Source organism: Pogoniulus pusillus, chromosome 35 (genome assembly GCF_015220805.1).
Source record: "Pogoniulus pusillus isolate bPogPus1 chromosome 35, bPogPus1.pri, whole genome shotgun sequence".
Lineage (NCBI taxonomy): Eukaryota > Metazoa > Chordata > Aves > Piciformes > Lybiidae > Pogoniulus > Pogoniulus pusillus.
The window spans coordinates 880,243-1,160,014 of NC_087298.1; the positions used below are offsets into that span (position 1 = coordinate 880,243).

Below are 279,772 nucleotides of genomic sequence, written 5' to 3' on the forward strand. Positions count from 1 at the left end.
CAGCTCAGACATTGGGTGCACTGCATGAACAGAGCAGCTCAGACACTGGGTGCACTGCAGAACAGAGCAGCTCAGACACTGGGTGTGCTGCAGAACAGAGCAGCTCAGACATTGGGCGCACTGCAGAACAGAGCAGCTCAGACACTGGGTGCACTGCAGAACAGAGCAGCTCAGACATTGGGTGCGCTGCAGAACAGAGCAGCTCAGACATTGGGTGCACTGCAGAACAGAGCAGCTCAGACACTGGGTGCACTGCAAGAACAGAGCAGCTCAGACACTGGGTGCACTGCAGGAACAGAGCAGCTCAGACACTGGGCGTACTGCAGGAACAGAGCAGCTCAGACATTGGGTGCACTGCAGAACAGAGCAGCTCAGACATTGGGTGCACTGCAGGAACAGAGCAGCTCAGACGCTGGGTGCACTGCAGAATAGAGCAGCTCAGACATTTGGCACACTGCAGGAACAGAGCAGCTCAGACATTAGGTGCACTGCAGGAACAGAGCAGCTCAGACATTGGGTGCGCTGCAGGATCAGAGCAGCTCAGACGCCAGGCACGCTGCAGGAATAGAGCAGCTCAGACATTGGGTGCACTGCAGGAACAGAGCAGCTCAGACACTGGGTGCACTGCAGAACAGAGCAGCTCAGACACTGGGCGCGCTGCAGAACAGAGCAGCTCAGACATTGGGTGCGCTGCAGAACAGAGCAGCTCAGACACTGGGTGCACTGCAGGAACAGAGCAGCTCAGATTTTGGGTGCGCTGCAGAACAGAGCAGCTCAGACACTGGGTGCAGTGCAGAACAGAGCAGCTCAGGCACTGGGTGCACTGCAGAACAGAGCAGCTCAGACACTGGGTGCAGTGCAGAACAGAGCAGCTCAGACAGACACTCGGTGCTTTGGTTTGTTTTTTCCTAAAGGTTGTTTTATTGTAAAACCATAAATACAACACTGACATGAAAATCCTCCAGCAACAGCTGCTTCCTTACAGTTACAGGTTTGTCTTCTGCCTCGGCATCAGCTTGGCAAAGAATGCTGCAGAAACAAAGAGGTCTCCAAGTGCCTGAGCTCGGGGCTGCTCGGCTGCTTTGGAGGCTTAAAGTGGAACTATTCCTCCTCTCCCCTGGAATATTCCCATTCGGACAGCAACAGACTTGTGTCGAAACAGCAACACTGAACCACCTGGAGTGAAGTGTTTGTATTTCGTGATTCATTTTCTCTTTTCTGAGTCAGCCTTTGCACGTGAGGGCAGCCCTCAGACAGCCCTGATTGAGCTGCCATGGGAACACCAAAGTGACAACAAAAACCCAACCAAAGCAACCAACCCCCCCAGAAAGAAGAGCAATTTTAAATGAAAAAGAAATGAAAATCATTAAAACAAATTAAAACCCAAAGAAATGACAGCAAATGTGAGGGGGAAAAAAAAAAACACGAAAAGAAAAAAAGGAAAAAAGGAAAAAAATTAAAGGAATTACAAAAATGAAAAAGAAAAATTAAAAGAAAAAAAGAAAAAGAAAAGAAAAACTGAAAGAAAATAATTAAAAGAAAAAACCAAGCAAAAGAAGAAAAATAAAAGAAAAATTAAAGAATAAATTAAAAATTAAAAGAAAAATTAAAAGAAAAAAAAATAAAAGAAAACCCAAAAGAAAATAATTAAAAGAAAAAATAAAACAGAAGAAGAAAAATAAAAGAAAAATTAAAGAATAAATTAAAAATTAAAAGAAAAATTAAAAATTAAAAAAAAGAAAAAACCCTAAAAACAAACAAAAAACTGAAAGAAAAAAAAAATTAAAAGAAAAATCGAAACAAAAAATAAAATAAAAAAATTGAAAAGAAAACTAAAAGAAAAAAATAAAACAAAAAAGAAAAGAAAAAATAAACGAAAGCTGAGATAAAAGTCAAAACAAAAAATAAAATAAAAAAAGAAAAGAAAATTCAAAGAAAAAATTAAAACAAAAAAAGGAAAAAAATAAAGAAAAAAAAAGAAAAAATTAAAGCAAAAAGTTGAAATGAAAAATAAAATTAAAAGAAAATTTAAAACAAAAAAAGGAAAAAAATAAAGCAGAAAAAGAAAAAAATAAAGCAAAAAGTCAAAACGAAAAATAAAATTAAATGAAAAATTAAAACAAAAAATAAAAAAATAAAGCAAAAAAATAGAAAAAGAAAAAATTAAGGCAAAAAGTTGAAACGAAAATAAAATTAACAGAATAATTAAAACGAAAAGGAAAAAATAAAGCAAAAAAAAAAGAAAGCAAAAAGTTGAAATGAAAAATAAAATGAAAAGAAAAATGAAAACAAAAAATTAAAAGATGTAAAAAGAAAAAAATTAAAACAAAAAAAAAAGTAAGAAAAGAAAAAAATTAAAAAGAAAAAAATTGAAAGAAAAAAAAATTGAAAGAAAAAAATTAAAACAAGGAATAAAGCAAAACCAGAAGAAATATTCAGAGAGGAAAATACAAAATGAACATTAAAAATTCAACCAAACCAAACCAGAAAAACCCCAAAAATAAAAGAAAAAAGAAAAAAAAAAGGTAACAAAAACCTAAGAATGAAAACCAACAGCAACAGAAGCCCCAAACCAACCAAACCCAACCCTGACACAAGCCCCAACCAGACCTCCTCCGCCTCAAACTCCAGGCTCGGCAGCCCTCTCGCCAGCCTTGAGCCTCTCCTCGCTCACCACCAGCAAAGCAAACCCAGCCCCAGCGCTCAGCCTCTCCGCCCCGCGGCAGCAGCGCTCCGCTCCATTGCCTCACTCCGCTCCGCCCCAACACCTCCAGCAGGTCCGGGGCAGGCTTTTGGTTTCTTGCTTTTTTTTTTTCCCCGCCTTTGTCTTTTTTTAACGGCTCTTTTTGTTTTGGTGGTCTTTTTTTCCACGCGCACAGCAACTCCTGACATTAGCTTCACCTTTGGGTTGTTTTTCCTTTTTTTTTTTTGTTTTGTGTTTTTTTTTTTTTTCCTCTTTTCTTCCTCTTAAATACAGTACACGGCGCAGCACGGGGCCAGCTGCCTGCACGGCTCCCCCGCTACCGACACGACGACGACGACGGCGACGACGACGACGAAGAGAACCCAAAAACCAAAACCAAAGCCAGCGGTGGCAGTTTATAAAAATATTGTGTTGCTACAAAAGTATAAATTAATGCTACCGGTATTAAGAAATATGAAACACATAAAACTCAGAGGGATTAAGAAAAATATTCATTAATACCTGTAGAAAAACTCTGCCCTAAAAAAGATATTTTTATTCTGTTCTTTTTTTTTTTTTCTCTTTTATATTTTTTTAGGTTTTGCTTTTTTTTTTTTTTTTTTAGTATGTTTTTTCCTGTTTGTTTTGTGGGGATTTTTTTTGTGATTTTTTTTTTTTTGGTTTTGTTTTGGGTTTTTTTTTTTGTGTTTGGATTTTTTTTTGTGTTTTAATTTTTTTGTGGTTTTTTTTTTTCGTTTTTATTTTTTGTGTTTTCTTTTTTTTTTGCGTTTTTATTTTTTGTGGTTTTATTTTTTTCGTTTTTATTTTTTTGTGTTTTTAATTTTTTTTTGCGTTTTTATTTTTTTGCAATTTTTTTCGGTTTTATTTTTTGCGTTTTTGGTTTTTTTTCATTTTTATTTTTTCGTGGTTTTAATTTTTTTGGGTTTTTTTGCGATTTTATTTTTTGTGTTTTGATTTTTTGTTTTGATTTTTTTGTTTTGAATTTTTGTTTTGAGTTTATGTTGATTTTTTTAAAGGGTTTTTTTCATTTTGATTTTTTTGTGGGTTTTTTGTGTTTTTTTTTTGTTTTCTTGGGGTTTTATTGATGCTTTTTTGGTGGTTTTTTGGTGGTATTTTTTGTTTTTATGGTTTTTGTGGGTTTTTTTGTGTGGGTTTTTTTGTGGGATTTTTTGTTTTGGTTTTTTTGTGTTTGATGTTTTTTGTTTTGGTGTTTCTTGTGTTTTTGTTTTGGGCTTTTTGTGCTGTTTTCTGTGGTTTTGTGTTTTTTTGTGTCTTGTTTTTGTGGGGTTTTTTTTGTGTGTTTCATTTTTTGTGTGGGTTTTTGTGTGGTTTATTTTTTGTTTTCGTTTTTTTGTGTTTTGTTTTCTGTGGTTTTGCATTTTGTTTTTGTGTTTTTTTTTCTTCTTTTGGAGTTTTTTGTTTTGCTTTGTTGATTTTTGGTTTGGTTTGTGGCTTTTTTTTTTCCTTTGTGTGTGTTTTGTCTCCTTTTTCGTGTGGGTGTGGGAAGGGCTTTTTGTGTTGTTTTTTTTTCTCCCTCTGAATGTTTTGGGAGTTTTTTTTGTGTGTGTTTTATTCTTTTTCCCCTGTGTCTGTGGAGGTTTTCATATGGGGCTTGGGTGGGATTTTGTTGTGTTCTTTTTTGGTGTGGGTTTGGGGCTTTTTTTCCTATGATTTCCTTTTGTGTGGTTTCTTTTTTAGTGGTTTTTTTTTAAGACATATTTTTTTTGTGATTTTTTGGGTGTGTTTTTCCCCCCCTATGATTTTCTTGGGTGGTTTTGTGATTTTTTCCCTACGATTTCCTTGTGTGTGGGTTTTTGTGGGGGATTTTCTCCTATGATTTTGTTTTGTTTGGGTTTTTTTTGGTTGCTTTTTTTAATGTGGGCTTTTTGTGATTTTTTTTCCCCATGATTTTCTTTTTTGTTTTTGTTTTGATGTGAGTTTGTGGTGGTTTTTTTTCCCTATTTCTATTGTGTTTTTTTTTTCATGTGAGATATTTTAATGTGGGGTTTTTGGTGATTTTTTTTTCTCTATGATTTTCTTTTTTGTGGGTGTTTTTTTCCTATGATTTTCTTTTGTGTGGTTTTTCTTTTTGGTGGGTTCTTCTCTGATTTTGTGTGATTTTTTTTTTCCTCTGATTTTATTTTGTGTGGGTTGTTTGTGAGAGTTTTTTATGTGAGTGTTTTGTTGGGTTTTTGGTGATTTCTATTATTTTATTTTAATGGTTTTTTTTGGTGTGGGTTTTTTTTGGGTAGGTTTTTCTCCTCTGATTTTCTTGTGTGGATTTTTTTTTGTGCCTTTTTTTAATGTGTTTTTTTTTGGTGGGTTTTGTGATTTTTCTTCCCATGATTTTCTTTTGTGTGTTTTTTTTTAATATGGGTTTTTGTTGTTTTTTTCCTATGATTTTCTTTTGTGTGGGCTTTTTTGTGGCTTTTTTGGATATGATTTTATTTTCTTTTTTATGATTTTGTTTGGGCTTTTTTGTGGCTTTTTTTTGTATGATATTCTTTTGATTTTTTAAAATGATTGTTTTTTTTTTTTAGCGATTTTTTTTTGTGTGATCTTTTTCCTATGGTTTTCTTTTGTGTCTTTTTCTTCTTGTGGGCTTTATTTTTGTATGTTTTTCTTTTGTGTGGGGTTTGTGATTTTTTTTTTTCCTATGGTTTTGTGTGGGGTTTTTTTGGGTGGGGTTTTTTTGTGTGTGTTTTTTCCCTGTGTGTTTTTTTTTCCCTGTGTGTTTTTTTTCCTTTGTGGGGGATTTTTTTGTGTGGTGGTTGTTTTTTATAGGGTTTTTTTTGTGGGTATTTTTGTATGATTTTTCATAGAATCACAGAATCAGGCAGGCTGGAAGAGAGCTCCAAGCTCCTCCAGTCCAACCTAGCACCCAGCTCTGGCCAACCAACCAGACCATGGCACTAAGTGCCCCAGCCAGGCTTGGCTTCAACACCTCCAGGGATGATGACTCCACCACTTCCCTGGGCAGCCCATTCCCAGTGGTATTCCAATTTCTGTGTGGGTTTTGTGTGTGTTATTTTCCTTTGTGTGGTTTTTTTGTGTGTGTTATTCTCCTTTGTGTGGCATTTTTTGTGTTTGGGGTTTTTTTTGGTAGGTTTTTGTCTGTGTTTTTTTTGTGTGTGTGTTTTTGTCTTTTTTTTCCTTTATGTTTTTTGTTTTTTCTTGGTAAGGATGATGAGATTCTTGCACTCACAGGTAGGTAGGAGACACACCTGGGGTGTGTCTGTGGTATTGCCTACAACTGTCCGCAGCTACGGGACGGGAGGTGCTGAGGTGGGGTGAGAGGAGGGGGGAGGAGAAGGTTCCTTGGTTTGCTTGATGGAACAAGGAGGATTTGGCTCCCCCGAGGGTGGGGAATGGCTGCAAACAAGCATCTCCTGATGAGTTGCTTGCTTGGCACCAGACTGCCCAGCCATGGTGTGGACCAGGGTCAGACACTGCCCAGCCATGGTGTGGACCAGGGCCAGACACTGCCCAGCCATGGTGTGGACCAGGGTCAGACACTGCCCAGCCATGGCATAAACCAGGGTCAGACACTGCCCAGCCATGGTGTGGACCAGGGTCAGACACTGCCCAGCCATGACATAAACCAGGGTCAGACACTGCCCAGCCATGGTGTGGACCAGGGTCAGATGCTGCCCAGCCATGGTGTGGACCAGGGCCAGACACTGCCCAGCCATGGTGTGGACCAGGGCCAGACACTGCCCAGCCATGGTGTGGACCAGGGTCAGACACTGCCCAGCTGCAGTGTTGAGCAGAGTCAGACAGTGCCCAGCCATGGTGCGGATCAAGGTCAGGCACTGCTCAGACATGGTGTGGACAAGAGTCAGATACTGCCCAGCCATGGCACAAAACAGAGTCAGACAGTGCCCAGCCATGGTGTGGGCTGCAGTGCTGGTGGGTCCCTCCTGGCCTGGCAGCCCTGGCTGGGTGCCTGCCACCAGTGGTTGGCCTCAGCTGCTATCACTTTTCCTTTCTAAAGAATGAAACCCCAAAGCATTCAGGTGCCTGTAGCTGAATGGGACCATGGAAAACAGCTCCTAAGGCTGCTGCTCCTTCCAGCACACAAGGCTCCTTCCTCAGGCAGAAAGGGCCTTCTCCAGACACAGCAAGAGAAAAATGAACCCCTTCTCCCACCCCCCCAGCCCTGCAGAAAGGCCCCACCCTGTCCCACCTCACCCCATCCCATCCCGCTCCATCCCATCCATACATGCCACAGAGACCGCCACAAGAACCCCCAGGGAGACCCAAAAGAAGCCCTCAAGGCTGATGATGAGGCTGGAAGTGTCTTTGTAAGGAACTTTGGTTCTAAGAAGCAAGGCTCTGACCTGCCTCTGCTCATCATTCCTGTCGGTAAGGCTGCACTGCTCACCCAGCGCCAGGACACGCTGGCGGTGACCCAGAGCGATGGCAGGGAGGAAGCTCCTTCAGCAGTGCTTGGTGCTGGGCACCAATGAGCCACCCACCTGCAGCACCTCTGAACAATCCTGACTCAGCTGCCTGCAGACCATGCAACCCCAAAGGGTCCTCCTGGATACACCACGGCCAAGGCCAGCAAAGCTCCTCCATCCAGTCCCAAAGCGAAGGAGTGCGACAGGAGGAGGACAAACCCCAAGCCAGCAGTGGAACAGCCCCCCCCAGACATTCACTGCCCGACCCCCGCCCAGGGCACCACTCTCATTGGTTCACCATTTCTGGCCTAGCAAAAGCGAGCGACGGCACAGCGCGAGGTGGCCAGCAGCTGGCAGCTGCGCCTGGGCTCACCTCTGTCATCTCTGGTTTGGTTCAGTGACACTTCCGAAGCCCCGCGAAGAAGATGGCACAGGGACAGGGACAGGTCCCACATGCTATGGGAGGGAGTTCTTATTGCTATGGAGCTACATCCTCAGAGTATCTGAGATGGGACCTGGCGCCTCAGCTGATGTCCCTGGGCATTCCCAACGGCTCCCATGGATTCAGGACCATGGTGTAGCACAAAACATGCACAGAAGCAGCAGTAACACATTTAATGTCCTCTCCTCACCCCAGTTCTTTCACCTCCTGGCAGTGTAAGGGTTGATATTTGCTTCTCAGCTGGTGTCTGCTCCTCTGTCCCAACAGCCACCTCCCTCCCTTGCCACACCTGGTTAGAGCCCACACTGGAATGCTGAGGATTTGGTGCTGGTGGGGAGCAAGACAATGTGGAGGAGTGAACCCTCCCAGACCTACTGGGCAGGACTGGCACTTGCCACCTCTCCATCCAGCCCCTTTTCTCTGGCAAAGCCCAAAGCAGCCCTGTGCTAAGCTTACTGAGTGTGCTCCAGGGAGCTTCTGCACACCACAGGGCTCAAAATCCCACTCCTCTAACAGACTCCTCCCAGAAGCTGCCTTTAGTGTCTTTTTGTTCATGTTCAGTCCGTTTCTCCCAGCTGTTCCCTAGGGAACTTGTCCTTTCCTCTGTGTGCTCTCCCTGAGTGCTGACACAGCTCCTCTCCACCTCGTCTGGCCAGAGTGATGCCAGCAGAGACCGGAGTCCCTCCGCAGCACCATGCAGCACCTCCAACCCTTCCCTGCCTCAGTCACCCTGCTCCTGTGCTGCCCTTTGTCCTGCCTTGTCTCCTGCAGAAGCCAGGAGGTGGAAATGTTCCCACAGACAGGGCAAGGCTGAGCAGGCTCCTCCACCAGTACCAATTCATGTAGTGATGTCTTCTCCGGCTGAACCCTCCATGGTGATGCCAGCAGCTGAAGAAACACAAAGCAGCCCACCCAAGGCACCTCCCTGCATGCTGCATGAGCTCAGACACCACCACTCAGTGCTCAGACCCTTCTCAGAAGTGTCTCCCCTCTCTTTTCAGCCACCCCCAAGCTTGGAGAGGATCTGCCACAGCTGCAAAATTCCCAGGAGGGTCAGGAGTCCCTGAGCTGCTGCTGGACATATTCTCTGGTCACAGAACACCCAGCAAGCACGGTTAGAGCAGTGCAGGTGGTTTGTGTGGACACTCAAACCAGTTCATCCCAAAGTTAAACCATTTTAAGCAGCAATGACCAGGCAATGGAACTGGACAAACCTGAGACCAGAGGCAGCTTTCCCAGCCTCACCAGTTCCAAAGCACCCAAACCAGTGTTCCAAGGACAGACACAGAGCTTTGGCAGAAAGGAGTTTCCTTCTGCCTGGAACCCACCCAGAGGTAAGACACTGAGCCCATCTTGCCAGCCAGAACACAACTACTGCTGGAGACAGAAGAGGAGACAGATCTGGGCTCCACATTCTTCACTGGCCCTACTCACACAGAAACAGCAAAGAGCTCCACCTCTGGACCCCACTTCCTCAGTTTTCTAGTGTCAAGGATGTTCAGGTAGGACTGGAAGGTCCTTCCTTCTTTACAGTTCATCTCCTGTTGGTGCCTGCTCCCCAGCTGAAAACCACCACTGCTGCCACAGCCAGCTGAGAAGTCACAAAGAGAGGTCTGTAAGGTCAGGCACACAGGAAGCAGCAGAGAGAAAGGGCTGCCTGCAAGGGACACAACACACTCTCGGCTGTGAGTAAAGAAACAAACAAGCAGAAGGCAAACTCCCAACAGGACCTGCCAGAGGATGATCCCAATCCTGAGGACTTCTCCTCCCGGCACAAAGAGAAAAGAATCTGATGACAGCTGAGGCCAAACTAAGAGACCCCTTCCTCTTGGCTCTCCCAGATGTGCAGTGCTCCCTGCAGCCACTGCTGCTCCACACCACTGAGCCAGCTGTGGAATAGAAGAGTTTGGGTTGGAGGAACCTGGCAAATGAAGAGCTTCCCAAATTCACACCTTGGTAAAGTAACTTTGCTCCCTAGAACCCCAACCCAGGTCTTGAAGAGGGAAGGAGAATCAGGAGCAAAGCTGTGGCACTGAGGTGCTCCAGATGTGCTTCTCTCGGGCACAGCACAAACAGCTCCTCTGAGCTCACCACTCTGTAACCATGGCCAAGACCCACGAAAAGCTGTGGCTTCTTCCTCCAAGTCACTGGAGAAGGGGGTGGCCACCCAGCTCCACTGCTCACAGACTTGATTGCTTCAGGTCTTCCCTTGCTTTCTGCAGTGAGCAAACTGCTGCCCTGACCCCCCTGCAGGGAAGCGTCAGTCAGTGCCTGCTGCGCTCAAGCCACCTGCACGCAGAGCCTGGGAGGTTGGGTTTGCCACTTCTCACATCCTGGGCCTTGCAACTTCCAACAGAGAGGGGCAGGTGGGACCTTGGTTTAACATCTGCTCAACAGAGCACTGCCAAGAGGGTTCCCAGACTCAGCCCTGCACTGTCAGCAACAAGTGACAGCCCTGTGCTGCCCAAGGGCTTCAGCTGCCTGCTTGCAGCTGAGTGAGTCCATCCACCTGAGCCCCTGCTCTGCTGCCACTGTGACCACAGCCCCAGGGCACACTCCTGGAAGCAGGAGGGACAACTTCCAAAGTGAGAATCTGCTTCAGTTTGCCTCTGGGACCTAAGTCCCAGTGATGAGAAATGAAGAGTTTGGTAGCAGAAGCTGGGGGTTGTCCAAGAGGCAGCAAACCCTCCAGCAGCCAGCTCTGTGCCCAGAGGCACCAGAAGCAGCAGAGCACCAGCTGTGGTGGCCAGCAGAGTGACTGAGGTGGGTTTGGGTTATGAGGATCTCTAACTGCATTTGGGGCCAGCCACCAAGTGTGAAGCCTTTATGGCCTGTGGCCTTCCTAGCCAGCAGATCCAGCAACACAAGGAGTAGTGTAATGCACTGCAGGTATCAGAGACATTCATGCCACCAGAGGAAACCACTCCAAAGCAAATGGGAAGAGGTTCTCTGCACTCAGTCAGGAGCAAGCACTTACATTCAGAAGGATCTTTGAGCCCATGCACTTCTCTCTAAGCTTCCTTCAAACCCCAGTTTGCCACAAACTGATGATCTTTGTTCCCCTGAAAAATCATACACCTTGGGGTGTCCTTGGCCTTGGCTTGGTTTTGAGGGTACTGAGAAACTCCTGAAACTCAATTTGGGCTGCAAGGGTTCTCAAGTGGCAGCTGGCAGAGCCCAACGAGCTCAGTGGTGGCCCGTGGCCATCTCAGCTGTCCCCACTTGCTTGCTTTTCCTCCTTTCTAGCTGCTGTGGTTCCTGTAAGGTTGGTGTTTAATCACAGACAGGCTGCTCTAGGAGCTGGAGGAGCTCTGATGTACCAGATTCACAGAGGAGAGAATCTGCACCAGGAAGTCAGGAGAGAAGCTGTGCTGTAAGAAAAATAATAGACCCAAGGACTGTAACAAGTATCAGACATTTCCTGCCACGAACCACTGCTCCTGGCTTTAAACCTGACTTCTCCTCGACGGGAAACTCCAACCCGGGAGCGGACACAGAGGCAGAACTTTTGGGGTTATTTTGGGTGTAGGGAAAAAGTTCAAACTGAAATAAAAACACAGCCTCAAAGTCTCCCTTCCTAACTCCCCCCAGAGAAACCACAGCTGCCCCGAGGGTGCGGCAAGAAGGCTGCAGACAAACACCCTCAAGGTGCAGAGTTATTCAAAGGAGCAAAGCCTGGCGCAGAACCGGGGCTGGTGCCTGGCGTCTGATTATCCACGGCAAGACGGCCCAGGGTGGGGGGTTGCGGGGGGTGGAGGGGGAGAGAAGACGAAAGGTGAGGGTGGAGGAGAAACAAACTAAAGGAAAAAGAAACTTCAAGTCACTTTAGATCTCAGCTGCCTGAAGATTTTAGAACATCAGCCTCCCATTGGTCTGCCCACTCGAAAACATCAGCGAGTCTGTCCAGTCCGCACAGTGGCCAGGGAAAGCAGCACGGGCGGCAGAGCTGCGCCTCTCTCTCTCTCGTGCTCAGCTTTCCCTCTCCAATTTAACTCTTTAGATATATTTCTCTTTTTATATATATATATAAAAAAGCACTTGGTTTCCAGGGGCATTCATTATGAGGTCCACAGTGTTTAGAACTTAAAATTCTCTTTTTTTTTTTTCCTTTGTTTTTTTTTGGAACAGTTCAGAACAGTGTTTGAAAAAGGAGTCCTCTCTGTGTGTGTGTGTGTGTTTAAAGTCAAGAGTCTTAAAGCATGTTGGACTTGAGAAACATGAGCTTGTTCATGTCTTCTGGGCTGAGCAGCCTCCTCCTTTTGATCAAGAGAGCCTGTTCGCACATATTTACACACTCGCTCCTGGCCCCCACGGCAGGCACCGCGAGGAGCCAAAAGGCCAACTTGGCGAGTTTCGTGTGCTTCTGGGTCACACACGACCAGTACTGGAACAGGTCAGGGGTGGCCTGGAAGAGAGGTTCCTGCAAGTAATCGTAGACTTCATTCTTCCCGAACCAATCTTCTTCCTGAGCTGCTGTGGCTTCCCCTGTCCCCCGAGGCTTCTTGGTTGAAGGTTCGAACTCTGCTTCTTCCACCCAGGACTCTTTGATCTCGTTGATCAGCTCGCAGACCTTGCCGATGATCTCCTCGTGCTGGTAGGGCGGGACGGGCCGCAGCTTCTGCTGGGGGTCTAAGATCATGGCTACCTTGTGCGCCGAATGCACCTTGAAGTTCTCCTTCAGCGCCTCCAGGAAGAGGTGGCAGAGCTTGCTGACCACGCCGGCGTCGTTGGCTTTGGACGTGAAGAGCTTCTCCAGCTTGACGTAGGTGGGCAGGACCAGCTGCAGCGTGGGGCGGCTCTCGTTGCTCAGCTCGATCACCGCCTGCTTCACCGGGGCCAGGATGGCCGCCAGGTTGCTGAGCAGGTGCTTGTTCAGGTTCTGGATGAGGTTCATCTTCTTGGCCCTGCTGTAGAACTCGCAGATCTGCTCGTAGCGCTCGTGCACCAGCAGCAGCGAGTCGGTCACCGAGTTCCAGCAGGGCGGCAGAGAGGTCTCCTCCAGGGAGCCGAAGGTCTCCTTGGAGAGGCCAGTGGAGCCCGCCAGGTCCTCGCAGACGTTCAGCAGCTCGATCACCTCGTGCATGTTGCGAGCCTGCAGCGTCCTCTTGTTGAGCACGCTCTGCACCACCGAGTTCAAGGCACAGGCCGAGCAGCGCAGGCACATGCCCGCCTTGGAGAAGGCCGAGGCGTTGACCCTGCAGTCCGTGACGTAGACCGTCCTGATCTCCGACATGACGAACTCGGACAGCACGTTCTGCACCCAGTGGTGGATGAAGTCGCCGTTGTCCCGCAGGTCCACGCCCTTGATGCCCAGCACGTAGCTCTTGATGTGGTTGCCCTCCACCTGGTAGGCCGTCAGGATGTAGCAGGAGTCGGGGCCGACGCTCTGCGAGTGGCAGGTGACGCCGATGCCCAGGCAGGCGTTGCTGCCCAGGGCGCAGGTGACCTTCACCTTCACCTGGTTGTACATCCTGGGCAGGTGCTTCAGCGCCAGCGTGTTGAAGTTGCCCAGGATCTCGGTGACGGAGAAGGCCCCGTAGCGAGCTCCACTGTCCACCAGGGTCTGTGCCAGCTTGATGAACTCCTTGCCGCTCACCACGCTCAGGGCCCCCAGGTCAGTGCACATGACCCTGAGCAGCCTCTCGGCGATGTTCTGCCGCTCCTTCTCCGGGATCGTGCTGTTCCCCACCGAGCCGCTGGCCGAGGCTGCAGCGGGACACAAGGGGGCACAGAGGGCACCGTGTGAGCGCTGCTGCTCTGCAGCACGAGAGGAGGGAGGCACAAAACCATTCTCAGAGAGGACCCAGAGAGGTGGAACACGCTCAGATGGTGCAAGAGACATCCCCAGGCCCTCCCTCAGGGGCTTCTGGCAGAGGAACCTCCAGGTCTTGCTCTTGCTTAGGGCAGCAAGGAGCTTACCTGTGTGCCCTCCTTGGCGTGGGCACAGAGACAGAGCAATGCCATCTCTTCCCTGTGTGCCTTCACAACTGCCAGAGGTGCCCTTAACCAGTGGCATCTCCATGGTGTTCACTGAGGAACAACCTAAGGAAGTTAGATTCGTGCATGTCACTTAACCACACCCAGGGCCTGGTGGTGCCAGCCTGGCCCAGCTGGCAGGCTGCACAGCTTTCCATTTCTGCGACTTCAGCCTCTGTAATTTTAAGAGGAGCTGCCTCAGCGAAGCACACATCCTGCACCACCTCACACGGTGCTGAGACCAAGCCCCATGGATTCACAGAAGGGTTTGGGTTGGAAGGGACCTTCAAGATCATCCAGCTCCAGCCCCCACCATGGAGAGAAGTTATTGAGCGTGAAGGTGGGGAGAGACTGGCACAGGTTGCCCAGGGATGCTGTGGCTGCCCCCTGCCTGGATGTGTTGAAGTTCAGGCTGGATGAGGTCTTGTGCAAGCTGTGCTGGTGGGAGGTGTCCCTGCCCATGGCAGGGGCTGGCACTGGATGATCCTGAAGCTCCCTTCCAACCCCAACAACCAGTCTGTGAATCTTCCAGAGCTTTCCGACCACCTCCTCAGGGCTCCCAGCACATTCTGCACCTGAGTGCAGCCACAGAGGGAGTGCTGCTCAGCTCTGCAGGGCAGGACAGGAGCTCTGGGTGAAACCAAGTGCAACTGGGTGAGGCCAAGGGCCCTGGGGCAATGCCCACCCCTGCTACAGCCTCTCTGCCAGCCCGAGGCTCAGCAGGCCCAGGCAGGGAGCGAGCTGTGCTACGTACTGTTGTTGGTGTTGTTTCTCTGGAGCTGAGGTTTCCACTTCTCTTCAACAACAGCTAGAGGTGACCTGGGCTGGCTAGAGGCAATATTGTTCTCGTTGTCAGCTGTGGGGTAAGAGACAGGGAGGCGTAAGAAGCACAAAATAAGAGCACACAGGGCACAAAGAAGGGCAACAGAACCCTTCTGCTTAGCCTTTCCTTATGGCTCCCCTAGCTAAGGTGTCAACAGCCTAAATTCTCTGTAGCTTTTGAGCAGTTGGCAGTGAGACAGCAGAGGACCCTCAGAAACCTCAAGACTGGCTTTGGACTTGCAAACCATCACCTCCCAAACTCTGGCTGAGATGCCACCAGTGACACTGCTGCCATCAGCACACCCTGAGAAACGCCTCTCGGGCAGCTGAAGGTCCTGCTGCAGCCTGGCTTGGGCACTCTGCCTTCACTTCAGACTGAAGGGCATGTAACCAGCCCTGACCCTTCTTTAGCCTTCCTGCCTCCTCCTGCACTGCTGGTGGCCTTCCTGCTCTTCACGGTTCAACACTTTGTCTCTCAAGCTCTGCTCAGCTCCTCTGTAGCTACAGATCTTACTGCAGCCTTCATAGCAGCTTCCAGGGAGAGGAGCAACCTCCTGTGGGTTGCTTCACTGCTGCCTCAGACTGCAAACGACTAAACAAAAACTCAGGGCTCTGGGGTGTGACCAAAGATTGCTCCTCCATATGGCTGCAAAGACACCAAAAGGTACCTGCTGCCCAGGGAGCTTGGGCCTGCTGGGACAGGTCCAGAGGAGAGACATGAAGATGGCCCCAGGGCTGGAGCCTGATGACAAGCTGAGAGAGGTGGGGCTCTTCAGACAGGCTCCAGAGAGACCTCAGAGCTGCACTTCAGTATCTGGAGGGGACCTACAGGCAGGCTGGGGAGGGACTGTTCAGAAGGGCCTGTGGGGACAGGCTGAGGGCAAAGGCTTGGAAGTGGAGCAGGGCAGAGTTAGGTTGGACGTCAGGAGGGAGTTGTGCACAGGCTGCACAGAGAGGTGGTTGAGGCCCCATCCCTGGATACATTCAAGGTCAAACCTGATGTGTCCCTGGGCAGCCTGCTCTGGTTGGAGGGGTCCCTGCTGCCTGCAGGGGGGTTGCACAAGATGAGCTTTTAGAGCCCCTTCCCGCCCGATGCAACTTGTGACTCTGATCACGCTCCCACTACTGAGCAGGTAACTGGGCTCAACTCTGACAGCCTGCTGGGACTGGGCAAGGAAATGCAGGCAGCAGCAGTGAATTCTGCATTGTATCCACGTTCTCTCCTCTGCTCCAGGAATCTCCCCTTCCACCAGAGGGCATTTTCTAGTTCCTGGTGTGCTCCACTATGAAACTCTGCTCTGCAGCAGGCTGCGAGGCAATGAGGAAATGCACAATGAACAGAGGGGGAAGGAGAAGGTGAAGGATGGAGAGGCTGATGACCAGGCTGAGCAGAGAGATGGAATTAAAGCCTAAGAAGGCTAAACAGGCCCTTTACTGGACTCATCTCACCTCAATTTGAACATCTCTGTTAGACACACTTCTAGAAGTGGGCCCTTAGAGCTCCTTTTACCCTCAGTGGCTCAAGGGAGGAATTCATTCTCCCAGGCTGAACTAGATGCCTCTAGCAGCACAGCTCACCTGGTGTCAACAACTTCACATGCACTGACTGGGAAGGCAGTCCAGGTTGATCATCTCAGGTGGGAACATCCATGGCCTGGGCAGACTTTATGCAGTGAAATGCATCCAACAGAAGTTACAAGAATGCCTCACTAAGGCACACACAGAGCTCTGCTCTGCTGCCCAGGCAGATCTGCTGCTGGCCAGCAGGAGGCTGCCCATCAAAACAAACAGGAGAGGACTGAGCTGCTCTCCTTCACCTGCAGCAGTGACCTGGGAGAGAAGGGAGACCAGCAAGGATCTGGAGAGAAGAAATGCTGTGATGGAACTCCAGTGCTCTCCTGTTTAGAGCAAGCCCACTCAAATCAGAACAGCTCTGCACAGCAACTGCAGGGGCACTCACAAACCTTACTGCAGTTTTAGGCCTGGGCACTGCACTGGCCACAGACTGCATCAGTACCCAAGAGCAATCCAGCATATGAAAGAACCAGGCAGAGCCAGGGATTGCCTGGAGGTGTGCCCAGGGAATTCTCTGGTGCTGGGTGGCACCTGGGAAGCACTGCCAGCTTCAGGACTGCCACACAGGGCAGGGCTCTGCAGGTGTGGAAGAGAGGTGAGAAGCAGGAGGTGCTCCAGTGAACGCCCCTGATCAGGCACAGCTTTCCCCCAGCATTTGCCACCAGCGTCCTCACCAACAAACACCTGTGGTGGGCAAAGGGAAACGCTGGATGTCCCCTGCTGGGAACTGCTGGCTGTTGCCTACTAACTTAGTGCAGAGTTCAGGCCCTTCCTTGTCTTGCTGAGGTGCAGGAGGAAGCCCTCTGTACTTCCTCTCCCCAGCTCTTTATCCACACTGGGGGGGTTACTGTGTACAAATATCTGCTGGCACTCAGTGTGGCATTGGTGAGATTTCAACCTCCTCTTCTGCTTCAGGCAGCCTCTGAGCAGCACAGGTCATGGCTCTTTCACTTCCCTTCATGCCTCCAATCCCTTAATCCAGGCTGAACTTAGCCACCCTCTCGTTTTCCAGATCAGATTGTGGGAAGGGCTTTATGTGGCATCACTCAGCCTGAACAAAGTACTCCAGAGGGAGCCAAGGCTGTACACTGTACAGTGTAATTACAGAACAAATTCCTCTGCCTGGTGTTCTGCTGTTCTCTTTATGCCTTCCAGCAACCCATTTGCATGCTAATTGCTTCTTCTCATTGTGGAGCTGCTTTATGGAGCTATAATCTCTCTTTATTACCTCCTAGCCTCTAGGCTCAGCCTACTGAATGACTCAAGAGCCAAGATGTCCCTGCTTTTGCTCCTGGAGGCCAGCAGCAGGTTCCTAGCATCAGTCACTTATGAGGGGGGCTCAGTGGATGCATCACATTCAGGTGGAAGAGATGAGCCCTTAGCATCAGTCATGATAAACCAAACTGGACCCCTGGACACATTAACTGTGGGAGGATTTGACTGAAATGGACTCATTAATCTCTGCATCCCCATAATGAAATATTCCTTGAGCCAGGCATATGAATCAGACTTGTTTCAGTTGGAAAAGCTCTCTAAGAGCATCCAGTCCAAGCACCAACCCAGCATCACCATGAACATTAAACATGTCCCCAGCTACCATGGCCACAGGTTTCTTCAACACCTCCAGGCATGGGGACTCCACCACCTCCCTGGGCAGCCTGTGCCAGGCCCTGACCACTCTGGCAGCAAAGAAATGTTTCCTCATCTCCAACCTAACCCTCCCCAGCACAATTTGAGGCCATTTCCTCTCCTTCCATCACCTGAGACTAGGAAGCAGAGCCCAACCCCTACCTGGCTCCAACCTCCACTCAGGGAGCTGTAGAGAACAATGAGGTGTCCCCTCAGCCTCCTCTCCACACTGCACACCCCCAGCTTCCTCAGCAGCCCCTCCCCAGCCCTGTTCTCCAGACCCCTCCCCAGCCTTGTTGCCCTTCTTTGGACCTGCTCCAGCCCCTCAGTGTCTCAAACTTTTCCAGTGTTCCCAGTATGTGGATCCCATGACATCAGTTCTGCCTACTGCAAGGCCTCTGCACCCCCAGACTTCAGAGATGCTGTGGTGATGCTGGCTCTTGGACATGCTCTGGCAGGCTAAAAGGCAGCAATCTGTGACCAGAGGAGCTGCAGGACCTGTGTCACCACCACTGCTGCTCTCCAGAAGCAGACACCCACCAAAGTTCTCTGTAGCTTTTCCACCTGTTTTGCCCTCAGCACACAGCAGCAAACATCAGAATGGTCACTTCCAGCTGCACAGCCCTGGAGAAGCTGCTGCTGTTGATCCTCAGCACACACAGACAGGCAAGCACCAGGCACACAGCAAGGGATGGCCTCGGTGATGCCTGGAGAAAGTACTTAAAGAAGACCTGCACAAGACTGCTGTCAGAGAGACAGCTTGGAGGAAGCTGCCAAGCAGGAGACACCGAGTTACAAACAGAGCAGGGAGGGACGAGGAAACACAGAGCTTAACAGGAGTAGTCCTGGGCTGAGGAGAGGCAATTTACCTGTGAATGGATCTCTGCTGACATGACATGAGTCAGAGCACTGCTCCCTACAGCCCTGCTCTGTGCCCAAGGCAAAACAGGTGAACAAGGCCAGGGGCCAAGGATCATTTGTAAGGAGAAGAGCTGCAGACAGCTCACACCTTGCCCACTGTGAGCTGTCACTCCCCACCTGGGCACCTCGACCTTGGCTCCTCCTTTGCAGCTCCTCTACTCAGTGCCACCCAGAAACTCAAAATGCAGCATTTCAGCACCAGAGATCAGAAGAAGGGACAGGAGGGTCAGGCTGCAGCTGAAGGCAAGCAGAGGCTGCCACCCCCAGAGAGCAGGGAGAGACCCCCAGGCCCCAGAGTGATGGCAGCCACCGCCCCGAGCACAGCCTCACTGCTCCTCACTGCCTCACCCTGCCCACTCACTCCACCCCGACCAGGCAATGCTCCAGCTGAAGGGACCACCCCCAAACTTCAGTCACCTCAAACCAAAGCACTTAAAATGTCTCCTCACATCGCAGAGATGATCAATGAAGTGGTTGCTGAACAACAAAGAAAGACTCCCCCGCAAGACCTGGGCCAAGGAACTGGCTGCAGCTGCAGAGCTCAAAGGACACTCATTAACCTCAGGGCTACAGCTGAAGCTCCAGCACAAGATAGGAACTTAGATGGGAACTGAGCTGCAGGCAGAGCAGGGAGAGCAGCAGGAGGAGGGAGGTGACTCTGCTGCTCTGCTCTGTTCTGCTCAGACCTCACCTGCAGCACTGCCTCCAGCTCTGGGAACACAGCACAAGAAGGACCTGGAGCTGCTGGAGAGGGGCCAGAGGAGGCCACCAAGATGCTCAGAGGGCTGGAGAAGCTCTGCTGTGGGGACAGGCTGGGAGAGTAGGGGCTGTGCAGCCTGCAGAGGAGAAGGCTCCAGACAGACCTCAGAGCAGCCTTGCAGTGCCTGAAGGGGCTGCAGGAGAGCTGGGGAGAGACTGGACAAGGTCTGGCAGTGGCAGGACAAGGGACAATGGCTTTGAGCTGGGAGAGGGGAGAGTGAGAGTGAAGATGAGGATGAAATTGTTGAGAGTGAAAGTGGGGAGAGACTGGCACAGGCTGCCCAGGGGGTCTATGGATGCTCCCTGGCTGGAGGTGCTGAAGGCCAGGCAGGATGAGGCCATGAGCAAGCTGTGCTGGTGGGAGGTGTCCCTGCCCATGGCAGGAGGTTGGAGCTGGATTACTCTGAAGGTCCTCACCAAGCTGTGAGAGGCCTTTCCTCAAGCCATGAGTCCCTTTGTGCCACTCAGGCCTGCCAGTGAAGCGAGGGCAAACACAAGCCCTGAACATGTGTCTCCAGGGCGCAGCTGTCTGCCAGAGCACACAGGGCTGGCACAGGTGAGCTGGTTTGCAAACCTGGATTAAATCACTTCAGTTTTCATTGAAGAGGAGGGAAGGAAAAAAAAAAGAAAAAGATTCTGCCTATATAATCCTGGAGCTGCATTCTGGGGCCCCCTGAGTGCTGCCTCTGAACAGCAAAGGTAAAACTGCCTCTTCTGTGCTGAGCTGGAAAACAAAGGAGGTGGCTTGGACACTGCAGTGCAGCAACTCCTCACACTGCTCTCCTGAAGAGAGCTGAGAGGGAAAGGAACACAGCTGCTGAGACTGCAAACCCTGCTCCTGAGAAGCCTTTTCAGTGTCCTTGGACAACTCCAAGAGCCACAAGCAGAGCAAGAGCCTGCTGTGGGCAAAGGCTCTGCTGCCCTGCAAGCGCTTTCGCTTCACTCGCCTCAGTGCAAGCTGCCCCTCTGCTGCAGCAGTGCCCCACGCATGGCTATGCCAGGAGCAGGCCCTGCACACCTCTGGGCAAAGGCTGTCTGGTGTGAGTGAGCACTGTGGTATGCTTGGTGCCAGCAGGGCACGTTTCCTCTCTCCCTGGATGGAAATGCTGCTTATGGGATCCTGCGAGCCTTGTGCTGCTGCAGCCGCTGCTGCGTGCCCCAGGCCTTGCAGCCCACATCAGAGGGGCTTGGAGAGGGGGAGCACAGCAAGCTGGACTGACTGCCAGCCAGCCAGCAGGGGCAGCAGCAGGCAGCAGCACGGAGCCTGGCTGCCTGCTGGCAGCGAGTGAGGTGCCCAGCTTACCTGCGTGGGACTGCATGTGCTCCAGGAGATTGTTATAAAACTGGAACTGGATTCCACAAGCTCCACAGGTGTAAGGCTCTGTGTGGGAGAAATCAGTTCAGAATTACACAGAGTAGGCAGGGAAGCAGCACAAGTGCATGCTTCAGTCTCTCACAGCACGGGGCAGTGCCTGGCCCTGGCCCTCCTGTGCCTGGCAGCAGCTCCTCAGCACCAAGCCCGCGGGCAAGCCTTAGGGCACGTCAGGGCTCCCTGGGCTGGGGCTGGCATTGTCACTTTAAGGCCCTGGGAGGGCAGAGGGGCAGCTGCTGCACCCACCAGGTGTATGAGGGGCTGCAGCTGACCTAGCTGATGCCTGCTGCAGGCTGCTCTAAGCTCAGCTTGTCCTGACCAAGCCTGACAGCAAAGCAGGGTGAGCTCATTTCCTATCCACTTCTGTCCAGTTCCAGTCTCTGCTGCCTCTCTGAGTAAGATGAGGAGCACTGGGTCGTGCAGAACCCTGCTGCTCAGCAGGGCATGGAGAAGTGCCACAGGGAGCTCAGCTGGGGGTGTTGTGGCAGTCAGCTGGTGCAGTGAGACTGGAGCCTGGTGAGTGCTGCTGGGCTTGGTGGCAGAAAGCCACTGGGGTAAGCAGGGCTGGAGGGGGAGAAGCTCAGAAATCAGAGCTGAGCCAGAAGGCTGAGAGCAGAGCAGGAGAGCCACATTGCCAGAGTAATATGGATGAGTTGGAGTCAGGAAAGAGCTGGGTGCAGAGCTCCCTTGTGAGCTGCAAGATGGAAGAGAACTTTTAGCTCTGTCCTAGCAAGAAAGGTGGAAGTCCATTTTCCACTGGATTAACCTAGCAGCAGATGTTGGCAGTTGCCTATTTCAACAGCAGCAGCTGAATGCCTCAGCTGATAGATGCAGCACTGAGCTAGAGGGGCTGAAACACATCAACGTTGCAGCTGGCTCCTGCCCCTCTGGGCAGATCACTGCCACCACCTCCTCTGTGGCATTTTGTCTCCTTACAGCAGAATGGACAAATGCAAGCACATGGCACAGAAACAACTTTGCACACAGTGCCTGGCACACACGGGGCAAGGTCTGCTGCTACCACAGCCCAGGAACCTGCAGCTACCCTCTGGGGTACTGAAGAAGCACAAGCAGCAGCAGCAGCCAGGATGGAGGAACCCAGCCACAGGGAAGCACAAGCTGGGAGGAGTCCATCTCAGGTAGCAAGCCCCAGAACTCACCACATGGCTACAAGAAGCTTGCAAGGGAAAACAGAAAGAGACCAGGAGTGGTTCATATAAGCTTCAGAGAATCATGGAGTTGGGTTGGAAGAGCCCTCCAGGATCATCCAGCCCAGCCAGCAACCCAACACCACCATGGCCACTAAACCCTCCACAGCTTCACAGAGTGCAGTGGGTTGGAAGGGATCCCCAAAGCTCATCTTGGCATGCAGCAGGGACACCCCCAATCAGAGCAGGCTGCCCAGGGACACATCCAGTCTGATTCTGAATGACTGCAGGGACAGGGCCTCAACCACCTCCCTGGGCAGCCTGTGCCAGTGTCTCACCACTCTCATTGTGAAGAACTTCCTCCTGATGCCCAACCTAAATCCCTGTCCCCAGGTGCCACTGCCACACACTTCTGGAACACCTCCAGGGATGGGGACTCCAGCACCTCTCTGAGCAGCCTGTGCCAATCCCTGACCACTCTGGCAGCAAAGAAATTTCTCATCTCCAACCTAACCCTCCCCAGGCACAGTTTGAGGCCATTTCCTCTCACCCTTCACCGTGAGGCTGTGAGGTGAACCACTCTGCACCTCCACTCTGCAGTGATGGAGCCAGCTCCATCTGGAGGAGCAGAACCCAATGCTTTATTTAACTTGCTGTATTGGCTGTTTTTCCTGCAGTGAGGAAGTTTGGGGATACCCTACTTAAGTAGCTGTGCTTGCAGGAAAGAAAGGGAAGAGCTGGGCAGCTGAGTGCCACAGGAGGGACTTCAGGACCAGAGGAACTGACGTGGACAGGCTGCTTCTGCTGAGGTCAGTGGGGAAATGGTTGTGGCAAAAGGAACAAGAGATGAGGAAAGTGTTTAGATTTCTGTTGTAATGATCAGAGAGGAGAAGACCTCAGCTGGGTTCAGACCCCTTCCCCAGCCTGTCCAAGTCTCTCTGCACGATGCCCATCCCATTCTTCACTCTCACCAACCACACCATGCAGCCTGGTGTCACCTGCAGAGCTGCTCAGAGTGCCTCAGCCTCACTGTCTGCACCACTGATGAAGACACTGAACAGCACTGGTCCCACTTGGGACCCCTAAGGAACACCACTTGCCACAGGCTCTCCTGGAGCCATGCCAGCTGTGGCTGTCCTCCCCACTCCTGCCACTGTCTGCCATGCAGAGGAGCAGACCCCAAGTGGTCCTCTCTCAATCCACAGTGCTCCCTCCAGCAGCTCCAGGATCACACTGTGCTGAGCCAGGACTCTGATGCTGATCACCTCTTTGGAGACAAAGGATTGGGAAGTTTGGAAGGAGGAGAAGAAAATCACTGACCATGTTCTGCCTGCCAGCAGAGAAGGGCTGCACCACAGCCAGCTGAGCTCGGTGCACTCTGACTCCTTCCCCAAGTTCTCCTGCACCAGAGGGATTGCTGAGTGGAGAGCACAAGAAAACCCATTGCAGGCATGACCACTGGAGACAACATCCACCCCAGGGCACTGCCAACAGCCTCCTGCAAGCTGCCTGAGCCCCAGGCACTGCAGCAGCCCTCAGCAGTGGCATTTTACTTTCCTGGCAGCACCAAAGAGCTTTTGACCCTGTAGAGCCCATGGTGCACTGGGTGCCAGAAGTACTCCTCCCCCAAAACACCTTCCCCCAACCCCTTTGTGGGCCAGAGCCCTCTCTGCTCTGAGCAGGCACCATCTCACCCTTACTGCCTGCCCAGGTCCTCTTTGCAAACACCTTTACAGCCAGGGACCTACAAGAAAGCTGGGGTGGGACTTCATACATGGCCTTGGAGTGATAGGATGAGAGGGAATGGATTGAAGCTGGAAGGGAGGAGATTGAGAGTGGAAATGAGGAAGAAACTGTTGAGAGTGAGGGTGGGGAGAGACAGGCACAGGTTGCCCAGGGAGACTGTGGAGCACAGAAGCACCCAAGGTGATCTTTGATCTTTGATCACCTTGGGTGCTTCTGTGCTCCACAGCCTCCCTGGATGTGTTGAAGTCCAGGCTGGATGAGGCCTTGAGCAAGCTGTGCTGGTGGAAGGGTCCCTGCCCACGGCAGGGGTTGGCACTGGATGATTTTGAAGGTCCTTTCCAACCCAACCCATTCTGTGAATCTCTGAAACCTAAAGCACCAGCAGCTGCTGAAGCCTGTCCCACCCCCTGAGCCACACAGAGCTAAGACTCAGAGCTGTTCCACCATTTAAAACCTGTCTCCCCAGGACTATTATTAGACCTTTTAATTAGTGCTTTAAACACAGGCAGGGAACAAGGCTGCAGAGCAAGGCAGCAGCCTGCAGAAGCCAAGGCAGAGCAAAGCCCAGCCCTGGTGCTTAGGTTAAATAAATCACTCCAATTCCCATGTTAACTCTCACTGCCACACCTAAGCCAGAGAAAACAGCAGCCTGGTGTGAGGCCAGGAGTGAACATGAGCTGAGAGCTTTCTACAGCAAGCTTCAACTGACCCCCCCCAAGCTGCTGCTGCTGCAGTGTAAGCCAGCAGGCAGCTCAGCTATGCAGGAGCAGGCCCCCAGGCAGCTCTCTGCTCACCACCAGAGCCACATTTCAACACTTCTGCCACATCCTGATGAAAAACAAATGCACAAGAGCTGCAAGGGAAACGTCTGAGCATCCTCACCCAACCCTTCCAGTGGTGTTAGCTGAGTAACAGAGCACCTGCAGAGCACCTGCACCTTCCTGCACCCACCACGGCCAGCAGACAGTGCTGGCAGCAGCAGCGAGCACAGCATCACAGAATGGGTTGGGTTGGAAGGGACCTCAAAGCTCATCCAGTTCCACCTCCCACCAGCCCAGGTGGCTCAAGGCCTCATCCAACCTGGCCTTCAACACCTCCAGGGAGAAGGCAGCCACAGCCTCCCTGGACAGCCAAGGACAGAGTCTCCCCATTCTCACACTGAACAACTGCTTCCTCAGCTCCACTCTAACCCTGCTCTGCCTCAGCTCCAAACCATTCCCCCTTGGCCTGGCTCAGACACCCTCAGCTAAAGTCTCTCTGCAGCCTTCCTGCAGGATCTCTTCAGGCACTGGCAGCAGCTCTGAGGTGCCCCTGGAGCCTTCTCCTCTCCAGGCTGCACCCCCCCAGCTCCCTCAGCCTGTGCTCACAGCAGAGCTGCTCCAGCCCTGCCAGCATCTTTGTGGCCTCCTCTGGCCTCATTCCACAGCTCTGTGTCCTGCTGCTGCTGGGGACAGCAGAGCTGGAGGCAGGACTGGAGGTGAGGTCTGAGCAGAGCAGAGCCAAGCAAAGCCTTTGGCACTGCCTGCCACAAGCAGCTGCTGGCACAGCTGGCAGCTCCTGGCTGGGACAGAGTCACTCTGGTATGGGTCAAGAACTGACTGGAAGGCAGGGCCCAGAGAGTGGTGGTGAATGGTGCCACATGCAGCTGGCAGCTGGCACTGGTGGTGTGCCCCAGGGATCAGTGCTGGGCACAGTCCTGTTCAATATCTTTATTGCTGATCTGGACAAGGGGATTGAGTCCAGCAACAGTAAGTTTGCAGATGACACCAAGCTAGGAGCAGCTGTGGAGCTGTTGGGAGGGTAGCAGAGCCCTGCAGAGGGACCTGGCCAGGCTGCATGGGTGGGCAGAGGCCAATAGGATGAGACTGAACAAGGCCAAGGGCAGGGTTCTGCAATTTGGCCACAACAACCCCAAGCAGCTACAGGCTGGGGCCAGAGTGGCTGAGAGCAGCCAGGCAGAGAGGGAGCTGGGGGTGCTGGGAGAGAGGAGCTGCAGAGGAGGCAGCAGTGTGCCCAGGTGGGCAGCAGAGCCAATGGCATCCTGGGCTGGCTCAGGAGCAGTGTGGGCAGCAGGACAAGGGAGGTTCTTCTGCCCCTGTGCTCAGCACTGCTCAGGCCACACCTGGAGTGCTGTGTCCAGTTCTGGGCTCCTCCATTGCAGAGAGATGTTGAGGTGCTGGAAGGTGTTTGGAGAAGGGCAGCAAGGCTGGGGAGGGGCCTGGAGCAGAGCCCTGTGAGGAGAGGCTGAGGGAGCTGGGGGGGTGCAGCCTGCAGCAGAGCAGGCTCAGGGCAGAGCTCATTGCTGCCTGCAGCTGCCTGCAGGAAGGCTGTAGCCAGGTGGGGTTGGGCTCTGCTGCCAGGCAGCCAGGGACAGAAGGGGACACAGCCTCAAGCTGTGGCAGGGCAGGTCTAGGCTGGATGTTGTTAGGAAGTTGTTGTCAGAGAGAGTGATTGGCATTGGAATGGGCTGCCCAGGGAGGTGGTGGAGTCTGTGTGGCTGGAGGTGTTGAAGCCAATCCTGGCTGGGGCACTTAGTGCCATGGTCTGGTTGGTTGGGCAGGGCTGGGTGCTAGGTTGGGCTGGAGGAGCTTGGAGCTTATCGTGATTGATTCTATGATTCTAAGGGGCACAATCCCCTCTCCTGCCCTCTGCCCACACTGCTCTGGCTGCAGCCAGCACTCAGCTGCCTGCTGGGCTGCAGGAGGCACTGCTGGCAGCTGCTCAGCACCCAGCACCCCCAAGGCCTTCTCTTCAGGGCTCCTCTCAACTAAAGTATCTTTTTTTCTCTTCTGCCTTTTTACCTTCTCACCATGTCCCTCATCCCTCCTGGCCTAGAGGCGTAACAGCAAACTCTGCATTTCACTAGGGAGCCATCCAGAGCATCCAAACCACCAGATCCAGGCTAGATCCAGGCTGGATCCTACTGCAGCACTGGGTTAGAGATGGGTGCTGTGCCTGAGGCTTCCTGAAGCCAAAGATCCCAGCATGGTGGATGCTGGAAGGGACCTCTGGAGCTCATGCAGTCCAACCCCCCGGGTTCCAGCAGGACACCCACAGCAGTTTGTCCAGCAGCACAATGACCAGGGGGGGTTGGAAGCTCTGCAGAGCAGGAGACTCCACAACCTCTCTGGGCAGCCTGCTCCAGGCCTCCAGCACCCTCAAACCAAACAAGTTTTACCTCTTCTTCAGAGGCCACCTCCTGAGTTCCAGATTGTGCCAACTGCCCCTTGTGTCCTGTCCTTGGGCAACACTGAGAAGAGTCTGGCCCCATCCCCTTGAGTCTGCTCCTTGGCCATTGATCAGCACTGGGAGATCTCCAGATCACCAAGTAACCAAGAATTATTGTGTCCTGAGCACTGGAGCTGCACTCAGCCACCAGAAATCCTACCCCAAAGGTCAGATCTTCCCCAAAGCAATGTGAGCAGATGTGCTGCATGGGCACTGGACTACAAAGAGCCAACCACAGAGCAGAAGGAAGATGCCAGTGTTTGCTCCACACCCAGCTGGCTCCATGCCCACCAGCAGGGTGCAAAGCAGCTTTTGCTGCCCTTTAGCTCTTGCTCAGCACTGAGGAGCTGTGCAGTACCAGGTGCCAGGCTGTACCACAGCACTGCAGGGCCAGGCCTGCAGGCTCCAGCTGTGCCTGGTGGAAGAGGAAGGCAGCAAGGCCACCACTGAACACAACACCTGGATTTGCCCCTTTCTGGGACTCTCTCCTTCCCCTGCCCAGGCTGCTGACCACCAGCTCTTGCAAGGAGAGTTCAGAAGCTGCCCTTCAAATCCTGCCTGGCTGCTTGGCACAGGAGACCCCTGCCTGAGTCAGAATGAGTGGAATGAGCACCATGAGATGGTTAACAGCACTGCAATGAGCCAGTGCCACCCTGCAGGACCAGGGCAGGCCTTTGCTCCCTGGACCTTGCTTAGTTCATCAGTGGATAACCACAAGCTTCAGCAGGCCTGAGACCTGTGTGTCAGCTGTGGTCCAGAGGGAGCAGAAGGAAGCCACCTGCACATGTTAGCAATTATTGATGTTGTTTTTAAAGCACTACAAAACTTCCAAGAGCAGGTTTAAGAGACTCTGGAGACTCCTTCCCAGGGCACTCTTGCAGTCATCAGGTGGATCACAGCTCACAGATGTCAGGGCTTGGAAGAGACACAAAGAGATCATCCAGGCCAACCTCCCTGCCAGAGCAGGACCACACAATCCAGCTCAGGGCACACAGGAACACATCCAGACAGGCCTGGAAAGGCTCCACACAAGGAGACTCCACAGCCTCTCTGGGCAGCCTGTGCCAGGCTCTGGGACCCTTCCAGGCAAGAAGTTCCCCCTTGTGTTGAGGCAGAACTTCTTTTGCTGCAGCTTCCATCCATTGCTGCTTGTCCTGTCCCAGGGAGCAGTGAGCAGAGCCTGTCCCCCGCTCCTGACCCCCAGCCCTCAGATAGTTACAGACATTGATTCAATCCCCTCTCAGTCTTCTCTTCTCCAGCCTAAGCAGCCCCAGGGCCCTCAGCCTCTCCTCACCAGGCACTGCTCCAGGCCCCTCATCATCCTTGTAGCTCTCCACTGGACCCTCTCCAGCAGATGACAGCTAAAGAGTCCTCCTCCATACACTCTGGCTCCACCATGCCCTGCTGGCAGATGGACTTTCTGCCAGTAGATGAGCTTCCAACACAAGCACAAGGTAGGGCTCACCTGCAGGAGCTGCTGGCTATGGGCAGGGAACAGAGAGTCTGCTCAGCAAGTCTGCTGATGACACCAAGCTGGGAGGCTTGGCTGATACCCCTGAGGGCTGTGCTGCCATCCAGAGAGACCTGCACAGGCAAAGCTGGGCACAGAGGAACCAAATGAGGTCCAACAAGGCCAAGTGAAGAGTCCTGCACCTGGGGAGGGAGAATAAACTGCAGCAGGACAGGCTGGGAGGTGACTGCTGGAGAGCAGCTCTGTGGAGAGGGACCTGGGGGTGATGGGGGAGAACATCCCTGGGGCAGCAATGTGCCCTGGGGGCCAAGAGGCCAGTGGGGTCCTGGGGGGCATTCAGCAGAGTGTGTCCAGCAGATCAAGGGAGGTTCTTCTCCCCCTCTGCTCTGTCCTGGTGAGACCTTTTCTTGAGCACTGCCTTCAGTTCTGGGCTACCCAGTTGAAGAGGGACAGGAACTGCTGGAGAGAGTCCAAGGGAGGACTATGAGGATGATGATGGGACTGGAGCACTGCCTGGTGAGGAGAGGCTGAGGGCCCTGGGGCTGCTTAGTCTGGAGAAGAGAAGACTGAGAGGGGATTGAATCAATGTCTATAACTATCTGAGGGCTGGGGGTCAGGAGGGGGGGACAGGCTCTGCTCACTGCTCCCTGGGACAGGACAAGCAGCAGTGGATGGAAGCTGCAGCACAGGAGGCTCCAGCTCAGCACAAGGGGAACTTCTTGCCTGGAAGGGTCCCAGAGCCTGGCACAGGCTGCCCAGAGAGGCTGTGGAGTCTCCTTCTGTGGAGCCTTTCCAGCCCTGCCTGGATGTGTTCCTGTGTGCCCTGAGCTGGATTGTGTGGTCCTGCTCTGGCAGAGGGGTTGGACTGGATGAGCTCTTTGGGTCTCTTCCAAGCCCTGACATCCTGTGACCCTGTGAGCTTAGCCAGTAAGGACACCAGGTACTTGCTAAAACAAGGCCAGGGGCTGTGCCCAGGCAAGAGGCATCTGAAATCCAACCCTGCATTCTAGTCCAGTCCCCACTCAGACTCCTGCAGTACTGCATTCAAGTCCATTTCAGGTGGCTTTAGCTGCTGACCTTCCTCCCCCTCCCTCCCAACTGCAGTTCAGGATGGGGACAGAGGAAAAGGAGCACAATGTACCCAGCTGGGTGGCCTGGACTCCTGCTGCTCTGCTATCACTGCCACCCAGCCTGTGCCACAGAGCTCAGATCCACGCAGAGCAGGTGGCACAGGGCATCAAGCTGTTAACAAGGCCAAGCCTCAGCTCTCACACTGCTCAGCTGGGACCTACATTTGCCTCCCAAACCTGGGGATGATTCTTTACAGCAGCAGGAGCGTGGTGACAAGCAGCAGATGGGAGAGGGGAGGAGGGATGTGCCCATCCTTCTGTCGCTCTCAGGCACATTAGCACCAGCTGCTTCCCTGCCTGTGCACAAGCTGCTGGCTGCAGCACAGGAGAGGAGAAGCCAACAGGGCCAGAATTACTCCCAAGAGTTTGCACCCCACTTGTGAACACTTAGCTGCACACCTAATGAAACACAGCCCTGGGAAGAAGGAAAACAGAGAGGTGAGGACATGCCAGCTCCTCAGAAAGGAGCTACTGAGAGCTCTGCTTGGACAGCTGCACACACAGGAGCCCCCATGGACTCTCATCTGCAGTGCCAGTCACACTCTGACCTGGTGACACTGGCTCAGGCTGCTGGCAGTGAGGACACTGAGCCTGACTCCTGAGAGCAAAAGGAAACAGCCTGGTGCAAGAGCTGGAGGAGGGCACTGAATGGGGCATGGGAGGCAGCATGAAGGTGGAGTCAAGGAGGGTAACAGGGCCGGGGGGGAAAGGAGGGTGCAGGATAGGGAAAGGGAAGACTTTTACACATCCTCCTGCACCAGTCTGGCTTTCAGGAGTGTGTCAGCTGCTGCCAGCCAGAGCCCAACTCCCCTGAGCCCACTCCAGATAAGCTCACACTTGAGTTCCTCAGGCTTTCTGGCTCAAAGTTTAGGTGAGCACCTTGCAACCCCCCTGCAGCCTGCCAGGCTCTGGACTAAGCCACTAACCCAAGCTGTGCACACAGAAACACTTCCTGCAGTGAAGATGAGCAAAACCACAGCAACCTCACTACTCCAGTTGTAAGAATGGCTGCCTTGGTCTGGGTTTTCCTGTGAAGCTTTACTCAGGAGCTTCAAATGCTGCAGTTCAGACAGAAGGGGACTCAGAAGAATGCATGTGACCAGAGCTGGCAGAAGGAGGTGACAGGGGGAGCCTGTGAGGTGTGGCACAGCACCACAGGGCAGTGCTTCACAGCAGTGCAGGCAGAGCTGAACTCGGGCTGTTCAGTGCAGCCATTCCTCGTGGCAGGTTCCTGGAGCCCTTCCCACCCCACAGGTTCACTTCCACCCCTGCAGAACTCAACAAGAGCTTTGCAGCCAGAAGGTCTGACAATGCAGCTCCCTTGGCTGTGTGATCCGAAGGAGGAGAACTCTGTCCCTCCTCTGCAGGCTACACAGGGCTTGACAGGAAGGGAAAAGGAGCAGTCTGAGGCTGCTGCTTTCAAAAGCTCCACGAGTCAGGAACCCCAATGGTATCTTGGCATTTGAAGATGTGCATTTGAAGGCTGTGAAACCCTTCTGACAAACCACTCACATCACACAGAGAGGACAAGGCAGGAGGAGAAGAGCTGCTGAGAGGCAAATGTCCAGCCTCAGAGCAGCCAGGCAGGCCAGCAGCTCTCAGCTGCTCTGTGTGATGCCTACCAGCCTGCCTGGGCTCCCTGAGACAGGCTTGGCCAGCTCCTAAGCCCTCCTTGCCTGCTGCTACCCAAGTGGAACAGAACTGAAGAGCAGAAGGGCCTGAAACACAGACAGAAGCTCACCTGATGGGTTCTGCTTACACCTCTTTTCTTTAGGTTTCTCTGTCCCCGAGTGAGCAGCTGTAATTGTGGGGAAGGCCTGGGTTAGTACAGGACTGCTCCCGAAGCACACTGCAGCTCTTCAGTAACAAACCACATTTTGCCCATCCACTGTCACCCACAGCTGGGTTTTCCCACACCACTTCATTCATTTTCAACGTGGTTCCTTCCAGAAAGCCCCCTCCTTGCAGACACAACCCCCACCACAGGCACTGTGCAACCTGCTGCAGGGAGAGATCCCTTCCCTGTCCATCTCCACCACATGCTTTGGAACTCCTGAATGACTGTGGGATGGAGTCTGCCTGGCCTCTGCTGCTGCTGTGTTCCTCAGCTCTGCAGCAAGCTGCCCAATCCCATTTCATCAGGGTCTAGCTGTTATGCTCCAGGCAGGGAACATAAAGAGAATGGGCAGGTCCCACTGGCAGGCAGGAGGACACATTGGCAGGGTGAAAAGCAACTCAGGAAAACTCTGTAGGTGATGTACCTGAACAAAACTGCCCAGGCCAGTGGCAGTGTAGTCACTGCTGAACAAAACTGCCCAGGCCAGGGGCAGTGCAGTCACTGCTGAACAAAATTGCCCAGGCCAGTGGCAGTGCAGTCACTGCTGAACAAAACTGCCCAGGCCAGTGGCAGTGCAGTCACTGCTGAACAAAACTGCCCAGGCCAGGGGCAGTGCAGTCACTGCTGAACAAAACTGCCCAGGCCAGGGGCAGTGCAGTCACTGCTGAACAAAACTGCCCAGGCCAGTGGCAGTGCAGTCACTGCTGAACAAAACTGCCCAGGCCAGGGGCAGTGCAGTCACTGCTGAACAAAACTGCCCAGGCCAGGGGCAGTGCAGTCACTGCTGAACAAAACTGCCCAGGCCAGTGGCAGTGCAGTCACTGCTGAACAAAACTGCCCAGGCCAGGGGCAGTGCAGTCACTGCTGAACAAAACTGCCCAGGCCAGGGGCAGTGCAGTCACTGCTGAACAAAACTGCCCAGGCCAGGGGCAGTGCAGTCACTGCTGAACAAAACTGCCCAGGCCAGTGGCAGTGCAGTCACTGCTGAACAAAACTGCCCAGGCCAGGGGCAGTGCAGTCACTGCTGAACAGAGCTGCCCAGGTCAGTGGCAGTGCAGTCACTGCTGAACAAAACTGCCCAGGCCAGTGGCAGTGCAGTCACTGCTGAACAAAATTGCCCAGGCCAGTGGCAGTGTAGTCACTGCTGAACAAAACTGCCCAGGCCAGGGGCAGTGCAGTCACTGCTGAACAAAACTGCCCAGGCCAGGGGCAGTGCAGTCACTGCTGAACAAAACTGCCCAGGCCAGGGGCAGTGCAGTCACTGCTGAACAAAACTGCCTAGGCCAGTGGCAGTGCAGTCACTGCTGAACAGAGCTGCCCAGGCCAGGGGCAGTGCAGTCACTGCTGAACAAAACTGCCCAGGCCAGGGGCAGTGCAGTCACTGCTGAACAAAACTGCCCAGGCCAGGGGCAGTGCAGTCACTGCTGAACAAAACTGCCCAGGCCAGGGGCAGTGCAGTCACTGCTGAACAAAACTGCCCAGGCCAGTGGCAGTGCAGTCACTGCTGAACAAAACTGCCCAGGCCAGGGGCAGTGCAGTCACTGCTGAACAGAGCTGCCCAGGTCAGTGGCAGTGCAGTCACTGCTGAACAAAACTGCCCAGGCCAGGGGCAGTGCAGTCACTGCTGAACAAAATTGCCCAGGCCAGTGGCAGTGCAGTCACTGCTGAACAAAACTGCCCAGGCCAGGGGCAGTGCAGTCACTGCTGAACAAAACTGCCCAGGCCAGGGGCAGTGCAGTCACTGCTGAACAAAACTGCCCAGGCCAGGGGCAGTGCAGTCACTGCTGAACAAAACTGCCTAGGCCAGTGGCAGTGCAGTCACTGCTGAACAAAACTGCCCAGGCCAGGGGCAGTGCAGTCACTGCTGAACAAAATTGCCCAGGCCAGTGGCAGTGTAGTCACTGCTGAACAAAACTGCCCAGGCCAGGGGCAGTGCAGTCACTGCTGAACAAAACTGCCCAGGCCAGTGGCAGTGCAGTCACTGCTGAACAAAACTGCCCAGGCCAGGGGCAGTGCAGTCACTGCTGAACAAAACTGCCTAGGCCAGTGGCAGTGCAGTCACTGCTGAACAGAGCTGCCTAGGCCAGGGGCAGTGCAGTCACTGCTGAACAAAACTGCCTAGGTCAGTGGCTGTGCAGTCACTGCTGAACAGAACTGCCTAGGCCAGGGGCAGTGCAGTTACTACCACTTGGACTTAAGGTGAACTCCAGAAGTGGAGGAAATCCTCATTCTTTCCAGCACATGCATCTTGGTCCCATATCTAAGCACCTGGCAGGCTGTGAACTCAGCAGCAGCTGGACTCTGGTTACAGAGGTGTAAAGAAACTGCCAGGCTGAGCATCACTGTGATATGCAACCTGCTCTTTTGTTCCCAGTCCTTAGACCTCTCTTGCTTGTTGCAAGCAGCTCTGCTTCATGAGGACTTCACTGATACACAGGCTGCTGGATCTCCACCCATGGTCCCCTCCCTCTGCATCTTTGCTCCCCCTGGAAAACCCTGGACCCTGGGAGCAGGATGCCCCCTGTCACCTCTTGTACAGGTTTGGAGTGCCAGGGAACCTGAGGAGGAGTGAGAAAAGGGCACTGCCCCTGGAAGGGCAGCTGCAAGCCTTAAGGAGGTACCCCAAATATCCAGAGAGTGCCTGCTGGCAGCTGAATGCTGCTGTGGAGAGGAGGTGGTGAGCAGCAGCAGGGAGGGTCACACTTACCACTGGAGTTCTGAGAATTGCTGTTGGCCTCTTCAAAGTTGTTTTGCACTTTGCCTTCCACTCTCCTGCTGAAAGCACTTTCTGCTGGGTGGAGAGAAGAGCAGGGATGGTGACTGGTCAGTGCTGGACACAGAGGCATGCAGACAGGAGGCAGGACAACATGCTCCTGTGCCAGGTAACTGCAGGCCCTGAGTAAAGCAGGCAAATCCCTGCTCTGGAGGCAGGTGAGACAGACTCACTGAAGGGGCAATTGGGACAGATTTTTCTTGAGTGACTTCTGGCTGAGATGGCCTGGATTGGCTCTTAGGGAGCCCATGAACACCAGTCCTGACTGAACCAGAAGGGCTATGGCTTCCTGCACTGCTAAAAACCCAACCCTTCCCTTACTGATCCACAAGGCAATAAGCAGCCTTTAAAGGCTCTGGCAGAGGTGACCAGGTCTGGCCTTAGCACAGCACCTGCTGCACACCCACAGAAGCCCTGGGCCAGCTGCCCAGTAGCCTGTGTTCCCTTCCTACCCACCCTCCCTGGCATGTGCTAGCAGAAGACTACAGGTCTGGCTCAGAGCCTGCCCAGGCTGTCTGCAGAAGCCCTGGCAGATCCTCTGTGCCTGCCAGCAGCTTCCTATTGCAGCCTTCCCCCAGCGAGCTGCCAGCCTGTGCCCCTGGCACTTGACTTGCTGCCCTCACTTCAGGAGAGCTTCCCAGCAGCTGTAATGGGAGGACTCCTCCAGCCTTGCAGACCTGGCTCCTGATCCTGGCAGCAGCTGCAGTGCCCTGAAGGAACACAGCACAGCTGAGGGAGGTCCCTGCCTTCTCTAGCTGGTGTCCCTCAGCACAGGATCAAAACTTCAAATGGGGAGAGGTCTCAGCCCACTTCAGGTAGCTCTGCAGGGCAAAAGGATTTGCTGTGGTGGCTCAAAGGGTGGCCTAGAAGTAAGTACAAGGAAGGGTGAGCTGCCCAGCCCAGAGGCTATGGTCGGTGCCTCGTGGCACAGACCCTTTCTGTACAAGGACTCACTCATGGAGTCCACAGCCACCCACTGGGCTCAGCTGGACTTGGCTTTGCAAGGCTCTGCTGGGCTCAGCCCACGCAGAGTGTACAGGGGTGGAGCTGGAGGGCAGAATTCTTTCATCCCAGGAGTGCCAGGCACTGCTGAACACTGCTGCCAGGCTGTTACTGCACTACTTCTGCAGAGCACTGCAGGGCCCAGCACTGCTGCCATGGGGCACTGCTGCCATGGGGCACTGCAGCCATGGGGAACTGCTGCCATGGAGCACTGCTGCCATGGGGCACTGATGCCATGAGGCACTGCTGCCATGGGGCACTGATGCCATGAGGCACTGCAGCCATGGGGCACTGCTGCCATGAGCCACTGCTGCCATGAGCACTGCAGCCAGGGAGCACTGCAGCCATGGAGCACTGCTGCCATGGGGCACTGCTGCCGTGGATCACTGCTGCCATGGGGCACTGATGCCATGGAGCACTGCAGCCCCGGAGCACTGCAGCCATGGAGCACTGCAGCCATGGAGCACTGCAGCCATGGAGCACTGCAGCCCCGGAGCACTGCAGCCATGGAGCACTGCAGCCATGGAGCACTGCAGCCCCGGAGCACTGCAGCCATGGAGCACTGCAGCCATGGAGCACTGCAGCCATGGAACACTGCAGCCATGGAGCACTGCAGCCATGGAACACTGCAGCCATGGAGCACTGCAGCCATGGAACACTGCAGCCATGGAGCACTGATGCCATGGAGCACTGCAGCCCCGGAGCACTGCAGCCATGGAGCACTGCAGCCTCGGAGCACTGCAGCCATGGAGCACTGCAGCCATGGAGCACTGCAGCCATGGAACACTGCAGCCATGGAGCACTGCAGCCATGGAGCACTGCAGCCATGGAGCACTGCAGCCCCGGAGCACTGCAGCCATGGAGCACTGCAGCCCCGGAGCACTGCAGCCATGGAGCACTGCAGCCATGGAACACTGCAGCCATGGAGCACTGCAGCCATGGAGCACTGCAGCCCCGTCTCCTCCCTGTGCTGGTGTGGCTCAGACACTGCTTTTGTGTCCTGTGGCTAGAAGAGACCTGAACTGCAGGAAGCTCCCAGATCATCAGCTTTGGTCCCAGCAGTCCTTAGTGGACATTTCCAAGTCCTAAGGAGGCTTCTCAAACTCCCAAGCTCCTACATCCCTGATGTGAAAATGCAGCAGGACAGGAGAGCTTTGTTAACCAGAGCAAGCCAAGAATCACAGGAGGCAGGGCTGAAAGGGAGCTGGAGACACCACCCAGGCCACTGCCCTTGACAGAGGAATGAGAGGCCTGAAGTAACCAGAACATCACAGAGTGCCTGAGGGTGGACCTCAGAGCTCATCCTCCAACCCCCTGCCACGGCCAGGGACACCTCTCAACTAGACTTGGCTGCTCAAGGCCTCATCCAGCCTGGCCTTCAACACCTCCAGCCCTCCTGGGCAGCCTGTGCCAGAGTCTCACCACCCTCCTACTGAAGAACTTCAGCTCCACTCTAACCCTGCTCTGCCTCAGCTCCAAACCATTCCCCCCTTGGCCTGGCTCAGACACCCTCATGAAAAATCTCTTTCTAGCCTTCCTGCAGGATCCCTCCAGGTACTGGAAGGCAAGGAAAAAGGGAGCACAACAGAATGGGCCAGGCCAACCTATGCTGCAAGAGAGCCAAGCTCAACTTGTAGCTTGTGTCACGAGTGGCAGTGAGCTGGAGGGCTCCAAAATGTTCGGAACAAATCTGCCTGCCTCTTTTTTGTTTGGTTTTAACCAGGTCTGGCAAGGAGGAACAAACAATTTAATTCATCTGCTTGGTCCTGCTGTGGCCTTCCCACACAGGAGAGGGCAGTGCCACAAGCTCTCTCCCTTCCTTCCTTCCTTCCTTCCTTCCTTCCTTCCTTCCTTCCTTCCTTCCTTCCTTCCTTCCTTCCTTCCTTCCTTCCTTCCTTCCTTCCTTCCTTCCTTCCTTCCTTCCTTCCTTCCTTCCTTCCTTCCTTCCTTCCTTCCTTCCTTCCTTCCTTCCTTCCTTCCTTCCTTCCCTTCCTTCCTTCCTTCCTTCCTTCCTTCCTTCCTTCCTTCCTTCCTTCCTTCCTTCCTTCCTTCCTTCCTTCCTTCCTTCCTTCCTTCCTTCCTTCCTTCCTTCCTTCCTTACTTCCTTCCTTCCTTCCTTCCTTCTTCTTTCTTCTTTCTTTCTTTCTTTCTTTCTTTCTTTCTTTCTTTCTTTCTTTCTTTCTTTCTTTCTTTCTTCTTTCTTTCTTTCTTTCTTTCTTCTTTCTTTCTTTCTTTCTTTCTTTCTTTCTTTCTTTCTCTCTTTCTCTCTTTCTCTCTTTCTCTCTTTCTTTCTCTCTCTCTTTCTCTCTCTTTCTTTCTTTCTTTCTTTCTTTCTTTCTTTCTTTCTTTCTTTCTTTCTTTCTTCTTTCTTTCTCTCTCTTTCTTTCTCTCTCTCTCTCTCTTTCTCTCTCTCTTTCTCTCTCTCTCTCTTTCTCTCTCTCTTTCTCTCTCTTTCTCTTTCTCTCTCTCTTTCTCTCTCTCTTTCTCTCTCTCTTTCTTTCTTTCTTTCTTTCTTTCTTTCTTTCTCTTTCTTTCTTTCTTTCTTTCTTTCTTTCTTTCTTTCTTTCTTTCTTTCTTTCTTTCTTTCTTTCTTTCTTTCTCTTTCTTTCTTTCTTTCTTTCTTTCTTTCTTTCTTTCTTTCTTTCTTTCTTTCTTTCTTTCTTTCTTTCTTTCTTTCTTTCTTTCTTTCCTCTCCTCTCCTCTCCTCTCCTCTCCTCTCCTCTCCTCTCCTCTCCTCTCCTCTCCTCTCCTCTCCTCTCCTCTCCTCTCCTCTCCTCTCCTCTCCTCTCCTCTCCTCTCCTCTCCTCTCCTCTCCTCTCCTCTCCTCTCCTCTCCTCTCCTCTCCTCTCCTCTCCTCTCCTCTCCTCTCCTCTCCTCTCCTCTCCTCTCCTCTCCTCTCCCCTCTCCCCTCTTCTCCTCTCCTCTCCTCTCCTCTCCTCTCCTCTCCTCTCCTCTCCTCTCCTCTCCTCTCCTCTCCTCTCCTCTCCTCTCCTCTCCTCTCCTCTCCTCTCCTCTCCTCTCCTCTCCTCTCCCCTCTCCCCTCTCCCCTCTCCCCTCTCCCCTCTCCCCTCTCCCCTCTCCCCTCTCCCCTCTCCCCTCTCCCCTCTCCCCTCTCCCCTCTCCCCTCTCCCCTCTCCCCTCCTTTTTCTCCTTGCCCCTGAACCTCTTGCAAGGCAGAAGGCTCTGCACAGACTGAGGAGGTGCCACTCTACCAAGTGGCTGTGCAAACACTGCCAGTGCAGAAAGGCTCCACTGCCCCTGGGATCATGCAGGTCCCCATGGGAGGTGTTCCTTCTGGAGACTCTCTACCTGGCAGCTGCTGTGGTCAGTGCCTTTGCAGCACAACCTTAAGGAGCTGCCCAGATTGCTGTGTACAAGACACTGCTCTGAAAGACACCGTGGAAATGATGGCAGCAGACAGAGGGGAGAGTCTCCAGGCTGGGAGATCAATCTACCAGGCTCAAGCACGATGTGATTCCTTCCCCCATACAGCAAGAGAACAGCTGCAAGTTTTGACCCAATGTTGCTGACACTTTTTGGTTCCCAGGTTGGGGGAAAAAGTGCCTTGAGCAAAGCTACCTCCCACTTACTGCCCAGCTGGCTCTGGCCTCTGACCAGAGGCTCCCAGTTTGCCCACTTCTGGGAGAGACATGAACCTGGGACAAGTTGTTGACAGTTTAAGGTTGCTCAGCATCAATTCCCAGCTTGGCTGAACATTAGTAATAAAACCTCAAACTGTTCAAGGGGTGCAGTAGAAATCTGGGATCCCAGGGCTCAGCAGCTGGAAGGAGCCAGGCTCCTCCCTGCAGCACTGCAGCTGTGGCTTTGTGACACCTGGCAAAAAGCCTCCTCCCCCTGCAGCCTCTGCCTTCCCCTCCTACCACAGTCACTGCTGCTGCTTGGCATCTCTCCCTGCCAGGCACTTGAGGGTGTCCAAACACCAGCTGATGGACCTTCTTGTGTCCTGAGGTGGAGCAAGGATCTCTCAGTCCCAGGGATCTCTGCACACATGAACTCTACAGCTCCCATCCTAGTTAAGAAGAGTTAATTTTCCACTGCTCTTTGGTTGGTTGTGGTTTTTACTCCTTTATGTTTAATGTTTGAAGGACTGTGGGAGGACCAATCTCAGCTTGAGTCTTCTAACACCTCTGTCATGCTTCTGTGGCATGAATTAATTCTGCTGTAGCATTCACCTTGGTTGCTGCTGTGGGGAGTGGGGCACTGTGGAAGCAGCAGCACTCCAACTGACTGCCTCAGGCACAGCCCTGCAAATAGCACCTGGAGGGAAACAACCCCTAAGTGTCCAAGGAAGCTGAAAACCAACCCAAACCCCCAGACTACAGCAGTCCTTGTCAGGAAGCTCTCCCCAGTTGGTGACACCAGGATCTGAAAGAGGGTCTGCTGTACCTCGTGGTTAGCATGATGCTAAAGAACAACCAACTTGTCACTGAGAAACCTGCTGCTGAAGGACAGCTTTATACAGTCACAGAATGGAGGGGTTGGAAGGGACCTCCCAGTCCAACCCCACTGCCAGAGCAGGGCACACAGGAACACATCCAGGTGGGTCTTAAAAGTGTTCAGAGCAGGAGACTCCACAACCTCTCTGGGCAGCCTGCTCCAGGGCTCCAGCACCCTCACACCAAAGAAGTTTCTCATGTTGAGGTGGCACCTGCTGGGCTCCAGCTCATCCCTCCTGCTCCTTGTCCTATCACTGGGCACCACCAAAAGGAGCCTGGCACCTTCATCCTGACACCCACCCCTCAGATCCTTACAGACACTGGTAAGGACCCCTCTCCTCCTCCTCCTCTCCAGACTGAGCAGCCCCAGGGCTCTCAGCCTCTTCTCTGCGGTGCACCCCAGGATCTAAGCCCTGCGGCGGCTGCTGGGAGCAGCCTTTCTGCCCGCAGGGAGGGAGCAGGCTGCGGGCAGGGAGGGGCAGCGCCAGCCAGGGCAGGAGCGGGCGGTAAGCAGCTCAGCAGGCGGGCGGCAGCAGGGCAGCTGGTACCTGTGACGGCCTTGCTTCCCGGGGAGGCGGAGCTGGCAGCGCGGAAGATGTGCGGCTGGGACGCGGGGGAGCCGGCGGCGGGGCCGCGGTGCAGCAGCGCCGAGCAGCGGTTGACGGAGGCCGGAGGCTTTTTGCTGGACTGGCTCCCCTGGGTCTTCACTGCCACGAAGAGTGGAGATCGAGAGAACTCTGGATGTGAACACTCAGAACTAGTGCCCGGACAGTCAGTCAGCCCCAGGCCGTCTGCCCGCTGGCAGCTTGCTCGCCCGGGACCTGCGGCGGCTGCGCTCGCACCGAGCCCACGGCCCCGAGCTGCTCTCCCGGCTCAGCCCTGGGGCCAGGCTCTAGGAGCTGCTGACCTCCCTCCCGAGCTGCTCTCCCGGCTCAGCCCTGGGGCCAGGCTCTAGGAGCTGCTGACCTCCCTCCTGAGCTGCTCTCCTGGCTCAGCCCTGGGGCCAGGCTCTAGGAGCTGCTGACCTCCCTCCCGAGCTGCTCTCCCGGCTCAGCCCTGGGGCCAGGCTCTAGGGGCTGCTGACCTCCCTCCTGAGCTGCTCTCCTGGCTCAGCCCTGGGGCCAGGCTCTAGGAGCTGCTGACCTCCCTCCTGAGCTGCTCTCCTGGCTCAGCCCTGGGGCCAGGCTCTAGGAGCTGCTGACCTCCCTCCTGAGCTGCTCTCCTGGCTCAGCCCTGGGGCCAGGCTCTAGGAGCTGCTGACCTCCCTCCTGAGCTGCTCTCCTGGCTCAGCCCTGGGGCCAGGCTCTAGGAGCTGCTGACCTCCCTTTGAGCTGCTCTCCTGGCTCAGCCCTGGGGCCAGGCTCTAGGAGCTGCTGACCTCCCTCCTGAGCTGCTCTCCCGGCTCAGCCCTGGGGCCAGGCTCTAGGAGCTGCTGACCTCCCTCCCGAGCTGCTCTCCCGGCTCAGCCCTGGGGCCAGGCTCTAGGAGCTGCTGACCTCCCTCCTGAGCTGCTCTCCTGGCTCAGCCCTGGGGCCAGGCTCTAGGAGCTGCTGACTTCTCTCTGAGCTGCTCTCCTGGCTCAGCCCTGGGGCCAGGCTCTAGGAGCTGCTGACCTCCCTCCTGAGCTGCTCTCCCGGCTCAGCCCTGGGGCCAGGCTCTAGGAGCTGCTGACCTCCCTCCCGAGCTGCTCTCCTGGCTCAGCCCTGGGGCCAGGCTCTAGGAGCTGCTGCCTTCCCTTCCACACCTCTCATTGCCACTGCCCGACCACCCCCCAGCCAGGAGCGCCGCTTGGCTGCCATGGCCTGGCTGGGGGCACCTGCACCTCTGTCCCTGCAGACCTGCGAGTGGGCTCCTAATGTTACTCGCAGCTCTGAGGGGGGGAGAAGTTTACACCTGTGCCACTTGAGCCCACAGACCTCCAGCTACATCCCCTGCCTTGTTAGCTGTGGGGATGGAGGACAATAAGGAGGCAGTTTTGGCCCCTACCTCCTGCCAAGTTCTGTGACACTGGGGGAGACTGGGGGTGACTGGGGTGTGCTCCTTGCATGTCTCCACACGTTGGTACTTGCAACACACAGTGAGGGTCAGCAGGAATTTTCAATGCCAAGTCACCTGAAGACCATTCAGAGGAGTTTCTGCTCTAGGCCCCGTGGATAAAACAAGCAGCTACCAAAAGGCAGTGAGAAGCCATCAACTGCCTTCACTGCCCACTGGCTCCTTCCATGGCAACGTGGACATGGCTCCCACTCCAACCCCCTGCCAGGGACTCTGTTGCCTTCTCTGCAGTTACCAGAGGAAGGTGAGCCTGGACTTTGCCAGCTAAAGCCCATCCTTGGTGGCTTTTGTAGCCCATCCATGTTCCAACCCCCCTCAGCTTTCTCTGGGCTCTAAACAGATCATCTAAGAGCAACTCCAACAGCTCTGCAAGTGTGGGTCAACCACTTCCACCTGACAGAGCAGACAGAGCCAGGAGGAGGACAGGAAGCAGCTCTGAACCCTCCCTCTCTGCCCCTCCATTCAGAGACATTTCCAAACTAAGACACCAGAAGTGCTGCAGCTCAGGGTGCTTGGGAAGCCTCTGCCACTGCCTGCAGGGAGGCAACAGGCCCAGAGAAACAGCACAGCAGATTCACAGAGTCACACAATGGGTTGGGTTGGAAGGGACCTCAAAGCTCATCCAGTGCCAGCCCATGCCATGCCCAGGGACACCTCCCACCAGCACAGCTTGCTCAAGGCCTCAGCCAGCCTGGCCCTCAACACCTCCACGCAGGGGCAGCCACAGCCTCCCTGGGCAGCCTGTGCCAGGCTCTCTCCACCCTCACTCTCAGCAATCTCTTCCTCCTCTCCACTCTCACTCTCCCCTCTCCCAGCTCAAAGCCATTGTCCCTCAGCCTGCCACTCCCAGCCCTTCTCCAGAGTCCCTCCCCAGCTCTCCTGCAGCCCCTTCAGGCACTGGAAGCTGCTCTGAGCTCTCCCTGCAGCCTTCTCTTCCCCAGCCTCAACTCTCCCAGCCTGTCCCCACAGGGGAGCTTCTCCAGCTCTCTGAGCATCTTGGTGGCCTCCTCTGGCTCCTCTGCAGCAGCTCCAGGTCCTTCTTGTGCTGGGGGCCCCAGAGCTGGAGGCAGTGCTGCAGGTGAGGACTAAACAGAGAAAAGCAGAGTCTTTTAAAAGAGGAATAGCCCAGCTGTGAGGATGTGGAAAAGCTCCTGCTCATCACTACCAACAGGGAACTTCTGCAGGAGACATTTGGCATTAACAATTCCTGGGGAGCCCCCAGCAGAGCTCTTTCCCAGACAGTAGGCATCCAGCAGCACCCACCAAAAAATTTCCTGCCAGGTCCTTGTTTTTAGGTTCTTTGCAATGGATTTTTCTCCAGGATCAGAGAAAACCAGGAAGCAGGCTCCAGCAGGGAAGCTTGCACTCAGCCAGAGGGACCCAGGAAGCTGACTTGCTAATGCTGAAGTGTTTTCCTTCCCCACTCCCACCATGCCTCTGTCTGCAGCATTTGCCTGATTAGCACAAGAGCAAATCCAGGGCAAAGACACAGCCTCAGCTTTGCTTTACTTCCTCTGCCTGCCAGGGCCTGAGGAAAGCCACTTGTGCTTGTCACAGGTCCTGTGCTTACAGCTGCTGACAGGACCCTTGGGTTTACAGAAGAGCAAATTCTGAGCAGCTGGCAGCTGGGAGGATGCCAACCTGCCCTGAGGGGGCTAACCCTGCCCGTTCCTGGATCACCAGGGTTAGAGATTTGGCAGTGGAAATCATGACTCCTACTGGTCAGGGCAGCTGGGAGAGGGGAAAAGAGGTTAAAAAAAAAAGAGAAAGAAAAGTTTATGGAGAGAGGATTAAACCTCATGGAATGAATTACCCTGGCCTGAGCTTAGCTGGGCTTCCAGGTGAAGACACCTGCTGGCAGCTGCACACCTCAGGAGTGCTGCCCTGCTCTGCAGCTGGGCACTGCAGGAACCACACTGCAAGCGTGGCCTTGGCCCCAGCAAGGCAAAGAATGTGAACCTGCCTCCAAAAGTGCCAAGCAGTGGCACCAGGAGCCTGCAGCTGCATCTGCACAGGGGGATGGGCAGTGCCTGTGGAGCACTGATGCCTGCAGGCCCCACTGAGGGCAGGCACTTCTAAGAGAAGAACAGTTGTGTTTTGCTCCTGTGCTGGAGAGCCTGAACTGGGCCCAGCAGCTGCAGCCTGTTGCTACAGATGGTTGGGAGGATGAAGAGAGAGCTGGAGCCATAAATCCCCTCGAAATGGGAAGTGCAGGAAGACAACCACCTGCTAATGCCCAGTCCTTCCAGCACACTGCTCCTCAGCTCTGTAGAGGGCTGCCAGCCAGGGAGCCTGTCTAGACTAGAGCTGACCTACTGCTCACCACTGCCACTGGCTTCCTGAGGATCCCAGAACCCTGAACTAAAAGGTGGGGTTTGGGGGTGCAGGGATGTTTAGCAATAGCTGTTGAGAGACAGTAAGACTAACTGTGATGGCAGTTGAAGACCTCTAAGCCCTATACCTTCTGCCAGCATCTTGATCCATCTCTATATGCTTCAGAGAAGCTGCACAGGAGCTGTTAAGAATCACCAAGCCTTGACTCACCTTACAGTGGATGAGGATGAGGTTCCCAATTTACTTCTGTGTATGCCTACACCCAAAGCTGCTTTGCTAATGCCTAGGAAGAGCCGAGGGAAGCTGGATCCGGTGAGCAAGGAGTGTGCACTCCCTCTGCTGGCTGCAGAGCAGCCGCCTTGCTCCCGGCCTCATCCTCATCATCAGCCCAAACCCTGGCGGCAGGACAGACACGGGCCTGACATCCCCAGGGAGGCACAGGGCAACGGCAGGAAGGAAGTTCAGCTGTAAGGAACTCCTCTGCATCCTTTCAAAGCACCACAAACCAGCGTCTAGAGTCACAGAATGGTCTGAGTCGGAAGGGACCTCCAAAGCTCAGCCAGTCCAACCCCCTGCACTCAGCAGGAACATTCTACACTAGATCAGGTGCCCAGAGCCTTGTCCAGCCTGGGCAACCTGCTGCAGTGTCCCAGCACCCTCCTGGTGCAGACCTTGCTCCTCACATCCAATCTCAGTCTGCTCTGCTCTAGTTTGAAGCCACTGCCCTCATCCTGTCCCTGCAGTCTTTTGCAAAGAGTCTCTCTCCATCCTTCTTGTAGCCTCTTCAGGTCCTGGAAAGTCACTATTAGGTCTCCCCAGAACCTTCTCTTCTCCAGGATGAACAACCTCAGCTCCCTCAGCCTGTCCTCATAGCAGAGGTGTAGGAAGTCTCTCAACTCTTACTAACATTTGGCAGTGAATTGCTCATTAAAAGCTCCCTTTAGTCTGGGGAGTGTAGATCAGTGTCCCTCCAGAGTGCAGGTGGCAGCATCCTGCAGTGTGCTGAGAGCTGCCCTTTGCTGAGCTCCCTGGAGTAAGGACTTCACTGCCTGTGATTCAGCAGCAAGCTGCCAAGGGAGCACCCAGGAGCCTGAACACCACTTTTAACTCAGGGGAGGAAATATTTTCTCAGAAGCTCAGAAGAAAAATGCTTCTTCCCTAGCATGGATCCCTCCTTACTATTGAGCAGAGTCTAAACACCTTCAGTTCAAATAAAGTATGAAAGCCCCAAGGACCAGAGGTGGAAGGTGCACAGCCTCTGGTAGGGCTTTAGTGACCTGACAAACCTCCAGTCTCACTGGCCCTCTGAGAGGAGATTCCAGCTCAGCTTTACACTGGCCAGCACACCACCCACACCCTGCCAGCTGCCATCCCACAGGTCCAGTGGAAGGATCCACAAGGACCAGACCCTCTCCTGCAGCCCTCCTGCTTCCCACCAGCCACTGCAATCCAGGCTGTAAGGATGTGGCTCTCCAGCAGGATACTCACTGATAGGTGCATGCAGCGCCACATGCTCTTGGTAGGGAGTGTAGTACTTGTACTGCTTGCCACAGAACTCACAGGTGTAGTTGCCAGTCTCTGTGAAGATGAGACAAAGACAAAGATCAGCAAGCAGTGCAGCTCCCCCCCCCACAGTCACCTCCCTGGCTCCACAGAAACTGGCCAGGTGACAGAACTAGAGCAGACCCCTCGTGCACCCTCTAACTCACACATCCTCCTCCTCCCCTGCAAAGCAAACCCTCAAAGCCAGAGTCCAGGGTGATGGAGTGTGCAGAAAAGGTGCAGGAGATTATCCCAAAATCACATCAAGTGTGAAAAACAAAGGAGAGAATCCACTGCTGAAATCTGTGTTACAGCTGCCACAGTTCTGCCTTCCAGTTACAGCCAGCCTGAGGCGTGGGCAGCAGAAGGGCCAAGCTAGGGAAGAAGTTGTTAGGTTGAAGTCTCACCTGCAGACCCTTTCTGCTGGGGTTGCAGGGCTTGCCTGCAGGAGAGGCTCTTCTGCAGTAACTGTGCCCATGCCTGCTTTGAGGTGCAGCAGTGTAAGCACAAACCAGCGCTGGGAGTGCAGAGCTGGCAGCAGGCTGCAAGGCACAGTAGAACCCAGGGCTGATGGGAATGGAGGATTCACAGACAGGCTTGGCAAAGTCTGGTCTTGGCTTGACTGTCATCTGTTTGATGAACCACCCCAAGGCACCTTCCATCTCGGTCAGTGCACCTAAAGGCCCTCTCTAGTGGCTGCCAGCTTGCTTGTCTCCTGAACCTCCTCTCTTCACAGAGCTCTTGGGCTGAGAACATCACAGAGCTGCAGCTCCAGGGCCAGGGCTGCTGGTGGTTGATGTTCACCTGAGCCCACCCCTATCTTTCAGCACCTCTAAGGTCCCAACAGCTCTGTGTATGGCAGGGCTTGCTGGACTTCCTCGAGGTGCTCCAGCTGCTGCCAGCTCTGAACCCCTCTGCTTTCTCTCTCCCATGGGAAGCTGTCAAACGATTCATACTTGGACCAATCTTCTGGAAAGGCTCCGGCTCCTCCTCCTTCAACTCTTCTGCTGCTATGACAGCCTGGTCATAGGGGTCTGCAAGAGAACAGAAGCAGCAAGAGAGCTGACAACACCCTCAGGCTTTCCTTCTGCAGCTGCACAGGCACTCGGTGCTTCTGCACCTGCCCTGGCATTCCACTCTGCAACAAGGTTTCAGGACAGGAATCCAAACGCAGTTTCTGTGTGCAAAGACCTATCAAAGCAACCCAACGACTCCTCTGTCTGACTTCCCTCCTCTCCTCCTCCTCAGCTGCCCCAGCACTGCCCTGCTCCCAGCTCACTCACACATTCTGGAGCTGTTTCATGTTTAAAACTGCAGAGAAAGACTGACCCAAGACACTGCAAAGGCTGATCCCTCTTTTCTGGTGGTCTTCCCAGAGCACCTCTCTGGTTGCCTGCCAGTGGGCACAGGGATGCTGTCTGCAAGCAAGCCAGCGGTGCCCAGAGCTCTTCTGGCACCTCCTGGCACAGCTGGCAACACACCAGCCCCAGCCCACTGCATAAACTCATTTCCTTTAGGCCTTGAGCAGTCCCTAAGCCACCAAAGCCACGAGGCACCTGCTTGTTGCCTGCCAGGAGCCTGACACAACAGAAGCCTGGGACCTACTAGGGCTGGGCATCGACCTTCTGGCTGCAGACACTGGAGGAGGGGGAGGGGACAGCCCCTCTGCAGCTGCCCAAGTGCAGCAGCAGAGCTGCTGTGCCCGAGCTACTGACTGCTGCAAAGGCTGGTGAAAGAAAGCACAGGAAGGAGCTCTGCTCACCTGCCTGGGTTTCTGGGGCCCCTTCCACACTAAAAACTAACACAGAATAGAAGAAGGAGGGGAAGAGACAAAACAGAAATTAAACCCTCTCAAATGGCCTCGTTGCCCTCCTGCATTCCACACCCCACAGGAGGCACCAGGATCTGTGCCCCAGTCCCTCCTCTTCCCAGCAGCATCCAGGCAGAACTACTCGGACATGCCCAGCCCTAACACAGGCAGACTCCCAAGGCCTTTGTTCTGATACTGACACAGCCTCAGCACAAGCTCACAGGCACAGCTGCCTCACCCCTGTGTCTGCTGAAACACAGCCAGCCCCTGGCAGCAGCTGGGACCAGCAGTGTCTAGGCAAGGGACAAGTGGAAGCTGTTCCCAAAGCCACCTCAGAAGCCCAGGCAGAGCTCCCTGCCATGCAGACACCTCTCTGACAGAAGCAGACACCTCCTGATGGGGCCAGTCCCAGGAAGTGAGTTTCACCTCTCCAGGGGCAGCTGGGAGCTTGCAGTGGTGCACAGCAGAACACTGCCTGTCCTTAGAGCATGCTTACAGGATCACAGCGTGGCAGGGCTTGGAAGGGACCTCCAGAGATCATCAGCTCCAACCCCTGGCCAGAGCAGAAGCACCCAGGAAAACATCCAGATGGGTCCTGAAAGACTCCAGAGCAGAAGACTCCACAACCTCTCTGGGCAGCCTGCTCCAGGCCTCCTCATGTTGAGGTGGAAGCTCCTGGGTCCAGATGTGTCCAAGCTCCAGTTAAACCCAGGAGTTTTTCAGACACTCCCATTGTCAGAATCACTCTTCTGAGACAGCTCAGCCACTCCAAACCTCCTGCTTCACAAGCAGCCTCTCTCTCAGGCTCTGCCAGGGCTCCCTCCTGGGCCAAGCTGCACTCACAGGCTTGTGGCACACACAGTGAAGGTTTGCAGCATTCGTGGGCTCTGAGCTGAGGAGATTTAGAGGCCCAGGGAGCAGAGGAGGGGCAAGCCCATGCCATGATGTTATTGCTTCCATTTCTCCCCCAGAAGAAGCCCTGCTTCTGGAGGAAGGTGTCTGCTTCTGACCCAGTGCCATGATGCCTTCAAGAGGAAGAATTGGCCTCTAAGGTCCACTGACAGCTGCATCAACTCACTGCCTCAGGGAGCAACACAAGGGAAACATTGCCCAACTCTGTGATGCTGCTTCCAAGAGAGGAGCAGGTTAGAGAACCAAGCTGGGAAGTCAGAAAGCAAAAGGCCCAGAGCAGGGCCAGATGGCCAAACGACCTTGGGGCTCTCAGCCCCAGCCATGAACCTACACACAGGCAGCACTGCCAGGACCACAGGTTCCAGCAGAGGGAGGTTCTTCTGATGCACACAGAGAGTATCAAGCACAGGAAGCTTCTTCTTGCAGCACCTATGGACCCTGCCCCCACTGACACAGGGCAGCCAGCTGTGCTCTGCAGTGTCCTGCACACCAAGTGCTTGGGGGAGGCAGAAGGAGGGGCTGCAGCACCACAGGGGCCACATTTTGCCTAGTTTGAGTGCCAGAGCAGTACTCACCATCCACAGCATGCAGGTCTCTGTGCTCTTGGAAACAGCTGTAATATTTGTACTTTTTCCCACAGATGTCACAGGTGTACCTAAAATTGTCTGCAGGAGAAGAACAGAGGCCAGGTTAGAAACCCCGAGGCACAGCCTGCTGAGTCAGACACCCCCATGCATCTGCACTCCCCCTCCCTGCTCTGGCAAGTCTCTGAAGCACAGAGAAGCCCTCCCACATGCCCCTCTCTGCACAGCTTGGGGCATTTCTGATCTCTCCTTTCCTATCCAGGCAGCTCTGCTCTCCAGCACAGCCTCCAGCAGACCTGACAGCAACGAGCAGCAAGGCCCTGCTGGAACCCCCTGTGGAAGTTCAGGGCCACAGCAGGCAAGGACTGGTCAGGATGGGGACACAGAGTCAACATTTTAGACGTCAAAGCCCTGAAGTGCCACCTCCAAGAGGGCCTGGGTGTCCCTGCCTGCTCACCCCTCACCTGGCTCTCACTGCTGCTGCCCACCTGCACCCCAGACTCCCAGTGGCCACCTTACAACAAGTCCAAAGAGCACCAACAATGCAAAGCAGGCAGGACACAAAGTGCTCACTGAGCTGGAGACTGATGGAGCCTGGTTCCATGTACCCCAGACCCCTCTCCTCATCCCACTGACAACAGATCCCCTTCCCTAGAGCCATGGGGGGAGGGCAGAGCTCAAGATGCTCTTGAACTTGTCTTGGTCCAGCTGGGGACAATGAATGCCTTTGGTTCACAACAAAGGAAGAGGAAAATGTCCCTTGCCAGCTTGGTGATGTTTGCCATCTTCTGCTGTCTTGACAGACACCTTGGGGTGCAGATGGGCATCTGTAAGCAGTCAGCCCACTGCAGCCCAGACCTGCAGCACTGCACCTGGCAGCTGAGCACAGAACAGCACTAAAGGAAGGATCACTCTGCACCCTTTGCCCTGCTTGGCAGAATAAAGGCAGAAGATGGGTGATCTACAAGAGAAAACCAGACCTGGTACAGAGAGAAAAAGAGAACTTAGAGAGGCCTTCCAGTACCTGAAGGGGCTGCAGGAGAGCTGGGGAGAGACTTTGGAGAAGGGCTGGGAGTGGCAGGCTGAGGGACAATGGCTTTGAGCTGTGAGAGGGGAGAGTGAGAGTGGAGAGGAGGGAGAGATTGTTGAGAGTGAGGGTGGGGAGAGACTGGCAGAGGCTGCCCAGGGAGGCTGTGGCTGCCCCTGCCTGGAGGTGTTGAGGACCAGGCTGGATGAGGCCTTGAGAAGCTGTGCTGGTGGGAGGTGTCCCTGCCCACGGCCAGGGCATGGCACTGGATGAGCTTTAAGGTCCCTTCCAACCCAATCTGTGAATCTGAGAACATGTCCCCAGCAGTGGCAGGCAGAAGCAGCTTCCTGCCTTAGGGCCCAGTGGACTTTGCTCTAGAAACCCAAGCAGGGGCTGACAGCACTGAGGAATGTGTTGGAAGGTCAGGAATTCTCTCCCACCAGCTAGAACCCCAAATCACTTCTCCCACCTTTCTAACTGCAGCATCCTGACCCACAAACCCTGGGCACAAAGGAGCTTGCAGCAGGCTGCACAGCTGTGTGCAGCAGGCAGCACTTCCCAGAGAGGGGGCAGCATGCTGGGGGCTCCACACAGCAGCCTCTGGGGGCATCTTAAGGACTTCTCCAAGGTGAATTTACTACTTGCACTGTGACCCAGAATTCATACTGACCTTTCAAATGGAAGAAGCCACAAAAGCCACTCAGCAGAGAAGCTCTCACAGCAGTTGGGCACTCTGCAGACACCCCTGAATCTCAAGGGATCCTTTTAGAGCCTGTCAGGGACAAGCCTCCAGACGTGGCAAAGTAAAAGTGCTGAATGCAGACAGACTGCCACAGCCTGCTGAATCATCCCTGAAATCCAGCAGTGCCCCAGGGCCCCACCAAGAACACTTAAAGCAGAGAGGGCACCACTACCTATCCTGCTGCGTGGGCAGGGTGGCACAGGCACATCACAAGGTTTGAAACTGGCAAAGGAAGCACTGGACTCCAGGAATTCCACATTCCTGGCTCACCTTGGGCTACCAGGATTCCCAAGGAGTTCTTGAAGCCCAGCAGCACCTCTGGAAGGGCAGGGGTTGGATTTCTTACAGTAAAGCCCACTGCCACACAGGTGTCAGCCACCACTCTGAGCCTGTGCCCTTTCTGTCCCCAAACAGGCTGAGTGAGGCTGATCTGACAACCAAGTGCCAGCATCACCCTCCAGCCACAGCCAGTGGCTCTCAGGACAGTCCATGAGAGGCTCTGCTGCTCAGATTCACATTCCTTAACTGCTTCCCGAACCCCTGCTGGCAGATGCTGGAGTCCTTGAGTCCTGCTGCCTGTGACAAGCACAGGGGGCTGGAGCTGGTGAGTGGCTGTGGAGCAGCACAGGACAGCACCATCCCCCCCGGGCTGTCTGCCTCACTGAAGGGAGCCACCAGCAAGTCAGCACTTCACTACGAGCCAAAGCCATAAGGACTAAAGCAGCTGGTGCCAAGGGGAGGAAAGGCTGGCAGGTTCTGAGGCACGTGCTGCTGGCACTGGCAAAGACCTCAGCGAGCTGTGTCCAGAGCACAGAGCCCCAAGGCAGCCTCCCCAGGAGATTCAGAGTGTGGCTCCTGCTTCCTTACAACACAGCAGGGAGTAAAAGCATCTGGGACCCTCACTTGCTTCTGTGGTTTCCACCCAGGGCAGCACAAAGACAGCTCTGGAGAGAGGCTTCTTCTCCCTTCCCGCAGCCAGAGGGGCACCTAGATGGAAAGGAAGATGTTTATGGCTTCCTAAGCGGGCAGAGCTGGCAGGACAGCCCCGCGCAGGGCACTGCCCTCGGCCAGACCCTCTGGCCCCTGCGGCAGCCTCCCTCTAGCCGCTGCACTGGCACCTGGGAGAGGCAGAGGGCAAGGTCACAGGCAGGCTGCCTGGGAGCCCTGCTCCCAACTGCCCCTGGCAGCCAGGTGGAGCTGCCACTACAACCAGCTGCGACTCCACCACAGCTCAGCTCCAAGGTGTCAAAGGGCAAAAGCCCTCGAAAAGGGAGCAGGCTGAGCCCAGAGTCAGCAGCAAGCCCTGGAGAGGATTAAAGCATCCAGAGTCACATCAGCAAGGAGTAAAGAACAACAACATCCAGACAGCTGGAAAGGACAGAGCCCTCCCACACGCAGGCACAGGCCAGCTCCCAGGGGGGGCTCAGGGAAACACCTTCCCTGTGGGCAAACCCTTCCAGGTGCCCTCACTCCACCAGCATTCCCTTCCTTCCCACGAGCACTGGGCCTCTGTCACCCAGGCACCCACTGGGTGAGCCCAGGAGACTGCTTCCCATGCTCTGCAAGGGCCAAGAGTGAGGTCATCCCAAACCCTAACACACAGGGGACAACTCCCCCTCAAACTGCCACAACACGATGCAGGACCTCAGCTCACCTTCAGGGAGTCCAGAAAGGGCTTGGGTTGGAAGGGACCTTAAAAGTCATCCAGCTCCAACCCCTTGCCATGGGCAGGGACACCTCCCACCAGCATAGATTGCTCAAGGCCTCATCCAACCTGGTTCTGAACATCTCCAGGGTGGTTGTGGAGCACAGAAGCACCCAAGGTGATCAAAGATCACCTTGGGTGCTTCTGTGCTCCACAACCCCCCTGGGAAACCTGTGCCAGTGTCTCACCACCCTCAACCCGTGCCAGTCTCTCCTCACCCTCACTGCCAACAATCTCTTCCTCCTCTCCACTCTCACTCTCCCCTCTCCCAGCTCAAAGCCATTGTCCCTCAGCCTGCCACTCCCAGCCCTTCTCCAAAGTCCCTCCCCAGCTCTCCTGCAGCCCCTTCAGGCACTGGAAGGCTGCTCTAAAGTGAAGCCTTCTCTTCCCCAGGCTGCACAGCCTCAACTCTCCCAGTCTGTACCCACAGCAGAGCCTCTCCAGCCCTCTGAGCATCCTGGTGGCCTCCTCTGGACTCTCTCCAGCAGCTCCAGGTCCTTCTTGTGCTGGGTTCCCAGAGCTGGAGGCAGTGCTGCAGGTGAGGGCTGAGCAGATTGGAGGGGCAGAATCCCCTCCCTTGTGCTTCAGGTGCCAAGGTGCTGTGAGAGGTGAGTGGACAGAGAGCCACAGGCTGGTGTTGCATTTCTCACAGAAGCATTTCAGAGCTCAGCTCCTAGCAGGGCTGCTGCAGGTGCACTCAGCAGCTCCAGAACTGGCTTTAGCCTGCAGTCTTCATTGAGCTGCTCTCAAGAGGTAGCCAGAGAAGGCTCTGAACTCTGTAAGCCCTCACCCAAACCACGCCAGGTGAACACAGCAGCATGCTGGGGACTGAAAAGCAGCCCTGGATGTAATCCTTCCAGTTTGGAAACCTGATGCTAGAGCAGCAGGGAATTCCATGCAGAAGGGACCACCCTGAATAGAGCTTTCCAAGGCTCTCTTTGAGAGTCTGCTGGCCACCCCTGGCCAGTGCTGGTAACACTGGGGAAAGGTGTTCTGGGTGCTCCTGGCTGGTGAGTGAAGAGAGTCCCCAGGTGTGTGCAGGACCTTACACACCAGACAGCTTCCTGTCCAAGTTGAATCCAAATAGGCAACACATATCAGCAATTGGAAGGGAAAACATCCTGGAGTTCCATGGTTATCCCCAAACTGAGAATCACCCCAGATCCACAGACTGCACTGGGTTGGAAGGGACCCTCCAAGGGTCCAACCCCCTGCAGGCAGCAGGGACACCTCCAGCTGGAGCAGGCTGCACAGGGACACAGCAAGGCTGACCCTGAATGTCTCCAGGGCTGGGGCCTCAGCCACCTCCCTGTGCAGCCTGTGCCAGTCTCTCCCCACCCTCACTGTGCACAACTTCCTCCTCATGTCCAACCTAACCCTGCCCTGCTGCACTTCCAAACCACTGCCCTCAGCCTGTCCCCACAGGCCCTTCTGAACAGTCCCTCCCCGGCCTGCCTGCAGCTCCTTCAGGCACTGGAAGCTGCTCTGAGCTCTCCCTGCAGCCTTCTCCTCTGCAGGCTGCACAGCCTCAACTCTCCCAGCCTGTGCCCACAGCAGAGCTTCTCCAGCCTCTGTCTATCATGAACCAGGCCAGGCAGACTCCACAATACAGCTCAGCCACAGCAGACAAGACAGCAAATACCAGCAGGGCACTTCCACACTTCCCCACTCTGTCATCTCAGGGCAGTGCTGGATTCCTCTTCAGTCAAACTGTAACATAGAGAATGTGGAAGCAGCAGGCTGAGGTGCTGCTACCTGCAACTGCACCCTGGGCAGCCTCAGCCTGGCATGATTAACCTCTTGTGCTGGGGCCTGCCATGATTAACCTCCTGAGCTGGAGCAGAACTGATCCTGCTCAGCGCTGCCACTTCCCAGCTCAGGCTCTGCTCACTGCGGCACTTGCTGCAGCTCAGGGCAGGTTGGCACAGCCAGGGGCTGCTCCAGAGCTCCTGCCAAGGGCTGGGCACACCAAGGGCACTGCCACAGGTTGTGCCCCACTTTGGTGTGCAGGAAATCAGAGGTGGCACCTGCAGGAAGGAGAGGACAGGACAGGTGACCCCCAACTGCCCAGCAAGGGACTGCAGCCCACGGAGGGCCTCTTCAGGCAAGCTGAAGGATCACCAGGGTCAGGCCTCTTCTCCACTTCCCAGTGTTCCAGGAGGGCTCTGCTCTGCCTTTCATCCTGAATTCAGTTCCTGCATGCTCCTGAGTCCAGTCTGGAACTTGCCCAGTGCCTGCCCTCAGTGGTGCCAATGGTGCCAGCACTGCCATCAGGGGTTGGGTCCCACACTGCTTTGTCTCTATTTCCTTGGATTGTTCTTGTTTCCATCCCAGCTGGGCCAGTTTCTTTCCACCCCATCAGTCCCTCCCCCTCACTCCCTTCTGGAAGCAGAGGAGTTCACAGAGAGCCTCTGGCACCCATCTGGTGGCCAGCCCAGCCCTGCCCCTTGTCCATGCTGAACTTGCTGATACCAGCAGGAAGCCTTCTCTCCTCTCTCCAGCAGGATGCTGAATGTCTGAAGTGCAAAGCTCAGCCCAGCCCAACCCACGCTGTGGGGTCGTGCACAGCACCCAGCACAGGCTGCCCTCTTGGACCCCCCTTTGGCAGCCCAAATGGCTGGGCTGGGAACATGCTGCTGGGCTGGGAACAAGCTGCTGGGCTGGGCACAGCTGCTGAGAGCAGATGAGGGAGCACTGAGAGTTTCAGAAAGGAAAAGCCATCCCCAGCTTGACTTTTCCCTACTCATCTCTCCACCAGTGGAAACTTTGCTCCTGCTGTGATTTCCAGATAGGAATTCAGATGGAATATCACTGCCTAGTTTCCCAAGTGGGAAGGAAAAGGGATAGCTGAATGGCTGTGCAGAAGAAATCCTGGCACAAAGGACAAACCTGAATTCAGGTAAGGCAGGAAGGATGCAGGAACCTCTTTGAAAACCCAGAAGGCCAAGTGCTGGGTCCTGCACCTGGGCCACAGCTCCCTGCAATGCTCCAAGCTGGCAGGAGAGTGGCTGGAAACTGCCCACTAGAGAAAGACCTGGGAGTGTTGGTTGAGAGTGGCTGAGGATGAGCCAGGAGGTGCCAGGTGGCCAAGAAAGACACCAGCAGCCTGGCCTGGATCAGCAGTGGTGTGACCAGCAGGATCATGGCAGTGATTGTTCCCCTGGACTCAGCACTGCTGAGGCCACAGCTCTAATCCTGGGATCAGTTTTGGGTCTCTCACTCCAAAAAGGACATTGAGGAGCTGGAGCAGGTCCAGAGAAGGGCAACAAAGCTGGGGAAGGGTCTGGAGAAGAGGGCTGGGGAGGAGCAGCTGAGGGAGCTGGGGGGGTGCAGTGTGGAGAAGAGGAGGCTCAGAAAAGACTTTCTGGCTCTCTACACCTCCCTGAAAGGAGGCTGGAGCCAGGTGGGGGTTGGGCTCTTCTCCCTAGCACCAGGTGTAGAACGAGAGGAAGTGGCCTCAAGTTTCACCAGGGAAGGTTTGGGTTGGACATGAGAAGAAACTTCTTTACTAAAAGAGTTCTCAGAGCCTGGCACAGGCTGCCCAGGGAGGTGGCTGAATGCCCATCCCTGGAGGTGCTAAAAGCTGCAGAGCTGCTGAGGGCCATGGGTTAGCAGCAGCCTGGTTTGAGTTAGAGAATGGTTGGAGTGGAAGATCTCAAAGGGCTTTTTTCAACCCAAACACTTCTAGGATTCTATGAAAATCTCTCCCCACTGTAGACTCCAGAACTAAGTTCCTTTGTTGCTCTCTTCATGCCCTCCTTTACCACCTTGCTCTCAGGCCACTGGTTGTTTAAACTGGGAGAGGAACACATTCATTTCCCTGGTGGGCAAAGGGGAACCCACAGAGGCTTCAGCTACTTACAGTGGAAACACATGAGGAAAATAAGATCCATCTGCAGAGCTCTCCCCAAGGAGCAGAACACTGCAACATTAATCACCAAGTTGCACATGGCTCTGGGTGTGCCTGGACACAGCCTTACACTGGGCTCTGAGCCCTGCAAGGGGGTCCTGAGCTCTGCCCAGCACAGCAGAGAACCTTCCTTTGTGGGGCTGTGCAGCTTGGCTCTAGGGAGAGCTCAGAGCAGCTTCCAGTGCCTGAAGGGGCTGCAGCAGAGCTGGGGAGGGACTCTGGACAAGGGCTGGGAGTAGCAGGCTGAGGGACAATGGCTTTGAGCTGGGAGAGGGGAGAGTGAGAGTGGAGAGGAGGAAGAGATTGTTGAGAGTGAGGATGAGGAGAGACTGGCACAGGGAGACTGTGGAACCTTTGAGTCTGGAAGTGTTGGAGGCCAGGCTGGATGAGGCCTTGAGCAAGCTGTGCTGGTGGGAGGTGCCCACTGCAGGCTTGGAACTGGATGAGCATTAAGGTCCCCTCCAACCCAGGCCACTCTATCCATCTATGATCCAGTGCTCTGTTAGCTCCCAGAGGAGTAAAGGGAAATAAACCCCTAAAATTTCCTTCCAGGAAACAGGAGCTTTGCAAATCACAGAACCACTAAGGGTGGCAAAGACCTTTACCATTACTGAGTCCAGCTGTACCCCAGCTGCCATGACCACTAACCTGTATCCTCCAGCATCAAATCCACATTTCTTCAACACCTCCAGAGATGGAGGCTCCACCACCTCCCTGGGCACCACTCCTGCAGCAAAGAAGTTGTAGCCAGGTGGGGTTGGGCTCTGCTGCCAGGCAGCCAGCAAGAAAAGAAGGGGACAGAGGCTCAAGCTGTGCCAGAGCAGGCTCAGGCTGGATGTGAGGAGGAAGTTGTTGGCAGAGAGTGACTGGCATTGGAATGGGCTGCCCAGGGAGGTGATGGAGTGGCTGTGGCTGGAGGTGTTGAAGCCAAGCCTGGCTGGGGCACTTAGTTGATTGGCCAGGGCTGGGTGCTAGGCTGAGCTTGGAGCTCTCTTCCAATCAGCTTGATTCTGGATTCTCATCTGCAACCTAACCCTCCTCTGGCACAATTTCAGGCCATTTCCTCTTGTCTTATCACCAGTGAGTTACATGGGAGCAGAGCCCAACCCCCACCCCACTGCCACCTCCCTCCAGCAAGCTGTGGAGAGCAATAAGGTCTCCACTCAGCCTCCTCTTTTCCAGACTGAACTCCCCCAGCTCCCTTGGCTGTTCTTGTACATCCTCCAGACCCCTCAGCAGCCTCATTTGCTCCACTCTGGACACTCTCCTGGACCTCAAGGTCCTTTTTACACTGTGTAGCACCCAGAACTGAACCCAGCACTCAGAGGTGTGGCCTCAGACCTGAATGATGAGAAGTGATCTAAAACCAGAGATGCTAAAGGTTCTTCATTAACCTTAAATTAACAGCAGCAAACCAATTGTGGATCTCTTACACCCTCAGTCAGAGCATCAAGCCCCTCAGATCCTGGCTCTGTAAGGTCTGGGCAAGCAAACCTTGCTGTGGAGTGTCTGAATGTCAGAGTGGGAATTCAGAGCTCTCAGAGTGCTGCTGCCCACACAAGGCATTAGCACCATGCCCCCGTGCTTGAAGCTGCAAGGCCCAGCCCAGCTCACAGCCTCACTCCTCTCCTCTCCCTGCTCTTCTGAATCAATCCTCTCTTCGGCTGAACTTTCCCATGCTAAGGCAGAGCCCGAAGGGAAATGTGTCAGACAAGACCAGGCCAAGGAGTTCTGACTCCTGGGGCTGTGAAGCAGTCACCCTGGAGCCCGGCTGGGACCAAACTCCAGCCCTGCAGTTCCTCTTCCTTCCTGCCCTCATAGCTAAACATCGTTGCAGAGTGGAGGCACTGCTCACGGCTGCTGTCCCAGCTGCAGGGGCTGGGGCCCGAATGCATCTGCCTAGAAACTGCAAAGGAAAACCAGCACCCAGCTTGCAGCCCACAGCAGCCCCAGACTCAGCTGGAAGTCAGTGTCCCCTGCACCAAAGGGCAGGGTGGGCTGAGGAGAACCTCAGGAGGTTCAGCAAGGCAAAGCACAGGGTCCTGTGCCCAGCTGGGGCAGCCCTCGGTACTAACCCAGGCTGGGGGGCATAAGATTGAGAGCAGAGAAGGACTTGGGGTGATGGGAGGTGAGAAGCTGGACAGGAGCCAGCAGTGGGCACTGGCAGCACAGAAGGCCAAGGGCAGTCTGGGCTGCATCCAAAGCAGTGTGGCCAGAAGTGGAGAGGGGATCCTGCCCTTCTGCTCTGCTCTGGGGAAGCTGGAGTAGCTGGAGCCACCTGTGGGACCCCAACACAAAAGGGACATGGACCTGATGAAGAGGGTCCAGAGGAAGCCACAAAGCTAATCAGAGGCTGGAGAAGCTCCCCTGTGGGGACAGGCAAAGACAGCTGGAGCTGTTCAGCCTGGAGAAGACCTTAGAGCTGCATCTGAGTATCTGCAGGGGAGCTGCAGGCAGGCTGGGGAGGGACTGTTCAGAAGAGGCTGTGGGGACAGGCTGAGGGCAGTGGTTTGGAAGTGAGCAGGGCAGAGCTGGGCTGGGCATCAGGAGGGAGTTGTGCACAGTGAGGGTGGGGAGAGACTGGCACAGGCTGCACAGGGAGGTGGCTGAGGCCCCAGCCCTGGAGATGCTCAAAATCAGACTTGAGGCCCTGGGCAGCCTGCTCAGTGTCCCTGCTGCCTGCCCCTTGAGGCTCCTCTCCCACCCAGTGCAATCTGTGAATGTCTCAGCAGAGTGTCTGGGTTCAATCCTGCACAGCACTGTGGACCACCAGGGGCAGTGAAGGAGGAGATGAAGCTCAGCTCTGTTTCATTCTCTGCCTCTCCTGACTCCCTGCAGGTCTGATGAGATTCCAGCTTCCAGAAGCTGGGATACAGGCACAAACCCAAGCACACCATGCACTGGGACCCAAGTGCTCTGCCACACCTAGGTACCCATTAAGAGGCTCTAAGATCTGGCAGAGAGATGCTGCAGACATCATCAGGCACCCACTAAACCCCAGGCCACAACATGGAAGCTTCAGCAGGAGAGCACTGCACAGGCTGTGGATGGCCCCAGCAGGCAGCTCTGTGCCACCAGAGCCACCTGCTGCCCCCTGTGCTAGCCCCAAGGCCCAGCTCAGGCTCTGAACTGCTGCTGGAGAGGGAACACAAAAGCTGGGAGAGCCTGGGCTGTGCTGCCTGCTTCAGCACACAGAGAGCTGGAAGCAGAGCACCTCCTGTGCAGCTCATGCTGGTCCCACTGCTCCTGTCAGCTGTGTGACACTGCAGCAGGCACTGCAGCCCTGCCTGCCGTGGGATTGGCTCCTGTGTGCCACAGCAGGAGGAACATGTGCCACCTGCCTGTCCCTTCCCTAGATGACACCGGCAGAACTGGCAGCCTTGGAGCCGAAATGGCTCTCAGTGTTTTGTGACTGCATTTTGCAGGGGGACTTTGGCCCCAGGCTGCCACTGCAGAGGAGAGTCCATTCCTCAGCTTTGTCCTGGGGCCACTTCTCAGCTGCATGGGCATCTGTGCCTGCCCTGGCACACAGCACCATGGGTGCTTCCCCGGCACACACAGCACCATGGGTGCCTTCCCTGGCACACAGCACCATGGGTGCCTTCTCTGGTACACAGCACCATGGGTGCTTCCCTGGCACACAGCACCATGGGTGCCTTCTCTGGTACACAGCACCATGGGTGCTTCCCTGGCACACAGCACCATGGGTGCCTTCCCTGGTACACAGCACCATGAGTGCCTTCCCTGGCACACACAGCACCATGGGTGCTTCCCTGGCACACACAGCACCATGGGTGCTTCCCTGGCAGGCACAGCACCATGGGTGCTTCCCTGGCAGACACAGCACCATGGGTGCCTTCCCTGGCACACATAGCACCATTGGTGCTTCCCTGGCACACAGCACCATGGGTGCTTCCCTGGCACACACAGCACCATGGGTGCCTTCCCTGGCAGACACAGCACCATGGGTGCTTCCCTGGCACACACAGCACCATGGGTGCTTCCCTGGCAGACACAGCACCATGGGTGCTTCCCTGGCACACATAGCACCATGGGTGCTTCCCTGGCAGACACAGCACCATGGGTGCCTTCCCTGGCAGGCACAGCACCATGGGTGCTTCCCTGGCACACAGCACCATGGGTGCTTCCCTGGCAGACACAGCACCATGGATGCTTCCCTGGCACACATAGCACCATGGGTGCTTCCCTGGCACACACAGCACCATGGGTGCTTCCCTGGCACACACAGCACCATGGGTGCTTCCCTGGCACACAGCACCATGGGTGCTTCCCTGGCAGACACAGCACCATGGGTGCTTCCCTGGCACACATAGCACCATGGATGCTTCCCTGGCAGGCACAGCACCATGGGTGCTTCCCTGGTAGGCACAGCACCATGGGTGCTTCCCTAGCACACAGCACCATGGGTGCTTCCCTGGCACACAGCACCATGGGTGCCTTCTCTGGTACACAGCACCATGGGTGCTTCCCTGGCAGACACAGCACCATGGGTGCCTTCCCTGGCAGGCACAGCACCATGGGTGCTTCCCTAGCACACAGCACCATGGGTGCTTCCCTGGCACATAGCACCATGGGTGCTTCCCTGGCAGGCACAGCACCATGGGTGCTTCCCTGGCACACACAGCACCATGGGTGCCTGCCCTGGCTGACAGCATCATGGAACGGGTTGGGCTGGAAGGGATCGTCCAGCTCCAACCTCCCACCATGGGCAGGGACATCTCCCACCAGCACAGCTTGCTCAAGGCCTCAGCCAGCCTGGACTTCAACACTTCCAGACTCAGAGCTTCCACAGCCTCCCTGGGCAGCCTGTGCCAGTCTCTCCCCACCCTCACTCTCAACAATCTCTTCCTCCTCTCCGCTCTCACTCTCCCCTCTCCCAGCCCAAAGCCATTGTCCCTCAGCCTGCCACTCCCAGCCCTGCTCCAAAGTCCCTCCCCAGCTCTCCTGCAGCCCCTTCAGGCACTGGAAGCTGCTCTGAGGTCTGCCTGCAGCCTTCTCTTCTGCAGGCTGCACAGCCCCAACCCTCCCAGCCTGTCCCCACAGCAGAGCTTCTCCAGCCCTCTGAGCATCTTGGTGGCCTCCTCTGGATGCTTTCCAACAGCTCCATGTTCTAGGAAAGTCATTCCTGATTCCACTGGGATTTAAAGCATGAGTGCAGGAAGCTGTTGGGTGCTGTCTGGGTTCACAGGCACCTCCCAGATGGTGAAGGCCACTGCAGAGCTGTGTGGGAGTAGCCTGCTGGCAGCATGGTGCACATGGGCTTTTGAGAACCAGCAGAAAACACAGCTTTGCCTCTTCAGCAGAGCTGCAGACAGGCCCAAGCAGGAGATGGAGGCAGAGGAAACAGGAGCAGCCAGAGCACAGCCACTGGTGGTCCTCCAGCCTCCAGCAAACGCCACCGAACTGCCAAAGTAACAAAGTGCCACAGTGCCAGGGAGGGAAGCCAGCAGAGCACTTCAACTGGGCTGCCCTGTGCTGCTGTGCTCCTGCACACCACAGCCCTGGCTGGGCACTGGCAGACCTCACCTGTGTGCCTGCTGCTGCCTGGCAGCACCACCTGCTTTCCAAGCACAGCCTGCTGCTCGTGGTCTTCAGAAGAGCTGTTTGCAGGGTGAGGGGACAGAGCAGAGCACAGAGCAGAGCACAGCAGCAGCAAGCACTGAGCTCAGCCAGCTTGGAAAGGAGTTCAAGACTCCTCAAACGACCTCTCCCTGACCCTCCCCACTTCTAACAGGGTTTAATCACAAGACCCCAGGAGCAGCAAGACCCTTCCCAACGCTGTGCATCAGCACTGCTCCAGCAGCACTCACCAGGGCTCCAAGAGCCAAGCAGAGGTGTGAAGTGAGCACACCTGCTGCATTTTAAGACACCTTCAGCTTTTAGCAGTCCTCCCTCTCCCATTTCTGTGTTTCCTGCTCTTGCCCTGATCCAGCAGTGCCAGGCTGAGCCCAGCAGGCAGAGACTGTGCTGCAAGCCTTCAGCTCTGCCTGCACAACACCAAAGCCTCTAGCAAGTGATCTGAGGCTCTCCAGGCAAAGCCTTAGGAGTGCTGTGGTCTACTGCTGCAGCTGTGACCATTTGGCACTTAGAAAACAAGCACTAAAAGGTCACTGGAAAGCAGGAATGAGTTAAGTGCCACATGAGAGAACCACGAAATGGGTTGGGTTGGAAGGGACCCTCAAGATCATCCAGTTGCAAGCCTCCTGCCACAGGCAGGGATGCCTTCCACTGGCCCAGGTTGCTCAAGGCCTCTTCCAACCTTACCTTCCATCCCAAAGTGGTCTAAGGAGCCAGACACTCCATGAGAAGCTGCATGTAGGCAAAGGCTTTGGTGTTTCTGCACTCCAGAATAACTCAGGTTTCACAGGCAACCATAAAAGTGGCAGCTGAACACTGAGCTCTGCAGGCCCCATATGGCTGTTATCTAGGAGATGTTCCTGTACCCAAGCTCCTCTTTTCTGCAGAAAGGAACAATTCCAAACCATAATCACAGAATCACTTTGGCAGAAAAAGTCCTTTAAGCTCATCCAGACCAACCATTCTCTCGCTCTAGCAAGGCTGCTGCTAACCCATGGCCCTCAGCAGCTCTGCAGCTTTTAGCACCTCCAGGGATGGGCATTCAGCCACCTCCCTGGGCAGCCTGTGCCAGGCTCTGAGAACTCTTTTAGTAAGTTTCTTCTCATGTCCAACCCAAACCTTCCCTGGTGAAACTTGAGGCCACTTCCTCTCGTTCTACACCTGATGCTAGGGAGAAGAGCCCAACCCCCACCTGGCTCCAGCCTCCTTTCAGGGAGGTGTAGAGAGCCAGAAAGTCTTTTCTGAGCCTCCTCTTCTCCACACTGCACCCCCCCAGCTCCCTCAGCTGCTCCTCCCCAGCCCTCTTCTCCAGACCCTTCCCCAGCTTTGTTGCCCTTCTCTGGCCCTGCTCCAGCTCCTCAATGTCCTTTTTGGAGTGAGAGGCCCAAACCTGAACCCAGGATTAGAGCTGTGGCCCAAAACTAAACAGTGCTGAAGGAGTGGCCTCAGCAGTGCTGCATCCAGGGGGACAGTCACTCTCCTGTAGGGACCACATGTAGCAGTTACAGATCTGGACACAGTGAAGGCTGCCCCACTCTGGAGACCATGGCTGTGCTGGTGGAAGCTCACACTCCCCTTCACCTCCTGGGGAAGGGCCCAGAAACAAGCTGTCAGCAGGGAGATCACTCTGGGCACTCTTCCTGAATAGCAGCAGGCAGTGCCAGGGGCAGGACTGCTGACCCAACGCTGGTACCAGCCCAGCTCTCACAGCTGCTGTCCCCAAACTGTGACATGTGCACTGGCCACAGCCTGCTTCCTGACCCAGCACCTGCCAGGGCAGAGGTGATGCTCCCCAGCACTGTGTCTCTGGCACACTGAACCTGCCAGGGCAGGGTGTGAGCACTCCAGCTCCTAGGTGGCTCGATTTAACCTCCCCTGGAATGTGAGCAGTAGCAGGAAGATGTTTTTAGGAAGTCTGTAACTCCCCTCAACAGGCCTGGAATCTCCATGGAGAATGATGGTGCAGATGTAGCTCAAATATCTTCTTCCCAAGGACGACCAAAAGCCTGGAGCAAAGCCCAGGGGTGCCCAAGTGCCCCGCAGCAGGCAGTCAGACTCTTGCCCCGGGGCAGCCTGTGAGCCCAGTGCCCAGGAAACCACCAGCGAGCAGCAAGTCTTTTCCAAGCCTGCCCCCTCCCCTTCTGCTCCTGCCAGCCAGAGCTGGAGCAGCTGGCCAAGCCTTTTTAGTAGCGCATTAGCACTGTGGGCTGCTTTGTTTGCTCCTCCCTGCCTGTGGGAATTCTGGGCTTGGACTCTGAGCCAAGGCTGCAAAAGCAGCTCCCAAAGCCATGCAGCCCAAGAGCGGGTCCCAGACAAAAGGGAGTCCCAGAGACATCCTCTATAGACTGAAAATACCAAAGCCTTCCTCAAGGGAGTCTCCGGAGTGCCTCCCTGGCAGGCGAGCCTGAGCACTGCTGCCTCTGCTCTGGGCAGGCAGCAACCAACCAAGTGGCCACAGCCTGTCCCCTGGCTCCTCTCTGCCCAGGGAACCCAGGCCAGGCAGCAGCAGCAGCCCCTTCAGCCCAGAAGGCAGGGCCACATTACAGCAAGCTTCACCCTCCAGCCAGTAACCTCCCCTGCTGCCAGCCAGGCACGACCTGCTCCCAGACCTGCTGTGGAAGGAGCAGACTTTGCCTCCCAGGAACAGACACCTCGGTGCAGCTCTGGGGAGCAGGGCACAGCCAACTGCCCCCAAAGCTGAGCTGGGGCCAAGCCAAGGCACTGTGCTGTGCTCTGCAGAGGCAGCAGCTGAGCTGCCTCCTCCCTCACAAGGCTGCCCTCATGAACACTCTCCAGGTGCCTGCTGTGGCTGTAACAGCTGCCTCCAGAAAGTCACTCCAGGAAAACCTGAACAGCTCTTGCAAACCTGCAGCTCTGGATACCTGAACCACTGCCAGGGACACAGTGCAGCTCCAGGAAGCTCTCATCCACACCACTTTGGGATCCATAGATCCACAGAAGGGGTTGGGTTGGAAGAGATCTACAAGATCATCCAGCTCCAACCCCCTGCCATGGGCAGGGACACCTCCCACCAGCACAGCTTGCTCAAGGTCTCATCCAGCCTGGCCCTCAACACCTCCAGGCAGGGGCAGCCACAACCTCCCTGGGCAGCCTGTGCCAGTCTCTCTCCACCCTCACTCTCAACGATTTCTTCCTCAGCTCCACTCTCACTCTCCCCTCTCACAGCCATCCTGGCACTCCCAGCCCTTGGCCAAAGTCCCTCCCCAGCTCTCCTGCAGCCTCTTCAGGTACTTCTCTGAGATCTGCCTGGAGTCTTCTCTTCTCCAGGCTGCACAGCCCCAACTCTCCCAGCCTGTGCCCACAGCAGAGCTTCTCCAGCCCTCTGAGCATCTTGGTGGCCTCCTCTGGACCCTCTGCAGTAGCTCCAGGTCCTTCTTGTGCTGGGGCCCCAGAGCTGGAGGCAGTGCTGCAGGTGAGGTCTGTGCAGGGTAGAGCAGAGGGGCAGAATCCCCTCCCTGTGTTGCTGCTCTCCCTGCTGTAACCAATGCCAGAGAGCAGGACGTGACAGAAAACAAGGCCTTGCTGTATCCTTTAAACACTGAGAACCTCTGGAAGGGGCAGCAAACCATTCCTGCAGAGCCCATGAACCTAGAGGTTCTCAACGAGACAGAAATAGCAGAGGAAGAGTGGAACAATGCAGACATCTGTAAGTGAGAGGCTGTGAGCAGCCAAATCAGGCTGCAGAGGAATAGCAGTGGAGCAGCAAGGGAACCAGAAATAGCAGGAAAGGAAAGATAAACAAAAAGTTCCTAAAATATATGAGGAGCAAACAGACTGACAGGGAAACAAGAGGGCCACTGAGTGGAAAAAGCAGAAGAGCCGTGCAGAGGCAAGCAGGGCAGGCCAGGAGTGCCTCCAGCTGCAGGGGCTAGGCACAGGGAGGAGAGAAGGCAGCTGAAGTGTGCAGCAGCAAGGAGGGGCAAAGGAAGGTGACTGTCAGGGAATGACAACCTGCTGCACCTGGCAACAGCAGCAGGGGCTGCTCCAAGTTCACTCTGCAGAACAGGTGACAGGCAGATTGAAGAACACTCTGCCTGTCACCTGTCCTGCAGAGTGAACCTGGAGCAGCCCCTGCTGCTGTTGCTGGATCTTCCTCCCCCATCCTCATGACCCTCTGCTCTGGTGCCTTGGTCTTGCCTCCTGCTCTTTCAGTCGGGTGAGGCTACTCTGGGAGAGCAATGAGGGTGGCAGGCACAAAGGGGCTCAGCAATTCCTGCACTGGGCAGAGGGGCAGAGCTGAACAGTCCTGTGCGAAGGTGGCAGCAGTCCCTGCCTCTCCTACTGCTCCCTGCTCCATCTCCACTGCTACCAGGGCAGGCTGTGCAGACAGCAGCTCCTCACTGCTCTTCTCTCTCAGAGACAACTTCTGCCTGTGCCTTTCCACTCTCCCACACTCCCAAGATCCAGGAAACACAGAAGAGGCAGCTATGGACACAGAAACCCTTCCACAGCTCCAAGGACATGGGGTTTGCCCACCAAGCCTTAGGTTTTTCCCTCTTAATCTCCACACCTCACTCTGCCCTGTTTATCTCAGCCAACAAAAATTCCTTTGATGGGCAACAGTGGAAAATTTGACTGAGAATCTTTGCACAAAGTGATTCCCAAGCTCTGGCAAGAAAGATGCCATGTTCCACACTCACAGAACCAGCCCAGGACACCATGGAGCTCACTGAAAACTCAGAGTGAGGGTGCAGAAGTTGAGTTTGGAAAGATTAAAACACTGACAGGGGGCAGAATACCCACAGAAAAAGAGACAAAAAGGAGGTGACAGGAGCCTGGGAAGGACTCTCCATTCCCTGCATGGAGGTGAGCACCATGTCAGTGGGTCAGAGAAAGGGTCCACCTGCAGTGGGCTCCAGTAGTGCATTTACATTTGCTGCTGACATGCTTCAGCTCAGGCTGAGGACCTTCAGTGGAGCCAGTCCTGCTTCACCCTGCACACAGGCAGCCCAGACGCCCCCAGGCTAACCCAAGCATTGCACCTATCACAGACTGGGCCTGAAAAAGCAGCAGTTCAGAGAAGGTGGCATTGTTGCACTGTTTAGTTACTACTTTTCGTTGCTATTCAACGTTTTTATAACCACTCAGGGTAACTTTGGTGCTTCCAAGCTGCCCTGTGTCACCACCGAGGCTGATGACTTACCTTCCAGTGCAAACTGCAGCTCTCACCTAACATCATCACAGCAAAATCCAGGCTGGCAGAGACCTCAGGAGCTCCCCATCTGACCTCCTGCTCGAGGCAGGGTCTGCTCTGAGCAGCTTATTCACAGCTTGGTCCAGGCTGGTCTCACAAACCCCCAAGGCTGCAGAGGGCACAACCTCCCTGCACAACCTGCCCCATGGCACGGGGAAGTTTCTCCTCCAACACAGCCTCAGACTCTCTGCTTTCCACTTCATACCCATTACCGGTCCTTGTCCTTGCCCTGCCGCTGTGCACTGCCTGATGTTCCCAGTCACCCCTCACAGGGGTGGGCAGTTTGCCCCCAGGTGTTCCTCTTATCTCAGGTGCACAGGACCCTAGGCTGGGGAGGGGGGCAGGGGCTGCGGCAGAGGCCTGGGCCGGACCCTGGAGCTCAGCCGAGGCAGGGACAGCCCCCACAGGCTGAAGGGTGCCTTGAGCACACAGCAGGGGCTGGCAGCACCCAGCGCACCCCCTGCGGCAGCTGCGCCCGCAGGCCCTCTGCTCACGGCCGCCCTCTGCCTCCTCTGGCTGCACAGCATCCCCGGCTCCGCTCCGCCGCGGCTCCCCCCTCCGCCGCCCTCCCCGCAGCCCTGGCTGCGGCCCCTGCCCCGCCGCTATCCCCGCCGCTATCCCCGCATCTCCGGAGGCAGCGAGCGGCCGCCAAGCCTGGGCCGTAAAGCTCCGAGAGGCAGCGCCCGCCGAAGCGCCCAGCGCAGCCCGGCGCAGCCCGGCACAGCCCAGCGCAGCCCAGCAGTGCCCAGTGCAGCCCAGCGCTGCCCAACGCAGCCCGGCGCAGCCCAGCGCTGCCCAGCATTGCCCGGCGCAGCCCAGCGCAGCCTAGCGCAGCCCGGCGCAGCCCAGCGCTGCCCAGCATTGCCCGGCGCAGCCCAGCGCAGCCTAGCGCAGCCCGGCGCAGCCCAGCGCTGCCCAGCATTGCCCGGCGCAGCCCAGAGCAGCCTAGCGCAGCCCAGCGCAGCCCAGCGCTGCCCAGCATTGCCCGGCACAGCCCGGCGCAGCCCAGCGCTGCCCAGCATTGCCCGGTGCAGCCCAGCATTGCCCGGCGCAGCCCAGCGCTGCCCAGCATTGCCCAGCTCAGCCCGGTGCAGCCCAGCGCTGCCCAGCATTGCCCGGCACAGCCCGGCGCAGCCCAGCGCTGCCCAGCATTGCCCGGTGCAGCCCAGCATTGCCCGGCGCAGCCCAGCGCTGCCCAGCATTGCCCAGCACAGCCCAGCTCAGCCCGGCGCAGCCCAGCGCAGCCCGGCACAGCCCAGCAGTGCCCAGCACAGCCCAGCTCAGCCCGGCGCAGCTCGGCGCAGCCCAGCTCAGCCCGGCGCAGCCCAGCGCAGCCCGGCACAGCCCAGCATTGCCCAGCACAGCCCAGCTCAGCCCGGCGCAGCCCAGCTCAGCCCGGCGCAGCCCAGCGCAGCCCGGCACAGCCCAGCAGTGCCCAGCACAGCCCAGCTCAGCCCGGCGCAGCTCGGCGCAGCCCAGCGCAGCCCGGCACAGCCCAGCAGTGCCCAGCACAGCCCAGCGCAGCCCGGCGCAGCCCGGCGCAGCTCAGCTCAGCCCGGCGCAGCCCGGCGCAGCCCAGCTCAGCCCGGCGCAGCCCAGCGCTGCCCAGCGCAGCCGCGGTGCCGCCGCACGCCGGTCCCCGCTCACGCCGCCCCGGCGCCATCGGTACTTACTGCCTTGTGAGGCTCCTTCCCCTGAGGCAGCTTCAGTGTCTGCAAAGAGAAAGAGCCACACTTAGACCCGACCCCGACCGCCCGGGCTGCGCCCCGGCCCCGCTCGCTGCCCCTGCCCCGGCCGCGCATCGCCCCCGCCGTGCCGAGCCGGGACGCCCGCGGGCAGCCTCGGCGCACAGGGCCCGCCCGTACCGGGGCTGTGTGGCCGGACCGGGCCGCCGGCAGGGTCACCCCCACCCTGGCCTTGCTCCTGGGCGCTGGGAGGGCGGTGGGTGGCTGCAGGATGCCAGGAGCTGCCTGCCATGGGGGCCGGGGCAGCTGCCTCTCCAGTTGTGCCCAGGGCAGACCCCAACATCCCCATCCATCGTCTGCCCTTAGCCCGGTGTGTGGTGGGTCCCGAAGGGCCCTGACTGAGGTGTGCCAGGCTGGGCTGACAGGTCCTGACAGCCCTCTGCCACTAACGGAGTCTCCTAATGTCTGCTGAAGGTTCATGTGGCTCATCTGCTTCACTGCCGGGCAAGTGCAGTCAGCCCAGGAAAGCCAGCAGCAAGGAGTGCACCCAGCTCAGCCCCCCACGGCTGGCAGCAAGGAGTGCACCCAGCTCAGCCCCCCACGGCTGGCAGCAAGGAGTGCACCCAGCTCAGCCCCCCACGGCTGGCAGCACAGCCTTTGAGAGCCTCCCTTCACAGGCAGCCATCACTGAACCTCCACCCAAGGCTGCTCATGTGAGTTTCTCCCCGGAGCTATTGCTCTGCTCTTACAGAAGAGTCCCCCTCAGGCCTATTCCATCCCACTCCTACTGAAGGTGGGCCACAAGAATCACCCCCAGGCTGCTCTGTCCTGGTCTTACTGAAGGCAGTGAGGAAAGATGGAAGAGCTTCCTCTGCTGCAACACCAGAGAAGGGCAACGAGGCTGGGGAGAGGCCTTGAGCACAGCCCTACGAGGAGAGGCTGAGGGAGCTGGGATTGGTTAGCCTGGAGAAGAGGAGGCTCAGGGCAGACCTCATTGCTGTCTGCAACTACCTGAGGGGAGGTTGTGGCCAGGAGGAGGTTGCTCTCTTCTCTCAGGTGGCCAGCACCAGAAGGAGAGGACACAGCCTCAGGCTGTGCCAGGGGAGATTTAGGCTGGAGGTGAGGAGAAAGTTCTTCCCTGAGAGAGTCATTGGACACTGGAATGGGCTGCCCGGGGAGGTGGTGGAGTCGCCGTCCCTGGAGCTGTTCAAGGCAGGACTGGACGTGGCACTTGGTGCCATGGTCTGGCCTTGAGCTCTGTGCTAAAGGGTTGGACTTGATGATCTGTGAGGTCCCTTCCAACCCTGGTGATACTGTGAGACTGTGATACTGTGACACATGCAAAGCAGGCAGCAAAGATCACAGAGTGCCTCAGCTGGAAAAGCCCTCTAAGATCACCGAGCCCAACCCTCAGCCCAGTGCCACCACGACCCTGATCCCACGCCCCAGAGCACCACGGCCACAAGCCCCAGATGAGTGCAAGCAGCAAAACTGGAAAACAAAAAGTAGGGTTCAGAGTCAAGGATGACAAATGATGAAGACTTCCAAGGCTCTCAGAAGTGTTTCACACTCTGCTGAACTGCCTGTACCAGACACCAGTCTCTGACAGCCTAGCTCCAGCCTACCCTGTCTGCCTGCTGGGGTGCAGCTCCCGGAGCCACGCTGCAGGACGTCACCCACTCCTGATGGGCAGCCCGAAGCAATGAGCACTGTTTACTCCTTCCATTTCCTTATTTCTTAGGAGTTAATAAAAACAAACGATTGTGGCTTGGCAGATTTGAAGGTTTCTGCTTGATTGCCCTGCCTGATTAGAGTGCTGCTGCACACAACCACGCTCACTTGGCACAGCTTCACCAGGCGAGGGGCTGCGCGGGGAACACTCAGCAGCACGCACGAAGCCTCCGCACGCCGAGCCCTGTGCCTCTCCACAGCTGCTGCTCCTTGGAGTGGTCACCCAGCACCCAAGGGAAAAGCCTGCCATGGCACACCTGAGCTCAGCAAAATGCTCTCCTGCCCTTCAGAGATTCACAGAATGGGTTGGAAGGGTCCTTAAAGCTCATCCAGTGCCAGCCCCTGGCCATGGGCAGGGACACCTCCCACTAGCCGAGGTTGCTCAAGGCCTCATCCAACCTGGACTTGAACACCTCCAGGCAGGGAGCAGCCACAGCCTTCCTGGGCAACCTGTGCCAGTCTCTCCCCACCCTCACTCTCAACAATTCCTTCCTAATCTACAGTCTCAAAATGCTGGCTGCTAAACCTTCGATCACATTGGGTGCTTCTGTGCTCCACAACCTCCCTGAGCAACCTGTGCCAGTGTCTCACCACCCTCAACCTGTGCCAGTGTCTCCCCACCATCACTCTCAACAATTTCTTCCTCAGCTCCACTCTCACTCTCCCCTCTCCCAGCTCAAAGCCATTGTCCCTCAGCCTGCCCCTCTCAATTCTTGTCCAAAGTCCCTTTGGGCACTGCAAGGCTGCTCTAAGTTCCCTCTGGAGCCTTCTCTTCCCCAGGCTCAACAGCCCCAACTCTCCCAGCCTGTCCCCACAAGGGAGGTTCTTCAGCCCTTCGAGCATCTTGGTGGCCTCCTCTGGACGCTCTCTAGACAGCAGCAGCAATGAACCATCCCACATCTGTGCCATGCATGCACCAGGCCATGTCTGTCACATGAACAGCTCCTACAGTCCCTCAGTGACCTGCAGTGCACAGCAAGCTTTGGGAGCAGCCCCTTCAGAACTGCTAAGAGCTGCTGTTACCCTGAGTCATAAGGCAGGCTGAAGCCTCCACGAGTTAAAAAAACCCTAAAAATCCCCTTCCAACCCACTCTAAATCACCTCTGGGCTGCGACCAAGTAATTACAGCTCTGAAACAAAAGAGCAACTTCTGAGCAAGCAGCGTGAGTGGGGAGGCCAGCAGGAGGGCTGGGACGCAGGAGACTTAACTCCTCTGGCTCAAGTGAATTTCTGCAGCTCCTGGAAAGAGCTGCTGCAGGCTGGGAAACTTCCACAGGAAAACATGCAGGCTTGGGATGCAGAGGGCAAAGGACCCCCTCCCAAGCCATGGAATCCCAGTGTGGTAGGGGCTGGAAGTGACCTCTGGAGATCATCCAGTTCCAGCAGGGCACCCACAGCAGCTTGCCCAGGAGCACAATGGCCGGGGGGGGGGGGGGGGGGGTTGGAAGCCCTGCGGAGGAGGCTCCATAATCTATCTGAGCATCCTGCTCCAGGCCTCCAGCACCCTGACAGCAAAGAAGTTTTTCCTTATGGAAAATCCTTGGCTTTCAAAATGCTGTGCTGTTTCCAGTAGCAGGTAATTATGCAGATGAAACCAACCCTTTTTATTTTCAGCTCAGGAGGCAGCAGCTCTCCTCAGCAGGATTAGTGCAGGATTATTTCACTATTAATTTTCAACTTCTCACCTCAGAACGGTTTCAGTCACTCAACTTCTTCAACTCAGACTCCAAAAATGAGCACCTTTTCCTATAATCATTTTCTTATACAGATGATTTCAACAAACCATCTTCCTCTGCATGGTTTTGCTATTGAGCACAACCCATTCTAGGAAAATATTCATCTGGAACCTTAGAAGCTTTGAGAAGTTTTTTAACAATTGGTTAAACCAGAAACTTCACCTGAAGGGAAAAAAATTCACCAGCAGCCAGCACTGGTCCCTGGCAGCCCAGAGCCAGCTGTGTGCTAGCTGCAGCCAGAGCAGGCAGAGCAGCAGCACAGGGAGGGGATTCTGCCCCTCCAATCTGCTCTGCTCAGCCCTCACCTGCAGCACTGCCTCCAGCTCTGGGAACCCGGCAGGAGAAGGACCTGGAGCTGCTGGAGAGAAGCCAGAAGAGGCTACCAAAATGCTCAGATGTTTGGAGAAGCTCTGCTGTGAGGACAGGCTCTGCGAGTTGGGGCTCTGCAGCCTGGAGGTCTCTCCTCCAGAGAGATCTCAGAGCAGCTTCCAGTGCCTGAAAGGGCTGCAGGAGAGCTGGGGAGGGACTTTGGAGAAGGGCTGGGAGTGGCAGGCTGAGGGACAATGGCTTTGAGCTGGGAGAGGGGAGAGTGAGAGTGGAGAGGAGGAAGAGATTGTTGAGAGTGAGGGTGGGGAGAGACTGGCACAGGCTGCCCAGGGAGGCTGTGGATGCCCCTCCCTGGAGGGGCCGGGCTGGCTGAGGCCTTGAGCAAGCTGTGCTGGTGGGAGGTGTCCCTGCCCATGGCAGGGGGTTGGAGCTGGATGATCTTGAAGGATCTTCTAACCTAAACCATTCTGTGAATGTATGAGCTCCTGCTCCAGTATGCTCAGCACCTGTTGTGCTGATGGCAGAGCAGCCCCTTGGCAGGCACAGCCATGGGGAGGGTAGCAGAGAGCTGATGTGTTCAGAGGGAGGCATAAGTGACAGGGCAAAGGAACTGGAGCAAAATCTCCATTCAGCCCAGAAAATCTTATCTGGAACCAGAGAGCCTCCTGCAGTGCTGAGGTCAGAGGCGAAGTGTCCTGCGAGGGTTAAACTTCAGCCTTGCTGTGTCTTTCATTTGCTTTCTCCTTTGGGTAAAGCTCTCCCTTTGCTTGGCCTCAGCCAAGACGTTTTTAAATGCACTGTTTGCAAGTCCAATAAAGTCATTGCAGCCTTTTTTTGGACTCACCTAAAAGTGAGATAATTTCCCTGACTCAAACCACGCCGACGCTTCGCTGCTGGCGCTGCCTCAGTCGGACCCAGCCGTCCCCACCCCAGCCTGCCAGCTGACAAACTCCTGCGGGTAACCCAAACCTTCCGTGGCTTGCGGAGCACTACAAGAGCCCTGCAAGCACAGCAGCTCCAAGGGGCCGGGCTGGAGGCGCTGATGCTCCCCGTGCCGCAGCCCTGCTGCTCCAGCTGGGCTCCAGCAGCTCTGCGGGGGCAGGAGCCGCGGACCCGCCGGGCTGCGCAGCGGCTCACAAAGGAGCCTTTCAGCTCCACACCATGGCTTCTTCTTCCCTCGGGGTTCTTTATTGTTTGGGTGTTCTGGGGACGGAACGAGCCCCTTTCAGTTAGTCCCTGGCCAGCCGCAGTGAGTCAGTTGCCTGCCTACCTTGCTGAGTCTTTGCTGAGCTCTCTGCGTGGGGCTTTCTATGCCTGCATCTTGGCATTCAGGGCAGCAGAAAGGGAGCTTGCCCCGGGAGGCAGCACACATTGAACTAGAACTGCCTCAGCCCTCTGCACTTGCAAACTGCCAGGAGATCACAGAGTGTTTTTGGTTGGAAGAGACCTCTAAGCTCATCCAGTCCAGCACTGCAAGGTTACCACTAAACTATGTCCTTCACCATCAGGTCCACACACTCTTTGAACACCCCCCAGGAATGGTGACTCCAGCACTGCCCTGGGCAGACCATTCCAATGTTTGAGAACCATTCCAGTGCAAAAACATCTCCTAATATCCAACCTGAGCTGCCCCTGGTGCAGCCTGGCACCATTTCCTCTGGTCCTGCCACTTGTCACCAGGGAGAAGAGGCTGTCCCCTGCTGGCTCCTCAGAGAGATGAACTGCTCCCTGAAATTCTCCAGCCAGTGCCAACCATCACAGTGGAGCTGAAGAAGCTCAGAAAATGCCTAGTTTCCCAACAGGAATCCAGCCATTCTTGAAGCAGCCAAGAGAAAATCAGCCTGAAGAACACAGGTGACCTCCAAAACAGCTTCTCCACCTTGGAGATGATCTGGAGAGGAGGCAGGTGCAGGCACCAAAGGATCTAGGAAAGTTCTCCCCAGAAGGATCACTCCAGAGCAAACCATGATGTGGGCAGTGCCAGAGTCCTCAGGTGGGACAGAACAGCTCAAAGGATGAGAAGGAATTGCACAGGGCAGAGGAAGTGGCTGGCAAGGACCAGCTGCAAGAACAGAGAGGGCAACAGAGCTGCAACCTGTGTTGGGCACAAGCTGCGAGCCCCAAGCTGCACTGCTACAGCTCCACAATGGGCACCATGGTGCACAAAACCCAGCTCAGAGGTAACCCACTTCAAACCAAGGACAACTTGACAGCTCTGAACTCCTGTCAGCACAGAACCACACAGGGACTCAGGCTGGAAGGGACCTCAGAGATCACCTACTCCACCCTCCTGCCATGGGCAGGGACATCTCTCAGCTGGATTTGGCTGCTCAAGGCCACATCCAGCCTGAGTTGGAAGATATCTACAAGATCATCCAGCTCCAACCCCCTGCCATGGGCAGGGACATCTCCCACCAGCACAGCTTGCTCAAGGCCTCATCCAGCCTGGCCTTCAACACCTCCAGCCAGGAGGCAGCCACAGCCTCCCTGGGCAACCTGTGCCAGAGTCTCACCACCCTCCTATTGAAGAGCTTCTTCCTCAGATCCAGTCTAAAACTACTCTCCCTCAGCTTCAAACCACTCCCCCTTGGCCTGTCTCTAGACATTCTCTCTCTGCAGCCTTCCTGCAGGATCCCTTCAGGCACTGCCAGGCAGCTCTAAGGTCCCCCTGGAGCCTTCTCCTCTCCAGGATGAGCCACTCCAGCTTCCTCAGCTTGTGCTCACAGCAGAGCTGCTCCAGCCCTTAGGTCATCTTTGTGGCCTCCCCTGGCCTCAGTCCAGCAGCTCTGTGTCCTGCTGGGGACAGCAGCACTGCAGGCAGTACTCAGGGTGGGGATCTCACTCTGACAGTTGTGTGACTGAATGGTGGCAGTGGGACAGCCTAGACAGGTGGCTTTTGCTATTGCTCTGCCCCAGAGGTCCAAACCAGGTCAACAACAGGACTGTGCTCTCCCATGGGCTGAAGCTTTGGCATCCCAAACTCTGTCCTTCTTCAGGACCAACCCACAGCTTGGCCAAGGACCATCAGTGACACAGGGACCACACACAAAAGCAACAGGCAGAGGGAATTTCAAAGGGAAGGGCTGTAGCCTTCACCAGAACACGAAGAGCAGCTACTTCTGCTCCACTGACCCCAGAAAAAGGGAAAAAAAGAGAAAAGGGGCTTGAGTTTGTCTAGGTGCTCTGAGATTAGCCAGGATCAGCCAAACTTGCAGGCAGAGGCAGATGTTGCCTTCCTGATAAGCTTGGGGAAATCATGGCTGATGCTCAGGACATGCACCAGGCAAAGAGAAAAAGCCAGGTCCTGCCACTGCAATGTGGCTCCTTCCTTGCCCAGGCAACAAGGAGTGACTGAAGGCATGAGTCTGAGCTGGCAGCTGGTGACTGGGTCTGACAAGCCAATACTCAGTGCCCCAAGCAGAGCTGCTTGCCTTGGGGTTCTACTCCAGACACAGACCGAAGAGGCACAGGGAGAAGTTGCCAAGTGCAGAGTCACATCCTGGGTGCACAGCTAACAACCACAGAATGGCAGGGGCTGGAAGGGACCTCTGGAGATCAGCCAGGCCAACCCCCCTGCCACAGCAGAGTCACCCAGGGCAGATCACACAGGAACACATCCAGGTGGGTCCTGAACATCTCCAGAGATGGAGACTCCACAGCCTCTCTGGGCAGCCTGCTCCAGGGCTCTGCCACCCTCAATGTAAAGAAGTTCCTCTCATGTTCAGATGGAACTCCCTGCATTCAAATTTGTGCTCGTTGCCTCTTAGAATCATAGAATCAACCAGGTTGGAAGAGACCTCCAAGATCATCCAGTCCAACCTAGCACCCAGCCCTAACTAATCAACTAGACCATGGCACTAAGTGCCTCATCCAGGCTTTGCTTGAAGACCCCCAGGGACGGTGCCTCCACCACCTCCCTGGGCAGCCCATTCCAATGCCAATCACTCTCTCTGTGAAGAACTTCTTCCTAATATCCAGCCTATCTTGTCCTGTTACTGGGGATCACTGAGCAGGGTCTGGCCCCATCCTCCTGCCACCCACCCCTTAGATAGTTGTAAGCATGGACAGGATCCTCCTCAGCCTCCCCTTCCCCAGGCTAAGCAGCTGCAGCTCTCTCAGCCTCTCCTCACAAGAGCTGTTCCAGTGCCCTCAGCACCTCAGTGCCCTGTGCTGGACTCTCTCCAGTAGTTCTTTGTCCTTGAGCTGGGGAGCCCAGAACTGGACACAGGCCTCCAGGTGAGGCCTCACCAGGGCAGAGTAGAGGGGGAGGAGAACCTCCCTCAACCTGCTGGCCACACTCTTCTTAATGCACCCCAGGATGCCATTGGCAACAAGGACACACTGCCAGCTTATGGGCATCCTGTTGCCTACCAGGACTCCCAGGTCCTTCTCCTGTGAGCTGCTCTAACACAGGTCACCACCCAGCCTGCTCTGATCCCTGTAACCACCAGGTCATCGCACACCTGGGGTGATGCTGCAGTACCACTTCTGTAGCACATCCCAGACCTGCCAGTCAAAGCCTTCAGTCCTGCAGACTGATCCTTTTCCCAGCACTCTTACTGGTTGGTACAGGTCTGAGGACAGTTCTCACTGGATCATACCCCATGGGGCTTTCCTCCATAAAAGCCTTCCTTCTGTCTTCCCACCTCTACAGTCAGTGCATGCAATGCAGTATTCACACATCCACAGGTTGCACAGGCTGGGAAGGGACCCTCAGAAGTCATCCTGTCTAACCCCCCTGCAGACAGCAGGGATGCCTCCAACTACAGCAGGCTGCCCTGGGACACAGCAAGGCTGACCCTGAATGTCTCCAGGGCTGGGGCCTCAGCCACCTCCCTGTGCAGCCTGTGCCAGTCTCTCCCCATCCTCACTGGGCACAACTTCCTCCTCATGTCCAACCTAACCCTGCCCTGCTGCACTTGCAAACCATTGCCCTCAGCCTGTCCCCACAGGCCCTTCTGAACAGTCCCTCCCCAGCCTGCCTGCAGCTCCCCTGCAGATGCTCAAATGCAGCTCTGAGGTCTCCCTGCAGCCTTATCCAAGCTGACCAGCCCCAACTCTTTCAGCCTGTCCCTATAAGGGAAGGTGCTCCCAGCTCCCTCTGATTATCTTTGTAGCCTCCTCTGGACCCTCTTCAGCAGGTCCAGGTCTCTCTGGTGTTGGGGTCCCAGAGCTGGCCCCAGTCCTACAGGTGAGGTCTCCCCAGGGCAGAGCAGAGCAGAGGGGCAGGATCTCCTCTCTCCATCTCTGCCCACACTGCTTTGGATGCAGCCCAGGCTGCTCCTGGCCTTCTGGGCTGTCAGTGCCCACTGTTGGCTCCTGTCCAGCTTCTCACCACCCAGCACCTCCAAGTCCTTCTCCAGCCTCTGCTGGGAACATTTCTATGCATCCCTATCAATCAGACCACACACCAGAGGTCATCTCATACTCATGTAGCTCCTAAAATCCCATCTGAATTAGGAAGCAAGCAGTGCTTGGGGAACAGCAGTAAAATGAAAGCAATCAGTGTCCCAGCTCTAAACCCTGCAATTATTATTGCAAAATCATTGCACTGCTGTGGTGCAACAGTGAAGCATTCTGCAGGTCAGCAGATTACTGCTGCTCACTGTTATGGTAGGGATTGTTTTCTCTCAAGCTGCAGAGTGAAGCCTCTTTGCAGCACATCTGAAGGACTTCTAGGAATTTAAAAAGAAATTATCTACAGAAAGGAGACCTCAGAGCAGCCTTCCAGTACCTGATCCAGGAGAGCTGGAGAGGGACTTTGGCCAAGGGCTGGGAGTGGCAGGACAAGAGACAATGGTATTGAGCTGGGAGAAGGAAGAGTGAGAGTGGAGATGAGAGTGAGGGTGGGGAGAGACTGGCAGAGGTTGCCCAGGGAGGCTGTGGAAGCTCTAAGTCTGGCAGGCCAGGTTGGATGAGGCCCTGAGCAAGCTGTGCATGGCAGGGGTTGGGACTGGATGATCTCTTCCACTCCAACCCATTCTGTGATTTTTGAGTCTATGAATATTGGCACCAAGCCCCAGCTCTGCACCTATCAGAGGATACAGAAGCAGCTCTGATGTTAAACAGCACATGAGAAATATGCAGGCAAGCATTTAGAGGAGGTATCAGAGAATTGTTTGGGTTGGAAGAGCCCTCTAAAGTCATCCACTCCAACCAGCAACCCAACACACCATGGCCACTAAACCATGTTCCCAAGTGCCATGGCCACAGGTTTCTTGAACATCTCCAGGGATGGGAACTCCAGGACCATCCTGGGCAGCCTGTGCCAGTACCTGACCATTCTTGCAGCAAGGATTTTTTAACTCATCTCCAACCTAAGCTCCCCCTGGCACAATTCCAGGCCATTTCCTCTGCCTCTGCTGTCTTCTGCAAATGCACACATTTCAGATTTCTCTCTGCAAGAGCCTTCACTGCTCCTGGGGTTACAAACTCTTCCCTAGCAGTAGCCTTCAGACATTCAGCCAACTGCTCTGAGATGGTACTGCTGAGCTATAGCTGGGAGGAGCTGCAGCAGATGCTCCAAGGAGTCTGACACAGACTCCAGTGCTCAGCTCTGGGTAAGGAAATAGAACCACTGAAAGGCTCAGGAGCCAGGTGTGAGCCACCACAGAGTCACAGAATGGGTTGGGTTGGAAGAGACCTTCGAGATCATCCAGTGCCAACCCCCTGCCATGGGCAGGGACATCTCCCACCAGCACAGCTTGCTCAAGGCCTCAGCCAGCCTGGACTTCAACACCTTCAGCCAGGGGGCAGCCACAGCCTCCCTGGGCAGCCTGTGCCAGGCTCTCCCCACCCTCACTCTCAACAATTTCTTCCTCAGCTCCACTCTCACTCTCCCCTCTCCCAGCTCAAAGCCATTGTCCCTCTGCCTGCCACTCCCAGCTCATGTCCAAAGTCCCTCCCCAACTCTCCTGCAGCCCCTTTCAGGCACTGGAAGGCTGCTCTAAGGTCCCTCTGGAGCCTTTTCTTCCCCAGGCTGCGCAGCCCCAACTCTCCCAGCCTGTCCCCACAGCATCTTGGTGGCCTCCTCTGGACCCTCTCCAGCAGCTCCAGGTCCTTCTGGTGCTGGTGCTCCAGAGCTGGAGGCAGTGCTGCAGGTGAGGGCTGAGCAGAGCAGATTGGAGGGGCAGAATCCCCTCCCTGTGCTGCTGCTCTCCCTGCTCTGCCTGCGACCAGTGCTGGCTGCTGGACACTTTGGCACCGACACCCCCAAGGCCTTCTACTCCAGGCTGCTCCCAGTCACTTCTCACCCAGCCTGGATTTGTGTTTGGGATTTCCCTGCTTCAGGTGCAGGACCTTGCCCTTGGCCTTGCTGAACTTCGTGATGTCGCCTTGGGCCCAGCTCTGCAGTCTGCCCACATCCCTCTCTGCCAAGAAGGCCACAAAGCCAAGACAGCCCTAAAGCTTATCCCCTGAATGGGCCACCCAAAAGGAACATTTCTGAGGACCAGAGAGGCAGTGAGGAATCTTCAAGAGCTTCCTGAGCAGGGTGCCAGCCCCTGGATCTGCCCCAGCGCTGCGCAGGCTGCCAGCCGCAGGGAGGTACCTCTGTGTGCCCGCACGTGGGTCTGGAAGCAGTTGTAGTATTTGTACTTCTTCCCACAGATTCCACACTCGTAAGACCCTGCAAGAGAACACAGAGAAGCAGAGGTCAGCACCTGGAGCCAGGAGGAACATCCTCACCAACACCTGCTCCCCAAAGCGGGGACCACAGAACGCGGCTTGCAGCAGAGTCCTTTCTCGGAAGGCTGCTGGAGGTGAGTGCAGGAATTCACCATCCCAGGCTCAGATCTCTTTTGCCAGCCTTATTTAAGGTTCCTTGGCATGTTCCCCACTTTCAGGAGATCTTTTAAACTCTGCTAACACGAAGCAGCCAACCTCCAAAGCAGCCTGATTTAGAATTCTATCCTCATGACTAACATTTCCTATGGACAGAAATAACCTTCAAATGCCCTTTTTTTTTGTTCAGCAAGTTCTCAGTATATGGGGAAAAAAAAAAGGGGGGAAAAAGGCACTTTTCAACTGAAAAAAAGTTCTCTTGAGGCAGAGAGCCTCCAGAATTTCTCAAGAAATGCACAATGCCCAAATTTCTCAAGAAAGCCACAGAGATTTGGTAAATATCCACCCAGAGGAAGCCGAGCAGATAGAAATAGCACTTGTGCCCTTTTTTCAGGAAGAGCACATGACCACAGCAGTCTCTCTCCTCAGTTTGGCTCTCTAATTCCAGAGAGCACAGGTCTGCAAACAGTCATTTGAAACACAAAAGCAGAGGGAAAAAATAAACAAACCCAGGGCTGGCAGAACCATCTGTGAAATGATGCAAGGAATTTACCTTCTTCTCTTGGCTGGGCAGGCAGAGAGGAATTCGTTTGCTGTTTAAGTTGATTTGACCTTTTTCCCCCACTCCAGCCTAGTGAGCAGGCAATGAATTCACCTTTCAACCCCTGCACTGCACTTGTTAGCTCTCCAGCAGCAGCTAAGATGCTGTGATGCTCCCTGTGCTCTTCAGCAGGGTGAGGGCTGTGCTCACTGAAGAGGAGTGGGGAAGAGAAGGGCTGATGTGGTATGAAGGAAGCAGTTGGATTCCATAGGTGCTCCCTCACACAGCCTTGAAATCATCTTTTGCTGCCTGGGTACAGCAGGAACATGCAGGGAGGAGACACAGACAAGAACAAAACCTTCACAGCCACACAGAACCATCTGGGATGGAAAAACCTTCCAAGATCATCCAGTCCAACAGCAACTCACAACCATGGCCACTAAAGCTTTCACAGCTTCACAGATTGCACTGGGCTGGAAGGGACCCTCGAGGCTCATCTTGTCCAACCCCCCTGCAGGCAGCAGGGACACCTCCAACCAGAGCAGGCTGCCCAGGGCCACATCCAGTCTGATCCTGAATGTCTCCATGGATAGGACCTCAACCACATCCCTGGGCAGCCTGTGCCAGTGTCTCACTACTCTCATTGTAAAGATCTTCCTCCCACCCCAGGAGCTCCAGGGGAGTGACACAGTTCAATACATGAAGGTGATGCCATAGAACCATGGAATTGTTTTGGGTTGGCAAAGCCCTCTAAGATCATCCAGTCCAAGCAGCAGCCCAACACCGCCACGGCCGCTAGCCACGTCCCACAGTGCCATGGCCATGCCCTTCTTGCACACCTCCAGCCACGGGGACTCCACCACCTCTCTGGGCAGCCTCTGCCAATCCCTGACCACTCCTGAAGCAAAGAAATTTTTTCCACATCTCCAACCTTAACCATGCAGATCAGATTCCCAGACAGCACTCTCCAGCCACACTTACCCAGCACTGCTCACAGTGAGCTCTGTCCAGGAACAATGCCAGTAGTGGCCAGCCCATGCCCATGGCCTTTTCCACCCTGCCTGTGCCCTGCTGCTTACAGCTGGGGAATAAACCTCCCTTCTTCCAGTCCACTGTAGTGCTGAGATCCCTGCCCATCACTGTCAGCATCACTTGGGGCTGCCTTTGGAGCTCGGGAGGCTGCTGTGTCAGTGCTGCCGAAAGAGGCAATGGGCTCCAGCCCAACGACCCAGAGTACACAGCTGAAAAGATGCTCCTCAGAGCTGAGATGGTGACCAGCCCCCGTGTCTGATCTGCCCCAGAGCCTCCTCATGATCACAGCCAGATGTGACACACATCTATGGGACAGCCACCACTGTGGTCCCTCCACACAGCCTTCTCTGTGTGCAGCCCTGGGCATCAGCATCTGCCTGCCCTCACTTCCCAGGCTCAAGAACGGAGAAGATTCATCTTCAGCCTCTAAAATTCTCTCCTGGAGACTATTCCAGGCAGAGCCCCAAAGCAGCACAGCCAGAAGACAAGAGCTCCCCATCACTTGAGCCCTACCAACCAAGAATCCTGTGCAGCTTGGCTGCACCAAGAGCAAAATGTCAGCCACACCCCAAACCAGCACTGCGAGCAGGCAGAGCACTGGGCAAACAGGGCACAGGGGCTCCAGGGGGAACTCTTTTCCCATTCTATTTCCCCCTTCCTCTAGAGACAGAGGATGGCACAGGAAGGCTTCTGCAGCAGCTCCTTAAGAAGGGTATAAAGTGTGCAATATCTGGGTAAAGCCTTCCCTCTCCAGTGCACCACAGGTGCTGCAGCCCTCATGGAAGGGTTGTGTCTGGAAAGCAAGGACAGGAGCTGAGAGCAGGAGCTGAGGGCAGGAGCTGGGAGCAGGAGCTGAGAGCAGGAGCTGAGGGCAGGACTGACAGCAGGAGCTGAGGACAGGAGCCAAAGGCAGGAGCTGAGGGTAGCAGGTGGGAGCAGGAGCTGAGGGCAGCAGCTGAGAGGAGGAACTGAAGGCAGAAGAGGGTGCAGCACATCTCATGGTCAGAGCTCTTGCATGGATGTCCTGAGCACTCAGGTCTCAAGTGCAGCCCAGGGAAGGCTGTCTGCTTGAGGCAGAGACCTCTACCCAGCTCCATGTGCCCCAGGGAGACAGCAAGTGTGGAGGCTGCAAGGGAGGGGGCCCTGCAGACAGCCTCCTGTAGGCACCCAGAGGTAACTCAGCAGCCACAGCCCCGTGCTCAGCACACTGTGATCTGGAAGCAGAGGACAGATCCTCACCTGGTCACAGTCACTGTGGTAGAGTGGAGGAACGACAAAGGGAAAAGCCCTAAAGCATCTCTCCCTGGTAGAGGCTGGCACAGCCCATGCCCATGTTGCCTTGGCCACTGCCACTGTGGGCATGGCTGATCTCAGACTATCCTCACCAGGATGTGCCATGCAGGGTAAAGCTGCCTGTGGCAGGAGGGGTGCTGGGCAGAGGTTTGGTTAGTTGGTACAGTGTTGCCAGGCTTTTCCTGAGCCTTGCAGCTGGAATGTGGGAGCTGCACCCGATGCATCCAGAGCTTTCCTTGTCTCCCTGCTCTCTGGGTGAAGCCCACACCCCCTTCAGCACAGCCCTGATCTGTATCTGGATGTTAGGAAGAAGTTCTTCACCATGAGGGTGGTGAGACACTGGCACAGGCTGCCCAGAGAGGTGGTGGATGCCTCATCCCTGGAGGTCTTTAAGGCCAGGATGGATGTGGCTCTGAGCAGCCTGATCTAGTGTGAGGTGTCTCTGCCCACGGCAGGGAGGTTGGAACTGGGTGGTGCCTGAGGTCCTTTCCAGCCCTGACAGTTCTGTGACTCTGTGATCTCAGTGCATGGCAAAGGGTAGCCACTCCCTGCACACCCAACGGGAGAGCACATTCCACTGCTCTGCCACCTGAGCTGTGCAAAGAGGCTTCAGGGAAAAGCCATCCGAGTGGATGCACTGCCAAAGAGAGACCATGGCTGAGGCCTGCCCCCAGTTCCCAAGACCCATAGAATCATGGAATCACAGAATCAACCAGGTTGGAAGAGACCTCCAAGCTCATCCAGTCCAACCTAGCACCCAGCCCTAACCAATCAACCAGACCATGGCACTAAGTGCCTCAGCCAGGCTTTTGTTGAAGACCCCCAGGCACGGTGCCTCCACCACCTCCCTGGGCAGCCCATTCCAATGCCAATCACTCTCTGTGAAGAACTTCTTCCTAACATCCAGCCTAGACCTACCCTGGCACAACTTGAGACTGTGTCCCCTTGTTCTATTGCTGGTTGCCTGGGAGAAGAGGCCACCCCCCACCTGGCTACAATGTCCCTTCAGGTAGTTGTAGACAGTAATAAGATCACCTCTGAGCCTCCTCTTCTCCAGGCTGCACACCCCCAGCTCCCTCAGCCTCTCCTCATAGGATTTGTGCTCCAGGCCCCTCACCAGCTTTGTTGCCCTTCTCTGGACATGTTCCAGCACCTCAACATCCTTCTTGAATTGAGGGGCCCAGAACTGGACACAGCACTCAAGCTGTGGCCTGAGCAGTGCTGAGTACAGGGGCAGAAGAACCTCCCTTGTCCTGCTGGCTACACTGTTCCTGATGCAGGCCAGGATGCCATTGGCTCTCTTGGCCACCTGGGCACACTGCTGCCTCATCTTCAGCTTACTATCTATCAGTACCCCCAGGTCCCTTTCCTCCTGGCTGCTCTCAGCCACTCTGTCCCCAGCCTGCAGTGCTGCTTGGGGTTGTTGTGGCCAAAGTGCAGAACCCTGCACTTGGCCTTGTTAAATCTCATCCCATTGCCATCTGTCCCTGTGGCCTCCCTGTAGCCACACAAAGGCTTCTGCTGCACAGCTTCACTTGGCTGAAGTAGGGCAAATCCAGAGAGCTCCTGAGGTATGCCCACCAAGCAGCTCAGCAGCTGAGCTCCCCATCAGGGCATGGCTCAAGCCTGTGAGTGTCTAACTGGTGGGCCCCAGGCGGGGGGGGGGGGCAGCCCTCACTGGGGCTCACAAACAGCTCTGATTTAAAGCAGTACTGCACAAACCCTCTCCCAGCTGCTCCTCGTACAGCACAGGCCAGGCTGGGAGCTTCAGAAGTCTTCTGTAAAACTTCTCCTGACCCACTGGCAGCTCACTCAGTCCTCCAAAACACAAACCCTGCCCTGATGGTGTTCCCAGTGTCAGGAATGGTCCAGAGCAGACTCTCCCCTTTTTGATTTACAAGGCAAGTAACAATTTTCTTTCTTCTCCTTTCTGGACAGCTTCAGGGTGGACTTCTCTGCCTTTCTGTCCTGACACCCCTGTCCTCAGAAATGTTGATCATGGAATCCTAGAATGAGTTGAACCAGAAGGGCTCATCCAGTTCAGCCTCCCTGCAGTCAGCAGGGACATCCTCTACTAGATAGGTTGCTTAGAGCCCTGTTAAGCCTGAGCCTGAGTATCTCCAGGGATGAGCCTCAAGCACCTCCCTGGGCAACCTGCTGCAGTGTTCCAGCAGCCTCCTGGTGCAGGACTTGCTCCTCACATCCAATCTCAACCTGCTCTGCTCTCATTCCAAACCATTGCCCCTGGGCCTCTGGAAACAGTTGGACCTCTTCAAACAACCCTGGCCCAAGGCCAACATGGGAAGCCAGGAAGCAAAAAGAAGAGAAGAAGAAATGCTGCCCCTCTGAGCTGTGCAGGTTGAGGGACACAGCAACCTGTGCCAGTGTCTCACCACCCTCACTTAGACAATTCTTCACCTCCGGTCTCAACCTTCCCTCTCCCAGCTCAGAGCCACTGTCCCTCGTCCTGCCAGGCTCTCGTCAGGAGTCCCTGCCCAGCTCTGCCGTGGCCCCGTCCCGCAGCAGCTGAGCTCCCCGCACGGCTGCCCCCGGGGCTTACCGAGCGTCTGCTGGCTGCGGACGCCGCCGATCACCACGCAGATCTCGGCGGGCACCTCCCCCGCGCCCTCCTTCACGCTCTTCTTGCAGTCTTTGGCGTCCTCCTGCCAGATCACCTCCTCGATGTAGTCGTCCGGGACCTCCGTCTTCACCTTCACCTCCGTCATGGTCCCTGCCTCGTCACTGGGGGACGACTGCGACGTGAGCGACTCGGAGCCCTCTGCCCGGGGGCTCTGCGGGCTGCGCTTCAGGCACTCCCTGCGGGGAGAGAGACATCAGCCCTGCTGCCCCGCACACCATGGGCACACCCTGGCACCCCTGGGCTCACTCTGGCACCCTGGGCTCACCCTGGCACCCCTGGGGTCACCCTGGCATCCCTGGGGTCACCCTGGCACCCTGGGCTCACCCTGGCACCCCTGGGCTCACCCTGGCACCCTGGGCACACTCTGGCACCCCTGGGCTCACCCTGGCACCCCTGGACTCACCCTGGCACCCTGGGCACACCCTGGCACCCCTGGGCTCACCCTGGCACCATGGGCACACCCTGGCACCCCTGGGCTCACCCTGGCACCCCTGGGCTCACCCTGGCACCACGGGCACACTCTGGTACTCTGGGACCACTCTGGCACCCTGGGCACACCCTGGCACCCCTGGGGTCACCCTGGCACCCTGGGCACACTCTGGCACCCTGGGCACGCCCTGGCACCCTGGGACCATTCTGGCACCCCTGGGCTCACCCTGGCACCATGGGCACACTCTGGCACCCTGGGACCACTCTGGCACCTCTGGGCTCACCCTGGCACCACGGGCACACTCTGGTACTCTGGGACCACTCTGGCACCCTGGGCACACCCTGGCACCCCTGGGGTCACCCTGGCACCCTGGGCACACTCTGGCACCATGGGCATGCCCTGGCACCCTGGGACCATTCTGGCACCCCTGGGCTCACCCTGGCACCATGGGCACACTCTGGCACCCTGGGACCACTCTGGCACCCCGGGCTCATTCTGTCACCCCTAGGCTCACTCTGTCACCTCTAGGACTACTCTCACCTCTGGGCTCACTGTGGCACCCCTAGGCTCACTGTCACCCTTAAGCCCACTCTGACACCCCTGTGCCCACTCTGGCACCCCTGTGCCTACTCTGTCACCCCTGGGCTCACTCTGCCACCCCTATGACCACTCTGTCACCCCTAATGCCCACTCTGGCACCCCTGTGCCCACTCTGGCACCCCTGGGCCCACTCTGGCACCCCTGTGCCCACTCTGTCACCCCGTGCCCACCCTGGCACCCCTGTGCCCCCACTGCCTGCCCTTCTGTTGTGCACAGCCTGTGCCCGGCGAGCACAGGCAGGGCTGTGGCTGCCATGTGTGGGCATCAGAAGAGAAGCAGACAGAAGCACCAAGTGCAGTGCGTGGCAGAGGACACCAGGGCAGAGCAGCAGGCTGTGCCAGCCAGCAGGGACTGCCACCTCAGGGGACAGGGGCACAGCTCCAGCAGCCCTGACACCAAGCATGGTGCCAAGACCTGTCCATACCCGCAGAGGGCACCACACAGAATCACAGAACCATTCCAGCTGGCAGAGCCCCTCGGGACCCCCAACCCTCAACCCTGCTCTGCCCCAAGCACCACATCCAAACGACCTTCAAACACACCCAGGTTGGTGACTCCAGCACCTCCCTGGGCAGCTCACTCCAGCACCCAACCACTCTGGCTGGGAAAAACCCTTCCCAATGTCCACTCTGAACCTCCCCAGCCACAGCTTGAGGCCATTCCCTCTTGTTCTGTCCCTAATCACCTGCAAGCAGAGACCAGCAGCAGCCTCTCCACAGCCTCCTCTCGGGGAGCTGCAGAGGCAATGAGCTCTGCCCTCAGCCTCCTCTTCTCCACACTGCACCCCCCCAGCTCCCTCAGCTGCTTCTCTCCAGCCCTCTGCTCCAGACCCTTCCCAGCTTTGTTGCCCTCCTCTGGACCTGCTCCAGGCCCTCAATGTTCTTCTGGGAGTGAGGGGCCCAAAACTGAACCCAACACTTGAGCTGTGTAATAATTTCCTTGCTCCTGCTGCCCACATCACTGCTGATCCAGGCCAGGCTGCTGGTGCCCTTCTTGGCCACCTGGGCACTGTGCCTCATCTTCAGCTGCTCTCAACCAGCACCCCCAGGGCCTTTTCTGCTGGGCAGTCTCCTGCTACTGTGCCCCAAGCCTGGGGAGTTCCTGGGGGTGCTGTGGGCCAGCAGCAGGACCCAGCTAGCAGAGCCTATCAGACAGAAGCACCAAAGATGGCAGAGGAGGTGTGATGGGGAAAGGCAGTGGGTGGGAGGAGGAGTCCAATGAGTTTTGAAACAGATGAAGGAAATGTTTTCATGAGGGAGCTGGGGGGGTGCAGCTTGCAGCAGAGGAGGCTCAGGGCAGAGCTCATTGCTGCCTGCAGCTGCCTGCAGGGAGGCTGTAGCCAGGTGGGGTTGGGCTCTGCTGCCAGGCAGACAGGGACAGAAGAAGGGGACACAGCCTCAAGCTGTGCCAGGGCAGGTCTAGTCTGGATGTTGTTAGGAAGTTGTTGTCAGAGAGAGTGATTGGCATTGGAATGGGCTGCCCAGGGAGGTGGTGGAGTCTGTGTGGCTGGAGGTGTTGCAGCCAAGCCTGGCTGGGGCACTTAGTGCCATGGCCTGGTTGGTTGGGCAGGGCTGGGTGCTAGGTTGGGCTGGAGGAGCTTGGAGCTCTCTTCCAACCTGCTGGATTCTATGATTCTAATATTGAGAGTCCCTCAATAAAGGAAGGAAACTGAACCACCTACAGCTGTAAAGCATCAAGGAGTGATACAGAGGCAAAAGGCAGAGGAGCTGAACAGCTCAGGAACAGGTAACCATCCCAGCGCCATGGAGTGCACTGGGTTGGAAGGCTCCCTCCAAGGTCACCTTGCACAACCCCCTGCAGGCAGCAGGGACACCTCCAGCTGGAGCAGGCTGCCCAGGGACACAGCAAGCCTGACCTCGAATGTCTGCAGGGGTGGGTCTCAAGCACCTCCTGTGCAGGCTGTCCCAGCTGTGCCTTCTGCTCTTTGCTGGGACCCAACCCTGCCAAGGCTGCTTGAAGGCAACACAGTTCCTCCAGCCCTGCCCCACATGCCACCAGCCTGAGCAGCCACTGGGTGTGCAGAAGGACATGGGGCCCAAAGCTTTTGGCAGGTGTCCTCTGCATGGTTTCATAGGAGAGAAGCCCTGGAGGGAGCCCTGCAACCCACACAGCCCAGAGACCACCTCCAGCAGTGTGTCTGTGTGCACACACACGTGGAAGGAGGGCAGCATGCCCCTGCCACAGCCCTTCTGCCAGGGCAGCCCCAGGACACGTTCTGCTGACAGCCTGAGCTGCCACATCCTGGCTCCTGGCACCCAGCCTGTGGAAGCCAACTGCAGAAACACCAACCCCATATCAGAGAAGCACAGAATGGCTCAGAGATCATCCCTAACCCCCTCTGCCTCCCTCCAGCCCAGGCTGCTCAAGGCCTCATCCAACCTGGCCTTGAACACCTCTAGGGAAGGGACAACCACAACCACTCTGTGCTCCCTTTTTGACCTGCACCAGCCTGGATCTGGTTCCTCACCACCTGAGAGCATTTTCCCCACCGACTCCACTGCTGTGTGCTCAGAAGAGCTGTGCCCTGATGGGACTCTTTGTTAGAACAAACTCCTTCCAGTGAGGGTGGGGAGAGACTGGCACAGATTGAGGGTGCTGAGACACTGGCACAGGTTGCCCAGGGAGGTTGTGGAGCACAGAAGCACCCAACGTGATCAAAGATCACGTTGGGTGCTTCTGTGCTCCACAACCTCCCTGGAGGTGTTGAAGTCCAGGTTGGATGAGGCCTTGAGCAAGCTGTGCTGGTGGGAGGTGTCCCTGCCCATGGCAGGGGTTGGAGCTGGATGAGCTCTACCCACTCTGTGATTCCATGATCCCAGCTTAAACCCTGCCCTGCTCCTTCCACAGGGTGCCAAGAGGAAAGGGCCCTGGGGGTGCTGGTAGAGAGTAGCTGAAGAGGAGGCAGCAGTGCCCAGGTGGGCAGCAGAGCCAATGGCATCCTGGGCTGGCTCAGGAGCAGTGTGGGCAGCAGCACAAGGGAGGTTCTTGTGTCCACCCCTGTGCTCAGCACTGCTCAGGCCACCCCTGGAGTGCTGTGCCCAGTTCTGGGCTCCTCCATTGCAGAGAGCTGTTGAGGTGCTGGAAAGTGTTTGGAGAAGGGCAGCAAGGCTGGGGAGGGGCCTGGAGCAGAGCCCTGTGAGGAGAGGCTGAGGGAGCTGGGGGGTGCAGCCTGCAGCAGAGGAGGCTCAGGGCAGAGCTCATTGCTGTCTGCAGCTGCCTGCAGGGAGGCTGTAGCCAGGTGGGGTTGGGCTCTGCTGCCAGGCACCCAGCACCAGAACAAGGGGACACAGCCTGGAGCTGTGCCAGGGCAGGTTCAGGCTGGATGTTGTTAGGAAGTTGTTGTCAGAGAGAGTGATTGGCATTGGAATGAGCTGCCCAGGGAGGTGGTGGAGTCTGTGTGGCTGGAGGTGTTGCAGCCAAGCCTGGCTGGGGCACTTAGTGCCATGGTCTGGTTGGTTGGGCAGGGCTGGGTGCTAGGTTGGGCTGGAGGAGCTTGGAGCTCTCTTCCAACCTGCTTCATTCTATGATTCTATGATCTAAACTCCTCTCCCAAGCCTTTGAGCTCTCCTGGGGAACCTCAGCTTCCTCCAGTGACTGATTCTTGTCTTTACTCAAGTGTGGAGCTTGGCAACCCAAGAGCCTCTAGGAGGGGAGGCAGAAGCCCTGGGGTGACCTGGGCTCACACTGTCACTTGGTGGCAGGCCTGGAGCTCCTCCAGGTGAGGTCCTGATTCCTGCTCCAGAGCAGGCTGCGTGGACTGGAAAGATGAAAGAGGCAACCAAGCCCTCAGCAGCTGCATCCCTGCTCTGACTGAAGTAGGCCACGCAGCCAATTACTGTAGTAGCAGCTCTGCCATCTCCAGATGCTCATTTCAGCACTGCTGCCTGCTTTGATCAGCAGGCTTTCATCTCCCCTCCCTGGTAGGGCCACTTGCATGTCAAACAGGCATCTGATGGCAGAGGAGATTTAAGGAGGCCCTGATGAAGACTCACTGTGGGGGACTGGAAAGACAGGGGCAAAAATGGGTTCCTGGACCCATTTAGGTGCAGCTTCACAGGATCACAGTCTCACAGCATCATCAGGGTTGGAAGAGACCTCACAGATCATCAAGTCCAACCCTTTAGCACAGAGCTCAAGGCCAGACCATGGCACCAAGTGCCACGTCCAGTCCTGCCTTGAACAGCTCCAGGGACGGCGACTCCACCACCTCCCCGGGCAGCCCATTCCAGTGTCCAATGACTCTCTCAGGGAAGAACTTTCTCCTCACCTCCAGCCTAAATCTCCCCTGGCACAGCCTGAGGCTGTGTCCTCTTGTTCTGGTGCTGGCCACCTGAGAGAAGAGAGCAACCTCCTCCTGGCCACAACCTCCCCTCAGGTAGCTGCAGACAGCAATAAGGTCTGCCCTGAGCCTCCTCTTCTCCAGGCTAACCAATCCCAGCTCCCTCAGCCTCTCCTCCTAGGGCTGTGCTCAAGGCCTCTCCCCAGCCTCGTTGCCCTTCTCTGGACACGCTCAAGCATCTCAATGTCCCTCCTAAACTGGGGGGCCCAGAACTGAACACAGCACTCAAGGTGTGGTCTAACCAGTGCAGAGTACAGGGGCAGAATGACCTCCCTGCTCCTGCTGGCCACACCATTGCTGATGCAGGCCAGGATGCCACTGGCTCTCTTGGCCACCTGGGCACACTGCTGGCTCATGTTCAGGTGGGTATCAATCAGCACCCCCAGATCCCTCTCTGTCTGGCTGCTCTCAGCCACTCTGACCCCAGCCTGTATCTCTGCATGGGGTTGCTGTGGCCAAAGTGCAGCACCCTGCACTTGGAGCTATTGAACTCCATCCCCTTGGACTCTGCCCATCTGTCCAGGCAGTCAAGGTCCTGCTGCAGAGCCCTTCTGCCCTCCAGCCCAGCCACATCTGCCCCCAGCTTGGTGTCACCTGCACACTTGCTGATGACTGACTCCATGCCCTCATCATCCCTTGGTCCTACACCCATGAAGGCCTGAGGCTTCCACATGGATGGATGAGGCAGCAAGATCTTGTGCACAGATGACCCTGCAAGAAGTGCAGCTTGGGCTGTGAGAGCCTGGGTGATGTCTCACTGGCATCAGTGCAAGGAGCAATGGAAGGGCAACACAGGACCTCTTCTGATGGAAGGACAGAAAGGAAACAGCTTCCTGGTCCAGTGGAAGGTGTCACTGCCTGTGGCTGGGGGCTTGGAAGCTTGCTTGAGATGAGACATTAGGAAGCAGTTCTTGCCCAGGAGGGTGGGGAGGCACTGGAACAGAGTGGCCTGGGAAGCTGTGGAGGCTCCAGGCCTGGAGGTGTTCAAAGCCAGGCTGGCTGAGCCCCTGAGCAATCTGGGCTAGTGGGAGGTGTCCCTGCCCCTGGCAGGGGGGCAGGAAAAAGATCATCTTGAGGGTTGGGCAGGAAGAAATGTAATGAAATTAAGCAAGGGCAAGTGGAGAGTCTGGCACTTGGGAAAGAACAACCCCAGGGATCAGCAGAGGTTGGGGACTGAAGGGGAAGAGGACCTGGGGGTCCTAGTGGATGACCATGAGCCAGCAGTGTGCTCTTGCGGCCAGGAGGCCAATGCCATTCTGGGGTGGATTAGAAGGGCTGTGGTTAGGAGGTCGAGAGAGATTCTCCTGCCCCTCTACTCTGTCCTGCTGAGGCTGCATCTGGAATATTGTGTCCTGTTCTGGGCTCCCCAGTTCAAGAGAGACACAGAACTGCTTGAAAGACTCCACTGCAGAGCCACAGAGAGGAGGAGAGTCTGAGGGAGCTGGGGCTGGGAGCCTGGAGAAGAGGAGCCTGAGAGGTGACCTCATGAATGGTTATCAATATGTGCTGAGTGAGTGCCCAGAGGCTGCAGCCAGGCTCTGCTGGGTGATGCCAGTGCCAGCACAGGGGGCACTGCTGGAAGCTGAGGCAGAGGAAGTGCCATGGACACATGAGGAGGAATTTGTTCCCTGTGAGGGTGACAGAGCCTGGCACAAGCTGCCCAGGGGGGCTGTGGAGTCTCCCTCTCTGGAGAGATTCAAGACCTGCCTGGATGTGTTGCTGTGTGACCTGCTCTGGGTGCTGCTGCTCTGGCAGGGGCTGGACTGGCTGAGCTCTGGAGGTCCCTTCCAGCCCCTGGCACTCTGTGATGCTGTGATGCCTTCCACCCCAAACCATTCTGTGACTCTGAGACTGTCCACACTGCTCAGCTCTACAGGGGAACTACCCACAGAGCTGTTGGGCTGCCTTCCAGCTGCTCTTCCCTGCTAGAAGAAGAGGGTTCAAAGTGAAGCCCTGCAATATGCTGCCACTTGCTGCTCTGGACAGCATCTCCTGCTGGCTGTGAGCAGCATCCCTGCACGCAGGGCCCGTGGGCTGCTGCAGCCAGGCACAGCCTCTGCTTGGGCTTTGCTGCTTCTGACCTGGAGCAGCATTCTGAGAAATGATGGAAGTGACTAAAAGCTACTTAACGAACACACACTCCTGGAGGAGGGAGCAAAGAAGAAAACCTAATTGTAACAGGAGAGGAATAGTTTGTCATGTAATCCTCTGCAGACAGCAGCAGCAGCAGCAGCAGCACCAGCACCAGCAACAGCAGCAGCAGCACCAGCAGCAGCAGCACCAGCACCAGCAGCAGCAGCACCAGCAGCACCACCACCAGCAGCACCAGCAGCAGCACCAACACCAGCAGCAGCAGCACCAGCAACACCAGCAGCAGCAGCACCAGCAGCAGCAGCACCAGCAGCAGCAGCAGCACCACCACCACCACCAGCAGCACCACCAGCAGCACCAGCAGCAGCACCAGCAGCAGCAGCACCAGCAGCAGCAGCACCAGCAGCAGCAGCACCAGCAGCACCAGCAGCAGCAGCAGCACCAGCACCACCACCAGCAGCAGCAGCAGCAGCACCAGCAGCAGCACCAGCAGCAGCAGCACCAGCAGCAGCAGCACCACCACCACCACCAGCACCAGCAGCAGCAGCACCACCACCAGCAGCACTAGCAGCAGCAGCACCACCACCACCAGCAGCAGCACCAGCAGCAGCACCAGCAGCAGCACCAGCAGCAGTAGCAGCAGCACCAGCACCACCAGCACCAGCAGCACCAGCAGCAGCACCACCAGCAGCAGCAGCAGTAGCAGCAGCACCAGCACCACCAGCACCACCAGCAGCAGCAGCAGTAGCAGCAGCACCAGCAGCAGCACCAGCAGCAGCAGCAGGTGTGCTTGGGGCTCCCTCCCTGCTGCTCTGTGCTCACCTCCTAAGGAGGCTATTTGTGCAGCACACATCCTGCTGGGCTCGTGGGCAGGGGCACAGTGCACAAGCAGCCCTTCAGTGTCAGCCCCTCTGTGTTTTGCTCTCCAAAGGAGAAGCAAACAAACGTGGAGGAGGACACAGCACCCTGGATCCACACCACCACCACAGCTCTCCTGCCCCAGCAGCCAGCATGGAGCACCTGTGGAGTTTCCATGTTCATCACTGGAGCTGAGCAACCAGAGACATCCCTAAGGCCCTGATGGGACCAATGGCAGTGACACCATCACAGAGTTGTTTGGGTTGGAAAAGCCTTCTGAGGTCATCCAGTCCAAGCATCAACCCAACTCCACCACGGCCTCTAAACATGTCCCCAGGTGCCATGGCCACATGGTCCTTGAACACCTCCAGGCATGGGGACTCCACCACCTCCCTGGGCAGCCTCTGCCAGTCCCTGACTGCTCCTGAAGTAGAGAAATTTTTCCTCATCTCCAACCTAACCCTCCCCTGGCACAGTTTCAGGTCATTTCCTCTCCTACCACCTGAGACAAGGGAGAGGATCCCAACCCCCACCTGCCTGTGGCCTCTCAGGCAGCTGCAGACAGCAATGAGCTCTGCCCTCAGCCTCCTCTTCTCCACACTGCACCCCCCCAGCTCCCTCAGCTGCTCCTTCCCCAGCCCTCTTCTCCAGACCCTTCCCAAGCTTTGTTGCCCTCCTCTGGACTTGCTCCAGCTCCTCAATGTCCTTCTGGGAGGTAGGGGCCCAAAACTGACCCCAACACTTGAGCTGTGGCCTCAGCAGTGCCCAGTACAGAGGCACAATCTCTGCCCTGCTCCTGCTGCCCACACCACTGCTGATCCAGGCCAGGCTGCTGGTGCCCTTCTTGGCCACCTGGGCACTGTGGCTCATCTTCAGCTGCTCTCAACCAGCATCCCCAGGGCCTTTTCTGCTGGGCAGTTTCCAGCCACTCTGCCCCAAGACTCCACCATTCCCGGGGTAGTTGTGAGCCAAGAGCAGGACCCAGCTCTTGGCCTTGCTGAACCTCATCCCACTGGCCTCAGTCCACTGGCCTAGCCTGGCCAGACCTTCTGCAGAGCCTCTCCACCCTCCCTTCCATTTAGTGTCATCTGTACTATCATCCCAAGTTCTCCCTTTTGACCCCACACTGCCCCTGCAGCACCTGCTGGGTGCCTCTTGACACCACTGAGGCACACTTCTTGCATGCTCCTTGGTGTGCTCCTCTGGTCTGCAGGACAAAAGAGGCTCAGAAGAGCACAGCAACACAGACCATGCAGTGGGCAGCTGAAGGAGCATGCTTGGCAGAGCCCAGCAGGACAACAGGTCTGGTGTTACAACCTGTGCTCTTGAAACCAATGTGCAGCTGGTTCCTCTCACACCAAACTCAGAGTCCTCAGCAGCCAGAAGGGACAGGAAGGAAAAATGAGGCATGGCTTCCAGATGTCTGCCATGCTGTCACGAGGACCAGAAGGTTCCTGCCAGGAGTGGAGCTAAGGGCAGTGGAGTGGAGCAGATGTGGAGGAACTCTTGTTTCACATGGAGGAGATGGAGGCAGAGACAGAAGAAGGTAGATGTAGATTTAAACTTTGCTTGTCTGATACATTATTTATTCTGTCCCTCCTATTCCCTGCCCACAGCTCTCAGCTGCTCCCTGGCACAGCCCAGCTGCATGGGCACTGTGGCTTGCACCAGCAGAAGGGAGATGGAGCAGGTCAGGAAGCAGAGGAGCTGCCTGATGTCCTTCATCAGGGACATCTCTCTCCCAGACTTCACAGGGCAAAAAGGGGTTGAGCTCAGAGTTCAAAGAGAGAAAGGACAGGAGTTAGTTTTCCCAGTGTCACAGCTGAGCACTTCTCTGCTCTCCAGGACTCCTGCTTCAGCTTTCAGATGCTCCCTCACAGACTGGAAAGCCAAAGAGGTCAATCTGCTCCTCCAACCAGAGCCGTGGCACAGCTCACAGAACTGCTGCTCACAGCTGTGCAGAGCCTGTCCTGACTGGGGTGGGACCACCACACCTCTGGGGCTTTCCTCTGAGCAGTCACTGTCCATGCTGGAAGCAGGGACCACAGAGCCACCACCTGCTTGGTTTGCTGGAAAAGGGATCCCAGGAACCATCCATGCATGGGGGGGAAGAGTCCCTTCTGCTTTCTCTGGCACAGGCAGAGCAAACACCTCCCAGCTGGGCAGTGTGCACTGAGCTGTGCCCCCTGAGCCAGAGAACAGCATGGGGGAGTCAGCAGGGGACCTCTGTAGGTCATGCAGTCCAACCCCCTGCTAAAGCACCCACAGCAGCTTGCCCAGGAGCACAATGGCCAGGGGGGGTTGGAAGCTCTCCAGAGCAGGAGGCTCCACAACCTCTCTGGGCAGCCTGCTCCAGGCCTCCAGCACCCTCACACCAAACAACTTTCTCCTCCTCTTCAGATGAAATGTCCTAGGTTCCAGTTGGTTCCCACTGCCCCCTGTGCTGTCCCTGGGCACCACTGACAAGAGCCTGGCCCCAGGCTCTTGTCCCCCACCCTTTAGCTGTTGCTGAGCATTGCTCATCTGCTGCCCTTGTGCAGGCTCTCAGCCCCAGGGCTCTCAGCCTTTGCTCCTCACAGACCTGCTCCAGGCCCCTCAGCAGCTGTGAAGCCTCTGCTGGGTGTTCCTGAACTGGAGAGCCCAGAACTGGACCCAGCACAGCAGATGCTGACTCCTCCCAGGTGTGTTTGGAACCTGTGCACACTGTGAAGCTCAGGTACCAGAGCAGGACAAAGTCCACCAGCAGCACTGCCTGTGACACAGAGGGTGGCAGCAGCACAGCTCTTGCTGCCTGTGTGCATGACCCCCAGGTCTCTCTTGGTCCTAGATGTGCAGAAGGGTTTGATGTTGTTGTGTTCCATCAGGAGCCCCTGGCTCTCCTCCCAGTGACCATTCTCTGAGCAGTGTGGGCTTAACCTCTGGGAGAAAAGGATTCAGGAGAAACCTGTTCAGTCACCTCTGAGGCTGCCTGAAGGAGTGGGACCTCCTTCCTCCATCAGAGGTAGAGGAAGGAAGACTTTCTTGAGCAGAAAACCAGAAAAGGCTGTTTGGAGCTGCAGGGCATCTCCTGGGTGTGGCACTGCACAAGGCTCACAGAATGGCAGCCCTTGGGAGGGACCTCCAGAGCTCAGCCAGTCCTGCCAGAGCAGCAGCACCCAGAGCAGGTCACACAGAACACAGCCAGGTGGGACATGAATACCTCCAGAGAGGGAGACTCCACAGCCCCCCTGGGCAGCCTGTGCCAGGCTCTGACACCCTCACAGGGAAAGATTCCTCCTCATGTGTCCATGGCACCTCCTATGCCTCAGCTTCCAGCAATGTCCCTTGTGCTGTCAGTGGGCATCACCCAGCAGAGCCTGGCTGCAGCCTCTGGCACTCACCCTGCACACACTGGTAACCATGAATGGGGGCAGCTTTCAGGCTCCCCATCCCCAAGCCTCAGCTTCCTCAGGCTCTGCTCTCCACTGCCTTCATCCTCTTTGTGGCTCTGTGCTGGACTCTCTCCAGCAGTTCTCTGGTTGGTGGATCCACTCTTTGGCCATGACCTTCCTCCAGGCACTGCCCACTAAGGGCTGAAACTAGCAAGGGTGACCTGCTTTAGCAGGGGGGTTGTAGTCAATGACCTCCAGAGGTCCCTTCCATCCCCCACCACTCTGTGACTCTTTCCACCAGGGCTGTGAGGCCCTTGCAGCAAATGGCACAGTTAGCTGTGGGACATCACTGTGATGGGGAATGAAAAGACAAACTGGGAGGAAGGAGCAGCAGCCCAACCCTCTGTGCTTGTCTAGGACACATCCACATCTGCTTCCTCCCCCCAAACAAAGCAAAAGCAGGCAGCAGAGCAGAGCCTTCTGCAGGCAGAGCTGGAGCACAAACTGCCACTGAGCTTGTCCTGGAAGACCTCTGCTCAGTCAACACCAACACTGTTATGGAGTCCATCAGTACAGAAGGATCTGAAGGCTTTGTGGGAGACACATCACAGAGTGATACAATGGTTTGGGTTGGAAGGGACCTCAAAGACCATCCAGTTCCAACATCCTGCCATGGGCACAGACCCCCAGGTTGCCCAGGGCCTCATCCAGCCTGGACTTCAACACCTCCAGGCAGGGAGCAGCCACAGCCTCCCTGGGCAGCCTGTGCCAGTCTCTCCCCACCCTCACTGGCAACAACCTCTTCCTCCTCTCCACTCTCACTCTCCCCTCTCCCAGCTCAAAGCCATTGTCCCTCAGCCTGCCACTCCCAGCCCTTCTCCAAAGTCCCTCCCCAGCTCTCCTGCAGCCCCTTCAGGCACTGGAAGCTGCTCTGAGCTCTCCCTGCAGCCTTCTGTTCTCTCCAGGCTGCACAGCCCCAACTCTCCCAGCCTGTGCCCACAGCAGAGCTTCTCCAGCCCTCTGAGCACTTCCATGGCCTCCTCTGGACCCTCTGCAGCAGCTCCAGGTCCCTCTTGTGCTGGGTTCCCAGAGCTGGAGGCAGTGCTGCAGGTGAGGGCTGAGCAGAGCAGATTGGAGGGGCAGAATCCCCTCCCTGTGCTGCTGCTCTGCCTGCTCTGCCTGCAGCCAGCACACAGCTGGCTCTGGGCTGCCAGGGACCAGTGCTGGCTGCTGGGCACTTAGGCACCAACTGACACCCCCAAGCCCTTCTCCTGCAGGCTGCTCTGGAGCCACTGTCTCTAGTAGGATCACCACCAGCCTCCACAGGCAGACAGCTCCTACAAAGGCAGACAGCAGCTCTCACAAAGTCCAGAGTCAGGCACAGAGCACTCAGTGGTGTGGTGCCAGTGCTAATTTCTGGGGAACCAACCAACCCAACCAAGGCAGCAGAGATCTTCTTCCCAACTGTCCTGCTCTAGGTCTGCTGGAGCACAGCTGCCCTGACAGCAACCACCACTGCAGGCAGGGTGAGAGGACCTCACAGGGGGTCTGTGGCTGCTCCCTCCCTGGAGGTGTTCATGCCCAGGCTGGATGAGGTCTTGTTCAAGCTGTGCCAGTGGGAGGTGTCCCTGCCCATGGCAGGGGTTGGCACTGGATGAGCCTGAAGGTCCTTTTCAGAGCGTTCTGTGGCTCTAAGAACTCAGTCCTGTGCCCACTCCTCAAAGGGTGCTGAGCAGCTCCAGATCCACCAGCAAAGGGAACCTGCAGGACCCTGGCAGCTGCCTCTCCTCTAGAAAGGCAAACAAGGAGCTCCAAACCCACCACAACAGTCAAGAGCCACAAAGAATTCCTAAGGTATTAGCAAAACAAATTCCCTGCGGTCCTTATTAGGAAGATCTTGAGGATGGTTTGAAGAGGAAAGTTTAACCAAACAGAAGGAAAACAAAACAGCTTTGGCTTCTCCAGCAGCAAAACAAACAGGCTCTGCTTGCCAAAAGCAAAAGGGATTCAATCAGATAAAGCAATGCAACAAATGATGCAGGTTAAAAACTGAATCTCAGCTGCTAATGGAATCGCTGCCAGCCACTTGAAACTTCCAAGCGTGGAAATGTCAACAGAGACAAAGAAATTCAGGGCAAAACAAAGAGGAGAGCTGAAGGATTTAACTGTGCCACCGACAGAGCTCTCTGCTGCTTACCTAAGGAATCCCTGTGGGGCTGACAGTTGGCTGCTAACCACCCTAAGCTCCCCAAAGTGGCCCACGCTGGACCTTGCCACCAAGCTGGCAGTGGCCATGAGATGGAGCACAGGATGTGAGGGTCCCCAAGGATCAACTGCTCTGACCCTTCTAGGGAGCAGCAGAGCTCAGCCACAGAATGGGTTGGGTTGGAAGGGACCTCAAAAACCAACTAGTCCCAACCCTTTGCCATGGGCAGGGACAGCTCCCACCAGCACAGCTTGCTCAAGGTCTCATCCAGCCTGGTGCTGAACACCTTCAGGGAGGTGGTGGAGCACAGAAGCACCCAACGTGATCAAAGATCACGTTGGGTGCTTCTGTGCTCCACCACCTCCCTGGGCAACCTGTGCCAGTGTCTCAGCACCCTCAACCTGTGCCAGTGTCTCACCACCTGCAACCTGTGCCAGTGTCTCAGCACCCTCAATCTCCCCCAGTCTCTCTCCACCCTCACTCTCAACAGTTTCTTCCTCCTCTCCACTCTCACTCTCCCCTCTCCCAGCTCAAAGCCATTGTCCCTCAGCCTGCCACTCCCAGCCCTTCTCCAAAGTCCCTCCCCAGCTCTCCTGCAGCCCCTTCAGGCACTGGAAGCTGCTCTGAGGTCTGCCTGCAGCCTTCTCTTCTGCAGGCTGCACAGCCCCAACTCTCCCAGCTCTGTGCCCATAGGGAAGCTTCTCCAGCCCTCTGAGCATCCTGGTGGCCTCCTCTGGACCCTCTCCAACAGTTCCATGTCCCTCTCAGGCAAAGCTGAAGTGAGCTGGCCCAGCACCCTGTAAGCTGAGTGCTGCTAACCTGTCCACTGTGCCACAGACCTGTCAGGGTTAGAGGGCACCCCAAGGACCACCCAGTTCCAAGCCCCCTGCCATGGCCAAGGACACCTCACACTAGATCAGGCTGCTCAGAGCCACATCCAGCCTGGCCTTAAGAACTTCCAGGGATGAGGCTGCCAGAGGACTCTACTGCTTCCCATGGGAGATGGCTCCAACCTGTGCCTGCTGCCATGGGGAAAGATTTTCTTCTGCACTCTTAAGATAACAACTGACTGGGATGAAATGAGCACTGGGAAAAGAGGCACAGGAAAGGGGACAGGCCCCTGGGACTGGGAGAACTTTCCAGCTGGAGAGCAGTACAAATTCACAGACCCACAGAATGGGTTGGGACCTTAAAGCTCATCCAATGCCAGCCCCTGCCATTGGCAGAGACACCTCCCAGCAGCACAGCTTGCTCAAGGCTTCATCCAGCCTGGCCTGGAACCCCTCCAGGCAGGGAGCAGCTACAGATGTGGTGGTAGATGTCCTACTGGAGACCAAACATGACCAAGCCATGAGGCTTTCTGCTGCTATCTCAACAAGCCCAACCTGGCCAGGAGAGTGGAGAGGTGACACAAGGAAGCCACCACCATGTAACTGCTTTGCTGAAGACACTGTGGAACCTCCTCCTCCACAGACTGCCAAGACCCATCTGGATGCCTTCCTGTGTGACCTGCCCAGGGTGATCCTATTCTGAGTCCCACTGGACTCAACCATGCCCAGAGGTCCCTTCCAACCCTCTGTGATTCTATGACCATAGCTACCATGTCTCAGGACTTGTCAGCCCCTGAAGGGGACATTTCTCCACCTCACACTGTCTGGAGGCCTCTGGGGCTGGGTGTGTGGCAGCCTGCTGCAGACGAGAGGGCAGAGGCAGCTGGCATGTGCCCAGGGAGCTGCTGTCTCCTGCCTGACCCTTGGGCTCTCAAGAAAACCTGCCTGGGATTTCCACAGCTCCTGCTCTGCTCACAGTGCAGAACTCAGCTTGAGCCTGGCCAGAGAGGACTTCTTTTGTGGGGGGCTGTGCTGGTTTGGTTCTTTCTGAGCATGGCAGGGGAGAAGCCTTTGGACAGCAGCACACTTGTGAGAGCCTCACCTGACTGGGAGCAGCTTCACAGACGACAGAAGCAGTCAGGGCTGGAAGGGACCACAAGGATCAGCCACTCCCAACCCCCTGCCATGCCCAGGGACACCTCACACCAGGGCAGGCTGCCCAGAGCCTCATCCAGCCTGGCCTTACACACCTCCAGGGATGAGGCTTCCACCACCTCCCTGAGCAACCTGTGCCAGGCTCTCAGCACCCTCATGCTGAACAACTTCTTCCTAACATCCAGTCTGAACCTGCCCAGCTCTGTTCCATCCCCCCCAGTCCTGGCACTACCTGACAGCCTACAGAGTCCCTCCCCAGCTTTCCTGTAGCCCCTTCAGATGCTGCAAGACCACAATAAGGTCACCTGGGAGCCTTCTCCTCTTCAGGCTGAACAGCCCCAACTGCCTCAGGCTCTCTTCAGAGGAGAGACAGAATCACAGAATGGGTTAGGTTGGAAGGGACCTCAGAGCTCAGCCAGTTCCACCCCCCCAGCATAGGCAGGGACACCTCCCCCCAGCCCAGGCTGCTCAAGGCCTCATCCAGCCTGGCTGTGAATACTTCCAGGCATGGATCCTGCCCAGCTTCTCTGGGCAGTGTGGCCCAGAGCCTCACCACCCCCTGGGGAAGAACTGCTTCCTAATGGCCAGTCCAAACCCAGCTTCCCCCAGTCTGAACCTGCTGCCTCTCATCCTGCCACTACCTGCTCTTGCAGGAAGTCCCTTCCCAGCTCTCCTCAGCCCCCTTCAAACACTGGAAGACCACAAGAAGGTCTCCCCAGAGCCTTCTCTTCTCCAGGCTGAAGAACCCCAACTCTCCCAGCCTGTGTTCTAAGCCAGAGCCTGCGAGGCCCAGGCTGGCCAAGCACTGCAGCTTGGGCACTGCTGGGAGACTTCCATCTGCCAGGCTGAAGCAGGCACTGCCAGCACTGCTGCCTGCAGTGCTCTGCTGCCTCCAGCACTGCACAGCCCTTCTGCTGCATCTCCAACTCCCAGAGACCTCCTACTCCCCTCAGCACCTCCACCAGAGGGGAGGTGCAGTGAAGATGGGACAGCAAAGTGGCCTCATGGACAAGGAGGCCAATGGTGTCCTGAGGGGCATTAAAGAGAGTGTGGCCAGCAGGGCAAGGGAAGTTCTCTTCTCCTTCTACTCTGCCCTGGTGAGAGCACAACTGTAGTACTGTGTCTAGGTCTGGGCTCAGGACAGGAGGGACAGGGAGGTGCTGGAGAGAGTCCAGTGGAGGCTATGAGGATGATGAAGAGCCTGGAAAATCTGTGTGATGAGGAAAGGCTGAGAGCCCTGGGGCTGGTCAGGCTGGAGAAGAGGCTGAGAGAGGAGATCTGACTCATGGCTACAGGTATGTGAGGGGAGGTGTCAAGAAGGGACCAGGCTCTCTTCAGTGGTGAACACAACCTGGAACCCAGAAGGTTCCACCTGAACATCAGGAGAAAACTCTTTGGTGTGAGGGTGCTGGAGGCCAGGAGCAGGCTGCCCACAGAGGCTGTGGGGTCTCCTGCCTGGGTGTGCTCCTGGGTGACCCTGCTCTGGCAGAGGATTGAACTCACCTCGAGGTCCCTCCCACCCTTACCACTGTGTGATGCCAGAGCTCCCTGCTCTGTGCCCTCAGAGCTGCTCCCAGCCTCGGGCTCTGGGCTGTCTCCCACGTGGAGCAGATCCTGCTCCCCTCCACAGCCACATCTGCACCACCAGCAGGGCCCTGGCTGGCAACAGCCCTGCTGCTGGCAACAGCCCTGCTGCTGGGGACAGCTCTGCTGCTGGGGACAGTCCTGCTGCTGGGGACACCCTTGCTGCTGGCAACAGCCCTGCTGCTGGGGACAGTCCTGCTGCTGGGGACAGCCCTGCTGCTGGGGACAGTCCTGCTGCTGGGGACAGCCCTGCTGCTGGGGACAGTCCTGCTGCTGGGGACAGCTCTGCTGCTGGGGACAGCTCTGCTTCTGGGGACACCCTTGCTGCTGGCAACAGCCCTGCTGCTGGGGACAGTCCTGCTGCTGGGGACAGTCCTGCTGCTGGGGACAGCCCTGCTGCTGGGGACACCCTTGCTGCTGGCAACAGCCCTGCTGCTGGGGACAGTCCTGCTGCTGGGGACAGTCCTGCTGCTGGGGACAGCCCTGCTGCTGGGGACAGCCCTGCTGCTGGGGACAGCTCTGCTTCTGGGGACACCCTTGCTGCTGGCAACAGCCCTGCTGCTGGGGACAGTCCTGCTGCTGGGGACAGTCCTGCTGCTGGGGACAGTCCTGCTGCTGGGGACAGCCCTGCTGCTGGGGACAGTCCTGCTGCTGGGGACAGCCCTGCTGCTGGGGACAGTCCTGCTGCTGGGGACAGTCCTGCTGCTGGGGACAGCTCTGCTGCTGGGGACAATCCTGCTGCTGGGGACAGTCCTGCTGCTGGGGACAGTCCTGCTGCTGGGGACAGTCCTGCTGCTGGGGACAGCTCTGCTGCTGGGGACAGCCCTGCTGCTGGGGACACCCTTGCTGCTGGGGACACCCTTGCTGCTGGGGACAGCTCTGCTGCTGGGGACACCCTTGCTGCTGGGGACACCCTTGCTGCTGGGGACAGCTCTGCTGCTGGGGACACCCTTGCTGCTGGGGACACCCTTGCTGCTGGGGACAGTCCTGCTGCTGGGGACAGCCCTGCTGCTGGGGACACCCTTGCTGCTGGGGGCAGCCCTGCTGCTGGGGACACCCTTGCTGCTGGGGGCAGCCCTGCTGCTGGTGGCAGCTCTGCTGCAGACGGGCTGAGCTCCCAGCTGGCTCTGTTCCCTGTGCCACCGCCGCAGCTCCCCCAGCAGGGCTGATTCATGCAGCAGGAGTCTCGCACATGAAGTGTAGTTAAGTCTGGAAACAAATCCAGTGGCTGGAAAGAGCCAAGAGAGGCCTGGGCACTGCAGAGCCTCCTGCTCTGACTCCCACCACACAGCCCTGCCTGGCACATGCCTGGAGCTGCAGAGCAGGGCAAACAGGCACTGCCTGTCAGGCACAAGTGCACATCTGGGTGCTCAGTTTGCTCCTGTGGGGATGCTGAGCCCACAGCTGAAGGCTGGCAGCAACCACTGGCAAGGAGCTCCTGGAGGCTCCCAGCCCCTTAGGCCAAGGGGCACTGGGGGCAGGCTGCAGCACAGGAGGGTCCACAGGAAAAGGAGGAAAACTTTCACTCTGCTGGTGCTGGAGGCCTGGAGCAGGCTGCTCAGAGAGGCTGTGGACTCTCCTGCTCTGGAGGCTTTCAAAGCCTGCCTGGATGTGTTCCTGTGTGCCCTGCTCTGGGTGCCCCTGCTCTGGCAGAGGGGTTGGACTGGGTGACCTTTGGAGGTCACTTCCAACCTCTAACCTTCTGTGATCGATACCAGAGGTGTGCAGCTCGCAGCACTGTTCCCACACTGCCCTCAGGTCCACCCAAGCTCTCCAAAACCATCACACTGACTCCCACCAGGGGCTGACACCAGATCTGGTGTCACCACCTGAAGCTTCACGAGGAACCCCAAGAGCCTTTCCTGCAGCCAGAGCAGGATGCTTGATCCTTCTACTGCCTACACTGCTCTGCTCAGCCCTCCCCTGCAGCACTGCCTCCAGCTCTGGGAACCCAGCACAAGAAGGACTTGGAGCTGCTGGAGAGGGCCCAGGAGGCCACCAGGATGAGCAGACAGCTGGAGAAGCTTCCCTGTAGGGACAGGCTGGGAGAGTTGGGGCTGTGCAGCCTGCAGAGGAGCTTCCAGGGAGACCTCAGAGCAACCTGCCAGTGCCTGAAGGGGCTGCAGGAGAGCTGGGGAGGGACTTTGGACTGGCAGTGCCAGGCTGAGGGACAATGGCTTTGGGCTGGGAGAGAGGAGAGTGAGAGTGGAGCTAAGGAAGAAATTGTTGAGAGGGTGGGGAGAGACTGGCACAGGTTGAGGGTGGGAAGAGACTGGCACAGGTTGAAGATGGTGAGACACTGGCAGAGGTTGCCCAGGGAGGCTGTAGCTGCTCCCTACCTGGAGGTGTTGAAGGCCAGGCTGGATGAGGCCTTGAGCAAGCTGTGCTGGTGGGAGGTGTCCCTACCCATGGCGGGGGCTGGCACTGGATGGTCTTTGAGGTCCCTTCCAACCCAAGCCATTCTGTGAGCCTATGAAGCCCCAGGCCTCACACCCTGGTGCCCACATCACCACCCGATGCCATCTTCCAGCTGCGCTGTGGCTCAGCCCCTCTCGAGCAGCTGCTGGCAGTGAGCTCTGGCAGCAAGGTGCCCATCACACAGCACAGCATCCTGCTGTGATTGGCTTTCCATTTGCTGCCTTTTAATTTTGTTGACTGCCTCCTTTTTTTCCCCCCTGCAGCAGGAAGAAAGCAGCCTCTGATCTACCTTTGCTGGAGTGCTCAACAACATGCACAGCTTTGTCAGGTTGTCTCTGAGTTGTCATCCTCCCCGAGGCAAGCAGCCACCTCTCCTCCAGCTCCCTCCCTCAAAGCAAGGGGGTTTGTCTCCTGAGAATTCCCTTCCCTTACCCATAGAAAGCAAAGAGTGAGGAGCAGGAACCCCCACCCAGGTCAGTAAGGCAGGAAAACACTGAGGACTCTCTGCCACCACCTGCTCTTGGGTGCTAACAGCTGCAGGAGCCAAGCTGTGCTACCTCCAAGGGACATCAGAGCTGGGGGAGGACTAAGATCATGCAAACTCTGTACCTTCAGAGCTTGAGAGAGAACAAACTCAACAATCAATTCAATAATCAGCTCAGTAATCAATTCGATGCAGGGAGACCTCAGAGCAACCTTCCAGAACCTGAAGGAGCTGCAGGAGAGCTGGAGAGGGACTTTGGAGAAGGGCTAGGAGGGGCAGGCTGAGGGACAATGGCTTTGAGCTGGGAGAGGGGAGAGTGAGAGTGGAGAGGAGGAAGAGATTGTTGAGAGTGAGGGTGGGGAGAGACTGGCACAGGTTGAGGGTGCTGAGACACTGGCACAGGTTGCTCAGGGAGGTTGTGGAGCACAGAAGCACCCAACGTGATCTTCGATCACGTTGGGTGCTTCTGTGCTCCACAACCTCCCTGGAGGAATTGAAGTCCAGGCTGGATGAGGCCTTGAGCAAGCTGTGCTGGTGGGAGCTGTCCCATGGCTTGGCTTGGAAGAGGCCTTGAAGATGATCCAGTTCCAACTGACTCCAGCAGGCAGAGAGGGAGCAAGAAGCACCACCTGCAGCACACCCCAGCAGGGTGTGATGCCAGGCAGCAGCAGCAGCAGAGAAGCCACAGCACAGGGCAGACCCAACCTCAGCACCTCCCTCTCCTTTTTGTGTGTCAGGACATGCTGCCAGGGAGCTGCCACATGCCCTGGGAATCCTGCCCCAGGCACTCTGCCACCACCTCCCACACTGCAGGTGGCAGCGAAAGGGACACCTGGAGCAGAGTGGCAGAAGCATGGAGACATAGAACCATAGAATGGGTTGGGTTGGAAGGGACCTTCCAGGTCACCCAGTTCCAAGCCCCCTGCCATGGGCAGGTACAACTCCCACCAAACCAGGTTGCTCAAGGACCCATCCAGTCTGGCCTTGAACAATTCCAGGCTTGGAGCCTCCACAACTGCAGCAGGATCTCACCTCCCTTTCTTCCTAATGTCTTATCTAACCCAGCTTATTCCAGTGTGGGTCCAGCAGCCCTGGTGCTGTCACTCCATGCCATTCCCACTGCCTCAGGAATACATCTGAGTCATTTCCCCATCCCCAGGGTGCTGCAGTTGTTCCTCTGGGCCAAGAGCTAAGCAGCAGCAGGATTTCATCACTGCTCTGAGGCTCTGCTCAAGTTCCTTCCCCTGCCTGAAGCCTGCATCCATCAGAGTGGGTGCTGTGGACACTCATTCCCAGCACCAGAAGGGGCTGGGACACCTCCCTCCTCTCCTCCTGAGGGCATCCACACCCAAGCACTGCAGCACAGCCTGAGGTCTCCATCCAAGAACCTCATTTTGTGATGGTCTTTGCAGCACAGAGTGGGCTCAGGGCTGGGCTGCCTGGGCCACAGCACCCAGTGCCTGTGCTCAGATGCCAAGGCAGGATGGAGCCTCCTCTCTTCTGTCTCCTCAGCAGGCTCCAGGCTGGCTGTGTGGACACTGTGCCCTGGCAGCTCCCAGGCCACCCTCTTGTGCAGTCTCCCTTTGCCACCCATCTCCAGGACGCAGCAGCCCAGCAGAGCCTCCTCTGCCACCACCTCCCCCCTGGCAGGGCAGAGCAGACACCGACCTGCTGGAAGAGCTCCTCTGGCCACTGCTGCTGCTCTCGTCCGCCTGCAGGGAAACCACAACAGGAAAAGGCTCTTTAGGTGAGGAACGATCAGGACTCCATCGACCCCCTGCCAGCAACAGCCCCCGACCCCCTGCCAGCAACGGCCTCCAACGACCCCCTGCCAGCAACAGCCTCCGACCCCCTGCCAGCAACAGCCTCCAACCCCCTGCCAGCAACGGCCTCCAACGACCCCCTGCCAGCAACAGCCCCCAACCCCCTGCCAGCAATGGCCTCCAACCCCCTGCCAGCAATGGCCTCCAACGACCCCCTGCCAGCAACAGCCTCCAACCCCCTGCCAGCAACAGCCTCCAACCCCCTGCCAGCAACAGCCCCCAACCCCCTGCCAGCAACGGCCTCCAACGACCCCCTGCCAGCAACAGCCCCCAACCCCCTGCCAGCAATGGCCTCCAACGACCCCCTGCCAGCAACAGCCTCCAACCCCCTGCCAGCAGAGCCCCTGCCAACAACAGCCTCCAGCGACCCCCTGCCAGCAACAGCCTCCAACCCCCTGCCAGCAACGGCCTCCAACGATCCCCTGCCAGCAACAGCCCCCAACCCCCTGCCAGCAACAGCCTCCAACGACCCCCTGCCAGCAACAGCCTCCAACCCCCTGCAGCAGAGCCCCTGTCAGCAACAGCCTCCAGCCCCCTGCCAGCAACAGCCCCCAACCCCCTGCCAGCAGAGCCCCTGCCAGCAACAGTCTCCAATCCCCTGCCAGCAGAGCTCCTGCCAGCAACGGCCTCCAATGCCCCCTTGCCAGCAATGTACTCCAACAAACCCCTGCCAGCAACAGCCTCCAAGCCCTTGTCAGCAATGCCCCTGCCAGTAATGCCCTCCAATGTCCCTTGCCAGTAATGCCCTCCAGCAATCCCCTTCCAGCAATGGCCTCCAACCCTCTGCCAGCAATGCCCTCCACACCCTGAGCCAGCAATGCCCTCCACACAGCCTCCTGCTGGCACAGTTGGGCACTGAAGCCCAGGTTCAGAGGAGGCCAAGGCAGGGTGCCAGCTCCAGCCCCGAGGTGACTTTCTGAGCCTCCTGTGAGGGTGCTGGAGGCCTGGAGCAGGCTGCCCAGAGAGGCTGTGCAGTCTCCTGCTCTGGAGAGCTTCCAACCCCCTCAGGCCACTGTGCTCCTGGGCAAGCTGCTGTGGGTGCCCTGCTGGAGCAGGGGCTTGGGCTGGATGAGCTCCAGAGGTCCCTTCCAGCCCTCCTCATGTTGGGATGTGCAGGGGGAAAGCAGGCAGACAGAGCCCAGCTCAGTGCTGTGGCCATGCTGAGGTGGGTGAAGGTGCAGTGCCCACCTTCATCAGCCATTCAGCACCTCCTGGAGCCCCTGCAGGTGGTGGGCAGGGGCTGAGCAGGGAGGATGTTCAACAAGAGCAGGTGCAGGGTCCTGCAGCTGGGGCAGAGCAACCCTCACCACGGGTACAGGCTGGGGAGGAGGTCAGAGAGCAGCCCTGGGGAAAGGGACTTGGGGGGCTGGGGGGTGAGAAGCTGGACACGAGCAGATGGCCCAGAAGGCAAATCCCATCCTGGGCTGCATCCAAAGCAGGGTGGGCAGCAGAGCCAGAGAGGGATTCTGCCACTTTGCTCTGCTCTGCTGAGACCTCACTGCAGTGCTGGGGCCAGTTCTGAGCCCTCATTACAGGAAGGACATGGAGCTGATGGAGCAGGTCCAGAGGAGGCCACGACAACGATCAGAGGTTGGGGCAGCTCTGCCATGAGGACAGGCTGGGGGTGTGCAGCCTGGAGAGGAGGCTCCAGGGGCACCTAACAGCATCCTGCCAGCGCCGGAGGGGGGCTCCAGGAGGGACGGAGAGGAGCTGCTGGCAGAGCTGCAGCGGCGGCGAGAGGGCAATGGGGACAGCGCCAGAGGAGCAGCTTCAGCTCGGGCGTTAGGAACAAGCTCTGGGCCGTGAGGGGGCTGAGCACTGCGCCAGGCTGCCCGCGGAGCCGCCTGCGGCCCCTGCCCTGCCGACCCCCACGGCGAGGCTTGGCGGAGCTGGGCCGGGGGGGGGGTCCCTGCTGGCTGCAGCGGGGCTGGGACCGGACGACCTCTGCAGGTCTCTTCTGGCCTGGGACCATTCGACGACTCTACGACCCCCTCCGAGCCCAGGCGTGCGCCGAGCCCAGCTGCGCGCAGGGACCGCGGGGCGGTGCGGTGCGGTGAGGGTGCGGGCGGGTGCGGGTCAGGTCAGTGCGGGTCGGTGCGGGTGGGTGCAGATTGGGTCGGTGCAGTGAGGGTCGGTGCGGGTGCGGGTCGGGTGGGTGCGGATGGGTGCGGGTCGGGTGGGTGTGGGTGGGTGCGTGTCGGTGCAGTGCGGGGACAGGTCGGGTCGGTGCGGGTGGGTGCGGTGCGGGTGGGTGTGGGTGGGTGTGGGTCGGGTCGGGTCGGTGCGGGTGGGTGCGGGTCGGTGCGGGTGGGTGCGGGTCGGGTCGATGTGGGTGGGGTCGGTGCGGGTGGGTGCGGATCGGGTCGGGTCGGTGCGGGTGGGTGCGGGTCGGGTGGGTGCGGGTGGGTGCGGTGCAGGTGGGGGCGGATCGGGTCGGGGCAGTGAGGGTCGGTGCGAGTGGGTGCAGGTCGGGTCGGGTCGGTGTGGGTGGGTGAGAGTGGGTGCGATGCGGGTGTGTGCGGGTCGGGTCGGGTCCGTGCGGGTGGGTGCGGTGCAGGTGGGGGCGGATCGGGTCGGGGCAGTGAGGGTCGGTGCGGGTGGGTGCGGGGCGGGTGGGAGCGGATCGGGTCGGGTCGGTGTGGATGCAGGTCGGGTGGGTGCGGATCGGGTCGGGTCGGTGCGGATGCAGGTCGGGTCGGTGCGGATGGGTGCGGTGCGGGTGGGTGCGGGTCGGGTCGGGGCAGTGAGGGTCGGTGCGAGTGGGTGAGGGTCGGGTCGGGTCGGTGCCCTCGCACGGCGCAGAGGGCTGAGCCGCGGCGCAGCGCCCCGGCAGGAGCAGGAGCAGGAGCAGGAGGAGGAGGAGGAGGAGGAGGCAGCTCCTCCGCAGCAGGCTGGGGCCGGGCAGCGATTTCCAGCAAAATAAACCCTTTTTTAATTTAAATGCTAATGCAGCGAATTAAAATTTAATAACTGAGGAAATTGAAACGCGGGGCAGGAATATTGGAAATAAATCCAAGCAGAAACAGCTGAAATTAAAAATTCTGGAGAGTGGGAGGATGGCAGCAAAGCTGCCTGACAGCAGCACACTTCCTCCCCCCCTTTTTTTTCCCCCCTTTTTCTTTTTTTCCCCCCTTTAATTCCCCCCCCCCAAGAATGAAGAAAGCAAAAAAATTACTCTCTCTATATCTATCTATTAAATAAATAATAGGGGGGGGGGGGGAATAAAAGCAAACCTCCTGCCTTTGGCTGGCTGTAGGGCAGTAAATGGAGAGTGCTGTGATTTATTGCTCAATTTTCCTGAGGGAAAAGAAAAGGCAAAAGAAAAAAAACATAAAAAAAAAAAAAAGGCTTTCTTTCATGCTGAAATATTTCATAAATTTCAAGCCAGCATCAATTCTTAATTTAAAAGTTATGGAGGTCACATTTAGTGCAGTGGTGCAATTCTGGGAGCTGAAAGGAAGAGCAAGCAAAAAAAAACCCACCCAAAATCCTGCTTTCATTGCAGTGGTTGTGGTGGGTTTTTTTTTTTTTTTGGAGGGGGGAGGGTTGTGGGGTTTTTTTTTTTGCTTTTCCCCTCATTCTGAGTGTGAAATTTTGTTTAAAGAGATTCTCCCAAAGCAGAACACACAGCCTGGCTTCTGGAGGTTACAGAAATCCACTGGAAGCAAAGAGGTAAGGATCTAGTTCTGCTCAGCTGAGACATCAAAGCCTGCCTCCAGTTCGGGTCTGCTGAGTGCTGGCTGCAGCCAGAGCAGTGTGGGCAGAGGGCAGGAGAGGGGATCCTGCCCCTTGGCTCTGCCCTGCTCAGACCTCACATCCAATCCTGCCTCCAGTTCTGGTCTCCACAGCTGAGTGCTGGCTGCAGCCAGAGCAGAGTGGGCAGGGGGCAGGAGAGGGGATCCTGCCCCTTGGCTCTGCCCTGCTCAGACCTCACATCCAATCCTGCCTCCAGTTCTGGTCTCCACAGCTGAGTGCTGGCTGCAGCCAGAGCAGAGTGGGCAGGGGGCAGGAGAGGGGATCCTGCCCCTTGGCTCTGCCCTGCTCAGACCTCACATCCAATCCTGCCTCCAGTTCTGGTCTCCACAGCTGAGTGCTGGCTGCAGCCAGAGCAGTGTGGGCAGAGGGCAGGAGAGGGGATTGTGCCCCTGGGCTCTGCTCTGCTCAGACCTCACCTCCAATCCTGCCTCCAGCTCTGCTGTCCCCAGCAGAAGGACACAGAGCTGTGGGGTGAGGCCAGAGGAGGCCACAAAGATGCTGCCAGGGCTGCAGCAGCTCTGCTGTGAGCACAGGCTGAGGGAGCTGGGGGGGTGCAGCCTGGGGAGGAGAAGGCTCCTGGGGCACCTCAGAGCTGCTGCCAGTGCCTGAAGGGATCCTGCAGGAAGGCTGCAGAGAGACTTTGGCTGAGGGTGTCTGAGCCAGGCCAGGGAGGAACCACAGAAACATCCAGATTGGAACAGACCCTCAAGATCAATGGTTTGGAGCTGAGGCAGGGCAGGGTTAGAGTGGAGCTGAGGAAGAAGTTCTTCAGTGTGAAGGTGGTGAGAGCCTGGCCCAGGCTGCCCAGGGAGGCTGTGGCTGCCTCCTGCCTGGGGGTGTTCAAGGCCAGGTGGGATGAGACCTTGAGCAGCTGAGTCTAGCTGGGAGCTGTCCCTGACCACGGCATGGGGCTGCAGGAGATGAGCTCTGAGGTCCCTCCCAGCCTGAGCCATTCTCTGGCCCTGTGACTCTGTGATTCCTCCAGAACAAGGCACTTTCCAGTCTGCACTGTCCCTAGCAGACACTTTCAAGCATTATTTCTTATTTATTATTAATATTCTCAGCCACTTGAGGAACTTCTCTCAAAAAATCCCTGCTGGGCAAAGCCAGGAGGGAGGAGGTGCCACCCTTGGGCTAGGTTGGACTGGATGACCTTGGAGGTCTCTCCCAACCTGGTTGATTCTATGACTCTATGATTCTCATTGCTTCTGTTAGACCTCCCATCTCTTGAGAGCACTGGTATCTTCATTTGTTCCACAGCTGCTCAGCACCAGAAAGGATCCCACAGCACCCAGAGCTGGCAGCAAGCCCTCAGGAATCAAGGATTTGTCCTGCTCACAGAAGGGGGAAAAGAGAGGGGAAAACAAGGAGGAATAATAATACTAAAAGGAAGGCAGCAGCACTGCCAGGCTCGTGGGCTCTGCAGCTGGGAGTCTGTCAGAGCTTCAGGGCATTTCCTACAGGACTGTATCTGAGTGTGCAACAAAAAAGAGAAGAATGAAAAAGGAACCTGGAGGCAGGGCCTGAGCTGCAGCTCTCCTCTGCTGCTCTGCACTGGGGCAGAGGAGGCCACCGAGGTGATCAGAGGCAGGAGAAGCTCCCTGTGGGGACAGGCTGGGAGGGTTGGGGCTGTGCAGGCTGCACAAGAGAAGGCTGCAGGGAGAGCTCAGAGCTGCATTTCAGTATCTGCAGGGGAGCTGCAGGCAGGCTGGGGAGGGACTGTTCAGAAGGGGCTGTGGGTCAGGCTGAGGGCAGTGGTTTGGAAGTGCAGCAGGGCAGGGTTAGGTTGGACATGAGGAGGGAGTTGTGCACAGTGAGGGTGGGGAGAGACTGGCACAGGTTGCCCAGGAGGTGGCTGAGGTCCAGTCCCTGCAGACATTCAAGATCAGCCTGGATGTGTCCCTGGGCAGCCTGCTCTAGCTGGAGGTGTCCCTGTGCCTGCAGCAGGGTTGGACACGATGCCCTTGGAGGCTCTCTGCCAGCCTGTGAAATGCCCTTTGGCACAGGCTGTGCAGGGCTGGTGCTGCCAGCAGGCAGCAGGTGAGTGTCCTGCTGCCCAGGTTCAGTCCTGGGCACACACAGCTGGGAGCCCCTGCTGGGATTTCCTCCCAGCCACCCCAGCTCTTAGGCTCAGGCTCCTGAGCTTTCCTCACCCTTTGCCCCTTTTCCTAGCTCCATGTTTCTTTCCCTCCCCCATTCTGGGTCCCTCTCCTGCCTGATTTCCTCTTTACTTCACGGGTTGGGTGATTGTTCTTTTGCCTTGAGCAGTTTGTGAGCTCATCCCCCCAGCACACTGCACAAGACCTGCCTGAGGAGCAGCAACAGGGAGGTGCTGCAGCATGGCCTCACCAGGGCCAGGGAGCTCCTTTCTTCTGCAAGAAAGCAAAGCAGGGGGAGGGGAACTGTAGGAGGTCAGAGCAGCTCCCAGCCCAGATGGCTTCACACAGCCAAAATGCTTTTGGAGAAGTAAGAAAGAAGTTCTGGAGGAAACTCCACACCCACCGCTGGACACAGCTGGCTGTGAGCTGTCTGCAGGCCAGGGCTGACTCCCTTGGACCTCAGCAGCCAAACTAAGCCTGGATCACACAACTCCTTAGGTTGCAAAAGCCTTTCAAGGTCCTCGAGTCCAATCATCAGTTTCACACTGCCAAGTCCTTGACCAAACCAAAGCCCTCAGCACAACATCCCAGCACTGTGGATTGCTGTGGCTGTAGAGGACCACCAGCATCAGCCAGTCCAACCTTCATCCCAGCAGCCTTCATCACCAGACCACAGCCTCAAGCACCACAGCCACTCTACTTTTGAACACCTCCAGGGATGGCAACTCCAGCACCTCCCTGGGCAGCCTGTGCCAGTGCCTGACCACCTGCTCAGGAGAGAACTTCCTCCCAGCAGCCAACCCAAACCTCCCCTGATGCACCTTGAGGCCATTTCCTCTTGTCCCAGCATTAGTAACTGAGGAGGAGAGGCCAGCTCCAGCCTCACTGCAACCTCCCTTTAGGTAGTTGCAGAGGGCAATAAGGTCCCCTCTCAGCCTCCTCTTCTCCAGACTGAACACCCCCAGCTCCCTCAGCTGCTCCTCACAGCTCATGTTTGCCAGAGCTCTCCCCAGCCTCGCTGCCCTTCTCTGCCCTGCTCCAGCACCTCAATGTGTACCTCCTCCTGTGCTGTGGTGACCCAAACTGGGCACAGCACTCGAGGTGTGGGCTCACCAGTGCTGAGTACAGGGGCATAAGCATCTCCCAGCTCCTGCTGCTCACACCTGGCTGCTGGGAGGTTCCAGGATGCTGACCTGACCTCAGGTGCCATTAGAACACACCTGCACACACTGCTCCCATTGCCAAGCAGGCAATGAACAGCCACAGGCCCTGTGCCAGGCATTTGTCTTGGTTCCAGACTCTCCAGGAACAGCTCTGTCAGGTTCAGCACCTGGGCAGTGCCAAGCACAGCCAGTCCCAGCCTCTCCTAAGGCTGCAAGGTGACTAAACCAGAATTTAGTGGCTTCTGCACCACCCAAGCCCAGGGCATGTCCAGCCACACAGCGTGTGGGAGGGAAAAGGCCTTCTGAAGAGTGCTGTGATGTTCTGCTCACACTTGGCACAGTGAGCACCACCCTGAGCTGAACACAAGGCTCAGCCATGGCTGCCTGAGCTGACCTGTGTGAGCTCCTGAGCTCCCCAGAGGAACAGGCAGGGCCACTGCAGTGTGATGCTCATGGCCCTGTCAGGTGGCTCCACTGCTTAGGTACAGCTTCACAGCTTCACAGGATGCTTTCAGCTGGAAAAGACCTTCAAGATCATCCAGTGCCAAGCCCTGCCATGGGCAGGGACACCTCCTGGCAGCACAGCTTGCTTAAGGCCTCATCCAGCCTGGACTTCAACACCTCCAGGGAGGCTGTGGAGCACAGAAGCACCCAACGTGATCTTTGATCACGTTGGGTGCTTCTGTGCTCCACAGCCTCCCTGGGCAACCTGTGCCAGTGTCTCAGCACCCTCAACCTGTGCCAGGGTCTCACCACCCTCAACCTGTGCCAGTCTCTCCCCACCCTCACTCTCAACAATCTCTTCCTCCTCTCCACTCTCACTCTCCCCTCTCCCAGCTCAAAGCCATTGTCCCCCACCCTACCACTCCCAGCCCTTCTCCAAAGTCCCTCCCCAGCTCTTCCTGCAGCCCCTTCAGGCACTGCAAGGCTGCTCTGAGGTCTCCCCAGGGAGCTCATATCACAAAGCAAATGGCCAAAAGAACCTTGGCACCCAAGTCACACAGGCTGTGGTGGATGTCTTTGGTGCAGGGCTGGGTGCCAGCCCTCACTGTGCTGCCAAAAGAACCCAGGACACCCTGGGCAACTTCCACCTCTAGAGTGGAGCATCTCCTGTGAGGCCAGGCTGAGGGAGCTGGGGCTGGGAGCTGGCAGCAGAGCAGCCTGAGGGCTACCCTCAGTGCTGTGCTAAAGATGTGCAGGGCAGTGTGGGCAGGATACAGCCAGGCTCTGCCCAGGGGTGGCCAAGGGCAGCACAAGGGGCACTGGGGACAAGCTGGAGCAGAGGAGATGCCAGGGGAACAGGAGGGGAAACTTTGTTAGTGTGAGGGTGCTGGAGCCTGGAGCAGGCTGCCCAGAGAGGCTGTGGAGTCTCCTGCTCTGAAGAACCTCCAAGCCCACCTGGATGTGTTCCTGTGTGCCCTGCCCTGGGTGCCCCTGCTCTGGCAGAGGGTTGGACTGGATGATCTTCAGGGTCCCTTCCAACTGGAACCATTCTGTGCTGGTATGAATCTCTGAATCACAGAATGAAAGGGGTTGGAAGGGACCTCTGGAGATCCCCCAGTCCAACCCCCCTGCCAAGGCAAGGGTCACACAGGAAAACATTCAGGCAGGTTCTGAGTGTCCCCAGGGATGGAGACTCCACCACCTCTCTGGACAGCCTGTTCCAGTGCTCCACCACCCTCAAATTGAAGAAGTTCCTCCTCATGTTCAGGTGGAACTTCCTCTGCTCAGGTTTGTGCCCTTTGCCCCTTGTGCTGTCCCTGGGCACCACTGAACAAAGCCTGGCCCCATCCTCCTGACCACCCTCCCTCGAAGTACTGATCAGCCTCGATCAAATCCCTCCCCAGGCTGCTCTTTCCCAGGCCAAATTCTGTCTTTCTGCTTTAGGTGCTGCAGGGCCCTCAGCAGCCCTGCACCCCTGGGCTGGGTTGAGGCTAACTGGACTATTTTAATGAGAGCAATTCGATTCTGGGCTGTGAGGAGGGAGCAGAGGTGATGGTTGCTGCACTCGCAGGCGCCCGAGAACAGCAGCACCAAGGCAGGGAACAGTGTCTGAGTGGCTCTGCCACAGTGGGTGCCTGTGCAACACAACTGATCCTGCTCCTCACCCCCCTCCAAGCTCACCCTGCGCCTAAGGCAGACTCTGGGGTGAGGCAGAGAGGTGGGAAGCAGGTGGAAGGGTGGTGGGGAGCCCCTCCTGGGCACTCTGGCTTCTGGCAGGGAGTTGTGTTTCTGTGCCACCTTTAACTTGTGTACTGCTGCCTAGAGCTGCAAATGCTGCCAAGTGTCAGAGAGTCACAGGATCAGGCAGGGTTGGAAGGGAGCACAAGGAGCAGCCAGTTCCAACCCCCCTGCCATGCCCAGGGACACCCTACCCTAGAGCAGGCTGCACACAGCCTCAGCCAGCCTGGCCTCAAACACCTCCAGCCATGGGGCCTCAACCACCTCCCTGGGCAACCCATTCCAGCCTCTCACCACTCTCCTGCTCAACAACTTCCTCCTCACCTCCAGCTTTGCTCCATAAGCTGCTTGTGCACTGTGCTGAGCTGTGAATATAAAGCTTCAGTCCCTTACTTCCAGCTGAGTCTAGTCTGGATGATTTCATGAGTGGGGGGCAGGTAACTCCCAAACCATCACAACCCCCCAGCAGTGTACCCTACAACTGAACCCAGTGGCCTCACCCCAGAGCAGCAGAGCAGCAGAGTCTGCACCCCCACTGGCAGCAGCTGCTGGCATTTAGTGCCTGAGTCTGTCACCTCCCATCACCTACAGTGCAAAAGATGAGTCCCTAAAGCTGCTTCCCTGCAGACTGGGACCTTTCAGGTAGATTTGTTAAGCTGAGGCTAATAAATACCTCTGCCTTTAAACTGCAGGTGAGCAGAGTGTGGGTCCTGGCTGTGAGCTGCAGCCCTCAGGTGGGAAGCAAGAAGTAACCCAGGAGATAAACAAAAGATGTCTCAGTCAGCATCTTCCAAGTGCCACAAAGGAGGAGCCCCAGCAGATGGAGAACTGACCCAAGGAATCCTCCTTTATGGACTGGGACACCCCCCAGCACCTCAGCAAGGCCCACCCCTGGTAGCTGAGGCTGGGGAAGGTGCTGGGGTGAGCTTCCTGCCTGCCCCCTGACAGCAGCACTAAAAGCAGCTGTTCACATCACCTGGGTTTGCATCCCTGTAAGCCATGCTCAGACCTGCCCCACAGGCACCATGCCCAGCACAGGGGTGCCAGGACCCCCCCACCTTTGCCACTGCCAAAGAGCTTCCCAAGGGGAAAATGGCTTTAAATCTGCAGGGGAGCTGCAGGCAGGCTGGGCAGGGGCTGTTCAGAAGGGCCTGTGGGGGTGGGCTGAGGGCAGTGGTTTGGAAGTGCAGCAGGGCAGGGTTAGGTTGGACATCAGGAGGGAGCTGTGCCCAGGGAGGGTGAGGAGAGATTGGCACAAGGAGGTGGCTGAGACCCATCCCTGGAGACATTCAGTATGAGACCTGCTGAGGCCCTGTGCAGCCTGCCCTGGCTGGAGGTGTCCCTGCTGCCTGCAGGAGGGTTGGACACGATGCCTTGGAGGGTCCCTTCCAGCCTGATGCAGCCTGTGAAGCTGTGGCAAATGTCAGCCCCAAGAACGAAGCTCAGGCAAGGAGAGAAGCAGCTGAGGCAGGTCTCACACAGGAGCTGCTCTGCCTCTGCTGCCTGCTGATGTCAGAGCCACAGAAGATGCAGGGAGGGCTTCACTTCTCTATTGCCTTTCCTCTCAAACAAAGCAAGACAGTGGCAGGTCCATCTTGGATCTGCATTGCACAGCAAAAGCAAAGAAGGGCAGAAGCAGCTCCTGGCAGAGCAAACATCTGCAGGGCACAAGCAGCCAGAGACATGCTCATGGCCTGGGGTTCAGAGCTTTGCTTCCTCCTGCCAGGAGAGCAGGAATCAGAGAATGGCTCAGGTTGGAAGGGACCTCAGAGATCATCTACTGCAACCCCTTGGACAGGGCCAGGGACATCTCTTAGCTGGGCTCAGCTGCCCAAGGCCCCATCCAGCCTGGCCTTCAACACCCCCAGGCAGGAGGCAGCCACAGCCTCCCTGGGCAGCCTGGGCCAGGCTCTCACCACCCTCACACTCAACAACTTCTTCCTCAGCTCCACTCTAACCCTGCTCTGCCTCAGCTCCAAACCATTCCCCCTTGGCCTGGCTCAGACACCCTCAGCTGAAGTCTCTCTGCAGCCTTCCTGCAGGATCCCTCCAGGCACTGGCAGCAGCTCTGAGGTGCCCCTGGAGCCTTCTCCTCCCCAGGCTGCACCCCCCCAGCTCCCTCAGCCTGTGCTCACAGCAGAGCTGCTCCAGCCCTGCCAGCATCTTTGTGGCCTCCTCTGGCCTCACTCCACAGCTCTGTGTCCTGCTGCTGCTGGGGACAGCAGAGCTGGAGGCAGGACTGGAGGTGAGGTCTGAGCAGAGCAGAGCCCAGGGGCACAATCCCCTCTCCTGCCCTCTGCCCACACTGCTCTGGCTGCAGCCAGCACTCAGCTGCCTGCTGGGCTGCAGGAGGCACTGCTGGCTCCTGGGCAGCTGCTCAGCACCCAGGGCAGCTCTGGGTATCAGCCAGTGCATTCCCAACGAAAAGCAGGGAGCAACACTGAGCTGGCAAGACCTATGCCTGGGCCCTTCCCAGGGGCAGGACATCCCCTGAGCAAAACACAATGATCCCCAGTGCTGCTCACTGCTGTGGCTTGTCCCATCCTCATTCTTTGTGCCTGATGAATTTTCCATCAGGGAAGGAGTTCCCTGGGCTGGAGGAATGTGCTGCCTATTTCCTCAGCTGCAGCTTCCCCTCAAGGAACAATCCAAATAATAACAGAGAAAAAATATCTGCCAGGAGAAAATCTGAGCTCTGCCCAAGGCATCTCCTCTGAGCTGAGCCCCACGAGTCCCCTGTCCCCCTGCACCCACCACAGGTCCCCAGGCACCCCCTGGTCTGACTCTGGGGCAAACCCATCAAGCTGTGGGGAAGCTTTAAAAAGCCAATCCTCATAGCAGAGCTTCTCCAGCCTCTGAGCACCTCCATGGCCTCCTCTGGACCCTCTCCAGCAGCTCCAGGTCCTTCTTGTGCTGGGTTCCCAGAGCTGGAGGCAGTGCTGCAGGTGAGGGCTGAGCAGAGCAGATTGGAGGGGCAGAATCCCCTCCCTGTGCTGCTGCTCTGCCTGCTCTGCCTGCAGCCAGCACACAGCTGGCTCTGGGCTGCCAGGGACCAGTGCTGGCTGCTGGGCACTTGGACACCAACTGACACCCCCAAGGCCTTCTCCTGCAGGCTGCTCTCAGCCACTCCTCACCCAGCCTGGATTTGTGCTTGGGATTGCCCTGCCCCAGCTGCAGGACCTTGCACTTGGCCTTGCTGAGCTTCACAATTTGGCCTGGGCCAACCTGCTCAGTCTCACTGCAGTCACTCCTCACCTGCTGCTTATCCTCCTCCAGGTTTATTAAGTCCAAGGAACAACCTGGGAGTGCTGCTGGCATCCTCCCCAGCCCCAGCTGCCTCCTCAACTCCAAACTCCAAATTGCTGTGTAGTCTGGAGCAGAGAAGGCTCCCAGGAGACCTTCTTGTGGCCTTCCAGGATCTGAAGGGGGCTACAAAAAAGCTGGGGAAGGACTTCTCAGGATATCAGGGAGTGGCAGGAGTGGGGGGAATGGAGCAAAGCTGGAGGTGGAGAGAGTGAGGCTGGAGGTGAGGAGGAAGTTGTTGAGCAGGAGAGTGGTGAGAGGCTGGAATGGGTTGCCCAGGGAGGTGGTTGAGGCCCCATGGCTGGAGGTGTTTGAGGCCAGGCTGGCTGAGGCTGTGTGCAGCCTGCTCTAGGGTAGGGTGTCCCTGGGCATGGCAGGGGGGTTGGAACTGCCTGCTCCTTGTGGTCCCTTCCAACCCTGCCTGATTCTGTGATTCTATGATTCTAAATTCTGCTGAAAATGTCAGACTCAGAAGGTTGAATTCCTGCTGGAAAAGGCACTCTCTGGGTTGTGCTGCCCAGGAGAGCAGCCCTGAGCACACCAACAGCAGCAGGGCAGTGAAAACCACTGTGGAGAAGCCACCAGCACCATTCCCTCCTGCTCTGGCAGGGCTGAGGTTGTGTCAGCAGCCCCTGGCTTTGGCTCCCGCTCCATCAGACACTCACAGCCGTGTTTAAGGGCTGTGAGCAGCTGCCATGGAGTCGAGGGAACATTCAGAGGAGGAATGTTATGAACTTGCTGAAAAGTCCTGGCAGAATCCCTGCTTTGAATTTCAATTCTCCTCCCGTGGCAGCCAGGGGAAATTCAAGTCACAGAAGGAGACAGCAGCAGCAAGGCGAAGAAAGGGAACAGACAATAACCAAACCTGCAAAGGCTCCAACAGGGGATGGGAAATCAGAGTCAGAGAAGGGCTTGGGACAGAAGGGACCTCAAAGCTCATCCAGTGCCATGGGCAGGGACAACTCCCACCAGCACAGCCTGCTCAAGGCTTCATCCAGCCTGGACTTCAGCACCTCCAGGGAGGTTGTGGAGCACAGAAGCACCCAACGTGATCTTTGATCACGTTGGGTGCTTCTGTGCTCCACAACCTCCCTGAGCAACCTGTGCCAGTGTCTCCCCACCCTCAACCTGTGCCAGTGTCTCCCCACCCTCACTCTCAACAATCTCTTCCTCCTCTCCACTCTCACTCTCCCCTCTCCCAGCTCAAAGCCATTGTCCCTCAGCCTGCCACTCCCAGCCCTGCTCCAAAGTCCCTCCCCAGCTCTCCTGCAGCCCCTTCAGCCACTGGAAGCTGCTCTGAGCTCTCCCTGCAGCCTTCTGTTCTCTCCAGGCTGCACAGCCCCAACTCTCCCAGCCTGTGCCCACAGCAGAGCTTCTCCAGCCCTGTGAGCATCTTGGTGGCCTCCTCTGGACCCTCTGCAGCAGCTCCAGGTCCTTCTTGTGCTGGGTTCCCAGAGCTGGAGGCAGTGCTGCAGGTGAGGGCTGAGCAGAGCAGATTGGAGGGGCAGAATCCCCTCCCTGTGCTGCTGCTCTGCCTGCTCTGCCTGCAGCCAGCACACAGCTGGCTCTGGGCTGCCAGGGACCAGTGCTGGCTGCTGGGCACTTGGGCACCAACTGACACCCCCAAGGCCTTCTCCAGACCTTTGAACAAGACTCACCAAAACTCAGTCCATGTGACTCCTGCAGGAAGGTTGCTCTGAGGTCTCCCTGCATTGAATTGATTACTGAGCTGATTATTGAATTGATTATTGAGTTTCTTCTCTCTCAAGCTCTGAAGGTACAGAGTTTGCATGATCTTAGTACCCCCCAGCTCTGATGCCCCAAGTAGCACAGCTGTTAGCACCCAGGAGGAGGTGGTGGCAGAGAGTCCCCTTCAGGCACTGGAAGGCTGCTCTGAGGTCTTCCCTGGAGCCTTCTCTTCTCCAGTCTGAACAGCCCCAACTCTCCTAACCTGTCCCCACAGCCCTCTGAGCATCTTTGTGGCCCTCCTCACTACAAGCCCTTGTAAAATGTCCCTCCCCAGCTTCCTGTGGTCCCCTTCAGCTCCTCCAACCCTCACAAACCTTTCCTTCATTTTTTTTCCCCTCTCCCCAAAGAATCATGAACTGGAAATTGCTGAATTAAATCAGTGCTGGCTTTAAAGAGTTACTCCTTGATTCTAAGCAACCAAAAAGTAATCACAATATTTTTTCCATCTCCTGGTGCTCAGCACTCTCCTCACTGCCTCCTTCAGCAGCAAACTAATCAAAGGGAGGCTGAGGAGGAGCAGAGGCTCTGCTGATTGTGCCTCACCTCTGCTGTTGTAAGGCTGAGAAACAAGAGTGGCCTGGCAGAGCAAGAGCAGTGCCTGCATGCAGCAGCTGTGCACAGCTGGGATGAGTTTCCCAGCTAAAGAAACAGCTGGAAATGGTTTTTTTTAAGGAGAATCAATGTATATGGAATGAAACCTTGGAGGGGGGAAGAGGAAGGAGTAGATGATTATTTGGTACTTGTGAGAACGAACATGACAGAGGGAGGAGGAGGCATTTGAACCTCCCCTCCCCCCTTTCTCCAGCTTTTCATTTCACAGGAAATCAGGTTTGGCAGAACAGCAATTCCCTCTGCAGGCTCCTGCCCAAGCTGGCCACAGGACCTGAAGGGCCAAGGGAGGAGCAAATGAAGTGGGATGGTTCAGACAGGGACAGGGAGTCCCCCAGGGCCTTGCTGCAGGGCCCATCCTGCTCAGGTGCTGGGGAGCAGGCACAGGTCCAGGCTCTGCCCAGGCTGCCCTCTTCAAAGTGCTGTGAGAGCTTCCCAAGAGAAGAGGAGGCTGAGGGCAGAGCTCATTGCTGCCTGCAGCTGCCTGCAGGGAGGCTGTAGCCAGGTGGGGTTGGGCTCTGCTGCCAGGCACCCAGCAACAGAAGAAGGGGACACAGCCTCAAGCTGTGCCAGGGCAGGTCTAGGCTGGATGTTGTTAGGAAGTTGTTGTCAGAGAGAGTGATTGGCATTGGAATGGGCTGCCCAGGGAGGTGGTGGAGTCTGTGTGGCTGGAGGTGTTGGAGCCAAGCCTGGCTGGGGCACTTAGTGCCATGGTCTGGTTGGTTGGACAGGGCTGGGTGCTAGGTTGGGCTGGAGGAGCTTGGAGCTCTCCTCCAACCTGGCTGATTCTATGACAAGCTATGCTTACCCCAGCAGGGCACACCAGGAGCCTGCCACCTGCAGAGGTCCAGCCCTGCCCCACTGGAGGTCACAGAAAACAGCAGGGTGAGGTAGGAAGGGACCTCTGGAGATCACAGAATCATAGAATCAGTCAGGGTTAGGAAGGGACCACAAGGATCAGCCAGTGCCAACTCCCTGCCATGGGCTGGGACACCTCCCACCAGCACAGGTCACTCAAGGCTTCATCCAGCCTGGTCCTGAACACCTTCAGGGAGGTTGTGGAGCACAGAAGCACCCAACGTGATCAAAGATCACGTTGGGTGCTTCTGTGCTCCACAACCTCCCTGGGAAACCTGTGCCAGGGTCTCACCACCCTCAACCTGTGCCAGTGTCTCACCAGCCTCACTGCAAACAACTTCTTCCTAACATCCACTTCCAATCTCCCCTCTGCCACTTCAGACCCATTCCTCCTCCTCCTCTCATTCCCAGACCTTGTCAATAGTCCCTCCCCAGCCCTCCTGCAGCCCCCTTCAGATCCTGCAAGGCCACTCCAAGGTCTCCTCAAAGCCTTCTCTTCTCCAGGCTGCAAAGCTCCAACTCTCTCAGCCTGTGCTCAGAGCAGAGCTGCTGCAGCCCTCTCAGCATCTTGGTGGCCTCCTCTGGACTGGCTCCAACACTTCCATGTCCTGCTTGTGCTGGGGGCTGCAGAACTGCACAGAGGACTCCAGGTGGTGTCTGAGGAGAGCAGAGCCAAGGGGCAGAATTCAGCCCAAGCCCCTGCTCCAGCAGGGCACCCACAGCAGCTTGCCCAGCAGCACAATGGCCAGGGGGGGTTTGGAAGCTCTCCAGAGCAGGAGACTCCAAAACCTCTCTGGGCAGCCTGCTCCAGGCCTCCAGCACCCTCACACCAAACAACTTTCTCCTCCTGCTCAGATGCAACCTCCTGGGTTGCAGTTTGTGCATTCCTCTTGTGCAGGGCATTTAGCAAAGAGAAGATATTCTCAGGCAGAAAATCCCTATCTAGAACTACAAAATACACAATCAGCTACAGACAGCAGGAAGAAGGTGTCAGGAACAGGCCATGAGGAGGTTCAGTGCTGGCCAAGAGTCTCCTGCAAGGCTGCTGTCTATGATCCCTGCCTGAGGTTGGTGTGGAGGCTTCCCATGTGCAGAATGCCCAATTTACCCTGATAAATTCAGCTCTTTTTGGCATCTAGAGATGGTTCTGCTGTGCCCAGCAGCAGGACACAGAGCTGCTGCAGTGAGGCTGCAGGAGGCCTCCAGGCTGGGTGCAGAGGGAGCTGAGAGCAGCCCTGAAGAAAAAGCCTTGGGGGTGCTGGGTGCTGAGCAGCTGCCCAGGAGCCAGCAGTGCCTCCTGCAGCCCAGCAGGCAGCTGAGTGCTGGCTGCAGCCAGAGCAGTGTGGGCAGAGGGCAGGAGAGGGGATTGTGCCCCTGGGCTCTGCTCTGCTCAGACCTCACCTCCAAGCCTGCCTCCAGCTCTGCTGTCCCCAGCAGCAGCAGGACACAGAGCTGTGGGGTGAGGCCAGAGGAGGCCACAAAGATGCTGGCAGGGCTGGAGCAGCTCTGCTGTGAGCACAGGCTGAGGGAGCTGGGGGGGTGCAGCCTGGGGAGGAGAAGGCTCCAGGGGCACCTCAGAGCTGCTGCCAGAGCCTGAAGGGATCCTGCAGGAAGGCTGCAGAGGGACAGGACAATGGAGAATGACTTTGAGCTGGAAGAGGGCAGATTGAGAGTGGAGCTGAGGAAGAAGTTGTTGAGTGTGAGGGTGGTGAGAGCCTGGCCCAGGCTGCCCAGGGAGGCTGTGGCTGCCCCTGCCAAGCCAGGCTGGATGTGGCCTCGAGCAGCCTGCTGTGGCTGAGAGCTGTCCCTGCCCGTGGCAGGGAGGTTGCAGGAGATGACCTTCAAGATCCCTCCAAGCTGAGCTGTTCTGGGTTCTGTGAAGTGAAGGTGGCAGAGGCTGGCTGCAGGAGGTGTCTGTGCTGTGCAAACCCCCCGGAGGAGAGAGCTCAGCACAGCCACCCAGGAGCACCAAAGCCACTTGCTGCCGGTGGCATCCTGCTGCTGCCAGTGCCCTGTCTGCCGCGGGCACTGCAGGGTGAGCTCCTCACCCTGCCCTCTGCCCTTGCCTGCTGCTTGGGTTGTCTAAAGGAGAGAAGCTGCTGCAGCCTCCACAGCTTTCACACACCCAGCACAGTGTCTCTCCTCTTCCCTTCATGCCTGGGCTGCCACCAGCCCCCCAGCCCCAGTGGGCAGCACTTTGGTGCCTTCTGGTCTTTTGTCAGTGTAGATTTCTGGGGTTTTTTCCCCTTTTTTTGTGACTTTGGAGCTTTATTTCCTTCTTTATTGATTTATCTCAGCTCTGGGAGTCGATCTGGTGATATTTATAGGCTCTGTGGCTGCCTGCTGGGAATTGTTTTGCAAGCAGAATTTCGGAGGCTCGAAGCCTGTTTTTTCTCCAGCTTCCTTCATCTTTCTCCTGCCTTCTTGTTTCTCTCTTTCGTTTTCTTCCTGATTTTACTACTTTTTTTCCTTGCCTTTTCCTGCCTTTTTGTTTGTTTGTTGGTTGGTTTTGTCTTGGTTTGTGTCTGAAGGAGCCAGGCAGACTAAGCTCTCCCTGCATTTCCCCCTGTAATTACTTCTCTTTTTCAAGCCTGAAGTGACCCAGCTTTGTGCCTTCCCCATTCTTACTCTTGAATTGATGTGGTTTGATGTTTTTTTCCCTCCCTTCCCTTTCCAAAGTGCCATCACCACCATTTCAGAGCACTCAAACAAGGCTCACCCACAGCTGCAGAGGAGGACTCTGCAGTTAACCTCCCAATGGCTGACGTTAGCCACAGAATGCTTTGGCTTAGGAGGGACCTTCAGGATGGTCCAGTTCCTGCCATGGGCAGGGACACCTCCCACCAGCACAGCTTGCTCAAGGCCCCATCCAGCCTGGCCTTCAAAACCTCCAGGCAGGAGGCAGCCACAGCCTCCCTGGGCAGCCTGGGCCAGGCTCTCACCACCCTCACACTCAGCAACTTCTTCCTCAGCTCCACTCTAACCCTGCTCTGCCTCAGCTCCAAACCATTCCCCCTTGGCCTGGCTCAGACACCCTCAGCTAAAGTCTCTCTGCAGCCTTCCTGCAGGATCCCTTCAGGCTCTGGCAGCAGCTCTGAGGTGCCCCTGGAGCCTTCTCCTCCCCAGGCTGCACCCCCCCAGCTCCCTCAGCCTGTGCTCACAGCAGAGCTGCTGCAGCCCTGCCAGCATCTTTGTGGCCTCCTCTGGCCTCACTCCACAGCTCTGTGTCCTGCTGCTGCTGGGGACAGCAGAGCTGGAGGCAGGACTGGAGGTGAGGTCTGAGCAGAGCAGAGCCCAGGGGCACAATTCCCTCTCCTGCCCTCTGCCCACACTGCTCTGGCTGCAGCCAGCACTCAGCTGCCTGCAGGGCTGCAGGAGGGCACTGCTGGCTCCTGGGCAGCTGCTCAGCACCCAACACTCCCAAGGCTGTATCTTCAGGGCTGCTCTCAATGCACCCAACCTGCTGCACCCAGCTTGGCCCAAGCCAGATGCATAAAGCCTCAAAAAATGAGGGCAGAGAACTTCAGAGAAATTATTGCCAGGCCAAGGTGGAGCTCCAGCAAAGCAAACCTGTGTATGAATCAGTGCCACTTCTGGTGAACCACGGAGGCTGTGGAGCATGAAACTCATCTTCAAACCATGGAAATGACTCCTTCTGCCACTGAGCATCTTCTGACTCAGCCACACAACAATTTGCCCTATTCCAGAGCTGTGAGTTCAGCTCAAACACCAACCAAAGCCCTTGGACATCTCAGATTCTAACTCCAACTCCAAACCATGCAACCCAGAAAGATACTTTCTGGTGACCAACAGAAAAATGAAGATCAATTCATGTTCCCTTTGGGTCCCACAACCTCTCACCAGCACAGCTTGCTCAAGGGCTCATCCAACCTGGACTTCAACACCTCCAGGGAGGTTGTGGAGCACAGAAGCACCCAACGTGATCTTTGATCACGTTGGGTGCTTCTGTGCTCCACAACCTCCCTGGGAAACCTGTGCCAGTGTCTCACCACCCCTCAACCTGTGCCAGTGTCTCACCACCCTCAACCTGTGCCACTCTCTCCCCACCCTCACTCTCAACAGTATCTTTCCTCATCTCCACTCTCCATCTGCCCTCCACCAGCTCCAAGCCACTGCCCCTTGTCCCATGTCCCCCACGGATGAGTCACAGAGTGGATGCCATTCAGACACCCATCCAACTCCTTTCCCCTCTATATCTAGCATTTACTTTCAAGGCAGACTGCATCTTTCCAGATCCTCTACTGTATTCCCCTGCCAACCACAACCCCCAAGAGCCTTAGGCAAGGAACAGCACTTCCCTGGACAGCAGGAATGCTGCAGACAGCTTTGCCTTCAAAGCAAAGCACCTCAGTGCAAATGGGTAACTGTTCTTAGCTAAAGGTTATTGGTGCACTGAGAGCTAAGCCACCCTCTCCATTGAGCTAACAGAAGCTCCAGTCTTGGAGCCACAGCTCCAAGAGATGCTCATTGCCTTCTTGGCAGGCAGTGTCTGCAGAGAAGCCAAGGAGCAGTTGTCCAGGGCAGCATCACAGAAGCTCAGGGGAAGGTCCAGAGATCGCTGAGCCCAAAGCCCTGCCAGAGCAGGGGCACCCAGGGCAGCTCACACAGGAACACATCCAGGCAGGTTCTGATTGTCTCCAGTGAAGGAAACTCCACAGCCCCTCTGGGCAGCCTGCTCCAGGCCTCCAGCACCCTGACAGCAAAAGCTTTCCCTGATGCTGAGATGGCATTTCCTGGGATGCAGTTTATGTCCACTGCCCCTCAGCCTGTCCCTGGGCACCACTGGAAAGAGCCTGGCTCCATCCTGCCAGCCTTCCTCCAGGTATGTGTAGCTACTGATAAGGTCCCCTCCCAGCCCTTCCTTCTCCATACCAAACAGCCCCAGGTCTCTCAGCTTTCCTTGAAGAGAGCTGCTCCAGTCCCTTCATCATCCTCACAGCTGCCACTTGGGCTCTCTCTGTCGTCTGGAGCTGCACACAGTGTTCCAGATGGGACCTCGCCAGGGCTGACTGAAGGGGGAGGAGAATGTCTGCTGCTATCACCAACAGCACCTCCCCAGGGACTGCTGAACAGGAGGAAGCATCTTGCAGGGCCAATCAAAGCTCCTGAAGAAGTGCCTAAGCCTCTCCTGTCCAAGCTCCCTGTGCCCAGAGGTGCCCACATGCCACAGCCAACCCCAGCAGGCAATGCAGCCATGGAGGCAACTGTGCTGATGATCCCAGAGGCTCCAGAGTCAGGTCAGCCTGAGAGGAATCACAGAGTCACACAGTGGGAGGGCTTGGAAGGGACCTCTGGAGATCATCCAGGCCAAACCCCTGGTTAGGGTTTCTGTTCCCCTGGATGGTCTCAAAAAGATGGGCAAGCTGCAGCTCCTGCCTCCCTCTGGTAGAGCTCTACACCACAGCTGCCAGCTCTGAGATGCTTGCCCCAGGAGCCACACACCTGGGACAAACTGCTGAGTGGCAGCATCCTGTCCTCACTGGAGTGAGTGTGGAGAGAGGAGAGTGAACACAGCAGGACTGTGCAGAGGGCAGCAGTGCCTACAGCTGCCTGTGCCTGCCCTGCCATGCCACCAGCCAACCTCACAAGTTCAGGCCCCAGCCAACTATTTGGGCTCCCCAGATGCCAAAGCAGCTTCCTGGCTCTGAGCTTGAAAGGTCTTCACAAACCTCTGTGCCTTGCATGCAGATTTCTGTGGATGCTCCACAGAAGTTCTGCCCACGAGCAGGAGGGCAGCACTGCCCCCTGAGCCTGCTCTGCAGGGGCCACCCGCAGCGGTGTGCTGTGTGGGCACAGGTTCACAGACTGCAGTGGGTTGGAAGGGACCCTTGAAGCTCATCTTGCCCAAGCCTCCTGCAGTCACCAGGGACACAGAATCACAGCTCACAGCATCACCCAGGCTGGCACAGCCCCTCAGGAGCACTGACCGCAGCCTAGAGCCCTGCTCACCTTAAACCAAACCACCCTGAAACACAGCCAGGCTGGGGGACTCCAGCACCTCCCTGGGCAGCTCATTCCAGTCCCTGGCCACTCTCTCCAGGAAAAACTTCTTCCTAATGTCCAATCTAAACCTCCCCAGGCTCAGCTTGAGGCCATTCCCCCTTGTTCTGTCTGCAGTTCCCTGTGAGCAGAGCCCAGCAGCAGCCTCTGCACAATGTCCCTGCAGGCAGCTGCAGGCAGCAATGAGCTCTGCCCTCAGCCTCCTCTGTTTCACACTGCCCATCCCCAGCTCCCTCAGCCTCTCCTCATCAGATTTATTCCCCAGGCCCTTCACAGCTTCCCTGCCCTCCTCTGCACCTGCTCCAGCACCTCCACAGCTCTCTTGCATTGCACTGCCCAAAGCTGAGCACAGCACTGGAGCTGTGGCCTCACCAAAGCCTCCAACCAGAGCAGGCTGCCCAGGGAACTCCTGCAGCAGCAACTCCACCTTCTGTCCCCTCACACACACCTGAGGCTTGCAGCATCCACCTGCTGGTCTCTGGTGAGGAACTGCCTGGGCAGCAAGCAGCAGCCAAACCTCCCAGGCGCCAGCTCTGCAGCCACTCTGCTGCAGTATGGAGTGGACATGGTCCTGAGCCTCCTGAAAACCACATCCAGGAGGGGGTTCAGAGAAAGGACCCTCAGCAGGTAACCCCTCCCCGAGCCTGGGGGGCTCCCAAACTGACCTCTGGGCTTCCCTGCAGGCACTAATGGGCTAAGGGGCACAGCCTGGATGCCCACACATCACCCCCCCTGCCAGAAATAGCTCTAGGAGACAGCTTTGCTTCCCACCCATCTGAAGCTGCTTTCCCCTTTTGTTTCTTCTCTAAACCGGTTGCAATGAGCATTAAGGGATATAATTATGTTGTTAGCTTAATTGCCTACTTAAAGCAGAATCTACAGGGGTTTAATGCAAGATCTGAGAAGGTTGGGGGGAGGAGAGGAAATGGGGATGTTGATGGAGCTTCTAAACACCAAAGCTCTTCTGGGGAGACACCAGCTCAGGGCACGGGATGCAGCATGCTGAGGGGAGGAGGTGGAACTGGTCCCCACTGGGCTCTGTGGCAGGGTTTTGTCCAAATGCAAATTGCTGGCCCCTTCCTTCTCCAGCAGGCTAAGTTTGGAGAGTTTGACCTAATTAATCATCAAGCACCACACAGACAGACCAAAAAAAGTCTCTTTCCTCCCGTTGGAAACTTTAATGCTCTTACTGGTGTGACACAGGCTCAGGAGAGAGGCTGCTACCTGAGCTGTGCCCAACGCTGCCAGGACCAGCACAGCTGCCCCCCAAACACCCAACAGGCAACCAACCCTCCCGACAGGCACAGGAGCACAACCAGGACAGGAGGACAGAAAGGGTTAGTGCCTGGTCCTTATCCTGATAGGTACTGCTTAGAACACACAACTGCTGTCTGCAGGAGAAGGCCTTGGGGGTGCCAGGTGGTGCCCAAGTGCCCAGCAGCCAGCACTGGTCCCTGGCAGCCCAGAGCCAGCTGTGTGCTGGCTGCAGGCAGAGCAGGCAGAGCAGCAGCACAGGGAGGGGATTCTGCCCCTCCAATCTGCTCTGCTCAGCCCTCACCTGCAGCACTGCCTCCAGCTCTGGGAACACAGCACAAGAAGGACCTGGAGCTGCTGGAGAGGGTCCAGAGGAGGCCACCAAGAGGAGCAGAGGGCTGGAGAAGCTCTGCTGTGGGTCAGGCTGGGAGAGTTGGGGCTGTGCAGCCTGGAGAGGAGAAGGCTGCAGGGAGAGCTCAGAGCAGCTTCCAGTGCCTGATGGGGACCTACAGGAAGGCTGCAGAGGGACAGCTCCCAAAGGCCTGCAGGGACAGGCCCAGAGGCAATGGTTTGAAATGAGAGCAGAGCAGATTGAGATTGGATGTGAGGAACAAGTTCTGCACCAGGAGGCTGCTGGAGCACTGCAGCAGGTTGCAAAGAGAGGCAGCTGAGGCCCATCCCTGGAGATACCCGAAGAGAGGCTGGACAGGGCTGTGGGCAGCCTGCTGCAGTGGAGGATGTCCCTGCTGAGTGCAGGGGCAGGACTGGCTCAGCTTTCAGGTCACTTCTACTCAAACCTATTCTCTCATCAAGTCCAAGCAGTAACCCAGCACTGCAAACCCTTCTTGTCTTCCCAGCATGAGAAACAAAACAGTGACCAGAAGACAGATCCCTTCTACCCAAACCAAGAGCACTGCCAGGAGCTGCTCCCTCTCCTTGGCTACACTTCCTAACAGTTTATCTGACTACATTTTTACATCTGTAAGAGAACTTTTGGTGCTATTTATTCCACTTGACAGATATTCACTGCTCAGGAGCTTCCCTCAGGTGCCATCTTTGAGACCTTCCACAGAACAGGCTCATGTTCTGAGCAGCTGCTTCCCTACAGCCTTTCACAGACCCTGCAGAGAACACAGGATTCTAGCAGGATCTGGGGTTGAAAGGGACCTCTGGAGCTCATCCAGTCCAAGCCCTGCTCCAGCAGGGCACCCACAGCAGCTTGCCCAGGAGCACAATGACCAGGGGGGGTTGGAAGCTCTGCAGAGCAGGAGACTGCACAACCTCTCTGGGCAGCCTGCTCCAGGCCTCCAGCACCCTCACACCAAACAGCTTTCTCCTCCTCTTTAGATGCAACCTCCTGGGTTCCAGTTTGTGCCCACTGCCCTATTCCTGGCCCTGGGCACCACTGAGAAGAGTCTGGCCCCAGCCTCCTGCCCCCCACCCTTTAGCTCCTGCTGAGCATTGCTCAGCTGCCCTCTGGGGCTGCTCTTCTGCAGGCTCTCAGCCCCAGGCCTCTCAGCCTTTGCTCTCACAGAGCTGCTCCAGGCCCCTCAGCAGCTTTGCAGCCTCTGCTGGGCTCTCTCCAGCAGTTCTCTGTCTCTCCTGAACTGGGGAGCCCAGAGCTGGACCTAATCCTCCAGCTGTGGGCTCCCCAGGGCAGAGCAGAGCAGGAGGAGAGCTTCCCTCATCCTGCTGATCACACCTTCCTAATGCCCCCCGGGTGACCACTGGCACCAGGGCACACTGCTGGAGCACAGGCAGCTTCTCCACCAACATTCCCAGCTCCCTCTCCTTGGAGCTGCTTCCCAGCAGGTCCTCCCTCACCTGTACTGCTGCAGGAGCTTGTTCCAGCCCTGGTGTAGGACTCTACACTTGCCCTTGCAGATCTTCATCAGGTTCCCTCCACCCAATTCTCCACCTGCCCAGGCCTGGCTGAATGTCAGCACAGCCTGGTGGGTGTCAGCCACTGCTGCTGCTGCTGGGGTTTTGGAGGCTGCTGGTGTTTGAGGTGGCCACACAAGGGAACATCACAGCCCTGCAAGAGACCTGCCCAGGAGTGCATCTCAGTGTCTCCTGAGGCTCCCTGCATTGTTCCAGAGCTTGATGTGATGAGCAGGAAAATATGGATGGCAGAAATGAAGGACTTCAGAGGAGCAGCCACCTTGGATCCTTTGATTAATGCACTGAGTACTTCCTACACCGACATAAGTGGATTTCAGACAACTCCAACTCCATGCAATTAGACAGATTAATAAAGCACCAGAATTAAGGTGAGAGGCTGAAAGGAGAAATGTGGAAGAAACTGGAAATTAGCAGACAAAGTAAACAGGGAATTCACCAAGCCCTGGGCTTGTGAACCCTGAGGAGCACACTGCTGAGTCCAGCCAAGCACAACCACCAAGCAGCAACCCAAACATCTCAGAGTAAAAGCCCACAGTGGAACCTGCAGCACTGCCTCCAGCTCTGGGAACCCAGCACAAGGAGGACCTGGAGTTGCTGCAGAGGGTCCAGAGGAGGCCACCAAGATGCTCTCAGGGATGGAGAAGCTCCCTTATGGGGACAGGCTGGGAGAGTTGGGGCTGTGCAGCCTGCAGAAGAGAAGGCTCCAGGCAGACCTCAGAGCAGCTTCCAGTGCCTGAAGGGGCTGCAGGAGAGCTGGGGAGGGACTTTGGAGAAGGGCTGGGAGTGGCAGGCTGAGGGACAATGGCTTTGAGCTGGGAGAGGGGAGAGTGAGAGTGGAGCTGAGGAAGAAATCGTTGAGAGTGAGAGTGGGGAGAGACTGGCACAGGCTGCCCAGGGAGGCTGTGGCTGCCCCTGCCTGGAGGTGCTGAAGTCCAGGCTGGATGAAGCCTTGAGCAAGCTGTGCTGGTGGGAGATGTCCCTGCCCATGTCAGGGGCTGGCACTGGATGATCACAGAATCACAGGATCAAGCAGGTTGGCAGAGAGCTCCAAGCTCAGCCAGCCCAACCTAGCACCCAGCCCTGCCCAACCAACCAGACCATGGCACTAAGTGCCCCAGCCAGGCTTGGCTTCAACACCTCCAGCCACACAGACTCCACCACCTCCCTGGGCAGCCCCAAGGTCTCTTCCAACCCAACCCATTCTATGAGTGCATGAACCTCTGAGCTCTTCCAGCACTCAGTCTGGTGTGCAAAAAAAAGGTACAAGGGCAAAAGAAGAAAGCTTCTTGCAGGCTCTGGGGGAGCAGCAGCAGCAGCAGCAGCAGCAGCAGATCTCTGCAGACATTTGGGCTGCAGTTACAGTCTTGAAAGTGTTTTACAGAATTAATTCAACACTGTTAGGGTTTTGGATTGTTCTTCCCTCACACATCTGTGCCTTCTTCAGACAAGGTGAGGACAGGAGGACACAGGAGGCAGCCCTGCCCTGCCCCACCCTGTGCCACCCAGCTGCCCCTGGGGCTTGGCTGAGGATCTGCAGCTGAAGTGCTTGCCCTGGTTAACAACTCAGCTGGATCAAGGCTGGTTTCCCTCGGTGCCACATCCCTGAAATCCAAGGAGTTCTCCCCATTTGCCACTCACTGCTCTCCATGGAGCTTTGCCCCCGTGCCAGAGCCAAGCACTCAGTGGCTGCACCAGCCCTGAACCAGCTGCTGTGGCCCAGCAGCTCTCTGAGCCATGTTGGGGAGGGAAGGTCTCAGAGCCCAGGGAACATCCCAGAATCACTCAGGCTGGCAAAGCCCTTTCAGCTCCTCCAGTCCAACCATGCTCTAACTAAGGCTGCTGCTAGCCCATGGCCCTCAGCACCACAGCCCTGCAGCTTCCAAACACCTCCAGGGATGGGCATTCAGCCACCTCCCTGGGCAGCCTGTGCCAGGCTTTGAGAGCCCTTCCAGTGAAGAAATCTCTGCTCATGTCCAACCTAAACCTCCCCTGGTGCAACCTGAGGCCATTTCCTTCTGTCCTGTTGCTTCTAACCTGGGAGCCCAACCCCCACCTCTCTGCAGCCTCCTCTCAGGGAGCTGTAGAGAGCAAAGAGGTCTCCCCTCAGCCTCCTCTGCTCCAGGCTGAACACCCCCAGCTCCCTCAGCTGCTCCTCCCCAGACCCTTCCCCAGCATTGGTGCCCTTCTCTGGCCCTGCTCCAGCTCCTCCATGTATCCCTCGGGGTGAGTGATCTGAACTGAGCTGAGCACTCCAGGTGTGGACTCACCAGTGCTGAGCACAGGATCCCCAAAGATCACCAAAAGACAGAAGCCCCCCGAGGAGCAGACCCCCAGGCTTGCCCAGGTCTGGCACAAGGCTCTCTCCCCCACACCCATGGCAACTGCTTGGGCTCACCAGGGGCAAACCTCTCTGCCTCTGAGCCCCTCTCATCAGCCAGGCAGTGCCTGCTGCAGCCTCTCCAAAGACACTCCCCTGGCTTGGCAAAACTGAGCCCCAGCACCTGCCACCTTTCGGCAGAGCCGATGGCAGAGGCTGCACCACACCCAGCAGCAGCACTGCTGCCAGCCCTGCCTGTGGCACTGGCACCCAGGGGAAGCAAAGGGCCAAGGGCAACACAGAGCAGCCCTTCAGGAGAACTGAATCAGCTGAATGATTCCTTGTCGGGGTGAGGAGAGGCAGAGGCTGCAGACCACAGGCTGCATCGTTGTCTTTGCCTGGCACATGGATGCCAGGGAAGGGCTTGGTGGAGGGGAAGGGGAGCTGCTAAGGCAGAGCAGGAGGGCAGTCAGCCATGGCCTGGCCCCCCTGGCCAGGAACAAAGTCCTGCTTTTACTGCACACTGCAACAGTTGGGCACTCCCAGCACCAGCAGCCGGCCCAGCACTTACTCTGCAACGCACAGCAGGCACCCAGTGCCAGGGCAGTGCCCAAGCAGGCACCCAGCACTGGAGCAGTGACCCAGCAGGCACCCAGAACTGAAACAGGTGCCAGTGCAGGAACCCAGCACCCAAGCAGGAACCCAATGCCAGCAGAGCAGGCACCCAGCACCCAAGCAGGATCCCAGAGCCCAAGAAGGTATCCAGTGCCAGGACAGGCACCGAGTGCCAGAGCAATCACCCAGCACCCGAGCAGGCAGCCACTGCCAGGCAAGATGCCTCCACACAGCCAGCCCAGGCCTTCTCCTGCCCTAACTCCAGCTGGGCAAAGGAAGCTGAAGCCAAAAGGGAGCTGTGGACCTGAGAGGTTCATTCAAATGGCCTCAGCCACTTGCAGAGGGGCAACAGGAGGATGTCAGCATGAGACAGCTCGGGCACAGGACAGCATGGAATGGGCAAACTGAGGCCAAGAGGGTGCTGGCAGGGCAGCTGGCAGAGGTATTTGTTCCCTTTTTGATGGAAAAGACCCAACACAACTGCCTCAGGAGCACATCAGGTGCCCACTGCCCTGGCAGGGTCACCACCAGCTCCTGCCCAGTGACTCTGCAAACAGCAGTGTGAAGCAATGACAAAGCATGGCTGGGCCATGGCCTCCTCAGGGCACACAGAGAGACTTGGGGAAGGAGGAAACAGGGGAAAAATGAACCCAACAGCCCCAGGGCCAGCCCCTGCCCAGGGGGTGCCCAGCCTCTGCCCCAGGAGGTGCCCAGCCCAGCGCCACGCAGGTGCTGTGCAAGTCCCACCCCACACAGCACAGCTGGATCTGGGGGAAGCTTTAATACCTGAAGCTCATAAAGTCTTGCACTCAAAAAAGGTATTAACCCAACACTTAAGGTGTTACATGGACTGAGTTTTGGTGGGTCTTGTTCAAGGGTCTGCAGGAGAAGGCCTTGGGGGTGCCAGGTGGTGCCCAAGTGCCCAGCAGCCAGCACTGGTCCCTGGCAGCCCAGAGCCAGCTGTGTGCTGGCTGCAGGCAGAGCAGGCAGAGCAGCAGCACAGGGAGGGGATTCTGCCCCTCCAATCTGCTCTGCTCAGCCCTCACCTGCAGCACTGCCTCCAGCTCTGGGAACACAGCACAAGAAGGACCTGGAGCTGCTGGAGAGGGTCCAGAGGAGGCTACCAAGATGCTCAGAGGGCTGGAGAAGCTCCCTTATGGGGACAGGCTGGGAGAGTTGGGGCTGTGCAGCCTGGAGAGGAGAAGGCTGCAGGGAGAGCTCAGAGCAGCTTCCAGTGCCTGAAGGGGCTGCAGGAGAGCTGGGAAGGGACTTTGGAGCGGGGCTGGGAGTGGCAGGCTGAGGGACAATGGCTTTGAGCTGGGAGAGGGGAGAGTGAGAGTGGAGAGGAGGAAGAAGTTGCTGAGAGTGAGGGTGGGGAGAGCCTGGCACAGGCTGCCCAGGGAGGCTGTGGCTGCCCCTGCCTGGAGGTGCTGAAGGCCAGGCTGGATGAGGCCTTGGGTCTAGCAGGAGGTGTCCCTGCCCATGGCAGGGGCTTGGATCTGGATATTCATCCAAGGTCCCTTCCAAGCCAACCCATCCTGTGTGTCTGTGATCAGGGTGGGCCCAAGTGATGCTGCTCTCAGGAGGGGTGAGGGGCGCTGGAGCCATCCCTGTGCTGAGCAAAGCTTTTGCTTCCAGCAGTCAATGCCTTGGAGCCGTTTTTCTCATCCCTGTTTTTCACAACTCCTCCCAGTGTGGCTCTTCCCCTTTCCCATGCTGGGCACTCCTTAACCAGCACTGAGCCTGCAATCAGCAAGTTGTTGTCAGAGAGAGTGATTGGCATTGGAATGGGCTGCCCAGGGAGGTGGTGGAGTCTGTGTGCCTGGAGGTGTTCTTGCCAAGCCTGGCTGGGGCACTTAGTGCCATGGTCTGGTTGGTTGGGCAGGGCTGGGTGCTAGGTTGGGCTGGAGGAGCTTGCAGCTCTCTTCCAACCTGCTTGATTCTGTGATTCTGTGACCATCACACCCTGCCACAGGCAGCCAGCCTGCAGTGCCCAGCAGTGGCAGCCAGGCCTTGCCCAAACCCTTGCAGAGGTGGGAAATCCACACAGACCAAATGGCCTTTGGGGGCTGCCAGCTGAAGATGGCACTGGGTGCTCTGTGGCTCTGGGTTCAGCCCTGCAGCACGGCTGGGTGCTGGGCACAGGATGGGAGCTGAGCTCTGCTGGGTCCCCACTGCTCGTCCTAACAGGGACACAGGCACCTAAGAGACACTGTCCTGAGTGTCCCTCCAGCAGCTACCAGTGCTGCTCCTCAGTGCCCAAAGGCAGGCTGGGCACGGACTGTTTGTGGTGCCAGGACAAGGGCAGTGGTCTGAATCTGGAGCAGAGGAGACTTAGGTTGGACACCAGGAGGAAACTCTGCAGTGAGGGTGGGGAGAGGCTGGCCCAGGCTGCACAGGGAGGTGGCTGAGACCCAGCCCTGGAGACATTCAAGACCAGACTCGATGTGCCCCTGAGCAGCCTGCTCCAGTTGAGGTGCCCCTTGCTGCCTGTAGGGCAGGGGCACAAGATGCCCTCTGAGGGTCCCTTCCAGCCCAGTGCCATTCCTGAAGCTGTGACCTGTAGCAGTTTAACTAAAAGAAGCTGTGTGGAGGCCTGGCCCTGCCAGCTGCAGTTTCTCTCTGCTGCAGCAGGCTGAAGCCTGTCTTTAATGTGAACACCACAGGTCAAGGCACACATGGGTTAGCCTCCAGCCTGAGGCTGATGCACCCAGGACCCAGGTGGCAGCCGAGGTGCCAGCACCCCAAGGCTCAGCTCTGGAAAGCAGGAACATTGCTCTGATTCCTTTCACACTCAGCCTCTCTGGATCTGAGCAGAGCACCAAGGCCACACCAGCTGGAAGTGGAGCTGGGGAGAACTCCAACGGCCTGGCCCTGCCCAAGCCCTGCTCAGGGTGCTGGGGTGCAGGATGAGCACAGGATGAGCTGAGGCTTGGTTCTGTGCTGACTGCAGGCACTCACCAAGCGCTGAGCACTCAGAGGGCAATCATTAACCAGGGCAGCTGCCAGGTGCCAGGCACCTGCCTGCCAGGGACAGTCCTGTGCAGTACACCAGCACCTCTGGGCACCCCTGAGAGGCTCCAACCAAGTGACAGAGCCTGTTCCCATGGAAAAACCCCAACCAGCACCTTCTAAACACCAACACAGACTCAGGGAATGGTCTGGGTTGGAAGAGAGCTTTAAAGTTCAGCCAGTTCAAGCCCCTGCAAGCAGCTGCAACCAGAGCAGGCTGCCCAGAGCCACCAACAACCTCACCTGGGATGGTTCCAGCCATGGGGCAGCTCTCACCTCTCTGGACAGCCTGGGTCAGGCTCTCCCCACCCTCAGTGTCAAACATTTCTCCCTTCTCTCCACTCTCAATCTCCCTCTTCCAGTTCAAACCCTCACCCCTTGGTCTGTCACCACAGGCCCTGCTCAAAGCTCTGTCCCCAGCTTTCTGGTCAGCCCTCGAAGCTCTGCAAGGCCACCAAAGGTGTCCCTGGAGCCTCCTCCTCTCCAGGCTGAACACCCCCAGCTCTGCCAGCCTGGCCTCACAACAGAGCCCTTCCAGCCCTGCCAGCACTGCTGTGGCCTCCAGCAGGTCCCTGTCTGTGCTGTGGACTCCAGAGCTGGCAGCTTTCAGGAGCCTCAATGTCCTGTTCCCATACAGAAATGTGGTGGTTCCCCAAATTGGTGACTGCAGCCACCCAAATCCCCCTGGGCATGGAGTCAGTGCTGCTCCCTGGCAGAGCTGCAGAAGCAGAGAAGAGGAGGGAGAAGAAAGAAGAGGAAAAGAAGAGAAGGTGTGGGAGGAGAAGCAGGAAGAGGGAAAGGAGGAGGTCCAAACCAGTCCAGCAAGCTGTGCTCTGCCACACCAAGCTATGATGTGCAACCATCTGCTCTGAGCCTCCTCCTGTTCAAGTGGCATCAGGTTAAAGAGAGAATTACAGAGTCACCACCCAGCCAGTCTCAAAGTCTGCCCTAGGTAGGAAACTCCTCCATGGTACCAGCCCTGCCCATGCAATCACCCAATGTTTCTGAGAAAACAATCACAGAGTCACAGAATCAGCAGGTTGGAAGAGAGCTCCAAGCTCAAACAGCCCAACCTAGCACCCAGCCCTGCCCAACCAACCAGACCATGGCACTAAGTGCCCCAGCCAGGCTTGGCTTCAACACCTCCAGCCACACAGACTCCACCACCTCCCTGGGCAGCCCATTCCAATGCCAATCACTCTCTCTGCCAGGAACTTCCTCCTCACAGCCAGCCTAGACCTGCCCTGGCAAAGCTTAAGCCTGGGTCCCCTTCTTCTGTCCCTGGCTGCCTGGCAGCAGAGCCCAACCCCACCTGGCCACAGCCTCCCTGCAGGCAGCTGCAGGCAGCAATCAGCTCTGCCCTGAGCCTCCTCTGCTGCAGGCTGCACACCCCCAGCTCCCTCAGCCTCTCCTCACAGGGCTCTGCTCCAGGCCCCTCCCCAGCCTTGCTGCCCTGCTCCAAACACCTTCCAGCACCTCAGCATCTCTCTGCAATGGAGGAGCCCAGAACTGGACACAGCACTCAAGGTGTGGCCTGAGCAGTGCTGAGCACAGGGGCACAAGAACCTCCCTTGTCCTGCTGCCCACACTGCTCCTGAGCCAGCCCAGGATGCCATTGGCTCTCTTGGCCACCTGGGCACTGCTGCCTCCTCTTCAGCTCCTCTCTACCAGCACCCCCAGGGCCCTCTCTGCCTGGCTGCTCTTGAGGAATTCCCTCCTAGCCACTGGCACCATCCTCATCTACCTCAAAACACATCCCAGCCACCCTGACCTGTGCAGGCAGTGAGCCCAGGACAGCAGGCACAGATGGGGGAGCAGGTTCTGGGTGCCACCTCCCAGGTCCTGCAACAGCAACAGCCCTCCAGAACACTCAGCAGGCTTCTGAAACAGCTCCAAGCAAAGGGTTGCTGCTCCCTTCACTCAGTGTCAACCATCCCTTATCAACCAGCTCCTTGTTCCCACCTGCCACAGGGCAAAGCATTTCAGCAGCTGATTTACAGCACTGTTCTGCCTGTACAGAAGTCATTCTGTATGGAACAGGATGGGGTGGGTTGGAAGGGGCCTCAAAGCCAGCAGAGAGCAACTTCTCACTCTCTTTAGCATCACTTTTCATTGCTGCTTTGGAAGAGGACTGAATGCCAGTGAAGATGGCAGAGTGACAGCAACAGAGAAGGAGTCTACCCACAGCCTGAGTGCAGCATACTGAAGGTGCTGTCAGGTCACTGCTTGGAGAGCCTCAGCTCTGACCTGCAAAGGACCCAGCAACTGAGCCCCAGAAATGCAGAATGGGTTGGGCTGGAAGGGACCTGAAAAGCTCATCCAGTGCCATGGGCAGGGACACCTCCCACCAGCACAGGGTGCTCAAAGCCTCATCCAAACTGGACTTCAACACCTCCAGGGAGGTTGTGGAGCACAGAAGCACCCAAGGTGATCAAAGTTGCTTCTGGGCTCCACAACCTCCCTGAGCAACCTGTGCCAGTCTCTCAGCACCCTCAACCTGTGCCAGTCTCTCCCCACCCTCACTCTCAACAATCTCTTCCTCCCCTCCACTCTCACTCTCCCCTCTCCCAGCTCAAAGCCATTGTCCCTCAGCCTGCCACTCCCAGCCCTTCTCCAAAGTCCCTCCCCAGCTCTCCTGCAGCCCCTTCAGGCACTGGAAGCTGCTCTAAGGTCTCCCCTGGAGCCTTCTCCTCTCCAGGCTGCACAGCCCCAACTCTCCCAGCCTGTCCCCACAGCAGAGCTTCTCCAGCCCTCTGAGCACCTTCGTGGCCTCCTCTGGACCCTCTGCAGCAGCTCCAGGTCCTCCTTGTGCTGGGTTCCCAGAGCTGGAGGCAGTGCTGCAGGTGAGGGCTGAGCAGAGCAGATTGGAGGGGCAGAATCCCCTCCCTGTGCTGCTGCTCTCCCTGCTCTGCCTGCAGCCAGCACACAGCTGGCTCTGGGCTGCCAGGGACCAGTGCTGGCTGCTGGGCACTTGGGCACCACCTGACACCCCCAGGGCCTTCTCCTGCAGACCGCTCTCAAGGTTTGAAACACATCAGGAAAATAACAACCACCACAAAATCACCAATTCTGCTGCTCTGCTTTCAGTGGAAGAAAGCCCCAAATGGAGCCTTTGCACTTTCTGAAGTGCAGAATTCCTCTTCCCAAGGGATTATTATTTTTTTGGTTTTGCTTTGAGGTTTTTTTTCTGCTTTAAAAAAAAAAAACCAAACCTAAATTTCAGCAGAGTTATTTTGTACCAAAAATAACTGAAATGTCCAAACTAAGTCAAAAGCTAAACATGGCCCTGCCACAGCTCTGTGAGGGCCAATCTCTATATTAAGCAAAGACCAACAGAAAGCAAACAGAGCTGCAAAGACCTCCAGGCTGTGATGGGCACCAGCCAGCAGCAACCCTTCTCATGCCACCTGTAAAGCTCTAACTGTAACCACACCAAAACAAGAATCCCCTCCCAATCCAATCAGAGCCTTTCCCACCTTGCAAATCCATCCCATCAGGGTCTTCAAAACGCTTTGCATCTGTTAATGATTTCCTGTCAAAGCCTCAATCACTTCTCTTTGTGTGGGAAAGCCTCCAGCCCTGCCCCAACCTCCCCCCCCTCAAGTCACAGAACCAGGTTGGGCAGGAAGGGACCTCCAAAGGTCATCTAATGAACCTCCCCTGCAGGCAGCAGGGACATATCCTCCACCAGGTCAGAGAATCATTGAATGGGTTAGGTTGGAAGGGACCTCAAGGATCAGCCAGCTCCAACCCCCTGCCATAGGCAGGGACACCCCCAACTAGAGCAGGTTGCTCAAGGCCTCATCCAGCCTGGTCCTGAGCACCTTCAGGGAGGTTGTGGAGCACAGAAGCACCCAACGTGATCTTTGATCACGTTGGGTGCTTCTGTGCTCCACAACCTCCCTGGGAAACCTGTGCCAGTGTCTCAGCACCCTCAACCTGTGCCAGTGTCTCACCACCTGCAACCTGTGCCAGTCTCACCACCCTCACTGCAAATATCCTTCTCTTCTCCAGGTCAGGTTGCCCAGAGCCTTGTTCAGCCTCATCTTGAGTATCTCCAGGGATGGGTCTCAAGCACCTCCCTGGGCAACCTGTTGCAGTGTTCCAGCAGCCTCCTGGTGCAGAACTTGTTCCTCACATCCAATCTCAATCTGCTCTGCTCTCATTTCAAACCATTGCCTCTGGGCCTTTGGGGGACTCCTTCACATTTCAGGCCCAAAAGAGACTCACAAATTGTAAACCCAGGCAAATTTCTGCCCAGAGAGGTCTGTCCTCATCAGCAGGGACATGATTAGGCCAATGTCTCTTTAAGGTTCAGCTGGGGTGAGGTGGAAGATTGAGGTGTTCAGAGATGCCCATCAGGAACCACAGAGCCATAGAATGCCCCAAGGATCATCAGCTCCAACCTTTGTAGGTCACAGCAGAGCTGCAGGGAGCTGCCCCAGCACCCTGGCAAGAGGAGTCCTCAACTGCCCAGGGCAGGGACTCCATTGCTGCCCCTGGGCAATGATTCCAGCCTCTGACTGTGCTCATGGGCAAACATTTCCTTCTGGAGCCCAATGGGAATGGCCCCAGCAGGAGCTTGTCCCCATCTGCCCTCATCTTCTCCATGCTTGTGCAAAGGGAGCCTGCATCCTGCTGGCAGCCACCCTGCCTGGCCTGCTCCGTGGCAATGAGGTCTGCCCTCAGCCTTCTCCTCTGCAGGCTGCCCAAACCCAGCTCCCAGCCCTTCCTCACAGGGCAGCTCATGCAAGAACCTTCCTATGGAAAGCCTCTTTAATTCACAGCCAATTGCTTCTCTTCCCTGAAGAAGATCTGGGTGATGCAGGCAGTTTCTGGGGATCCAGCTCATTCTCCAGCCCCTCCTCCTTGTCCTTCAGCCCACAGAGCTGTCTCTCTGCTAGCACAAACCCAAGCACTCCCTGCTGGCTGGTGCTGGGCCCAAACCCTGGCCTCCAGCAGGCTGCCCAAGCTGGTGGCCTCCAAGAGGGATTTTGTTTCTTGCTTTATTGCTTCCCTGGCTCCCTTTGGTGGTTCCTCATCTCAGCCCTGAAGCACCAAAGTGACCAAACCTCTCCTGCCTCCTCAGACATCTCTGGATCAGAGAGCAGCACTGCTGCTTCCAGCAGCCACCTCTGGTCCCACAGACCTGGAGCCCTGCACAAGGCTGTTTGCTTTGTCAGTGTTCAAGTGCAGCATCCAGCCCCCAGGCAGCAGCTCACCCTCCACAGCCCAGGATTTATGGTGATGCATACTAAGAGCTCTGCCACAGCACTGCAGCAGCAGGGCACAACTCACCAGAAATTCAATTTCCAGAGGGTGATGAATTGTGATACACTCAGAGTTTTATGCTCCCCTGACTGTTAAGAAACCTGTGACACACATCTGAGCAAAGCAGAAAGTGAGGAGGGGGAGCACTGCTGGTGGCTGCTGGCATTGGCAGGGACCTTCACCTGGGCAGCAGGGCAGAGGTCACAGAGCCACAGCATGCCAGGGGCTGGAAGGGACCTTGAAAGATCATCCAGGCCAGCCCCTGCCAGAGCAGGAGACTGGCTTGGGTTGGAAGGGACCCTTCAAAGTCATCTAGCTGCAAGCCCCTGCCATGGGCAGGGGCAGCTCCCACTAGCATCTGGGGAGGTGGTTTGAAGGCTGTGGTGTGGGCTTGATGGTTGGACTGGATCATCTCAGGGGGCCTTTCCAGCTCAACCATCTGATTCTCTGGTACCTCCTTCCGTGGCTTGCCTGCATACCTCCCATGTGCTGTTTAACCTCAGAGCTGTTTCTCTCTCCTTGGGTAGGTGCAGAGCTAGGGTTTGGTGCCAACATTCACACATCCACAAAATCACACAATGGGCTGGGCTGGAAGGGATCATCCAGTGCCAGCTCCTGCCATGAGCAGGGACACCTCCCACCAGCACAGCTTGCTCAAGGCCTCATCCAGCCTGGCCTTCAACACCTCCAGGCAGGGGCAGCCACAGCCTCCCTGGGCAGCCTGGGCCAGGCTCTCCCCACCCTCACTCTAAAGAATCTCTGCCTCCTCTCCACTCTCAACCTCCCCTCTCCCAGCTCAAAGCCACTGTCCCTCAGCCTGGCACTACACATCACAGGCTCACAGGATGTTAGGGGCTGGAAGGAACCTCCAGAGATCATTGAGCCCAATGCCCCTGCCAGAGCAGGACCAGAGAACCTGGTGCAGGTCACACTGGCACAGGCTGCCCAGGGAGGTGGTGGAAGCCTTATTCCTGCAGATCTTAAGGGCCAGGCTGGATGTGGCTCTGGGCAACCTTAAGTAGTGGGAGGTGTCCCTGCCTATGGCAGAGGGTTGGAACTGTATGATCCTCGAGGTCCCTTCCAACCTAAACCATTCTGTGATTCTAAGCCAGCCTTTCCCTGGCCTCTGTCACATTAACTGCTTCTGCCTGACCCTGCCCATAACCCAGCTAATCATTTCCTTCTGACCCTCCCTTGATGGCCTCTTCTAACTCACCCTGCACATAAGAGAGAGATCCTCAGGTAAGGGAGAGGGTGGAAAGAAGGTGAAGGGTGGTTGGGAGTCCCTCCTGGGCACTCAGGCTGCTGGAGGGCTCTTGTGTGTCTGTATTGCTTTTAACTTGGACATAACTGGATCTAGTTGCAAATACCTGTAGCAGACTGGAGCTATCTGCTCGTGCAGGCTGCTGTGCTCACACAGCTTCACTCCTTCACTGCCAGCTGCATGGGTCTGGCCTGGCAGAACTCACAGAACCACAGATTCAGGCAGGGTTGGAAGGGACCACAAGGAGCAGCCAGTTCCAACCCCCCTGCCATGCCCAGGGACACCCTACCCTAGAGCAGGCTGCACACAGCCTCAGCCAGCCTGGCCTCAAACACCTCCAGCCATGGGGCCTCAACCACCTCCCTGGGCAACCCATTGCAGCCTCTCACCACTCTCCTGCTCAACAACTTCCTCCTCACCTCCAGCCTCACTCTCCCCACCTCCAGCTTAGCTCCATTCTCCCCACTCCTGCCACTCCCTCACAGCCTCAAAAGTCTCTCCCCAGCTTTCTTGTAGCCCCCTCCAGATGCTGGAAGGCCACAAGGAGGTCCCCTGGGAGCCTCCTCTGCTCCAGCCTGCACAGCCCCAACTCTTTCACTCTGTGCTCACAGCAGAGCTGCTGCAGCCTCTCAGCATCCTCCTGGCCCTGCTCTGGACACTCTCCAGCATCTCCACAGCCCTCCTGTCCCAGGGGCTCCAGAGCTGGATGCAGTGCTCCAGGTGGGGTCTCAGCAGAGCACAGCAGAGGGGGAGAATCACCTTCCTGGCCCTGCTGGCCACACTGCTGCTGCTGCAGCCCAGGCTCTGCTTGGCTTTCTGGGCTGCAAGTGCACACTGCTGGCTCCTGCTGAGCTTCTCCTCCAGCAGCACCCCCAAGTCCCTCTCCTCAGGGCTGCTCTTCAGCCTGGCACTGCCCAGCCTGCACTGGTGCTTGGCATTGCCTTTGCCCAGATCCAAGACCTTGCACTTGGCCTTGTTGAATCTCCTGAGGTTGCCTTGTGCCCTCCTCTGCAGCCTGCCCAGCTCCCTCTGGAATTCATGTGTGGAACCACTACATGAGAAACAGAACTATGTCAGCACGAGAGACCTGGAGTCCTGTGGAGCTTGTGCTGCACAAGAGGTTGATCCAGAAGGAGAAGCAGTCCTAGAGCAGCAGCCCAGGTGGACTGCAAAGTGGCTACTGGATAGCTTCTGCAAACTGACTGCAGTGAGGGCATCCTGAGCTCCTCCAGATGAAAGAGGGCCCTGAGAGGCTTTGATAGCAGCCAGAAGATCACTGCCAGTCCTGTTTGCAGAGAAGGTCAAAGCAAAACTCACTTGCAGGTAGTTAAGGAGGACAGGACACTAATGCAATGCCAGCTGGATCCATGGCTCCTCCAGACAGGAAGCAGTAGCAAAGGGCAACAGGTGGAACTGGACAGGCAGCAAAACCCTAACCCAACCAAACATCAACACACAAAACCCTGCACAACTCAACGGGGAAACAACCCCAACCCAAGCTGCACATGCAGCAAAGGGACACTGCCTGCAGGAGCAGCTCTGCACTGCTGCAGACAGTGAGGCTGAGGCACCTCAGCAGGCCTGAGCTGACAGCAAGCTGAGTGCTGCTGTGATAAAACCAAAGGATGAGCTGCAGCCATCCAGAGGGACCTGGGCAGGCTGCAGAGCTGGGCTGAGGAGAGCCTCAGCAGGTTCAGCAAGGCAAAGCACAGGGCCCTGTGCTCAGCCTGGGGCAACCCTCAGTACCAGCCCAGGCTGGGAGCAGACCCTGAGGGCTGCCCTCAGTGCTGTGCTTAAGAAGTGCAGGGCAGTGTGGGGAGGACGCAGCCAGGCTCTGCTCAGAGGTGGCCAAGGGCAGCACAAGGGGCACTGGGTGCCAGCACAGGAGGTGCCATGGGAACAGAAGCTGGTGAGGGGCCTGGAGCACAAATCCTATGAGGAGAGGCTGAGGGAGCTGGGCCTGTTTAGCCTGGAGAAGAGGAGGCTCAGAGGTGATCTTATTACTGTCTACAACTACCTGAAGGGACATTGTAGCCAGGTGGGGGGTGGCCTCTTCTCCCAGGCAACCAGCAATAGAACAAGGGGACACAGTCTCAAGTTGTGCCAGGGTAGGTCTAGGCTGGATGTTAGGAAGAAGTTCTTCACAGAGAGAGTGATTGGCATTGGAATGGGCTGCCCAGGGAGGTGGTGGAGGCACCGTGCCTGGGGGTCTTCAAGCAAAGCCTGGCTGAGGCACTTAGTGCCATGGTCTGGTTGGTTGGATAGGGCTGGGGGATAGGTTGGACTGGATGATCTTGGAGCTCTCTTCCAACCTGGTTGATTCTATGATTCTATGACACTATGAGGGTGCTGGAGCCTGGAGCAGGCTGCCGAGAGAGGCTGTGGAGTCTCCTGCTCTGGAGTCTTTCCAACCCCACCTGGATGTGTCCCTGGGTGCCCTGCCCTGGGTGCCCCTGCTCTGGCACAAGCCCCATGGCCATGGCACTGTGTGATTCTCTGCAGATACACTTTGGCAGAAACAAAACCCATGGGGCTGACTCTGGAGTCGCTTCCCTGGGCAGGGAAGGAGGCTGTGGCCAGCCACAAACCTGTCCAGCCACCGAAGCTCCGGGTCCACAGGAGGTGACCAAAGCATCTTCTGGCGCCACAGCAGAGCGCTGCCAGCACCACGGCTTTAACCCTCCCTGGCCTGGATGACTGCAGACCAAGAGCCTCTGTGGTTTTGCTGCATTAGTCAGAAGGGTTCCTGTCCAAAACCAAGCAAACCTGATCACACCTAACAAACATCTGCAGAGCTTGGCCTGGGACTCCTGCCTGACAGTCCCAAAGCCACAGAGAGAAAGCAGGAATGAGGCAGCCACTACTTCCTTGCCCCTGTCTGATAAAGCCTTCTCCTTGGCTGCCCACTCTCCTTCTGCTGAGTGCCCTCACTGGCAGCTGCAGCATGAAACACTTCACCTCTGCCAGGTGCCCCTGGTAATGCCCAGACAGCAGCCTGCTCTTCACTGCCTACCACAGGAGAAGCCAAACTCTGCTGCTTTAGCCAGCAGGGCACCGACAGTCGTCATGGAGACCTCCTCCCAGGGAGATGCTGGACTCATCCACAGGCTGCAGTCAGAGCTCAAAGCCAGCAGAGAGCAACTTCTCACTCTCTTTATCATCACTTTTCATTGCTGCTTTGAAGAGGACTGAATGCCAGTGAAGATGGCAGAGTGACAGCAACAGAGAAGGAGTCTACCCACAGCCTGAGTGCAGCATACTGAAGGTGCTGTCAGGTCACTGCTTGGAGAGCCTCAGCTCTGACCTGCAAAGGACCCAGCAACTGAGCCCTAGAAATGCAGAATGGGTTGGGCTGGAAGGGACCTGAAAAGCTCATCCAGTGCCATGGGCAGGGACACCTCCCACCAGCACAGCTTGCTCAAAGCCTCATCCAAACTGGACTTAACACCTCCAGGGAGGTTGTGGAGCACAGAAGCACCCAATCGATCACATTGGGTGCTTCTGTGCTCCACAACCTCCCTGAGCAACCTATGCCAGTGTCTCCCCACCCTCACTCTCAACAATTTCCTCCTCCCCTCCGTTCTCCATCTCCCCTCTCCCAGCTCAAAGCCATTGTGCCTCAGCCTGCCACTCCCAGCCCTTCTCCAAAGTCCCTCCCCAGCTCTCCTGCAGCCCCTTCAGGCACTGCAAGGCTGCTCTGAGCTCTCCCTGGAGCCTTCTCTTCTCCAGGCTCAACAGCCCCAACTCTCATTCTGCTCTCTGGGCTCTGCTGAGAGCTTTCTCTCAGAAAAAAACTATGGAGTTTTCCTGAAGTGTTCCCCTGGGACAGGTGCCAGAACCAGACACTGCCATCAGAGACACAAACTCAGCCAGCAGAAACACCAAAAAGTCACCACAGTCAACACACCCAAAAAGTGCCAGGACAAGGGGCAAGGGGCACAAACTGCAACCCAGGAGGTTCCATCTGAAGAAGAGCAGAAAGCTGCTTGGTGGGAGGGTGCTGGAGGCCTGGAGCAGGCTGCCCAGAGAGGTTGTGGAGTCTCCTGCTCTGGAGAGCTTCCAACCCCGCCCTGGGCACTGTGCTCCTGAGCAAGCTGCTGTGGGTGCCCTGCTGGAGCAGGGGGGTTGGACTGGGTGAGCTCCAGAGGTCCCTTCCAGCCCCTCCCTGCTGGAATTCCAGGTTTCTGTAATGTTTTGCAGGGAACACAAACTGCTCCTTTTAGACCTTAAAATCCTCATACCTCAAGCAAGAGAGAGCTGAGGACCCTCCTGCACACACCCAGCACCACCAAACATGAAGGAGCAATCGGGAGCAAGCCAGGGGCAGCAGAGCTGCTGTGCTGGAAGCTGGGGATGACCAATCCCCAATTCCTCATGGAGCAGGAGGGGAATCATTTCTTACACAGCTGTTCTGTACCTGGCACTCAGTCTTAGCTACACCTTGAATGCTCTTACAAGACTGTGAAGGTGTTCTGGGGGAGAGTGGCTGAGAGCAGCCAGGCAGAGAGGGAGCTGGGGGTGCTGAGAGGGAGGAGCTGCAGAGGAGGCAGCAGTGCCCAGGTGGGCAGCAGAGCCAATGGCATCCTGGGCTGGCTCAGGAGCAGTGTGGGCAGCAGGACAAGGGAGGTTCTTCTGCCCCTGTGCTCAGCACTGCTCAGGCCACCCCTGGAGTGCTGTTTCCAGTTCTGGGCTCCTGAATTGCAGAGAGCTGTTGAGGTGCTGGAAGGTGTTGAGAGAAGGGCAGCAAGGCTGGGGAGGGACCTGGAGCAGAGCCCTGTGAGGAGAGGCTGAGGAAGCTGGGGGGGTGCAGCCTGCAGCAGAGGAGGCTCAGGGCAGAGCTCATTGCTGTCTGCAGCTGCCTGCAGGGAGGCTGTAGCCAGGTGGGGTTGGGCTCTGCTGCCAGGCAGACAGCAACAGAAGAAGGGGACACAGCCTCAAGCTGGATGTTGTTAGGAAGTTGTTGTCAGAGAGAGTGATTGGCATTGGAATGGGCTGCCCAGGGAGGTGGTGGAGTCTCTGTGGCTGGAGGTGTTGAAGCCAAGCCTGGATGGGGCACTGAGTGCCATGGTCTAGATGACTGGATGGGGCTGGGTGCTAGGCTGGACTGGATGGTCTTGGAGGGTGCTTCCAACCTGCTTGATTCTATGATTCTATGACCCTGTGGTGCTACCACAACCACAGGAGGAGAAGAAATGGAGACCTGCTCCTACCAAACCACAGCAGCATCTCCTGCAGGCCATCAGAGGCTGCTAAGTTAGGGGGAAACTCTTGAATTGCCATCAGAGACAAGCAAAAGGTCAACCCCTCTGGGGGGATTTCAGCCTCCCAGTGCCCTTTGGAGCTCCAATCTCAAAATCAGGAGCAATTCATTCATTCCAGAGGGCTGATTACAGGGGGTGAGGGAAACAGAAACCTGACATTTCTTTCCAGTTCACCAAAAGGTCAAGCTACTGATTTACAAATCTTGTATTAATTTTAACTCTGAGGCTGTCACATTGGGCATCAGGCAGCCCCCTTGGAGAAATTCAGGTCACTTAAGGTCTCCAGATGCATTTAGCACTTTGAATGCAAAACGTTCTGGAAGGCAAAGGCAATGCTGAGGAAGGCAACAGCCAAAGTCAACCAAACTGGGGCTGGCTGCCAATTTTCATACACCAAAATGCACTTCCACTTAGATGAACCCAGGCTTCAAGTCTGCTTTTGCTAGACATCAACTGCCACTGCTCCCTGAAACAGAGACAAGCTGAATTTGGGGCTGAACCACCTCCCAGGGCAGAGCCAACATCCTTGAGTCACACAGCCCCACCAGCTCTGCTTGCCAGCTCCTGGACATCCTCCACTCAGAGCTTAAAAACATGAGAGATGAGGAGATGGAGGAGGCAGCATGGAAGCCACCTCCCTGAGCAGCTGGAGCAGAGGAAGGCATGTTTCAGCACTGCCTCAAAGGCCACCAGGAGAAGGGTGGGAGGGGAGGTGGCTCCCACAACATGGACAACATTGCAAAGCATGATCCAGCCCCAAAAGGCACTGCTGGAGCTCCAGGAGCCATGGTGACAGCCCAAACACCTGCCCTGGCCACCTAGGAATGCAGAATGGGTTGGGGGCTCCAGGAGCCATGGTGACAGCCCAAACACCTGCCCTGGCCACCTAGGAATGCAGAATGGGTTGGGGGCTCCAGGAGCTATGGTGACAGCCCAAACACCTGCCCTGGCCACCTAGGAATGCAGAATGGGTTGGGGGCTCCAGGAGCCATGGTGACAGCCCAAACACCTGCCCTGGCCACCTCCTGTGGCCACATGGGATAAGACAAGCAAAGCTGAAGCAGTCTCTCCAAAAGCACCAAAGCCAGCAGAGTCCTGCTGAGCTTTATGAGCCCTGCTCTTGGGAACTGAGCCCTCTGTGAGGATTTCCAGCACTACAAACCCTCCTGCTGCACCTGCAGGAGCCTGGCCAGCAGCTGGAGGCTCCTCCTGTCCCTCCCACGGATGCTCTGCTTGGACAAACCTTCATCAAAAGGCACAGGAAGGCCTCCTCGTGTTCCTGGAGAGCAGCACCACAGAGGGAGCAATCCCAACCCCTGACTCCTGCCACAGGCACCAGCCCAGCTCCACTCCTGGCCAGGGGATGGGTCCCAGTCTGGGCACACAGACCTGCAGGGACAGGCCCAGGGGCAATGGCTTCAAACTAGAGCAGATTGAGATTGGATGTGAGGAACAAGTCCTGCACCAGGAGGCTGCTGGAACACTGCAGCAGGTTGCTCAGGGAGGTGGTTGAGGCCCATCCAAGGCGAGGCTGGACAGGGCTGTGGGCAACCTGCTCTGGTGGAGGATGTCCCTGCTGAGTGCAGGGGGTTGGACTGGCTGAGCTTTGGAGCTCCCTTCCAACCCAACCCATTCAATTGATTTCTTCAGGTAAAACAAACCAACAAACCAAACCCAACCAAAAATCCACAAACCCAAACTAGGAACCCAAGCCACAATCAGACATTTGCCTTTTTTCCCCTCCTCTTCTCCTCTTTAATGCAGGAACTGCTGAATTCCTGCACTGACCTAGTGGAACAAAGGGCAAAGCCTGCTGAATTCCAGAGCCCAGGAGACATTTGGTTACTTATTCAAGGCCTTCTGAAGAGTGTGTTAAAAACCAAACAGAATAAGGAAAAACTCCAACACATAAAAATGAGACTTGGTGAGGAGCAATGAGGGAAATGAAACTTGGTGAGGAGGAATGAGGGAAATGAGACTTGGTGAGGAGCAATGAGAGATTTGGAAATGATCCCTTGAAATGAACAACCCAAAAAGGGGAAGAAAGGTAAAGCAGGAAGAGGTTAGCTGCTTCCTGAGCTGGGAGGATGGAGAGGGGGTTGGAAGTCCTCAGCTCAATGACATCACCAATTGCTGGGGCCAGATTTGAAGGCAGTAGAAGTAGTGAGAGAAACCAACATCAGGTAACAGCAACAGTGGGAGAATCACAGTGTGGTAGGGTTGAAGTGACCTCTGGAGATCAGTGAGGGATCTCAACATCCCTGCGAGAGGAGGGTCACCCAGGCACACATCCAGGTGGATCCTGAAGTCTTCAGAGGAGACTCCAAAGCCTCTCTGGGCAGCCTGCTCCAGGATCCAGCACCATCACAGAATCAAGCAGGTTGGAAGAGAGCCCCAAACTCAGCCAGCCCAACCCAGCACCTAGCACCTTCCAGCTACCTAACCCCTGGCACTCAGTGCCCCAGCCAGGCTCCTTTTAAACACCTCCAGGGATGGGCACTCTGCCACCTCCCTGGGCAGCCCATTCCAATGCCAATCACTCTCTCTGACAACAACTTCCTAACAACATCCACCCTAGACCTGCCCTGGCACAGCTTGAGACTCTGTCCCCTTCTTCTGTCCCTGGCTGCCTGGCAGCAGAGCTCAACCCCACCTGGCTACAGCCTCCCTGCAGGCAGCTGCAGGCAGCAATGAGCTCTGCCCTGAGCCTCCTCTGCTGCAGGCTGCACACCCCCAGCTCCCTCAGCCTCTCCTCAAAGGGCTGTGCCCCAGGCCCCTCCCCAGCTTTGTTGCCCTTCACAAGAAAGAAGTTTTTCCCCCATGGTGAGGAGGATCCTCCTGGGTTCCTTTCCTGTTCCTTTCCTTGACCTATCCCTGGGCACCACTACACAGAGCCTGGCACCTTCACCCTGACACCCACCCCTCAGATACTTACAGACATTGCTAAGGTGCCCTCTGAGCCTTCTCCTCTCCAGACTAAATAGCCTAAGAGGTGGGGGCCAGAAAAGGCTTTTGATGATGTTCTTTGTGAAGCTCCTTTGGCAGGAGTTTGTTAAAGAACCAAACTGTGGCTGAGGCTGTCCACGGCCTGGGGGGCAGAGGTGACCACAGCAGGCACTGTGGGGTCAGGAGGACAGCAAGGAGAGAGCACAGGCTCAGCAGGCACGGGCAGAAAGCCTCACTCGAAGTGTGGCTGCTCTCCCTTGCTCCCAGCCCTGAGCAATCCCATCCCAAGGAATTCAGAAGCCTTCTGCAAGGTCCCTCACTTAGGAAGGCTGCAGGAGCATGTAACTAATCACAGCATCCCTGCTCTGCAGCCTGCTGCACTCCATCAGCCAAAGGCACTCAGCAGCACTTCCTAAACTCTTCCCAGGCCAATAAAACTTCAGAACAGTTTGGAAGCTCTGTCCAGAGCAATCCAACCTCTCAGCCAGCTTCCTTCACCTGCACAGGGCAGCTCCTGGGGGGCTCAACCTGCTGGGGAGTGCTTCCCTTTCTAAACAGCAGCCACTGCCAGCTGGAGCCCTCCTTTCCCTGCCTGCAACCCCTGCCTATAGCTCCTGCTGGCATTCCCTGCCTATAGCCCCTGCATGCATTCCCTGCCTGTAGCCCCTGCCTATGGTCCCTGCCTGCATCCCCTGCCTGTACTCCCTGCCTGCAGCCCCTGCCCCATGTGCCTCCATTCAGCCCCCACCCAAGCTGTGCCCATGGAATGCCAGCAGACACGTTTTGGATCCATCACCCTTCTGTGCAGGGCGAGAAGAAGGTTCCCTCTGCCAGCTCCCAGTTAAGAGCTGCACTGTCAAGCAGCTGCCCAAAGTGGGGATGGGTGGGAGGTGCCCACTGGGAAAGGTGTCCCAAGCCCCACGGTCACTGCCTGCACCAACACCAGCAGCAGCTGTCCCAGAGGAGGGCTCTGTGTGGCCCCACATGGCAAGCTGGGCTGTGGTCAAGGGGACAGAGCATCACTGCCCCTAGCTGGAGCATGCCAAAGGTCAGAGCAGCCTCTTCCTCCACTGCAGGAGAGCAGAAGAGTGCAGCCTGAGGTGGCCTAGCTCCAAGCAGCACGAGCAGCATCCCTGCCTGGCAAACACAAGACCACAGCACCAGGAGCACGGGCAGCAAGCACTGGCATCCACCCTGCCAGGAGAGCAGGAACGGCCTCACGGGGGCTGGGGGCCAGGCTGCCTCCTTTAATGCTTCATGGGCAGGCACTTTGGCATCCCACCAGCCTGCTGGGCACAGCTGGCAGCTGCTGGCAGCTCTGGGTGTGGTGGGACCACCAAGGTGGAAAGAAGCCCCTTCTGCAGAGGGCATGCAGCAGAGCTCACCTGCTGCCTCCTTCCCCATGCCCAGGCCCAGGGAAGAGGACTCTGGGGAGAAATACTCTGCCACCAGCAGGAGGGCTGCTGCTGCCCAGGCCCTCAGGAGAGCACAGGGCAGACCACAGTACATGAAGGTTCCCCCTGTGTCCCAGAGGCTCCCAATCAGCAGGAGGCAGCCCAGGAGCAATCAGCCTCACTGCTGAGGGGCAGGGCTGCCTGACACAAGCTCTCACCTGCACACCCAAGAGCTCTGCTCTGTGGGAACCAAACTGGCTGCTGTGTGAGGAACCTGCTCAGCACTGCTTCTGCAAGCCAGAGCAACTGCTCAGAGCCAACAGGCAAAGGCTGCAGCAGGCTGCAAGGTTTCTGGAGAGGGCAGAGGGCTGGAAAGGGCACCAGGAGTCAGAGGCTCTCCAAGGACTGCCCTGGGGCAAGACCTGGTATATTGATGACTGCAGGGAGCAAGAGACACTGAGACACAAACGCTGTTACACAGCAGGTGCTAAACCAAACCTCTCCACCTGACTTCACTTTAAGATGCAGCAGCTCTGTGGAGGGTGAGGACCTGCTGGGCACTGCACAGCTCCAGCTGCCTGTCTGCAGTGCAGCAGCAACCCAGACTCTGCAGCTAACCTCCAGCCCAGCAGCAGCTGAAGGGTGACAGTGCTGCCTGGAGGTGCTTTTGTCCCAGGACCCTGCGGCACGACAGAGCCGAATCCCAGCTCTGTGGAGGTGGCAGCACTGTGACCTGGGGGACATGGACCTGCTCCAGGGCTCACAAACCCAGGTCCTGCTCCTGGCCATAGCCCTGGCCAAGCTTTATCCTTCAAGCAGTAGTAACAAGAGCACAAGCTGCATGACTCCAGAAGACCTGACCTCAGACAGCACTGCTGAGGAGCTGATGTGACACAAGCCAAAGGGTCACCACTACCAGGTCATACCAGAAACTGGTGTCAGGGCTCTCTGATGGTGTGACCACAGAGGGACTGAGACTCCTCATGGTGCCTTAAAGCGCATGGCAGGAAGAGAGCTGAGCCTCCTGCTCTGCCCCATGGCCATTGTGGCCAGGATGGGCTGCAGGCAGGGCAGCCATGCCTGAATGACAGCAGGCACTGGCAGCAGCACACATAGACACCGAGGCCAAGGGCAGCAAAGCCTGTCTGAGAAGTGGGTGATTAAGACACCCAATGTTGGCTCTTGCTGGATGCTGCAGCAGTGCCACCCCCACCCAGGTCACAGCCAACCCCACAAGCTACTGCAAGCTGCAACCATGCCCAGGTGAGCTGCTGACCAGGCTGCAGAGAAGGCTGCTGATGGAAACTTCTCCCTTCCCATCCTCACCACTGCTGAACTTCAATCCTTCATTTTACACACCCCTGAAGGGCTCACCCCTGCTGTGAGTGGGTTGCAGCCCCTTAAAGCACACCAGGGCTGAGCCCTTGAGTGACTGAAGTGGTCTAATGGGGTCGGTCACTTGGGGGCGAGCCCTTGAGTAACTGGTCTAGCACTACACAGCATGGTGCCTTCCTCTGCCCACCCATCCTCCTCCTCTCCCTCTGCCTCCAGTTTACTCACACCCTGGCAGGGTGCCCTGCTTTTCTCTCTCCCTTCCACAGCTTTTTCTCTCACATGCTTTTGCTGGGTTAAGGAGATAAATCAACTCACAGAAGGCTCCAGCAAACACCAGCCCTTCAGACAGGCAGCGCAAGAGCCTGGACAGAAGGCACAGGACCAGCACCTCCCTATTTTGGCAACAGCCTGCTCTTGGCTGGGCTCCCTTCCCCAGCTTGCAGGCTCCATGCCACCCACTCCTCCCTTCCATGGGGAGGAGCAGCAGTGTCACTACCATCCAAGGAAGGAGGGCTGAGGGACTTCACAGCTCCAGCTCCTCGGGCCGGGCGCCGCAGGCTGAGGGAGGCTGCAGTGTGCTGGGTGCCTGCAGACTGCGCTGGGGAAACGCTCCTCAGCCAAGAGCTATTTTTAAAGGAAATCCTGGATGCCTCTGAACGTGAAGGCAGCAGGCAGAGCAGGCAGCCACAAAGGCAGGTCGAGCCAAGGAGTCAATGGGCTGGATCTGGTAGTCTGACACCAGGTCCCTGCGCCGCTCCAGCAGCAGCAGCCAAGCAGGGAATCAGGCTGCGGAGCTGGCCAAAGCCACCGACCCAACGAGGGCTGCCAAGAGACACAAGAGCGTAGCCAGGAGCATGGCAGAGCAGCTCCGGGACCCACAGCAGCTGTTAGCCCGAGGCCAGCAGCCACTACGGCAGCACAGAGCAGTGCTGGGGGCTGCCAGGGCACGGCATGCCAGGCAAGGCTGTGGGCAGCCACTCCTGCGCTTGCCCTCCTGGGAGCCAGGGGAAAGCTGACTGCAGGGAGGACTTCACCAGCCTTTAGAGGCTGCCAGCAGTTCTTCCATGGAAGAAAAAGGACTCACCTCTAGAAGGAGAAAGAAGAGAGTGTCTTGGTTTCAGGAGTAACACCTCAGCACAAGTCCAGTGACTGAGGTGGGTCAGAGCCTGCAAGGCCTCCTGCCAAGCGCCTCCGAGGGACCAGAGAGCTGGCAGAGCCCTCAGCCACACACAGAGGGCATCTCAGGCCAAGCCTTGGCCTTGTCCACCAGGACTGCTCCCACAGGCCTACACAACCTCCTCTCCTCTGCCAGCCCCTGAGCTCCAGCTCTTCCAGAACAAGGTCTCCTGAGAGTGGCAGGTCCCAAGAGAGCATCCTGCATCCCCAGGTGATCTTGTGGCAGCCACTCACAGCTGTGCTACTATCCCAAAGGCACATTAAGAGACTCCTTCAGTCATTTCCCTCTCGGATGTTAAGAACAAGTTCTGCACCATGAGTGTGCTGGAACACTGCAACAGGTTGCCCAGGAAGGTAGCTGAGGCTTTGAGCAGCCTGATCTAGTGAAGGATGTCACAGCATCACAGAAGGAAGTAGGCTGGAAAAGACCTCTGAGATCACCAAAATTAACTAACCCATGGCACTGAGTGCCTCATGCAGCCTCCTCTTAAACACCTCCAGGGATGGGGACTCCACCACCTCCCTGGGCAGCCCATTCCAATGCCAAACTCTCTTGCTGGGAAGAACTTCCTCCTAACATCCAGCCTGAACCTGCCCTGGCACAGCTTGTTCTGTCCCTGGCTGCCTGGCAGCAGAGCCCAACCCCACCTGGCTACAACCTCCCTTCAGGGAGCTGTAGAGAGCAATGAGGTCTGCCCTGAGCTTCCTCTTCTGCAGGGGTGCTGGATCAGAAGGCCTTTGGAGGTCCCCTTCCACTCCAAACCATTCCATGGTTCCCCTTTCATCTGCCTCTGGTGCAGTGTGGGCAGGGCAGAGCGGAGCAGAGCTGCCAGCGCTGCTGAGAGGTTTCACTTTCACATTCCTCTCGAATGCCAAGCACATTGGTGAGCTCCACTGACAAGGCTGACCCCAAAACATTAATTCTGTCACCCCATTTTTAGCAACACTGCATATCCATCTCACCCCTGCTGCTCTCCCACCTCCCCCATGGGTGACCTCCCTTCTGTCTATGCTCAGCCTGAGGTCCACCACAGAGCATGGTGCTCAGCTCAGCTGGAGTCCTCCAGCATCCCTGTCCTTCAGCCCCTTGGAAAGCACACAGGCCTGTCCTCTGCTTCTTCCTTTGCTTCACATCACTGCCTTAACTTCCAATGCTGCATCACCACTCAGGCTTTGTAGCCTGACTCAGGGGTGCTGGGGGGTGAGAAGCTGGACAGAGCCAGCAATGGGCACTGGCAGCACAGAAGGCCAGGGGCAGCCTGGGCTGCACCCAAAGCAGTGTGGAGGGAGATGAGAGGGGATCCTGCCCCTCTGCTCTGCTATGGGGAGAACTCACTTGCAGGGCTGGGGCCAGCTCTGGGACCCCAACACCAGAGAGACCTGGACCTGCTGAAGAGGGTCCAGAGGAGGCTATAATCAGAGGGGGCTGGGAGCACCTTCCCTTATAGGGACAGGCTGAAAGAGTTGGGGCTGATCAGCCTGGAGAAGGCTGCAGCTCAGAGCTGCATTTGAGCACCTTCAGGGGACCTGCAGGCAGGCTGGGGAGGGACTGTTCAGAAGGGGCTGTGGGGACAGGCTGAGGGCAATGGTTTGGAAGTGCAGAAGGGCAGAGTCAGGTTGGGCATCAGGAGGAAGTTGTGCCCAGTGAGGGTGGGGAGAGACTGGCACAGGCTGCACAGGCAGGTAGTGGAGACATCATCACCAGAGACATTCAGGATCAGACTTGCTGTGGCCTTGGGCAGCCTGCTCTAGCTGGGGGTGTCCCTGCTGCCTGCAGGGGCTTGGACAAGATGAGTAAGCCGCTGTAGCTTCAGGGATGATCTTAATGAACTTGCCCCAGGGCTGAGTCTTTGCAGCGTTTGAGAGGTGCTTACAGCACACCTGCACCATGGCAGATCTCTCAGTGACCCTGCAAAGGTGCCCTGCCCAGCCTGCCCCTCAGGCCAGCCTGTACCTGACAGAGAACACGACCACAGTGCCCCCAAGAGTCACAGAATCGTTTGGTTTGGAAGAGCCCTGCAAGATCACAGTATCACACAGTATCATCAGGGTTGGAAGAGACCTCACAGATCATCAAGTCCAACCCTTTAGCACAGAGCTCAAGGCCAGACCATGGCACCAAGTGCCACGTCCAGTCCTGCCTTGAACAGCTCCAGGGACGGCGACTCCACCACCTCCCCGGGCAGCCCATTCCAGTGTCCAGTGACTCTCTCAGTGATCATCCAGTCCAAGCAGCAACCCAACCCCACCATGCCCACTGAACCATGGCCCCAAGTGCCATGGCCACAGGGTTCTTGAACCACTCCAGGGATGGGGACTCCACCACCTGGCCAACCTGTTCCAATCCCTGACCACTCTGGCAGCAAAGGCATTTCTCCTCAGCTCCAACCTAGCCCTCCCCTGGCACAATTTCAGGCCCTGGACAGGTTTGGGCTATGCAGCATCTTCACTTCTCACTCAACCACGCAGCCCTCCTTGGACACTTCTCACTGTCCACCTAAGAAGAGCAGCAAAACTTCCCAGGCACCATGTGAAAACAGCAGCTCCTGAGCTCAAAAGGCATCCTGGTGCACTGGATGAGATCCTCCTGCTCCCAGCTGATGGTGGTCAGAAGCTGTCTCCTCCCAGCACACTTCTGCCTTCACAACGCCACAGTAAACACCAAAGATGGCTGCAGCCACAGCAAGAAGCTCTCCCACAGTCCAGACAAGAGGCTTCACCTCCTTTTGAAGCCTTCCACCTCAAGTATCTTCCACAAAGCTGAACAAGGGCAGGTCACAACATCTAAAACTCCTCTCTTGCATGCAAGGAACCAGAAGGGTTGGTATGACAGAGTCCCACAGTGCTGCACAGCCAGGCCCAGCCCTGCCACGTCCCCACAGCTCAACCAAGTCCTTGCTCTGCTTTGCTCTTGCTCCAGCCTGTGTCCTTGTGGCAAGTGAACAATTCACCTCCTGGCTGCTCTGCCCTCAGAGGAAATCAGCTGCTGACTGGTGCCACCAGTCTGAGCTGTGGCAGCCCACCCTGGGGTGCAGACAGCAAGTTGGCCCCAGGGGCACTGCAGCCACACAAGGGAGCTGAGCCCAGGGCTGCCCACACCTCCAGTCCTCCCTGCTCACAGGACAGGTCTTACTCTCCTGCAATGCCACCTATGCAAGGCACTAGGACCTGAGGTTGGGTACTTTGATATGCTCTCACATCTGAACAGTAGCCACAAGGGTCTTCTCCTCCACCCAAGCAAGTTATTGATGCTGACTTGAAGCACCTAAGCACACTCAGAGAAGCTGTCAGAGAGCAGCAGCTCTGCTGCAGGCAGGTTCCCAAGCAATCTGCTCACTTTGCTCTCCAGAGTGGGCTGGGGTGTGAAACAACAGCAGTGCCAGCTCCAGCACCAGAGGCCTGGAGCAGTAACCACATCTCTCCAGCCAGCCCTCCACCAGCACTCCTGCTTTCAGCTCTTCTGCACCTGGCCTGATGGCTGCAGGACTCCAGAGCCCTTCTTTTCTTCCAGTTCAACACAAAACTTCCTTTCCTGATTCACAACAGCTTTGCCCCAGGATGTTTTCTCTCCCCAGGAGCCAGCAATGGTTGCTGGCAGCCCAGAAGCCAACTGTGTGCTGGGATGCATCCAAAGCCCCTCTGCTCTGCTCAGACCTCACCTGCAGCACTGCCTCCAGCTCTGGGAACCCAGCACAGGAAGGACCTGGAGCTGCGGCAGAGGGTCCAGAGGAGGCCACCAAGATGTGCAGACAGCTGGAGAAGCTCTGCTGTGGGGACAGGCTGGGAGAGTTGGGGCTGTGCAGCCTGCAGAAGAGAAGGCTCCAGGCAGACCTCAGAGCAGCTTCCAGTGCCTGAAGGGGCTGCAGGAGAGCTGGGGAGGGACTTTGGAGAAGGGCTGGGAGTGGCAGGCTGAGGGAAAATGGCTTTGAGCTGGGAGAGGGGAGAGTGAGAGTGGAGAGGAGGAAGAAACTGCTGAGAGTGAGGGTGGGGAGAGACTGGCACAGGCTGCCCAGGGAGGCTGTGGCTGCCCCTGCCTGGAGGTGTTCCAGGCCAGTTTGGATGAGGCCTTGAGCAAGCTGTGCTGGTGGGAGGTGTCCCTGCTCATGGCAGGGGCTGGCACTGGATGATCTGGAAGGTCCCTTCCAAGCCAACCCATTCTGTGGCTCTGTGAAGTGCCTTCCTTTGCACAAGTACCTCCCACATGCTGCCTTATGACTTTAGCTTTCTCCCCTTGAACCACATCACTTTCCTCTACTCATCATTTGGCCTAATGAAACACCAAGCTGAAGGCTCTCAGATGTGAGGGAAGGAGGAAGGCAGAGCACAATGCCACACTCCCATCTTGCTTTCCTTCCCACTCAGCCCCAAGGACTCCCTGCTCTCATTAGCACTTCACACAGGTGAAAATAAAGGGGGCTGCTATTAGCCCAGCGTGGGCACAAGGAAAACATCCACTGCAGACCTGCTGCAACTTGCCCAGCATCACTGATAAGCTGTGCCTCTGCACAAGGAGCTCCTTCACTCCCAAGGCTCTAACTCCTTATCTGGGCTATTAAGGTTCAGTAGGAAACTTCCCCAATCCCACTGGAAACTGAAGGATTTGATATTTAAGACCATTAGAAACAGAACCATAAACCACAGCTGCTTGGATGGAACCTCCAAGCTCACCCAGCCCAACTCCTGACCCAGCACTGCAGGATCAACACTAAACCATGGCCCAGGGATGGGGACAGCAGCCCTGCCCTGGACAGACCATTCCAGGGTCTGAGAAACCTTCCAGAGCAGAAATATCTCCTGAGCTCCAGCCTGAGCCTCCCCTGGGGCAGCCTGGAGCCATTTCCTCTGCTCCTGTCCCTTGCCCCAAGGAACAGAGGCTGCTCCCTCCTCACTGCCACCTCCCTGCAGGCAGCTGCAGAGACAAATGAGCTCTGCCCTCAGCCTCCTCTGCTTCAGCCTGCACACCCCCAGCTCCCTCAGCCCCTCCTCACCCCCAGCTGCTCCAGGCCCTTCTCCAGCCTCATTGCCCTGCTCTGGACATTCTCCAGCACCGCAGTGTCCTTGCTACAGGAAGAGGTTAAAACCTCCCTGCTGCCACCACAACATGGGCAGGCTACCTCTCTGCTAGCTACACCCCAGCCCCAGGCTGCTGCCGGTGCCCTCCCACCCCAGCAGCTCATTTATGCCAAGAAGCATCATAGAATGGGTTGGGTTGGGAGGGACCTTCAAGATCATCCAGCTCCAACCCCCTGCCATGGGCAGGGACACCTCCCACCAGCACAGCTTGCTCAAGGCCTCATCCAGCCTGGGCAACCTGTGCCAGCCTCTCCCCACCCTCACTCTCAACAGCTTCTTCCTCATCTCCACTCTCACTCTCCCCTCCTCAAGTTTAAATCCATTCCCTCTCGTCCCATCACTCCAGGCCCTTGTACCTTGGTGCTTCACTGCCTGCAGAGCAAGCAGTGGCTGTGCAAGGGAGCAGGAGCAGCTGGCAGGGGCAGTGCCCTGCAGCACACAGCTGGGCACCTCACCCAAGCATCTGGAGCTGGCAACCCCAAGCTGAGCAGAGGCAGGCAGGGCTGTGGGGCTGAGCTGCTCTGCCTGAGTGCTGCCAAGCTTGCAGGGCCAGGCCCTGATGCAGGAGCAGTGGAGTTGGGCAGTGTGAACTGCACCCTCCAGCCCAGCTGTGGCACTCAGCATCCGGCGCTGCCTCTGCTGACCTGGCACTGCCCGAGCAAGCAGAGCACCCCAGCAGCCCAGTGCAGCTGCCTCACACTGTGCCCATTTCCTCCCAACCTCCTTGGAATTCAGCTGATGGTGGCAGCTGGGTGCAAAGCAGCAGCTCAGAGCCTGGGCACCAGAAGTGCCTCTGAGCAGCTAGTGATGGGGCATGCTGGTGGACACGACCACTGCGGGGCCAATCTCCCTGTGCCCACCTCCCTCAGGCAGCTTCTCTGGAGCAGGAACACATGGAAGCCATCCTCCTAAACGCAGGAACCAGGGCAGAACGAGGTCTGCTGGCACTGCCAATCCTACTGAGGCAGCCTAAGCAGGCCAAGAGGAGCCCAGAGGTGAGAGAACCACAGCATGGACCTCTGGAGATCAAGTCCAACCTCCCAGGGGAAGGATCACCCAGGGCAGGTCACACAGGAACACATCCCCGTGGGTCCTGAGAAGGAGACTCCACAGCCTCTCTGGGCAGCCTGCTCCAGGGCTCCAGCAGCCTCACACCAAGTTTTCCTCATCTTGGGGTGGAACTTTCTGGGCCCCATCTTGCCCCTGACGATTCTTGTCCTGTCACAGGACACCGGTGACCAGCTCCTGGCCCCCTCCTCTTGGCACCCACCCCTCAGGTATTTGTAACCACCAACAGACCCCATCTCAGGCTGCTCTTCTCCAGACCCACCAGCCCCAGGGCTCTCAGCTTTCCCCATCACACAGATCATAGAATCATAGAATCAAGCAGGTTGGAAGAGACCTCCAAGATCATCCAGCCCAACCTAGCACCCAGCCCTAGCCAGTCACCCAGACCATGGCACTAAGTGCCTCAGCCAGGCTTTTCTTGAACACCTCCAGGCACAGTGACTCCACCACCTCCCTGGGCAGCCCATTCCAATGCCAATCACTCTCTCTGACAACAACTTCCTCCTAACAGCCAGCTTAGACCTGCCCTGGCACAACTTGAGACTGTGTCCCCTTGTTCTATTGTTGGTTGCCTGGGAGAAGAGGCCAACTCCCCACCTGGCTACAATGTCCCATCAGTCCATCGTCCTCACAGCCTCCCTTGGGCTCTCTCCAGTAGTTCCCTGTCCCCCTCGAACCAGGGAGCCCAGAACTAGGCTCAACATTCCTCATGTGGTCTCGCTGGAGCAGAGCAGAGGAGCAGGAGAACCTCCCTTGCCCTGCTCTCCACACTCTTAACACACCCCAGGAGCCCATTGGCCTCCCTGGCCCCAAGGGCACTTTGCTGTCCCCCAGCACTGCCAGGTGCTTCTCCAGGGAGCTGCTTCCCAGCAGGCCACCCCCAGCTGTGCTCTGCGTGGGGTGGCTGCTGCCCAGGAGCAGGACTCTACACTCACTCTTGAGGAGCCTCACTCAGTTCCCCTCTGCCCAGCTCTGCAGCCTGGCCACATCTCACCGGGTGGGCACACAGCCTGATGCTGCAGCAGCCACTCCTCCCAGCTCCGTGCCTCCAGTCTGCCTGCCCTTGCATCCCTCACCAGGGTCTCCCCATCAGCTCCAGCCTCCTAATGCCCACCTGGACTCGCAGGTGAAACCTCAACCACTGCGTGACGTGGAGACAGGAGGCTGTGAGTGCACTCCAGCCCCACTGCAGGGGCAGCTTGCTGAGGAAAGCAGCTCTGAGCAAAGCCTTCAGGCCCCTTCCACAGGCTACAAAACAAAGCCCAGAGAGCTCTGGGAGTAGCTGCAGTCATGCCCCCAGCTTTGCAGCCACAGGACTCACCAACCTACAGCAACAGCACCTTGCCCTGGTGGCATTACCACAGAACACAGAACGGGTTGGAAGTGGCCTTAAAGTTCATCCAGTGCCAGCCCCTGCCATGGGCAGGGACACCTCCCACCAGCACAGCCTGCTCAAGGCCTCATCCAGCCTGGCCTTCAGCACCTCCAGCCAGGACACAGCCACAGCCTCCTTTCCCTGGGCAACCTGTGCCAGTCTCTCCCCAGCCTCACTGCAAATAATTTCTTCCTCCCCTCCACTCTCACTCTTCCCTCTCCCAGCTCAAAGCCATTGTCCCTCAGCCTGCCACTCCCAGCCCTTCTCCAAAGTCCCTCCCCAGCTCTCCTGCAGCCCCTTCAGGCACTGCAAGGCTGCTCTGAGGTCTCCCTGCAGCCTTCTCTTCTCCAGGCTGCACAGCCCCAACTCTCCCAGCCTGTGCCCACAGCAGAGCTTCTCCAGCCCTCTGAGCATCTTTGGTGGCCTCCTCTGGACCCTCTCCAGCATCTCCAGGTCCTTCTTGTGCTGGGTTCCCAGAGCTGGAGGCAGTGCTGCAGGTGAGGGCTGAGCAGAGCAGATTGGAGGGGCAGAATCCCCTCCCTGTGCTGCTGCTCTGCCTGCTCTGGCTGCAGCCAGCACACAGCTGGCTCTGGGCTGCCAGGGACTTTGGTACCAGCTGCCTGGCACTGTCCCTTTCTCATTTCTGTGCCTGTAGAACTTAGGGAGGAATCTGGAGGGGAAGCATTCAATGAACACCCAGAGCCCACTTCCAGAAGAGAGCTCTGTGCTTGTGTGCAAAGTGCCTCCCTCTGTGCACTCCCCTGGCACACAGACACAGGCAGGGGCACACACACGTGTGTCTATCTGTACTAAGCCATGAAGACTACACAAGCCCTAAGAGCAAGCCAAGCCTGCAGCCTGTGTGCAGCATGAGGACACCTCCACACCGAGCAGGTGAGCACACCAACAGGGCATTTCAAGCTCCTCGGCAGGCTGAGTGCACCTCTCACTTTAAAAGCAGTACCCACACAAAACAGACATTGTCTGAGTGTTCTCCAACTGCCTCTGCTCATCACGGAGCTCCCAGCAGGTGACACAGACTGGGTCATCACAGAATGGCTCAGGTTGGAAGGGACCCCAGAAATCATCTACTCCAACCTCCTGGCCATGGGCACAGACACCTTCCACTAGCCCACATTGCTCAGGGCCTCATCCAGCCTGGTCTTCAACACCCCCAGGCAGGAGGCAGCCACAGCCTCCCCGAGCAACCTGGGCCAGGCTCTCACCACCCTCACACTCAGCAACTTCTTCCTCAGCTCCACTCTAACCCTGCTCTGCCTCAGCTCCTTGGCCTGGCTCAGACACCCTCAGCCAAAGTCTCTCTGCAGCCTTCCTGCAGGATCCCTTCAGGCACTGGCAGCAGCTCTGAGGTGCCCCTGGAGCCTTCTCCTCCCCAGGCTGCACCCCCCCAGCTCCCTCAGCCTGTGCTCACAGCAGAGCTGCTCCAGCCCTGCCAGCATCTTTGTGGCCTCCTCTGGCCTCACTCCACAGCTCTGTGTCCTGCTGCTGCTGGGGACAGCAGAGCTGGAGGCAGGACTGGAGGTGAGGTCTGAGCAGAGCAGAGCCAAGGGGCACAATCCCCTCTCCTGCCCTCTGCCCACACTGCTCTGGCTGCAGCCAGCACTCAGCTGCCTGCTGGGCTGCAGGAGGCACTGCTGGCTCCTGGGCAGCTGCTCAGCACCCAGCACCCCCAAGGCTTTTTCTTCAGGGCTGCTTTCAGACTCCTCCTCACCCAGCCTGGATTTGTGCCTGGGATTAGCCTGATTCAGCTGCAGGACCTTGCACTGTGACTTGTTGACCCTCATCCAGTTGGCACTGAACCACTTCTCCAGCCTGTCAAGGACCTGCTGGCTGGATCCCTTCCACCAAGTGAGTCCAGCACCACACAGCCTGGTGCCATCAGCCAGCTCTGGGTCCTGGACCCCGGTGTGCCCAGCACCTGCTGGAGGCAGAGCTGATGAACAATCCTGCCCCCCGCGGCTGTCCTCCTCTTCAGGGGACACACTTCCTCTGCTAGCTTCTGCCTGCTCTGAATGTTCCTAAAGAAGCCTTTGAAGTCCCAATATCCTTAGCAATTAGATCTTCTCTATTTCTTTTTGCCTTCCTAATTACCCTTTTAACTGCCTTCTGCTTATTTTAATAGCTCTTGCAATCCTCCCCCTTCCCAGACTGTTTATACTCTCTAAAAGCCTGCTGCTTGCTGCTCCTAACACTGTTTACATCTCCCTCAGCCTCCTCGCCTTGCTCCCTGCCTCTCGCCTGATTCCACAGCCAAGCAGGGGAAACTTCCCCTCCTCTCTACAGCACTTTGTAACTACCTCCTGGCTTTTCTGCACTACATCCTCCTTGTGTCTGGGAGAGGGACTGAAACCTCCTCCAGACCACAAAGCACTGGGAGAGAAGCTCACACTCATACCCCTTGCCCTAAGCACCCTCCTGTGCCCTGCTCTGCCTCTCACTGTGGCATTAAGGGGAGATGATTAATTCACAGATTGATGGAGTGGGTTGGGTTGGAAGTGACCTTGGTGGTGAATGGTGCCACATCCAGTTGGCAGCTGGCACCAGTGGTGTTCCCCAGGGATCAGTGCTGGGCCCAGTCCTGTTCAATATCTTTATTGATGACCTGGACGAGGGCATTGAGTCCAGCATCAGGAAGTTTGCAGATGACACCAAGCTGGGAGCAGGTGTTGATCTGCTGGAGGGTAGGAGAGCCCTGCAGAGGGACCTGGACAGGCTGGATGGGTGGGCAGAGGCCAATGAGATGAGATTGAACAAGGCCAAGTGCAGGGTTCTGCACTTTGGCCACAACAACCCCAAGCAGCACTACAGGCTGGGGCCAGAGTGGCTGAGAGCAGCCAGGAGGAAAGGGACCTGGGGGTACTGATAGATAGTAGGCTGAAGATGAGCCAGCAGTGTGCCCAGGTGGCCAGGAGAGCCAATGGCATCCTGGCCTGCATCAGGAGCAGTGTGGCCAGCAGGACAAGGGAGGTTATTCTGCCCCTGTACTCAGCACTGCTCAGGCCACACCTTGAGTGCTGTGCCCAGTTCTGGGCCCCTCAATTCAAGAAAGATGTTGAGGTGCTGGAACATGTCCAGAGAAGGGCAACAAAGCTGGTGAGGGGCCTGGAGCACAAATCTTATGAGGAGAGGCTGAGGGAGCTGGGCCTGTTTAGCCTGGAGAAGAGGAGGCTCAGGAGTGATCTTATTACTGTCTACAACTACCTGAAGGGGCATTGTAGCCAGGTGGGGGGTGGCCTCTTCTGCCAGGCAACCAGCAATAGAACAAGGGGACACAGTCTCAAGTTGTGCCAGGGTAGGTCTAGGCTGGATGTTAGGAAGAAGTTCTTCACAGAGAGAGTGATTGGCATTGGAATGGGCTGCCCAGGGAGGTGGTGGAGGCACCGTGCCTGGGGGTCTTCAAGAAAAGCCTGGCTGAGGCACTTAGTGCCATGGTCTGGTTGATTGGATAGGGCTGGGTGCTAGGTTGGACTGGATGAGCTTGGAGGTCTCTTCCAACCTGGTTGATTCTATGATTCTATGATTCTATGACCATCCAGTGCCAAACCCCTGCCCCCTGTCACCAGGGACACCTCCCACCAGCACAGCCTGCTCAAGGCCTCATCCAGCCTGGCCTTCAGCACCTCCAGGCAGGGGCAGTCACAGCCTCCCTGGGCAACCTGTGCCAGTGTTTCCTCAGCCTCCCTCTCAACTATTTCTTCCTCATCTCCACTCTCAACCTCCCCTTTTCCAGCTCAAAGCCATTGCCCCTTGTCCTAATGACCATGTCCCATGTGTTCCCCAACAACCTTACTCAGGAGCAGCTCCTGCCTGACAGAGTAAACAAACATCCTGATGTCCAACCTAACCCTGCCCTGCTCCAGTTCCAAGCCACTGCCCTCTGCCCACCCCCACAGCTCCTTCTAAACAGTCCCTCCCCAGCCTGCCTGTAGCCCCCTTCACATACTGCAATGCAGCTCTAAGGTCTCCTGAAGCCTTCTCTTCTCCAAGCCAAACAACCTCCATTCTTCCAGCCTGGCCCCACAGGGGAGGTTCTCCAGCCCTCTGAGCACCTTTGTGGCCTCCTCTGGACCCTCTCCAGCAGGTCTACATCTCCCTTGTGTGGGGGACTCCATACCTGGCCCCAGCCCTGCAGGTGAGGTCTCCCCAGGGCAGAGCAGAGCAGAGCAGAGCAGAGCAGAGCAGAGGGGCAGGATCCTCTCTCTCCATCCCTGCCCACACTGCTTTGGATGCAGCCCAGGCTGCCCTTGGTTTCTGGGCTGCCAGTGCCCACTGCAGGCTCCTGTCCTGCTCCTCACCCACCAGCACCCCAAGTCCTTTCCTCCAGGGCTGCTCATTCTCATCCTCCCAGCCTGGATTGGTACATGAAGGAAACGCTCCCAGCTCCCAGCCTCTGCTCCACACCTGCCTGCATAAGGCTGGACCTGGAAGCTCTGCTGCAGAGGAGCTGCAAGTGTCTCATGCCTCTGCCTCCCAAGCAGGGAGCAGCAATATTTATTAAACATGTCTGCTCTGGCTGCTTTATTATGCATTTTACCTCTGCTCAGTCGTGAGCAGTCTACACAAGCCATTATTAGACTTTCTTTTGTTCCCACCACAAACACCTTCTGCCTGTTCCATGTGCTGACAGGCTCAGATTTCCCCCCCTGTGTTTTTAGCTTCCTTTATCAATTTGCTGCTCTTGATAACTCCTGACTGGAGGATAACTGTCAGCTCTGCCTTGTATTATTCCTCTGCTCTTTTCTCCCTCTTTCCCTCTTTAATGCTCACCAGTGCAGTGCTGCCCTGCTCCTGCAGCACTCAGCCTGTGCCAGGGGGAGGGCAGCCAGCAGGAGTGGGGAGCTCAGGGGCACAGCATCACACAAGCCTTTTGGTTGGAGACATCTTAAAGGTGTTCAAGCACTAACCCAGCACTGCCAGGTCACTGCTGAACCATGGCCCTCAGCACCACAGCTGCACAGCCTGAAACCCCCCCGGGGATGGGGACTCCAGCACTGCCCTGGGCAGCCTGAGCCAGGGCTTGACAACCCTCAAGGGGAAGAAATTGTTCCTCATGTCCAACCTAAACTTCCCCTGGTACAGCCTGAGGCCATTTCCTCTCATTCTATCACTTGTTACTAGGGAGCAGAGCCCAACACCAACCTGGCTCCAGCCTCCTCTCAGGCAGCTGCAGACAGCAATGAGCTCTGCCCTCAGCCTCCTCTTCTCCACACTGCACACCCCCAGCTCCCTCAGCTGCTCCTCCCCAGCCCTCTTCTCCAGACCCTTCGCCAGCTTTGCTGCCCTTCTCTGGACACACTCCAGCCCCTGAATGTCCTTCTTGGAGTGGGCCCAAAACTGAACTCAGCACTCGAAGTGTAGCCTCACCAGTGCTGAGCACAGAGGGACAATCCCTGCCCTGGTTCTGCTGCCCACATTGTTGCTGACCCAGGTCAGGATGCTGGTAGCCTTCTTGGACACCTGGGCAGATGTTGGCTCATCTTCAGCCCCTGCTGATCAACACCTCCAGGCTTACTCCCACCAGGCAGTCTCCAGCCATTCTGCCTGCAGCACTGATGGGGACCAAGCACAGCAGCCAGCACTGGGCCTTGTTGTGTCCTGAATCAACACCAGCTGCATCCTCATTCTAAACCCCTTTAAACCCAGACCATCCTTGGCTAAAAGCACCTCCAATCCTGCCTCCAGTGCTGCTGGACAGTGCTGCATGACACAGAGCTGTGAGGGAGGCCAGAGGAGGCCACAAAGACGCTGCAAGAGCTGGAGCAGCTCTGCTGTGAGCACAGGCTGAGGGAGCTGGGGGAGTGCAGCCTGGGAAGGAGAAGGCTCCAGGGGGACCTCAGAGTTGACTCCCAACACCTGAAGGGATCCTGCAGGAAGGCTGCAGAGAGACTTTGGCTGAGGGTATCTGGGGCCAGGCCAAGGGGGAATGGTTTGGAGCTGAGGCAGAGCAGGGTTAGAGTGGAGCTGAGGAAGAAGTTCTTCAGTAGGAGGTAGTGAGAGTCTGGCCCAGGTTGCTCGGGGAGGCTGTGGCTGCCTCCTGCCTGGAGGTGTCCAAGGCCAGGTTGGATGAGGCCTTGAGCAGCTGAGTCTCGTTGAGAGGTGTCCCTGCCCATGGCTGGGGGTTGCAGTAGATGATCTCTGAGCTGCCTCCCAGCCTCTGTGACACAGGACAACGACCCCAGACGCTGCCTGCATGCAATCCCAGCAGGAGCCACCTGCAGGGCCAGGCAGGTTAAGAAGGTTGCAGGGTGACCTGAAGGAGGCCATCAGCCTGCAGCAAGATGCTGCAGGGAAGCCAGAGGCCATCAAACCCCAGATGAACCCAGATGGCAGCATATAAAAACCTATGCCAACTAAAGCCTGAGAACATGAGGCAAGGCAGGAGAACACTCAGCTGAAGGGAAGCACTTTCCACTGCTGAGGTCATAAATGTTCTACAGCCCTGGAGAAAGGGGACACAAACCTGGGGAGGAAACAAAAGGCTCAGGGCATTACAGACCACGTCCAGATTATGGAGGAGTCGTGGAGCTGTGCTGACAGAGAAGGGAAGTGCAGCCCAACTCATTAAACTTTCTCATGCCAGGAGGTAGCAGGGAACATTTATGGCCTGGAAGCCCATCCAAGGAGAGCAGAGTGCAGCTGCAGCAGCAGTGAGTGGAGAAGGATGGTGACAGTGTCTGCAAAATGCCAAGAAATACCAGAGAGGTCTCTGCCAGGGCTGAAAACCCAACAGAGCAACAGGAGAGTTCACTCAGGCAGAGATTCAGAGAACCACAAAACAGGTTGGGTTGGAAGAGACCTTAAAGATCATCCAGTGCCAACCCCATGGGCAGAGACACCTCCCACCAGCACAGCTTGCTCAAGGCCTCCCCCAGGCTGGCCTTCAGCACCTCTAGGGAGGGGACATCCACAACCTCACTGGGCAACCTGTGCCAGTGCCTCCCCACCCTCACTGGGGAGAAGCCCATAAGGACTTGCAAATGCAGAGCCAGGCCTGATGAAGAAATGCTGCTCTAGAGCCCACTGGAGACCTCTGCCCACACCATGCCCTCAGCCAAGGCACAGCAGGGAACGCAGCTGGCCACGACTACTGCCCTGCTGCTCATGGGCTCTGACCCTCTGCACAGGCAGGAGCAGCCAGGCACTGCCTGGGATGCAGGCGAGGGAAGGAGAGCAAATGACCTGAAACTGTGCCAGGGGAGGGTCAGGTTGGAGATGAGGAAAAATCTCTTTGCTGCCAGAGTGGTCAGGGCCTGGCACAGGCTGCCCAGGGAGGTGCTGGAGTCCCCATGCCTGGAGGTGTTCAAGAAACCTGTGGCCATGGCACCTAGGGCCGTGGTTTAGTGGCCATGGTGGGGTTGGGTGGCTGCTTAGACCTGATGATCTTGAGAGGGCAGGTGAGACACTGGCACAGGTTGCCCAGGGAATTGTGGATGCTTCCCCCCAGAGGTGTTCAAGGCCAGGTTGGATGAGGCCTTGAGCAACCTGTTGTAGTGGGAGCTGTCCCTGCCTATGGCAGAGGGTGGGAACTGGATGACTCTTGAGGTCCCTTCCAACCTAACCCATTCTGGGCTTCTGTGACTCTTCGACCTTCCCACCCAAACAGTTCTATGATTCTATTGGCTGTGGAGCAGCTCAACCCTGGAGCAACTCAACTGCTATTGGCTGTGGAGCAGCTCAACCCTGGAGCAACTCAACTGCTATTGGCTGTGGAGCAGCTCAACCCTGGAGCAACTCAACTGCTATTGGCTGTGGAGCAGCTCAACCCTGGAGCAACTCAACTGCTATTGGCTGTGGAGCACCTCAGCCCTGGAGCAACTCAACTGCTATTGGCTGTGGAGCAGCTCAGCCCTGGAGCAACTCAACTGCTATTGGCTGTGGAGCAGCTCAACCCTGGAGCAACTCAACTGCTATTGGCTGTGGAGCAACTCAACCCTGGAGCAACTCAACTGCTATTGGCTGTGGAGCACCTCAGCCCTGGAGCAACTCAACTGCTATTGGCTGTGGAGCAACTCAACCCTGGAGCAACTCAACTGCTATTGGCTGTGGAGCAACTCAACCCTGGAGCAACTCAACTGCTATTGGCTGTGGAGCAACTCAACCCTGGAGCAACTCAACTGCTATTGGCTGTAGAGCAGCTCAACCCTGGAGCAACTCAAACACTATTGGCTGTGGAGCAACTCAACCTGCTGCTCCTGGCCCCTGAGGTCTCCCTGATGTGTCTCAGAAGACAAGCACCAACTCCCCTGCAGAGCTCTCTGTGAAGCCAGAGCCAAGCCTCCAGAACACAAAAGCCACAGAAGATCCCAGAGGTTAACAACTCAGGAGGACTTCCATGAGGAGACCTGTGATGATTGCTAATGGAGCAGCTAAAAGGGCTTGAACCATTACCCAAACCCCTTCCCAGCCAGAGAAGGCTTGCAGGTGAGGTGGAGACCATGGAGAAGATGATCCTCACCAACCCAAGGGGGCTGGCTGAACAAATCAGAGCATCTGAACAGCAGACAGAAAGAGGCCAACAGAAACTAAAAGACACCCTCAGAAAGAAATCTAATTAGGAGAAGGTAAACTCAGGGAAGCTTCCCTTCAAGCCAGAAAAAGCCAACCCAGAAAAAGCCTCTGAGAAACAGGCACTGAAGGAATAAAACCTAATTTAAAAATAAAAACACAAATCAAACACAGAAGCAGCAGAAGTCTGCCAGAGCCTGCTATAAATCAAGCACTGCAGAAAGAGAAAACCACAGGATGAAAATTCAGCTCCTTTGCAGCACTGCTCACTTGAGAGAGGGCTCAGCAGTTCCCTTCCAGGACTCCTTCTTCATCAGCACTCAGCTGAGGATCTGCCTGGAGTTGCAGGCTCTCAGAACGAGATGCAGAGAAAGAGTAAAATCCACAGGGCCAGACAGCAGCCAAGCACAGGTCTGAAAAGTGCTAAGCAAACTACCCAAACACACAGCCTCAGTGCCTGAGAACCAGAAAGGAAACTCAGTGATGGTGTCCCCAGCATGAGGGACCTGGAGCTGCTGGAGAGGGTCCAGAGGAGGCCACCAAGATGCTCAGAGGGCTGGAGAAGCTCTGCTGTGGGCACAGGTTGGGAGAGTTGAGGCTGTGCAGCCTGGAGAAGGCTGCACCTTAGAGCAGCTTCCAGTGCCTGAAGGGGCTGCAGGAGGTCTGGGGAGGGACTTTGGAGAAGGGCTGGGAGGGGCAGGCTGAGGGACAATGGCTTTGAGCTGGGAGAGGGGAGAGTGAGAGTGGAGAGGAGGAAGAAATGCTTGAGAGTGAGGGTGGGGAGAGACTGGCACAGGTTGAGGGGGGTGAGACACTGGCACAGGTTTCCCAGGGAGGTTGTGGAGCACAGAAGCACCCAACGTGATCAAAGATCACATTGGGTGCTTCTGTGCTCCACAACCTCCCTGGAGGTGTTCAGAACTAGGTTGGATAAAGCCTTGAGTGACCTGTGCTAGTGAGAGGTGTCCCTGCCTATGGCAGGAGGTTGACACTGGCTGAGCTTTGAGATCCTTTCCAACCCAAACCATTCTTTATGTTCTAGAGGGATGTGTCTAAACCATTCTATCATTGTATGATTCTATCTCAGGAGGTCCCTTCCAACCCCTGCCACTCTGTGACTCTGTGACCAGCCCTGAGCAGCAGGGCTGGGCAGGATTGCTGCTCCTCTTTGCTCAAAGCACAAAGCTAAGCCCAGAAATAAATGCCAGGAGCCAGGCAAAGCAAATATTTTTCACGCTTCTATTTGCCTAAATAAATTGCAGATGCTGCAATTATCCAAATCATTGCCTCAGCAGGGTAATGGCAGCCTGCTGAAAATCCACAGAGAGAAGGGCAGCTGAGGGGCCTCCAAAGGGTGGGCACAGCACTGGGAAGCAGAGGTGGATGCTAGACCTGCCAGAGAGCAGAATAAAGCTGAATCGTCCAGAGAGACCTGGGCAGACTGAGAGCTGGGCACAGAGACCTGGGCAGACTGAGAGCTGGGCACAGAGGAACCAGATGAAGTTCAACAAGGCCAAGTGCAGAGTCCTGCATCTGGGGAGGAAGAATAAACTGCAGCAGTCCAGGCTGGGAGGTGACTGCTGGAGAGCAGCTCTGTGGAGGGGGGCCTGGGGGTGCTGGTGGCTAACAAGTTCCCCATGGCACAGCAATGTGCCCTGGTGGCCAAGAAGGCAAATAGGATCCTGGGGTGTGTTAGGAGGATGTGTCCAGCAGATCAAGGGAGGTTCTCCTGCCCCTCTACTCTGCCCTGCTGAGACCTCATCTTATTTTGGGCTCCCCAGCTGAAGAGGGACAGGGATCTGCTGGAGAGGGTCCAGCAGAGGGCTGCGAGGATGATGAGGGGAGTGGAGGGCATGGCTGATGAGGAGAGGCTGAGGGACCTGGGGATGCTTAGGCTGGAGAAGAGAAGACTGAGAGGGGATTTAATCAGTGTTCATAACCATCTGAGGGCTGGGGGTCAGGAGGGGGGGACAGGCTCTGCTCACTGCTCCCTGGGACAGGACAAGCAGCAGTGGATGGAAGCTGCAGCACAGGAGGTTCCAGCTCAACACAAGGGAGAGCTTCTTTGCTGTAAGGGCCCCAGAGCCTGGCACAGGCTGCCCAGAGAGGTTGTGGAGTCTCCTTCTGTGGAGACCTTTCCAGACCTGTCTGGATGTGTTCCTGTGTGATCTGTGTTAGATAGGATTGTCCTGCTCTGGCAGGGGGTTGGACTCGATGATCTCCTTGGGTCCTTTCCAACTCCTAACATCCTGTGAGCTGTGATCCTGGGATCTGCCCTGTACCTGGAGGTCTACAGGACCATGGCTGTCAGACTGTTCTGCCCAGGCTGAGCTTGCTGACAAAGCTGCAGCTGACAGGGAAAGCCAGAAGAGTTTGCAATCCTGTTTTCTTCTTCCCATTTAGAGTTGGGTCACCACTCAACACCTGGGGATGGAGAACTGGGAATCAAAGGAGCAGCTCTGGAGCCCTCAACATGGAAAGGACATGGACCCCACGGAGCCAGTCCAGAGGAGGCCACGAAAATGACTGAGGAGTGGAGCACCTCTGCACAAGGAGATGCTGAGGGGGCTGGGGATGTTCTGCCTAGAGAAGGCTCCAGGGACACCTTAAAGCAGCCTTCCAGTACCTGAAGGAGGCTACAAGGAGACTGCAGAGGGACTGTTTGCAAGGGCCTGCAGGGACAGGCTCAGGGGCAATGGTTTGGCATGAGAGCAGAGCAGATTAAGATTGGATGTGAGGAACAAGTTCTGCACCAGGAGGTTGCTGGAACACTGCAGCAGGTTGCCAAGAGAGGTAGCTAAGGCCCCATCCCTGGAGATACTCAAGGTGAGGCTGGACAAGGCTGTGAGCAACCTGCTCCAGCAGAGGATGCCCCTCCTGACTGCAGGGAGTTAACCATAGAAGACCTTTGGAGATCCCTTCCAACCTAAACTATTCTGTGATTCTCTTCATCAACTCACACAAAAAGTCACCCCCAATAACAGAGAGGGCACAAAACCATCTAGGGAGAGTAGCAGAATCCAATGACCTCATCCTGAGACAGAAAAGAGGCAGATTCAGAGCAGATTTTCCTGTCTTGAAACAGAGAGCCAGGGTGAGACACTGCAAGCATGAAAGGAGCAGGGACACTCTGGAGGATGGATGTGTAGAGGCACTCAAGAAGGACACAAAGGTTATGTGTGACCTAACAGCTGACACAGAAGTTCTGAGCAGAGCCAGTAAGCTCACTGGGGGATGCTCTTTGAGTCCTCTTTGAGTCCCCTCTGAAGCCACCAAACCATCTCCAGGCAGAAGAAGCAAGCCCAAAGTCTCTGAGTTTACAGCTTGCTGCAAAGCCTCCTCAAAAAAATGCAGCACAAATAATTGAGGGGGGGGAAAAAGTTCCATAAAAGTTCTGCTGTCAGGAAAAAATGTTTCTGCAGTTTGCTTTTGCAAAATTTCCTGCTGCCTTTTTGGGTTTGTGGGATCATTAAAATAGCTGAGCTGGGAATGTGAGTTACAGCCTGGGGTTTGCTCAGAAAAAGCACCTTCTGAGATGGAACAGTGGAGATGTCTGTGGGGAAAAAAGGCTTCTTGTGAATCAAATGGTTTCAGCTGCTGATATGCAAAAGGGATCAAATCATTACCTGCTCGGGCAGTCCCCAGAACAAATCCAGGCTGGGCAAGGAGTGGCTGAGAGCAGCCTGCAGGAGAAGGGCTTGGGGGTGTCAGTTGGTGCCCAAGTGCCCAGCAGCCAGCACTGGTCCCTGGCAGCCCAGAGCCAGCTGTGTGCTGGCTGCAGCCAGAGCAGGCAGAGCAGCAGCATAGGGAGGGGATTCTGCCCCTCCAATCTGCTCTGCTCAGACCTCACCTGCAGCACTGCCTCCAGCTCTGGGAACACAGCACAAGAAGGACCTGGAGCTGCTGGAGAGGGGCCAGAGGAGGCCACCAAGATGCTCAGAGGGCTGGAGAAGCTCTGCTGTGGGCACAGGCTGGGAGAGTTGGGGTTGTGCAGCCTGGGGAAGAGAAGGTTCCAGGGAGACCTCAGACCAGCTTCTAGTGCCTGAAGGGGCTGCAGGAGAGCTGGGGAGGGACTCTGGAGAAGAGCTGGGAGTGGCAGGCTGAGGGACAATGGCTTTGAGCTGGGAGAGGGGAGAGTGAGAGTGGAGAGGAGGAAGAGGTTGTTGAGAGCGAGGGTGGTGAGACACTGGCACAGGTCACTCAGGGAGGTTGTGGAGCACAGAAGCACCCAAGGTGATCAAAGATCACCTTGGGTGCTTCTGTGCTCCACAGCCTCCCTGGAGGTGTTGAAGTCCAGTTTGGATGAGGCCTTGAGCAAGCTGTGCTGGTGGGAGATGTCCCTGCCCACGGCAGGGCTTGGCACTGGCTGAGCTTTTAAGATCCCTTTCAGTCCAACCCCTTCTATGAATTCTCTCTATAACCAACTCTCAGAACATGATCAAACTTTAAGTACTGGAGATAAAACAAAGCAATGCCTGGGCAAAGGAAACTCAAGTTGCCATTTTGGAGGCACCAGAACCTCTCTAACTGAACTCCTCTATTAACAGAGCCCATCTCATGCATTGTTTTGCAGGGCTCTCCTGCCACAGAGGGTTAAGGTGGGGGCCTGGAGTGTTCTGGAAACAACATTGGCCAAAGCCTTGAAAATTAAATCAATCCAGAGCAGACAGAGGACCTTTTTTTTTTTTTTTCCTTATTTATTTTGCTATTTTTGGGTGGGAGGAAGGAAGCAGCTTAAAAAATGTAAATATTCTAAAGCCATTTTTCCTGCAGAATGCTCTTTTGCTCAGGAGGTTACTCTGTGAAGAAAATGAAACCCTTCTGCCTGCAGAGGCCAAGGCCCAGGCTGAGGCACTGCAGTTTAGGTCCTGCTTTACTGCCTTCACTCCAAGCCACTTGTGGGCTAATTTCAACCACAAGCCTGAATCCCTGCAGCATTGGCCCCTAAGTGAATTCCTGAGCAGAATAAAACCTAAACCATTGATGGTTTAAAAAATAAAACCCCAACCATCCTAAGAGGAAAAAGTGAAGACACAAATGGAAAATTCCTTCCTGGCTCCATGGATGCTAATTACATACCTTGTGCTAGGAGCTGAGCACCATCAGTTGCTACATACACATTTCATTAGGCTGATTTGTAAACTATGGCCATATGTCTGCTTGAAGTGGACAGGACCACTGCAATTCCTGCATTTCCAGCATCCCATCATGAAATACCATCACAAACAGGCTTTGTGCTGCAGCAGAGAGGCCAAGGAGCTCTCTGAAAAGCCAGGAAAGCACAAAGGTTTGTCAGCCAGGGGAAGGAGCACCCCCAGAGTGTCACTGCTGGCACCCACCTTAGCAGGGACGAAAAGCAAACAGAGCACTCTCAGCACAGCTACTTCTTAGCAACTAAACCACAGTGCAAGAAGGAATCACAGCCTCACAGACTGCACTGAGTTGGAAGAGACCCCCCAAGGGCAGCTTGTGCAACCCCCCTGCAGGAGCAGGGACACCTCCAACTAGAGCAGGCTGCCCAGGGACACAGTAAGGCTGCTCTTGAATGTCTCCAGGATTGAGGCCTCAGCCACCTCCCTGTGCAGCCTGTGCCAGTCTCTCCCCACCCTCCCTGGGCACAACACCCTCCTGATGTCCAACCTAACTCTGCCCTGCTGCACTTCCAAACCATTGCCCTCAGCCTGTCCCCACAGGCCCTTCTGAACAGCCCCTCCCCAGCCTGCCTGCAGCTCCCCTGCAGATACTGAAATGCAGCTCTAAAGTCTCCCTGGAGCCTTCTCTTCTCAGCCCCAGCTCCTTCAGCCTGTCTTTGCAGGAGAGCTGCTGCAGCCCAATGTGAGACTTCAGAAATGGGTCAATGACTTCTCCCCATCTTGGCTTGGTTTTCCTCCTTTCCCAATGCCACCTCAGCTTCCTCTGAGGATACTCCCATGGACTCACACCTGCAGTGCTGCAACATCTGTGAGATGTTTCCAGGAGTGGGAATTGCTGCTCTCAGGCCATGTCTGGGACAACTTGGGTCTTGCAAACTTAGTCCAGGTGTATCTTCCCTCCACCTAATGCAATTTGGATCCATCTGCAGGTTTCACCCCAGCTCAGCTTGCATCAGAGTGAGTCCCCCTCCAGGCTGTCTCTGGCAGTGCCATAACAAACGCACTTAAGGAGCCATGCTAACTGCAACTGCTGCTACCACCAACCAGCCAAATTTACAGACCTCTAAAGTCAGGTAGGGTAAAACTGTCCCTCCCTCAGAGTTCCTGTACCTCAGTGGTACTCCCCATCAGCACAGAGCCAGAGCCACACACCCCAAATCACCCTAAACCCGATGAAGCCAAAGCACCCCCAGGGCAGTCTCCCTGGCGTTCAGCCACTAGCACCTTCCCTGCTGAAGCTCCTCTCCAGCCATGCCAGCCCATACCAGTCCCACCAGCTCATGCCCACCACCAAGCACCCACCCAGCAACCCCAGGGCCATCAAGTGCCAGGTCTCACCCGTCCCCTGCTGTTGCTGGCACCGCTGTCGGTCCTCGACGGACTGGAGCATCTCGACAGCCCGACGTGGGCTCCTGTGGCCGGCATCACCTGATTGCAGAGAGAAAGCCTGGTGACTCCCACGGCCTGTCCCATCCCCTCTGCTACCAGCCCAGCCCCGACCTGGCCATGCCTCCCCCTGCAGGCTCCCAGAACCACGCAGAAAATCAGGAAGGTGTTTTGCTTCCAGCAAATAACTCCTCTGTGTCCTCGCAAACCTCCCTTCCCCACCCCCAACATCACCAACCTCACACACGCCAGTAAAAGCTCAGCATTTGCAGTTCACAGGCTGAAGTGTGGGCTTCAGCCTGACCTCAGGTGGCAGATTTACACCCAGAAAGCTGGAGCTGTTCTTGGGTTTCAAGCTAGGGACCTGGCGGGGCCATCTGCAGGCTGCTCACTGGGATGCCCTCGGCTCAGTTTCCAACCTAACCCCAGGAGCCTGCAGACTTCCTCTGGGCAATCTGCTGCGGGAGGGATTCCTTGGCCCTGCCCCGGTGGAGCTCAGCCATTGGAGCAACGACAAAAGCACAGTTCACAGTGTCACAGTGTCACAGTCTCACAGTATCATCAGGGTTGGAAGAGACCTCACAGATCATCAAGTCCAACCCTTTAGCACAGAGCTCAAGGCCAGACCATGGCACCAAGTGCCACGTCCAGTCCTGCCTTGAACAGCTCCAGGGACGGCGACTCCACCACCTCCCCGGGCAGCCCATTCCAGTGTCCAATGACTCTCTCAGGGAAGAACTTTCTCCTCACCTCCAGCCTAAATCTCCCCTGGCACAGCCTGAGGCTGTGTCCTCTCCTTCTGGTGCTGGCCACCTGAGAGAAGAGAGCAACCTCCTCCTGGCCACAACCACCCCTCAGGTAGTTGCAGACAGCAATAAGGTCTGCCCTGAGCCTCCTCTTCTCCAGGCTAACCAATCCCAGCTCCCTCAGCCTCTCCTCGTAGGGCTGTGCTCAAGGCCTCTCCCCAGCCTCGTTGCCCTTCTCTGGACACGCTCAAGCATCTCAATGTCCCTCCTAAACTGGGGGGCCCAGAACTGAACACAGCACTCAAGGTGAGGTCTAACCAGTGCAGAGTACAGGGGCAGAATGACCTCCCTGCTCCTGCTGGCCACACCATTGCTGATGCAGGCCAGGATGCCACTGGCTCTCTTGGCCACCTGGGCACACTGCTGGCTCATGTTCAGGCAGGTATCAATCAGCACCCCCAGATCCCTCTCTGTCTGGCTGCTCTCAGCCACTCCGACCCCAGCCTGTATCTCTGCATGGGGTTGTTGTGGCCAAAGTGCAGCACATGGAGCTATTGAACACCCTCCCAAATTCACCAGACTCCAGCCCCCTCATTTCCAAGCATGCACCCCGAGGGCTCCCCACGGTGCCCCAAGCCCCAGCCATGGGCCATGACCACGTCCTTGCTCCCGGTGGGGTCAGCGCACGTCAGCAGCTTTTACTGCAGGTTCCCTTCCAAGGCTCTCCCACAGGGGCAGAGATGTTGGCTTTGCTTGCAGAGTTTTGAAAAGTGAGGTTTAATGCTTCTAAAAATAGGCCTAAAGCAATTAAATACTTGTACTAAAATTGTTCTCAACAGGCTGGAAGCAGAAGCTAACTGCGAGGCCTTCCATGCACACACACCCAGCTCCTCCTGCAGCTTGCTGCTGCTGCTGCTGCTGCTGCTGCTATTTTTGGGCAGGAAAGGATCCCTACACCCACACACAGCGAAACATCAACTCTCCAAACATGACTTACTGCCTGAGTCTGCCTAGGAAAATGAAATCACAACAACCATTCAAACCTGAAGAGCCTGGGAACGTGGTGATGCCATTGGGATCCCAGCACCAGGACGTGCCCACATCTGGGCTGCAGCAGCTGTTGTGCCTTGCTCAGCTCACAGCTGTCAGCTGCTGAGAAACTGAACCTTGGCTGATAACAGCCTGAGCTTCTGCAGCACGCAGAGGATACTGAGGGCTCACTGTGGGTCACTCTTCCCTGACCCAAATCCTGGTGTGCCTCATGCTGCTGTGGTCTCAGCAGCCCAGCAGCATCCCAGACTCAGAGATGTGTGTAAACAAGCCAAGCTGTGCTGCGTCGAAGGGACATCAGAGCTGGGGGTACTAAGATCATGAAATTCAGAGCTTGAAAGAGAACTCAATAACCAATTCAATACTCAGCTCAATAATCAATTCAATGCAGGGAGATCTTAGAGCAAACTTCCAGTACCTGAAGGGACTCCAAGAGAGCTGGGGAGGGACTTTGGAGAAGGGCTGGGAGTGGCAGGCTGAGGGACAATGGCTTTGAGCTGGGAGAGAGGAGAGTGAGAGTGGAGAGGAGGGAGAAATTGTTGAGAGGGAGGGTGGGGAGAGCCTGGCAGAGGCTGCCCAGGGAGGCTGTGGCTGCCCCCTCCATGGAGGTGTTGCAGGCCAGTTTGGATGAGGCCTCGAGCAAGCTGTGCTGGTGGGAGGTGTCCCTGGTGGCAGAGGGTTGGCACTGGATGATCTCTAAGGTCCCTTCCAATCCAAACCATTCTAACAGTCTGAGGCCCCTGGACACATCCATGTGTACAAACACTCTGCCACATACTGAGCCCTCATGGCTCCTGCAGCCCTCAGCCTCTGCTCCACACCAACGTTGCCCTGGGTCAGCCCAATGCTAGCGCAAGCAAAATCTGCTTTCCCAGCCTCATTCTTCACCTTCCTGCAGCCAAACACAGCTGTGCAACACACAGGAGTGCTGTAAATTAGAAGCAGGGAAGGCCCTGCCTGGCTAATTAAATCTTCCCAGGTACAGTTCTGCAGCTGAACCTTTCCAAGCACACACTGAGAGGGCCTTGGCTATGCAGTTCAGGGCAAAGGAGAGAGAAGAGGAAGACTCCCCAGAAGAGCCAAGAGGAATTGGTATAGTAACACTGGTTCCACCATCAGAAAGCAACATGGGCAGCCAGCCCAGGCCCTTACCATGGGCATTATGGGCAGCTCCCAGAACTGTGCAATTTCAACCCAAATATGCCAGAAGCTTCCAGCCTCTCCAGAGGGCACAACTCCATCAACCACATCTCACCTGGCAGGAGCCAGAAACTCTACCCTTGACTTGGCTGAGTGACCCTCAGGCCCATCCACACCCATGGAGGTGCAAGCATGGGGGTTCAGCTGGTTCAGCCTCCCCAGGAGAGGCAGAAGGTGCTGGGTACCCCCCTCACTGCTTCTGCTCCCCCAGCCACCTAACGCAGCATCCCAGCAGAGGCTTCCACCACCCTGGCACAAGCACTCCCAGGATGGTCTTCAAACCTGAGCTGACTGATGCTCAACTGCCAAAACCTCCTAAACCCACACCATCTCAGAATGGCAGGGGCTGAAAGGGACCTCTGGAGATCATCCACTCCAACCCCCTGCCAGAGCAGGGTCACCCCGGGCAGGTCACACAGGAACACCTCCAGGTAGGTTTTCAGGTCTCCAGAGAAGGAGACTCCAGAACCTCTCTGGGCAGCCTGCTCCAAGGCTCCTGCACGCTCACCAGGAGGTGATTTAAGCAGGGCTCCAGTCTAAGCTGCTATTATCACTTCTACACAGCCAGCATCCTGAATGCTGCATCCTTCCCCAAACACATGTCTACTGCATCCAGTTCTGGGCTCTCCAGTTCAGGAGGGACAGGGATCTACTGGAGAGAGTCCAAGGGAGGACTACAAGGATGCTGCAGGGACTGGAGCACTGCCTGATGAGAAGAAGCTGAGAGTCCTGGGGCTGTTCAGTCTGGAGAGGAGAAGGCTGAAAGGGGATCTGATCAAGTCTATAAATATCTGAGGGCTGGGGGTCAGGAAGGAAGGGACAGGGACAGGCTCTGCTCCCTTGTGCCCTGGGACAGGACCAGAGGCAATGGATGGAAACTGTAGCACAGGAGGTTCCACCTCAACATGAGCAAGAACTTCTTGACTAGAAGGGTCCCAGAGCACTGGAACAGGCTCCCCACTGGGATTGTGGAGTCTCCTTCTCTGTAGCCTTTCCAGGCCTGTCTGGATGTGCTCCTGTGTGACCTGCACTAAACTCTCTGGTCCTGCTCTGGCAGGGGGGTCGCACTCCAGAGGTCCCTTCCAACCCCTAACATCCTGTGACCACCAAACATCTTCACAGTTGCACTACCAAAAAGTAGAGGAAGATTTTCTCTACTGAACCTCTTTTTTTTTTCTGCCATATTTCACACTTTGAGAACAAGCAACATAAAAACCTAAACAACCAAGCAGACAAAGAAAGAAGCCCCAGGTCAGCAGAGCCATCACACAGCCTGCCTGGCACCTCCACTGTCACTTAAACCCTCAGCAGACATCATTTTGGTACTCAGCCCACACGGGCACATTGCAGAGCCCAGCAAGGTGATTTCTGGGTGGGAGGAGCCCAGGCTGCTGACCCCAGCTCAAAAGCAGGACCAACACTCAGGTGCAACATCACCACAGTCCCACCAAGGGCAAGGAGAACGTTGTGGTGTGGACATGACTTAACAGTCACGGTGGCATCAGGCTGATGATCTTGGAGGTCTCTTCCAACCCAAACAAGTCCAGGATTCTGTAAGAAGGCTCAAGAGGAGAGAGCAACAAAGGCCCAGGGCTAGGGGAGGATGGACTCAAAGTCTAAACTTCCAACATCAACCAAGGGGAAGCAACCCTGCCCTTAGAAACAGTCTGTGTGAGGAGCAGGGCAGGGCAGCTCTTATGTCTCCAGCAGGCCCATGCCTTGGGAAGGGACCTGGCCCACAGAATGGGCATCTCCTCCCCCACTTCCCCTCTCCTGAAGCAGACACAAGTGTGCAGCAGTGCAGAATTGCAGAATGGCAGAATGAAGCAGGTTGGAAAAGAGCTCCAAGATCACTGAGCCCAACCTAGCACCCAACACCTTCTATTTAACTAACCCCTGGCACTGAGTGCCTCATGCAACCTCCTCTTAAACACCTCCAGGCACAGAGACTCCACCACCTCCCTGGGCAGCCCATTCCAATGCCAATCACTCTCTTCCCTGGGCAGCCCATTCCAATGCCAATCACTCTCTCTGACAACAACTTCCTCCTCACATCCAGCCTCAACCTGCCCTGCCACAGCTCCAGGCTGTGTCCCCTTGTTCTGTCCCTGGCTGCCTGGCAGCAGAGCCCAACCCCACCTGGCTACAGCCTCCCTGCAGGCAGCAATGAGCTCAGCCTGGAGCCTCCTCTGCTGCAGGCTGCACCCCCCCAGCTCCCTCAGCCTCTCCTCACAGGGCTGTGCTCCAGGCCCCTCCCCAGCCTTGCTGCCCTTCTCTGGGCACCTTCCAGCACCTCAACCTCTCCCTTGAATTGAGGAGCCCAGAACAGGACACAGCACTCTGCACACAGGGGCAGAAGCACTTCCCTCGTCCTCCTGCGCCACTCCACCGCCCAGCAGCTGTGGGTGCACCTCAGCTTCCCTGAGATGAGATGGGGATGGGAGGCACCAAACTCTGCTCTATCCAGAGCCAACCTGGCTGCTGCACCACAGACTTTGTGGGGACCAAACCATCACTGAAGCCACTCATCAGCTTCAGACGCTGCTCATTAGTGATGATGATGAAGTTTTGCATCCTCTTGACTAAGCCCCCGAGTGAAAAGCTCTCCCTGCACGTGTCTGCTGCAGCCCAGGCTCTAATGTGTACTTTTAGAGATGTTATTTATTTCATATATTGAATCATAGAACCATGGAATCCCAGCCTGCTTTAGGCTGGAAGGGACCTTCAAAGTCAAACCCCACTGCAGTCAGCAGGGATGTCTGCAGTCAGAGCAGGCTGCTCAGAGCCCCAGAATGGATCCAGGGGTGGGACATCTCCCACCTCTCTGGGAAACCTGGGACAGGCTCTCATAACCCTCTGTCAAACATTCCTCCCTTCTCTCCACTCTCAATCTCCCTCTTCTAGCTTCAAACCCTTGGCCTGTCACATCAAGCCCTGCTCAAAAGCCTGTCCCCAGGTTTCTGCTGGGCCCATTTTATGTACTGCAAGGCCACCACAAGGTCTCCCTGCAGCTTCCTCCTCTCCAGGCTGAACACCCCCAACTCTCCCAGCCTGGCCTCACAGCAGAGCCCTTCCAGCCCTGCCAGCACTGCTGTGGCCTCCTCTGGCCCTGCTCCAGCAGGTCCCTGCCTGTGCTGTGCTGAGGGCTCCAGAGCTGCCCCAGCACTGCAGCAGGGGGGGGGGGGTCTCAGCCCACAGTGCTGGGGTTCAGCCCAGGACACGGCTGGCTCCGGGCTGGCAGCACTTGGTGCCAGCTCATCTCCAGCTTCTCACCTAGGAAACTTCTTTCCAATGCCTTTCCACTCCAAATTTCCCCCAGTCCTGCTGCCAGCAGGGCCAAGCGAGGCAAGCAGGAGCCACATGCCATGTCTCTGCCAAGCAGCCTTCCCTTCGCCATAGCAGCCAATCCCTTCCCCATACCCCACACCCCACTGCCTCCCCAGGCCCTGCTCCTGGCTCCTCACATGACTGCTGTGACAAGTGGCACCAGAGTCGTGTGCCACCCATGAAAGACAGGCTGCAAATGGTTCTTTTTCCCCTCCTACCCAGGGCAAACAGCAGCATTCATTTCTGCTCCCTGGCTCCAGACAAATCAATGATTGTTAATGCAAAGTCAACAAGTCCAGATGTAGTTTGCATACTCGTTAACCACTAAATTGGCACCACGGAGCCCAGAATAATCAAGAGACATTCAAGAAACCAAACAAAAGCAGAAAGGAGGCAGATGAGTGGCAATTCATCCATGAAAGACCCTCCCAAAGTAGAAACTTCTTCCCCAGAAAGCAGGGCATGGCCCAAGTCAATCTATTCCCACCAAGTTTTAGGCTGTCAGGTAGTGATAGGACTGGGGGGAATGGATCTCAGCTAGAACTGGGTAGGTGCAGACTGGAGGTTAGGAAGAGGTTTCTCACCATGAGGGTGGTCAGAGCCTGGCACAGGGGGGAATGGATCCAAGCTAGAACTGGGTAGGTGCAGATTGGAGGTTAGGAAGAGGTTCTTCACCATGAGGGTGGTCAGAGCCTGGCACAAGGAGGAATGGATCCAAGCTAGAACTGGGTAGGTGCAGACTGGAGGTTAGGAAGAGGTTCCTCACCATGAGGGTGGTCAGAGCCTGGCACAGGTTGCCCAGGGAGGTGGTGGAAGCCTCATCCCTGGAGGTCTTTGAGGCCAGGCTGGATGAGGCTCTGGGCAGCCTTATCTAGTGTGGGTTGTCCCTGCCCATGGCAGGGGGGGGTGGAACTGGCTGATCCTTGTGGTCTCTTCCAGTCCTGACTCACTCCATGATTCTAAATCCTGGCCGTTGGGAAGGTTGGAAGCTCACACCTGGAGGACTTACACTAAGTATCTCCCTGTGCTCTTCACTGCCCCATCCAAAAGCAACCAGAGCCTCCAGCCACGCTGGCAGCCCCTGCCCAGGCACCTCCAGCCCTCCTCTTCTGCTCGCCAGCTAACACAGCATGCACAAACAGAGCCTGAAGCACAGAATCAGCAGGCTGGGACAGAGCTCCAGGCTCAGCCAGCCCAACCTAGCACCCAGCCCTGGCCAAGCAACCAGACCATGGCACTAAGTGCCCCAGCCAGGCTTGGCTTTTGCAGGAACTGTGCCAAGGGGAGCTGTGCCATGGGGAACTATGCAATGGGGAGCTGTGCCATGAGGAGCTGTGCAACTGGGAGCTGTGCCATGGGGAGCTGTGCAACTGGGAGCTGTGCCATGGGGAGCTGTGCCAAGTGAAGTGGTGCCATGGGGAGCTGTGCCATGGGGCGCTGCACCATTGGCAGCTATGCAATGGGGAGCTGTGCCATGAGGAGCTGTGCAAGTGGGAGCTGTGCCATGAGGAGCTGTGCAACTGGGAGCTGTGCCACGGGGAGCTGTGCAACTGGGAGCTGTGCCATGGGGAGCTGTGCAATGGGGTGCTGTGCAACTGGGAGCTGTGCCATGGGGAGCTGTGCCAAGTGAAGTGGTGCCATGGGGAGCTGTGCCATGGGGTGCTGCGCCATTGGCAGCTATGCAATGGGGAGCTGTGCCATGAGGAGCTGTGCTACAGGGAGTTGTGCCATGGGAAGTGGTGCCATGAGGAGTTGTGCCAGGGGGAGCTGTGCCATGGGGTGCTGTGCCATGGGAAGTGGTGCCATGAGGAGTTGTGCCAGGGGGAGCTGTGCCATGGGGTGCTGTGCCATGGGAAGTGGTGCCATGAGGAGCTGTGCCATGGGGAGCAATGCCATGTGAAGTGCTGCCATGGGGAGCTGTGCCACGGGGAGCTGTAGAATCAGCCCAGCAACTGGCATCATGAACTGTGCCACAGTGTGCAGCTCTAAACCTTTCCCCAGGCCTGGCATCCAACAGATCAAGCACAAATACTGACTCCACACCAGCTCAAGCCTCACAACAGGCTCCAACTCCTTTGCTCCCCAAAATCCCCAGTGAGATGCCCCCACTCCTGGGCACACTCATTTCACGGCCACGCTGCTGAGCTGCCTGCACACCGCCAGACCCACAGCTGAGCATGGGCACTGGGGCAGGGAAACATGGGGATGGTCCTGGAGTCAAGGAGCAGCCTCCCAAGCTCCCAGGTGGTGCTTGGCTAAATATCTGCCACTCCCATACCAACAGTGGCCTTCCAGGACCTGAAATGGGCTACAGGAGAGCTGGGAAGTGACTACTGACAAGCTCTGCTTAATGACCAAACTCACAGCAATGGGCAGCAACCCAGGCCTGCAGGACTAATCCTGCCCACGGTCCCCAGCACCACCAGCACACTGACTGTTGTTTAGGAGGAGGAGGAATGGGTTTGAAATGGCAGAGATTAAAACTGGATGTTAGGAAGAAGTTGTTTGCAGTGAGGGTGGTGAGAGACTGGCACAGGTTGAGGGTGCTGAGACACTGGCACAGGTTGCAGGTGGTGAGACACTGGCACAGGTTGCAGGTGGTGAGACACTGGCACAGGTTTCCCAGGGAGGTTGTGGAGCACAGAAGCACCCAACGTGATCTTTGATCACGTTGGGTGCTTCTGTGCTCCACAACCTCCCTGGAGGTGCTCAGGACCAGGCTGGATGAAGCCTTGAGCAAGCTGTGCTGGTGGGAGCTGTCCCTGCCTATGGCAGGGGGCTGCAACTGGCTGAGCTTTGAAGTCCCTTCCAACCTAACCCATTCTGTGATTCTAATGCTCTGGCTGCAGCCAGGGATGCAAAGATGGCTTCTAACCATCCTCACCCTGCAGCAGCTACTTGGAATTTCCCTTTCCCTATGTTTTTTAGCCATTTGATAAAATAGATCTCAGGTGAAATCCATTGGTAGAGGCTCTGCAGGGGCTTCCTTCCTTCCCTCCCCCTCCTCCTGCCAGGCTGCCAAGCAGCAGGATTGGTTTTTCAAAGGATAAATATTGATCAGCTTTCCAGGAAAGGAAAAAGAAGGGAAGAGAAGGGGAAGGGAAAGAGGAAGGGAAAGAGGAAGGGAAAGAGGAAGGGAAAGAGGAAGGGAAAGAGGAAGGGAAAGAGGAAGGGAAAGTGGAGGGGAGAAAGAGGAGAGGAGAAAGAGGAGAGGAGAAAGAGGAGAGGAGAAAGAGGAGAGGAGAAAGAGGAGAGGAGAAAGAGGAGAGGAGAAAGAGGAGAGGAGAAAGAGGAGAGGAGAAAGAGGAGAGGAGAAAGAGGAGAGGAGAAAGAGGAGAGGAGAAAGAGGAGAGGAGAAAGAGGAGAGGAGAAAGAGGAGAGGAGAAAGAGGAGAGGAGAAAGAGAAGAAGAGAAAGAGGAGAGGAGAAAGAGGAGAGGAGAAAGAGGAGAGGAGAAAGAGAAGAAAGAGAAGAGGAGAAAGAGAAGAGGAGAAAGAGAAGAGGAGAAAGAGAAGAGGAGAAAGAGAAGAGGAGAAAGAGAAGAGGAGAAAGAGAAGAAAAAGGAGAAAGAGAAAAGGAGAAAGAGGAGAAAGAGAAAAGGAGAAAGAGGAGAAAGAGCAGAAAGAGAAGAGCGGAAAGAGAAGAGGAGAAAAAGAGGAGAAAGAGAAGAAGAGAAAGAGAAGAGGAGAAAAAGAGGAGAAAGAGAAGAAGAGAAAGAGGAGAGAAAAGAATGGAATAAATAAATAAATAACATCAAATAAATAAGTAAAGAAATAAATGTCAAATAACTAAGGGGGGAAAATGTTTTGAAATTAAATATTTTAAAATATTTTATGTAATAAATTTAATATTTTAATTTAATTTCACTTTAATTTAATGTTTTAATTTACTATTTTTTAAATAATTTTAATTTAATTTAAGAATTTTAATCTTAAATTTAGTATTTTATAAAAATGAAATTTAAAAATGAAATAAAATATTCAATAAAATGAAATAAAATGAAATACAAGGAAATAAAATAAAGTAATAACTATAATTAAAAAAAGGCTAAAGGAAATAAAATGAAATTAAATGCATAAATAAAAATAAATATTTTAAATAAAATTAATCTCTATTCTTTACATTAAAATGTAATGACTCAATTTAGATGAAATTTGTTACATCACATGAAGGTGAAGTAAATGAAAAATAGATTTAAAACAAATAAAATTCAATAATTTTTTAAAATTGAAATTAAATTGAAAAATAAATTTAATTACTTTTATGAAGTAAATAATAAATGAAATAGAACAAAACAATAAAAACATAACATTTGAATAAAATATAATAATAAACATTAAAATTAAATCAGAACATTTTAAGAAATAAAAAGTCAAAAGAAGAAAATTTTAAAATTAAAATAAATTCGGAGAGGAGAGGAGGGAAGGGAAGGGAAGGGAAGGGAAGGGAAGGGAAGGGAAGGGAAGGGAAGGGAAGGGAAGGGAAGGGAAGGGAAGGGAAGGGAAGGGAAGGGAAGGGAAGGGAAGGGAAGGGAAGGGAAGGGAAGGGAAGGGAAGGGAAGGGAAGGGAAGGGAAGGGAAGGGAAGGGAAGGGAAGGGAAGGGAAGGGAAGGGAAGGGAAGGGAAAATAGAAGGGAAGGGAAGGGAAAATAGAAGGGAAGGGAAGGGAAGGGAAGGGAAAAGAAAATAGAAGGGAAGGGAAGGGAAGGGAAGGGAAGGGAAAAGAAAATAGAAGGGAAGGGAAGGGAAGGGAAGGGAAGGGAAGGGAAGGGAAGGGAAGGGAAGGGAAGGGAAGGGAAGGGAAGGGAAGGGAAGGGAAGGGAAGGGAAGGGAAGAGGGAAGAGGGAAGAGGAAAAGGGAAAAGGGAAATTAATCCCTCTGAAATCAGACTGCAATGAAAAGTGATGCCCAAAATTGCAGGCAGGAGGAGGTTCTTCCTGGAAGGACACAGGCACACAGAGAGAAGTGAGCTGCAGCCAACCCATTTCCAAGCTGGGCAGCAGCTTGCCATGCCCGTAGCTGGAAGAATGGCAGCTCCTGTGGCAGGGGAACTGTTCTGGAGAGAGTTAAAGCTGGGCAAGGTTGCGGCGCACACCTCCGGCTGACAGCATCCCCGCAAGGTGCAGCTGAGCGCTGAGCCACTGCACTTGCAGCCCTGCAGAGCAGCCCAGGACCCACAGCAGCTGCACACAGCCAGGCTCTCCCCGGCCTCTCCGCCTCCATTCCAGGAGAGGAGGCTGAACTGCCAAAGATAGAAGTGTAAAATGTTGTCATTGTCACCTCAGAGGTCAGATCTATGTCACGACTGGGCATTAAAATGCAGCACCCAGCAGCTGGGTTCCTCCTGAATCCCAAAGCACAGCCACAGGTTTGCTCCCCAAGGCTTGGGGTGAGGGTGGAAAGAACAGCATCAAGGAAATGTGTCTGGAAAGAAGGTCTGAAAACTTCAAGACCCCCCAAAATTAAATGTATGTCATAAGTGGTCGCTAAAATGCAGCTCACATCAATGTGTCCCACCTCAATCCCAGAGCAGAGCCAGAGTTTTGCTTCCCAAGTTCTGGGGTGAGGGTGTGGAGATGGGAAGGGAAAGACCAGCACCAAAAATATATGTTTAGAAAAAAGCTCTGAAACCTCCCAAGATCTCTAAAACTGAATATAAGTCATAATGGGGCATTAAAATGCAGCCCCCATCAATGCAACCCCCAGAACCCCAGAGCACAGCCACGGGTTTGCTCCCCCAGCTCTTGGGGTGAAGGTGTAGGGACAGGAAGGGAAAGACCAGCATCACAAATATATGTTCAGAATCACCTTCAGAACCCCAAAAACTGAATCTATGTCACAATTGGTCATTAAAATGCAGCCCCCATCAATGCGACCCCCAGAACCCCAGAGCACAGCCATGGGTTTGCTCCCCCAGCTCTTGGGGTGAGGGTGTAGGGATGGCAACAAGCAATGTGTTTAGAAGGAAGGTTCAGAATCACCTTCAGAACCCCAAAAAATGAATCTATGTCACAATTGGTCATTAAAATGCAGCCCCCATCAATGCGACCCCCAGAACCCCAGAGCACAGCCACGGGTTTGCTCCCCCAGCTCTTGGGGTGAGGGTGTAGGGATGGCAACAAGCAATGTGTTTAGAAGGAAGGTTCAGAATCACCTTCAGAACCCCCAAAAATGAATCTATGTCATAATTGGTCATTAAAATGCAGCCCCCATCAATGCAACCCCCAGAACCCCAGAGCACAGCCATGGGTTTGCTCCCCAAGCCTTGGGGTGAGGGTGTGGAGATGGGATGGGGAAGCCCAGCATCAAAAAAAGGTGCTTGGAACAAAGGTCTGAAACTCTCCCAAGCCCCCAAACGCTGGTGGGGCAGCTTCTGTGGCTTTAAACACAGAGCCAGTGAAGGTTAGGGGGTGCAGCTCAAGGATGGGAACTCTTGGGAGTGTCGAGGATATGGAAAAGCCACCGCAGAGAAGCTTCCTGGATGAAACCTTGGCTAAAACCTTGTGTTCAATCCAATGAGCCCACTCTAACTGCACCTCTGATGAGCTCCCCTCCCCCGGCACTTGCCCCTTTGTTTGCTCTGATAGCGTGAGGAAGAGTGTGGGTCCTTTTCAGGGGGGTCAGGGAGGGAAATCAAAAGCGAAAATCAAGACCTGAGTTGATGTTTCAGAAGATTTTTTCCTCCCCCCAAAAGTTATCCTGCCTGGCAATTTTTTTTTCCATCACCCCCTTCCCCCACTCTGTTTCGAGCAACTCAAAATGTGAAAGAACTTAAGGGGAAGGGAGTGAAAAGCAGCCCCTGAGCCTTGAATTCACCAGTCCTGCCTCGTCCTCAGAAAAGCAGCAAGGTCAGAGTTGAATGAAAAGCAAAACAGGAAAAAGAAAAAGAAAAAGAAAAAGAAAAAGAAAAAGAAAAAGAAAAAGAAAAAGAAAAAGAAAAAGAAAAAGAAAAAGAAAAAGAAAAAGAAAAAGAAAAAGAAAAAGAAAAAGAAAAAGGAGAAAGGAAAAAGAAAAAGAAAAAGGAGAAAGGAAAAAGAGAAAGGAAAAAGGGAAAAGGGAAAAAAGGGAAAAGGGAAAAAAGGGAAAAGGGAAAAAAGGGAAAAGGGAAAAAAGGGAAAAGGGAAAAAAGGGAAAAGGGAAAAAAGGGAAAAGGGAAAAAAGGGAAAAGGGAAAAAAGGGAAAAGGGAAAAAAGGGAAAAGGGAAAAAAGGGTAAAGGGAAAAAAGGGAAAAGGGAAAAGGGAAAAGGGAAAAGGGAAAAAAGGGAAAAGGGAAAAAAGGGAAAAGGGAAAAAAAGGGAAAAGGGAAAAAAGGGAAAAGGGAAAAAAGGGAAAAGTGAAAAAAGGGAAAAGGGAAAAAAGGTAAAAGGGAAAAAAGGGAAAAGGGAAAAAAGGGAAAAGGGAAAAAAGGGAAGAGAAAGAAAAAGAAAAAAGGGAAAAAGGAAAAAAAGAGAAAGAAAAATGGAAAGGGGGAAAAAGAGAAAGAAAAAAAAATTTAAAAAAGAAAGAAAAAAGAAAAAATAGGAAAAAAGAAAATAAAAAGAAAAGGAAAAATTTTAAAAAAGAAAATGAAAAAGGAAAAAAAAGAAAAAAGAGGAAAAAAAAAGAAAAAAAGAAAAAAAAAAGAAAAAAGAAAGGAAAAAGAAAAAAGTGAAAAATAAAAGAAAAAAGTAAAAAAAAGAAATAAAAATTAAAAAAAACAAGAGGGAGAAAAAGAAAAAAGGAGAAAAGAGGAAAAAATGAAAGAGAGAAGGAAACAGAAAGGAAAGAAAAAGAAAAAAAGAATAAATAAATAAAAATTAAAAGAAAGGAAAAACAAAAAAAATAAAGAGAAGATGCAAGGAAAAAAAAAGAAAAAGGGAAAATCAAAACAAAATTAAAAAAAAGAAGCAAACCAGTGCCCAAAAAAAATCCCTACCAAAACTTCGCAGGGCTCTGCGATTGAGATTTTCCAATCCATTCCAGATGGAATTCTTCTTTTCCCTTGCCCAGATTTTACGATTCGCTGCTCTGCAAAGCTCCTTTGGGAGTTGCAAATTTCCAAAATGCTTTTTTTTTTTTTTTTTTGCCTTTTTTTTTTTTTTCCCAGAGGAAAGGAGAAAAAAAAAAACAAAACCCAAAACCAAACAAAACCCCAAACCACCACCACCAAGCCAAGCCCTGGAAAGCCAAGCCCAAGCGCAGGCTGCTGCAGCTGTGGAGCCATCTTGGCTATGTTGTCCCCATTTTAGAGAGGAGCTGTGTCAAGGTTGGTAAAACTCAATGTTGACCTAATCTTTCCCTTCCTCTCCCTCCCCCTCGGGTGGGTGGCAGAGCCACAGCATCTCGCCTCCGATTGCTTTTGTTTTGCCTTTGTGGGTTTTTCCTCCCCCCTCCCTCGAAACAATGCAGGTTTCAGTCCTCTTTTGTTATTTGTTTGGGAGGGGAAAAAAAAAAATCAGATCAATGCCAAACCCCCCTCCAGGATTCAAGGGCAACCTCACAATAATAAAGCAGGGTGTGCACAGTCCATGCAACTCAAAGGCTTTCCCCTGCAGCAGCAAAACAGGAGCAGAATATGAGGCGAGGGGAAGGGGGGTGGGGAGGGAAGAAAAAATTCAAAAATCAATTAAAAAAATTAGTTAGGAAAGAAGAAAAAAAAAACAATTAAAAATTTTCGATTTAAACTTCAAGAAAGGGAGAAAAGAGGATTTGGAAATGGTGTAAAATGCCATGGTTGAGCCCTTTGGGAAAAGGGGGGGAAATAAAAGCATTTTAGTTGTGTTGGATGGGGAAAAAAAAAAAAGAAATAAAAAAGAAAAGGATGAAAATAAGCAAAAGAAAATGAGCAAAAGGAAATAAGCAAAAGAAAATAAGAAAAAGGAAATAAGCAAAAGGAAATAAGCAAAAGGAATTAAGCAAAAGGAATTAAGCAAAAGGAAATAAGCAAAAGGAAATAAGCAAAAGGAAATAAGCAAAAGAAAATAAGCAAAAGAAAATAAGCAAAAGAAAATAAGAAAAAGAAAATAAGAAAAAGAAAATAAGAAAAAAGAAATAAGCAAAAGAAAATAAGAAAAAAGAAATAAGCAAAAGAAAATAAGCAAAAGGAAATAAAAAAGAAAATAAAAAAAGAAAATAAAAAAGAAAATAAAAAAGAAAATAAAAAAGAAAATAAAAGGAAATAAGAAAAGAAAATAAAAGGAAATAAGAAAAGGAAATAAAAAAGAAAATAAAAGAAAAAAAAGGAAATAAAAAAGAAAATAGAAAAATAAAATAATAGAAAAAGCAAATTAAAAGCAAATTAAAAAAATATATTAAAAAAAGAAATTAAGGAATATAAAAAAAGAAAATTAAAAAATTAATAGAAAAAGAAAATAAAAAAGGATAGAAAAAGAAAATAAAGGAAAAAAAGTAAAAAAGGATATAGAAAAGAAAGAGTATTAAAAAAAGAATATTTAAAAAGAAAAATTTTAAATTATATAAAAAATATAAAAACAAAATAAAGAAAATAATATTAAAAATAAAAATATAAAAAAGAAAATAAAAAAGAAAATTTAAAAATATAAAAATTAAAACAGAAAAGAAAAAAGAAAAGAAAAAAATTAAAAAGGAAACAAAATTAATATAAAAAAGAAAATTAAAAAGAAAATAAATTAAGAAAAATTTTTTTTAAGTAAATAAAAGAAAAAACAGAAAAGAAATCATCAAAATTACTAAATCTGCAGATAAGGTTTTGGGTTGTTGGTTTTTTCCTTCCAGAATATTGTTAATTATGCAGATTCCTAATGGCCTGGCAGAGCTCCTAATGAACCTGGGGAAGCAGCAGATTTTTGGGCTCCAGAGTGTCGGTTCAGTGTGTTTAAAAAGGAGGAAAAGAAAAGGCAGAGGAAAAAAGAAAAGGCAGAGGAAAAAAGAAAAGGCAGAGGAAAAAAGAAAAGGCAGAGGAAAAAAGAAAAGGCAGAGGAAAAAAGAAAAGGCAGAGGAAAAAATAAAAGGCAGAGGAAAAAGAAAAAGCAGAGAAAAAAGAAAAGGCAGAAGAAAAAAGAAAAAGCAGAGGGAAAAAGAAAAAGCAGAGGGAAAAAGAAAAAGCAGAGAAAAAAGAAAAAGCAGAGAAAAAAGAAAAAGCAGAGGAAAAAAGAAAAAGCAGAGAAGAAAGAAAAAGCAGAGAAAAAAGAAAAAGCAGAGGGAAAAAGAAAAAGCAGAGAAAAAAGAAAAAGCAGAGAAAAAAGAAAAAGCAGAGAAAAAAGAAAAAGCAGAGGGAAAAAGAAAAAGCAGAGGGAAAAAGAAAAAGCAGAGGAAAAAAGAAAAGGCAGAGAAAAAAGAAAAAGCAGAGGGAAAAAGAAAAAGCAGAGAGAAAAAGAAAAGGCAGAGAGAAAAAGAAAAGGCAGAGAGAAAAAGAAAAAGCAGAGGAAAAAAGAAAAAGCAGAGAAAAAAGAAAAAGCAGAGAAAAAAGAAAAAGCAGAGGAAAAAAGAAAAAGCAGAGAAAAAAGAAAAAGCAGAGAAAAAAGAAAAAGCAGAGGGAAAAAGAAAAAGCAGAGGAAAAAAGAAAAGGCAGAGAAAAAAGAAAAAGCAGAGGGAAAAAGAAAAAGCAGAGAGAAAAAGAAAAGGCAGAGAGAAAAAGAAAAGGCAGAGAGAAAAAGAAAAAGCAGAGGAAAAAAGAAAAAGCAGAGGAAAAAAGAAAAAGCAGAGGAAAAAAGAAAAAGCAGAGGGAAAAATAAAAAGCAGAGGGAAAAATAAAAGGCAGAGAAAAAAAAAAAGGCAGAGAAAAAAGAAAAAGCAGAGAAAAAAGAAAAAGCAGAGGAAAAAAGAAAGCCAACCCTGGAAAAAAAACAAACCACCAAACCTAACAACCTTCCTATGGAATTTCTTTTCTCGTTTCTCTTTTACAAACGAAGTAGGAAATGAAAAGCTGGAAACTCTGCTTTAATTATGCCAAGGAGAAAGGCAGCAGCGACGCCAAGAAATTCCAAAATAAAACTGACATTTGACTCCTAATTTTGCCTGTTCTCGTGTTTTCCTGGCCCGGGTTTCAGCAGTTCATTGTTTAAAAGCAGTTTTGCATGAAATAAAAAAAATCAGAAAAGAAAAAAGAAAGAAATTTAAACAAAAACAAAACAAAAAAAAAGAGGGGAAAAGGGAGGGGGGAAAAAAAAAGAGGGGGGAAGAGAAAAATTTGGGTGTGTCCACAGCAAATTTTCTCTGCTCTGATTTTCCTGCAAAAGTCCTCATTTGAAACAAGTTTAAGCACTGCAGTGAAAGAAAGAGGGGGGGGGAAAAAAGAGGAGAAGGAAAAAAAAGAGGAGAGGGAAAAAAAAGAGGAGAGGGAAAAAAAAGAGGAGAGGGGAAAAAAAAGAGGAGGGGGGAAAAAAAGAGGAGGGGGAAAAAAAAGAGGAGGGGGGAAAAAAAGAGGAGGGGGGAAAAAAAGAGGAGGGGGGAAAAAAAGAGGAGGGGGGAAAAAAAGAGGAGGGGGGAAAAAAAGAGGAGGGGGGAAAAAAAGAGGAGGGGGGGGAAAAAAAGAGGAGGGGGGGAAAAAAAGAGGAGGGGGGGAAAAAAGAGGAGGGGGGGGAAAAAAGAGGAGGGGGGGGAAAAAGAGGAGGGGGGGGAAAAAGAGGAGGGGGGGGGAAAAGAGGAGGGGGGGGGGAAAAAGAGGAGGGGGGGTGAAAAAGAGGGGGGGGGGGAAAAAGAGGAGGGGAGGGGAAAAAAGAGGAGGGGAGGGGAAAAAAGAGGAGGGGGGGAAAAAAAAGAGGAGGGGGGGGAAAAAAAGAGGAGGGGGGAAAAAAAAAGAGGAGGGGGGGGAAAAAAGAGGAGGGGGGGGGAAAAAGAGGAGGGGAGGGGAAAAAAGAGGAGGGGAGGGGAAAAAAGAGGAGGGGGGGAAAAAAAAGAGGAGGGGGGGGAAAAAAGAGGAGGGGGGAAAAAAAAAGAGGAGGGGGGGGAAAAAAGAGGAGGGGGGGGAAAAAAGAGGAGGAGGGGAAAAAAGAGGAGGGGGGAAAAAAAAAAGAGGAGGTGGGAAAAAAAAAGAGGAAAAGAGGAGGGGGGGGAAAAAGAGGAGGGGGAAAAAAAAAAGGCACCAAAGTGAAATGGGTCGAGGCAGAGCCTGCTGCACAAGTTCAAAATTACAAAGAAGTACAATTCCTAATTGCTCCGGAACGGCAATTCTGCCACTTTCCCAAACTAATCACTCCACGGCAGCCCCCAGCCAGCGCTGCCCGCAGCCAACTTGGATCACTTTTCCCTCCGCTCCGCTGCTTACAGCCTCCTTGTTCCGCCAGAAAAAAGTGGGGAGAGGGGAAAAGGGAAGGAGAAAAAAAAAAACCCAAACCCAACCCAATCCTTGAATTCATTCAAATTCCTGCTTAATTTTCATGGAGATGAGAGCTGAGCTGAGCTGAGCTTGCAAAGCGATGGAACTGGGATGGATGGGGAGCTGGGGGGGGTGCTGTCCGCATCACCCCCTCCGGCGTTAACTTTCCGGTGAAATTAAGAATCAGCAGAAGATTTCCTCTTTTTTTTTTTTTTTTCCCTCAATTTTAATTTCCTTCTTCTTTTTTTTTTTCCCCTTAATTTCGGGAATAGCCTCCTGTAGGTGGCGTCGTTTTAATGGAAAAATTAAAAAAAAAAACCCGCCCCAAATCTGACCGTTCGGGAGGAAAATTAAAGAGAATTACAAAAAGGTTTTCTCTCTTTTTTTTTTTTTTTCTTTTTTTCTTTAGAAGAAGGAAAGAAAGGGGGAAAAAAAGAAAAAGGTCCTCCAAGCGCAGCGAGGCAGCGGCCAGCGGAGCTTTTGCGGCTCCGGAGCTCTGGGCCGGCCCGGGCCGGGTCGGGCCGGGCCGGGCCGGGCTGAGGGCAGGCAAAGGCAGGGTGCGGACTCAAGGCCGGGCCGTGGCCGCCGGGCTCGTCCCCGCCGATATGGCTGCTGGATGCCGCTTTGTTTTCCGCCTGGCTGCGGGGCCCGGCGGCGGGGCCGGTTGCGGGCCGCGGCGGGTCCAAGGGAGCCGTGCCCCGGCGGCGCCCCCTGCGCACTGCGCCAAAGCGCCGCCGGCGGGGCTCCGCGACGGGGCGGCTGCCGCCCTCCCTCCCTTCCTCCCCGCTCCCTCCGCCTCCCCCCGGGGGACACGCCGCCCGGCCGCCGCGTACCTGCGCTCCCGTCGCCGCCGCCGCCGCAGCGGAGCCGTCCGGCTGGTTCATGAGGCTGGGGCGGGAGGCAGGCGAGCTCCGCGCCGCCGGGGCCTGCGATCTGCTGCGCACAATGCCGGCGCCGCCGCCGCCGCCGCTGCCTCCTTTCCGCCCTCCCAGGAGCGGCGAGTGGGGGCGATGCCCCCGCTGCGCGGGTGGGCGGCTCGCCGGGCTGCTGCAGCCCCCCTTCCCCCCGGGGGCATGGGCCGGGGCGGCCGCCGCGGGCACGGGCGCTGCCGCTAGCGGCGCGGCGCGCAGGGCTGGGCGGGCGCCTCCCGCTGCCGAGCCCGCGCCGCCGCCATCACGAAGCCGCTCTGGGGGCAGCTCCAGCCGCAGCGCGCTCGCAGCCAGCGGCGGCGGGAGAAAGGGGCTGAGTCTGGCCCAGCGCGGGAACCGCGCCGCTCCGTGCCGCCGGCCGGCCCCTTGCTGCCCTCCGCCCCCGCCCGGCACCGGCCCGGCCCAGCCCCGCGCCGGGCACCGCCGCGCCGCGGCCGCCCGGACCGGCAGCCGCCGCCGCCCGGCGGGCGCGGGGCCGCTTCGCGCCGTGGGGCCGTCGCCGCGGCGCCCCCCGCGGGATAGCCCCGTGCGGGCAATGCGGAGGTGGGGAGCGGGGGATGGTGCGGACCGCCGCCCGCGACCCCGAGGAGTCCTGGGCGAAGCGACGCTTCGGGCTCCCGCCTCGTCTCTGCGACCTCGGCCTGCACCTGGGGGCGTCGAAGGGGCCCAGGGCAGCGGGGAAAGCCCGGTGGGCTGCGGCTGGAGCGAGAGCCTAGGGTCCGGCATGGCCCCCCCGGCCTCTCGGCGGGGGTCGGTCGCGCTTTTGAAGGCCCTGGGGCAAAGCGGGACACGAGAGGAACCGAGGTGGAAGGGGACAGATGGGACCAGCAGCAGGGCCTGGGCAGCATCGCCCCTGCCCACTCTCCCCTTGCTCCTCCCCGCTGTACTCCTGTCATCCAAAGCCCGCCTGGCCTTCAGCCCCAAAGCTCCCGCATCTTGGTGTCCTCCATCTTTCCCCCGCTTACTTGTCCCCCGGTGTTTAAGACCCCAGATGTTGGTCCCCGGCATGTTTAAGACTCCCAGATGCTGGTCGCCTGCATGTTCGAGACGCCCAGATGTTCGTTCCCCACCCCGGGGTTAAGACGCCCAGATGTTCATCCCCTCCAGCTTCAAGGCTCGCTCATGTTGGTCCTCCCCGTGTCCGAGACTGGGATGTTAATCCTGCTCTGTGTCAGAGCTGTTTCAGCATTACCCAAACCAGGCAATCCTCTGTCCCCACCCCCACCTGAAAAACTCATCCCAACTCCATCTTCCTTTCCCTGGGATGTGCTCCGTGCCCCCTAACCAACTTTGCTGTCCCTCTGCAGGAAGAAGCCAGCTCTAAAAGGACACCTTTCTTCCCCTGGCAAGCACAGAGCCTCAACTACCCAACCTAATTACACCTCCTGCATACCTGCTGGTTCTCTCCCTTGTGAAGCGCTGCCAAAAAAAAGGTGGTTATTAATAGCCTTAATGAAATAACCTGGACTGATGGTTTCACTGCCCTGGCCCGGGAAACCTTCTCTGCCGAGAGCTCCTCAAAGCTGGAAGCTGGTGGAGAAGCAGAGGGCTGGCTTTGTCCTTGCTGCCCGGACTAAAGGCAGCTTCGGAGGTGCTGCAGAACTCGCCTCGCTTTTCCCTCATCTCTCCTGCAGATTGCAGTCCCAAGCTGTACGCTCAGATAATGTAATTACAGAGCTCCAGAAAAACAAAGGGGCAGGGGAGCTGCTGGAGACGTTGGGCAGGGTGAGATGTTTGCCGAAGGAGCTTAGAAGGGATGTGGGAAGTCGAGAGGCTGAAACCGCTCATGAGGTTCTTTCACCCGCAGTGCTGGTGTGAAAGGGAGCCAGGAGGACTCCCTCGTGGGGCAGCAGCACAGGGAGGGGATTCTGCCCCTTTGCTTTGCTCTGCTGAGACCTCATCTGCAGCACTGCCTGCAGTTCTGGGATCCCCAGCACGAGGAGGACCTGGAGATGCTGGAGAGAGTCCAGAGGAGGCCACCAAGATGCTCAGAGGGCTGGAGAAACTCTGCTGTGGGCACAGGTTGGGAGAGTTGGGGCTGTGAAGCTTGGAGAAGAGAAGGTTCCAGGGAGACCTCAGAGCAGCCTTCCAGTACCTGAAGGGGCTGCAGGAGAGCTGGGGAGGGACTTTGGACAAGAGCTAGGAGTGGCAGGCTGAGGGACAATGGCTTTGAGCTGGGAGAGGGGAGAGTGAGAGTGGAGATGAGGAAGAAATTCTTCAAAGAGAGGGTGGGGAGAGACTGGCACAGGTTGAGGGTGATGAGAGACTGGCACAGGTTTCCCAGGGAGGATGTGGAGCACAGAAGCACCCAATGTGATCAAAGATCACATTGGGTGCTTCTGTGCTCCACAACCTCCCTGGAGGTGCTGAAGTCCAGGCTGGATGAGGCCTTGAGCCACCTGTGCTGGTGGGAGTTGTCCCTGCCCATGGCAGGGGCTGGCACTGGCTGAGCTTTAAGATCCCTCCCAACCCATCCTGGGGTTCAAAGAAAAGGGGTGTTTACTAAATAGTACCGTTTGAGGAATGCTGAGGGGAAAAGTTGTTTTGATGTGGAGTTTGCAGGATGAGAAGACTCACTGAGATACCCTCAACAGCCTTCAGAGGAGCAACTCCTGCCCTCCTTCCCGATGTTGAAGCACAGAGAAGCTGTCTCCATGCCCTCCCTGGGTGCCATCATGTGCAAAGGAGTGTTTCGTGCAGCCACTGCTTGCTTTTAAGCATCTTCAGCGTCACACCTCACAGCCCAACCATTCACCACCTCCACTGCTGAAGGCTGAAGCCATGGGTCCCTTCTAGCCTAACCCTCATTTAGTCCCCCTCAGTGGGTTTGTAAGGGGGAAAAGCCTCCTGCCACCCTGTGTCCATCACTTACTTAGCTAAATCTTCCCTTAGCCTTCTTTTAGGGTCACTCTCTCTCACAGGAGGGAGTTGCCAGCTGTTGTTGAGATCTCAGAGGCTGAAGCCTTCCTCCCGAGGGACCTGGCTGCTGCTTAGCCTTGGCTGTGTGAAACCAGCCCCCCAGAACCTGCCTGCCTCTCTGCTGCTGAGCGTGGATTTCATGCCCTTGACACACCATCACCTGCAGGTCCCTTCTGCCTGAAGGACTTCTGTCAGAGTGGGGCCCACGGGATAATGTTTTCATCATGGCAGGATCATGTCACTCAGGGGGAAGTCCTTCATGATGAGGTGGTCTTTGCTCCTGTCTGCTAGGGACGGAATCACACAGCGGTAGAGGTGGGAAGGGACCTCCAGAGATCATCGAGCCCAAAGCAGGATCACCAGGGCAGTACCCAGGGTAGTCTGCACAGGAATGCATCCAGCTGGGTTTGGAAGGTCTCCAGAGAAGGAGACTCCACAACCTGTCTGGGCAGCCTGCTCCCAGGCTCCAGCACCCTCACACCAACCAAGGTTCTCCTGCTACTGGAAAGTAAATCTCACAAAGAGCAACTGAGGGAGTTTGGAGAGAAGGAGGCCGAGGGCAGAGCTCATTGCTCTCTGCAGCTGCCTGAGAGGAGGCTGTGGAGAGGCTGCTGCTGGTCTCTGCTCACAGGTAATTAGGGATAGAACAAGAGGGAATGGCCTCAAACTGTGACTGAGGAGGTTCAGAGTGGACATTGGGAAGGGTTTTTCCCAGCCAGAGTGGTCGGGTGCTGGAATGAGCTGCCCAGGGAGGTGCTGGAGTCACCAACCTGGGTGTGTTTAAAGGTCATTTGGATGTGGTGCTTGGGGCTGTGGTTTAAGGGTGAACTTTGCAGAGGAGGGGTACTGGTTGGTGTTGTTGATCCTGAGAGGCTTTGCCAACTGGAATGTCTCTGTGATTCTGTGGAACCTTCTCTGTTCCAGTTTGTGTCTGTTGCTCCTTGTCTTACTGCTGCTGACCACCAAAAGGAGATGGGGCCCTCCACTTGACATCCATCCCATGCCCATCTACCACTCCAGTAGCATTCCTTTGGCTCAGCTCCAAACGTTCCCATCCTTCCACACTTTCCTGGAGAAAAGCAGGCTCAGAGGGGACCTGAGCAATACTCAGCAACAGCTAAAGGTTGGGAGGCAAGAGGCTGGGGCCAGACTCTTGTCAGTGGTGCCCAGCAACAGGAGAAAGAGGAATGATCACAAACTGGAACTCAGCAAGTTGCATCTGAGGAGGAGGAGAAACTCGTTTGGTGTGAGGGTGCTGGTGGCCTGGAGCAGGCTGCCCAGAGAGGTTGTGGAGTCTCCTGCTCTGGACAATCTGATCCTGGACAAGCTGCTGCTGGTGCCCTATTTGAGCAGGGTGTTTGGCCTAGATGATCTCCAGAAGTCTCTTCCAACCCCCACCATGATTCTGTGATCAGTTTGTCATCACACACAGCAGTAGGAGGGCTGGTCCCAGCAGCCTGATAATCTTGGGGGCAGCTGGATTTGCATCGATCCTCCTGCAGTGGTTTTAACCACACAACATCCATCATGAGGTCATGGAGCAGAAGGGGCTTTGCATGCTGAGGCACAGACATCCTGAGTGCCATGGACAGAGGCACTGAGTGCAGCCTCAGCAAGTTTGCTGCCCACACCAAGCTGTGTGGTGCAGCAGCCAAGCTGGAGGGCAGGGATCCATCCAGAGGGAGCTGGGCAGGCTGCAGAGGTGGGCACAAGCCACCTCAGGAGGTTCAACAAGACCAACTGCAAGGTATTGCATCTGGGCAAAGGCAATGGCAAGCACCAATGCAGGCTGGGCAGTGAGTGGCTGGAGAGCAGCCCTGAGGAGAGGCACTTGGGGGTGCTGCTGGAGGAGAAGCTCAGCAGGAGCCAGCAGTGTGCACTTGCAGCCCAGAAAGCCAAGCAGAGCCTGGGCTGCAGCAGGAGAAGTGTGGGCAGCAGGGCCAGGGAGGGGATCTCCCCCTCTGCTGAGACCCCACCTGGACTACTGCATCCAGCTCTGGAGCCCCTGGGACAGGAGGGCTGTGGAGATGCTGGAGAGTGTCCAGAGCAGGGCCAGGAGGATGCTGAGAGGCTGCAGCAGCTCTGCTGTGAGCAGAGACTGAAAGAGTTGGGGCTGTGCAGGCTGGAGCAGAGGAGGCTCCCAGGTGACTTTCTTGTGGCCTTCCAGCATCTGAAGGGGGTGTAAAAAATCTGGAGAGAGACTTTGAGGCTGTGAGGGAGTGTCAGGAGTGGGGGGAATGGAGCAAAGGTGGAGGTGGGGAGAGTGAGGCTGGAGGTGAGGAGGAAGTTGTTGAGCAGGAGAGTGGTGAGAGGCTGGAATGGGTTGCCCAGGGAGGTGGTTGAGGCCCCATGGCTGGAGGTGTTTGAGGCCAGGCTGGCTGAGGCTGTGTGCAGCCTGCTCTAGGGTAGGGTGTCCCTGGGCATGGCAGGGGGGTTGAAACTGGCTGCACCTTGTGGTCCCTTCCAAGCCTGCCTGAATCTGTGATTCTGTGACTTCTTCTTGAGCTGCTGTGTTGAGGCTGTTGGTAGCAGGAGAGGGCTGTTGAGTGAACACGTTGGGGAGATGCCTCTTGCCCCCTGGCAAGTCCCTTCCAGTGCCTGGCTGGCTGCATTTTGCAGAGGCACAGCCAAGGATGGAGCTGTGGCACACTGAGGCAAAGCCCAGGGAGGAGATGAGGGCTCTGTGTGAGGCACTTGTGCTGTTTCCAGCCAGGAGCCTCTCTGTGGGGAACTGACCAGGAGGAGTCTGGAAGAGAAAAGCATTGGCAGCAGCTGTCTCCAGTCGATGCAGAGCTCAGACTCCACCGCAGCACTCACTCATCTACACCAAAGCTTGTCCTGATGGGATCCCTCCATGCTCTGAAGTCTAACCCTGGTGTCCAAACCATGGAGGTTGAGCCCTCATAATGAAGGCAAATCTGGCAAAGCATGTCAGGACTTGGGCAGAGAAGTGTTGTGAGCACTGCTGTGTGTACAGGGATGGTTGTGAGACCAGCAGGAAAGATAAGCCCCACTTCACTCCTCCTGACCCCAGCACTGTCTATTTGCTTTCTTCTCAGGCGTTAAAGCTCACCAGAAATGTTTGCCAGAGGTTATGTAAGAGGAAGTGTTGGGCTGTGGTTGTCCTTGTCAGCACTGAACCACTCCTTTCTTGCCCAGCTGTGGTCCCCCTCCCCTTTTGGCAGGCTCATGTGTGTGCTGAGCACTCACTGGCAGCACCTACGGACCCTTTCCTCTGAAGGGCTTTAGGTGAGCTTCCATCCATAGAATCATAGAAGCACAGAAGGGGTTAGGTTGGAAGGGACCTCAAAGCTCAGCCAGTTCCAACCTCCTGCCATAGGCAGGGACACCTCCCACTGGAACAGGTTGCTCAAGGCCTCATCCAGCCTGGTCCTGAACACCTCCAGGGAGGTTGTGGAGCACAGAAGCACCCAATGTGATCTTTGATCACATTGGGTGCTTCTGTGCTCCACAACCTCCCTGGGCAACCTGTGCCAGTGTCCCAGCACCCTCAACCTGTGCCAGTGTCTCACCACCCTCAACCTGTGCCAGTGTCCCAGCACCCTCACTGCAAACAACTTCTTCCTGACATCCAGTTATAAGCTCTGCCACTTCAAACCCGTTCCTCCTCCTCCTGTCATCACAAGACCTTGTCAATAGTCCCTCCCCAGCCCTTCTGGAGCCCTCTTCAGATTCTGCAAGGCCACTCCAAGGTCTCCTCCAAGCCTTCTCTTCTCCAGGCTGCAGAGCCCAAACTCTCTCAGCCTGTGCTCAGAGCAGAGCTGCTGCAGCCCTCTCAGCATCTTGGTGGCCTCCTCTGCACTGGCTCCAACACTTCCATGTCCTGCTTGTGCTGGGGGCTCCAGAACTGCAGACAGGACTCCAGGTGGGGTCTGAGGAGAGCAGAGCCAAGGGGCAGAATCCCCTCCCTTGCCCTGCTAGCCATGCTTCTCTTGATCCAGCACAGCCTGGTGTGCCCTGCTGTGGGCTGGTACCCAAAACACATTGGATAACCACTGTGGGGAACAGGATCACAGAGACACAGTGTGGTAGTGTTGGAAGGGACTTCTGGAGATCACCAAGTCAAACCCCTCTGCCAAAGCAGGGTCACCTAAAGGAGTCATAGAATCATAGAATTAACCAGATTGGAAGAGACCTCCAAGCTCATCCAGTCCAACCTATCCCCCAGCCCTATCCAGTCAACCAGACCATGGCACTAAGTGCCTCATCCAGGCTTTGCTTGAACGCCTCCAGGGACAGCAACTCCACCACCTCCCTGGGCAGCCCATTCCAATGCCAATCACTCTCTCTTTGAAGAACTTCCTAACATCCAGCCTAGACCTCCCCCAGAACAACTTGAGGCTGTGTCCCCTTGTTCTGATGCTGGCTGCCTGGCAGCAGAGCCCAACCCCACCTGGCTGCAGCCTCCCTGCAGGCAGCAGCAGGCAGCAATGAGTTCTGCCCTGAGCCTCCTCTGCTCCAGGCTGCACCCCCCCAGCTCCCTCAGCCTCTCCTCACAGGGCTCTGCTCCAGGCCCCTCCCCAGCCTTGCTGCCCTTCTCCAAACACCTTCCAGCACCTCAACATCTCTCTGCAATGGAGGAGCCCAGAACTGGACACAGCACTCCAGGGGTGGCCTGAGCAGTGCTGAGCACAGGGGCAGAAGAACCTCCCTTGTCCTGCTGGCCACACTGCTCCTGAGCCAGCCCAGGATGCCATTGGCTCTCCTGGCCACCTATGTAAAAGAAGATCACACAGGAAAGCATTCAGGTAGGTTTTGAATGTCTCCAGAGATGGAGACTCCAGCACCTCTCTGGGCAGACTGCTCCAGGGCTCCAGCACCCTTAAATTAAAGAACTTCCTCCTTATGTTTAGATTGAACTTCTTATGGTCAATTTGTGCTCATTATCCCTTGTCCTGTCTCTGGGCACCACTGGCAAAGCCTGGCCCCATCCTCCTGCCACCCACCCTTGAAGTATTGATCAGCATTGATGATACACCTCCCCCCTCCCCCCAAGGCTGCTCTTTCCCAGACTAAAAAGCTCCAATTCTCTCCACCTCTCCTCACCACAGAGATGTTCCTGTTCCCTCAGCATCTCTGTAGCCCTTTGCTGTACCTCCTCCAGCCAGTCCCTGTCCTTCTTGGACCAGGGAGCCCTCAGACCATACCAGTTGTGTCAAAGTCTCTGTGGACATCACAGAGGCTGAGTCTTCAGTCATTTGGGAACACACACTCAATAAACCTCTGTCCTGGGAATTCCACAGCCTGAGTGCAGAGCTGAAGGCCTGGGTTTGGACCCATGTGGTGCTTTGCTCCCCCTGTTCTGAGTGGGCTTGTGAAGAGCTGGAGCTCTGCATGTCCCAGGCCACAGCTGAGCCTCAGGGGCTAATGCAAGGGTGTAGGAGCATTTATAACCTCTCCAGTGTGTGTTTTACCTATGTGAAAATAAAACCAACTACTCTGATTGCAGAAGTGTTGAGGTTGTATGAACAGAACACTCTGAGAGCAGACTGCAAGCCATGGAACACCTCTTACCTGTGTTTTAATGCCCATGCAACACATTCTGCTGACAGTGAGAGCTTTATTGCTTCAACAAAGTGCTTCCTTCTGCTCCTGACTGCTGCAGTGGCCAAATCCCACTGTGGGAATCCACCCTGCCTTTACCTGGAGGCAGCAGATCCCCACATGTAGGTCCACCTTGGCCCCCTGCCTTGATGGGTGGAGAATGCTTGGAGCCCATCTGCGGTGCTCAGGTGTTAGGGCTGTGAGCAGAGCCTGAGCAGCTCTGCCTCACCCAGGAAATACAGAACCATAGAAGGGCAGGGGTTGGAAGTGACCTCTGGAGATCAGTGAGTCCAACCCCTCTGCCAGAGCAGGATCAGCTAAAGCAGGTGACACAGAAACACATCTCAGCTGGGTCTTGAAAGTCTCCAGAGCAGAAGACTCCACAATCTCTCTGGGCAGCCTGCTCCAGGGCTCCAGCACCCTGACACCAAAGAAGTTACTCCTCATGCTGAGGTGGAACTTCCTGGCTTCCAGTTTGTGTCCATTGCCCCTTGTCCTGTCACAGGACAGCACCGAGAAGAGCCTGGCCCCTTCTTGGCACCCACCTCTCAGATAGGGGCAGAGTAGAGGGGAAGGAGAACCTCCTTTGACCTGCTTCCCAGGTACCCTCCAGGTACCATTGCCCTTCTTGGCCAGCGTGCTGGACTGAAGGAGAAGGCAGCAGGGATGCAGTCAGCCTGGCTGACCACCCCGGGAGCTGCTCGGGCTCGGCAGGTGCCCGCAGGCTGTGCGTGCAGCAAGGCTGCGTGCTCAGGGTACGGCGCAGCAGCTGCCTTCTGCTGGGGCTGGTGGCAGGGAAGAAGGTGTCCAGGAAAATTCAGGTGCTGAAGCAAAGAGCCTTAATAAATGGGCTTTAAATAATAGATTTAGCTGAAAATCCCCAGAAGACAGAATTCTTATCCACACATCAGGTGCTGTAAGCTCCGACGACGCTCACAGAGCGCAGCTCAGGCAGCAAGAGGCTGAGTTCCTGCCTTAATTGAAAGCTCATCTGTGGCATTGATATTCCTAGAGAGATGCTGTGTTAAGAAGGAGTTTATAGTGAGAGATGGAGCAGCCCTGTTTGGGGGTAAATTAGATTAAAGTGATTTGCAGTCATCCCTCTGCTAAGCAGCATAAATGGGAGAGATTGAAAGTTAAAGTTGGCCTTAGCAGGAGGGCAGAGGAAGTCCTGACTGCTCTGCCAGCCTGGCAGGGAGGAGCTGGGGCTCTCTGGGCCCAGCAGCAGCTTCAGCCCTCTCTCCTTTGCAGAGCCATAGCAGGGAGCAATTGACACTATCTGTAAGCCCTAACTGGAGCCTTCCTGCTTTAATTGTGTGATGATGGAAATTACTGTGTGGGGATCCATAGCTGTGCTGGGTGCTGTGCCCCAGGCTGGCACAGGCCTCCCTCCTGATCTCTGCTCCCTGCAGAACCCATAGCTTCATAGAACCATGGGATCACAGCATGGCAGGGGGTGGAAGGGACCTCCAGAGGTCAGCCAGTCCAACCCCACTGCCAGAGCAGCATCACCCAGGGCAGGTGGCACAGCAACACTTCCTGATGGGTCTTAAAGTCTCCAGAGCAGGAGAGTCCACAGCCTCTTTGGCAGTCTGCTCCTGGATCCAGCACCCTCATTTCTCCTCATGTTGAACTGGAACATCCTGGGTTCCTGTTACTGCTCATTGTTTCTTGTCCTGTCACTGGGCACCACTGGCAAGAGCCTGGCCCCTTCTTCCTGGCACCACTGGCAAGAGCCTGACCCCTTCTTTTTGGCACCACTGGCAAGAGCCTGTCCCCTTCTTCCTGGCACCACTGGCAAGAGCCTGGCCCATTCTTCCTGGCACCACTGACAAAAGCCTGGCCCCTTCTTCTTGGCACCACTGGCAAGAGCCTGGCCCCTTCTTCCTGGCACCACTGGCAAGAGCCTGGTCCCTTCTTTTTGGCACCACTGGCAAGAGCCTGGCCCCTTCTTCCTGGCACCACTGGCAAGAGCCTGGCCCCTTCTTTTTGACATCACTGGCAAGAGCCTGGCCCCTTCTTCCTGGCACCACTGGCAAGAGCCTGGCCCATTCTTCCTGGCACCACTGACAAAAGCCTGGCCCCTTCTTGGCACCACTGGCAAGAGCCTGGCCCCTTCTTGACACCCACCCCTCAGACATTAATAGACATGGAGCAGATCCCCTCTCAGGCTGCTCTTCTCCAGACTAGACAGCCTCAGGTCTCTCAGTCTCTCTTCACAGAACACATATTCAAGTCTCTTAATCATCCTCATAGCCTCTGTTGGACTCTCTCCAGCAGGTCCCTGTCTCTCTTGAATCTGGGAGCCCCGAACTGGACACAGTATTCCAGCTGTGGTCTCACCAGGGCAGAGAATCAGAGAATGGTTTGGGTTGGAAGAGACTCTAAAGCTCATCCAGTTCCAACTCCCTGCCATGAGCAGGGACACCTCCCACCAGCCCAGGGTGCTCAAGGTCTCATCCAACCTGGCTTGGAACACCTTCAGGCAGGGCACATCCACAGCCTCCCTGGGCAGCCTGTGCCAGTCTCTCCCCACCCTCACTCTCAACAACTCCTTCCTAATCTCCACTCTCAAAATGCTGGCTGCTAAACCCCAGCATCTCCTCGCTGATATCCAGGACATGCCCTGGCTGTGTGTTTGCAAATTCATTCATTAACTTCTCAGGTAAAACTAATTAAATCTCAGCCCTTTAACAAATCCCAGGCATTGTGGCAGACCTCTCTGCTTTTGCTTTTCCTTTTTTTATTCCTGGGGATCCTATTAGCAGCAGAACTCAGACCCTGCCACCTACCTGGGTAATTAAAACTCAGGGAGAGCTCACACAGACATCTCACACCCTGAGTGTATTTCAGAGCAAGCAGGCCTGTTAGAGCTGGCAGCTGATTTGACCAGGCTGTTTTGCAAAATCTCCCACACAGGTTTGCCTCCCCTCCAGCTCCTGTGCTCCCCTGCAGCAGGGTCACCAGTGCAGCCCTGAGCCATGTGCTGGGGGAGGCTGCACCTCGAATCCTGGTTCAGATTTGAGCCCCTCAATCCAAGAAGGAGATTGAGGGTCTGGAGCAGGTCCAGAGAAGGGCAACAAAGCTGGGGAAGGAGCAGCTGAGGGAGCTGGGGGTGTGCAGCCCAGAGAAGAGGAGGCTGAGGGCAGAGCTCACTGCTCTCTACAGCTCCCTGAGAGGAGGCTGCAGGCAGGTGGGGGTTGGGATCTTCTCCCAAGTCTCAGGTGATAGAAGGAGAGGAAATGACCTGAAATTGTGCCAGGGAAGGGTTAGGTTTGAGATTAGGATAAATTTTGTTGCTGCAAGAGTGGTCAGGGCCTGGCACAGGCTGCCCAGGGAGGTGGTGGAGTCCCCATGCCTGGAGGTGTTTGAGAAACCTGTGGCTGTGGCACCTGGGGACGTGGTGCAGTGGCCATGGGGGGATTGGGTTGATGACCTCAGAGGGCTTTTCTGAGCTAAACCATTGTGATTCTGTGATGCTGGGGAGCTTGTGCTGCTCTGCTGGAGGGAAGATTCAGGGAGCAGTGAACTCTGGAGGTTTGTGGCTGCTCTGGTGCAAGACTAAGCAGTGAGACCCATGGGAGGTGTGGGCTGGAAGGATGAGCAGGAGCTGGGGCTTGGAGTCCTCATTCTGCCTGCAGCAGAGCCCATGTGGGCCATGGGCTGGGAGGCTGAGGGAGTGCAGCGTCCCCTGGCCAGTGCCACTGTCACAAAGAGAATGTGCTCACTACATGGCTGACCCAGGGGCCCTCGTCTGGGGTGCTCCAAACCATCCACTCACAGCTTCCCCGGGTGTGACTCACGTCCAGCCCAGCTGCACAGCCACTAGAGCCCTTTGTGCCCTGCTGCTGCCCACGGCATCACCTCTGGTGGCAGCTCGTAAACTTCCCGGGGCTCGTCCGAGACAAAGAGCCTCAGATGTGGCACATTCCTCCTCCTCTGTGACCCAGGCACAGCTGCTGAGCCGCCTCGGGTACACCTGGGCACTGCCCAGCCTGGCCGTGCACCTGGCAGGGAATCGCAAAGCCTCCCCCAGTGGCACCTGGGGGGTCTGTGGTGCTGATGGTCTGCAGCAAGGCTCAGCTCTGGCTCGGGTTTGCTACCCCTCAGAGGTGCTGCCACTCACCTCCGGGCTGTGTCCTGCCCTCAGTGCTGTGCTAGAGATGTGCAGGGCAGTGTGGGCAGGACACAGCCAGGCTCTGCTCAGGGGTGGCCAAGGGCAGCAGAAGGGGCACTGGGGGCAAGCTGGAGCAGAGGAGGTGCCATGGGAACAGGAGGGAAAAGTTTGCCACTGTAAGGGTGCTGGAGCCTGGAGCAGGCTGCCCAGAGAGGTGGTGGAGTCTCCTGCTCCAGAGCCTTTTCAGCCTGACCTGGATGTGTTCCTGTGTGCCCCTGCTCTGGCAGGGGGTTGGACTGGATGAGCTCTGGAGGACTCCACCAGCCCTGACATTCTGTGACACACTTGAGGCACGTCCTTGCCCACCAATGCCACCCCTTGCTGCTGCACACTCAGCTCTCTGTCTCAGGGTGCAGCCACTGACTCCTTTTGCCAGGCTGGGCAAAGCAGCTCTGCCTGTCAATGTGAAGTGCAGGTGAGACCAGCACAACCCCAGGGCAGGTTGGGGGTGGGCTGTGGAGGTGACCCAGCACCCCCAGCACATCCTGACCACCAGTCCAGTGGCCCAGCAGGTCTGGCAAGCTTGCTGCCTCCAGCTCCTTCCAGCACCCCCACACCTTCTCCCAGCACAGTATCACAGTACCACAGTACCACAGTCTCACAGCATCATCAGGGTTGGAAGAGACCTCACAGATCATCAAGTCCAACCCTTTAGCACAGAGCTCAAGGCCAGACCATGGCACCAAGTGCCACGTCCAGTCCTGCCTTGAACAGCTCCAGGGACGGCGACTCCACCACCTCCCCGGGCAGCCCATTCCAGTGTCCAATGACTCTCTCAGGGAAGAACTTTCTCCTCACCTCCAGCCTAAATCTCCCCTGGCACAGCCTGAGGCTGTGTCCTCTCCTTCTGGTGCTGGCCACCTGAGAGAAGAGAGCAACCTCCTCCTGGCCACAGCCACCCCTCAGGTAGTTGCAGACAGCAATAAGGTCTGCCCTGAGCCTCCTCTTCTCCAGGCTAACCAATCCCAGCTCCCTCAGCCTCTCCTCGTAGGGCTGTGCTCAAGGCCTCTCCCCAGCCTCGTTGCCCTTCTCTGGACACGCTCAAGCATCTCAGTGCAGACCTCCAGGCAGTGGTGTGCCCTGTAAGCAGCCTGCAGTCTAGGAGAGATCCTGAGCCACAATGTTTTGGGGGCTCTTGAAGTGCTCCTGTAGTTCAATGGTTGGGGATTGATGACTTCCTTGGGAGAGTGAAGAGCAGGGTCCTGTGCCTGCATCCCAAGCAGGATTTCAGGTCGTTATGTGGGGGCTACGTTCCCCCTCTCTGGAGGTCCCTTCCAACCCCTGGCATGCTGTGATTCTGTGTGAAACACAGCCCTGGGCTGCCTCACCAAACAATCCCTGTGTGCTTTACCTCTCAGCCTTGATGCCTCCAACCCATCCTCCACCCACGTTCAGCCTTTCTGCCTGGCCAGGACACGTCTGAGGTGGAAATTTGAGGCAGCTGCACACTGCTCATGGCCTGGAAGTGACAGCAGATTGGGTGGGAGTGCTGACCTGCTTGGGGGTGGGGAGGCCCTTGCCAAATTTGGGAGCTCATTGTCAAGCTGAAACCCATTCACCAAGCCAGGAGCCTCTCACTGAGCTGGGAGCCCCTTACCAAGCCAGGAGCCCTGAGCTGACCTGAGAGCCACTCGCTGAGCTGGAAGCTCCTTCTCAAGCTGGGAGATCCCCACCAGGCTGGGAGCCCCTTGCCAAGCTTAAGAGTTCCAAGATGGGCTGGACCCCCTCACCAAGCCAGGAGCTCCTCACCAAGCTGGGATCCCTTTGCCAAGCCAGAAGCCCTTCAGGGAGATGGAGCCCCTTGCCAATCTGGAAAGCAGTCACCAAGCCTCTTGCCAAACTGGGTGCCTCTTGCCAAGCCTGAGAGTCCCAAGCTGAGCTTGGAGCCCTTCACCAAGCCAGGAACTCCTCACTGAGCTAGGAATTCTTTGCCAAGCTGGGAGCCCCTTGCCAGGCTTAGGGTCCCAAGCTGAGCTGGGAGCCCCTCACCAAGCCAAGAGCTCTTTGCTGAACTAGGATCACCTTGCCCAGCTCAGGGGCTTTTGCTAAGCTGGGGGCTCCTACCCTTGCCAAGCTGGAAGCCCTTTGCCAAGCTGGGAGCCCTTTGCCAAGCCAGGAGCCCCTTGCCAAGCTTGAGAGTCCCAAGCTGAGCTGGGAGCCTTCACCAAGCCAGGAGCTCCTCACCAAACTGGGAGCCCTTTGCTGAGCCAGGAGCCCCTTGCCAAGCTTGAGAGTCCCAGGCTGAGCTGGGAGCCTTCACCAAGCCAGGAGCTCCTCACCAAGCTGGGAGCCCTTTGCCAGGCTGGGAGCCCTTTGCCAAGCCAGGAGCCCCTTGCCAAGCTTGAGAGTCCCAGGCTGAGCTGGGAGCCTTCACCAAGCCAGGAGCTCTTCACCAAGCCAGGAGCCCTTTGCTGAGCCAGGAGCCCCTCACCAAGAGAGGAGCCCTTTGCCAAGGCAGAAGCCCCTTGCCAGACTGGGAGCCCATGGCCCAGCTGGGAGCCCCTCCCCAAGCCTGGGCTGTGATGGGAGCCCCCAAGCCCCAGGCCCTCACCCTGGCGCTGTGCCCACGCCGGTGCGTTCACAGCTTGCCTTGAGCAGAGCAGCCAGTGGCAAATGCCTGCTGCCAGACAAACAGACAAACATTGCCAGGGCTCCCCTGATAGACTTCTGACAGCTTCATTAGGCTGCCTGAAATGTCGAGGTGCTTAATGAAATGATGCTCCAGCCCTTGGCACGGAGAGAGCAATCCTGCCCAAATGCACAGCCCCTGACCCAGCAGCAGCCCCAGAGGCACCACCACAGGGGGCTGGGGGGGTTTATTTCCCTGACATCCTGATCCTATCAGCATTGGTTTTATTTATTCATCCTAAGAGGTTTGTTTTAACAGTTGGAATGGTGGTGCCTTAATAAATTAAATAGCAGAATGAAAGATTCCTCTAGAAGGTGGGGGGGGGAAGAAGTATATGTTTAGGTGGAAGACACTTCAGAAGAGCTTAGAGGTTGGTTTCTGTTCCAAATACAACACATTAATATCTACTCAATGCTATCATTGCTTTAAAGTCCCTTTCCCTGAAAGATGATCTTTATTTCCCTGGAAATTGCCTGGTAGAATCCCCACTTGTGCAAAACGATAAGGGACTGCTGCACACCAAGAGCTAAATGCTCCAGAGCTCAGTGGAGCTGCCCTTAAATGAACAAAGTAAATGGGGAGGGGGAATTAAGTCGAATTAATATTATTAAAGATAATAATATAAATTATTAGTGGTATTCTATTAAAGTCAGATTAATCCCACCACCATTCAGTTGGAATAATAGATGCAATTTGGGCAATCACAAAGTGTTTCAACGCTGGAATTACCTTTTTTGGCACTCTGGAAATCAGTATTTTGTGTTCCAGAGCAAAGCAAATCTGTCCCAGTGCCAAGCCCACAGCCCCCGTGGGTCCCCTCCCACAGGCAGCTGCTCCTGGCTGGGGGGGGAACTGGGAATGCTGAGCCCAGTTCATGGAGCAGCTCAGAATCACAGAAGGTCAGGGGCTGGAAGGGACCTCCAAAGCTCAGCCAGTCCAACCCCTGCCAGAGCAGCAGCACCCAGAGCAGGTCACACAGCAACACATCCAGGCAGGTCTTGAATGTCTCCAGAGAGGGAGGCTCCACAACTCCCCTGGGCAGCCTGTGCCAGGCTCTGGCACCCTCACAGGGAACAAATTCCTGCTCATGTTTCCAGGGCACTTCCTCTGCCTCAGCTCCCAGCAGTGCCCCTTGTGCTGGCACTGGCATCACCCAGCAGAGCCTGGCTGCAGCCCCTGGCACTCACCTGCACACATTGATAACCACTGCTGAGGTCACCTCTCAGTCTCCTTCCCGAGCTCCCAGCCCCAGCTCCCTCAGGCTCTGCCCCTAACAGAGCTGCTCCATTCCCTTCAGCGTCTCTGTGGCTCTGTGCTGGACTCTCTCCAGCAGTTCTATGTCCCTCTTGGACTTGGGGGCCCAGAACACTTGGGGCCTCTTGAGCTTGGGGGACACAGTATTCCAGATGTGGCCTCACCAGGGCAGGGTAGAGGGGGAGGAGAACCTCTCTCAACCTACTAACCACAGCCCTTCTAATCCACCCCAGAATGGCACCAAACTGGGCAACCTGTTCCAGCATCTCACCACCCTCATGGTGAAGAACTTCCTAACATCCAATATGAATCTCCCCTCCTCCAGCTTGGATTTGTCCCCCCAGTCCTGTCACTACCTGAAACCCTAACAAGAACATCTCCTGCTCACTGTAGGGGCTGGAGGACAAACCAAGTCTGAAACCACAGACTCACAGATTGCTTTGGGTTGGAAGGGACCTCTACAGCTCTTCCAGTCCAACCCCCTGCACTCAGCAGGGACAGCTGGGAGTGGAGCAGGTTGCTCAGAGCCTTGAACAACCTGACCTGCAATGGTTCCAGGCATGGGGCAGCTCCTGTGGCAGGGCACTCCCAAATCCCTGCCCCGCTGGAGGTTTGAATGTGGTGCAAAACTGTTTTCCTGCCCCCATCTCTGGCTCTGGGAGTTTGGAATGTGGAAAGAACCATAGAGCCATAGAGCCATGGAACCATAGAGCCATGGAACCATGGAGCCCTAGAACCATAGAGCCAAAGAGCCATGGAACCATAGAGCCATGGAACCATGGAGCCATAGAGCCATAGAGCCATGGAACCATAGAGCCATAGAGCCATAGAGCCATGGAACCATAGAGCCATAGAGCCATGGAACCATAGAGCCATGGAACCATGGAGCCATGGAACCATAGAGCCATAGAGCCATGGAACCATAGAGCCATAGAGCCATAGAGCCATAGAACCATGGAACCATAGAATCACAGAACCATAGAACCATAGAGTCACAGAGCCATAGAGCCATAGAATCATAGAACCATAGAGCCATAGAACCATAGAGCAATAGAACAGTGGAACCATAGAATCAAAGAACCTTAGAGCCATAGAACCATAGAGCCATAGAGCCATAGAACCATAGAGCCATAGAACCATAGAGCAATAGAACAGTGGAACCATAGAATCAAAGAACCATAGAGCCATAGAACCATAGAGCCATAGAGCCATAGAACCATAGAACCATAGAGCAATAGAACAGTGGAACCATAGAATCAAAGAACCTTAGAGCCATAGAACCATAGAGTCACAGAGCCATAGAGCCATAGAACCATAGAACAATAGAACAGTGGAATCATAGAATCATAGAACCATAGAGCCATAGAGCCATAGAATCATAGAACCATAGAACCATGGAACCACAGAGCCATAGAACCATGGAACCATAGAATCATAGAACCATGGAGCTGTGGAACCATAGGGCCATAGAACCATAGAGCCATAGAATCACAGAACCATAGAACCATGGAACCATAGAACCATAGAGCCATAGAATCACAGAACCATACAGCCATAGAACCATAGAATCATAGAATCATAGATCCATAGAACCATAGAGTCACAGAACCAAGCAGGTTGGAAGAGAGCTCCAAGCTCCTCCAGCCCAACCTGGCACCCAGCCTTGGACAATCCACTAGACCATGGCGCTAAGTGCCTCATCCAGGCTCTGCTTCAACACCTCTAGGCACAGAGACTCCACCACCTCCCTGGGCAGCCCATTCCAATGCCAATCACTCTCTCTGACAACAACTTCCTCCTCACATCCAGCCTAGACCTGCCCTGGCACAGCTTGAGGCTGTGTCCCCTTGTTCTGTCCCTGGCTGCCTGGCAGCAGAGCCCAACCCCACCTGGCTACAGCCTCCCTGCAGGCAGCAGCAGGCAGCATTGTGTTTGTGTTTAGTTGGTGGGCAGAGGTTTCTGAGAGTATAATAGCTACATATCTAATCATTTCTGCCTTGTTAACTGCACAATTCCCACCTCTACCCCTGCAGTGCTGGGGCAGATCTGGAGCCCTCAGCACAGCACAGACAGGGACCTGCTGGAGCAGGGCCAGAGGAGGGCACAGCAGTGCTGGCAGGGCTGGAAGGGCTCTGCTGTGAGGCCAGGCTGGGTGAGCTGGGGGTGTGCAGCCTGAAGAGGAGGAGGCTGCAGGGAGACCTTTGGTGGCCTTGCAGAGCTTCGAGGGCTGACCAGAAAGCTGGGGACAGAGCTTTGAGCAGGGCCTGTGGTGACAGACCAAGGGGTGAGGGTTTGAACTGGAAGAGGGAGATTGAGAAGGGAGAAATGTTTGGCACTGAGGGTGGGGAGAGCTGGCCCAGGCTGCCCAGAGAGGTGAGAGCTGCCCCACGGCTGGAACCACCCCAGGTCAGGTCACTTGAGGCTCTGAGCAGCCTGCTCTGGTTGCAGCTGTCCCTGCTGCCTGCAGGGGTCTTGACTGGATGCCCTATGCAGGTCCCTCCCAGCCCACCCCGTGTCCTGCCTCCACGAAATGCCACACTTCAGAGCCCCTGCACCACCCCACTCACCCTTCCAGCGCTGCCCACAGCCCCCAGAGTGAAGCACTCCTGGCAGACTTGCTAAATTTAAGCTTCCTCCAACGCCTGGAGGAGCTTAGGAGCTGCTTGACCAAGATAATGGCTCTGCCTTTTTTCCTCTGCCTCTCCCCTCTGTCACTGTTATTAATTTTAGGAGGTAATTTTATCATTTGCCTCATCTCTTCTCCAGCTTTCAGTGCACACCACAATTAAGCCTCTTTTTTTTTCCCCCTGTTGATAATAACAGCTCCTATTATCCATAACTCATCAGCTGGATTTTTTGCCTTTAATGCCTTTGCCTTCCCTTATCAATTTTCTACCACTTAGAAATGTTAAATTATCTTGATTACTACTTTTTTTCCCCTCCCTCCCTCCCTCCCCCCCTTCCCTTTCCCCATTCTTTACATGCCTCTTGGTTTTCTAATTGCTGCTCTCATTTCCACCTAGAAAGACCTCAAAAAATCAACTCCCATTCTTTTAAAATGGGAACAGAACTTTTGAGCCAGGTTGGGAAGTCTTAAAGGGGAACTTTAGGTTTTTCCCACCCATCTCCTCAGCTGTTTGTGTCTCCTTCCCCAGCCAGCTTCACTCCTCTCTTTATTCAGCCTCAGGGACCCGAGGGGAAGCTGCAGGTAGCTCTGCCTGGTTAGGGCTGTCTTTTATTAGCCCATAATTAATGTAATCAGGTCATGATCACCAGTCTCTAGGCAACCACCGATTTCTACTTCAGTGATCAATTCATCTTTATCCATCATCCCAAGATCTGAAATAGAATTAGCTCACGTTGGGTGCCAGCCTTTTGCTGGGAGGAAATGATCAGAGATCATCTGGAGTGATGCCACCGAGGTTTTATTGCTGCCTGCAGGAGGTCTCCAGCAGCTACCTCCCAGGGCAATGGCCCAGGGACACAGAGAAAGGAGGAATGGCCTCAGGCTGAGGCTGGGTGGGCTTAGACTGGGGGCAGCTGGGAAGAAGTTTTTCCTGGAGAGAGTGGTCAGGGACTGGAATGAGCTGCCCAGGGAGGTGCTGGAGTCCCCCAGCCTGGCTGTGTTTCAGGGTGGTTTGGATGTGGTGCTTGGGGCTGTGGTTTAAGGTGAGTCTTGTGGAGCAGGGCTCTAGGCTGGGCTCGGTGCTCCTGAGGGGCTGTGCCAACCTGGGTGGCTCTGTGTTCCTGGAGGGGGGCAGCTGGAGTGGCACCCTGAGGCTCCCATGCAGTGCCAGCTGGTCCAGCTCAGGTTCCTTGTTTCACAGCTTCTACTGTGCTCATTCCAGTGGCCTGCCCTGGTGGAGCCTCTCAGGGTTGCACATCAGAAGTGTGTGTAGGACTTCATCAGTCTTGCCCAGGTGCTCAGATGGAGGCAGAGCTTCCTGGCCCGAGGCAGAAGGGTGAGTTTCTTTGATACCCCACGGAGGGGTGCACCTGGCATGGCATGGACCTGCCCACGGCCAGCCTGTCCCTGCCAGCTCAGGCAGCAGACTGCACCATGAGCCTGGCACTGCTCAGCAAGCTGCCAGCACTGCTGCAGTGCAGAGGCAGAGAGAGGCCTGGGTCAGGAGGGGCCTTACAGATCATCCAGCTGAACCCCAGCCCCTGGCAGGAGGTTCCTCTGCTCTGCGCCTAGGTGCAGTGTCCCCCAGGTGTCCTCTCCTCACAGTCCTTCCTGCCTGGCTTCAACCTGCACCAGAGGCTTTGCCTCACTCCGAGAGGCACATTGAGGGCCTGGAGCAGGGCAGCAAAGCTGGGGAAGGGTCTGGAGAAGAGGGCTGGGGAGGAGCAGCTGAGGGAGCTGGGGGGTGCAGTGTGGAGAAGAGGAAGGTGAGGGCAGAGCTCATTGCTGTCTGCAGCTCCCTGAGAGGAGGCTGCAGTGAGGCTGGAGAAGAGGAGGCTGAGGGCAGAGCTCATTGCTCTGCAGCTGCCTGAGAGGAGGCTGCAGTGAGGCTGGTGCTGGCCTCTGCTCCCCAGTAACAAGTGATAGGAGAAGGGGAAATGGCCTCAAGTTGCACCAGAGGAGGTTTAGGTTGGACATGAGAAGAAACTTCTTTACTGGAAGGGTTCTCAAAGCCTGGCAGAGGCTGCCCAGGGAGATGTTTGAATCCCCAGCCCTGGAGGTGTTTCAGAGCAGCAGAGCAGTGGTGCTGAGGGCAGAGCATGGTTGGGCTGCAGGAGCTGAAAGGGCTTTGCCAACCACAGCGATTCTCCAGTCCTGTGACCCCTTGCAGCATTCCTCCTCACGAAGAGGATTGTCCAACCCTTCCCAGCCCCTCCAGCTTATCTGTGCCCCTCAGGCTGCATTGCCAAGGCCAAACCTGTGAGCATGAAGAGAAGAGCTTCAAAATGATGTCCCCAGCAGAGCAGTGGAGGGAGGGAGTCCCATCCAGCCTGCCCAGGCTGAGCTAAGTTAGGACTTGATGATCTATGAGGTCTCTTCCAACCTTGGTGATAATGTGATGTGATACTGTGATAGGAAGATGTTTGGAATCATTTTGGATCAATTAGGGGAATTCAAACTGTTGAGAAGGGCCATGGAAACTGCTGTCTGGACCTCCACCCAGTGCTGCTTCCTCTGGCTTGGGTCTGGGCTGGAGTTAGAGGCGGATTGTCTTTGCAGCTGGCATTGCACATTGCATGCACCCTGGGAATCACAGAGCCCTAGGATGGCTCAGGATGGAAGGGACCTCAGAGATCATCTACTGCAAGCTCCCTGCCGTGGGCAGGGACACCTTCCACCAGCACAGGGTGCTCAGGGTCTCATCCAACCTGGTCCTGAACACCTTCAGGGAGGTTGTGGAGCACAGAAGCACCCAACGTGATCTTTGATCACGTTGGGTGCTTCTGTGCTCCACAACCTCCCTGGGAAACCTGTGCCAGTGTCTCACCACCCTCAACCTGTGCCAGTGTCTCACCACCCACAACTGAGGCTGTTTGGTTTGTCTGCTGAGGGCAGCCCTCATGGCTCTGCAGCTACCCAAAAGAGGCTGTGGCGAGGTTGGAGCTGGACTCTTCTCACAGGTCATTAGTGATAGGACAGGAGGGAATGGCCCCAAGCTGTGACTGGAGAGGTTCAGGCTGGACAAAGGGGCCTGGAGCACAGCCCTGTGAGGAGAGGCTGAGGGAGCTGGGGGGGTGCAGCCTGCAGCAGAGGAGGCTCAGGGCAGAGCTCATTGCTGCCTGCAGCTGCCTGCAGGGAGGCTGTAGCCAGGTGGGGTTGGGCTCTGCTGCCAGGCAGCCAGGGACAGAAGAAGGGGACAGAGCCTCAAGCTGTGCCAGGGCAGGTCTAGGCTGGCTGTGAGGAGGAAGTTGTTGTCAGAGAGAGTGATTGGCACTGGAATGGGCTGCCCAGGGAGGTGGTGGAGTGGCTGTGGCTGGAGGTGTTGAAGCCAAGCCTGGCTGGGGCACTTAGTGCCATGGTCTGGTTGGTTGGGCAGGGCTGGGTGCTAGGTTGGGCTGCTTGAGCTTGGAGCTCTCCTCCAACCTGCTGATTCTATGGTTCTATGAGATTAGGAACAGTTTCTCCCAGCCAGAGTGGTCAGGCACTGGCATGAGCTGCCCAGGTTGGTGCTGGAGTCACCAACCCTGGGTGTGTTTAGAAGCCTTTGGATGTGGTGCTTGGGGCTGTGGTTTAGGGTGAGCCTTGCAGAGCAGGGGCAATGCTTGGGCTTGGGGATCCTGAGGGGCTCTGCCAACCTGAGTGTTTTTGTGAGTCTGTGGATCTGTGACCTGCCCTGGGTGATCCTGCTCAGGCAGGGGGGTTGGAATGGATCATCTCCAGAGAGCAGTTCTTTACCGTGGGGGTGGTGGAACACTGGCACAGGCTGTCCAGGGAGGCTGTGGCTGCCTCCTGCCTGGAGGTGTTGAAGGCCAGGTTGAGCACCCTGGGCTGGTGGGAAGTGTCCCTGCCTATAGCAGAGGGTTGGAGCTGGCTGAGCTTTGAGGTCCCTTCCAACCTAAACCATTCTCTGATGCCTTCCAAGCCCTACCACTCTGTGACTCAGTGACCAACTAGGAGGTAGCTGCCAGCTTCCATCTGCTCTGCCTCAGTTCACTGCTCCCCTCTCAAGGACCCCAGAGCCTCTCCTCTCCCATTTCACACTAATCTGGGGCCAATGTCTCTGATTTGACTTCTCTGCCAAGAAAAGGTGGGGATGGAGGTAGAGGGAGGTTGCAGAGGCCATCATTTTCCCATCTCTTCCAGCCAGCCAAATAAAATGAGTAGGTTTAACCCATTTTTCCCCCTGTATTGATAGTCTCTGCCTACTCCCTCATTGTTTCCTCAGGGCTTGAGTTATGGTGCAATAATTCATGCCGAGCTGCGTGGATGGCACTCAGCTTCCAGCCTCGTGCCTGACAGTGCTCCAGGCATGAATTATTGTCCTATAATTCACACCTTGTCATCTCCTATTGCTGGAACATCCCTTAAATGACAGAGCTGGATTCATTAAGTAGAAATTCAGTCAAAACTTGGGCAAGGCAGTGGATGGCAGGAAGGAGCTGTTTAAGATCTTCATCTGTCTCGTTTTGGGCTGGAAAAGAATAGAATCATAGAATCAGGCAGGTTGGAAGAGACCTCCAAGCTCATCCAAGCCAACCTATCCCCCAGCCCTAGCCAGTCAACCAGACCATGGCACTAAGTGCCTCATCCATTCATAGGCACATGGAGTGGGTTGGCTTGGAAGGGACCTCGAAGATCATCGAGTTCCAATCCCCCTGCCATGGGCAGGGACACCTCCCACTAAGCCATCTGCCAGCCCCATCCAGCCTGACCTTGAACACCTCCTGGCAGGGGGCATCTACAACCCCCCAGGGCAAGCTGTGCCAGTGTCTGCAGGACAAAGGGAAGGAGGTTCAGACATCAGTGTGAGCAACCATCTTGGCTGAGCCTTCCCAAGACTTTTCCAGACCAGGTGCCTGTTTGTGGTTCAGAGCTACCAACTGGCTCACAGAAGACTTCAGAGCACAGAATCACAGAGGCTGGAAAAGGCCTCTGAGATCACCAAGTGCAGCCTGTGACCCAGCACCACCCCAGCAGCTAACCCACAGCACCAGGTGCCACAGCCAGGCTTCTCCTAACAACCTCCAGGGATGGGGACTCCAGCACCAACCTGGGCAGTCCATCCCAGTACCTGATCACCTTTCCCTGAGGAAGTGCTTCCTAACACCCAACCTAAACCTGCCCTGGCACAGCTTCAGGCCATGCCCTCTTGTCCTGGCACAAGTTGCCTGAGAGCTGAGCCTGACTACAACTTCCCTTTAGGTAGTTGTAGAGAGTGATAAGGTCCCCTCTAAGTCTCCCCTTCTCCAGGCTGAACACCCTCAGCTCCCTCATGCTTTCCTCATCAGCCTTCCCCTCCAGCCCCTCCCCACTCTCATAGCTCTCCTCTGGCCCCACTCCAGCCCCTCAATATCCTTGAAATGAGGGCCCCAGAGGTGCACAGAGGTGCCTGGATCCCATGCAGACCAAGTGACCTGCTCAGGGGGTACCAGCAGAGATCTGCGTGGAGAAGGTTTATAAAGTCACCAAATGGGTTGGGTTGGAGGGACCTTAAACCTCAGCCAGTGCCAACCCCCTGCCATGGGCAGGGGCACATCCCACCAGCACAGGTGCTCAGGGCCTCATCCAACCTGGCCTTCAACATCTCCAGGATGCTCAGAAGGTGGTCAAAATCAGTAGATCCCTTCACAGACACAGTCTCCTGTGGGCTCTCTCTGCACACTCTCCTCCACCATCACAGCTGCTGTAGGTCACTTGCCAGAAGACCTTTGATGTGTCTCCCTATCTGCCAGGGCTCACACACAAGATAAACCCCAGAAGCCATCAGCAACGTGGCAGGAGAGAGGCCCCAGGAGCAAAGCATAAAGGAGCAGCTCTGCACTGAGCACCCCTCCCTCCTGCAGCCCAGCTCCATGCCACTGCTGGGGCTGGATGGAGGCTCAGCAAGTCTGCTGATGACACCAAGCTGGGAGGCTTGGCTGATACCCCTGAGGGCTGCGCAGCCATCCAGAGAGCCCTGCACAGAGAGAGCTGGGCACAGAGGAACCAAATGAGGTCCACCAAGGCCAAGTGCAGAGTCCTGCACCTGGGGAGGGAGAATAAACTGCAGCAGGACAGGCTGGGAGGTGACTGCTGGAGAGCAGCCCCAAGGAGAGGGGCCTGGGAGTGCTGGGGGAGAGCATCCCTGGGGCAGCAATGTGCCCTGGGGACCAAGAGTGCCAATGTGACCCTTCCAATAAGAAGTTCCCCCTTGTGCTGAGCTGCAACCTCCTGTGCTGCAGCTTCCATCCATTGCTGCTTGTCCTATCCCAGGGAGCAGTGAGCAGAGCCTGTCCCCCCCTCCTGACCCCCAGCCCTCAGAGAGTTACAGACATTGATTCAATCCCCTCTCAGTCTTCTCTTCTCCAGACTCTCAGCCCCAGGGCCCTCAGCCTCTCCTCACCAGGCACTGCTCCAGTCCCCTCATCATCCTCACAGCCCTCCCTTGGACCCTCTCCAGCAGTTCCTGTCCCTCTTCACCTGGGGAGCCCCAAACTGAAGGCAGTGCTCAAGATGAGGTCTCAGCAGGGCAGAGCAGAGGGGCAGGAGAACCTCCCTGGCCCTGCTGGACACACTCTGCTGAATGCCCCCCAGGATCTGTGACTCTGTGAAGCTTGCAGAGGATCCACTGCTTCCCTTCACCCAAGTCATCGATGGAGAAGTTGAGCACTACAGGATCTGGTACAGAGCCCTGGGGAGCAGCTTCCCGGTGAGCTGTGGTCCTTGGGAAGGCACAAGCTTGCCTGGTCCACAGATCAGATTGCTTCTGTGCAGGGTAAGCCCACACAAAGGCAGTCCCTGAGGAAGAGCTCCACACTGGGGGGAAATTGGCTGCTGTGAGGGACTGAGACAGGGAAACCTGCAGGGACTGGGAAACACCTCAAGAAAATGAGTCTCAGCTCGAAATGATCAGGAGGTTGGAGCAGCTCTGCTAGGAGGACAGGCTGAGGGAGCTGGGGCTGGCCAGCCTGGAGAGGAGGAGGCTCCACGGAGACCTAATAACGACCTTCAGTACCTGAGGCTGCAGAGGGACTGCTTGCCAAGGCCTGCAGTGACAGGACATGGGGCAATGGCTTCAAACTAGAGCAGACTCAGACTGGATGTGAGGAGCAAATTCTGTACCTTGAGGCTGCTGGAACACTGCAACAGGTTGCCCAGGGAGGTGGTGGAGGCCCATCCCTGCCCATCATCAAGGTGAGGCTGGACAAGGCTCTGAGCAGCCTGCCCTAGAGGAGGATGTCCCTGCTGAGTTGCAGGGGGTGGACTGGCTGAGCTTTGGAGGTGCCTTCCAAGCCAGAGCATTGTGTGGTTCTAAGCCCCAGGCTGTGCTGCCCATGGTGAGGCAGCTCCTGGCAGTCAGTGTGGGCATCCTCCTGCACAGGCTGCTAAATGCAAGCAAGAGCTTGCTGGAGTTTGGAGTAGCCAAGAGGAGTTGCTGCCAAACATCTAGGTGCTTAAAACAGCACCAGGCATGTGCTGCCAGTCAGATCATTCACACTCCTCCTGCCCACTGAGGCTCTGCAGCTGAAACATTGCTTTCTGCTGAGCCAACTCCTGCGGGAAGCAGCTTGAGCTCAGATGGTTTGTGGAGCCCCACACCCACCCCTCCCCTCGCCCTCCACACTGCTCCTCCAGCTCTCCCTCTGCTCCTCACAAGTTGTGAGCTCACTTTCAAGTGGTTGCAGAGGTGACAAAGGTGGCCACATCCCCAGCTGCTTGTTGCTGCCCATAGTCCAGGGGCACTTGGAGACAGATCTCCCTCACCCTGGCAGACTTCCTTCTGCCATCAGAGTGGTGCTGGAAAGGACAAAAAAGTGGCTGGAGGTGACAGGATCTTCACTTGGAGTAGCTCAGTTTCTTCTGCAGAGCCTGGGCAGATGTTGCCCAAGGGTTTGTGTCACATCAACCTGTGCTTGACTCAGTCACAGACTGCATCGGGCTGGGAGGGACCATCAAAGCTCATCTTGTCCAACCCCCTGCAGGCAGCAGGGACACATCCAGCTAGAGAAGGCTGCCCTGGGACACATCCAGGCTGATCCTGAATGTCTCCTGTGCTGGGGCCTCAGTCACCTGCCTGTGCAGCCTGTGCCAGTCTCTCCCCACCCTCACTGTGCACAACTCCCTCCTCATGTCCAACCTAACCCTGCCCTGCTGCACTTCCAAACCATTGCCCTCAGCCTATCCCCACAGGCCCTTCTGAACAGTCCCTCCCCAGCCTGCCTGTAGCTCACCTTCAGTAGGTCACTCACAAGTTGCCCATGATCACAAGCTCCAGGCAGGTGCAAACTTCTGGGTTCCAGTTTGTGCCCATTACCCTTGTCCTGTCCCTGGGCACCACCGACAAGAGTCTGGCCCCAGCCTCCTGCCCCCCACCCTTTAGCTCCTGCTGAGCATTGCTCAGCTGCCCTCTGGGGCTGCTCTTCTGCAGGCTCTCAGCCCCAGGCCTCTCAGCCTTTGCTCTCACAGAGCTGCTCCAGGCCCCTCAGCAGCTTTGCAGCCTCTGCTGGGCTCTCTCCAGCAGTTCTCTGTCTCTCCTGAACTGGGGAGCCCAGAGCTGGACATGGTACTGCAGATGTGGCCTCATCAGGGCAGAATAGAAGGGGAGGAAGACATCCCTCAGCCTGCTGGCCACACTCTTCTTAGTGTCCCTGATGTCCCAGGGCAGCACAGTGGTGACACTGTGGCCACTGAGCCTCTGAGCCAGCTCTCTGCTAGCTGTTGGTGCAGCAGAAGGCAACAAGCTCAGCTTGTGGCACAGCTCAGACGAGTTAGAAACCCCACCAGCTGGCACACATGCTGTATCCAGCTGGCAGAGGAAAGGGCACAGAGCCCTGAAGAGGTGCAGACAGCTGGGGAAAGGCAGGCAGCTTCTCAGCCTGGCAGGGCTGGCAGTGCTTGTGCCAGCACACGAGGCCAGCTCGGTGCTTCCTGGTGGCTCTGAGCACCTCTAAAGCACCTACTGCAGAGCTGGAAGTGCTGTTTGCTGACTTGTGCTGCCAGTGGTTGCCCATTAATTAGCAGACTAATAAGCAGTTAAGGCAGCTTGCTATTGAGTGGCTTTGTCTTCCCTGCCCTCCTGCAGTACTGCAGTGATCACAGTTCCTGGGCATGCTCCTGTGAAGCAGCACTGGGCACAGGGGAGGGAGCCTGGCACAGAGCCTGCAACTGCCACCACCCCTGCAGGGGTGCAAGAGACCTGTGGCCATGGCACCTGGGAACATGGCTTGGTGGCCAAGGTGGTGTTGGCTTGATGGTTGGATTGGATGATCCCAGAGGTCTTTTCCAAGCAAAACAATTCTGTGATTCTATCCTGCTGCTTCTTTCCCCCTCACTGAGACCCCAACCCTGCCCAGCATGGTGGCAGAACACCAGAAGCTGCCTGGTTGATGAGAAGCTCAACATGAGCCTGCAGGGTGAGTGCAGCCCAGACAGCAACCCTGTGCTGGGCTGCAGCCAGAGCAGTGTGGGCACAGGGCAAGGGAGGGGATTCTGCCCCTTGGCTCTGCTCTCCTCAGGCCCCACCTGCAGTCCTGGGGGCAGTTCTGCAGCCCTCAGGACAAGCAGGACATGAAACTGTTGGAGGCAGCCCAGAGGAGGCCACGAAGATGCTGAGAGGGCTGCAGCAGCTCTGCTCTGAGCACAGGCTGAAAGCACTGGGGCTGTGCAGCCTGGAGAAGAGAAAGCTTGGAGGAGACCTTGGAGTGGCCTTGCAGGATCTGAAGGGGGCTGCAAGAGGGCTGGGGAGGGACAATTGACAAAGTCTTGTAATGAGAAGAGGAGGAGGAGGAATGGGTTTGAAGTGGCAGAGGGGAGATTGAAAGTGGATGTGAGGAAGAAGTTGTTTTCAGTGAGAGTGGTGAGACACTGGCACAGGTTGAGGGTGCTGAGACACTGGCACAGGTTTCCCAGGGAGGTTGTGGAGCACAGAAGCACCCAACGTGATCAAAGATCACGTTGGGTGCTTCTGTGCTCCACAACCTCCCTGAAGGTGTTCAGCACCAGGTTGGATGAGGCCTTGAGCAACCTGTGCTGGTGGGAGGTGTCCCTGCCTATGGCTGAGCTTTGAGCTCCCTTCCAGCCTAACCCATTCTACGAAAGCAAACTGCTGCAGAGCTGCCAAGCCCAGAGACCTTCCAGGGCTCACCTTCTCACCACCTCCCACCAGGAGGGCACCAAGCTGCCAAACGTGGCAGAGACAGGCAGTGAGGAGCCCCAGGCAGGTGAAGCAAACCTTCCTGAGCAGAAGGAGCACTTTGAGGCTGGTGAAATCCCCTCTGGGATAGGCTCTGGGCTTGTTGCTGCGGGGAAGAGCCTCTCCTGCCTGCGAGGTTGTTGCCGTAGCTGATTACTGAGCCCTCATCTGTTTGCAGATGTTCCATATTTTCCTGACATGAAGTTTCTTAACATCCCTTTTAAATTGTCTTTATGCTCACAATGTTGATGCATAATCTCTTTTTTTTTTCCCTGTCTCCTTGAGAAGTTACTGTAAGTGCTTGGTGTGATGATGAGATGAAAGCCTGCTTTGTGTTCCTGCCAATCCACTCTCTGCGCCTCTGTTTGTCACCTGCAGATAAAAGCTTGGGGATGTTGTTTGGAGCTGCTCTGGGAAGCAGAGATTCAACTGGAGGCAAGGCCAGGAGGAAAAGATTAGCAAAGCAACCACTTCAGAGAATCAGAGAATCAGAGAATCAACCAGGCTGAAGAGAGCTCCAAGCTCCTCCAGCACAACCTGGCACTCAGCCCTGCCCAACCAACCAGACCATGGCACTCAGTGCCTCAGCCAGGCTTGGCTTCAACACCTCCAGCCACACAGACTCCACCACCTCCCTGGGCAGCCCATTCCAATGCCAATCACTCTCTCTGACAACAACTTCCTGACAACATCCAGCCTAGACCTGCCCTGGCACAGCTTCAGGCTGTGTGCCCTTCTTCTGTTGCTGGCTGCCTGGCAGCAGAGCCCAACCCCACCTGGCTACATCCTCCCTGCAGGCAGCTGCAGGCAGCAATGAGCTCTGCCCTGAGCCTCCTCTGCTGCAGGCTGCACACCCCCAGCTCCCTCAGCCTCTCCTCACAGGGTTTGTGTTCCAGGCCTCTCACCAGCCTTGTCACCCTTCTCTGGACTTCATTCTCACCAATCCCAGCAGTGGCTGTTGTGAAGCTGTGCCCAAGCAAGAATCCACACCTGAAACCTCCTAGGGTGGCCTGCATGATCACAGGGGTTGGAAGGCACCCAAGGAGATCATCCAGTCCAACCCTCCTGCCCGAGCAGGACAATACAGATCACAAAGGAACACATCCAGTGCATGAGTCCATTGTGCTCCAGAGGGCAGGTCACAGAATCAGAGAATCACAGAATCAAGCAGGTTGGAAGAGAGCTCCAAGCTCAGTCAGCCCAACCTAGAACCCAGCCCTGGCCAACCAACCAGACCATGGCACTGAGTGCCCCATCCAGGCTCTGCTTCAACACCTCTAGGGATGGTGACTCCACCACCTCCCTGGGCAGCCCATTCCAGTGCCAATCACTCTCTCTGTGAGGATCAATAAATTTCTCTCTCAGTCTCCTCTTCTCCAGGCTACCCAGCCCCAGGGCTCTCAGCTTCTCCTCATCACACAGATGTTCCAAACCCTTCAGCATCCTCACAGCCTCCCTTGGACTCTCTGTGGAACCCTTTGGCTGGTGAGTGCACAGCTGAGCACAGCAGTGACATAGCCACAGGGCTAGAATGGGTTGGCTTGGAAGGGACTTCAAAGCTCAGCCAGTGCCAACCCCTAGCCATGGGCAGACAACTCTCACCAGCACAGCTTGCTCAAGGCCTCATCCAGCCTGGTCTTGAACACCTCCAGGGAGGTTGGGGAGCACAGAAGCACCCAACGTGATCTTTGATCACGTTGGGTGCTTCTGTGCTCCACAACCTCCCTGGGAAACCTGTGCCAGTGTCTCACCACCCTCAACCTGTGCCAGTCTCTCCCCACCCTCACTCTCAACACTCTCTTCCTCCTCTCCACTCTCACTCTCCCCTCTCCCAGCTCAAAGCCATTGTCCCTCAGCCTGCCACTCCCAGCCCTTCTCCAAAGTCCCTCCCCAGCTCTCCTGCAGCCCCTTCAGGCACTGGAACCCTGGGGTTTGAAAACTGTGTTGGCATCGTGCTGAGGGGCATGGTTTAGTGGTGACCCTGGGGCAGTGCTGGAGTCGTGCTTGGAGCTGGTCTGAAAGGTCTCTTCCAGCCCAAAGGGTTCTGTGATTCTGTGGAGTGCTGCTGACTGGGCAACAGCTCCCAGCCCCCTGCACTGGGGTAAGAGAGCTGCCCGAGGCTTTGCCCGTGGCATGAGGAGCAGGCAGCAGCTCAGCACACTGCTTGAGGCCCCTCTGCCTGCTCAGCTGGGCACTGGCAGAGGGCAAGTGTGGAAATGCCATGAACGTGGGTGGGCGAGAGGCTGCCCGTGGTGGGCAGGTGAGAGCAGAGCAGAGTCTGCAGGGTGCCAGGTCATGGGCAGCTCCAGAAGCCTTTTGGCAGATGCCCTTTGGGTGGCACCTCTCGAGGTGTGCTGGGGTTTTCCAGCAGGGTGAGGCTCCCTCCTGCTGCTGTGTTGCCTCCCCCGAGGCAGAAGGTGCCTGTGCAGCCCTGGGGGCTGGGAGGTGCCAACTCTTCAGTGCTGCTCTGGGAGGCAACGGCAGGCTCAGATCCATCTGGAGAGGGGCAGGGCTGCTGTGCCAGAGCAGTGTTTGAAGAGCCAGTGGCTGCCTCCAGGGTGGCCACAAATCCTCTGTGCCTCAGATCTAGAGTCAACATCTAGCTAAGGCTGCTCCCAGCCTGGCTTTGGGAGCGCTCCTTGAGTCAGGTCTCCTGTGCTAGGGACCTGCTGGTCATGGCTGTGCTGTCCAGGGGGGAGATGATGGAAGCTTCATCTGCTCCAGGCAAGGTCAGTGAAGACCTAATCATGAGATGTTACTCAGCCAGCATGGAGCTGAGTCCAGGTCTCTGGCCAGGAGCTCATGCAAGCATGGGCTGAGTGTTGGCTCCTGTCCCAGGCTGGTCTCAGGTGTGCAGAGCTGCAGCCCATGGCCATGGTGCTTCCCTGGCAGCCTGTGCTTTGCTGGGAAGTGCAGACCTTCCTGTGAGGGTCTTCTTGGGCCTTGCTGCAGAATACCAATGTGGAGATGTGTCCTGTTGGTCCTCGTGATGGCTCTGTCCTCTAAGGCCAACCATGTGCTGGCTGCAGGCAGAGCAGGCAGAGCAGCAGCACAGGGAGGGGATTTTGCCCCTCCTATCTGCTCTGCTCAGCCCTCACCTGCAGCACTGCCTCCAGCTCTGGGAACCCAGCACAAGAAGGACCTGGAGCTGCTGCAGAGGAGCCAGAGGAGGCCATGGAGGTGATCAGAGGGCTGGAGAAGCTCTGCTGTGGGGACAGGCTGGGAGAGTTGGGGCTGTGCAGCCTGGAGAAGAGAAGACTCCAGGCAAACCTCAGAGCAGCTTCCAGTGCCTGAAGGGGCTGCAGGAGAGCTGGGGAGGGACTTTGGAGAAGGGCTGGGAGGGGCAGGCTGAGGGACAATGGCTTTGAGCTGGGAGAGGGGAGAGTGAGAGTGGAGAGGAGGAAGAGATTGTTGAGAGTGAGGGTGGTGAGAGACTGGCACAGGTTGAGGGTGCTGAGACACTGGCACAGGTTTCCCAGGGAGGTTGTGGAGCACAGAAGCACCCAACGTGATCTTTGATCACGTTGGGTGCTTCTGTGCTCCACAACCTCCCTGAAGGTGTTCAGGACCAGGTTGGATGAGACCCTGAGCACCCTGTGCTGGTGGGAGGTGTCCCTGCCCATGGCAGGGGCTGGCACTGGATGACTCTCCCAACCCAACCCCGTGTCTGACTCCATGCTGGCCCAGAGAAGCCATCACTCTGGCAGGGATACTTTCCAGGGCAGCTCCCTGCTAGCCCAGACAGGGGAGTTCAGGCTCTGCACAAGCAGGCAGAGGTAGTTTTGCTGTTGGTACTTGCAAAGTTCTTCAGTGCTGCTCAGGTGCTCAGAAGAGGCAGGAGGGGAGGAACACTGAAATGCTTGAGCCTCTGTGAGCCTCTGTGAGCTGCTCTGTTAGACAAAGAGAGGAGCCCTTGCAGCTGCTGTGATCTCTGCAGCAATGCAGCCAGAGAGCAGCCTCACAGCATGGCAGGGGGTGGAAGCGACCTCTGAGGATCACCAAGTCCAACCCCCTGCCAGAGCAGGATCACCCAGGGCAGGTCACACAGGATCACATCCAGGGGGTTTGAAAGTCTCCAGGGATGGAGACTCCACAGCCCCTCTGGGCAGCCTGCTCCAGGGATCCCTGCTGGATTCACACCAAAGCTGTCCCTGAGATGCCACCAGAAGAGACTGCAAGGAAATGCCAACCTCAAGGAGGTGCTGCACGAATGGCAAAGTGAGAACCTGGCAGGGAGCAGCCCAGAGTGCCAGTGCCGAGGGCATGAGGGTGATGGCTGTGGAGGGGCAATGCTGTGGGGCACAAGGACCTGCCCACATGGACTCAGCAGGACCTGCACACATGGACTCAGCAGGACCTGCACACATGGACTCAGCAGGACCTGCACACATGGACTCAGCAGGACCTGCACACAGTGGGCTCAGCAGGACCTGCACACAGTGTGCTCAGCAGGACCACCCCACAGTGGACATGGCAGGACCACCCCACAGTGGACATAGCAGGACCACCCCACAGTGGACATAGCAGGACCACCCCACAGTGGGCTGGGCAGGCTTTGGCTCCGTTGCTGCAGCTGCTCCAGGCCCGTGGGGCTGCGGAGCCACCTCAGAGCCCTGCAGGTTGAACCCAGCCCTGCCCACCAGACCCACTGCACCCCCTGGAGCCTGCTCCCCAGCGGCGCTGCTCACTGCCCCTTGCAGCAGCCAGCAGCCACTGCACACTGCACCCCCTGGAGCCTGCTGCCCAGCGGCACTGCTCACTGCCCCTTGTCACTGCCCCTTGTCACTGCCCCTTGTCACTGCCCCTTGTCACTGCCCCTTGCAGCAGCCAGCAGCCACTGCACACTGCCACCAGCTGAGCATGGCAGCACTGCAGGCACCCCAGAGCTGCCTGGGCTGCCAGCTCGGCTGAGTGGGACAGGGCACACCAGGCCAAGCTGGGCGGTGCAGCTTGCCCAGCTCCAGGCACTCAGGCCATTGACAGGGTGAAATGGCCTCAGGCTGCCCCAGGAGAGCCTTAGCTTGGACATGAGGAACAGTTCCTTGCCCAGAAGGGTTGCCAAGGCCTGGCCCAGGCTGCCCAGGGCAGTGGTGGAGTCCCCATCCTAGGAGGGGTTTCAGGGCTGTGGAGATGTGGTGCTGAGGGCCAGTGGTGGATCTGGCAGTGCTGGGGTAAGGCTTGCACTTAGTGACCTTAGTGATGTTTTCCAGCCTCAGCAGTGCTGTCATTCCATGACTCTAATCAGCTGAGGCTTCCCTGGGGCTCCTCTGGTACCCCAGTGCCCATCATGGGCATGCCCAGGCCCAGCTGTGAGCTGGAATCACAGCAGGCTCCATGCTTCTGCCCAGCTTGTCTCAGCTGCGTGTGGTGAGGTTCCCTGAGCTCCTGAGCTGTGCCATGGCCCTGCCCTCTCCCAGCCACTGCCAGAGGCTGCTGAGTCCAGCCTGAGATGGAGAAGTGAGGCAAGAGAGACACTGCTGAGGTGTGCCCAGCCCTGCCAGGGCTCTGGGCAGGAAGGGGCAGCAGTAAGCTCCATGTCACAGTGTGCTGCCAGGGTGACCCTGGCTCAGCTGTGCTGCTGCTGGGGTGACAGCTGACAGCACAGCAGCTGCCTTCTCCTCTTGGTGGGGGCAAAACCAGGCTTCCCTGCAGGCCTGGAGGGTATCCCCACTGGCAAACCCATGTGGTGGAGCACTGATAACATCACCTCACCCTCTGGGAGCCTGCTCCGAGGGGACCTGCTCCGAGGGGACCTGCTCCGAGGGGACCTGCTCCGAGGGGATCTGCTCTGAAGCGCTCACAGAATCGTTTTGGTTGGCAAAGACCTTTCAGCTCCTGCAGCCCAACCATTCTCTGGCTCTCCCAAGGCTGCTGCTAACCCATGGCCCTCAGCACCACTGCTCTGCTGCTCTGAAACACCTCCAGGGCTGGGGATTCAAACACCTCCCTGGGCAGCCTCTGCCAGGCTTTGAGAACCCTTCCAGTAAAGAAGTTTCTTCTCATGTCCAACCTAAACCTCCTCTGGTGCAACTTGAGGCCATTTCCCCTTCTCCTATCACTTGTTACTGAGGAGCAGAGCCCAGCACCAGCCTCACTGCAGCCTCCTCTCAGGCAGCTGCAGAGCAATGAGCTCTGCCCTCAGCCTCCTCTTCTCCAGCCTCACTGCAGCCTCCTCTCAGGCAGCTGCAGAGCAATGAGCTCTGCCCTCAGCCTCCTCTTCTCCAGCCTCACTGCAGCCTCCTCTCAGGCAGCTGCAGAGCAATGAGCTCTGCCCTCAGCCTCCTCTTCTCCAGCCTCACTGCAGCCTCCTCTCAGGCAGCTGCAGAGCAATGAGCTCTGCCCTCAGCCTCCTCTTCTCCAGCCTCACTGCAGCCTCCTCTCAGGCAGCTGCAGAGCAATGAGCTCTGCCCTCAGCCTCCTCTTCTCCAGGCTGAACACCCCCAAGCCTCTCAGCTGTCCCTCCCCAGCCCTTTTCTCCAGACCCTTCCCCAGCTTCTGGCCCTTCTCCAGACCTGCTCCAGGCTTGCAGCTTGCAGTGTTGTGTGCCCTTTGCTGTGCTGGGCAGTCCCCACTGCAGCTGGGCAGAGGCACTGTGTGGTGCTGCAAGCAGGGCACTGGAGACAGAAGCACAAAACGTGCAAGTCCTGCCAGGCTGGACAAAACTGGGGCTGAAGCTTCCTGCCTCATCGGCACCCTCTTGGCCCTCTGCCCGTCTGAGGAGAGAGTGAGGAGGTACTCAGCTGATGCAGAAGTGGAGTAAATCAGTAACAGGCCACTACTAATAGCCTTTAATTAAAGCACAGCAGGCTGCAGCTCCCCTGCTCCGTGTGAAGAGGAGCAGCTGATGTGGCAACAGGAGAAGGCAGCTCCCAGAGCTGAGGGGAAAGGAAAACCTGTCCCAGAAGTGGGCTGGGGAGTGGAAGGGATGAGAGCAAGGAGTGGTGGAGCTGCTCCTTGCCATGGCACAGCAATGTGCCCTGGTGGCCAAGAAGGCCAATGGCATCCTGGGGTGTGTTAGCAGGAGTGTGTCCAGCAGATCAAGGGAGCTTCTCCTCCCCCTCTACTCTGCCCTGCTGAGACCTCATCTTGAGTACTGCCTTCAGTTTGGGGCTCCCCAGTTGAAGAGGGACAGGGATCTGTTGGAGAGGGTCCAGTGAAGGGCTGGGAGGATGATGAGGGGACTGGAGGGCATGGCTGATGAGGAGAGGCTGAGGGCCCTGGGGCTGCTTAGGCTGGAGAAGAGAAGACTGAGAGGGGATTGGATCAATGTCTATAACTCTCTGAGGGCTGGGGGTCAGGAGGGGGGGACAGGCTCTGCTCACTGCTCCCTGGCACAGGACAAGCAGCAATGGATGGAAGCTGCAGCACAGGAGGTTGCAGCTCAACACAAGGGGGAACTTCTTGCCTGGAAGGGTCCCAGAGCCTGGCACAGGCTGCCCAGAGAGGCTGTGGAGTCTCCTTCTGTGGAGCCTTTGCAGGCCTGTCTGGATGTGTTCCTGTGTGATCTGTGTTAGATAGGATTGTCCTGCTCTGGCAGGGGGCTTGGACTCGATGACCTCCTTGGGTCCTTTCCAACCCCTAACATCCTGTGAGCTGTGATCCTGTGAGCCCAAAGAGAGAGGGCTGGAAAACTGCAGCATGAGTTGGGCTGCAATTCACACATGGAGAGTAGAAATCCTGTGGGCTGGTGGGGTGAGAGGAGGACAGTGGGGAGGACAGAGGCTGTGGAAGGAAGATGCAATGGATGATGACTTACAGCTGCTGCAGATGAGACCTTGAATGACTACACAAAAGCTCTCTTCACAAAGGGAGTTTCAGTAAAACAAATGAAGTGGTGAGGGAGGCACTCACAGGGCAAGCCCAAAGGGAAGCCAGGAGCTGGAAGGATGTGTTGGAGAATGTGGAGAGAGGCTGAGTGCCCATGCAGGGCTCTGCAGGCTCGGGGTGGGCAGGGCAGGGCTGTGCCATGGTGCAGCAGCTGGGCTGTGCCACGCAGGCAAGCATCACCCCAGGTGCTGGCACAGGACTGCTGCAGGCTGGGTGGTCACAGCTTCACAGACTGCTTTGGGTCAGAAGGGACCCTCAAAAGTCGTCTTGTCCAACTGCCCTGCAGGCAGCAGAGACACCTCCAGCTAGAGCAGGCTGCCCAGGGACACAGCAAGGCTGAGCTTGAATGTCACACCAACCACAGGCCCTGGGCACCCTGTGCCAGTCTCTCCTCATCCTCACTGTGCAGAGCTTCCTCCTGAGGCCAGTCGGATCTCTTCAGCCTGGAAACCTTGGAGTGGCCTTCCAGGATCTGCAGGGGGCTGCAGGAGGTCTGGGAAGGGACTATTGACAAGGTCTGGGAATGAGAAGAGGAAGAGGAATGGGTTTGAAGTGGCAGAGGGGAGATTGAAAGTGGATGTTAGGAAGAAGTTGTTTGCAGTGAGGGTGGTGAGACACTGGCACAGGTTGAGGGTGGTGAGACACTGGCACAGGTTTCCCAGGGAGGTTGTGGAGCACAGAAGCACCCAATGTGATCAAAGATCACGTTGGGTGCTTCTGTGCTCCACAACCTCCCTGGAGGTGTTCAGGACCAGGTTGGATGAGACCTTGAGCATCCTGTTCTAGTGGGAGGTGTCCCTGCCTATGGCAGGAGTTTGGCACTGGCTGAGCTTTGAGGTCCCTTCCAACCCAAACCATTCTATGATTCTATGTCCAACCTAACTCTGCCCTGCTCCAGTTCCAAACCATTGCCTCTGGTCTTGTCCCCACAGGCTCTTTAGACTCCCTCCTCAGTACCTTCAGGTACTGAAATGCAGCTCTAAGGCTCTCCCTGCAGCCTCCTCTCCTCCCTGCAGCCTTCTCTCCTCCTCTGGACCCCTCTCTCCTATCAGTTCCCTCCCCAGCCTGCTCTCCAGCCTGCCCTGAGCAGCCAAAGCTGCCAGAGCCTACCTCAGGCTCTCCTATAGCCACACAGTCCCAGGAGCCTTGGGATGAGCTGCTCATGCCTGTGCTTTAATCCAGCCCTCCTGGCGACCTCCTAGCATGGAACATTCTGCTCAGATATGTTAATTGAAATCTAATTGAAACTGGTTGGCTGGGAGCTCTCAGAGGGCTTAAGGGCTGGAGGGATGACAGGCAGCTGAGGAGGGCACTGCAAGGCTGCAATGCCAAGCACCAGTCCAGGCTGGGCAGTGCCAGGCTGGAGAGCAGGCCTAGGCAGAGGGACATGGGGGTGCTGCTGGAGGAGAAGCTCAGCAGGAGCCAGCAGTGTGCACTTGCAGCCCAGAAAGCCAAGCAGAGCCTGGGCTGCAGCAGCAGAAGTGTGGCCAGCAGGGCCAGGGAGGTGATTCTGCCCCTCTGCTCTGCTCTGCTGAGACCCCACTTGGAGTCCTGCATCCAGCTCTGGAGCCCCTGGGACAAGAGGGCTGTGGAGATGCTGGAGAGTGTCCAGAGCAGGGCCAGGAGGATGCTGAGAGGCTGCAGCAGCTCTGCTGTGAGCACAGACTGAAGGAGTTGGGGCTGTGCAGGCTGGAGCAGAGGAGGCTCCCAGGTGACCTTCTTGTGGCCTGCCAGCATCTGAAGTGGGCTACAAAAAAGCTGGGGAGGGACTTTTGAGGCTGTGAGGGAGTGTCAGGAGTGGGGGGAATGGAGCAAAGCTGGAGGTGGGGAGAGTGAGTCTGGAGGTGAGGAGGAAGTTGTTGAGCAGGAGAGTGGTGAGAGGCTGGAATGGGTTGCCCAGGGAGGTGGTTGAGGCCCCATGGCTGGAGGTGTTTGAGGCCAGGCTGGCTGAGGCTGTGTGCAGCCTGCTCTAGGGTAGGGTGTCCCTGGGCATGGCAGGGAGGTTGGAACTGGCTGCTCCTTGTGCTCCCTTCCAACCCTGACTGATTCTGTGATGCTATTCTAAGCTGAACTCCTGCAGCCTGGCATTGAGCTTAGCTCAGGCAGCAGCTCTCTGAAAGCAAGCAAGAGCAAGAGGCTCTCTGGGAGACAAAGAAGCCTGAGTGGACAACAGTGAGGTCTGAAAGGGCCTAGAGAGAAAGAGAGAGAGAGAGAGAGGCTTTGGCTTGACTTCTTCTCACTGCTTTGGAGGGAGAGCTACAATGAGGGCAGGGGAGGGAAATGAGGAGTCAGAGCTGCGGGAAGAGTCAGCGCTGCCCAGAGAGCATGTGGGGAGGGATGGGTTTAAGCTGGCAGAGGGGAGATTGAAACTGGATGGTAGGAAGAAGTGAGGGTGGTGAGACACTGGCACAGGTTGAGGGTGCTGAGACACTGGCACAGGTTGAAGGTGCTGAGACACTGGCACAGGTTTCCCAGGGAGGTTGTGGAGCACAGAAGCACCCAACGTGATCTTCGATCACGTTGGGTGCTTCTGTGCTCCACAACCTCCCTGAAGGTGTTCAGGACCAGATTGGATGAGACCCTGAGCACCCTGTGCTGGTGGGAGGTGTCTCTGCTTATGGCAAGAGGTTGGAGCTGGAGCATCTTGAAGGTGGTTCTGTGGAAGGTCTGGAAGCATGGGGAGAGCTGATGGGAAGGTGGAAATGGGGTTGCAGGAAAAGCTGGACCAACTTGGGTATGCATCCCAAAGACAGCAGTGTCCAACCACCTAAGGAGTCAGAAGTCCCCCACCAGGAGGGAACCTTTGGGAACTCAACATTGATCCAGACTGGCAGTGTTGGAGCCTATGAGAGACTTTCTGTGGTTCTCCACAGGCTGTTGATTTAGGCTTGGAGGTGATGTCTGTCACCACCCAACTGAGAGACAGCACCTGCCATGGCCAGAGAGGTGATGGAGCCAAAGCCCCCCTGGAGGTGGTTAAAGTTGGTTGAGTTTTAAAGACCACTTCCTCCAAGCCCAAGCCAGGTGTGTGCCCCTGAGTAAGAAGTCAGGGAGCTGTGCTAGGAGACCTGCATGGCTGAGCAAGGAGCTGCTGAAGGAAATCTCAGGGAAGAAGGAATCTTACAATTCATGGCAGAAGGGATTGGTCACTTGGGAGAACTACAGAGGAGCAGTCAGGGCTTGTAGGAAGGCAACAAGGAAGGCCAAAACCTTCTTGGAACTGAGGCTGGCAAAGGAAGTAAAAGAGAACAGGAAAGGCTGCTTCAAACCCACCAGTAGGAGAAGGAAGCAGAGGGAAGGTGTGAGGCAGTGCTGAGCCAGGAGGCAGCCTGAGAGCTGAGGGTGCAGAGAAGGCAGAGCTGCTGAATGCCTTCTTTGCTTCAGTCTTTACTCCTAAGGCTGAACTCTCCTTTGGACTCCAGCCCCTGGATGAAGGAGGGGAAGCCTGGAGGAGGGAGTGCTCCCCACTGCTCCCCCTGCTCAGTGCAGACTGGGTTAGGATCACACACGTGGAACATTCACAAGTCCCTGGGCCCTGATGGGCTGCACCCAAGGGTGCTGAGAGAACTGCCTGAGGTTGTTGCTCTGCCACTCTCCATCATCTTTGCCAAATGGTGGCAGGCAGGAGAGGTGCCTGAGGGCTGGAGCAGAGCCAGTGGCACTGCAGGCTTCAGAAAGGGCAGGAGAGAGGTTCCAGGGAACTATAGACCAGGCAGCCTCACCTCCAGCCCTGGAGAAATGATGGAGCAGCTCCTGCTGGAGGGCATCTTCACCAGGCTCAACAGCCCCAGATTCTCTCCAGCCTTGGCTGTATCCCTCCCCATCAGCATCTTCCCTTCCCTTGTGTGGGGCTTGTGAGCACACATCAGACCTCTGCAAGTCCCCAGGAGACCACTGCTGGCTCCAGGCTCAGGGCAGGTCCTGATGTGTCTGAGAGGGGCACTCTGGTGTCACTCTCCCTGCACCACAGCTGGGTCAAGGACTGAGGCAGCTCCAGAGCAGGCTTACCCTGGGACCTGTTTCCTTTCTCCCATTGCAGTTTGGGTGTCTGTGGGCATTAGCTGCACCACAGCACGAGCAAAGCCTCTGAAATACCTTCCTGAGAATCTGGGGCCAATAAATTAACTGATTGCTGATAAAGCCTAATTAGAAAGGAGGTTTAATATCAGCAGCTTCTGAACTCCATGGGAAGGATGAAAGCAGTTGGAGCAGCAGCATTTCAGTTAACTCTGTGAGCTCTGGCTGGTGCCTGCACACTGCTCCTGTCCCACCCTGCCACCCCCCACACCCCCATCTCTTCAGTCACAGGTTCTTCTCTACTCCTTTTTCTGCTCTTTCCACAGGGAGTAAGAGCAGAGGTCTGCAGCTGGGCAGGAACAACCTCCTGCAGTAGCACAGCTGAGAGAGCTGCAGGGGGTGAGAGCAGAGCCCTGCAGCTGGGCAGGAGCAGCCTCCTGCAGCAGCACAGCTGAGAGAGCTGCAGGGAGTGAGAGCAGAGCCCTGCAGCTGGGCAGGAACAACCTCCTGCAGCAGCACAGCTGAGAGAGCTGCAGGGAGTAAGAGCAGAGCCCTGCAGCTGGGCAGGAGCAGCCTCCTGCATCAGCACAGCTGAGAGGAGGAGGAGGAATGGGTTTGAAGTGGCAGAGGGGAGATTGAAAGTGGATGTTAGGAAGAAGTTGTTTGCAGTGAGAGTGGTAAGACACTGGCACAGGTTGCCCAGGGAGGTTATGGAGCACAGAAGCACAGAATGTGCCATGGAGCACAAAGGTGGCACTGGGGGGCAGGTCTCTGAATTAGGGGTGGCAGTTAAGGAGGCAGGGATTCTAAAGCAAGCAGTTATGTTCTTCCCAGAAGCCCTGCCCACAGATTCCTTACAGAGCAGTGGGAGTTGGGTTCTAACTCGATCAGGACAGTGTTCAGAAGGAGGCTTAAGAGCAATTCATTAGTTTAGGGGAATCAGAAAACTGGAGAGGTTTAGCCACAGAGTGGCTTTGCCACACTTGCAAACAGGCAGCCTGCAGCCCCAGGGAAAGCCTCTTCTGCTCATGGTGGTGGAGTAGAATTCAGAGGTAGTCCCTGGCTCCTCTGTGGTAGTGTTGGAACTGTTAGGTGTCTTGAGAGGTATTGAGAGGCTTCTGCATCTTCCCAGGCTCTAGCAGGGTGCTGGGAGAGAGGCACAGAATCATAGAATCAGCAGGTTGGAAGAGAGCTCCAAGCTCCTCCAGCCCAACCTAGCACCCAGCCCTGCCCAACCAACCAGACCATGGCACTAAGTGCCCCAGCCAGGCTTGGCTTCAACACCTCCAGCCACACAGACTCCACCACCTCCCTGGGCAGCCCATTCCAGTGCCAATCACTCTCTCTGCCAACAACATCCTCCTAACATCCAGCCTCAACCTGCCCTGGCACAGCTTGAGACATAGATTCCTAGAACCATGGAATCACAGAGGGCAGGGGTTGGAAGGGACCTCCAGAGATCAGCCAGTCCAACCTCACTGCCAGAGCAGGATCACCCAGGGCAGGAGGCACAGGGACACTTCCAGGTGGGTCTTAAAATCTTCAGAGGAGACTCCACAGCCTCTCTGGGCAGCCTGCTCCAGGCCTCCAGCACCCTCACACCACACAAGCTTCTCCTCATGGTGAGCTGGAACCTTCTCTGCTCCACTTTGTAGCTGCTGCTCCTTGGCTTATTGCTGCTGAGCACCCAGAAGGGATTGGCCTCAGGCACTGCCCCCCACCCCTCAGCTGTCTGTGCACATTGCTCAGGTCCCCTCTCAGCCTTCTCTTCTCCACATTAACCCCCCCAGGGCTCTCAGGCTCTCTGCACAGGGGAGATGCTCAATTCCCCCACTCACCCTGGTGGCTCTCTGCTGGACACTCTCCAGCAGGTCTCTGCCTCTCCTCTGCAGCTCTCCTCAGCTGAGCTGCAGCAGCAAATGCCACCTGCCAGAGGCCGTGGCTCAGGGAATGTCCCTAGCCCTGCTCAGAGACTCTCCTGTTAGAGGATGCACTCCCTGGCAGCAGTGTCCCAGGGAGGCTCAGCAGGAGGGTGCCGAAGCAGCCACTCCGTGCGGCAGAGCAGCTGGAAAGTGCCAGGAGAATTTGATCCTGCTTCTCAATTTGCCATTGAATAACTCAACCCTTCCAAGGGCTGCTGGGGCTGCCAAGCCACCCGGGTTAGCCAGAGCTGAGAGACACATCCCACATGGTCCCCGAGGAAGGAAAACTCATGTGAAGAGGCAATGCAGAGCAGCTTAGGCTGCACCTGGCATCAGGCGAGGTGCAGAGATGCTCCTGGCTCAGGGGGCACAAGAGGGCAGAGCTTGCCTGGTGTCAGAGATAAATGATTCACAGCTGCCCTGTGCTGCCTCTTGTGCCATAGCCAACGTTGTCAGGTAGCTGGAGTGTGCCAGGCAAGGCTGAAGGGAAGGGAACAGTAAGCAGGGTGAAGACCCAAGAGCCATCAGCGGTGCTTCTGTAGAGGCATGGAAGACAGAGCACAGAGCTGGCCAGAGAAGCTCTCTGACGGTTCCTCACCTCTGCCTGCTCCTTTCAGACCTCTTGTGGCTGTTGTGCAACCCTAAACCAGCAAAGCACTGATCACAGAGCCACAGAATGGCTCAGGATGGCAGGGACCTCAGAGCTCATCTGCTGCAACCCTCCTGCCATGCCCAGGGACACCTCTCAGCCACACTCAGCTGCTCAAGGCCCCATCCAGCCTGGCCTGCAACACCTCCAGGCAGGAGGCAGCCACAGCCTCCCTGGGCAGCCTGGGCCAGGCTCTCACCACCCTCACACTCAACAACTTCTTCCTCAGCTCCACTCTAATCCTACTCTGCCTCAGCTCCTTGGCCTGGCTCAGACACCCTCAGCTGAAGTCTCTCTGCAGCCTTCCTGCAGGATCCCTTCAGGCACTGGCAGCAGCTCTGAGATTCCCCTGGAGCCTTCTCCTCCCCAGGCTGCACCCCCCCAGCTCCCTCAGCCTGTGCTCACAGCAGAGCTGCTGCAGCCCTGGCAGCATCTTTGTGGCCTCCTCTGGCCTCACCCCACAGCTCTGTGTCCTGCTGCTGCTGGGGACAGCAGACTCAGCAGGTAGGTGCCTGCTGGCACCTTCCTTCCCTAGGTGCAGCACCAGCACCAGCACAGCAGCCTGTCACAGGCTGCACTTGGGCACCTCCCCAAAAGGAGGCTGCAGTGAGGTGGGGGTTGGGCTCTTCCCCCTAGCCTCAGGTGACAGGAGGAGAGGCAATGGCCTGAAATTGTGCCAGGGCAGGGTTAGGTTGGAGATGAGGAAACATTTCCTTGCTGCAAGAATGGTCAGGGCCTGGCACAGGCTGCCCAGGGAGGTGCTGGGGTTGGACACCCTGGAGGTGCTGAAGAAAGCTGTGGCCATGGCAATGGGGCCATGGTTCAGTGGCCATGGTGGGGTTGGGCTGCTGGTTGGACTGGATGAGCTCAGAGGACTCCTCCAACCCAAACAGTTCCATGACCTGGTGCCCAGAAGGCCTGCAGCTGCTTTGCTTTCCACTGAACAGCAGATTGGTCCTTGGGCAGCACAGGAGGGCACTGAGCCTCGGTGCACAAGTGTGGCTCCTTCGTCCCTGGCTGGGCCAGGCTGCTCTTGAGCACCACCTGCCAGAGCTCAGCATTCCACCCTTGCTGTGCCTCTCACTTCACTCTTCAGAAGCCTAAAGCAGCCACTCGAGGAGATTTCTTCCAGCCTGATGTGGGTTGTTCCTACCTGGTGCATAGAAACACAGCATCTTGGAATGGTTTGGGTGGAAGGGACCTTTAAAGCTCATCCAGTCCAAGGCTCCTGCAGCCAGCAGGGACAGCTGCAACTCGAGCAGGCTGCTCAGAGCCACAGACAACCTCACCTGGAATGGTTCCAGGGATGGGGCAGCTCTCACCTCTGTGGATGAACTAATGATGTGCTGGTGCTCAGGGCAGGGCTGCAGGCTGCAGGAGCTCTTTCTGAGCAAGTGATTACCAGCAGGATGGAGACTCCCTTTTCAGAAGCAGTCCCATGGAGAGGACAAGGGGTGATGGGGACAAGCTCCTGCTGGGGACATTCCCATTGCACTTCAGAAGAAAATATTTGCCCATGATTGGAATCATCTCCCAGGGGCAGCAGTGGAGTCCCCTACACTGGGCAGCTGAGGACTCCTCTTGCCAGGGTGCTGGGGCAGCTCATTGCAGCTCTGCTGTGACCTGGAAAGCTTGGAGCCAGCAGTGTGGATCCTTGGGGTCCCTTCCAACCTGGCAGTCTGGGATTCTGTGAGACTGGCATAAGCCTTAGGCAAAACAGTGATGCCACCACAGGCTCAGTAGCTGGAAGGCCACAGGTGCTGGCCCACACTGGTGTACTGCAGTTAGATCCTGCCAGACAAGTCCAACTTCCTAGTCTTGCTGGGACTGGGAGTTGGTTTGATGCAGGAGATGTTTGCACTGCTCCTGCCAAAGCAGCTGATGCAGTGAGATCTCATGGGTGTGGGGGTGAAGCCAGGTGCAAGCTTCAGGCACTGGGATGAGCTGCCCAGGGAGGTGCTGGAGTCCCCCAGCCTGGCTGTGTTTCAGGGTGGTTTGGATGTGGTGCTTGGGGCTGTGGTTTAAGGTGAACCTTTTGGAGTCATAGGTTGGGCTTGGTGATCCTGAGGGGCTTTGCCAGCCTGCATGTTGCTGTGACTCTGTGGTTCTGTGATCCACCTGCAGGCAAAAAGGATCCTGCTGGCAAACTGTGGCTCCCAAACCAGCCTGGGGACTGCTGGGAGCAGACAGAAGCTGCCAGCTCCTGAAGAGTCCATGGAGCCTGGGCTGGTGTTAGCACAAGGCAAGATTCCTCTGCTCCACATGCAAGTGCTGACCATGGAGCCTCAGGTAGGAGTCCAGGCTGATGTGGCTGCTGGAAAAGGGTGCAGGAATCACAGAATCACAGCTCACAGCAACACCCAGGCTGGCACAGCCCCTCAGGAGCCCAGCCTGGAACCTGCTCTACAAGACTCACCTTAAACCATAGCCCCAAGCACCACCCTGAAACACAGCCAGGCTGGGGGACTCCAGCAGCCCCCTGGGCAGCTCATTCCAGTCCCTGACCACTCTCTCCAGGAAAAACTTCTTCCTAATGTCCAACCTGAACCTCCCCAGGCTCAGCCTGAGGCCATTCCCCCTTGTTCTGTCTGCAGCTCCCTGTGAGCAGAGCCCAGCAGCAGCCTCTGCACAGTGTCCCTGCAGGCAGCTGCAGACAGCAATGAGCTCTGCCCTCAGCCTCCTCTTCTCCACACTGCACACCCCCAGCTCCCTCAGCTGCTCCTCCCCAGCCCTGTTCTCCAGACCCTTCCTCAGTTTTGTTGCCCTTCTCTGGCCCTGCTCCAGCCTCTCAATGTCCTTCTGGCTGTGAGTGGCCCAAGGCTGATGGCAGGACCCAGAGTGTAGCCTCCCTGGTGCTGCACACAGCGACACAATGACTGTTTTGGTCCTTTTCCTGTGTATGCATCACATACAAGCCACAGACTTCCCATTTCCACTTTAAGGACACCATTCCCTCTTCCCTACCTGCCTGGCAATCTGCTTCCTCCCCCAGCTCCACTGCATCTGATCCTTTTGTGCTCCCAGCCCCAGGAGTGACTCCTCTCCATGCGGAGGAGTTGCTGGAGCTTGGTCTCCATCCTTGATGACTTGGTGCAGGTAAGACAAAAGTTCATTGCCTAATATTAAAACAGATAAAAATAGAGACATGGAGGCATAAGAATAGAGATATTAAGCTATAAAAATAGAGTTATTAAGGTACAAAAATAGCAGTAGAGGAGAAGTGAGCTCTCCCAGGGTTCTGATCTTCATGGAACTGTTGCAAATAGCACAGAGTTTGCTGCAGTGCTTTGGCTCAAGACCTAAATTATCTTTGACTGGAAGAAAATATTGGCAGGAGATCAAAATTCTCCTACCAAGAGCTTCTGAGGAAGCTGCATTGAAACCAGAGAACCACAGAGCTGACAGGGCTGGAAGGGACCTGCAGGATCCAGGCCATGGGCACAAACTGGAAGCCAAAAGGTTCCCTCTGAACAGGAGGAGAAAGCTGTTTGGTGTGAGGGTGCTGGAGGCCTGGAGCAGGCTGCCCAGAGAGGTTGGGGAGTCTCTGAAGAGCTCCAACCCCCATGCCATGGGCAGGGACACCTCACACTAGATCAGGCTGTCCACAGCCTCATCCAGCCTGGCCTTAAACCAGGGATGAGGCTTCCACCACCTCCCTGGGGCAACCTGTGCCAGGCTCTCACCACCCTCATGGTGAAGAACTTCTTCCTAACATCCAGTCTGAATCTTCCTTCCTCCAGCTTGGATCCATTCCCCCAGTCCTATCACTACTCACCACCCTAAAAAGTCCCTCCCCAGCTTTCCTGCAGCCTATCTGGTAGATACTGGAGGCCACTATAAGGTCTTCTTGGAGCCTTCTCCTCTCCAGACTGAAAGCCCCAACTCTCTGATAGGAGAGGAGTTCCAAGAGAACCTCTCCTGTGGGGACAGGCTGCACAGTTGGGGCTGCTCAGCCTGGGGAAGAAAGGCTCTGCACTGCCCTCAGTTCTGGTGCCCCTAGGGTGAGAGGGACCTGGAGCTGCTGGAGAGGGTCCAGAGGAGGCCACCAAGATGCTCAGAGGGCTGGAGAAGCTCTGCTGTGGGTCAGGCTGGGAGAGTTGGGGCTGTGCAGCCTGGGGAAGAGAAGGCTGCAGGGAGAGCTTGGAGCAGCTTCCATTGCCTGAAGGGGCTGCAGGAGAGCTGGGGAGGGACTTTGGAGCAGGGCTGGGAGTGGCAGGCTGAGGGACAATGGCTTTGAGCTGGGAGAGGGGAGAGTGAGAGTGGAGAGGAGGAAGAGATTGTTGAGAGTGAGGGTGGGGAGAGACTGGCACAGGTTGAGGGTGGGGAGAGACTGGCACAGGTTGAGGGTGGGGAGAGACTGGCACAGGTTGAGGTTGGTCAGACACTGGCACAGGCTGCTCAGGGAGGTTGTGGAGCACAGAAGCACCCAAGGTGATCTTTGATCACCTTGGGTGCTTCTGTGCTCCTCAACCTCCCTGGAGGTGTTGAAGTCCAGTTTGGATGAGGCTTTGAGCACCCTGTGCTGGTGGGAGGTGTTCTGGTGATGGCAGAGGATTGGAGCTGGGTAGCTTTTGAGGTCACTTCCAGCCCAAGCCACTCCGTGCCCCTCTGCACTCCGTGGTGGTGCACCAGGACACCAACACTGAGTGATGTGAATTGGTCTCTCAGGGCTGCAAGCAGGAGCACAGAAGTAGGCTTGGCCTCCCCCATGGGGAGAAGGGCCTCAGAGAGGGATGATGTGCTGGGACTCTGCCTTCAGGCAGTGGCTGTTTCTCTGGAGGAAGCTGTGTTTGATTCAGTGTGGAGCACTCACAGGATCCCAGGATGTCAGGCGTGGAAGGGACCCAAAGAGCTCATCCAGTCCAAGCCCCCTGCCAGAGCAGGACCACACAATCCAGCTCAGGGCACACAGAACACATCCAGACAGGCCTGCAAAGGCTCCACAGAAGGAAACTCCACAACCTCTCTGGGCAGCCTGTGCCAGGCTCTGGGACCCTTCCAGGCAAGAAGTTCCCCCTTGTGTTGAGCTGGAACCTCCTGTGCTGCAGCTTCCATCCATTGCTGCTGGTCCTATGCCAGTCCAGGAGAGCTGGTCCAAGGTCTAAGCATCCCCAAGGAGCTGCAGAAGAGTGACTGAAGCATAGTGAAGTTCAGTGCTCTGTAGGAGGGGAGGGGGCAGAGCAGAACTCACTCTGATGGAGTTTAAGAGGGGAAAGCAGGGGGGAAATGAGGAGAGAGTTAAAAGGGAATGTGAAGGCAGTGGCTGTAAGGGTAAAATGCTTGGAAGCAGAGGAGAGACCTTTGATAGACTTTGTTAGAAGCTCTGAAACATTGTTAGAAAACTAGAAATGGACAAAAAAAAATCTGGCTGTGGGTACTCAGCAGCATGAAAGGGGCAACTGGAACTAAAAAGAGATCTCTCACAAGGGGGAAATGAACTCTCTCAAGTCAATGCAAAGCCACACTGCCATGGGCCAAGGACCTGGCAGAGGAAGAGCTTGCTAAGGAGGTAAAAACTAAGGATGGCATTGTTTGGTCGGGGGGACATGGGGGTGTCAGGTGGTGCCCAAGTGCCCAGCAGCCAGCACTGGTCCCTGGCAGCCCAGAGCCAGCTGTGTGCTGGCTGCAGGCAGAGCAGGGAGAGCAGCAGCACAGGGAGGGGATTCTGCCCCTCCAATCTGCTCTGCTCAGCCCTCACCTGCAGCACTGCCTCCAGCTCTGGGAACCCAGCAGAAGAAGGACCTGGAGCTGCTGGAGAGGGTCCAGAGGAGGCCACCAAGATGCTCAGAGGGCTGGAGAAGCTCTGCTGTGTGTCAGGCTGGGAGAGTTGGGGCTGTGCAGCCTGCAGAAGAGAAGGCTGCAGGGAGAGCTCAGAGCAGCTTCCAGTGCCTGAAGGGGCTGCAGGAGAGCTGGGGAGGGACTTTGGAGCAGGGCTGGGAGTGGCAGGCTGAGGGACAATGGCTTTGAGCTGGGAGAGGGGAGAGTGAGAGTGGAGGGGAGGAAGAAACTGTTGAGAGTGAGGGTGGGGAGAGACTGGCACAGGTTGAGGGTGCTGAGACACTGGCACAGGTTTCCCAGGGAGGTTGTGGAGCACAGAAGCACCCAACGTGATCTTTGATCACGTTGGGTGCTTCTGTGCTCCACAACCTCCCTGGAGGTGTTCAGGACCAGGCTGGATGCAGCCTTGAGCACCCTGTGCTGGTGGGAGGTGTCCCTGCCCATGGCTAAGGTTTGGCACTGGCTGAGCTTTAAGATCCCTTCCAACCCAACCCACTTCATGAACCCACGAAGCAGGAGGTGAATGCCACGGGGCCAGCACAGCTCATGGCAGAGTGCAGTGGGAGAGCTGTGAAGGAAAGGACTCAGCTCTGGGGGGGGACTTAAATAAACAGAGGAATTCAGTAACATTCCCAGAGGGGAACATCTCCTTAGGAAGGATGAGTGGAAGGGACTGGTTTGTATTTTAGGCTGCATAAGCAAAAGCCATCAGGACCAGATGGGACTTTCCAAAGGGCTGTGAGGGCAGGACTCCTTAGAAGGTGGAGGTTTCCATCCCACTTTATTCAAAGGAGGGGAAGGGGAGCTGGGGGAGCTGTGCTGTGGGAAGCTTGATCTTTAGCAAGGCCAAGTGGAAGGCAATACAGTGAAGAACAAAATAAACAGGCATGTAAAGGAGCATCAGAGGTTACCTCGTCCAAAAATGGCCAAGGAAGCCCTTGCAGGCCATGGCAGGAGCACATCCCAGCCTGGCAGCACATCCCAGCCTGACATCACTGCATCCCAGCCTGGCAGGAGCTCATCCCAGCCTGACATCACTGCATCCCAGCCTGGCAGGAGCACATCCCAGCCTGGCAGGAGCACATCCCAGCCTGGCAGGAGCTCATCTCAGCCTGGCAGGAGCTCATCCCAGCCGGGCAGGAGCACATCCCAGCCTTGCAGGAGCTCATCCCAGCCGGGCAGGAGCACATCCCAGCCTGGCAGGAGCACATCCCAGCCTGGCAGGAGCTCATCCCAGCCGGGCAGGAGCACATCCCAGCCTTGCAGGAGCACATCCCAGCCTGGCAGGAGCTCATCCCAGCATGGCAGGAGCACATCCCAGCCTGGCAGGAGCACATCTCAGCCTGGCAGGAGCACATCCCAGCCTCACAGGAGCTCATCCCAGCCTGGTAGGAGCACATCCCAGCCTGGCAGGAGCACATCCCAGCCTGGCAGGAGCTCATCCCAGCCTGGCAGGAGCCCATCCCAGCCTGGCAGGAGCCCATCCCAGCCTGGCAGGAGCACATCCCAGCCTGGCAGGAGCAGATCCCAGCCTGGCAGGAGCACATCCCAGCCTTGCAGGAGCACATCCCAGCCTGGCAGGAGCACATCCCAGCCTGGCAAGAGCACATTGTAGCTTGCATGACAAGAGCTTGTCAGAGTGAATCAAGAAATGTGATGTGTAAGGACAGCAGAAGACTTCCAGCTCAAAGCCACTTGAAATGACAAAGACAGGGTTGGGTTCCTGCGTGGTGACTTTGTCATCCCTGCTTCTGTGGACCTGGATCCCAGCCAGAGAACTGTCCCTGATGTTCCCAGCAGTCTCTTAGGTCTGGATGGATGCAGCCCCTGGGCTGTGCAGGTGACCCCCTGTGCACAGGTAACAAGCTGTGTCTTGCACCATCTCCACCTGTGACCAGCCCAGAGAATCACAGAACTGCTTGGCTTGGAAAAGCTCTCCAGGAGCATCAAGTCCTGAACACAATGCTCCAGAGCAGCCTGGAGGTGAGGAGGAAGTTGTTGAGCAGGAGAGTGGTGAGAGGCTGGAATGGGTTGCCCAGGGAGGTGGTTGAGGCCCCATGGCTGGAGGTGTTTGAGGCCAGGCTGGCTGAGGCTGTGTGCAGCCTGCTCTAGGGTAGGGTGTCCCTGGGCATGGCAGGGGGGTTGGCACTGGCTGCTCCTTGTGATTGATTCTATGGTTCTATGACCTAGGAAGGTGCTGAGCACCTCAGAACAACTCTGGATGGGAGCTGGCAGGAAACCTGAGGCATAAATCAGCCCTGAGCTCCTGGGGTGGGGACAAGAAATGTTCCTTTCTTTGCTCTGTGAATGCTGAGGTGCAGGTGAGTGAAGTCATTGCCCAGTGTCTGATGTCCTGAGCTCCAGCGTCACTTAAAGTGCAAAGCAATTATAAGATGCTGCAGAAATGTAAAGGTAAAAGAAAGAAAATGCAATTCAAATAAATAAAATAAAAGCAGTGCAAATTAAATTAAGTTTTAAAAGGAAATAAAAGTATGAAAAAAAAATTAAATGTAGAAAATAAATTAAAATGAAACAAAAGAAATGAAATAAAATAATGGAAAAAATAAATTAAAATTAAAAAATGAAATAAAATAAAATTATACAAACAAAAAATTAAATTAAAAAATAAAATAAATTAAAATGAAACAAAAAAAAGAAATAAAATAATGGAAAAAATAAATTAAAATTAAAAAATGAAATAAAATAAAATTATACAAACAAAAAATTAAATTAAAAAATAAAATAAATTAAAATGAAACAAAAAAAAGAAATAAAATAATGGAAAAAATAAATTAAAATTAAAGAATGAAATAAAATAAAATTATACAAACAAAAAATTAAATTAAAAAATAAAATAAATTAAAATGAAACAAAAAAAAGAAATAAAATAATGGAAAAAATAAATTAAAATTAAAAAATGAAATAAAATAAAATTATACAAACAAAAAAAATAAATTAAAAAATAAAATAAATTAAAATGAAACAAAAAAAAGAAATAAAATAATGGAAAAAATAAATTAAAATTAAAGAATGAAATAAAATAAAATTATACAAACAAAAAAATTAAATTAAAAAATAAAATAAATTAAAATGAAACAAAAAAAAGAAATAAAATAATGGAAAAAATAAATTAAAATTAAAGAATGAAATAAAATAAAATTATACAAACAAAAAATTAAATTAAAAAATAAAATAAATTAAAATGAAACAAAAAAAAAGGAAATAAAATAATGGAAAAAATAAATTAAAATTAAAAAATGAAATAAAACAAAATTATAAAACAAAAAAAATAAATTAAAAATGAAATAAATTAAAATGAAACAAAACAAAACAAAATAAAATGAAATAAAATAATGGAAAAATTAAATTAAATATTAAAAATGAAATAAAATAAAATTAAACAATAAAAAAGAAACAAAAAAAACCAAAATAAAATGAAATAAAATAATGTAAAAAAAATTAAATTAAAAGATGAAACAAAATAAAATGAAATAAAATAATGGAAAAAAAAATTAAAAAATGAAATAAAATAAAATTAAACAAAAAAAAATTAAAATGAAACAAAAAACCCAAAATAAAATGAAATAAAATAATGGAAAAATTAAATTAAATTTCAAAAATGAAATACAATAAAATTAAACAATAAAAAAATTAAAATGAAACAAAATAAAATGAAATAAAATAATGGAAAAAATAAATTAAAAATTTAAAAATTGAAATAAAATTAAATTAAACAAAAAAAATTTAAAAATATAAAATAAATTAAAATGAAACAAAAAAAACAAAATAAAATGAAATAAAGTAATGGAACAATTAAATTAAATTTTAAAAATGAAATAAAATAAAATGAAACAAACAAACAAAAAAATTAAATAAATTAAAATGAAACAAAAAAACCCAAAATAAAATGAAATAAAATAATGAAAAATTAAATTAAATTTAAAAAATAAAATAAATTAAAGTGAAACAAACAAAAAAATTTAAAAAATAAAATAAATTACAATAAAAAAACCAAAATAAAATAAAATAATGAAAAAAAAGAAAATTAAAAATAAAATAAATTAAATTGAAAAAAGAAAAAATGAAAAAATACAATATAATTAAACTTTTTAAATTATGTAAAACCAAAACAAAACAAAATAACCAAAATGAGAAAAAAGAAATTATTTTTTAAAAATATAAAATAAAATAAACCAAAACAAAAAGATTAAATTTTAAAATTGAAATGAAATAAATTGAAGTGAAATATTTCTTAAATGAAAAATGAAAAATGAAATTTAAAAAAATGATATGATTTTTAATAAAATAAAATAAAACAAACTAAAATAGAAATAAATGTAATTTAAAAAATTAAATGAAATAAACTATAATGAAGTATTTTTAAAATTAAAAAATAAATTTAAATTAAATGAAATAAATAAAATTTAAAAATAAAATAAAATAGAATAAAATGTAATAAACCAAAACAAAACCAAAATTAGATTAAAAAATTAGAATAATAAAACAAACATGAAATAGTTGAAAAGTTAAAAAACAAACCAAAATGAAATGAAATAAAGAAAATAAAAAATTTCTAAGAAAATAAACTGGAATAAAACAGATTTTTAAAAAAGTAATAAAATAAAATGCCACAAAACAAAATAAAATTAAAATAAATTACATTTTAAAATCCAAATTAAAAAATTCAAATGTCATATTTTTTACACTGAAAATTAAACTAAACTGAAATGAAATGAATCAAATAGTTTTAAAAGGAAAGATTCATAAAATACAATTCAATTTAATCTAATAAAATAAAATAAAATTTAATTTAACATAATAAAATAAAATAAAATTTAATTTAATGTAATAAAATAAAATAAAATTTAACGTAATAAAATAAAATAAATTTTAACGTAATAAAATAAAATAAAATTTAATTTAATGAAATAAAATAAAATAAAATTTAATGTAATAAAATATAATAAAATTTAATGTAATAAAATAAAATAAAATTTAAAGTAATAAAATAAAATAAAAATTAATGTAATAAAATAAAATAAAATTTTATAAAATAAAATAAAATTTAATAAAATAAAATAAAATAAAATTTAATGTAATAAAATAAAATAAAAATTAATGTAATAAAATAAAATAAAATTTTATAAAATAAAATAAAATTTAATAAAATAAAATTAAATTTAATTTAACGTAATAAAATAAAATTTAATTTAATGTAATAAAATAAAATTTAATTTAATGTAATAAAATAAAATAAAATTTAACGTAATAAAATAAAATAAAATTTAATGTAATAAAATATAATAAAATTTAACGTAATAAAACAAAATAAAATTTAACGTAATAAAATAAAATAAAATAAAATTTTATAAAATAAAATAAAATTAAATTTAATGAAATAAAATAAAATTTAATTTAACGTAATAAAATAAAATAAAATTTAATTTCATGTAATAAAATAATTTAAAATGTAATTTAATGTAATAAAATAATATAATACAAAATAAAACGAAATTAATTTTCAAACGTACAATGAAATATTCTTAAAATTAAAAATTAAATTTAAATGAAATAAAAGAAATAAAATTTGAAACTTTAAAAAAGAAAATTAAATTTAAGAAAAGAAATTGTAATAAAATTTACTAAAATGAAACAAAAATAAAAGGAAGATAAATTTTAACAATAAAATGAAACGAACTAAAATGAATATTTTTAAATTAAAAGAATAAATTAATATTACACTAAATTAACAAAACGAAATGTTCAAAGTAAAAGGAAAGAAAACAAAATGTCATGAAATAAACCAAACCCAAATTGAATCCAATCAAAGTTAATCAAATCAAGCAGCGGCTGCAGCTTCGTTGTGCAGCGTTTCCAAGCGTGCCCAAAGGGCAGAGGTTGCTGTGTGGGCGCTGCTCAGCCAGCAGGCTCTCGGCACTGTGCTTAGCGCAGCGCTGGTGGCAGCAGGCTGGGAGCAAGCTCTCCTACCATGCACTGACTGGGAAGGAAGAAGTGCTCTTGGCAGTGGCACAGAGGCAGCCCCAGCGAGTGCGCAGCTGGCACCGAGCACTGCGGTGTGCCTGGGGAGGGATCTGTGCGGAGGGACTTGGGCAGGCTGCGGAGCTGGGCTCAGGTCAGCACCGTGAAGTTGAACAGAGCCAAGCGCAAGGTCCTGTAGCTGGGGCAGGGCAATCGCAGGCACAAATCCAGACTGAGAGCAGGAGAAGGGCTTGGGGGTGTCAGTTGGTGCCCAAGTGCCCAGCAGCCAGCACTGGTCCCTGGCAGCCCAGAGCCAGCTGTGTGCTGGCTGCAGGCAGAGCAGGCAGAGCAGCAGCACAGGGAGGGGATTCTGCCCCTCCAATCTGCTCAGCCCTCACCTGCAGCACTGCCTCCAGCTCTGGGAACCCAGCACAAGAAGGACCTGGAGCTGCTGCAGAGGAGCCAGAGGAGGCCACCAAGATGCTCAGAGGGCTGGAGAAGCTCTGCTGTGGGGACAGGCTGGGAGAGTTGGGGCTGTGCAGCCTGCAGAAGAGAAGGCTGCAGGGAGAGCTCAGAGCAGTACCTGAAGGGGCTGCAGGAGAGCTGGGGAGGGACTGTGGAGAAGGGCTGGGAGTGGCAGGCTGAGGGACAATGGCTTTGAGCTGGGAGAGGGGAGAGTGAGAGTGGAGAGGAGGAGGAAGTTGTTGAGAGTGAGGCTGGGGAGAGACTGGCACAGGCTGCCCAGGGAGGCTGTGGCTGCCCCTACCTGGAGGTGCTGGAGGGCAGGCTGGATGAGTCCTTAAGCAAGATGTGCTGGTGGGAGGTGTCCCTGCCCATGGCAGAGATTGGAGCTGGATGATCTTGAAGGTTTCTTCCATCCCCAACCATTCTGTGGTTCATTTTTCCTCCTGTAGAGATACCTGAACCATTTCAGTCATGCACAGTAACAGGAGAGGTTGAAATTTGTTGCTGGAGCCTATTACAAGGGGTTGAGGTGAAGCCTTTAGAGTATGGTTGACTCTCAGAGACCCCAGCTGAGAGCAGTGAACCATCTAGCCCAGGCTGAGAAGGTGCAGGTGATGTGCAGATCTCCTGCTGGGATGCAGGAACACACCCAGTGTCTGTCAAGGCTTCCATGGAGCTCTCCTGGTCATAGAATCACAGTTGTCAGAGTTGGAAGGGACCTCCAGGATCATCCAATCCCAACCCCCCCTACCATGGGCAGGGACACCTCACACTAGATCAGGTTGCCCACAGCCACATCCAGCCTGGCCTTAAAAACTTCCAGGGATGAGGCTTCCACCAGCTCCCTGGGCAACCTGTGCCAGGCTCTCACCACTCTCATGGTGAAGAACTTCTTCCTAACATCCAGTATCAGTCTCCCCATGTGATGGTTTGGGTGTTCCCTGCTCCCCCACACTTTGGAAATCACCCAGACTAGACTCAGCTGGCCCTGGAAATTGAATGAAGCTTTTATTTACAGCTTAGCTCAGTAGACAAGCAGAGAGTTACAGTATAGCATCGTAGAATCAGCAGGCTGGAAGAGAGCTCCAAGCTCAAACAGCCCAGCCTAGCACCCAGCCCTGCCCAACCAACCAGACCATGGCACTAAGTGCCCCAGCCAGGCTTGGCAAGAACACCTCCAGCCACACAGACTCCACCACCTCCCTGGGCAGCCCATTCCAATGCCAATCACTCTCTCTGACAACAACTTCCTCCTCACATCCAGCCTAGACCTGCCCTGGCACAGCTTGAGCCTCTGTCCCCTTCTGTCCCTGGCTGCCTGGCAGCAGAGCCCAACCCCACCTGGCTACAGCCTCCCTGCAGGCAGCTGCAGGCAGCAATGAGCTCTGCCCTGAGCCTCCTCTGCTGCAGGCTGCACCCCCCCAGCTCCCTCAGCCTCTCCTCACAGGGCTCTGCTCCAGGCCCCTCCCCAGCCTTGCTGCCCTGCTCTGGGCACCTTCCAGCATCTCAACATTTCTCTTGAACTGAGGGGCCCAGAACTGGACACAGCACTCAAGATGTGGCCTGAGCAGTGCTGAGCACAGGGGAAGAAGAACCTCCCTTGTCCAGACAAAGTAAAAGGGAATACAGAAACACAACAGCCCTCCCAGAAACCTGAGTCCCCAGGAGGGGCTCCCAACCACTCCTTCACCTTCCCTCTACACCTCTCAACCTCACCCCAGTCCCAAGGAATGGAGGTTCAGCCACAGCCTATAATCTAGTGTCCTTCTCACCAAAACATCCTAGCTAGCCTCACACTAGCACACCCCACTGCCAGTTTTGCTCCATTCCCCTAATCCTGTCACTACCCAACACCCTAAAAAGTCCCTCCCCTGCTTTCCTGTAGCCTCCTTCAGCCACTGGAAGGCCACAGTAAGGTCCCCTGGGAGCCTTCTCCTCTCCAGCCTGCACAGTCCCAACTCTCTCAGCCTGTGCCCACAGCAGAGCAGCTCCAGCCCTCTGCCCATCCTCATGGCCCTGCTCTGGACACCTCCCAGCACCTCCAGATCTCTCCTGTCCCAGGGGCTCGAAGCTCTCTGCAGGGCAGTAGGTCTGGTCCTCTGCTGCAGCGGTGCAGGGGCTGCAGTGCTGCTGCTGCAGCCCTGCCCTGGCTCAGCTGAAGCAGCTGAGGGGCTCTGGTTTCCTTTTACCTTCCTCTTGGTCACAAAGTTCATCCTGCAATCCCCACCCGTACCTGAGCCTTCCTAATTACCCTCACCTCGGCTCCCATGGCAGTGTCAAGTTGCCAGTTGGACAGGAACAGAAAGCAAAGGGAGCTTAATTAATTGCTTAATTAATGCCTTCTGCTTCTTTTAATGAGAAGAGAATATTCACAGAGAGAAAGCAGGGGCAAAGGTTGCCACTGCAGCTGGCTCACCCCCGGGGGGGAACATATTTAGTGGTCCTTCTCTTCCCTCCCTCTGCTCTTTCTCCCTGCCCACAAATGCTGTGTGGAAAGCATCAACCAAAAGAAATCCATCAAACAAATATTCCTGGGTGGGTCTGGATGCTCAGGGTCTGGGTTTTAATCAGCCCTGTTAGTGCCAGGCTGAGGGGCAGTGGCTTTGGGCTGGGAGAGGGGAGAGTGAGAGTGGAGATGAGGTAGAAACTGCTGAGAGTGAGGGTGGGGAGAGACTGGCACAGGTTGAGGGTGGTGAGACACTGGCACAGGTTGCCCAGGGGGGTTGTGGAGCACAGAAGCACCCAATGTGATCAAAGATCACGTTGGGTGCTTCTGTGCTCCACAACCCCCCTGGAGGTGTTCAGGACCAGGCTGGATGAGACCTTGAGCAAGCTGTGTTGGTGGGAGGTTGCCTATAGCAGGGGATTGGATCTGGCTGAGCTTTAAGGTCCCTTCCAACCAAACCATTCTGTGACTCTGCATCCCTGGAGGTGTTGAAGCAAAGCCTGGATGGGGCACTTAGTGTCATTGATTGGGTAGGGCCGAGTGATAGGTTGGATTGGATGAGCTTGGAGGTCTCTTCCAACCTAGTTGATTCTATGATTCTGTGATCTAGATCAGACTGTCCAGGGTCACATCAAGTCTGATCTTGAATGTCTCCATGATGGAGCCTCAATCACCTCCCTGGGCAGCCTGGTCCAGCATCTCACCACCCTCACTGTGCAGAACTTCCTCCTGATGTCCAACCTGCCTCTGCCCTGCTGTAGGTTCAAGCCATTCCTTCTCACCCCATCACCACAAGTCCATCACAGCAGTCCCTCCCCAGCCTTCCTGTAGGTCTCCTTCAGACATTGAAATGTCTTCATATTAGAAACAACAGAGGCAGCCACAAATCTGGCAGGGGAGTGGAACTAGATGATCTTTAAGGTCCTTCCCAACCCAAACACTCTCTGCTTCTCTGATCCAAAGCTCTCCTGCAGTCTCAGTTGTTGAAGCAATGCATTTATTTGCTGAGAAAACCACTTTCTATTCAAAGCCATCAAGTTAGTCTTGCCCCTTTGAGCTTAACAACCCCACACTGAGCTCTAACCTCTATTCCTTTATCCCACATCTTTAATTCTTCTCTGTTTCCATTTGCTCTAAGAGTTTGGCTACCACAGGGATCAAACCGGCCCTGGGAATTCCCCTGCCCACCCTTTGTTCCTCTGGTGCCACCCTCAGCTTAGCAGATTCGTTTGAAGCAATCTTTACTGGACCTGAAATCTGATGTTTTGTTATTTTTAGCTGGCTGAGGATGAGACTCTCAGCCCCCCCCCGGCTCTGCTGCATTGAGCCTCAGAAGCTGCTCCTCCACGGAGGTGCCCAGACCTGGTTCCGTGCCCTGCTTCGCAGCAGCATCCTCCTGCCGTGGCTGCATTCAGCATTTCCTCTATTAGTGAAGACTGACACAAAAAAGTCTGTGGAGCTTTGGGGCTACATGCAGGAGATCTTTAATCTCCACTGCTGCTGAGCAGCAAAGCCTCCTCTTTCTTCTCTTTTTCACAGTATCATCAGGGTTGGAAGAGACCTCACAGATCATCAAGTCCAACCCTTTACCACAGAGCTCAAGGCTAGACCATGGCACCAAGTGCCACATCCAACCTTGCCTTGAACAGCCCCAGGGATGGCGACTCCACCACCTCCCCAGGCAGCCCATTCCAGTGTCCAATGACTCTCGTTCATGGCATGAAGGAGTCCTTCACAATTTGCTTCGATTCGGTTTTATCTCAGCTTGCTTTTCACCACTGTCACTTTCTGAGATCCTGGCTGTGGGTTTGTTTGCTGCTCAGGTTCTTTCCTCCCCTCCTTGCAGCCTCTCTGCTTGGTCCTCACAAGCTTTTGGACAGAGCTGTTCATGGAATCATAGAACTGTTTGGGTTGGGAAATCCCTCTGAGATCATTCAGCCCAACCACCAGCCCAGCAGCACCGTGGCCACTAAACCATGGCCAGAGGTGCCATGGCCACAGGTCTGTTGAACACCTCCAGGGGTGGTGACTCTCCATTGGAGCCTGGAGCCAAATCCTCCAGGATTGTTCCACTGGCTTTGGCAGGCAGTGACAGCTCCTTGCAATGCTTGCTGGCAGCACTCAGTGCTTTGTCACTGCTTCCTTGCCTGTGGCCCTGAGCTGCTCAGGACAAACACCTTCACTGATCTGGTCTGTTAGCCTCTGGCCCTTGAAGTGAAGAGCTTCAGTTGCAGATCACAGAGGGAGGCCTCCCTCTGGCTGAGCTAAACCAATTCAAAACTTTGCTGATCGAATCCCAGTGTGCTGCTGGATCTCTGCTGCTGCTGGAAGGGCTGTGGAGAGGTTTTGTTGCTTCATAGATTCATAGAATGGGTTGGGTTGAGTTGGAAAGGACCTTCAAGGTCATCCAGTGTCAACCCTGTGCCATGGGCAGGGACACCTCCCACCAGCACAGCTTGCTCGAGGTCTCATCCAGCCTGGCCTTCAGCACCTCCCAGCACACCCCCAGCTCCCTCAGCCTCTCCTCACAGGGCTGTGCTCCAGGCTGCCCTTCTCTGGACACCTTCCAGCACCTCAACATCTTTCTTAAGCTGAGGAGCCCAGAACTGGACACAGCACTCAATGAACTCATCTCAGCTACTTCCACCAACAGCTCAGGAGCACAAACCTTCAGCAGCTTCTTATCTCAGCAGGCAGCAGGCTCAGGCTCTTCCCTGTGCTTTCCCTGCCTCTCTGCAGTGAGGAATTGCTGTGGCTCCATCACACCTCTGCTTGCTTGTTGCCAAAGGAAGCTGCAGCAACCAGCATGGGAACAGCAGCATTTGGGGTGGCAATCTGAAGGAATATTCTATCACAAGATGCAGTTCTTTGCTTCTCTTCTAATCCTCCTGAGTCTCCCTTCCTGGGAATTTCAGCTCCCACCTGCCTGCCCTCACGTTAATGTGAGTTAAGCCCTTGCAGCTGAGAAGGTTTCTCCATGTAAGACCCAGCCCCTTACACAGAGTGGTTTGGGTTGGAAGGGACCTCCAAAGCTCAGCCAGTCCAACCCCCTGCACTCAGCAGGGACATCCTCCACTAGAGCAGGTTGCCCAAAGCCCTGTCCAGGCTCATCTGGAATATCTCCAGGGATGGACCTCAACCACCTCCCTGGGCAACCTGTTGCAGTGCTCCAGCAGCCTCCTGGTGCAGAACTTGTTCCTCACATCCAGTCTCAATCTGCTCTGCTCTAGTTTGAATCCATCCTGGTGCTGTCCCTGCAGGCCTTTGGGAACAGTCTCTCTGCAGCCTTCTTGTAGTCCCCTTCAGGCACTGGCAGGCTTCTATTAGGTCTCCTCAGAGCCTCCTCCTCTCCAGGCTGCACACCCTCAGCTCCCTCAGCCTGTCCTTGCAGCAGAGCTGCTCCAACTGTCTGATCAGTTTTGTCACCTCTGGACCTGCTCCATCAGGTCCAGGTCCTTGCTGTGCCAAGGGAGGGAATCCTGCCCCTCACCTGCGCTGCTGTGTCCAGCTATGGGACCCCAGCACAAGAAGGACCTGGAGCTGCTAGAGAGGGTCCAGAGAAAGCCACAAAGGTGAGAGGGCTGGAGAGGCTCCCCTGTGGGAACAGGCTGGCAGAGTTGGAGCTGTTCAGCCTGGAGAAGGCTTCAGGGAGACCTCAGAGCAGCCTTGCAGTGTCTGAAGGGGCTGCAGGAGAGCTGGAGAGGGACTGTTCAGAAGAGCCTCTGGGGATAGGATGAAGGCAGAGGCTTGAAACTGGAGCAGGGGAGATTTATGCTTGACATCAGGAGAGGTTCTGCACCACGAGGGTGGGGAGAGACTGGCACAGGCTGCCCAGGGCTGTGGTTGAGACCCATCCCTGGAGACATCCAACATCTGCCTTGCTATGCCCCTGGGCAGCCTGCTCTAGCTGGAGGTGTCCCTGCTGCCTGCAGGGGGGTTGGGCAAGATGCCCTTTGAAGGTCCCTTCCCACCCAGGGCAATCTGTGGGTCTCTGTGATGCTGGACCTTGCTTTCCCAGTCGGTCTCCTCCAAGGCTGGGTGCTGGGCACTGCCCTGTCAGGAGACAGCTGTGACATGGATGTGTGTGCTCAGCCCATGAGCTGCAATTAGAAGTCCTGGCTGGGCCCATGGCTGACCCTTCCCTCTGCCCACACCTGGCTCTCAAACGTCAAACTGCCTGCCCAGCTCCAGCAGTGCCTGCCTGCCGACAGCCGCCGGGCAGAGCCGCGGGCACGGCTGGCACTCAGCATAATTGTTTGTGAGACACAACTTGCCAGGAGCTGCAGCAGCCCAAATTGGAAGGAACTGATGGCTAAATATTGGGGGATTAGCTGGCTGGAGCAGTGCAGCCCAGCCTGGGTAATTAGCAGCTTGCAATGAAGCTGGAGGTGGTGTTAATTTTAACCCAGTGAGCCTCTCCCAAGGGAAACAGCAGGCAGCAGCCTGTGTGGTGTGGAGAAGGCTGCAAGGCAAGGTCTGACTGGGGCTGTCCCTGGAGCCTTCTTCTCTCCAGGCTGAACACCCCCAGCTCCCTCAGCCTGTCCTCACAGCACAGCTGCTCCAACCTCCTGAGCAGCAAAGAGCAGTGTGGGCACAGGGCAAGGGAGGGGATTCTGCCCCTTGGCTCTGCTCTCCTCAGACCTCACCTGGAGTCTTGTCTGCAGTTCTGGAGCCCCCAGCACAAGCAGGACATGGAAGTGTTGGAACCAGTGCAGAGGAGGCCACCAAGATGCTGAGAGGGCTGCAGCAGCTCTGCTCTGAGCACAGGCTGAGAGAGTTGGGGCTCTGCAGCCTGGAGAGGAGAAGGCTTGGAGGAGATCTTGGAGTGGTCTTGCAGGATGTGAATGGGGCTCCAGGAGGGCTGGGGAGGGACTATTGACAAGGTCTGGGAATGAGAAGAGGAGGAGGAATGGATTTGAAGTGGCAGAGGGGAGATTGAAAGTGGCTGTTAGGAAGAAGTTGTTTGCAGTGAGGGTGGTGAGAGACTGGCACAGGTTGAGGATGGTGAGACACTGGCAGAGGTTGCAGGTGGTGAGACACTGGCACAGGTTTGCCAGGGAGGTTGTGGAGCACAGAAGCACCCAATGTGATCTTTGATCTGCTTCTGTGCTCCACAACCTCCCTGGAGATGTTCAGTACCAGGCTGGATGAGGCCTTGAGTGACCTGTTCTAGTGAGAGGTGTCCCTGCCTATGGCTGAGCTCTGAGGTCCTTTCCAACCCAAACCATTCTATGATCCTATGATTTTAAGACCAAAACCATCTCTGGCTGTTGTAAGAAACCACCACAGCCTGGAAGTCCATTCCCTCAGTGAAATCCAGCTGGATCTTGGAGCTCTGGATGCTTTCCAGGGAAACATTCCTGCCTTCAGCAGGGTCTGGGGCATGGCTTGGCAGGAGGAACTTGCAGTTGTAGTTCTCTCTCTGTGTTAGCAGCCATCTGGGCAAGCAGGCTCACACCTTGGCTAATGCTCTCATCTCACAGTTCCTCCTCTTGGGTTTCAGTGTTCTCAGCTTGCAGTTTGAGCAGTCTAGAACACTGAGAGCAGTGTTCCTCAGCTGCAGCTCTGACCTCCTCTGGAAGTGCCTGGATAAGAGTGACTTAAATCACAGAGAGTGATGTGCATCAGTGCAGCATCACAGGAGGGTGACACCAAAGTTTGCTTTCCCAACTCAGCCAGAGGACTTCCCAGAGGCCCAGGAAATTCCCTAAGTCACCCAGCAAATCCACCCTGTGCTTCACTCACAGTGGAGGTGTTGCCCAAGTGTGGCAGGGTGCATGAAATTATGGGATGAGAACTGCTCTGAAGGGTTGAAAATTTCCTCTAAATAGAAAGTCTAAATCAGAGCTTGGGAAAAAGACAGAGGCCTGAGACAGGGGGAGATGGAGATGCAGGACTAGGTCTGCTCCCCATCTTGCGCTGAAATGGATCCTCCAGCCAGGAGAGCTTTTGCCTTCCTTTGGTCTGCTTGGTCTTGGTCACTCTCAAAACCATGCCCTGGCTTTTATCTCCCTGAATAACTCTTGCTGTGCTTCTAAGAACAGTCACAACAACCATGGCTGGCACTGCCCTGCAAAGCAGGAGCTGCCCTGGGCAACGTCCACCTGATCCCCCAGCCTCACCCTGGATGGATTGGTTTGGCTTGGAAGGGACCCTGAAGGCCATCCAGTCCTAGTCCTCTGCCTTCCACCTCCCACCAGCACAGCTTACCCAAAGCCTTGTCCAACCTGGACTTCAGCACCTCCAGGCAGGGGCAGCCACAGCCTCCCTGGGCAGCCTGTGCCACTCTCTCCCCACCCTCACTCTCAACAACGGAGTCAGACACGGGGTTGGGTTGGGAGAGTCGTCCAGTGCCAGCCCCTGCCATGGGCAGGGACACCTCCCACCAGCACAGGGTGCTCAAGGTCTCATCCAACCTGGTCCTGAACACCTTCAGGGAGGTTGTGGAGCACAGAAGCACCCAACGTGATCTTTGATCACGTTGGGTGCTTCTGTGCTCCACAACCTCCCTGGGCAACCTGTGCCAGTGTCTCAGCATCCTCAATCTGTGCCAGTCTCTCCCCACCCTCTCTCTGAATAATCTCTTCCTCTGCCAATAGCTGTGAAAATTCTTAGCAGGAGTTAATAAGTAGGAGAAAAATCCTCTCCCCCTCTCTCTCTCTCTGTGTCTTCTTTTTTCTTTCCTCCTCCCAAGCCAATCCCAGAATGGCTCAGGTGGGAAGGGACCTCAGAATTCATCTACTGCAACTCCCTGCCACTGGCATGGACACCTCTCAACTGGATTCAGCTACTTGAGGCCTCATCCAGGATCACAGGTGTCAGGGATTGGAAGAGACCCAAAGAGCTCATCCAGCACAACCCCCTGCCACAGCAGGACCACACAATCCAGCTCAGGGCACACAGGAGCACATCCAGACAGGCCTGCAAGGGCTCCACACAAGGAGACTCCACAACCTCTCTGGGCAGCCTGTGCCAGGCTCTGGGATCCTTCCAGGCAAGAAGTTCCCCTTGTGCTGAGCTGCAACCTCCTGTGCTGCAGCTTCCATCCATTGCTGCTTGTCCTGTGCCAGGGAGCAGTGAGCAGAGCCTGTCCCCCCCTCCTGACCCCCAGCCCTCAGAGAGTTAGAAACATTTCTTAGATCCCCTCTCAGTCTTCTCTTCTCCAGATTAAGCAGCCCAGGCTAAACCTGGCCTTGAACAGCTCCAGGCAGGAGGCAGCTACAACCTCCCTGGGCAGCCTGTGCCAGAGCCTCTCCACTCTCCCACTGAAGAACTGGTCCCAAAGGGTGGCAGTCAGGGGCTCCATGCCCAGGTGCTTCTGTGCTCCACAACCTCCCTGGGAAACCTGTGCCAGTGTCTCACCATCCTCAACCTGTGCCAGTGTCTCACCACCCTCATTGCAAACTTCTTCCTAACATCCAGTTTCAATCTCCCCTCTGCCACTTCAAACCCATTCCTCCTTCTCCTCTCATTCCCAGACCTTGTCAATAGTCCCTCCCCAGCCCCCCTGCAGCCCCCTTCAGATCCTGCAAGGCCACTCCAAGGTCTCCTCCAAGCCTTCTCCTCTCTAGGCTGCAGAGCCCAAACTCTCTCAGCCTGGCCACAGAGTAGAGCTGCTGCAGCCCTCTCAGCATCTTCATGGCCTCCCCTGGACTCCTTCTCCTCTGCAGCCCTGCAGCCTGTGCTTCTGTGCACTGTGCCACCAAGGTCACAGTGAAGGGAAGAGAAGGGAAGGGAAGAGAATCATAGACTCAGCCAGTCTGGAATAGAGCTCCAAGCTCCTCCAGACCAACCTAGCACCCAGCCCTGCCCAACCAACCAGACCATGGCAGTAAGTGCCCCAGCCAGGCTTGGCTTCAGCACCTCCAGCCACACAGATTCCACCACCTCCCTGGGCAGCCCATGCCAGTGCCAGTCACTCTCTCTGCCAGGAACTTCCTCCTCACATCCAGCCTAGACCTGCCCTGGCACAGCTTGAGACTGTGTCCCCTTCTTCTGTCCCTGGCTGCCTGGCAGCAGAGCCCAACCCCACCTGGCTACAGCCTCCCCCTTCAAGTAGCTGCAGACAGCAATCAGCTCTGCCCTGAGCCTCCTCTGCTGCAGGCTGCACCCCCCCCAGCTCCCTCAGCCTCTCCTCACAGGGCTCTGCTCCAGGCCCCTCCCCAGCCTTGCTGCCCTTCTATCCTTGTCCAAAAGCCTGTTAGGCCCAAGCAGAGAGGCTGCAAGGGCAGGAGGAGAGGACTGGGAAGCAACCAAACCTGCATCATGAAATCCTGGATGTCTTTTCCAGCCGAAGCCATTGGATGACTCTGCTGTGGGCATCAGTGCCAGCAGCCTGGCAGGGGTCAGTGGCAGTGATTCCAGCCTCACGTTTCAGTGAGCCAGTGAGGCTCTGATGGCTCAGAAACTGCCATTTTCTAATTAGCTTAATGAGAGCATTCATTCAGGAGATGTTATCTCACTTAATAATGACCCCTCTGATTATTCTCCCTCTTTTGAACCGAGTGACTGCTTCTGATTCAAATAAACACAGCTCACAGCACCTGCAGATTCTCTCTGCTCTTTAGCAGGGACCTGATGGGAAGAGATTCCCTTTTAAGACTTTCTGGAGAGTGATTAAAGATTTTGGTCCTCCCAGGGCTGAATCTTCCTGTTGGTTTTGGTGTAAAGCTGGCAGCTGTGAACCCCTTGATGCTGAAATATTTATTAAGGCCTCCAGTTAGATTGTTCAGTGCATCTGTGGCTGCTGCTGACTGTTTGAAGAGAGCTGCAGCAGAAAGAGGTCTTTGCACGCTGGGCTGATGGAAACGAAACAGCCTCCAGTGCTTGTGTACACAGCCAGGCTGCAGACACACACAGAGCAGGCACAGAGCTGAGCCTCACTGCTGCACCTCCCTGCTGCACCTCCCTGCTGCAGCACCCTCCTGCACCTCCCTGCTGCAGCACCCTCCTGCACCTCCCTGCTGCACCTCCCTCCTGCACCTCCCTGCTGCACCTCCCTCCTGCACCTCCCTGCTGCACCTCCCTGCTGCCCCTCCCTGCTGCAGCACCCTCCTGCACCTCCCTGCTGCACCTCCCTCCTGCACCTCCCTGCTGCACTTCCAGTGCTACAGGCTGGGGACTGAGTAGCTGGAAAGCAGCCAAGAGGAAAGGGACCTGTGGGTACTGATAGATAGTAGATGAAGAGGAGGCAGCAGTGCCCAGGTGGGCAGCAGAGCCAATGGCATCCTGGGCTGGCTCAGGAGCAGTGTGGGCAGCAGGACAAGGGAGGTTCTTCTGCCCCTGTACTCAGCACTGCTCAGGCCACACCTGGAGTGCTGTGTCCAGTTCTGGGCTCCTCAATTCAAGAAAGATGTTGAGGTGCTGGAAGGTGTCCAGAGAAGGGTGACAAAGCTGGTGAGGGGCCTGGAGCACAAACCCTATGAGAAGAGGATGAGGGAGCTGGGGGTGTGCAGCCTGGAGAAGAGGAGGCTCAGGGGTGACCTCATTGCTGTCTACAACTACCTGAAGGGACATTGTAGCCAGGTGGGGGTTTGGGCTCTTCTCCCAGGCAGCCAACAACAGAACAAGGGGACACAGTCTCAAGTTGTGCCAGGGCAGGTCTAGGCTGGATGTTAGGAGGAAGTTGCGGGCAGAGAGAGTGATTGGCATTGGAATGGGCTGCCCAGGGAAGTGGTGGAGGCACCATCCGTGGAGGTGTTCAAGAAAAGCCTGGATGAGGCACTTGGTGCCATGGTCTGGTTGACTGGATAGGGCTGGGGGATAGGTTGGACTGGATGAGCTTGGAGGTCTCTTCCAACCTGCTTGATTCTGTGATTCTATGATTCACTGCTGCAGCTCCCTGCTATGCCTCCCTGCTGCACCTCCCTGCTGCACCTCCCTGCTGCACCTCCCTGCTGCACCTCCCTGCTGCACCTCCCTGCTGCACCTCCCTGCTGCACCTCACTGCTGCACTTCACTGCTGCACCTCCCTGCTGCACCTCACTGCTGCACTTCACTGCTGCACCTCCCTGCTGCACCTCCCTGCTGCACCTTGCTGCTCCACCTCACTGCCGCAACTCACTGCTCCTTCCGTCCTCTGCCTCACAGAGCCACAGAATGCAGCAGGCTGGAAGGGACCCTCCAGGAGCATCTGGAGCAACCCCCCTGCAGGCAGCAGGGACACATCCAACCAGAGCAGGCTGCCCTGGGACACAGCAATTCTGACCTTGAATGTCTGCAGGCATGGGTCTCCACCTGTGCAGCCTGTGCCTGTGCCAGTCTCTCCCCACCCTCACTGTGCACAGCTCCCTCCTGATGTCCAACCTAACTCTGCCCTGCTGCACTTCCAAACCATTGCCCTCAGCCCATCCCCACAGGCCCTTCTGAACAGTCCCTTCCCAGCCTGCCTGCAGGTTCCCTTCAGATAGAATCACAGAATGGTTTAGGTTGGAAGGGATCTCAAAGCACAGCCAGTTCCAACCCTCTGCTATAGGCAGGGACAGCTCCAACCAGCCCAGAGTGCTCAAGGCCTTGTCCTGCCTGGACCTGAACACCTCTAGGGAGGTTGTGGAGCACAGAAGCACCCAATGTGATCTTTGATCACATTGGGTGCTTCTGTGCTCCACAACCTCCCTGGGAAACCTGTGCCAGTGTCTCACCATCCTCAACCTCTGCCAGTCTCTCACCACCCTCACTGCAAACAACTTCTTCCTAACAGCCACTTCCAGTCTCCCCTCTGCCACTTCAAACCCATTCCTCCTCCTCTTCTCATTCCCAGACCTTGTCAATTGTCCCTCCCCAGCCCTCCTGTAGCCCCCTTCAGATCCTGGAAGGCCACTCCAAGGTCTCCTCCAAGCCTTCTCCTCTCCAGGCTGCACAGCCCCAACTCTCTCAGCCTGTGCTCAGAGCAGAGCTGCTGCAGTCCTCTGAGCACCCAAGGTCTCCCTTCATAGAATCACAGAATGCTCTGGATTGGAAGGGATCTCCAAAGGTCATCCAGTCCAACCTCCTCTGCAGCCAGCAGGGACACTCTTAACTAGATCAGCTTGCCCAGAGTCCTGTAAAGCCTCTCCTTGAATATCTTCAGGGATGGGGCCTCAGTCACCTCCCTGGGCAAGTTTGTCTTCTGCAGGCTGAGCAGCCCCAACTCTCCCATCCTGCCTTTGTAGGAGAGGTGCTTCAGCCTCTGATCATCTTCACAGACCTCCTCTGGACCTTCTCCAGCAGGTGAGGTCTCACCAGAGCAGAGCAGAGCAGAGCAGAGCAGAGCAGAGCAGAGCAGAGCAGAGGGGCAGGATCCCCTCTCTCCATCTCTGCCCACACTGCTTTGGATGCAGCCCAGGCAGCCCCTGGGCTTCTGTGCTGCCAGTGCCCACTGCTGGCTCCTGTCCAGGTTCTCCCCCACCAGCAGTCCTTCGCTGCAGAGCCACTCTGAGTAGTGGAGGAACAGGGAGACAAATTGCAAGGGAAAGAGCTTTTCTGGGGGGTTGTTGTAGCCAGGTGGGGTTGGGCTCTGCTGCCAGGCACCCAGGGCCAGAAGAAGGGGACACAGCCTGAAGCTGTGCCAGGGCAGGTTGAGGCTGGCTGTGAGGAGGAAGTTGCTGGCAGAGAGAGTGATTGGCATTGGAATGGGCTGCCCAGGGAGGTGGTGGAGTCTCTGTGCCTGGAGGTGTTCTTGCCAAGCCTGGCTGGGGCACTTAGTGCCATGGTCTGGTTGGCTGGGCAGGGCTGGGTGCTAGGTTGGGCTGTTTGAGCTTGGAGCTCTCTTCCAACCTGCTGATTCTGTGACTCTATGATTTTAAATGCAAAGCTTCCTCTCATCTGATGTGAAGGCTCAGTGCAGTCTATTTGCACACACAGAAGGGCATTTCCAGCAGCTCCTCCTGACCACTCACCTCCCACTCTCCAGGCTGTAACCTCTATTAAGCTATTTCCCAGCTCCCCAGAGGGTTTCTGTGAACCAACAGCATTTGACTTCTGTTTCTTTTAATGTGAAATGGAAACAGAAGCCTTAGACTGAAGCAAGCCCAAAGCACTCCCCCAAAGCCTGCTGAGAACAGATTTATTTTGCTTTGCAGGTCTCCTCTGAGCAGCTGCTGTGTGAATGCCACCCTGCAGCAGCTATCCCCACGCTCCACTCTCGGGGTTGTTTTAGGACCAGGACCATAAAACCCTCCCACCAGAGCTGGGTTTGAGCCTGGGAAGCAGAAAAGTTGTGTTTGCTTTCTCCTGGCTGGGTAAGAGCTGCTCTGAAGGTTTGGAGTGGAGGTGAGGCAGTGCCTGCAGAGCCTGGCAGCTCCTGAGGCTCTCTGAAGCAGCCTCTAAAGGAGGTTGCAGGATGTTAATTGCCTGTGGATAGTGTGAAATGAGAACTGAAATACCAAAGGTTGCCAGGTCTCCATCACTCACTTTTCCTTCCCCAGCTCTCAGGCTGCAGCTCAGGTTTGTTCTAAAGGTAAAAGGCTTTTCCCTAGGTACCTGCAGATGCAGCATGGGACTGGTCCTGGTCTCTCCCTCAGGCCAGGAAGTTCTGTCTCCATCTGAGCACCTGAGCAAGACTGATGAAGTCCTACACACACTTCTGATGTGCAACCCTGAGAGGCTCCACCAGGGCAGGCCACTGGAATGAGCACAGCAGAAGCTGTGAAACAAGGAACCTGAGCTGCACCAGCTGGCACTGCATGGGAGCCTCAGGGTGCCACTCCAGCTGCCCCCCTCCAGGAACACAGAGCCACCCAGGCTGGCACAGCCCCTCAGAAGCACCAAGCCCAGCCTAGAGCCCTGCTCTACAAGACTCACCTTAAACCACAGCCCCAAGCACCACATCCAAACCACCCTGAAACACAGCCAGGCTGGGGGACTCCAGCACCTCCCTGGGCAGCTCATTCCAGTCCCTGACCACTCTCTCCAGGAAAAACTTCTTCCTAATGTCCAATCTAAACCTCCCCAGGCTCAGCTTGAGGCATTCCCCTTGTTCTGTCTGCAGCTCCCTGTGAGCAGAGCCCAGCAGCAGCCTCTGCACAATGTCCCTTCAGGCAGCTGCAGGCAGCAAGTCAGAAACCAAATTCTGCCCTCTTAAAGGCACTATGAACCCCTGAACCCCTGAGGTGCAGCTGCAGAAATCCAGGGCCTGCTCCTGGTAACTCATGGCAGTGGAGTTTAGCAGACAGCAATAAGGCAGTGTGCAACAGCAGCAGGGCTGGGCACAGCAGAGAGAGCAGGCAAAGAGAAGGGGAGCAAAGCAGGGAGGCAAAGCAGGATAGCAAAGCAGGGAAGCAAAGCAGGGGAGCAAAGCAAGGGAGCAAAGCAGGGAGGCAAAGCAGGGAAGCAAAGCAGGGGAGCAAAGCAGGGAGGTAAAGCAGGGGGGCAAAGCAGGGAGGCAAAGCAGGGAAGCAAAGCAGGGGAGCAAAGAAGGGAGGTAAAGCAGGGAGGCAAAGCAGGGGAGCAAAGCAGGGAGGCAAAGCAGGGGAGCAAAGCAGGGGAGGCAAAGCAGGGGAGGCAAAGCAGGGAGGCAAAGCAGGGGAGCAAAGCAGGGGAGCAAAGCCGGGAGGCAAAGAAGGGAGGCAAAGCAGGGGGGCAAAGCAGGGAGGCAAAGCAGGGAGGCAAAGCAGGGAAGCAAAGCAGGGAGGCAGAAGCAGGGAGGCAAAGCAGGGGAGCAAAGCAGGGGAGCAAAGCAGGGAGGCAAAAGCAGGGAGGCAAAGCAGGGAGGCAAAGGAGGGTAGCAAAGGAGGGTAGCAAAGCAGGGGAGGCAAAGCAGGGGAGGCAAAGCAGGGAGGCAAAGCAGGGAGGCAAAGCAGGGGAGCAAAGCCAGGAGGCAAAGCAGGGAGACAAAGCAGGGAGGCAAAGCAGGGAGGCAAAGCAGTGGAGCAAAGCAGGGGAGCAAAGCAGGGGAGCAAAGCAGGGAGGCAAATCAGGGGAGCAAAGCAGGGGAGCAAAGCTGGGAGGCAAAGCAGGGGAGCAAAGCGGGGAGCAAAGCATGGAGGCAAATCAGGGGAGCAAAGCAGGGAGGCAAAGCAGGGAGGCAAAGCAGGGGAGGCAAAGCAGGGGAGCAAAGCAGGTGAGCAATGCAGGGAGGCAAAGCAGGGAGGCAAAGCAGGGAGGCAAAACAGGGAGGCAAAGCAGGGGGGCAAAGCAGGGGAGGCAAAGCAGGGAGGCAAAGTAGGGAGGCAAAGCAGGGAGGCAAAACAGGGAGGCAAAGCAGGGAGGCAAAGCAGGGAGGCAAAGCAGGGAGGCAAAGCAGGGGAGCAAAGCAGGGAGACAAAGCAGGGAGGCAAAGCAGGGAGGCAAAGCAGGGGAGCAAAGCAGGGAGACAAAGCAGGGAGGAAAAGCATGGAGGCAAAGCAGGGAGGCAAAGCAGGGAGGCAAAGCAGGGGAGCAAAGCAGGGGAGCAAAGCAGGGAGGCAAAGCAAGGGATCAAAGTAGGGGAGCAAAGCAGGGAGGCAAAGCAGGGGAGGCAAAACAGGGGAGGCAAAGCAGGGAGGGAAAACAGGGGAGCAAAGCAGGGAGGCAAAGCAAGGGATCAAAGCAGGGGAGCAAAGCAGGGAGGCAAAGCAGGGGAGGCAAAACAGGGGAGGCAAAGCAGGGAGGGAAAACAGGGGAGCAAAGCAGGGAGGCAAAGCAAGGGATCAAAGTAGGGGAGCAAAGCAGGGAGGCAAAGCAGGGGAGCAAAGCAGGGAGGCAAAGCAAGGGATCAAAGCAGGGAGGCAAAGCAGGGGAGCAAAGCAGGGAGGCAAAGCAAGGGATCAAAGCAGGGAGGCAAAGCAGGGAGGCAGAGCAGGGAGGCAAAGCAGGGGAGGCAAAGCAGGGGAGCAAAGCAGGGAGGCAAAGCAGGGAGGCGAATCAGGGGAGGCAAAGCAGGGGAGCAAAGCAGGGAGACAAAGCAGGGAGGCAAAGCAGGGAGGCAGAAGCAGGGAGGCAAAGCAGGGGAGCAAATCAGGGAGGCAAAGCAGGGGAGCAAAGCAGGGGAGCAAAGCAGGGAGGCAAAGCAGGGAGGCAAAGCAGGGGAGCAAAGCAGGGAGGCAAAGCAGGGAGCAAAGCAGGGAGGCAAAGCAGGGAGGCAAAGCAGGGGAGCAAAGCAGGGGAGCAAAGCAGGGAGGCAAAGCAGGGAGACAAAGCAGGGGAGCAAAGCAGGGGGGCAAAGCAGGGAAGCAAAGCAGGGAGGCAAAGCAGGGGAGCAAAACAGGGAGCAAAGCATGGAGGCAAATCAGGGGAGCAAAGCAGGGAGGCAAAGCAGGGAGGCAAAGCAGGGGAGGCAAAGCAGGTGAGCAATGCAGGGAGGCAAAGCAGGGAGGCAAAACAGGGAGGCAAAGCAGGGGGGCAAAGCAGGGGAGGCAAAGCAGGGAGGCAAAGTAGGGAGGCAAAGCAGGGAGGCAAAGCAGGGGGGCAAAGCAGGGAGGCAAAGCAGCGAGGCAAAGCAGGGGAGCAAAGCAGGGAGACAAAGCAGGGAGGCAAAGCAGGGAGGCAAAGCAGGGAGGCAAAGCAGGGGAGCAAAGCAGGGGAGCAAAGCAGGGAGGCAAAGCAGGGAGGCAAAGCAGGGAGGCAAAGCAGGGGAGCAAAGCAGGGAGACAAAGCAGGGAGGAAAAGCATGGAGGCAAAGCAGGGAGGCAAAGCAGGGAGGCAAAGCAGGGAGGCAAAGCAGGGAGGCAAAGCAGGGGAGCAAAGCAGGGGAGCAAAGCAGGGAGGCAAAGCAAGGGATCAAAGTAGGGGAGGCAAAGCAGGGAGGCAAAGCAGGGGAGGCAAAGCAGGGGAGGCAAAGCAGGGAGGGAAAACAGGGGAGCAAAGCAGGGAGGCAAAGCAAGGGATCAAAGTAGGGGAGCAAAGCAGGGAGGCAAAGCAGGGGAGCAAAGCAGGGAGGCAAAGCAAGGGATCAAAGCAGGGAGGCAAAGCAGGGGAGCAAAGCAGGGAGGCAAAGCAAGGGATCAAAGCAGGGAGGCAAAGCAGGGAGGCAGAGCAGGGAGGCAAAGCAGGGGAGGCAAAGCAGGGGAGTAAAGCAGGGAGGCAAAGCAGGGAGGCGAATCAGGGGAGGCAAAGCAGGGGAGCAAAGCAGGGGAGCAAAGCAGGGAGACAAAGCAGGGAGGCAAAGCAGGGAGGCAAAGCAGGGAGGCAGAAGCAGGGAGGCAAAGCAGGGGAGCAAAGCAGGGGGGCAAAGCAGGGGGGCAAAGCAGGGAGGCAAAGCAGGGAGGCAAAGCAGGGAGGCAGAAGCAGGGAGGCAAAGCAGGGAGGCAAAGCAGGGGAGCAAAGCAGGGAGGCAAAGCAGGGAGGCAGAAGCAGGGAGGCAAAGCAGGGGAGGCAAAGCAGGGAGGCAAAGCAGGGAGGCAGAAGCAGGGAGGCAGAAGCAGGGGAGCAAAGCAGGGGAGCAAAGCAGGGGGGCAAAGCAGGGAGGCAAAGCAGGGAGGCAAAGCAGGGGAGCAAAGCAGGGGGGCAAAGCAGGGGGGCAAAGCAGGAGGCAAAGCAGGGAGGCAGAAGCAGGGAGGCAAAGCAGGGAGGCAAAGCAGGGAGGCAAAGCAGGGAGGCAAAACAGGGAGGCAAAGCAGGGGGGCAAAGCAGGGGAGGCAAAGCAGGGGAGCAAAGCAGGGGGGCAAAGCAGGGGGGCAAAGCAGGAGGCAAAGCAGGGAGGCAGAAGCAGGGAGGCAAAGCAGGGAGGCAAAGCAGGGAGGCAAAGCAGGGGAGCAAAGCAGGGAGGCAAAGCAGGGGAGCAAAACAGGGAGGCAAAGCAGGGGAGCAAAGCAGGGAGGCAAAGCAGGGGAGCAAAGCAGGGGGGCAAAGCAGGGGGGCAAAGCAGGGGAGCAAAGCAGGGAGGCAAAGCAGGGAGGCAAAGCAGGGGAGCAAAGCAGGGGAGCAAAGCAGGGAGGCAAAGCAGGGAGACAAAGCAGGAAGCAAAGCAGGGAGGCAAAGCAGGGAGGCAAAGCAGGGGAGCAAAGCAGGGGAGCAAAGCAGGGAGGCAAAGCAGGGAGACAAAGCAGGGGAGCAAAGCAGGGGGGCAAAGCAGGGAAGCAAAGCAGGGAGGCAAAGCAGGGAGGCAGAAGCAGGGAGGCAGAAGCAGGGAGGCAAAGCAGGGAGGCAGAAGCAGGTTGTTCACCTTCCTGTCTCCTTTGATCAATGTGGGCTGAGATTCATTGCCCTTTGGACACAGAGTAGCCAACCAGGATGGCAGTTAGCCAAACCTTACCATGCTAGGCAGGGGCCACAGGCCTGGCTCCCCCAGATATGGGCAGGGCACAGGCCTTGCACCTGGTAGGCCATCCACTAGGCATGTGGGCTCCCACAGCTGCGTTACACAACCTGGGCCCTGGGCAGCCCAGGCTTCATGGTGCCAGGCCCTTTGTGCCCCTTTGGCAGGCAAACAGGTAGGAGCCTGTCTGGGCCTGTGTGCCCTGCACAACAGCCTCACTGTTGCATAGAGCAGCATTAAATGCAGTGATCCTAGAGAGCTGTGTGGCCGTGGGGCAGCTGTTGTCCAGCCCTGGGCAGGGGAGAGGTCAGTAAGTGCTGGGAGAGGGTGGGAATGACCTTAGAGACTGGTGCAGCAAATGCAAACCAGTGCAAGCCTGGAGGCTGTGGGTTTGCCCAGCTCTGCTGCCTTAGACTGGCCAGACACAACACAGGTGGTGCTGGGAGAGCATGGAGAGTGCCTGTGCCAAGCAGGGTGCAGCCCTAAAGCAGTCCTAAGGCAGGTGCATGCAACCAGGTGGAGTCTGAGGTGATTTGTAGCCTTCCTGTGTAGCCTGCTGATAAAGAAGTGTATAACCTCATGTCTGGGGTGCAGTAAAGGGATTGGGATCTGGATTGGGGTTGGGATTTGGATGGGACTTGGACTGGCTTGTGTCAGGCCTTTGCCCCATCTCTGGGCAATGTTTGCCAGAGCTCTCCCCAGCCTCATTGCCCTCCTCTGCCCCTGCTCCAGCACCTCAAGGTGCATATCCTCCTTTTGAACACCTCCAGGGATGGCAACTCCAGCACCTCCCTGGGCAGCCTGTGCCAGTGCCTGACCACCTGCTCAGGAGAGAACTTCCTCCCAGCAGCCAACCCAAACCTCCCCTGATGCACCTTGAGGCCATTTCCTCTTGTCCCAGCATTAGTAACTGAGGAGGAGAGGCCAGCTCCAGCCTCACTACAGCCTCCCTTTAGGCAGATGCAGAGGGCAATAAGGTCCCCTCTCAGCCTCCTCTTCTCCAGACTGAACACCCCCAGCTCCCTCAGCCTCTCCTCACAGCTCATCTTTGCCAGAGCTCTCCCCAGCCTCACTGCCCTTCTCTGCCCTGCTCCAGCACCTCAATGTGTCCCTCTTGTGCTGTGGTGGCTCACAGGCTTGCTGAGGTGTATGGAGACAACACAAACACAGACAAGAGAGAGTGTGACAGTGAGAGAGGCTCTATCTGCTGGAGTTGATGCCTGTGCTTTTCTTCCAGGGCTTTGGCTGTGCAACCCAACTCATTCTGCTCCTAACGCCCCCTGCCTGATCCTCCAAACTCACCTTGCACCTAAGGCAGACTCTGGGATAAGGTAGAGGGGTGGGAAGGGTGGTTGGGAGCCCCTCCTGGGCACTCTGGTTCCTGGCAGGGCTGTTGTGTCTCTGTATCACCTTTAACTTGCATATTGCTGTCTGGAGCTGCAAGTCTCTGCTTGTGCAGTGTGCTGAGCTGTGGGTACAAAGCTTCAGCCCTCAACTTCCAGCCAGCTGAGTCTAGTCTGGGTGACTGCACAAGAGTGGGTGAGCAGGTAGGTCCCACACCATCACATGGTGGTTTGGGAGCTTCCCCTCCTTCTCCCCACAGCTCAGCCAGACTAATTCAGCCATCTGGAAGTTAATGATGGAGTTTATTGGACAGCAGAGCATAAATTTACAAGCATCTATATATGCTTGAAACATAGAATGGTTTAGGTGGGAGGGGACATCAAAGCTCAGCCAGTTCCAACTCCCTGCCAGTTCCAACTAGAGCAGGTTGCTCAAGGCCTCATCCAACCTGGTGTTGAACACCTCCCTGGGAAATCTGTGCCAGTGTCTCACCACCCTCAACCTGTGCCAGTGTCTCAGCACCCTCAACTTGTGCCAGTGTCTCACCACCTTCACTGCAAACAACTTCATCCTAACATCCACTTCCAATCTCCCCTCTGCCACTTCAAACCCATTCCTCTTCCTCCTCTCATTCCCAAACATTGTCAATAGTCCCTTCTGAGCCCTCCTGCAGCCCCCTTCAGATCCTGGAAGGCCACTCCAAGGTCTCCTCCAAGCCTTCTCTTCTCCAGGCTGCACAGCCCCAACTCTCTCAGCCTGTCCTCATAGGACAGGCTGCAGCCTTCTGAGCATCAACAGCATCCTGACCTGAGAATTGGTTTTGCTGTCCCTAAGCAGACCAAGGAGTGATGCAGACATCACTGTTACCTTCTTTCCACAGCCAAGGATCTCATTTCCTTCACTAAAATACTCCAATTAGCCTCAAACCAGCACAGTTGTGCTGTTGCTGCTGTCCCCTCCAGACTTGTGCAGCTGTCCCAGCCTGAGCAGGCAGCCCTGCAACAGTGGTCAGTGGTACCCAGCCCCACACCCTCAGCTCTCTGTGGGGCTGATGCTGCAGACCTCCAAACCCTGCTGCTGTAGCTTCTTTCACTGCTTGCTTTTGGAGCTGTACACTGAGGACAGAAGCCACCCTGTGATATTTATCTTATTGCAGTCAGTGCTTTTCCTCTTCCTCCATGAGCAAATCCCTTCAAACTCCTTCCTTCCCCCCCCCCCCCCCCCCCCCCGCCCCAGCTTTATTTGTTTCCCTTCCCTGAGCTTATCAGGTCATTACAGTTTGCAGAAGCCTCCTCCTGAACATTTTGTGGTTTGACCTTCACTGTAAAAAGCTTGCAAAAGCCTCATTTGCCCAGGAAAAGAATACAAAACCCCAGAGAAGTGGAACAGCTCAGCCACAGAGCAAAATAAAAGCCATCAGGTTTGCCTGGCGTGGTTTGCTTCTCAGCAGCCCTGCTCTTTATTCTCTGTCGACGCTGGGTGCTGCATTCTGGTGTCCTCCCCTGTCTCCCACAATCAGTGTTGCAGACAATATCCCCAGGCAGGCTGGCTCCGTGGATGTACCAAGCTGCTGAGTGCTTGTGAGCCTGTGGCATGGGCTGAGGATGCAGCTTTGTGCTCTCTGCCACCTGGACGTCTGCAGAAGAGGAGCTGCAAGAAGGATGGAGAGAGGCTGCTGGCAGAGGCCTGCAGGGACAGGCCAATGGCTTCAAACCAGAGCAGAGCAGATTGAGATTGGATCGAGTCAGTCATCAGCAAGTGTGCAGATGACACTACGCTGGGGGCAGATGTGGCTGGGTTGGAGGGCAGAAGGGCTCTGCAGTGGGACCTTGACCGCCTGCACAGATGGGCAGAGTCCAAGGGGATGGAGTTCAATAGCTCCAAGTGCAGAGTGCTGCACTTTGGCCACAACAACCCCATGCAGAGATACAGGCTGGGGTCAGAGTGGCTGAGAGCAGCCAGACAGAGAGGGATCTGGGGATGCTGATTGATACCCACCTGAACATGAGCCAGCAGTGTGCCCAGGTGGCCAAGAGAGCCAGTGGCATCCTGGCCTGCATCAGGAATGGTGTGGCCAGCAGGAGCAGGGAGGTCATTCTGCCCCTGTACTCTGCACTGGTTAGACCTCACCTTGAGTGCTGTGTTCAGTTCTGGGCCCCCCCAGTTTAGGAGGGACATTGAGATGCTTGAGCATGTCCAGAGAAGGGCAACGAGGCTGGGGAGAGGCCTTGAGCACAGCCCTACGAGGAGAGGCTGAGGGAGCTGGGATTGGTTAGCCTGGAGAAGAGGAGGCTCAGGGCAGACCTTATTGCTGTCTGCAACTACCTGAGGGGAGGTTGTGGCCAGGAGGAGGTTGCTCTCTTCTCTCAGGTGGCCAGCACCAGAAGGAGAGGACACAGCCTCAGGCTGTGCCAGGGGAGATTTAGGCTGGAGGTGAGGAGAAAGTTCTTCCCTGAGAGAGTCATTGGACACTGGAATGGGCTGCCCGGGGAGGTGGTGGAGTCGCCGTCCCTGGAGCTGTTCAAGGCAGGACTGGACGTGGCACTTGGTGCCATGGTCTGGCCTTGAGCTCTGTGCTAAAGGGTTGGACTTGATGATCTGTGAGGTCTCTTCCAACCCTGATGATACTGTGACACTGTGACACTGTGATACTGTGAAGGACAAATTCTTTACTAGGAGGCTGCTGGAACACTGCAACAGGTTGCCCAGGGAGGTGGTTGAGGCCCATCCCTGGAGATACTCAAGGTGAGGTGTCACAGCTGTGATACCATAGTACCAAGGGGAATAATAAGAATCATAGAATCGTAGAATCAACCAGGCTGGAAGAGACCTCCAAGATCACCCAGTCCAACCTAGCACCCAGCCCTAGCCAGTCAACCAGACCATGGCACTGAGTGCCTCATCCAGTCTGTTCAGGACCAGGTTGGATGAGGCCTTGAGCAACCTGCTCTAGTTGGAACTGGCTGAGCTTTGATGTCCCTTCCCACCTAAACCATTCTATGTTTCAAGCATATACAGATGCTTGTAAATTTATGCTCTGCTGTCCAATAAACTCCATCATTAACTTCCAGATGGCTGAATTAGCCTGGCTGAGCTGTGGGGAGAAGGAGGGGAAGCTCCCAAACCACCATGTGATGGTGTGGGAGTTACCTGCTCACCCACTCTTATGCAGTCACCCAGACTAGACTCAGCTGGCTGGAAGTTGAGGGCTGAAGCTTTGTACCCACAGCTCAGCACACTGCACAAGCAGAGACTTGCAGCTCCAGACAGCAATATGCAAGTTAAAGGTGATACAGAGACACAACAGCCCTGCCAGGAACCAGAGTGCCCAGGAGGGGCTCCCAACCACCCTTCCCACCCCTCTACCTTATCCCAGAGTCTGCCTTAGGTGCAAGGTGAGTTTGGAGGATCAGGCAGGGGGGGTGAGGAGCAGAATGAGTTGGGTTGCACA

General features: G+C 55.5%; 1 protein-coding gene across 9 annotated transcripts; it reads right to left on the reverse strand.

Annotated features, from left to right (window-relative positions):
• Positions 1-11,381: 11,381 nt before the first annotated feature.
• ZNF618 (zinc finger protein 618) lies at positions 11,382-199,543 on the reverse strand. 9 transcript variants are annotated; one of them, XM_064171067.1, is made up of 16 exons: positions 199,306-199,543; positions 179,827-179,916; positions 107,653-107,696; positions 85,517-85,773; positions 79,858-79,935; positions 68,503-68,541; positions 51,305-51,388; positions 48,624-48,713; positions 46,283-46,360; positions 45,273-45,362; positions 39,944-40,102; positions 33,871-33,954; positions 31,068-31,124; positions 20,535-20,612; positions 14,280-14,381; positions 11,382-13,255 (listed from the first exon to the last, which is right to left on the reverse strand). In XM_064171067.1, exons 1-16 carry the CDS (start codon positions 199,354-199,356, stop codon positions 11,742-11,744), a joined length of 2,895 nt encoding a protein of 964 aa, XP_064027137.1. In that variant the 5' UTR covers positions 199,357-199,543; the 3' UTR covers positions 11,382-11,741. The 9 variants fall into 9 exon arrangements, with proteins under 9 accessions (XP_064027137.1, XP_064027136.1, XP_064027135.1 ...); XM_064171066.1 differs by having other exon boundaries at positions 33,871-33,951; positions 39,944-40,132; XM_064171065.1 differs by having other exon boundaries at positions 39,944-40,132.
• Positions 199,544-279,772: the final 80,229 nt, after the last annotated feature.

Excerpts from the sequence above, each read along its gene's own strand:
- ZNF618 (XM_064171065.1), bottom strand. The coding sequence starts at position 199,356 with ATGAACCAGCCGGACGGCTCCGCTGCGGCGGCGGCGGCGACGGGAGCG. Across the intron at positions 40,133-45,272 it reads GGCGCTGCATGCACCTATCA|AGTTCTCTCGATCTCCACTC; the intron begins GTGAGTATCCTG and ends GTTCACATCCAG. Across the intron at positions 33,955-39,943 it reads GGGAAGCAAGGCCGTCACAG|CAGAAAGTGCTTTCAGCAGG; the intron begins GTACCAGCTGCC and ends CTCTCCACCCAG.